Source organism: Molothrus ater, chromosome 20, assembly GCF_012460135.2.
Source record: "Molothrus ater isolate BHLD 08-10-18 breed brown headed cowbird chromosome 20, BPBGC_Mater_1.1, whole genome shotgun sequence".
Taxonomy (NCBI): Eukaryota; Metazoa; Chordata; class Aves; order Passeriformes; family Icteridae; genus Molothrus; species Molothrus ater.
The window spans coordinates 931,092-1,218,521 of NC_050497.2; the positions used below are offsets into that span (position 1 = coordinate 931,092).

General features: G+C 49.9%; 1 protein-coding gene and 2 non-coding genes across 3 annotated transcripts; 1 reads left to right on the plus strand and 2 right to left on the minus strand.

The window, feature by feature from the left end:
• Positions 1–3,718: 3,718 nt before the first annotated feature.
• On the minus strand, positions 3,719–152,395 carry ZNF618 (zinc finger protein 618). Its single transcript, XM_036393894.2, has 17 exons — positions 152,261–152,395; positions 86,895–86,938; positions 72,333–72,589; positions 67,935–68,030; positions 64,856–64,933; positions 58,121–58,159; positions 47,653–47,736; positions 42,531–42,620; positions 40,313–40,390; positions 39,220–39,309; positions 33,169–33,357; positions 30,423–30,506; positions 29,260–29,316; positions 22,935–22,979; positions 18,067–18,144; positions 12,715–12,819; positions 3,719–11,953 (listed from the first exon to the last, which is right to left on the minus strand). Exons 1-17 carry the CDS (start codon positions 152,309–152,311, stop codon positions 10,440–10,442), a joined length of 2,979 nt encoding a protein of 992 aa, XP_036249787.1. The 5' UTR covers positions 152,312–152,395; the 3' UTR covers positions 3,719–10,439.
• On the minus strand, positions 127,109–127,272 carry LOC118693590 (U1 spliceosomal RNA). The gene has a single exon (XR_004981273.1). It is a non-coding gene; the product is annotated as a U1 spliceosomal RNA (small nuclear RNA).
• A 103,778-nt stretch (positions 152,396–256,173) lies between the features above and the next one.
• On the plus strand, positions 256,174–256,246 carry TRNAT-AGU (transfer RNA threonine (anticodon AGU)). The gene has a single exon. It is a non-coding gene; the product is annotated as a tRNA-Thr (tRNA).
• The last annotated feature ends 31,184 nt before the right edge of the window (positions 256,247–287,430 follow it).

The following is a 287,430-nucleotide window of genomic DNA, read 5'->3' on the forward strand; positions in this document are numbered from 1 at the left end:
TTTTCCCTAATTGACTCATTCAGAGCCATTCCCCCCAGTTCACCCAGTCCCAGCAGTGTCCCCAGGGCTGCTGGCACAGCTCTGACCCAGGAGCACCCCTGTGCCTCACACCAAGCACACAGCACTTGTTCCCCCAACACAGATTGTCTCTCCTCGAGGAGAACAGATGTTCTGGGTACTTAAAAAGAATCTGTTAATTTGCTGTGACTTACAACCCGTGCAATTTAAAACCAGCTTCCCCAGAGCTGCAGCACTCAGCCTCAGGAGCTCTCAGCTCATCGATCACCCCAGGGGAAATGTGCAGTTATTCTGCTGTTCATCTTCATAGCCACATCACAGGCTGACAAATGTGCCACGGAGAGTGAACAACTGCTGCCTCCATCACCTCACTGGAAATGAATCTGGGACCTGTTTTGTGGCACCAGACAGGAGGGAGCTTGGCCACGGCCCTGGGGGAGCAGGGGCAGCCACGGGCAGGGGCTCCTTCAGGAGAGCAATGGGAGGCACCAGCAGGTTTGGAAGTCGGTGATCCTGGAGGTCCTTGGGAGATTTGTCTGTGCTTGGTGCTGAGCAGGCACTTCTGGCTGCAAAATTCCCGGACAAAAAGGAGCCCTAATCCAAATCCAGAGGCAGCACCTGCCTGACTGCATCCCAGTGGGGGAGAGGGAGGAATAGAATTATTAGAAAACACAAAAGCACAGGAGATGCAGCCCTGGGAGTGTGCAGAGGACCTGTGAGAATCTGGGAGATTGATGGTTTAGTAATTTTAATTTCATGTCTATTTTCCAGTGCAAACCACTTCACACTGGTCTGTTCTGTCAATATTTCACTATTAAATGTCTTTTAAAACCAATCTCATTCCCTGTTTGTTCTTCTTCACTGTTTTGTGGGGTTTTCTTGCCAGGAGAAGGGATCCTGGAACTGGTCCATGCTCTCCTTCCTGAGGAGCCAGGGGAACCTCCAGAGAGGAACTTGACAGGCAGCAGGAGCATTGCCCAGCTCACAGCTGAGCCTCTCAGGGACCCAGAACTCTGTTGGGTGTTAATGGCCCTGACCAGCCTCACCTGGGGCACTCCCCCCCTCCTGCAGCCCCAGTTCAGCTCAGCTCTGGCCCCCAGCCCTGTCCTGAGTGATGCTGCTGCCCTGGGCTCTGCCTGCCTGCCCAGCTGCAGCTCCCCTGCCCCTTCCCCATGGAGCTGCTGGGCTGTGTCTGACCCTGCATCCCCTCTCCAAATCCGGGCTCTGAGCTGCAGATTGATTCCCTCAGGACCTCAGCCCTGCCCCATCTCCATGAGCTTGCCCAGGGATCCCGGCTGAGTCTGGCCCTGCCCATCCCGGGAGCAGCAGGGCCCCCTGAGCCCCCGGTGCCTTCCTTGGCAGAGATGGTGATGGAGAAACAGCAGGAGGCAGCTCCAGGGCAGAGCTGGTCCCTGGTGCGGGTGGGTCAGGGGGCACTGCTCACCAGATTCCAGGGCCACCCCAAGCCCAGAGCCACAAACACACCCGGGCTGCTGCTCCCTGCTGCTTCCCACCCCGGTCCCACACAGCCCCTCGGGATGAGCAAACATCCATCAGAGAAAACTCTGGGTACCTCGAGCAGAGCCTGAGCTCAGAGCTACCAGTTCCTTTATTGCTAAAGCTAAAGGAGTTTTCTCCTGTTAGGGCAGAAATCAGGGAATCAGGAAACACAGCAGGATTAGCTTAAGCCTCTTCCACTCCCGTTAGCAATCTTATTTATCCTTTTAAATGGCTCCAGCAAAAGGGACAGTTGAGTGCTGGGAGCTGCTGGCATGCCAGGGATCCCATCTTCTGGGCCTGTTGGCTTTAAATTATCCACTTTACACATTTAGATCTTCAAACAAATCCCAACTCTTATCTAGTAGCACCTGAGGGCATCTGATCTGTTCACTGAAACTTCTACAGCAAATCCCCAGCAAAGTCTCAGCCATTCTCACCATCAGATACTGATAGCTCTGTTTCTTATTTTGGTTTATCTTCACACTTTACCACTGGCCAAGAGTTTATCCAATGGCCAGACCCATTGTCATTCCATGTCCTTGGCTTTTGCTTTTTCCCAAGGCAGAAATTCAATACAAATTCACAAATTCTCCAGCAAAGCTTTTTCTGCTTGATTTTTTTTGGTGAGTGAGGGGTGGGTGCAAGGTTAGAAAATCCCAAAGGACATCAAAGCAGGTCAAAGAAAAGGACACATGGAGGGTGACAATGGGATTTTCCAGTGTGAGGCCTGGCCTCATTCTGGTCTCTGTACTTGTTTCCCTTGGGACAATTCCTGCTGGTCTCTGGTTGGTTTGGAGGTGGGTCCTGGAGCTCCAGGGAGCATCAGTAGGTCCCAGTCCCAGCTGTCATCCTGTCATCCTGACCAGCACATCCCTGTGACCCCAGTCCCTGGTGTCTCTCACCATGGGCATTGCCAAGGGCTTGTCCTGGGAGGAGCCCAGTGCCCACCCAGCCCCCAGAGCCCCTGTTCCCCCAGGAGAAACCAATCCCAGCTGGATCTGCTGGCACAGGTGGGATCCCTGAGCAGAACCTGGTGCTGGCATTGAGGCTGCTGGCACAAACACCCTGAGCTGGGCTGCACCTCCTGGTGGGGGGAACCCCAACCCCAAGGGACAGCTGGGGGCCTCTGTGCTGCACAAAAACAGCAAAGAGAGACAGGAGTAGTTCATAGCCCTGGCATCTGAGTGTGGGGCACAGGATGGATGCTCTGGGAAATGTTCTGGGGGGGCTCTGAGTGCCCCAGGGATATGGGATGTGGAGCTGTCCTGCTGCCCAGTTCATATGGCTGTGAGCTGCCAGAGGGCAGGGATGGGTGGGATATTGGGAATTAGGAATTGTTCCCTGGCAGGGTGGGCAGGCCCTGGCACAGGTGCCCAGAGCAGCTGGGGCTGCCCCTGGATCCCTGGCAGTGCCCAGGCCAGGCTGGACAGGGCTGGGAGCACCTGGGACAGTGGGAGGTGTCCCTGCCATGGCAGGGGTGGCACTGGATGGGCTTTAAGGTTTCTTCCAACCCAAACCATTCCATGATTCTGTGGGATATGTCAGACACCCCCGCTGGGATCCAGGTCACTTCCATGGATGTTTCCCCTCCTCACAATGGCACTGGGGAGGTCCCAGTCACAAGCTTGAAATACAGGAAATATAGAAAAGCCCAGACACTTTTTTTTCCCTAAAGGTTGTTTTATTGTAAAACCATAAATACAACACTGACATGAAAATCCTCAAGCAACGGATGCTTTCTTACAGTTACAGTTTGTCTTCTGCCTTGGCATCAATTCTGAAAAGAATGTTGCAGAAACATGTCTCTAAGGTATTTCCAAATAACCGAACTCTGGCCTGGAGCTCGGCCCCTTTGGAAGCTAAGTGGAACTATTCCTCCTCTCGTGGAATATTTCCATTCAGACAGCAACAGACTTGTAAAAACAGCAACATTTAAACACCTTGATATTTTTTTCTTTAATAATCCTTTTCATTTGACGTCAGTCTAAGTTTCAAACAGCACTGAATTTATTTAGCTGAAAAAAAAAACCCAAAACAAAACAAAAACAAAACAAAATCCTAAAAAGAAAAAAAAAAACCTCAGAACTTGAGTTGGCCTCAAGCGTTCGCATATCACAATGAAAATCAGCAACTCAACCCCGTGCAATATTGCTCTCTAGTGAGTCATTTGATCCACACCAACAATACATGAGACTTCAAACAGGTTTTGTTTTGTTTATTAACACAGCAAGTGTGACATTAGATAACCTTTTAAATACAGTACATGGTACAGCGCGGGGCCAGCTGCCCGCACGTTTCCCGTTATGAAGACAAAGCCAGCGGTGGCGGTTTATAAAAATATTGTGTTGCTACAAAAGTATAAATTAATGCTACCGGTATTAAGAAATATTAAACACATAAAACTTATAAGGATTAAGAAAAATATTCATTAATACCTGTAGAAAACTCTGGCCTAAAAAAGATATTTTTTGTATATTTTTTGTATATTTTTTTTTGTATTTTTTAAGATGACATGGTCGCACTCGCAGCGCGGGTGCTCTGTGGTATTGCCTAGAACATCTGCATCTACAGAAAGGAAGGAAATGCACACGAGTTACTGAGGGCAGCGAGGGCCAGGAGGGGCAGGAGAACATTAAATCCTTTGCTTGATGAAACGAGTTCAGCTCCCAGGGGGAGGTTTGGGGAATGGAACTTACGAGTGAGGAACAGCTTCTCTTTTCAGACTGGCTGCAAACAAGGATCTCCTGATGTTTGGCTGTCACCATGACACTGTCTGGCTACGGCGTGGACCACAATCCTCACGGCCTGGGCAGAGTGTTCCCCCCACTGACAGCCCGGGCTGCCACCTGCCACCACTGGGCAGGTCATCCACTACCAGCTTTCCTTCAAAGAATTCAAAAAAAGGAGTATTAAAGTACCAGCAAGCTTCAAGGGACCATGGAAAACAGCTCCTAAATCTGCTGCTCCTTCCAGAACACATCTCCTTCCTTGAGGGGGAAGGTCCTTCTACACAGCAAAGGGAAAAGTTATCCCTTCTCCCACATCCCCAGCCCACTCGAGGAAACAATCCCAGCCTATCCACAGACACTGCAGAGACTGCCACGAGAACCCCTGGGAGATGAGAACAGGGATTTGAGGCCAGTGAAGCTGGAAGTGCCTTTTTAAGGAGCTTTGGTTGTAAAAAGCGAGGGTTGGACGTGTCATCAACAATATTCCTACAATATTCCCATCATTAAGCCTGAGTTGCTCATCTGGGTCCCACTGCCAGGGATGCTACATAAAATCCTGCCAGTCATCATTCCTTGTTTCAGGAGCCAAAAATTCCAACTCAGCTGCCTATGGATAAGGAACCCCTCAGGGTCTATGGATACACCGTTGTCTATGTGAGCAAAACTCTCCTGTCGAGTTACAAAGGACTCAGAACAGGAAAAAACCTCAACTAAGCAGCCAAACTAAACCTGAAATTAAACAGAAATCCCACAAACATTCAATAGATACAATTAAATTTCAGGGCAACCCACTGTCATTGGTTCACCATATTTGGCCTAGAGTAAGCAGACTGTCCCAGGCCTGTCCCAGGAGCTCAGCTGGGCCTCAGAGTTTGCTCAGGGACACTTCCAGAAGCCCCAGGAGGTGACAGAGCAGTGAGGGGACAGGTCCCACCCACAGGGAGTTCTTATTGCTACAGAGCGACAGCGTCAGGTCTGACAAGGGCAGGGGGCTCAGCCTCAGCTCTGGGCATTCCCAGGGGATGCCAGGGACCCGAGGCCATGGAGTAGCAGAGGAAAGCTCAGCAGGAGCAGGCAGACACTGAACACCCTCCCCACGCTGATCTCACAGGACATTTGCTCCTCCACTGGCAGCTTCCCCTCCGCCGCCTCCCTCCCTGCTGGAACCCGGCTGAGGGATGCACTGAGAGCTGGCAAGGGCTTGCTGCTGGTGATGAGTGGGAGGATGGGGAGGAAAAGCCTCTGTGAACCCTCCTGGAGGGCTCTGGGCAGGAACCTGGCACTTCCCACCCCTACACCCAGTTCCTTTTCTCTTGGCAAGGTCCAGCCAAGTGTTTCTGGAGCGAGCTCCACTCTGCAGCCTTGTCTTCAACAACAGGGCTCAAAACACCTTCCCCTCAGACCCCTCCCAGAGGAACAGAGCTCTCCTCCCTGAAGAGATTGCCCAGAATCTGCCTTTAGTATCTTTTTATTTTTTTCCCATTACTCCCAATTACTGCATAGGGAACAGCTTGTCCCTTCTGGTGTGAACGCTCACAGGAGCCCCTGCCTCTCCCTCAGCCAAGAGGTGCCATCGGAGATCCAAACCCCTCCTCAGCACAGAGGAACACTCCCAGCCTTGGAGCACCTTCCTGGCTGCTCTTTTAATGTCTTTTGCTTCACCAGTAACATGGTGCTGCCTAGAAATGCCCAGGCCACTGTGGGAGCAGCAGGAGGTTCCAATCCCCTGTCCTGTGCTCACCATGGCCAGAGTGGAACTGGTCCCTCTGAGCAGACTGCCACCAACACAAACATTTTTTGGTAATTCCTTCCCATGCTAAACCTTCTGGGTTATTGCAGACAGTTGGAGAATAACCACCCAACCCACCTGAGCCATCTCACTGGACACCCCAATGCCACCATTTATAGCTCAAGTCATTTCCAGAAGTGTCTCCCCTCTATTTTCAGTCATTCCCAAGTTCTGAGAGCATCTGCTGCAAATTCATTTGCAAAAGTCACAAAAGGGTCAAGACTCCCTGAGCTGCTGCTGGACATCATGTCTGCCCAGCAAGCACAGATAAACCAGTGCAGGTGGTTTGTGTGGACACTTAAACCAGTTCAGCTCAAAGTTCAACTGGCTTAACCAGCAATGAAGGAACAAGTGAGTTAGACAAAACCTGAGCCCACAGTCAGCTTTCACAGAAAGTTTTGCAGATTGCAAAACCCACCCACAGCAGTTTCCTCAGCACAGACAGAGAGCTTGGACAGAAAGTTCACCTCCATCTCAACTCAACCCAGGTGCGAGACACCAAGTCCATCCTGCAAGCCAAACACAACCACTGCCTACTGAGAGGCAGGAGACAGCTCCTTCCTGACCTCCTGGCTGCTGCATCCACACAGAAACAACCTCCTCAAGAGCTCTGCCTCTATCCCACCCTCTTCAGTAACAAGGATGTTCAGACAGGCCCTTCCCTCTTGGGGTTCACCTGGTGGTGCTTGTTCCCCACCTGAAGGTCAGAACGCTCTCAAAGCAAACTGTGAAGCCAGGAAGAGTCTGCAAGGTCAGGCACAGTCAGCAGCAGGAACAGGTGGATGCCTGGAGGCCACAAACCATTCCTGCACCCTAACACATTTCACAAGGGAGATTAAAGAAAACCAACAAGCAGAAGGCAAGTTCTCAACGTGACCCACCAGAGGATGATCCCAGTTCTGAGGACTTCTCCTCCCAGCTCAAAGGGAACAGAACCTCCCAACAGCCCTGGCCAAACTCAGAGCCTCTCCTGAGCAGTGTCCCAGCCCAGGACCAGCAGTGCTCCCTACAGCACCCTGGCTGCTCCTCACCTCTGGGGCACCACAGAGCAGGAACAGAGAGCTTCCAAATTTCAGACCTTAGTAAAGTACTTTTGCTCCTCAGAATGTGAATTCAAGCCTGGAAGAAGGAAGAGGAGCAAAAGTTTGGCATTTAAGGTAATTGCATCTGCTCCAGATGTGCTTCTCTGCTTTTACTGAGGCCCAAGTGACCCAGAGAGAGCCTGGAGCAGGCCCAGCACAAACAGCTCCAATGAGCTGGGCACCCTGCAGCCATGTGCAAGTCAGGAAAAGCTGCACCTTCCTGCACTGAGTCTCTGGAGAAGGGGCTGCCCATGCAGCCCCTCTCCTCACCACCTCTGAGAATGCTCCACTTTAGGCCTTTAGGTTTTCTCTTGCTTTTGCAGCTGTTGAGTTTTTAAGTCTTTGGGAGAATCTCATCTGCCTGACATCACTGCTTAACACCCACCATTAGTGCAACTACAACTGAAGTTGCCTCAGAGGGGCAGTTTTTGGGATGGGGGAGAGGGCCAAGTCCATCCCTCTCTTTGGTCAGCACCACCAGAAGACCCCAGTTCTGGTGCCAAACCCACAGTGTGAGAAGGGAAAGGGGAGGTGGGATGGGAGGTAGGGGTGGCTGTGGCCTTCCTGCATGCATGCCCTCAGTCTGCACCACTGCTGGGCACAAATCCCTGCACTTTGCCCAACTCTCAGCTCCAGGGATTTACAGCTGTGCTAACTCTGCCCACTTCTCACCCTTGATGCCTCATACAGACAACGTGAGCCCAAGTTCACAAATTCCACAGAAATCATCTACATGTCCCTTAGCAAAGGAGAGCTGGGGGCTGGAGCTCTCTTTCCAAAGGAATCCAAGGGCTTTGCATGTTCCCCTGAGCATCAAAGAGTTCCCAGGGTGTCAGGTGAGCCTCACAAAAAGGTGTAACGTGCCATTAGGAGAAGGAGCTGCCAATCCTGATCCCTATGCCATCAGCTGAGCTGTGTGGTACCCTCTGTGCCCACAGCTAATCCTGTTTGGAGCCAAGTGTTCCTGCTGTCAGGTACCAGTGGGCCTGGCACACATCTCACTCACTCGGGGTTCATTTCTGTCTGCCACAGGTTTCTCCTGCCCTGCAAACTGCTGTGCTATCACTGGTGGCTGGGCATGCAGGATTTGTACAGGAGAGAACAAAAGCAGCAAGAAGGAAAGCTGGCCCTACAAGCAACCCCTCCATCAGCCACTGACAGGGAAATCAGGAGTCCAGGAGCCTCTGCCTTGGCAGCTCCTGTTCATGTGGCAGGCTGTGTGCTTTAGGCAAAAACTTAACATTTTAGGAGACAATGGTTTTGGTCTGATGGCAGTAACAGTGCTGAGAGGTCAACCCAAACACCAGCCTCAAGGCAATGGAAGGCTGAAAGGGCTGGAAAGGGCAAGAGAGCTGGTGCCAAGGTCTGTCCTTGTGAGCCTGGCGTGGGGAAGGGTCCAGTGTGCAAACTGTGCCCCTGAGTCCTGTGGCAGTGCAGTGTCAGGGAGTGCCTGTGAGGTTCAAGGCATCTGCACACAAAGCCTGAGAGATTGGGTTTGCTATTTCTCATGTCTTGCAACTTGCACCTTCTCCTACAGCCAGAGCTGGGCAGGTGGGATCCTGGTTTAACATCTGCTCAACAGCAGCACTGCAGAGAAGGTTTCCAGTTTCCCCCTGCATTGCCAGCCACCAGCAAACTCCCTGTGCTGCTGAAGGGCTCCAGCCTGCTCTCAGCAGGGCCAGCCCCTCCTCCTGACCCTCCCACACCACTGGGACCACAGCTCCAGAGCTCCTGGAAGCACCAGAGACTGCTGAAAAAAGAAGAATTTGCTTCAGTTTTCCTCCAGGAGACAAGTCCCAGCAGTGAAAAATGCACAGTTTGGCACCAGAGGTTGGGAATTGTCCAAGAGGCACCAAAGCTGGCAGAGCCTGTCCAGCAGCCCAGGAGCTGTGCCTGCAGGAGCTCTGGCCTTGGGGACAGCAGAGTGACCGAGATGGTTTGGGGTTATGGGGATCTCTAATTGCATTTGGGGTGAGCCAGTTCCGTGTGAACGTTTCGGGGCCCGTGGCCTTCCTGGCCAGAACAGGTCAGCAACAGAACAAGTAGTGTAATGCACTGTAGGTATCAAAAAGACATTCGTGCCACTAGAGGAAACCATTCCAAACAAAAAGGGGAAGATATTCTTTGCACTCAATCAGGAGCACTTACATTCAGAAGGATCTTTGAGCCCATGCACTTCTCTAAGCTTCCTTCAAACCCCAGTTTGACAAAACTGGTGAGCTTTGTTCCCCTGAAAAATCATACACCTTGGTTTGTCCTTGGCCTTGGGAAGGGTGGTTTGTGTGTCACTGAGACACTTTTCAACAAAAATCTTTAGGTACAAGGGTTCTCTGGCAGACCTGACAAGCTCACTGGTGACCCACAGCCACCTGTGCTGTCGCCATTTGCTTTTCTTGGTTTCTAGGCTTTGCCACATAAACAACTGCTGTGGTTCCCATAAGAACATTATTAAATTGCAAATGGACTACTCTAGAACAAGTCTGAGAACACTTGATGTACAAAATTCACAGAAAAGATAATTAACACCGGGAGTTCAGAAAAGAAGTTCTGCTGTAAAAAAATATAAAGCCAAGAAACGTAACAACTTCTGACAGTTTCTGCCATGAACCATTTCTCTTAGTTTGAAATCAAACTTATAATCACTTGCTGCCATGTTAAACTCAAAACTGGGAGTAGAGAAAGAGGAGTAACGTTTTGTTAACGTTTTGTTTTTTGGGAAAAAAAAAGGATATGGAAAGGTTAAAAATAAAATTAAGAATCAAAAACCTTAAAGCCTCCCTTCCTGATTTCTAAAGATGCCGGTGTTGATGGAACACAGCTGCCCTGATTCACACACCATGCCAAGAAGGCTGCAGCCAAGTGCCCTCAAGGTGTACAGTTATTCAAAGGAGCAAAGTCCAGTGCAGAACTGGTCTGGTCAATGGAGTCTGATTATCCATGGCAAGATGGCCCAGGGGACAAGAGGAAAGGTGGGGTGGAGGAGAAACAAAAGAAACTTCAAGTCACTTTAGATCTCAGCTGCCTGAAGACTTTAGAACATCAGCCTCCCATTCGTCTGCCCACTTGAAAACATTAAAAAGTCTGTCAAGTCCACACACTATCTATGGAAAGGAGCACATTCCTGGCAGAGGGCTGTCTCTCTCCTGTGCTCAGCTTTCCTTTCAAACTTAATTTTATATATATTTATATTTTTATATATATATAAAAAAGCACTTGGTTTCCAGGGGCATTCATAATGAGGTCCACAGTGTTTAGAACTTAAATTTCTTTTTCTTTGTTTGGAACAGTGTTTTAAAGTTTTGTTTTAATTAAAACAAAGTCTTAAAGCATGTTGGACTTCAAAAACATGAGTTTGTTCATGTCTTCTGGACTGAGTAGCCGCCTCCTTTTGATCAAGAGTGCCTGCTCACACATATTTACACATTCGCTCCTGGCACCCACAGCAGGCACTGCTAAGAGCCAAAAGGCCAGCTTGGCTAGTTTCGTATGCTTTTGGGTAACACACGACCAGTACTGAAACAGGTCAGGGGTGGCCTGGAAGAGAGGTTCTTGCAAATAATCATAGACTTCACTTTTCCCAAACCAATCTTCTTCCTGAGCTGCTGCGGCCTCCCCTGCTGCACGAGGCTTCTTGGTTGAAGGTTCAAATTCTGCTTCTTCTGCCCAGGACTCTTTCACCTCATTGATGAGCTCACAGACCTTGCCAATGATCTCTTCGTGCTGGTAGGGCGGGACGGGCCGCAGCTTCTGCTGAGGGTCCAAGATCATGGCTACCTTGTGTGCCGAGTGAACTTTGAAGTTCTCCTTCAGCGCCTCCAAGAAGAGGTGACAGAGTTTGCTGACCACGCCAGCATCGTTGGCTTTGGAAGTGAACAGTTTCTCCAGTTTGACGTAGGTGGGCAGCACCAGCTGCAGCGTGGGCCGGCTCTCGTTGCTCAGCTCTATCACGGCCTGTTTCACCGGCGCCAGGATGGCTGCCAGGTTGCTGAGCAGGTGTTTGTTCAGGTTTTGGATGAGGTTCATCTTCTTGGCCCTGCTGTAGAACTCGCAGATCTGCTCGTAGCGCTCGTGGACGAGCAGCAGGGAGTCGGTGACCGAGTTCCAGCAGGGCGGCGGGGAGGTCTCTTCCAGGGAGCCAAAGGTCTCCTTTGAGAGGCCCGTGGACCCCGCCAGGTCTTCACAGACATTCAGGAGCTCGATCACCTCGTGCATGTTGCGAGCCTGTAGCGTTCTCTTGTTGAGCACGCTCTGCACCACCGAGTTCAAGGCACAGGCCGAGCAGCGCAGGCACATGCCCGCCTTGGAGAACGCCGAGGAGTTGACCTTGCAGTCTGTCACGTACACCGTCCTGATCTCCGACATCACAAACTCTGACAGCACGTTCTGCACCCAGTGGTGGATGAAATCACCGTTGTCTCGAAGGTCCACGCCCTTAATGCCCAGGACGTAGCTCTTGATGTGGTTGCCTTCCACCTGGTAGGCGGTGAGGATGTAGCAGGAGTCGGGGCCGACGCTCTGCGAGTGGCAGGTGACCCCGATGCCGAGGCAGGCGTTGCTGCCCAGGGCGCAGGTGACTTTCACCTTCACCTGGTTGTACATCCGAGGCAGGTGCTTCAGAGCCAGGGTGTTGAAGTTGCCCAGGATCTCGGTGACGGAGAAGGCACCGTAGCGAGCCCCGCTGTCCACCAGCGTCTGCGCCAGCTTGATGAACTCCTTGCCGCTGAGCACGCTGAGCGCGCCCAGGTCGGTGCACATGACCCGCAGCAGCCTCTCGGCGATGTTCTGCCGCTCCTTCTCCGGGATGGCGCTGTTCCCCAGAGAGCCGCTCGCCGGCGCTGCAGGGAAACACAGCGGGCACAGAAAGGGCCAGGTCAGCATCACCGCAGCAGGAGAGAGCAGGGGACAAGGCACAAAACAATTCTCAGAGACCCCCAGAGAGGTGGAACGTGCCCAGATGATGGAAGAGACAACTCCATCCTTGGATTTGTTCTCCCAGGGTTTCTGGACTGAGGAACCTCCAGAGACAGACCCTGCTCTTGACAGAGCAGCAGGGAGGAGATCTGCATCCTGTCCCTGGTGTGGGGATGGTCACAACTCAGCCCAGATGGAAAGATGGACATCAAATCACAGATTCCCAGACTGGTTTGGGTTGGAAGGGACATTAAAACCCATCCAGTCCCACCCCTGCCATGGCAGGGACACCTCCCAGTGTCCCAGGCTTCTCCAAGCCCTGTCCAACTTGGGCACTGCCAGGGATGCAGGGGCAGCACAGCTGCTCTGGGCACCTGTGCCTATGTCACACTATGATGACTGGATTCGTTTTTTAACTCCAGGCTAGAAAGTCTGACCTTGGATCAGAAGTTACCTTCTTCCAGGAGCTACCAAATGCATCTTCCTCACAAACCTTTCCAACCACCCCAGGGTTCTTTGTTGCACTCCTGTAGTGGGAAGGGGTACTCTGCTCTTCCATGTAGGACATGATTTAAGGTGAAATCAAATACAGTTTGGTGAGGACAAGGGCCTTGTGCAGTGTCCATCACTGCTGCTCCCCTGAGGCACCTGTTGGACAGGGACAAAGTGAGAAGCTGCTACATACTGTTGTTGGCGTTATTTCTTTGGAGCTGTGGCTTCCACTTTTCTTCAACCACAGGGAGAGGTGACCTGGGCTGCTGGCTGGAGGCAATGTTGTTCTCATTGTCAGCTGCAAGGCAAGAGACAGGGAGGGGTTAAAAGCACAAGATAATGCTTAAAGCACAAAGAAGAGGAAACTACTCAACTGCTCAGCATTTATGTAGGGCTCCTCTAACTAAGGGGACAACAACCCACCACACTCTCTGTGGCTTTTAGGCAGCTTTCAGTGAGCTCACATAGCCCCCTCAGGCACCTTGAAACTGTCTTTGGACTCACAACCTATCACGTCCCAAAACGTGGCTGAAATGTGCCACGTCTTCCTGTGCACCAGGGATGTTGATGCCATCAGCACACCCTGGGGAATGTCTCCTCAGGAGCTGAAGCTGCACACCAGGAGCAATGGAAGCTCAGCCTGCCTTGGGCCATTCATTTGCTTCTGAAATGATGTGGACCCTTCTGTCCCCTCCCTGCCTCCTCCTGCACTGCAGGTGGCTGCCCTGTTCTCTCTGGGAAGCACTTTGGTTTGCAAGCTGTGCTCAGCTCCTCTGGATCCAAGGGTCTCACTGCAAACTTCAGGTCTGGTTTCTTCCCTGTGAAGAGCAAGGGCCCATCTCTTCTGGGGCTCTCACTGCTGCCTCAGGCTGCAAACACAAAGCCAAAGTCTCTGGAGTGTGGGCCAAAGACCATCTGACCTTGAGGCTGCAGACACCAAGTGCCCCCAAAGCCTTTGTGTTTGTGCTCCCATTTCTGTGTGTGTAACTGGGCTAAACATTCTGGCTGCCAGTCTGATGGGATCTTACAAGAACATGCAAGCAAGATCAGTAAAGTCTGTATTGTATCCATGTTTTCCTCTCCTGTGTCCCAAGAATTTCTCCCCACCCTCCAGAGGAAATTCTCTAGTTCTTAGTGTGCTTCAGTATGAAATGGTGCTGTGAAACAGGCTGTGAAGGAACAGTGCACAGTGAAATGGGCTGGAAAAGGAAGCAGAAAGATGGAGAGACTGATGACCAGGCTGAGCAGAAGGATGGAAATAAAACCAAGGAAAACAGAACAGGCCATTTGCTCATCACAGCTGGACTCATCACACCTAATTCTGGACAACTGTCAGACACACCTCTCTTTGAGGTGGCCCATTAGGGCTCCTTTTACACTCAGGGGTGCCACTCATTCACCCAGGCAGAGCTGGATCCTCTCCTAGAGTGAGAACCACCATGGTGAGAACCACCTGAACTCACCTGGAGTCACTGACTCTCCAGTGATTTGACAGGGAGGGCAGATTGCCCAGCTCAGGTGGCAGCCCCTGCAGCCTGGGGACAGCAGCACAGAGAGCAGTGACCCTGCCCTGTGCCCTGGGCAGAGAAACACGAGTTGGAGCAGTGCCTTGAGGCACCCACAGCTCTGCCAGGCTGCTCTGGGGGCAGCAGGACACACAGGACAGGGCAGAGCTGCTCTTGCTCTCCTCCATGTGTGCCAGCAACCTGGGGGAGCAGGGACACCAGCAGGGCTGGGATGGAGCTCCAGTGCTGTGCTCCTTCCAAGTCCTCTCCAGGGTGAGCAGCTCTGCCCTTCACTGCCAGGCACTCCAGAGTGCCCATCCACAGGCACAGGCTGCTCAGTGGGCACTGTGGGCACTGCACTGGCACAGGCTGGGGCAGTCCCCCAGAGCAATCCAGGACATGACAGAACATGACCCAGGACAGCCTCTGGCCCTGCCTGGGCCTGTGTGTGCCTGGGGAGCTCCCTGGCCAGGCTGGGTACCCAGGGAGTTGCTGCCATGCTCAGCTGCAGCCACAGGCTGGCCTTTGCAGGTGTGCAGAGACTGAAGAGCACGAGGGGCCTCAGAGGGCACCAGTGACCACGGGGGACAGACACATCACCTTTCCCCCAGCATCTGCCACACTAATTGCTCTTGAGCCAATGTCACCATTGACCTCAACTCCAAATATCTGTGGGTGGGCAAAGGAAAATGCTGGATAACTTTGCCTGCCAACTTTGCTCATAGTTCAGGCCCTCCTTGTCTTGGTGAGAGATGGGTAGGGGGAGAAACCCTCTGTATTTCCTCACCATAACTCTCTTATCTATTTCCTAATAATAGGGGATTTATTATATACAAATATCTGCTGGCATTCAGAGTGGCATTAATGAGATTTGTACATTTCAGCCTCATCTTCCTTATCAGGCAGTCTGTGAACTACACAGATCATGGTTCTTAATTTTTCTTCATGCCTCCAATCCTTTAATCCAGGTTCAGCCTAGTCCTCCTTTTGTTTTTTTAGGCCTAGATTGTAGGAAGGGCATTATATGGCAGCACTCGACCTGAACAAAGTACTCTAAAGGGAGTCAAAGCTGTATATTGTTCAGTGTAATTACAGAACAAATTCCTCTGCCTGGTGTTCTGCTGTTCTATTTCTGCCTTTCAGCACCCAATTTACATTCTAATTGCTTCTCCTCACTGTGTAGCTGCTTTATGAAGCTATAATCTCTCCTTATTACCTTCCAGCCTCCGGGCTCAGCCCTCTGAATGACTCAAGAGCCAGTATGTCCCTGATTTTGCTTCTGGAGGCCAGCAGCACGTTCCCTGGCTTCTGTCCCTCGTGAGAAGGGTCCAGGGGAGGCAGCACAGCCACTGGAAGAGATCAGCCCTTTGCATTAGACAGGACAAAGCAAACTGGGCTGCTGAACACATGAACTGAGGGAGCATTTGAGCCATAGTGGCCTCTTGGCTCTCTGCATCCTAAAATGAAACATTCCCTGGCCAGGGACAAACCACTGCCATGCCTGAGTCCCCAGTCCCTGCATCCTGTGCCACCAGCACTGCTGACCACTGCAAGGCTCCTGCACTCCCAGACTTCAGAGATGTTGGGGCAATGCTGCTTCTTGGATATGGAAACCCCAGAATCCCAGACTTGTTTAGGCTGGAAAAGACCTCTAAGATCATCCAGTCCAACCATCAGCCCAGCCCAAGCACCACATTCACCACTGGTGCCCTATCCACGTGTTCTCTGAGCATTCTCAGGGATGGTGACCCCACCCCTGCCCTGGGCTCAGGGTGCTTGAGAACCTTTCTAATCTAAACCTCCCCTGGAGCAACTTGAGGCCATTTCCTCTTGCCCTTGTCAGTTGTTCCCTGGGAAAAGAGACCGACCCCCACCTCACTACAACCTCCTGTCAGCCTGAAGGCACAAAGTGCTGCCAGGGCCCCTGCAGGCCCTGTGTGCCCTCAGAGCTGTCTGCAGACACAGCACACCCAGAGCTGGGCACCCACCAACGCTGCCCACGGGGCTCCTGCCTCTGTTTTGGCTTTGCCCTCAGCCCAGAGCTGCACACGGGGAGGGAGGGGAGAGCCGTGAGCACAGGGCTGCCGGGCAGCACCCCGAGGCCACGGGAGGGGACAGCGTGAGGCACGGTGAGGCACAGAGGGGACAGGGCACAGCCTCGGGGGCGCTGCAGGAGCGGCTGAAGGAGACACACACGGACACCTCCCTGTCCCCGCACCAGTGAGACTTCAGCAGGAGGAGCCAGGCACAGGATGGCACTTGCAAACAGAGCAGGAGCAAGGAGAAAACAGAGCTTACAAAGAGGATCCTGAGCTTGGCAGAGGGGATTTACCCAGTCAGAGCTCTGATGTGACAGGAGCCCAATCACACATACTGCTCCCTCCACCCTGTTCTGTGGCCAAAGTAACCCAGGTGAACAACCACAGGATCCCAGACTTGTTTGGGTGGAAAGGGACCTTAAAGCCCATCCAGTGCCAGCCCTGCCATGGCAGGGACACCTCCCACTGTCCCAGGCTGCTCCCAGCCCTGTCCACTCTGGCCTTGGGCACTGCCAGGGATCCAGGGGCAGCCCCAGCTGCTCTGGGCACCCTGTGCCAGGGCCTGCCCACCCTCACAGGGAGCCCTCAGCACCACCCCCATGGGTCATTTGTATAAAGAAGAAACCAGGAGGAAGCTGCAGGTAGCACCAGCTTAAAATGTGCAACAGCTCAACCCTCAGTGAGCTGCCCTTGTCCCCTCAGCTCCTGTGCTTGGTGTCACCCAGAGCTGTAACTCAAAATGCTGCATTTCAGTGCCAGAGCCCAGAGCAAGAACAGGATGGTCAGGAACAGCGTGGAGGCAGCAGAACTGCCATGGACAGCAAGGACAGACCCACAGCCAGGGAATGAGGGCAGCCCTGCCCTGAGCAGAGTCCACTGCTCCTCGGGGTAACACAGAGTCCCATTACTGCACAGAACCCCAGTGCTCCACCAGAAACACAAACTCACACCTTCTGCTAACAAACAGCTCTCAAAGTCTCAGTGTAAATCACACAGATGATAAATAAAGTAGCTGCTGAACAACACACAAAGCCTGCACTAAGATTTGCCGGCAGGAACTGAAATGGAATAGAGGACCCTCATGGATGAAGAACTCAAGTGACACTATTAAAATTAGGACTAAAACTAAAATAAAGAGCAAGATAAGAACTTTGATTAACATTATTGCAGAAAGGAAAATATGCTTTTCCTCAAGCCTCTTCTCCTCCCATGCCACTTTCCTCAGGGCCTGCATCTGCATCTCAACAGAGCAGCTGTCTGTTGGAGAACACAGGTCGGTCAAAGGGGATTTAATTGTTCTTAAAACCACGTTAGTTCACTTGAATTCAAGAGGGAAAAAAAAAAAAAAATCTGCCAATATAAAATGAATTCTGTTTCTACATTTTTGAATATGCTGAGTGCTGTCTTTGAAATAGGTTTGGCTTTGAAATTTTAAAATCATCTCTTATGTATCAAGACAGGAAACAAAAACAGTGACTTAGAAACAAAGCACTGGAATGACTCTTAAGAATTCTCATTTGTAGGTAGCTGAGAGGGAACTGAACACAGCTGCTGAAATGGCAAATTCTTCTTCTGAGAACACATTTCAGTCCTTTGCAGAACTCCAGGAGACACAGGCACAGGACAGGACTTGTGTGGGCAAAGGCTCTGCTGCCCTGCTCCATGAGAGCCACCCCTTTGGCACGAGGGGGGTTTAACCTGCTGGAGGAGCTTATGCAGTGAGGATTCTCTGCCTAGCTCTGGATAAAGGCAATGAGCAGTGATGGACTCTGAGCTAGCACGGCACACTCCCTCTCTCCCTGTGGAAAGGAGCAATATGTACAATGCACCCTGAGCCTCTGTGCTCCAGCCTTTGAGGGATGACTGTGTTTGTTGCAGTGAAATGATGGGGCTGTGGGAATGGGGAGCACTGAGAACCCTACAGACACACATTGGGGTCAGCACCAGGCAGCAGCACAGAATTTATTCTCTGCTTGCAGCGAGTCAAAGTGCCCAGCTTACCTGCGTGGGACTGCATGTGCTCCAGGAGATTGTTATAAAACTGGAACTGGATTCCACAAGCTCCACAGGTGTAAGGCTCTGTTTGGGAGAAATCAGTTCAGAAGAATTACACAGAGTCTGCAGGGAAGCAGCACAGGTGCATACCTCAGTGTGTAAGCTGTGGGCACAGTGAGCGGGGCAGGGCCTGGGCACGGCTCTGCCTGCTGGGCTGGGCTGGGCTGGGCTGGGCGCCTCCTCCTGCTGCACTTCACTGCCAGGGCACAGGCAGGGCACTACAGGAAGCCCCTGGTGCCATGGTGGGCATCTCAGGGTCCTGCACAGGTTTCTCCTGGAGGCTGCCCACTGGCCAGGGTGTGCTGGCCCAGGCTGCTGCAGCCTGCCTTGAGCGTGTCCCTGCTGGTTTGTGCCTGCTGGACTCATCTTCCATCCAGTTCTGTCCAATTCCAGTGTCTGCTGCCTGTCCTGAGTGAGACAAGGAGCACTGGGTTGTGACAAATGCTGTAGTCAGAGGCTGGGGGTGGAGCAGTGCCATGGGGGGACTCAGCTGGGGCTTTGTGGCTGTCACCAAGTGCAGGGACACCAGGGACCGGTGGGTGTCACGGGGCTGGGTGGCAGCAGGATGCCAGGGAAGCAGAGGTGGAGGGCTGGAAGCACAGGAACCAGGCCTGTGCCCGAAGGCTGAGAGCAGAGCAGGAGAGCCATGTGCCAGAGCAATATGGACGAGCTGGAGTGAGGAAAGAGCTGGGTGCAGAGCTCCCTGGTGAGCTGGAAGATACATTTAGCCCTGTTCTTGTTGAAAGTGCATTTCTTCCACTGAGTTAACCTAAAAGCAAATGTTTGCAGTTGCCTGTTTAAACAGTATCAGTAGAGTGCATGGTTGACAGATGTGATTCCAAACTACAGTGCTGAAATTTGGGAACACTGCAGTTTGCCTCTGTCCCTGCAGCCACAGCAGCACTGCCACCTCTCACTGGGGCATTTTGTCCCGGAGCAGCAGAATGGACAAACATGTGGTGTATGAACAATTGTGGATACAAATGCCTGGCACACACATGGAGCAGAGTCTATTGCTACGATATTTCAGAAGTCTAGATCTGAGTTTGAAGAGAAAAACATATTCTGTATCAATGAATAAACAGAAGCACCAGCACCCAGGACAGAAGAACCAAAACCCAGGGAAGCACAAGGCTGCCTATACCTTGTGAGAAGTCTATCTCAGAGAGAAAACCCCAGAATCCACCTCAAGGCTACAGAAATCCGTGAGGAAAAACATAAAAGAGAGCATGAGCCAGTCTGTATAAGCTGTACTTTTATGCTGTGAGGTCAAACCTTTCCCACAGAACCTGGAGTCTCTGGAATGATGGAGCCAGCTCTGCCTGGAGTTGTGCTCAATGCTTTAACTCACTGTGCCTGCTTGTGATGCTGCTCCTGGGCTTGCTGCAGCATGGAAGTTTGGAAATTTGGTACTTAAGTAACTGTGCTTGTGGAAAAAAGAGAAGATTTGAACAACTGAGTGGCACATGGGGGTTTTAGTCCTTGGAATTAGCAGGGACTGGCTGTGGCTGCTGAAATCATCAGCAGTGAGGTAGCTGTGGTACAATGCCACAAGAGGTACAATGCAATCTAATTGTTTCCACGTGTTTTTAATTGTCAGAGAGGAGAAGGCTCCCTGTGGGTGCAAACCATCCCTCTGGGGCTTGTATTTCAGTGCCAAAGACCTGTGTTACAGACACACCTGTGCCTCTGCTGCTCATGGAGCCCAGAGTGCTCAGATGGGAATGCCTCAAACTGAGGGGGCCCGGCTGCCCCTTCAAGGGTCAAAATTAACCTGTGAATATTCTAATGAGAGCATCCACACTTCTGAGAGCCTGCTGCCTGCTGCTGACAGGCCCCTGGCAGCTCACAAGAGCTGTGTGCCCCTCTCTCTCTGCCCCTCTGCTCTGCTGGAGCCCCTGCCCCTCCACCAGAGGGGAGAGCAGACCCTGCTGTACCTTTGGTGCTGCAGCAAGGCTGCCAGCCCAGGTGTCACCCCACGGTCCCCTGGACACTGGCAGCTCTCCTGTGCCAGCCCCACCTCAGCACACACCTGCACTCCCTTCTGCCCCCCTGCCTGCAGTGCAGAGGGGGAGGCAGAGGGGGCAGCCCCGCTCAGCACTGCAGGGCCAGGGCCCTTCTCTGCCCTGGGAGCAGGACTCCAGCACAGCACAGCCCTTCCTTCCCCAGCTCAGTCACAGCCTCAGCAGCAGGCAAACCCCCCATCAGCCAGCACTCTCCAAGCTGCACATCATCTCCCACACTCATTTTGCTCTCCTGTTGCACTCACTTCCTTCTCAGCTCACTTTGTCTCCCTGAGCTGCTTCACCTCCCTCCTGCTGTATTCTCAGCTATTTTATCAGCACAAACCTGTGCTATTTTTCCAGCTCTCTCCTTGCCTGGCTCCCCCTCACCCCTGCCCAGTCCCTTCTGGGTTCTCCCACCTGCATCCAGCAGGCTGTGACCACCAAGGTCTCCACAGCTCTTCATCTCAAACTCCTCCCTTTGGCACCACAAATCTCTGGCTACTCAGTGCACTCAGTGAACTGGTAAAATCTCTCATTTGTGATTCTTCTCAGAAAAGTTGTGTTGATTTTCATCTCAATTCCAAAAGATACCCCTTCTGTTCTACTCCAGAAATGTCCAAATTTGGAAACAAAATCACCACCTATTTCAAAAGCTAATTTCATATTCTGAAAATGCCAAAGCATTTTCTAAATAATTCTGACACAAAGACATACAGAAGTCTAAGTTTAAAACCGAGCCACGTTAAAAATAAGCATAAAATTTAAATTCACCCAACAATTCCAAAGTATTTCCTGGGAGCAGGGAAGGGATGCTTGGGAGATGTGCAGAATCCCCATGGGAATGAACGAACTCACTTCACTTCCCAGAGCTCTCTCAACCCTCATCCTTCTGAGCCTTCAGCTCCTGAGCCCCTCATGCTCCAGAGTGCAGAGCTGGGAACAGTCAGGCTGGCTGGAGGGAGGGTGGGATGTGCCAGGGCTAGAAGAGGAAGAGGGATCTGGAAGGTGGAGAGAAGAAAGAGGCAATCTGTATCCCAGACCAGGGAAAAGTCTCTTCACCTGGGCTGGTAATCCAGTAAATCCTCCTCCCTTTGATTTCTCTTGACCATGAACTGGAAAAGTTGTCAAAACTGCTTTGCACACCCATCTATCTGAGCCACACCTGTGCCCCATTCTCCTTCTCTCCCACCACTGCTGGACCTCTGCTTGTCCTTCCCCTGGGGATTTCAGCTCTTCCTTACTCAGCCTCAGGGATCTGCTCTCCTGCAGGTGGCCTGAGCTCAGCAAAGGGCCCCAGGTCTCCCCTTTTGCTCTCTGTCCTTCTGCTCCCAGCTGCTGGTGGGACAAGGGAAGCCTCCTGTGCTTGTGGAGGTGCTTTCTGAGAGCAGGTTTCAACCAGCAGCTGTTGAAACCTCTTCAGTGTCCTGAGCCACACAGAACTAATGCCCACATCTGGTTGCACAATTTAAAACATCTTTCCCCAAGGCTATAATTAGACCCTTTTAGCAGTGCTTTACCCAGTGAGCAAGGCCCCAGCTGTGTGAGGCAAGGCAGAGCAAAACCAGTGCCTGTGCTTGGGTTAAATAAATCACTCTAATTCCCATGTTAACTCTCATTGCCACATCTAAGCCAGGGAAATTAGCAGAGCCTGGTCTGAAGCCAGGAGTGAACAGGAGTTGAGAGCTTTAACAGAAAGTTTCAGCACTGCCCTGAGGTGCTTGTGCAGTGACAGACACCCAGCAGGGTGTCACCATGGCTCAGCAGGGACAGCCCCCAGGCTGCTCCTTCCTCAGCAGAAAAAGCCCACATTTCAACACTTCTGTCCACATCTTGGTGAAAAACAAATGCAGAACAACTGTGAGGAAAACTTCTCAGCATTTCCACCCAATGTTTCCATTGGCTTTAGCTTTACTAACAGTGAATTGCACCTTCCCTTTGACACAAACCCACGAGACGAGGCAGGAGAACCAGCAGCAGGCTCCTACAAAAACACCAGCAGACCCCAAAATCAGTGGAAGTTTCTTGAAAACAGACCTTCTGTCACTTCCAGCCACCTCAAACAGTATGAAGTAACAAGGTGCTCTGGAGTATGTTTCGAAAAGGGGAGTCCCAAATTCACCACCCTTACCAAACGTCTCAGTATTAATTGGATTTCTCTTCCTGCATGAACTCATTTTCTGAATACAGCCCTTGCTTCCCCCTCAGGTTTGTAAGAGGAGGAAGAACAGCTGTCCTCCTCCCCACCATGGCCACACTCAGGGCTGGCTCACACCACCAGGCTGGCACAAATCACCCCAAAGCCAGTGCCAGGAGCCAAACACACTGCAAGGCAAAGGAAGAAGCTCCACCTGCTGAAACATCACGGCCACAGGGCAGAATCTGCAGCAGAGACCCCCCTGTCCACCCATCCCAGCCCTGCTCACTCCCAGTTTCCAATGCCAGGCCACAGGAACTGGCTCTGGGCAGGTGTTTACTGAGCTGAGCCCTGATCACAAGTTTTTCTGTGTGCAAATGTAACTTAAATATGGGGTCATTTTCAAATCTTGGTCTCAAAACACGCTCACAAAAAACTCCCTGAAGACTGAATATTAAGTGATTTGGCAGCCCCAGACTGCACAGAAACACCCTGGAGGGTTTCTGTTGTATTTAAATCTGACACCAGAGCCACAGAAGTGAGGCATTTTATTCTTTGACACCTGGACTCATAATAAAAAAGCATTTATTGATGAAAATTGCTCAGAGGGCAGGCAGTAGGGCTGCAGGAGGGCGGTCCCTGCCTTTTGCACCACAGACATCCATCACACTTACTTTGTAAAAGCGGGAAAGGATTTGAAATCAGGGGACTTGCGGTTTCTGCAAAAAAGAAAGAGATTTAAATATTCAGACTGGCAGAGACCTTGCTGCATTCTACACAGCTCTGCCCATCTGCTCCCTGCTCCTTATCCCTACTCCACACTTCCAGACTTATCCAGGCACGGCAGGATGGGAGCTCCATTCAACACAAAATCCAACATGTTCATTTTCTCTCTCTTGCAGGATCTGCATCTTTCCTGTCCAATTTAAAATGTCCAGAGATTTTAACACACACCCAATGCTACAGCAATGGAAACAAGGGGAGAGGCCAGCAAAGAAAAGCCATGGGGCAAGAAACCCTTTACACAAAGGCTTTCTTTGATGCTCCAGATGCAAATTCCTAGTTTCACCATGCAGCTTCTTTAAACTAAAGCTGGGAGGGAAAACCAGGGTGTTTCACTCTCCCTGGATACTAAAGGAGAGAGTTCCTAAGCAGTGCAGTTACTTCAGTCTGAGAATGCACATTTCCTGTGCAGCACACCTTGCACGTTGCCTTTCTGTAAAGTGTGACTGAAAACTGGGTGCTGGCTGCCCCTTGAGCAACCAGGATTTGTCTGCATCCAGCTCCAGTGCCCTGGAGCAGAAGCAGTGATCCCAGCACCTCAGACCATGTGTGGTTTCCTACAGTCCCCAGGTGAGGTCCTTTAGGGTCAGACCCCTGCAGAAGGGCAGAAATCATTAATGATTAATGTTAAATATTCAGTCACAGACCCAGAGCATTTCTAGAAGGGTCCCAGTCCAAGGCTGTGAGCTGGCACATCCCTGACTGAGGCTCTCAGGGCTCTCTGACAGACCTGGCCTGGTTTCCTTGGAAGGAACACCACCCTCAGGAACTGCATGGGTCAAGCACAGTGAGCTAAACACCCCTGTGCTGAGGACCTGAGCTGCTGGAAAGGGCTCCAGGTGCCAGGGCCAGCCCCTAAGGAATGGAGATGAAGGCATGGATGATGCTGGGCACATGACTGGACAGTGCTGTGGAAAGGGCATGCATGGGAAACACCAGCTCACAGGGAATGCTGCTGATCACTGCACACACTGTGATCAGCCAGCAGGGCTCCAGCTGCTCCTGCAGCTGCTGAGCTTGGGACCTGGGGCAAGATCTTCACTGAAACACGTCCCTAACCAGGCCCTGCTGAGCAGCTGAGCAGGGCAGGCTCCCCCAGGCACCCTCCCCTCTGTGTGCTGGCTCCCTGCCCTGGAGGTGCCCTGCTCCCTCTGGGAGCACACGTGTGCCCATGGCACTGCCCGGGGCTCCAGGCATTACAGGGCTCCTGCAGCAGCACCTCAGCTTTTGAGGGACAAACCCCAACTTCACTGTCCCCCAGAGGAGAATCTGACCTGGAGCAGGCACAGAGCCCAGCAGTGGCACAGAGCACTTAAAGCAGCCCAAGGAATTCTCAGCACCACCTCTGGCTGCTCTCCAGCCAGAAATGCTGACACAGTGTCCTCGTTCTGCTTGGCTTCCCACTCACATGGAAAGCACTGTCAGTATGAAACAGCACTTCAGGTACTCAATACAACACTGGTTTATGTGAAGGAAGACTCTTAGGGTTTTTCTGGTCTTCATATTTATAATTGGACAATTATTTTTATCCGTGCATTGCCAGGTCCCTGTTACAGCACAATCACTTCCACTAAAGCTACTTATCCAGGTAACAGTCACAGAAATGCCAGAGTGTGACTGATTACTGATAAATCACCTGCACTGGGGCTTTGGAATCTTTCCCTCCACAGATTCTGCAGGCAAAATGAGAGTTCAGGTTTTTCTGTCCACACTTTGCTCTCCCAGGGACTGTCCTGGCCATGCCCTGCCCAGCCCCAGCCCAGTATCTGTTCTTGCAGACTGCAATCCTCAGCCCTGGCCCTGGCTGTGTGTCCCAGTTCTGCTGAGTGCTCCTTGCCTCAATGCTTTCACATGCATTGCCTCAGTTGCTCCCCAGTGTCCCAAGGCTCTGGAGCAGTTGGCAGGATATCACCCACAGAGACTGGCTGCTGAGTGGTTAGTTTAACCCAGATATATTTCTTCCTGTCTGCAAGCTGCCTGTTGAACATGAGAAGTCTGGAACAGCTTAAATGAATGTGGCACCAGAAATAAACACTTCATTCCTAGAAACCTCAGTTCCACACAAATGCTCACTGGACACAGTGACTTATTCATGCAACCAAGCAAAGCAACACTTTCTCAACTCAGCTCTCCCTGTGTGACTCTCATGCTCCTGGTGGGAACTGCACTCAGCTGCTGACTCCTTCTGGGCACAGCACCTCAGGCTGCTTTGAAAATGCAGCTCTGGCTATTTGTGCATCTGTGTAACCCCATCACCAGCACTCCCTGTGCTGTGCACAGAGTGAAGCTCACAGAACAACTCCCCCTTCCCCTTTTCCTCACTCCTCAGATTTGGCCATTGGCTCTCCCAGCTCCATGGAGACACGCAGCAGTCACAAACCAACCACAGATGGGAAAGAGAATTGCCAGATGAATGTTAATGGAAGTTGTATTTGTGCTGACAGAGCCTGAGAGGCAGCTGGGTGCACCTCAGGAGGCAGAGGCACGGGGGCTGGCTGTGCTAATGTCACACTGCAATCAGTAATCAAGAATTATTATGCCCCAAACACTAAAGCTGCACTCACCCACCAAAAATGCTATCCTAGAAGTGCTGTCTTTGCAGCAGAACCCCCCCACAGATGGGCTGTGCAATGGCTGGACTACAGGGGGTGAGTAGAATGAGTAGAAGGGGATGTATGGCCACACCAGGGAAGAAAGTGGTTTCTGAAAATCCATCTTTAAAATCTAGTCCTATGTCCTTTAAATCCTGACAACAGGAGATTCTCAGGCTTTTCCAAGAATTTTTACTCTATATCAAATGTAGAAAATCAAATCTTTTTGATCTCAATCTCATCTGAGCTTGGCACAACTGCTTTGAAAATAGAAGACATTTCCATTGACCCTCTCCCCAGTCTGGAATAAACAGTGCTGGAAAGCAAAGCTTCCCTGTGTAAATAGGAATGAAAAGTGTTGACATGTTAAAAACTCTAAATGCTAAAATTTGTTGTACTGGAAGTTCTTACAGTAGTAGTTCCCTAAAGCAGCAGATGAAATTGAGACATATTTATACAGCTTAAATCAACCTTGAAAGTTCAAAATATTTCCCAATTCCCTACATAATTTTAACTGTTCTCTTTCACACCCGCAACATTGAGCAAATTCAGACTTCAACAAACACTGACAATTTCAATTAGATTTCCCCTTTGATAGCTGTATTTGAAGGTGTTGAAACTAAAGAGGTTTTTTTTTCTCCTTTTTTGCTTTTCTTTTACTTCTTGGATTCTTACAATTCCCTTAATCCCTCTCGGCCTTCATTTCACAAAGGAGTCATCCCCAGTGCCCAAAACAAGGGCTCAAGTTGCATTAGGCTGTGAACACTTGAGTTAGAGATGGTTCTTGTCCCTGAGGAAGGTCACTGTCCCTGCCTGGAGGCAGAGGAAGGGAGACCCCAGAGCCTGGGAGCCCTGTGGTGACAGAGGGCACCAGAGCAGGGCCCAGCCCCAGCCAAGGCTCCTCTCAAGCACACATGGATGAAAAGGAAGGCAGTGACCTTCACTGTGGACACAACACTCAGCTCAGCCCCTTTCTGGGGCTTTCCCTACCCATGCCCAGGCTGATCATCACTGCCTTTTACATTGCACAAGCTGGCCTTGAAATATTGTTTGGTGTCTTGAGAATTTAAAACCCCAGCATGTGTCAAGAGTTGGCAGAATGGCCCCCACCAGGGAGGGTTTCCTTGAAAGCAGCTTTATGGCACCCTAAGGAATAACAGCTTCTGCTGTTCATCCCAGTGAGCCAATTCCATGCTTCAGGATCAGGTCATGGCACTGCTTTCTGGCCCTCCCTTAGCTCAGCAGTGGATTAACAGAAGCTCTGTGTGACTTGGGACCTCTGCTGCCTGTGCTCCTCAGGCAGCAGAAGGGAGCAATTGGAACACTTTAGCAGGATGTTATTTTTGAAGCACTGTGGATCTTTCAGGTTCCATCACAAAGCAAGTTCAAGAGGCTGTGGAGGCCCTTTTCCATGAGTACAAAGAGCACTCTCCAATCATAATGTGGAGGACAGCTCGAGACCCTCACCCAGTCCCTGCCTCCAGCCCACCCTGCTGGGAGACAGAGCTGGGACTCACCTCAGGCCCAAGCAGAGTTTGGCACACACAGCTCAGAGCTCTGGTTTATGGGCAGCCAGAGGCCAGGTCACACAGGTAAGGGTGCCAGGTACCTGCACTCACTGTGACAAGGACTGGGGTTGTGTGCATAGGGAAGAGACATCTGAAATCCAACATTTTCCATTCTAGTTCCATTCCTATTCCCACTCAGGACTCCCTACAGCATTGTGCCCCTGGGTATTTTAGGTGATTTTAGTTACTGATCTCCCCGTTTTGCTTGTCCTGCCCCTCACTCCAGACACCAAGGGATCTGTGCCACTGCAGTCAGGATGGTAACACAGGGAAAAAGCAGAATGTCCCCAGATGGGTGGCCTAAAATTCTCCTGCTGCTCTCTGGTATCTCTGTATCCAAGCCTGTGACACAAGGCTCACACCCACAGAGAGCAAGAGCCATCAGGCATTTAACAAGGCCAAGCCACACAGCTCTTGGCTGCTCAGCTGGGACCTAAATTTACCTCCCAAACCTGGTGACTGTTCCTTACAGCAGCTGTTTGGTGACAAGCAAACAGCAGATGGGTGTGGGAGGACAGAAGTGTCCATCCTTCTGTCATTGCCCACCACATTACCACCACCTGCTTCCCTGCCTGGGAGGAATCTGCTGGCTGGAGCACAAGAGAGGACAAGCCAATGGTGCCAGAATCACCCCAGAGTTCCCATCCCACATGTGACACTGAGCCACATGGGGTTTGTCACACCCACTGAGACACAGCCATGGAAAGAAGGAAAAGGAGGAGGCAAGGACATGTCAGCTCTTCCAAAAGGCAGCTGCAGAGAGCTCTGCCTGGACAGCTGAGCACACAGAGCTCTCCAGGCCTCTCTGACCAGCAGTGACAAGCACAGTGACTGGTGATGCTCACCCAGGCTGCTGTCAGTGAGGCCATTGGGACTCCTGAGAACTGGAAGGAATAAGAGGAAAATGGCTTGGTGCAAGGGCTGGAAATGAGAGCACTGAATGGGAAGCAGCACAAAAACGGAGCCAAAGGGGGAAAACATGGCTAGGGAAGAAAAGAGGATGCAGGACAGATAAAGGAAGGAAAAGGGGAAAAGCTTATACATCCCCATGCACCAGCCTGGCTTTCAGGAGCATGTCAACTCCTTACTGCAGAAAGCAACTACTTCCACCAGAGCCCAGCTGCCCTCAGACCAGTCCTGGGCAGCTCACTAGAGTTCCTCAGGTTTCCTGCTCAATCAAAGGTCTAGGTGAGTGCCTTGCAACTCCTCTGAAGCCTGCCAGGCCCTCGACTGAGCCACTAAAATAAACTGACACTACACGTGGTGCAGACAGAAACACTCCTTACAGGGAAACAAGATGAGCAAATCACATGAAACTTGCTACTCAACTTGTAAGAATTCCTGGTTTGTTTTGGTTTTTGCTGTGAACTTTCACTCATGTGCTTTAAATGTTGCAGTCCAGAAAGAAACAGATTGAGGAGGATGAGTGTGATGTGAGCTGGTACAAGGAGATGGCACGGAGAGTTTGGGAGATGTGTCACAGCAACAGCGGGTCAGTATTTAATAGTTCAGAAAGAACTGAAGGCTTGGACTGTTCAGCACAGCCACTGTTTGTGTTTCTTGTCAGTGCCTCCTGGACAGGTTCATCTCCCCTCCTGCAAAACTTGACAAGAGCAGCCAGCAAGTTTCCAATGCAGCTTTCTTGGCTTCAGGAATGAGCTGTCTGATAGGAAGGAAGATATTTCTGCTCTTCCTTTGTTGGTTGCACAAGGTTTGACAGAAATAAAATAGGTGCAATCTCAGGCTGCTACTTTCCAATGGCTCCAGAGGAGTCAGCCCCAAGTGGTGTACTGGCATTTAGAGATGTGCACTTAAAGGCTTTGAAACCCTTCAAACACTGACAGCACCCCCAGAAGACAAAACAATGAGCTGCTGAGAGGCCAGGGCCATGTCCAGAGCTGCAGCCAGGCTGGGAACTCTGGAACTCAGTGACTAAACTGCCTTGAGTCATGTCTGACAGCCAGGCTGGGCCTACTGACCAGGGCCTGGGCAGCCCCAAGGACTCCTGAGTGTCCAGCAGGAACAGGACTAAGGGCCTGAAACAGAGACAAGCTCACCTGATGGGTTCTGCTTACACCTCTTTTCTTTAGGTTTTTCTGTCCCCGAATGACCAGCTGCAATTGTGGTGAATGATGGATTAGTACAGGATTTTTCCCCAAAACACAACACACAGTATTTCAGCAACAAACAACCTTTTGCCCCATTTCCCATCACCCACTCTGCTACCACACATGCGTTTTCTAACACCACATCCCTGCTTATCAACATGGCTCCAGAAAGCCCCTTACTTGCTTCTGAGGCAGGTCTAACCCCCAACAGACACTGTGTAACCTGCTCCAGGGAGATATCCCACTCCTCACCTGCCCATTGCAGCCAGAGGCATTGCCAGCCCCACCTATTCTGCTTCTTTTGGATGGGGAATGGAGGGAGGCCAGGCTTTTCTGCTGGCATGTTATTTATCTCTGCAGCAAGATGCTAAATTTATGTTTCATCTGGTCTGTCACTTTTGCTCCAGTTAGGGAGCATGGAGAATGGTAGTGGCCCACTGGAAGGCTGGGCAATACACAGGCAGGATAAAAACCTTGCACAGAAAACTCTGTGGGTGGTGGATCTGAACGTAATTGTCTAGGCCACTGGTTATGTTCAGTTACTACCACATGGACTTTACACTGCAAGGAAACTGCACAAGTGCAGGGGAATTTCATTCCTTCTAGCACACATATTTTGGTCTCACATACACACATCTGATTCACTGTGAGCTCCACAGAGTGACTGCAGAAACAGCTGGACTTTGGTTACAGTGACATTTAAATAAACTGTCATGCTCAGCATCACTGTAACCTGCAAACTGCTCTTCTATCCACAGACCTCAAACTTCTGCTGCTTGCAAATGCCTTTGTTTCACCAGGACTGTACTGATACACAGACACAGCACAAGTGCTGCTTGATCTCCATCCATCCTTTCTCCACATCTTGGCTCCCCTTTGAAAATCTATGTTCAAGTACCTGGTCCTTGGCAGCAGGAATCCCACATGGCCTGTTTGACAGGGCTGGGGTGCCAGGAGCCTGGGGAGGAGGGAGAATAAGGCACTACCCCAGGAGGGCTGGCTGCCTGTGAGCTTAAACAAGGTGCCCCATAATACATCAACATTCACTGAGCACAGCTGGGTCCTGCTTGGAGAGGAACGTGGAAGCAGCAGGAAAGGGTGACCACACTTACCACTGGAGTTCTGGGAATTGCTGTTTGTTTCTTCAAAGTTGTTTTGCACTTTGCCTTCCACTCTTCTGCTGAAAGCACTTTCTGCTGGGTGGAGAACAAAGCAGGAATGGTGACTGGTCAACACTGATGCAGAACCAGGCAGACAGGAGGCAAGACATGCTCCTGTGCCACATAATCACAGACCCTGAGTACAGCAGAAAGGTCAAATACCTCATTTTGGAGGCAAATGGGCCAGATTCAGTGAAGGGATAACAGGTGGGTATTTTTCTTGAATGCCTTCTGGCTGAGGTGGCCTGGATTGGCTCTTAGGGAGCCCATGAACACCAGTCCTGACTGAACCAGAAAGGTCATGTCTTCCTCCCCTGCAAAAAAACCCAACCCTTATCTTACTCTTCCTTAAGGCAACAAGCAGCCCTGAACTCCTGTGAGCACAGGTGACCAGTCTGAGACTGGGCTCGGGGCCTCAGGACCACACCAAAGTGTCACCTACAGAAGCACTGTGCCAGCTTTCCTTGTGCTCCCAGCCACCTGCACTCCCTTCCTAAGCACCCTCCTGGAAATGTTGAAGCAGAGGCCTGAAGGATTGTCTCAGGGCCTGCCCACCATGTCTGGAAAAGCTGTGGAAGGTCCTCTGGCTCTGTGCTTCCCAACACTTCCCATCAGTGCCCTTGTTCCCTGAGCCCCACCCCCGAGCTCCTGTCAGGGCCCTCTCTGCCCTCTCCAGCCACAGCACAGGGCAGTTCCCAGCGACTGCACTGGAGGCTCCTCCAGAGCACCCAGGCACTTCCTGCCCCTGGCAGTGGCCACAAGGCCTGAGGCATCCCTGAGGCATCCCTGAAGCATCCCTGCACAGCACAGCCTGGGGTTCCTGCTCAAGCTCAGCACCAGCTCAACAGTACAAGGAGGTCCTGTCTCGCTTCACAGGGTCTGCAATATCCAGGCAAATGGATTTACTGTGGTGGCTCAAAAGATAAACTAGAGATTAAACAGAAATGAACTGGCCAAAGCAATGTGTGTGTCCTGTGCTGGACAGGCCCTTGCCCTGCACTCTCATTCTGGAGCCCACTGTCACCCGAGAGCTTCACAGGGACACAGCCTGGCCTGGCTCTGCTGGGCACAGCCTGCAGACTGGGCAGGGCTGGGGACACAAGTCTTCCATTCAGGAGTGATGGGGACTCCTGAAAAGTGCTGCCAGACCATGATTTTATTCCTGCAGACCACTGGAGTGGTCACAACTACTGTCAGGACTTGTCAGAGGCCCTGGGTTCCTGCAGCTCCCAGGGCTGCAGCGTGGCTCACACACGTGGGCTTTGGGGCTACCAGAGACCTGAACTGAAGGAAGAGCCCAGCCTGTGGATTTTGGCCCAGCCAGTCCTCAGTGGACCCTTCCAAGTCCTGAGCAGGCTTCTCAAACTCTCAATCAACTACACTCCTGACTCTTAAAATTCAAGAGAACAAGCAAACTTGGGAACCAAATCAACTGAAACAGAAACACATCAATCAGGGCTGTAAAGGAGCTGGAAACATTATCTACCTAGGCCACTTGAGAGATAAATAGTAGAAACAAAAGGCCTTAAATAACAGGAAAATCAGACCGTGACAAAATGGTTTGGGTCAACCCACCCCTCCCAAGAGACCCAGGTTCAAGTCCTGGCTTATGTCACAAGTGGAAGTGAGATGGAGGTCTCCAAAAACCTTTGTAAAGAATTTGCATGATGGTTTTGCCTTCATCCCTTAGCTTCCCCCTCAAAACCTCCCCCAGGTCTGGCAGTAAGAAAAATCTGGTTTAATGCACCTGCTTGGTCTTACTGTGCCCTTCCCACACTGAGAGGGCAGCTCACTCTGTTATCTCTCCTTGTATTGAACCTTTTGAAAGTGAAGTAAAATTCTCTGTATGGACCAAGTCCTTGGCAGCTGTGGGTATGTGTTATCCAACAAAACCCATCCTCGTTCATCATCCATGGCCTCTCACACCACAGCCACCTCTCATACTCAGCATCAGTTCATGCTAGACATTCTAGGGGTGTTTAAACACCAACTGATTGACCAGCCCTTCTTCTGCACCCAGATGGGATCTCTATCCATCAATCCCACAGACTTAAGAGGTGCTTCCCAGTGGACTGCACATGGCACACTATGTTTCACACCCTATTTATTAACTGTTATTTTTCAGTAGGTCTTTGCTTTCTTTCTTCTATTTTTTTTTTTAGGCTTGATCTTGTTCAGAAGGAGGAAACTGAGACAATGGGAGGATCAATCCTAACTTGCATTTTCTAACTCCTCAGTAATGGTTCTGTAATACTGATTTTTCTGTTTATCTCTCGGAGGTTCCTGTGGGGAATAGAGCACTGTGAAAACACCTGGACTCCATTGCACTTCCAAAGGCACAGACCAAGCCCTGAGAACATCATCTTGAGGGAAACAAACACTAAATGCCAAACAGTGCTGAAAACCAAGCAAAACATCCCCATTCCTGACAAGCCATTACACCAATCCTTGTCAGGAAGCACTTCTCAGTTTGTGACACCAGGATTTGAAACAGGGTCTTTTGCACCTTGTGGTTACCACGATGTTTAACAAAAACAACTTGTCACTGGGAAGGGATTAGAAAGGATCGAATCCCCTCAACTGCTGCTGGGAGCAGCTTCTCTGGGACAGTCATGGATGGAGCAGACGGAGGCCAGGACGGGTGAACAGGGCAGGACTGGACACTGAGCAGCTCAGCAGGCTGAAGGGCACTTGGTACCTGTGATGGCCTTGCTTCCTGGGGATGCGGAATTGGGAGCGCGGAACATCTGGGCCTGGGAGGCGGGCGGGACGCCGGAGGGCGCGCGGTGCAGGAGGCTGGAGCAGCGGTTGATGGACGCCGGGGACTTTTTGCTGGACTGGCTTGTCTGTGTCTTCACTGCCACGAAGAGTGGAGATCGAGAGAACTCTGGATATGAACACTCAGAACTAGTGCCTGCACAGCCAGGGAGCTCCCAGAGCGGGGCCTGCTGGAGCTGCTGATCCACCGAGCCCCTGTGACAGAGCTGGGCTCCCCCCTGGGGAAGCTCCTTAGTTCCCCTGCAGTGGGCTCCTCTAACTGCCACAGGACCGACCCATTCCTGCTCCTGCAGGAATCTCCCCATCCATCCAGGAGCACTGTGGGATTGCCATGGCCTGGCTGGGGGCACCTGCAGCTCTGGCCTCCACGTCTATGGACTGAATTTTGGGAACAGGTTTCAAAACTACTCAGATCTCTGAGTAGGGACAAGCTTTGTTTCTTGAGCCTTGAATAAATCCTAGTGATCTCCAGCTACATTCCTTGTCTCTTTGACCAAATGCAAAGGAAAGGGCACTGTTGGGAATGGAATGGAATGGAATTAGGAGGCAGAGTGAATAAAGGCTTTTGGTCCCATCTCCAGACTGATGATTATTACTGGGATATGCTCTTTGAATGCATCGATATTTTGGTCTCTGCAGCACACAGTGAGGATCACCAGGAATTGTCAATGCCAAAAGTCATCTAAAACACCTTCAGGAGGACAGCCCTTCATCTGGGCCACATGGATTAAATAAACCATTGCAAAAATGGAGAAACTGTCTAAGAACCCCCTTCACTCGTAAGGGGCCTCTTCTATGGGAATTTGGATATGGGTCCTGAAGCACCAGCCCCACTCCAACCACCTGTCATGAAAAATCACTAACAAAGAAGGTTCAACCAACCCACAGTCCCAGCTCCCTACCAGTGATTTCTACAGTGATACTGTGGGATGCATTAAGGTGGAGGGACAACAGCAGCACCTGCACATCCTACACAGTGTGAGTGAGAAATACTCATCCACACTGAGCAGCTCTCAGGGGAATGCCATGGCAGCACCACAGCCTAACTCTGAAACAGGGAAGAAATCCCCTAGGCTGGGATGGGACACTCATTTCCAAAATCCCAGGAGACTTCACAGACCTTGGCTGTGACTGGCTCTCACCTTCAGCAGCAGCACTGGGGACTGGGAGTGCGTACGTTCACAGGACATTGCAATTCCAGGGGTTTTGATTCACTTGCTCTGACACACAGCCCTAAGGTGACATTTCCTCACATGTCAGTGTAGTTCTGCAGGAAATTATGCACTGGTTTTCTCACAGTTTAGTCAGGATACTTCTCTGCTTGGTCTCCAGCCAGATAAATAGGCAGAAGGCTTGTTTTGCTCTCTATGCTTCCTTTCAGTCTCCATGGATAATCCTCCTCCAGCTGCTGCCAAACTGCCAGCAAAAATGTAGTCAGATATGAAAATTTCCAGCTTGTGGATCGTCTGCTTCCAATGAGGATCATTGCCACCAATGTCTGCTTTATTCCCCATCAATGCCATGAGAAACAGCCATCAGCAACTCTTCAGTGCCAGACACAGAGAGCATCACTGCACATCCTCTGCAGACCAGATACTGCTCTGAGATGTGACAATAAAAGTCTCAATGCTATGATGATCTCCAAAATGTCTTCTTCTTCCTCCCAAATGAAGCGAACAGTATGTCTTCAAACTGAGACCCCACAGAGAAGGCTGCTCCAGCTGACACTAGGCAGAGAGAGTTTTGAGCAGCAATGCAAGACATACAAAGGAACTTCAGTTCTAGCAGTCTGGAGGAAGCTAACAGTTCATTGGGAATAAAACGTTCAGTCTGTAGTTCATCAGATGCCAAATTCCTTCTGAAGGCTGAGCAACACAGGTAGAGAGCATCACATGGCTCCTCTGCTCTGCTCTGGAAAAGTCACCTTCACTGTGGAACTCAAGGCCTCAGGCTGATGAAAAGGCCAAGATGTTTCTAAAAATGAAAATCCTGAGTGGCTGAATGGCCACAAAAAACCTCCTGCCTCAAAATCTGCACCAAGACTGGAGACAGCACCATGGGCAGCTGATAACTGCTGCTGTGGAGCTTTTCAAACCCTCTCAGAAGGCAGCAGAGACCAACCCCAGTGGAAGCTGCAGTGATGTGGAGGGTGATTCTCACTGCAGGGTCTGCAGTCACTCAGCTCAGGGCTTTGTGCTGCAGCCCTGCAGCATGGCCCAGGCTGGGCTGAAGGACACACCTGAGGCAGGACATGCTGAGAACACTGGGGGCTCCAGCCTGGCAGCAGGAAAAGCTTGGTCACTGCTGTGCTCAGCTGCAGAGGAGATCCCAGGGGGATGCTGAAGAGGCTGAGGTGCTCCTTGGGGAGCAATCAGGAATTTCCAAGGGGATCAGGAAGGCAGTGCCAGCTCTCAGATCCTTCCTGACCCAGGGCTGGTGCCTGCCCTGCCCAAGGGTGGAGAACAGACTGGAGAACACTCAGAGGAGGAGACAAGAGGATGACCAAGGGCCAAGAACAGCAGAGCTTACAATGGAAACACAAGTCACTCCTGTGATTTAAGCAGGGCCTGGAGAGCAGGCTAGGCCAGGTCTATAAAGGACAGAAATTCAGTAACTTAGTCCTCCTCCTTCACTGAGCACACAAGGTTATAAATAGGACCCAGTGCTCAAAGCTACAGCTGGCTAATTTTAGTCTTAATTTAGTGGAGGCAATAATTCATCAAAATAATTACCTTACGTGATTGCTGCATTTTCTGTCACTCAAAAGCAAGATTAGATGTCTCTCTAAAGCATATCTGTGTGCCATTCAATCATGGCACTCCTACACAATGTGTTTCTCCAGGCAGTCCAGAGATCATAGTGGTCCCTCCTGGCTTTCCTGGTCTTGGGGAGACCTGAAAGTTCTGTGATTGACAAGCTGTGGCAGCAAGGAGAAAATCTGGCCCACAAATCCACACACTACCACGATGCACCACCACAGTAGGGACCAGATTGTGTCAGCAACATTCCTTTTCCTTTTTCCAGGTAAAAATTCTGGTTAATAATTTGTGTATGGTATTTGTTTGGAAAGATCTAGTCAGGGAACCATTTTGAAGGTTCAGATGGAATTATATCATCACCTATGGAGAAAAAAACTGACTTCACTGAACGTGTTGGAAAATGTTTCCTTAACAATGGCCTGAAATTCCATACTCTGAGCAAACACCTTGGCTATGGCAAACAGGTCTTTCCACAGGAAAACCCCTCTGCTCAAACCTATCAAATTTTTAATGTGTGTTTTTATACACATGAACAGCTGGAGCCTGTTGCTAAAACACTGTGGGATCAAACTGGGAAAAGCACCTAAACTCACAGATTTCCCTCACTGAACTGGTGGAAGCAAACAAACACCATCCAACTGGAATCTGGAGCTGTTTTTTTCCTGGCTGCACAGGGTCTGTGTGGAAACCAGCTGTGCTACCAAAATGGCAGCTGCATCAATGAAACACTGCATTTAAGCACTTTGGAGGAATAAATTGTATCCAGTGTGCATCCAATACAGAAAGGAACTGAGCAGCAAGCCTTGATGAACTTCCTTGAGCATCTCAGGTGTCAGGGTGGGTGTAGGTCTGTCTGTCCCCTGGAGAGCCAAGAATGATCCCAGGCATGGAAAGGCCCATCCCACAGACCCTGAGAGAAAAAGCCCCTACTCCTCACTCAGAAAAGGGAACCTTGGAAGGAGACATTTGGCATTAACAATTCCAGGGAAGCTCACAGCAGAGCTCTTTTCCAGACAGCAGCTATCCAGTAGCTCTGACCAGAAATTATCCTGCAAGATGCTATTGAAGCTGCAGAATATAATTCTTGTTTTACCCATTTTCAATGACTTTTCATTCATTATGACAGAAAACCAGAAACATAGGCTCTGGAAGGGAAGCTTGCACTCCAGCAGAGACCCAGACAGCTGAACTGGTGATGCTGAAGGGCTTTCCTCATCTATTCCCACTATGACTGAATTTTCAGCATTTGCCTTATACCAGAAGAACGAGACCAGAGTAAAGACACAGTCTCAGCTTTACTTAATCTGACTGCAAGGACCCAAGAAAGGCCAGCTGTGCTTTTCAAAAGTCAGGTGCTAACAGCTTCCTCACAGACCTTGGATTTTGGGAGGAACAGTCTGAGCAGCAGAAAGCTGTGAGATGTACTGGCCAGGCTCACCATGCCCTCTCCTATATCCTCATCAGGGTTAGTAGCTTGTCATTGTAAATTATAAATCTTACTGGTCATGGGAACTAGGAGAGGAAAACAGAGGTTAAAAAAAACAAGGAAAAAGAAAAGTTTATGGGGAGGGGGTTAAACCTTATGAAAATACTGATCCTGAGTGTCCTCATAGCTAAAGATACTTGAAAGGACTGGAAACCCACCTGCACAGCTCAGGGCCTGCTGATCTAGCCTGCAGCAGGGGCAGCTTCTTTTCTTTTGCTGCAGAAATGATGGTGCAAGAATGGCCTCAAGCCCAGCACTCAGAACATGCCTCCACCTCCAGAACTAGGGCAGGGCCTGGAGGGCACTGGAACTGTAGGGCCCCCAGAGAAACACAGCTGGGGTTTCTTTTCTGCTGGAGAGCCTGGACTGGAACCAGCAGCTCAGCTATTACAATGGCTGGTTGGGAAGGTGGAAGACATCAGTGGCAATAAATGACCTTGAAATGGGAAGCACTGGGAAGGTAAGGATTAGCTAGAGCTGAGCAAAGCCCAGTGCTCACTGCACACTGCTCCTGAGCTCTCTGTAGGGGCAGCAGAGACCCCAGAGCCCTGCTGTCCAAGGGCTCCTCTGTGGCAGGAGATGGACCCACTGCTGGTCACCAATGTTTTCAGCCTGAAGGCTGAGAATACCTCAGTGAAAAGGTGGAGCTTCCATGGGCAGGCAGCCACAGGAATAACTGCAATGTGTGCAATCAGAAGCACTGGGGCAGGTCCTTCAGCAGGTGGCAGATAACAAGATTAACTTTGTGATGCTGATGCTGGACACATATTTTATGCCCTGCACCTTCTACCATGGTCCATATCCAAGAGAACCTGCTTGGCACCTGTCAAGAGCCACCAAACCTTAAAAGCAAAAGTCTGGTGGAGCATGTTCCCATAAACCCAAGGGTGCCTCACTAGAATCCCTTAAAAACCCGATTCCCGGGGATTTTGGGGTGGACGCGCCCCCTGCCGGCTGCAGCTGCTGAGCTCGGCTCGTCCCTCATCCCATCCCTCATCCTCCTCTCCATCATCCCAAGCCCTGGAGCAGCACGCCCCGGGCACCCAGCAAAGCTCAGGGCAGTGCTGGGAAGGGAAAAGGAAGTTCAGCTGTAAAGAACTCTCTGCAGACTTTGAAAGTACTCGAATCCAGCAGGTAGCAAAAATTTCTCTCAACATGTTTAGTCAAATTTTGCACTGAAATTACACTGAACTGCTTGTTAAAGCCTCCTCCCCTCTGTGTGGGGAGTGCAGACCACAGTGCTGTGCAGTTTGTTGACAACTGCCTTGTCCTGAGCTCCCTGAAATAAATCATTTATTGAGTGTGATTCAGTAGCAAGCTGCTGAGGTCATTTAAGTGATTTTGAAACCAGTTTTATCTCACTGCTTGAAATAATTCCCCAGAAGCTCATAGAAAGATACTTCTTCTCTAACATCTATGTTCAGTTATTATTTAGGGGAGTATAAAAATGTTGTGCATCTCTTCAGTTAAAAAAGAGCCTAAACCATCAACCCCACAAGGAACATGTGTAGAATTCCATGGGCTGGGGTAGGAGCCCAGAGACATTCCAGACCTAACAGTGTCCCTGCAAGCGGAGATCCCAGCTCAGCTTTACAGTGCTCAGCACATGATCTGTGTCCTGCCCACTGCAACCCCACAGCTCCAGGGGAAGGATCCCCAGGAGTGAAGCTCCCCAGAGCCCCGGAGGTGCCAGCCTGCAGAGGGCCAGCCCTGCAGCAATACTCACTGATGGGGGCGTGCAGAGCCACGTGCTCTTGGTAGGGAGTGTAGTACTTGTACTGCTTGCCACAGAACTCACAGGTGTAGTTGCCAGTTTCTGTGAAATGAACAAGGACAAAGGTCAGGAAGGAGGCCAGGCCTCTTACACAACTCCCAGTTTCTTTTTACAGAGAAACTGGTCAGGTCACACAAACATTCACACAAACATGCAAACTCCTGCATGTGGAACTTGCCTGCCCTGTAATCCACACATCCTTTTCCCAAGAAAGGAAACAGTTCAAAACAGAGGGATGGACCATGCATAAAAAGTTCAGTAGAACTGAACAAGCTTCAGAAGATTACCCCAAAATTACAACAAGTAAGTGTGCAAAACAAGGGAGAGAATCCAGTTCTAAAGTCTGTATTACAGGTGATACAGTTCTGTCCTCTGGTTACAGAAGGTCTGGGACGTGTGGACAACAGGAACAGTCAAACCAGGAAACAAACAGGTTCAAGTATTAGAGAACTTTTATTTGGGATTGTGGAGTTCTCTTGCAGGAGAAGGGGCTCTTCTGGAGTAATGTGCTCATTCCTGCTTTGGGGATACTGGAAATAATGGAGTGTAACCACACACTGATACCTCCTCCTCTTGCCAGTGCTGGGAGTACAGAACTGGCAGCAAGCTGCAAGATGAAGGAAAATCCATGGATAATCAAATATTTCCAAAATGGAAAATTCAGGGAAATGCTTTGGCAAAACCTGGTGTTCTCTCTGTTTCTCTCTGCTCTGTTTGAGGACCTACCACAAAGGCAGTGTGAATGAATCACCTGCCAGCTCTCAGTGCACCTTCAAGCCCTCTCTCATCCCTGCCAGATTGCTTTTCCCTGAACTCCCCTCCCCTTCTCTTTGCAGAGCTCTTGAGCAGAACACATCACAAGGCTGCAGTTCTTAGGGCCAGGGCTGTTGGTGTTTGATGCTCCTTTGAGCCTGAACATACCTGTGAGCATCCAAACCCCAAGCCCGCTATGTAACAGTGCTTCCTGCTTTCTCTAGAGGTACTGCAGCCAAAGGCAGTGAACTCCTGAGCTTTCCTTTTTATTTGACACAGTAGTGACTCTTACTTGGCCCAATCTTCTGGAAGGGTTCAGGCTCCTCCTCCTTCACCTCGTCGGCGGCGATGACGGCCTGGTCGTAGGGGTCTGCAAGAGAACAGAGCCAGAGGACAGCTGACAACACCTCAGCTTTGCCTTCTACAGCTGCATGGGCACTGAATGCTCCTGCACCTGTAATCACATTTCCATCTGTAACAGGATTGGAAAACAGGAATGATAAACCAGTGACCCCTCTGTCTGACTTGTCCCTCCTCCTCTTCCTCAGGTGCCCCAGGATTACCCCTGCTCCCAGCCCACTAACAGGCCTTGTAGGAATTAATGCTTAAAAATGCAGAGAAAAACTGAATGAACACATTGCAAAGTCTGATCCATATTTCCTGATTTTCTTCCAGGGAATCTCCCCTCTAATGCTGCTGAACTGGCTGACAGTGGGCACAGCAATGCAGTCTGCAGGCACATCACCTACCAAATACCAGCCTGGGACTTCTACCAGCTAACAGCACAGCTAGCAACAAATCACAATCACAACCCAACCCACTTTAGAGAAGAATTTGGTGTATGCCTTGAACAATTTACAAGATCACCACAGACATGAAACACCTGCTTCTTTGTTGTCTGAAGCCTGACCAAGTGAATATGCAACAAAAGCCTGGTATCTGCTAGGGCTGGGCATCAACCTACTGGCTGTAGACACTGGGGAGGGAGAGAGGATGCTCCTGTCCCACTGCAATCCCTGACAAGACTCCTTTGACTCTTACCAGTTCAGAATCGACCTGCTGTGTCTGAACTACTGAATGCTTGAAAAGGTTTGTGAAATAAAGCACACAAAGGAGCTCAGCTTACCTGCCCGGTTTTCTGGGGCCCCTTCCACACTAAAAACTAACACAGAATAGAAGAAGGAGGGGAAGAAACAAAACAGAAATTAAATCCTCTTAAATGGTCTTGTTTTCCTCCTGCATTTCACACACTGCTGCAGCACATTTCAGCCCCACTGAACAAACCAGGCTTTGTGCCCCAGTCCCTCCTCTTCCCAGCAGCATCCTCACAGGACCTGGTTGAGCATGCCCAGCCCTAATTCACACAGATGCTCAAGGCCTTTGTTCTGACCCTGACACGGCCCCAGGTGGAGTTCAGGTGCACAGCTGCCTCACCCCTGCATGTGCTGAAACAGCAGCCCCAGGGAGGAGCTGGGACAGTCCTTGCACACTCATGGAACCCTTTCCAAGCTCTCTTGTGGCCCCTGGCAGAGCTCCCTGAGACATTTCTGACTGAGGCAGCCACATTCCCCTCACACTGACTGTCAGTGCCACTAATTTTCTTCTGGCTCCCACAGGAAGAAGGGAGCTGGCAGTGGTGCCCTGCAGGAGAACACTGGCTGTCCTCAGAGCATGTTCAGATGTCCACACTTTCCAGCTAAACACAACCATTTTTTTGGACAACCATGTATTGTGAAAAGCACTTGCTTTTCTGAGACAGCCCAGCCATTCAAAACCTGCTCCTGTGCAGCTGCCTCTTTCTAGAACTCTCCTTAGCCAAGTGAGGAGCAGTACTGCCAGGCTTGCAGCACACACAGGGAAGGTCTGGAATATCTGTGGGCTCCCAGGTGAGGAGCTTTAGATATTCAGTAAGCAGAGGGCAAGCCAGCATGTTGATACTTCATTTACCCCAATGCAGAATAAAGAAACACTGCTTCTGGCAGTGGGTGTCTGCTTCTGTCCAGGTGTCACCAGCCTAGGCCACATCTACAGTCACCCTTTAAGGGCCACTGACAACTTCATCAGCTCATTACCACAGTCATTAACAAAAATGAAAGTTCCCAACTCTGAAATCTGAAATAATTCACAGAGAAGTATGCTGGGAACAAACCTGTAAATTCAGAAACCAAAAAGCAACCAACTTCTTCCCAGCAAATAATCAGGCTGACCATTTACCTTGAGGTACTCAGTCCCAGGCTCTCCATCCTAACCATGACCCTCACTGCAGACCCACTGCAAGGTCCCTGGTCCCAGCACAGATGTTGTTTTTATGCACACAGAGAGAATCAGGCACAGCAAACTCCTCCCTGCAGTGCCTGTAGACTGTGCCTCCATGGCAAAGACAGGTGACCCGTGCAGTGCCACGTCCTGCACAGCACAGCACAGGTCACGTGCTCCTGCAGAGCCACATTTTGCTTCCCCAAAGACTTCTCAGCCTAGTTCAGGTGTCTGAGTGTCAAAACATTACTCACCATCCACGGCATGTAGGTCTCTGTGCTCTTGGAAGCAGCTATAGTATTTATATTTTTTCCCACAAATGTCACACGTGTACCTAAAATTGTCTGTAGGAAGAAGAAAACAGACCAGTTTAGAAACTCTGAGGTGAAAGGCAAGCACTGCAACCACACTGGTCAATCAGACACCCCCATGCACTGACACATCCCACGTGCTCTGTCAGGTCTCTAAGGCACACAGACAACCACTGCCTCACACTGTTCCCCCTGCCCCACACGATATGGCTTGGGGCATATTCTGATTTATTTCCTCTTCAGACAGCTCTGCTCTCCAGGGCAGACCCCACAGACCTCACAGCAATGAGGATGCAGGGCAGCAGGCCCTGCTGGCATCTCCTTTGGAAGTTCAGGGAGAAGCAGCTGTAGGTCAGGACTGGGACAAAGGGGCAGAACTAAGCACAGAGCCAGTGTATGAGCACACACCTGCTTCCCACTGCTGCTGTTTACTGACTCCCAACTGCACCCAGATCTGCCAGAACCAAGGAACCCAGGAGACCCAACAACCCAAGGCAGGCAGGACAGTAAGGTGCTCAGTGAAGGGAGGGCTGGTGAAGCTTGGCTTCATATCCATTTGTTCCCTACACCCCATCACTTCATCCCAGCATCAACCAACCCTTCACCACAGCTGTGTGGGGCAGACAGATGTAAAACAGCTCCAAATGTTTATGGATCTGGTTTGTTCTGAATGGGGATCAGTGTCTTTAGCTCAGCTATCACATCAGTGTATGAGGAGGATTTCCTGGCCAGCTTGGTGGAGTGTTTCCCCTCTCTGCTGCCTGACACACCCTGGGGTGCCTTTCCTGAGCAGTCACCCCACCTGTCAGACAACCCAGGACAATGGCTTAGTGCTATGAGCCCACAGCAAAGAGGCAAAATCATAAAGTCCATGGCAAACACAGTGAAACACATCATTTGTACAGCCACAAAGGATCCTGAAACCTGTGTGTTTCCTTCCCAGCAGGAGCAAGGAGTGCAGGCAGCAGCTCCCAGGGCTCCACAGAGGACCTGCCAGTCAGGGAGCTCCCCTGCAGCAGTGCAGTTGTATCCATGTATTCCCACTATCAGCAGAGTTAAAGCCTTGTTTTTACCTCTTCCATCCTGTGTTCCAACACACCAGACTGTGCACATTAAGTAAGCTCTCATTTTATTTCTCCATCACTTTACTTTTAAAATCACTCCCTATTTTAAGCTATGATATATTGGTACAGTGTAATCACTCACTTGGGTTCACTGCTCAGTCCAGAGCACATGGGGTTCAGCACTAAATAAAGGATCACTGTCACCCTTTATTCAGAGTGACTGGAGGAGCTATGATGATCTAGCAGAGAAAATTGCCAAATCTAAACGGTGTTAAACACCTGGGCACTGGAACTTTACCTCTGTGACTAAAAAATATTTGTATCTTAATCAGAGCACAGCAGGGCTAAACTAGAGTTAAGGGGTTTTTAGAAGTCTAGGCTGGACAAGCAAGGAGAAAGGGACTCTGCACAAACAGCATGGCTTGAGGGAGAGGAGGAGGAGCAGCAGAACACACCTGTAAGAACATTCCAGTGGCAAAAGCACTGGCAAGGCACATTTAACTGTGTTTGTTCCATTATGTGATCTTGTGCAGGCTCCTTGTGTGGTCACAAAACAGTGCTGAGGGCCTCCCTCTTCCCTGGACCCTGTCCCACAATGAAGAGGATCAGTGATTGCTGCTATCCGTGTAGCTGTTGCAAAAACCCCCCAGACAATTAGCACAGTCAATTAGCACAGTCAATTAGCAGAGAAACTCCTAACTTGGCATCAGTCCCACCTCGATGGCTGTCCCCAAACCAAGGAACCAACCTCCTTTTTGAAGTGCAATGAGCTCTACAGGACCAACAGAAGATTAACTCTCCAAAGCAGTCCCAAAGAGCAGGCACTTTCACGTTCAGAGAACAAAAACTATTATGGCCTTAGTTTGGAAGAAAAGAGCTCAGTAAATAGTAAGGCTTGTTAGAAGAAAACTAAACTAACATTTCACAGGGCCAGGCATGGCTACCTGTGGTCCCTGTCACACACAGGGATCTCACTGTCCCCAGCAGAGCCCATGCTGGCTGTGGGCACTTCTCTCTCCCCTTGGCAGTGCAGGGAACACGGAACATGTAACGAGTGCCAACAGCACAGCCCAGAGAAGAGGGGTTTGCTGGTGTTGTTAGGGGACTGTCCCCACAGGCAGGGATTACAGAGAAGTAAGAATTTTTTCCAGCTGGTCCAGCTTGGCACTGATCTCCTGGGCTCTGTAGGAGAGAACACCCAGCAAGCAGTGCCCAGAGACAGGAGCTTTACAGAGAATTCACAAAGAGCTGCCCATGTGCAGCCAAGCTTTACCTCTCTGAACAGCAGTCCCTGCTGAGGCTGCTCCCAAGAGCCAGGCCCCCTCCTCCTCACCCAGTACAGCCTTCTCTGCTGACAGCCTTCCAACACACCCAGCACTGACCCAGCAGACACTGCTTGCTTAGCCAGAACCTCCCTGGGCAGAACCACCTCCCTGCAGTACCACTTAGAATCACAGAATCGCCTGGGCTGGAAGGGACCCACAAGGATCAGACACCCCAACAATCTCAGAGCATTGTCCAAATGCTTCTTGAGCTCTGTCAGGCTGTGCTCACAGGGAAGCTGTTCCAGGGCAGTTTTCCTGCTGTGGGTTGTAACTCCAACCCCAAGATATCCATCTGGGGCACAACATCCAGTACCTCTAACACAGCTTGCCATGGGAAGAGCTGCAAGGGACTCCAGGTGCTCAGGTGTGACTGCAAACCCACACTGAAACCATCCCTAAACCTCTGCACAGGTGGATCCAGACAGCTCATGCTACCTAGGCAAGTTTGCTCAGATTCAAAGTCTCTGCCGTCATCAGGGGCTGCACCTTAAGGCTCCACCCAAAGCACAACGACACCAGCAGGTGCTATTAGGGCAGGGAAGGACACTCCTCAGCCCCCAGCACATGCTGGCCCTTCCTGGTATTCAAGTCCTTGCTGCCAGCTGAGCAATGACCCTGCTGCCAACACAGACGTTCAAAATGCTCCAAAGACATCTGCTCAAACCCCAGACTCAAGTATCACTCTCCTTCATGCTCAGGAGCCTTTCCAACAGCAGCAGGGATTCCAGAGAGAGGTCTACTGAGTACCAGCTGTACTTATTTAGTCAGCTCACAATTCATCTTTAATACACAGCCAAAACAGAGCACCTTATCTTGCTAGCAGTAGAAAAGGCAAGGCACAGCCTCATTACAAGGCAGGTCCTCAGCTATGAAGGACTGGCACACTCAGATGGCAAATGAGCAGGTTTTTCAAGTACCCCAGGAAATAACTCCATGGGGACTGAAAGAAGTTTTGACCACTCTGCTTGCAAGTGGATCCCAATAAAAGAGAGAATGAGCTGCTCCTCTCTCCCATCTCCAGGAGCTGCTGCCAGCTGGCTCTGGTGGTGTGTCCAGCACTCACTGGGACTGGCTGAACTCCCTGCCCCAGGGCTGAGCTCAGCTCTCTTCCCAGAAGATCCTGTATTCAAGATCTGAAGAATTTTTGTTGGTTTGATTCACATATTCCCCAGAGAAGGAAGCACATATTTCATTTTGGCAGGAAAGAGAAGGCAGAGAACACATGCCCAGCAGTGGCAGCCAAAACAAGACACTTCTTTCCTTAGGACACTTGGCCTCAGTGGATTTTGCTTTAGAAATCCAGGAAGGGAATAAGAGCAATCAGAAATGTGTTGAAAGGTCAGGAGCCCTGTATCACTAAAAACACAGCTAGAAACACAGACCACCTAAGCCACCCTCTAAGTGCAGGAATACCACAAAAGCTGGGTACACACTGAGCCCACTGGGCTCCAAGAGCTCTGCACAGCATCCCAGAAACCCAGACTGGAAACATCCATCCAGCTGACATCCCTGCAGTGCTGCCAGCACAGCCCATGAAGGGTCCCAAATGATGGGCTGTCCCCACAGCAGCTGCAAGAGCTCCTCAAGGACCTGTCCAAGGTGAAGAACAATTTCAACTGGGCCCAGAGTTCACACTGAGCTTTCAAATGGCAGAAGCCACAAAAGGTACTTGATAGAGGAGCTCTCAGCAGCTGGCGCCCTGCAGACACCCTGGAATCCCATTGATCCTCCTCTGGCAGAGCACTATAGGAACAGCAGTCTAGCAGGGACAGTCTCCACATGTGGAAGGGCAAAACTGCTGAATGCAAACAGATCACAACAGCCTGATGAATTCCTCCTAACATCACCTGCAGCAGAAATGCTGCAGGTCCCAGTCAGGATAAAAGCAGGAAGATTAGAAGAGGGCAGTCTGGACAGCACTGCTTGTCCTGCTCCATGAGCAGGGTGGCTCCTTTGCACCAGCAGGTTTGGGAATGGCAAAGGAAGCACCCAACATAAGGAATTCTAGTCTAAATCCTACATTCTATCACAATTTCATATAACTCATTCACCTTGACAAACAAGGTTTCCCAAACATAAAGTCCAAGAGCAGCTCTTAAAGAGGAGGGGCTGGATTTCTTACAGCTGCATTACATTTATGTCACCTCTCTATTTGAGGCTGTGATGTTTCTGGCCCCAAAAAGGCTTTCTGAGTGGGGTTTGAGTGACCACAAAGGATCAGCATCATCCCTCCAGCTTTGGCCAGTGGATCACAGGACAGTCGATGACTTGCTCTGATCCTTGGTTTCACATTCTTTGTTTCCTGAAAATCTGCTGGCAGATGCTCAAGTTCTGCTGATGACAAACCCAGAGGGCTGGAGCTGGGGAATGGCTCTGTGGCAGTACCTGGAGAAAACATCACCTTTCCTGGGATATCTGCCTCACTGGAAGGAACCATGAGCAACACCAGCACTCTTCAGGAAGAGCCAGTCCCCATGACTAATCCACCTGATGCAAAGAAACAGGAAAGGATGGCATTTTCTGAGGACCATGCTGCATGCTTCCCACTGGGAAACATCTCTCCAAGCTGTGTCCAGGGCACACTCTACCTGAGCAGCCTCCCTGGAAGACCCAGAGTGCAGCTAATGCTTCCTTACAACACATCAGGGAAAAAAACAAAACATCTGGGACCCTCACTTGTTTCTGTGGATTCCACCCAGGGCAGCACAAAGACAGCTCTGGAGAGAGGCTTCTTCTCCCTTTCCGCAGCCAGAGGGGCACCTAGATGGAAAGGAACACATTTATGGCTTCCTAAGCTGGCAGAACATTCCCCGCGCAGGCTCACAGACAATTCCTCTGACCTGAGCCTTTGGCATCTTTGGAGGATTCCTTCCAGACTGGCAGTGAGGAGAGGCAGAGTCAGGGCTGCAGGCAGGAGCACAGACCCCCCTCTCCTCCCCACTGGAACTGTGCCTGGCACACAGGTTACAGCTTTACAGAGGCATTTTACAGCCAGGGACAGAGCTGCCAGTAAAATCAGCTTCAATTTACATCAGAACTCTACTTAAAGGTGTCTAATGGCAAAATTCCTTGAAAAGGGAGCAGGACTGAGCCCAAAGTCAGCAGCAAACCCTTAAGAGGATTAAAGTACCCAGAGTTACATTAGTAAGGATTAAATAATAATAAAATCCAGAATTCTGGAAAGGACAGAAACCCTCTCACACAAAGGCACAAGCCAGATCCTAAATGGGGGTAAGAAAAAAAAACTCCCTGTGGGCAAACTATTCCAAGATCACTCAGTTCACAATAATTTACTTCCTTCCCACAAACATTTGGCCTCTGTCAGGAACACAGGAGACATCGAGGAACACACTGGATTAACATTGTGCTTCTCATACTTCACACAGGGGCATCCTTGGGATGCAAGCTGCCAAGCCAGGAATAATCCCAAACCCTCACAGGGAGGGGTCAAATCCCCTGAAATGACCCAAAAATTGGTGCAAAGTGCTGGCTCACCTTCCAGCTGGCAAGGGGCCCAATGAGAGGTGAGAGGGCATGGAGCCACAGGCTCGTGCTTGCCTTCTCCATGAGGGATTCCAGGGCCATTCCAGCTCCTGAGAAAAGCTGCTACAGGTGCAGTCACCAGCTACAGGGATGAATTACCCACAGCAATTTTTAAGCTTTTAAGTAGGTGGCCAGAGGAATCTATAAATTCTGTGATACTTTATTGAAACCATGTGTCAGCTGAATGTATCACAATGGAGATTTCAATGCACACCTTCCAGGCCTGGATGTAATCCTACCAGGTTTGGCAACTTGATGCCGGACTACCAGGAATTTCCCTGCAGAGGGGAATATCCTGGTTTAATTTCTGAGAGAATGAACCCTTGTCCAGAATAGTCTGATGGTCACAAACTCTATTTTTTTTTTTTTTTTATGTTTTGGGGAAAAGGTGTTTTGGACACTACTCACTGGATGCTGAGAGACATTCTCAGGATGTTACATATCAAAGAATTTCCTTCTCCCTCAGTTAAAAAAGTATGCTCAGGTTGAATCCAAACAGACAGCAAATACCAGCCATTTAAAGAAAAAATATTAATATTTTACAATTATCCCCCAAATCAGCATTATGGAGTAGGATATTGAGGCTCCATGGTAGAAGTCAGACACAAGACAATGTAACAACATGAGCAGATCCTGTCTCATCCTAGTGTCACTTCAGGGCAGGGCAGGGTTCTTTTTTTGTAAATTCAAAGTGTAAATAAGGCTAAGATAAAGAATGGTCTAATCAGTGTCTAAAGGTGTTACTCCCAGCAATCTGGCAATGAACTACCTCAATTTACACAATTAAAAAAATAGGTATACTTGAACCTACATAACCTGTACATGAGGAAAGATTTTTCTTTCTATCAATAAGGATCTGAAGTTCCATCTCAAGTGAAAAAGTCCATTCAGCCCACACTGTGGAGTTCTGCATAACACACAATAAAGACAATTTTATTTTAAAGCCCCTTCTGGAGTAAAAATGGTTTGGCTGGGAACACACCATTCATCTGTCTCACAACTGCTTGGATTAAATGATGTAGCACTGAGAGTTTCATAAAAGAAAAGTAAACCTCTCCTGACTTTTTCCTACTCATTTGTCCAGGACTAGAAATTCTGTTCTTACTGTGATTTCCAGATGGGAATTCAGATGGATTATCACTGCCTGGTTTCCAAAGTGAAAAGAAGAAGTGCTACTTAAATGACTGAGCAGCATTAAAGAAGAGATCTTGACTCCATAAAACCTCTTAATGAACAAAATGAAATTAAATTAAGCCAGGGGGATGCAGGACCCTGCTCCCCACAATCACCTGAGGCAGTCAAGAAAACCAGCCCTGCTTAGGCTGAAAGGAGAAGGTGTCAGGAAGGTGATCCCTGTATTCCTCTGCCTTTCTGGTTAGGAAGATCCTTAGGAGGGAGGCTACTGAGAATTAAAATACTTAAGATACTGAAGGTGTATGGGTTTGTTTGCCACTCAGGTTCAACATTGCTGGGATTCCAACAAGCAGCTGAAAAGAAAAAGGTCAGGCTGAAAGAAGAATTTGGAATAATCCCTGGTATGGCTGTTGTACACCTATTGCTAAATTCCAACCCACATTGGAAGATGCAAAGTGCATCACTCACTGGATATACCAGGCATGTATTTCTTTCTTCACTAAAACCTTCCTGGCATCTTGAGGACAAACTGAGGGATGACCAGAACAGTCTGGGATTACTAAAATTCTTATCCTCTTTTTATTGAAATAAATATATTTCTCTATAATTTTCCTGCCTGGGAACTCTGTAAGAGATTTGTTTTCAAATATTAACATCCAGATTTCTGTAAAGATAGTCTATTTGGGCAGCATCCAAGAAAGAATTGAGAAAGAAATATTGGCAATTTTCTACATGAGATCATCTGAATATCACAGAATTTCAGAGAATTTTAGACAACATGAAAGCCTCCTCTTCTAAAATCTCTGATTAAAACTACCCAGAGAGACACTGCTCCTCTCCAGAGCTAGTGCTGGAGAGGACTTGCAGCACATCAAATGCTCCAGTGTGTGTCCTGTTCCTGAGTATATCCTTAGGACTTGGATGGAAACACACTGGATATCCAGGAATTGTTCCCAATTTCACCCACCTCAGACAGAGGACACAGAATTACAAAATATTCTGGGTTACAAGGGACCCACAGGGATCCCCAGCCCAGCCCCTGTCCCTGCCCAGCTCCCCCAGCAACCCCAGCCTGGGCATCCCTGGCAGCTCCTGGAGCTCTGGCAGCCTCGGGGCCGTGCCCATTCCCTGGGCAGCCTGGGCAGTGCCAGCACCCTCTGGGGGAAGAACCTTGCCCTGAGCTCCAGCCTGATCATCCTCCTATCTTGGGATAACTACCTCCAGCCTTGGGTTTTAAACTCAAAATTTGTCCACACAGCAAATTCCTGAACTAAGTTTCTTATTATTTTCTTAATTCTTCCTCCTCCACTGAAATTTATCATCCTTGGTCTCAGCCCATTGGTCACTTACATGTGCAGATCTTGTTTGGCAAATGGGAATCTAAAGAGACTTTGCCTACTTAAAATGCAAACACATTAGGAAAATAAAATCCATTTTTACAGTTCTCCCCAAGGAGCAGGAGAATTATTAAATAAGAGCACTGGGAAAATCAATCAGGCAGTTGTAAATGATTCACAGGTCACCATGGTGGCTGCACGGGGGTGTGCACACATACAGCACTCACTGTATCTTACTTTTCACTGGGGAAGTGTCAGTGAGCACAACAAAGCAACTTCCTGGGCTTTGCTCTGCTACCCCCCAGAAAAGTAAAAGAAATCAAAAGTTACATTTACTTTAAGGAAACATTTATGTTGCAAATTAATCAAGAAGCAGAGATGCTAAAGGTTCTTCCTCAACCATAAATTAACACCAGCAAACCACCTCCGGATCTTCCCATCCCTGTCAGAACTTTACAAACACCATATCCTGTATGAGTAAGGTGTGGGCAAGAAAACCTTAACTTTGACTATATTAATTTCATGGTTTAAATTCACAGCCCTCCAAATGTTTTTGCACATGCAAGGCGTTAGCACTGTGCCTCCACAGTTAACATTTGCAAGGCATATTCCAGCCCACATCCCTGCTTCTAACCTTTCACTGCTTTTCCAAATGAATTTCTTCTCAGGCTGAACTTTCTCACACTTAGTCAGAGCCCCCAAAGGGAAATATGTTTTTAAAAGATCAGATCAATCTTTTTTATTTATGGGGTTCTGAAATATTTACTCTGTATTCCATCTTAGAAAAAAAAAATAATGCCACTTCCTTTTTCTTCCTCACTGTAACTGCAGTGGAAACACAGATGAACATGGATGTACATCTGTGCCCAGGTGGTGAGTTTGAGGGCATCTGGCTGAGAAACTGGAAAGGAAAATGTTCTGTTTGTTGCCTGCAAACAGAACATTAGTGACCCCCTCCCACCAACTGTCCTGTCTTAGCCCAGCACCCAGGTACACACAATAAGTATGAACAGCTACAAATGGGGAAGAAGAAAGTAAATTCAGGATGTATTTATATTAAATATATATATATTACCAAATTCTCAAAAGTACTTTTTCTGAAGATCACTTGGCACCTCTTGCCACCCTATTTATCCTTAAAAGCAGTTCTTCTCAACCCTGTGACACTGCAGCAGGTGCTGTGCATCCCTGCCTTCCTCAGGATTTGCTCCTGAGCTGCTCATCAGGCTGTGTGGTGACACTGTGTGACAAATTCCAATGGCCACATTTTGCTTCTCCTGCAGCCTGAGGGTGGTCTGAAACACCCAGATGTATCCTCACCTGTGAGATGGTATTTGTGATTTTCAAAAATGACTGCCAAGCAAGGAAAAGGGGCTCAACGCAACAGAAAAACCAAGAGACGCAAAGAAAAATCAGGTTGTGTTATTTGGGATCAGTTGGGATTTTGTAGGATGTGGCCCAGGAGTTTCCAGTCTGTGGGGCTGGTCTCAGTGAGCATTAATGGTCTCTGACAGCTGCTCCTGTTTATGCCAGGATTTCAGGCACAAGAGAAGGAGCCTGTCAGGGATGCTCTGGGCTTACAGACAGGATCTGTGGGCTGGGCTCTGAAGCATCTCCCAAAATGGGGAGGTCACTGGAGAGCTGTGCAGGATTAACCTGCTGCCAGGCTCAGCACTGGGATCTGCTTTTGAGGAACAGCACAAAACCCAGCTGTGCCTCTTGAACAGAACTGCAGGTACACAGGAGCAGGAAATGGAGACAGAAGGGCTGGGATCTACCAGCAAACCACCATGAGTGGTATTCCAGCCTGAATTGCCATAGGAAGAACTGCAGCAGCCCAGGCATGGAAGCAAGCAGAGCAGTAGAACTGGCTTGTAGTGGAGCTCTTTTTCCACCCTGTTTTCCTGCCCATCCCCCAGATGGTGTCAGAGTACAGCCTGGGAGCACAGCCTGCTTAAACTGCAGCTTGCTTCTGATGGTCCTCAGAAAAGGTGTCACCAGGGAAAATCACACTCAACCCCCTCTGTCAGCAAGCTGTCCTGGTACAGCCAGCCTGACTGACACGCTGGAGATCAAGGCTCCTGAAAGCACATCCTGATTCTTCCCACTTTCAGCAGTGCTTTATTTAAAGAACCCAGGAATGGCAGGACTCTCCCCTAGAATATCATCAGCACTGCTCCCCGAGACTCCGGAATTCTCCCCTGGAAGAAGAGCACTCATGAAGCTGCAGACCACTAACCAGACATACTTGCAGTTAATATATCAGCTGTATTTTGAGATACCTTCAGCTTTTAGCAATCCTTCCCTGCCCACTTCCCTGTGCATTTTCTGTTTCTTTCCCAGGGCACAGAACTGCAATCCAAGCGTTGTGCCCAGCACTAACTGGGCTGCAAGCCCAGGGACCTGCACTTTATTCCATTGACACTCACCCGTTTGTTGCCTCTGGCAAGTCACTCTCCTTCTGTCCTTCTGTTTCCTGCCTGCCTAGAGAATTCCAAACTCCTCTGGGCAGTGACCCCAGACTCAGCCAGGCAAAGGGCTTAGAACTATCATGGACTGGGAGCACCACCTGCTGTATCTGTTAACATTTGGTATTTTGGTATTGAAAGCCCTTTGCTGAGGTGAAATGAGGCAAGTGTCATAGTAACATTTGCCAGAGCAACCTGAGTTCTGCCCTGGGCTGGTCTGAAGAGGGAGAGCACTGTAAGAAAGAGCAGCAGTGAGCAGTCAGAGCAAAGCTCCAGTGCCTACACACACTCAGGTGAACTTCACAGACAATCCTAAAACTCAGTTCCCCTTCAAGCTCTGCAAGCCAGTTATGATTAAAGCCAGTTATGATTACTCTGAAGATGCTCCTGCATGTAAGCTCCTCTTTCCTACAGAAAAGGATGGTACCACACTCCAACAGGCTGAATGTTCCAGCCATAGAATCAGAGTCCCACTGTGGGTAAGGGTTGGAAGGGACTCTAAAGATCACCTTGTTCCACCCCCTGCCATGGGCAAGGACATCTTCCACTGTCCCAGGCTGCTCCCAGCCCAGTGTCCAACCTGGCCTTGGGCACTGCCAGGGATCCAGGGGCAGCCCCAGCTGCTGTGGGCACCCTGTGCCAGGGCCTGCCCACTCTGCCAGGGAACAATTCCTAATTCCCAAGATCCCCTCCAGCCCTGCCTTCTGTGATTCTGTGATTCTGTAGCTGTGTCCCCAGCCTGGGACATGTCACTGAACACAACCCACTGGGCACCATCCACGGAACACACCCACCCCACAGCCTGGCACAGTGCAAACACCTGATCAGGTGAGAGGAGCCCCTGCCTCAGCCCTGTCCCTGCCCCCACAGGGCCCTGGCCCCACTCCTGCCCCTGGGTTTATTCAGGACCTGTCCTGGTGCCAAGAATGTCCTATGGAATGTGAGCAGCAGGAGGGAGACTGTTTGTGCCAGTTTGTAACTCCCCTAAACATGACTGGAATTCCCATGGAGAATGAGAGCACAGACCCAGCCCAAACACCTTCCCTGAGGACTTCCCAGAGTCTGGAGCAAACCACACAGGCATGTGAGCATCTCAGAAAAGACTTCTAGACCCTTTTATGGGAACAGTCAGTGACCAGGTGTCAAACTAGCCACACCTGTCTAGGAAAAAATATTAAATTGACAATTTTTTTCAAAATCACCCTCTTCTCTTCCTTGTCCCTGCCAGTTAAAGTTGGTAGCAGTCAGACAAGTCTCTTTAACACATTAGCACTGTGGGTTGCATTGTTTTCTTCTCTCTCTTGTGGGAATTGTGGTCTTGGACCATGAGCCAAGGCTCAAAAAGGAGCTCCCAAAGCCATGCAGCAGTGTCCCTGTGAGCACATCCCCTCCTCACCACCACAGAGCTGTGGCTCTTCAAGAATGCATCCAAAAAAATAAAGGGAGTCCCAGAGACACCATCTATTGACTATAAACCCCAAAGACTCAAAATAACCAACTAAATGCAACAGTTTTTCCTCAAGTGAGTCTTCAAAGTGCTTTCCCAGCTGGAGAGTCTAAACACCACTGTCTCCTCTTTAGGCAGGCAGCGAACAAACAACAGCTCTCAGCTGAGTCCCAGCTGGCCCCACAGCTCCCTTCCTCCCAGGAAGAAAAAAGGCCAGGAAGGGCCCTCCCCAGGAGCCCCTCTGATCACAACCCCTCTTCTGAGAGCTGAAGGCAAGGGCACATTCCAGCACAGCCTCACCCCCCTGTCAGTCCCTGGTCCTCCCGCAGCCCAGGCTCACTCACACACCCAGACTTTGCTTCCCAGCACAGAGCTGGCTGCTCCAGGGCAGCCCAGGGGGCACAGCACAGGAACTGAACCACAGCCAGGTGCTCTGCACAGGCAGCAGCTGATGTCACCTGGCACACAAGGCTGCCTTCACCAACACCTCTTGGGTGACCGCTGGTGGCTGTGAGTAACAGCTGGCTCCAGCAAGTGACCATGGAGAAAATCTGATCAGCTTTTCCAACCTTGCAGTTTGTGATGTGAACACACATCACCAATGTGTTGTAATGTTGTATAATGTAGTTATTATGTGAACTAATCCAGGGCCCCACTGCTGAGCAAGGGACTCCTCACTCACAGGTTCAGGATGGATGTAATCCATGCCCCACAGAGAAGCACAGGAGAGAAAACAACACCTTCCTGTATCCCTTAAATACTGAGAAATTTTGGGAGAGGGCAGCAAACCATGCCTGGAGAGCCCATCAATATAGAGGTTCCCAAAGGGATAGAAATAGCAGAGGAAGATTGGAACAATGAAGACATCTGTAAGAGAGAGGGTGTAAACAGCCAGACTGGGTCACAGAGAAACAGTGCAGCAGCGGGCAAAGCAAAAATAGCAGGAAAGGAAAGATAAATAAGAAATTCCTAAAATATAATGAGGAGCAAACTGACAAGGAAACAAGAGAGCCATTGAGTAGAAAAATGAGAAGAGACATGCAGAAGCAATGAGGGTAGGCCAGGGATTTAACCCAGCCTCAGAGGGGAAGGCACAGGGAGAAAAGAAGAGAGCTGAGTTGTTTCACTGCAGCACAAGGAGGGAAGAGGAAGATGGCTCTGTCAGGAAATTACAACCATGTGCACTTAGGCACAGCAGCACTGGCCCAGCAGCCTCACATCCACTCTGGAGGACAGGGGACATGTCCAGGCTGTCCCTCCAGTAGGGCATGGCCATGGTAGATCCTTCTTCCCCTTTCCCTACCCCACCATTCACCAGCTCCCAATTCTGCTGGCTTGGTTTTGCCTCCATCTCTTTCAGCTAGATGAGACTATTTTGGGATATGAGTGTGGCAGGTAAAAAGTAATTCCTGCCCAGGGGATGGGGCTGGACCCTGCACAAAGATGGAAGCATTTCCTGCCCCTCCTACTGCTCCATCTCCAGTGCCACCACAGCATCTCCTTGGGAGCCAGGTGCAGGGAGCAGCTGTTTCTTGCTTTTCTCTCCCAGACTTCAGCCCATGATGTTCCCTTCTCCCCCTCTCTCCAGGACCCAGACACCACAGAAGAGGCATTTACATCCACAGAAATCCTTCTATAGCTCCAATAACATCGAGTCTGCCCACACAGCAAAGGTGTGAGCCCTCATGTCTTTTTCTCTCTTCATGCCTCACTCTGCCCTATCTTTTCCAGCCAAAAAAGTTCCCACAACAGGTGGGAAGAGGAGAAGCTGACTTACAGAAAAAACCCAAATCTCTCTTTGCACAAGGTGGTTCCCAAGCTCTGTCAAAAGTACCCAATACTCAAACAGCAAGCCCAGGATGCACACAGCCTAGCCCAGAACATAGCCATGCCTGCCAGCAAAATTAAGAGCAAGGGAGCCAGGAGATGAGCCTGGAAAGCCTCAAAGTAAGTAAAACACCAACAGACAGCTGAGCAATGACTGCAAGAGAGACACCAAAGGAGGTGACAGGAGCCTGGGAAGGAGTTTCCATGCACAGAGCTGGACTCAGTCAAGGGAAAGACTCAGCTGCAGAGCCCAGCCTCCCCTGTGAGCAGTACACTGTGTGTACACACTGCTGTGGGATGGCTGCTTGCTACTGAGATGTTTCAGCTCAGGGCTGAGGATCTCCATTCCCCACCTGCAGTGAAGTCAGTCCTGCTTCCTTTTGCAGACAGAAAGCCAAGACCCCCTATGCTAATGCCAATTGTTCACCTATCACAGAACACAGTGAAGAAAGAGTTCAGAAAAGGTAGTCTGGTTGTACTTGTTATTTTTCTTTACTATTTATCTAACATTTCTATACCCACCCAGGGTAAGTTTGGTGCTTCCAAGCTGCTGTCTGCAACCACCAATGTTGGAAACTTACCTTTCCAGTGGGAATCATGGCTCTCACCTAACACATAGCAAAACCCAGGTGGGCAGAAGCCTCGGGAGATCTCTGGTCTGACCTCCTGCTCAAAGCTGAGTCTGCTCCAAGCTCAGTCCTGGTTACTTGGGACTTTACCCAAACAGCCTCAACCTCTCTTCTCTCCACTTCATGCCCACTATCTCTCAGTTTTATCACCGGGAACTGCCCGGCTCCACCTTCCCCCCACCCCTCACAGCGGCCATGAGCGCGTCCCCAGCTCCCTCTGGTGCCACTTCTGCCCCGGCCCTCTCTCAGCCCTGTGCCGGCTCTGGCTCTCCCTCCCCGGGGCTGGGGCACACACCCCAAACTGCAGGTTTAGGGTTTAAAAACCACACCGGGCTGGACGCCGCTAGAGGCTGGCGGTGCCCTGTCCCTCCCCGGCAAAGGAGGCAGGGGGAGCTCCGCTCATGGTCCCCTCACAGCGCTCACCGGGCAGCTCCCGGGGCACCGCGCCCCCCTCGCGGGCGGGACAGTGACAACGTCTGAGCTGCTGGGCCGTGAGGGGCGCCCCCGTGCCTGACAGACCCCCAGGCCGTGAGGAGCGGCCCCGCCGTGCCGTGAGAGACCCCGAGCGGTGTCCGCAGCCCCGCCGTGCCCGCCCGCTCTGCCCCGCCGCCGCCATCTCCGCGGCGGGGCCGCCCCCTGCCGGCCGCCTGCGGTACGGCCCCGCCGCAGCCCCGGCCCCGCGGGGCCCTCGGGAGCGGGACCGCCGCCCGGCCCGGCCCGGCCCGGCACATCCGGCCCCTCGCGCCCCGCTGTACTTACTGCCTTGTGAGGCTCCTTCCCCTGAGGCAGCTTCGGTGTCTGCAAAGAGAAAAAGCAGCGCTTAGATCCGCCGGCTGCGCTGCCCGGCCTCCACCGCCGCCCCGCTCGCTCCCTCGCTCTCCTCTCCGCCGCTCTGCCCGGCCCCTCAGGGACGGAGCGGGCCCTGAGGGGCTCACCGGGACTGCGAGGGCAGACATGGCCAACAAGGGCTCGTGGTCATATAATGGTCTGGGCTGGAAGGGACATTAAAGCCCATCTCGTTCCACCCCCTGCCATGGGCAGGGACACCTCCCACTGTCCCAGGCTGCTCCAAGCCCCAATGTCCAGCCTGCCCTTGGACACTTCCAGGGATCCAGGGGCAGCCACAGCTCCTCTGGGCACCCTGTTCCCCAGCTCACAGGGAACAACTCCTAATTCCCAAGATCCCATCCATCCCTGCCCTCTGGCACTGGGAGCCATTCCCTGTGTCCTGTCCCTCCATCCCTTGTCCCCAGTCCCTCTCCAGCTCTCCTGGGGCCCCTTCTGGCCCTACAAGGGGCTCTGAGCTCTCCCTGGAGCTTCTCCTCTCCAGGTGAGCACCCCCAGCTCTCCCAGCCTGGCTCCAGCCCCTGGAGCAGCTCCATGGCCTCCTCTGGACACGATTTTTTAACAGGCAAGTGCTGTGAACCAGGAAAGCGAAAGGCGGACAGTGCAGCTGGCTCTGCTCCCGTGGGATTTGGCACAGCCAGCTCTACCACCATGCCTCCCTCCACAGGCAGTGATGGCAAAGCCTCCATGAGAGATGGGCCACAAGAATTCCCCCAGGGTGATTCTATCCTGAAGATTCTATTGCTGAAAGCAGATGGGAAAAGAAGGGAGAGAAAGCTCCCTCCACTGTCGTGTGTGGGACTGCAAGAAGCACATAGCAGAGATCATGTTCAAGCCCTAAATGAATGCAACAGGCAAAGCTGCGAGCTGGAAAACAAACCCCAAAGTTACAAGTCAAGTATCATAAAAAATTAGGATTTCTAAGCCAGTTTGAAGTGTTTCATATTCATCCTAAATTATATACACTGTATGTCACATTATCTAATAATGTAACTGCCTTGCAAAATATTCCATATGTCTGTTGGAATGATGCTTGCACTGCACTGGAAACCACAGCTGCAGAATGGCACAGCGTTTTTGAATTTAAAATTTTCAACCTTAAGTAATGAGCACTGTTTGCATTTAATTACCTTATTTCTTAAAAATAATAAAACCAAACTATTGTGAGTTTGTGAATTTGTACATTTCTACTTGATTAACCTGCCTGATTAGATCATTCTTCTAGGCAACGGTATTAATTTGGCACAACTTCATAAACTCAGGGGCCAGATCAGAAACCCTCAGTGATAGTGCAGAACCTCGACAGCAAAGCCCAGGATTTTTCCACAGCTGCTACTTGTTTGAATTCTCACCCATCATTCAAGGAAAAGCAGCGATGGCACAATAGATTTATGCAAAATGCTGTCCTGGTGTTCACAAGCAATAGCATGAACAAATCATAAAAGATATGCACTATTTAAATAACTTTAAAAAGTACTTTAGTCAAATTTAACAAGAATCAGGCAACACACAAAATTTGAGGAACAGCCATTTCTGAACTGTGTCAAGAAATGTTGTTACTCTTAGTCATAGATAGACTAAAGTATTCATGAATTTAAAAATTACCAACTAAAAATCCCCTTACAGCCCACTCTATATCACCTTTGAGGTCAGACCAAGTAATTCTAGTTGTGAAACAAAAGACAAATTTCTGAGAAAGTTGCAAAAGTCAGTAAGAACAGGGAGGTGGGCAGGGAAGCTGGAAAATGGGCCAGTTAACTCCTCTGTCCCAAGAAGCTTTCTGCATCTCATTTGAGTATCTGCTGCAGACTGGGAAATGTGCACGGGAAAATGGATCTTAAAATGGATCTTGAAATGCAGGGCAGAGGGCAAAAAACCTCCCCAAAATAATCTGATATTCTCAGTAACAAATAAACAAATGAACCTCAACTTTCCTTGGCTCAGAAACACCATCTCTCCTCAGGGATGGTTATTCCTCTACTAGTTTTCTACTCCTTACCTCAAAATCCTTTCAGTGACAGAACCACTTTAACTCAGACTCCAAAAAATGTGCACTTTGGAAAAAAGCATTTTTCCATATTCACCATTTGAATGAGTCATCTTCCTTTTCATATTTTTTGAATTGAGCAGAACCCATTCTTGGAAAACATTAATCTGAAACTTGAAAAGCTTTGAGAAGTTTTTAGCTGGTGAAACTCAAAACTTGGCCTGAAGAATCCAGCCCCGCTCAGAGCATCCAGGATCTGTTCTGGTGAGGGCAGCTCAGCCCTCAGCTGGCACAGCCCTGTGGGGAGGACACGGAGAGCTGAGGGGCTTGGAGGGAGGCAATGCAACAACTTATAATGTAAATAAATAATAATGAAAAACAACTTGAGCAAAATCATCAGTCAGCCCAGAAAAGCTTATCTGGAAACAGAGAACTTCCACCAATTCTTGGGTTAGAGGCGATATATCCTGCGAGGGTTAAACTCGAGCCTTGCTATTTTCTTTCTCTGCTTTTGGAAGAATTCTCCTTTGGGTACAAATCTCCCTTGCTTGGCCTCAGCCCAGAGGTTTATAAATTTGCTGTTTGAAAGTCTAATAAAGCAATTTCAGCCTTTTTTTTTTTAGGAGTTATCTAAAAGTGAAATAATTTTCCTGACTCAAAACATGCAGATGCTTTGCTGCTCATGTTGCTTAAACACGACCCAACTGTACAAAGCAGAACTTTCTAGCTGACTAACTCCTGAAGGCAATCCAAACCTTTTAATGACCTGAAAAACCCCACACAGCTAAAATAAAAGCACCGTAAGCAAAACATTTTTAAGCCCTGGGTTGCGTGTAGGCGAAGCAGTAACATTTGGGACAGAGCCTTCCATCGGCACCGGGAACGCGCAGCCCCTCCGCTCCAGCTGAACTCCAGCAGGAGAAGGAGCTGGGATCCTGCAGGGCTGCAGAGCAGCTCACAAAGGAGCCTTTCAGCTCCACAACATAACTTTTTTGTTGGGTTTCTTCTTTATTTTATTTGTGAGTTTTGGGGAGGCAAAGGGGAAGGAACACAACCCTTTCCTTTGTTCCTCGATGAAACATAGCAGGGAAATTTCTTACCTACGTTTCTGGTTCTTTGCAGAACCCTTAGACAGGGATTTCCGTGCCTGGATCTTGGCTTTCGGGGGAAAGCAGAATGGGAACTTGTTCCTGCGAGGCAGCACGTCCTGAAGCAGAGCTGCCTCAGCCCTTCTGCAAACTGCCAGAGCAGTCGCTGCCTGAAATTCTCCAGCCAATGCTCAGCACCACAGGGAAGGCTCAATAAACAAAGAAAATGCCCTGTTTTATAACATAAACTCCCCTGCTCCTGAAGGCAGACAAGAAAAGAAATCAGCCTCAAGAACACGGGTCACCTCCAACGCAGCTTGTCTGCTACAGAGAGCTGGAGTGGAGGCAGGTGCAGCTATAAAAAAATCCAGAAAATTTCTCAAAAAAATGCTCATTGCAAAGAAAAATGTGATGTTGCCAGGGCGAAACTCTTCATGTGGAACTGAACAGCTCAAAGGATGAGAAGACAGCAAGTTCTGCAAAGGGCAAAACAAGTAGTGGATAAGGACAGATTGACTGCACGAGCAGAGAGGGTGACAGACCTTCCCCCTGCTGTAAGGCTCAGGTGGGGCCTGACACAAAAACCAGCTCAGAAATAACCCAGATCAAAGCAAGGACAACTAGAGGCCCCCAAACCTTGCATTTTGTGTCACTGAGTGGTGACAGACAGGCTGATGACACAAACGTTTTGTTCTGCCACAGAGGTCCAAAGCAGATCAACACCAGTTTCTCTGCTCTCTCTTGGCCTGAGCCTTTTCTGTCTCCTGCTCTGTCACCTGCAGCACCATCCCAGGGCCCGTTAGTGACACAGGAGCCACACAGACAAGCAGAGAGCAGAGGCCTGGGATGGGGTATATCCTTCAGCAAATCACAAACAGCAGCTCTTGCTGCTGGAATGGGCAAAAAACCTAAAGAGAAGAAAGGAGCCTCAGTTTGTTCTAGCTCCTCTGATGCTGAGCTGGGGTGTCTTCCAGGATCAGTCCAGCTTTGGGAAAGGCAGATGTTATGTGACTGATGGGTGGCCAGCCCTTGGGAAAACCATGGCTGGCACCATCCTGCCAAAAGGGAATCCAGGTTCTGCCACTGCAGCCCGGCTCCCCCCTTTCTGCCCAGCCAGAAAGAAACGACTGAAAGATTCAGGACCAGAGTCTCTGGCAGCTGAGAACTGCATGGACTGGGCCAAGGGAGCTCACATTGCAGTGCTTCGAGGAAAGCAGCCCTGGGAGAGCTGGCTGCCACTGCCCTGGCACTGGATCTGAGACACAGACTGGAGATCACTGGAGAACAGCAACGTGCAGGGTTACACCCTCAGTGCAGCCATCCCACCATGTTATCCTGTTTGTCCCCTGGGGCAGCACCAGCCCCTTCTCCTCTGTGAAGCCTTGGGGCAATAAAAGCATCTTTCACAAAAATCTCCTTCACTCCTGCAGTCTTCTGCCATCCCAGCACCATTCCTGGTCCGGTCCTTGAACAACTCACACTGGATAATACCACACAGGGCTTCCCTCCAAAAAAATCCTTCCTTCTTTTCTCCTACCCGTCCTTAACCTTTTACTGCAGGTTATTCCTCTGCAGCCAGGCACACTCTGCCCAGTACCTCAGCTCCCTGGGAGAATCCCGCTGCCAGAGCTGCATCATGTTTGCAGTTTCATTTCTTGCTGAAGAGTGTAGATGAATAAATAACTCATTTGTATTTTTATTGTCTTAAAGCAATTTGAATGCACTTTAAATGTAACTACTACATGAATCCACTTACAGTAACATAAACCAACACTTTCTAAGTATGTATCACAGATATAAATTCTGCTTCTCCATCACTGATGTGAGAACTAATGATTAATTTCCACATTCAGAATTTTGAAAATTTTCATCTTCTGCAACTACACATGACAAAGACCTCGGAAGCAAAAGGTAAAGTCATGTCTCCACTGAGTTCATGTCAAAACTATGGATATCAAATGTACAGGTCTATGTTGATGCATCCATATAATTTAATATATTGCTTAATTTTATTATCAAAATATAAATGAATACAAATTAATTAGATCACACACTAGGAGGTGACATCATACTAACAGAGCTCCTAAAATTCCAGCTGAATTAAAGATCCCATGGTGCTTGGGGAAGAGAAGTAAAATAAAAGCAATCCTTGTCCCACGTTTAAATACTACAATTATTATTGCAAAATTGTTGCAATGCTGTGATGTAATGGTGAAGCATATCCCTGTTATTTTAGGGTTTTTTTCCTTAAGCCGCAGAGTGAAGCTACTTGAAGCTACATTTAAAGGACTTTAAAGAATTTTGTTGGTATTTAGAAAAGAAATACCACCATGGAAAAACAATTCAGAAGTAGAGAAGCAGATCTGTGACATTAAACAGCACACAAGGAATATGCAACCATGCAACTAAGGATGTGTTATGAGACTCTGACAAACTCTGAGCAGTTAAGGATGAACACTTCTCAGCTGTGCATGTGCTGACTTTTGAGAGTTTGAGCATTTAAAACCTGATATTAGCCTTCATTATTCCTGGATTTTCAACCACTGGTTACACCTGAGGAGCTAAAGCAGATGCTGCTGCCAGCCTGGCACAGTGACTCCAGTGCTCACCTCAGGGACAGGAGACAAACCCAGAGAAAGGCTCAGGAGGAGCTGGTTTGCAGTCCCTGCTGTTCTGGTATTTCAGAGCTCCAAATCCTGCAAACTACACTTTGATTGAATAAACCACCTCAAACTTTCACATTTCTGCAATTAAGCAACATTGGATTGCTCAGTCTTACAGAAAAACCAGATCAAGCCACTCCTGACCAAGCACGAGACCTTTCAGGCACACAGTGCACTTGGGAAGTGACCTCAGCTGACAGCAGGGCACAGGGGCAGCTCAAGGAGCATTTTGATTTGAACATAAAAATACAGCAGTCACAATGCCCATATCTGATTTATATCCTCCCAGGCTGACTTCTCAGGGGTGGATGGAACTCCCAGCTGGGCAAGAGTGCAGAGCACCTCAGGGAGATGCCACCACACTGCTGGCACGGGGACCTGCCAAGCAAAACTCTGTGATCTGAGCTCCCCCTGCACACAGGGATGCCCTCAACAGCCCTGGGCAGTAAATACTGCCCTGAACAAGGGAGCTGCTCCTGACCTGGGGAGAAATATTGCTGGAGTTAAGAACCACAAAGCTGAGACATCCCCAATGTTTATCACTGGGCCCCTCTCAGAGGGACAGCCCAGAGAATTACTGGTGACCAGGGAAGCAGCAGAGCAACCTTCAAGACCTTCTTGAAAATAGACCTAAAATCACAGAATATCCTGGAGGGGACCCTCCAGGATCATCCAGGTGTCCAACCCCTGTCCCTGCCCAGCCCCCCCAGCAGCCCCAGCCTGGGCATCCCTGGCAGCGCTGCCCAAAGGCTCCTGGAGCTCTGGCAGCCTCGGGGCCGTGCCCATTCCCTGGGCAGCCTGGGCAGTGCCAGCACCCTCTGGGGGAAGAACCTTGCCCTGAGCTCAGCCTGACCATCCCCTGGATCTGCATTATCCCAGAATTCCCGAGATTGCAGCAGGACTGAGATACCTCTGTGTGCTCGCACATGGGTCTGGAAACAGTTGTAATACTTGTACTTCTTCCCACATATTCCACACTCGTAAGACCCTGAAAAACAAGAGAGAGAAGCACACATCACCACGAGAGATCAGGGAAAACAGCCTCCCTGCACACTGGTCCATAAACTGCAAGCAAAAGGGTGCACTTGACAGCAAAGTAATTTTTGGACGGTTCATGGAGATAAATGCAGGAAATCACTATCCCAGACCTTATTCTGTCTGTCAGCCTTATTTAAGATTCCAAACTTACATTTTCAGTGTATCTTTTTAACTTTGCTAACGTGAAAGGGCCACTCTCAAAATAGCCTGACTTATAATTTTATAATAATGACTAATGTTTCCTATGGACAGAAATAACCTTGAATTACTTTTCAGTAAGTTCCTAGTAGCTGGGAAAAAATCCTTTTCAACTGAAAAAAGAAGGCAATATGTTATCTTGAGGCCTGGAGTTTTCAAAATTTCTCAAGAAATGCACAATGTACAAATTTCCCAAGAAACCCACAGAGATTTGGTAAATATCCACCCAGAGGAAACCAAATAGATACAAATAGAACTTTTGCCCTTTTTAAGGAAAAGCACATGACCACAGTAGTCCCTCTTCTCAATTTGTGTCTCTAATTCCAGAAAACACACATCTGCAAACAGTCATTTGAAATGAAACCAGAGGAAAAGAGCTGGGAGAACCATTTGTAATGATGCAGTTATGCCACGAATTTAGACTCTTTTGTTATTGAACAGGCAGACAGAAATTTCCTTAGATTTGTTACTTGAGTTGATTCAATCTCTTTTTTTCCTACTTGACTTTGCTGCACAGTCTATAAATTCACTTTCCAGGCTCTTATTTGCAGAATGCACTGCATTTCTTAACTGTCCATCAGAGCTGTGGAACTGGGATCCCCTTGGTGCTCTTTGGAGAGGGTGAGAGCATCACTTGACTGAAGAGGAGGTGGGAGAAAAAAAGGAGTGAATTAATTTGGTATGAATGCAGAATTTCATGTCCATGCACCTTTCCTCACACAACCTTGAAACAATCTTTTCCTGACCATGCCAAACAGCAAAACTCAGGAGGAGCCACAAACAAGAACAAAACCATTGACACACACCCAGATAAACATTCCCAAGTGCATTTCACAGCAATACTCACCTGGAGCTACTCAAAGTGAGCTCTAGCCAGGAACAAACCCAGGCTGCACTCTGAACACACTATGCCCATGGTCCTTTTTCCCCTTCCCATGTCCCATTCTTACAACTTGGGAAGAAAACACCCCCTGAGAGTGTCAGAGCCCTGAACTCCCTGCCCATCACTGATAGCACCACCTGGGGCTGTGTCCTGAGCTGGGGAGGCTCCTTTGTACTGATGCTGAAAGAGGCCACTCGCCACAGTCCGATACACCAGAGTACCCAGCTGAAAAAATGCTCCCATATTCTGATAGCACAGGCACTTGGCTGTATCTGATCTGCTCCAGAGCCTTTTTATTATCATAGCTGACTGTATTTTATATAGATATGTATTTTATATAGACAGTGGGACAGTCACCACCTGTGGTCACTCCACACAGGCTGCCTGTGAAACCCGGGCTGTCAGCAGCGTCTGCCAGCCCTCACTCACTCCCGTGCTCAAGGACTGATTCTTTTCACCACCAACCTCCACTATGCTCTTATGAAAACTCTTGGAGCTGGAGCCCCAAAGCAGCAGATGAGAGCACTCACCATGCCCTGGGCCCTGCAAACAGGAGCCCTGAGCACAGCTGAGGTTCAGCTGAACCAACAGCAGGATGTGACTGATGCCCACCCACATCCCCACAGTGTTGGCTGCACATGGAGCCCTGGGAAGAGTTGGAATGGCTCCAGAGGAGGCCACTGAGTAAATCACAGGGCTGGAGCTCTCAGAGCTCCTGCCAGGGCCTGAGGGGGCTCCAGGAGAGCTGGAGAGGGACTGGGGACAAGGGATGGAGGGACAGGACACAGGGAATGGCTCCCACTGCCAGAGAGCAGGGATGGATGGGACATTGGGAATTAGGAATTGTTCCCTGGCAGGGTGGGCAGGCCCTGGCACAGGGTGCCCAGAGCAGCTGGGGCTGCCCCTGGATCCCTGGCAGTGCCCAAGGCCAGGCTGGGCAGGGCTGGGAGCAGCCTGGGACAGTGGGAGGTGTCCCTGCCATGGCAGGTTCCTTCCAGCCCAAAGCATTCTGTGATTCTGTGAGTTGGTGCAAACAGGTCAAACACAGTGAGGGGCTCTAGGCTGCATTTTCTGCCCCCTTTTTATTGTATTTCCTACTTCCTCTGGAGACAGTCTATGGCACATAAATGCACTGTGCAGTTCTCCAAGAAGCTCAGCTGTGCAGGTAACTGTGCAGTGCCTTCCCTCTGCACTGTGAACCCCAGCAGGGGCTGCAGCCCTTGTGCAGGGGCTGTGCTGGACACCAGGGGCAGGAGCTGAGGAAGGAGCTGAGGGACCACGTGTGCCAGTCCAGGGCTTTTGTGCAGGTGTCCTGGAACTGGCAGGTCTCAAGTGGAACCCAGGGAAGGTTGGAGTCAACTTTGAGGGGGAACCTGCACTCACCCTCTGCCCACAGGTGGTAGAGCAGTGGCCCAGGAGCACAGGGACTTGGGGAGGGTGTGAGGGAGGTGTGTTACAGACCTGAGGCAGAGACACAGCTCAGCAGCCACAGCTGTGTGCTCAGCTCACCACAGGCCCTTACGTTAGAGAAAGGAGGGGTGACTTGTCACAAAAAATGTGTTGTTAGAGGGGAGGAAAGGTTAAGAGGAGGAAGAAGGACATCACTGTGCCTTAAGGCCTTGCAGAGAACATGCCCAGGTGGCCTTGGACACCAGCAGTGAGGTCCTTGTCACTCAGGGTGTGTCATGCAGGTCCCAGCTGGTGGCAGCAGGAGGGGAGGTGGGGCAGGTTTGGGGTTAGTTGGTGCACTCAATTGGGCCAGGCTTTTCCTGAGCCTTGCAGCTGGAATCTGGGCAATGCACCCATTGCTTCCAGAGCTTCCTTTGCTCCCTGAGCCCTGGTTAGACTTTCACACCCTTCCATCACATACCGGACGTGTATCTCAATGCATGGTCAAAAATCCAGGTCCCTGAATATCGATTTCGTGTATATCCAACGGAAGAGTCACGTTCCACTGCTTTTCCATCTAAATTGTGCAAAAAGAAATCAGAAAAAAGCCCTTAAAGTGGATGCATTTCCAAGGAATAATGATGGCTGAAGCCTATTAAAAATTTCCAAGACCCATCTGTCCCTGTGGCTTCCTGACAAGATGTCAGAGGTCTCACAGAATTTCTTAAGGCTTCTGCAGTACTATTTTACCTCACCAGAGAGAATCTAAAGTGCTCTTGAATTTCATATGCTGAGCAGCTCAGCAAGTGAAATATCAGCACCATGGCATGAACCCAATGTGTGCATGGGAGGTGGACAGAGAGGCTCAGAGCAGAAGAATTCTCTCTTCACTCTGTCTCAGAAACATTTCTGGTTTAATGCATTACTGGAAAAGTCCTCTCCAAAATGTTCCTTGTAAAGCACCAGATTGGGAGAGCAGATTGAGAGCTTAAGGAGTCTTGTATCAAACTTCTCCTGATCAGCTCACAGATAACTCAGTCTTCCAGGACACAAATACTGATCTGATGCTATTCCCAACAGGAGGAAATGATCCACATCTGATAAACAGTCTCCCCCTCTTGCTCCCCAGTTGCAACACAAGTGCCCTTTGCTTTTCCTCTCCTCTCCAGACAGCTCCATGGGACTTCTGTGCCTGTCTGCCCTGACTTCCCTGCCCTGAGAAGTATCCATGTGCTGTGGCTCTTCAAGTGCCCCTGGCCTGAGGTCAGCATGTGAATCTTGCCAGAAGAAAGAAGAAAAGAACAGGAAATGTGGCACCCCTGAGCTATGTAGGGCAGGAGCCCCCACCCCAGCGCTGGGACACCTGGGGTACTGTGGGGGGCCAGGGGGGTGCAGGGGGGAGCAGGGGATCCACAGCAGCTGCAGCTGACAGGAGCCAGCTGAGAGCCAACATCTCCATTGGCTTCCTCTGCTTGGGATGCCAGACAGGGACCCCACAGGACTGAAAGACTTCTGTGGAAAAGCAGCTGAAAGGAAAATAGTCCAAACCCACCAACAGCTCTTTGGCTGGGGACTGTGGCCACTGTCCCAAACCATCCCACCCAGTGCAGCCCCTTCCAGCCCCCACGGGGTTTGGGATGCTCCACACGGATGGAGGCAGAGTCTGGAGTGCCAGGAGAGACAGGAGCTGGGGCAAACAGAAGGCTAAAAACACAAGGCCTGGTTTGATGTAAACACTGCAAAGGAGTAGCAGCAACTGAGCTGGGAATCCCTTTTATAAATTGCTCCAAGTAACAACTAAAATATAAATAGAGCAGATGTGTGACTCAGAAAAGAGACGTAAATCTTGTAATGTGCATTTCAGCCACATCCCAAAGCTGAGCCCTGCAGGAAAACTGTCACTTGGAGCCACGTGTGCCCTTCAGCACCATGGTCCCAACTCAGACACATCCCCTGTTTAACCAACTGTCCCCAGCACGCCCTGAAGGGAGACAGGCTGGGGGTTGGCAATTCCACACAGAGGAGAGGGGTTCATTCACTCCTGAGTCACCACTTCATCAGGATTTGCTATTAAAACAACCATTTTCAACACCTCCAGTCTCAGCTGCCCCAATGAAGGTGAATAAAATCCTACCAAAGCCTCCCCTGTCTGCATGGAGGAGGGGATTCAGATCCAGGGCTCCCAGCTCCCAGGGCAAGGAAAGCTCCTGGAAGTGCTGGGAGCAGCAGCACAGTCACAAAGCCTTTGCTTCAGAGGCAGGAGGCACCAGCAGCATCAGCAGGTCACAATTCTGGGCTGCTCCAGTGCAGCAGCTGGAATGGCCAGTGAAGAGCTGGAATGGCCAGTGAAGAGCTGGAGTGGCTAGTGAAGAGCTGGAATGGCCAGTGCAGCAGCTGGAATGGTCAGTGAAGAGCTGGAATGGCCAGTGAAGAGCTGGAATGGCCAGTGCAGCAGCTGGAATGGCCAGTGCAGCAGCTGGAATGGCCAGTGAAGAGCTGGAATGGCCAGTGAAGAGCTGGAATGGCCAGGGGAGCAGCTGGAATGGCCAGTGAAGAGCTAGAATGGCCAGGGGAACAGCTGGAATGGCCAGTGGAGCAGTGGCACACGGGGCACATTCCTGGTGTGAGGTACCCTGGTGTGTGCAGAGATGGGCACAGTGCCTGTGTGTGATTCCCATGGGGGACAGAGCTCAGCAAACACAAGGAGCTGGGCACCACGGGCTGTGCACACAGCACAGGACCCAATGGCCAGACAGGAGGTACTCAGAGCCACCTCCCCAAAAACGAGGGTCATGTGAATGGCAGACAGGGGCACTTCCAGGGCTCTGTTCACAAAGGAATTGGCACCAACCCCATCACCTCCAGACCAAACTGCCTTTAAAGAAGCCCAGGCTTTACAATGACCAATACAATCTGTGTTCCACTAGAAAATGCCCTTCCAGACAGAAACTCTCCAGTTTATATGGCTTTCAACCACCACTTGTGACTGGTCAGTGAATCTGTCCCTCTCCCCACAGTGTCCATACATTTTGAGTGTCCCTTCACACCAGTCTGTCCCCAACGCTCTCCACAGGGACAACACAGAATCACAGAAACATGGAACAGCCTGAACTGAAGGAACCCCAAGGATCCCCCAGCCCAGCCCAGCCCCTGTCCCTGCCCAGCCCCCCCAGCAGCCCCAGCCTGGGCATCCCTGGCAGCGCTGCCCAAAGGCTCCTGGAGCTCTGGCAGCCTCGGGGCCGTGCCCATTCCCTGGGCAGCCTGGGCAGTGCCAGCACCCTCTGGGGGAAGAGCCTTGCCCTGAGCTCAGCCTGAGCTGCCCTGGCCCAGCCCCAGCCGTGCCCTGGCTCCTGTCCCTGTCCCAGAGCTGTCCCTTGCAAGGAGCTGCAATCCCTGCTGAGCTCTGCCCTCAGTCTGCTCTGCTGCAGCTGAACAATCCCAGTGCCCTCAGCAGCTCCTCACTGGTTTCCCCTCCAGTCCACCCAAGTCAGCCAAGAGCAAAAGCCCCCTCCCCACTGCACAGCCACACAGCCAAGCTGAGCTGGAAACCAGCATTGCCAGGGGACACCGACTGCAGAGCAGCTGCTGCTGCCCAGCCAGGAGCTGTGGGGAGAAGAGGGTCCTGTGGGACAAACACCCAAGCTGCAGATGCTTTCACCAAGGGCTGGTGGCCGTGGCTGGAGGAGAAGCTCCCATTGCTGCCCATCAGTCATAGCTCCACCTCTCCCTCCCAGGGCAGCAGGGATCAAGCTTTGCCCATGTAAGGATCAAGAGTTGCAGAGGCACAAAAACTCTGAAAATACACAGAGTATTTCTTCCAAATTGTAAAATCTTTATGTCAGAAATAGTTTTGGACTTTTTAGGCTTTCCCTAGACCTGCACAGACAGCACTGACCTCCTGCCCTGGTGTCCTTAGTGGCTGTCCTGTGGTGGAAAAGGAGGACAGGAAGGACAACGATGCTTCTGAGACAATCACCAGCTAAGGACATCTCCTGGGTTTCTTTCCAGCAGTATGGATAATGATCAACAAAACCCAGGAGAAAAACCAACATCAATTCCTCTTTTCTCTCCTCCTGCAGGACAAACAAAACCCCAAGTGCAATGCCGGGCAGCTCAAATCAGCTTTCTCCTGAGTCCCTTAAAGGAAACCTGGTCCAATTGCTCTTCCTTCTTTTTATTAGCAAGTGTCTTTGGATCTCAGAGACACTGCAGGGACCTGCTCCAGGCCAGGGACAACAGAGACAGTGCAAGAGCGGTGCCTTGCCAGGTTCCCACAGGAAGCCCCTTCCCTGGAGCAGGAGGAGAGGACAGTTTGATGTTCACAGAAAAAAGAAAAAGCTTCTTCTCATCACAGCAGGAGGTGGGGTAGGGACAGGAAGCACTGTTTTGAACAGGGCACACCACAGCCAGCCCAGAGTCAAAAGTATTCCCACAACTGAGAAGTGATCAGGAAAACAAACAAACAGCAACCTGTAAAACTTGCTCTTGAGCTCAAACTCATTTATGGAAAGCATCCACATTCCTCAGAGCAACTTTCCTCAAAACATGTCATCAGGTTCTCAGGCTTTCCTTTCCAAGTTCCTCATCTGTGTCAAAACACCCCCAGCCCTGGGCTCACCAGGTGCTGCAGGTGACTGATGGGCAAGTCCCTGAACATGCCAAAAGAAGACAAGGAGCTTTTTCTTTCAGATCTTGGCTGAGCCTTTAGGGGCTACCAGATGCAAAAAGACACAGAAGGTCAAGAATCCTGACCCAGGACCCCAAGACTGATGTTCACCCTGGCTCTGGGCCCTCCAGCAGAGCTGAGTGTCCAGGCACAGCTGTCCAGAGCCTCCCCCTGTCCCCAGAGCCCCTGAGGGAATGGTGGCCCGTGCCTCACCGAGCGTCTGCTGGTTGCGCACGCCGCCGATGACCACGCAGATCTCCGCAGGCACATCCCCCGGCCCGTCCTTGATGTTCTTCTTGGAATCTTTGGTGTCATCCTGCCAGATCACCTCCTCAATGTAGTCATCTGGTACCTCTGTCTTCACTTTCACCTCAGTCATCATTCCAGCCTCTTCACTGGGGGAGGACTGAGATGTCACCGAGTCGGAGCCCTCGGCTTTGGGGCTCTGTGGGCTCCTCTTCAAACACTCCCTGAGGGGGAAAGAGAGGAGACAATGTGAATCCTCAATGCCAAGTGCTCTTTTTGTCATCACCAGGACCTAATTCAAGGTACTCTGGTTTATGCAGGATATTTAAAAGAAGTATATTAATGTATGTCTGCCATACATGATAAGTAATTAAAATTTAACTGGACAAAAGAGCTAAATAATGAAAATAACCTTAATCATCACAAACAACAGTAGTGCTCATAAACACACTGGATCCCTAAAGAAGAGCACAGAACTTGCCCTGGTTGCCAGCAGGCCACAGGCACAGCTCCAGCACTTCTGCCTGCAGGTGTTTTGCCAACACTAGTCCATACACACAAAGCCATAATCTCCTGTGGCACTTCGGGACATGGGTCACTGGTGGACCTGGCACTGCTGAATTCAGTTTGACTTGATGATCTTCAAGATCTTTTCCAACCTAAACGAGTCTATGATTCCCTGACATTTTTAATTTGGAGCAATCTCCACCCTCCATCGCATCCTCTCTTTTATCCCTTCAAGCAACCTGACATCCTCTGGTATTCAGAGGCTTTACTGAACATACACAGGGCTGATCAAAGGGGATCATCTGGAGGATGAGGATATTTAGGGAGACTACCACGTTATGGACAGATACAACTGTTTGGGATGACAGGGAGAGCCTAATAGAGGAGGAAAGGCAGAGGGGCTCCACTGTGCTCAGACCAGGTTAAATAGCATGTGTTTTCATCTGGGAAAGAAGAGCTGGGAATTCTGGGAGAAAACAACCTAAACAAATATTCAAAACCCTTTAAGAAAATGAAACTGGACACCTCAAAGCTGTAAAACAACATCAACAGGTGCTGTGGTGGCAAAAGGCAAAGGGGATGTGAGCCCACCAGACAAGGATGTGGGAATAAGCCAGTGGAGCTCCTTTAGCAGCACTCATTATGGACCCCCAATTTTTTATACTGGTTATTAATACACTCCACCAGGCAATACAAAGATAAAATAATTGCTGGTTCAGTTTGTGCAGAAATCAGAACTAAATATATAATGGCTCAGACTACCCAGAAACAGAAACCACTGTGACATATTTAGAGTCATGTAAACATTGGGAACAGCCAAAGGCATTTGAAAATTTTTTAGGCAGAAGTAACAAAATGAAAAATAGGCTGAACTTATGGATGATCGTTAGATTGTGCAAGAGTGACAAAGAAAAAAATCCCATTGCTTGGAACATCATAAAGTTTGTCAGGACAAAATATGAATTACAATGTTAGAGAACCAACAACTGCAGTGGTTTCTGACACAGGTTATGGAGCTCACAGAGGAACCAGGATGGTGCAACTGGAGGTGAAAGTGTGGAGCTCCTGGGAGGACAGGGATGAGGGGAGCAGAGGAACAGAGAGAACAATCCTCCAGTAATTACTGCCCAACCTCCCACACAGACATGGAGTCACTATTTCAAACTGGGTCAGGCACATCCTATTGCCAGAGATTTTATTATTCATCCCTTCATTCTCATTATGAATGAAATGTACAATTAATAGCCCCAAACAGAGAGAATTAGCCTTGACCTGCCTTCCCACTCATTTCCTGCCTTCTCACACATACTCCCCCCTGCCATGCTCCCAAAATCATACAGGGCTCTTACAAGTGAGAAAGATGGATTGAGACAGAGAAGATGTGGTTGAGAACCAGACAGGCTTTATGGTAATATTATTGGGCTGTGCCACAGGCCCATCCATCTCAGCCACCAGGGCATGGCTCAGCACCCTTCCAAGGGAAGGCAGCGAGCACAGAATACTCAGGGATCAGCAAAGAGTGGGATTGATTGCAGATCAATCAAACCCAGAGGGTGTGAAATGCAAAACACTGATAAAGGCAACAGTAAGGTAGATAGGAAAATGTTTCCTTCCTCAGCGAGGGCTGTGGAGGAAGATCAAAGGCAGCCAGGGCAGTTCCCTGGGAGGCTGGAGGTGGGAGAGGCAGTGAGAGCTCAGTTACCCATGGCACAGCCAGGGACCAGCCAGTCCTGGGCAAAGCAACAGGAAAATCCAGCCATGAGCCAAGTGATCTGGGATTAGAAGCTGATACCAGTGAGACTGAGGCTAGAGCCTTCTGAGGAGATTATAAAAGGGGCAAGAATACAATGACTTTCTGATGATGCCAGCTTTGCATGGGTCACATTCAAACACAAACCAAATCAGCAACAGGCCCCATGCTGCAAGGCAAAGCTGTTCTCCATGTGCATTGCTCCTGAATAGAGAGGCATTTCCACAGGACTCCTGGAATGGTTGATGTGGGACAGATTTATTCATGCTCTGGAATTAAATTAAACACCACTGTAGCTAAAAATTATGGGTGGAGCCATGGAGGGGTGGAGAGCAAAGCTGTGAACAGGACACTCCACCAGTGGATCCCTCTCTCCACAGCTGGCTCTGCCCAAGACCAGTGGCTGCAGCACAGTCAGACAAGTCCAGGACTGTGGATGCACCCACGTGGTACTGCAACCACAGAGAGTCACGTTCTGAGATGAAGGAATGACCAAATTTTTGGTTCAGGTGCCTGAGATGGAAGGAGGAGATAATTTTCTCCCTGTCTGAAGCTGTGGTGAAGCCACTCCCAATGTGCTGCAGACACAGTGAGCAGGTTCAGGTTTCAGAGGTGATCAGAAAAGCTGAAGAGGTTCCAAAATGCAGCACTGAAATGGTTCAAGACTGGGAAATGACACTTTATGACTCTGTGAGACCAAATTGCTCCAGTCTGCTCCTCACACCAAAGGGAAGACTAGAAGATGATTTGATTGCAGTGTATCATCATCTTCATGGGGAGAAAATACTGTCTTGTCTTGGCAGGGAAGAGTTGAGTGCAAGCTCATTGCTGGAAGCTGGAACCAGCTGAAATGAGGCACAAAACATTAGCAGAGATGGTGTTCCACTGGAACAGCCATTTCCAAAGGATGTGCTCAGGGAGAACAGATCCCTTTGAGTTTTCAAAGCCAGAGCTGTGTGTCTGGCTGGCCCCAGTCCCTGGGCTCAGTACAGACGTGCACTGGCCACACTTAGTCTGGAGCTGAGGAATAGATAAATTATCAGACCAGACCAATGGACCCTCAGAACCTTTTCCCCTCATGCCCGCTGACTTTGTGGATCCAGCTCTGCCAAGAAAGGAACTTCCCAGCTGGAATGTCTGCTCCTGGGTGGGACATAACCCTGCAAATATGAACTGACAGTAATTCATTGCCCCATATGTTCTAACTCTGAGCAGGTACCTGATGTGCAGAAGGACACAGCCCCAAATACTTCAGCAACTTTCTTCTACATGATTCCATGGCTCACAAACCATGAGAGGAGCCTGCTGTTCCCCTCAAACACAAGTGAAACCATAAAAACAGCAGCACTGACACTCCTGGGAGCAGGGCTGAGCTCTCCAAAAGCCACTTGGTGCCTTAGCTGGGGCTGCACAGCTTTGCAGAGGAGGAGGAGGCAGCAGTGGTGGAATCCAGCTCTCCCAGGACTAGCAAGCATCACTTTCTTGTGGTCCCTGTGAAATCCAGGTTGTGCTTCTGTGGCTAGAGCAGAACCAGGACCAGTCAGCTCAGTTGCTGAATGGGATATAAATGTTCCCAAGGGTCCAGGGGAGAGCTGGGCTCAAGGAATGATCCTCATGGCACAGCAGGTTGAGTCTGAAGCCTCCTGGTTAGGCTGGGGAAAGAGTACCAAGATCCCAGAGCAAAGCAGGAAGGAAAAGGAAGCCACTGACACTGGAAAGCTTCAGACAGGGTGGAAAGGGGGACGTGCATAGCCCCAGCAGAACTGGTTTCCCTTGGAAGACAGGAGTCATCACAGCCTCCACCACACACAGCATCAACCCACACATGCACTGAGCCAGGGCAGGTCACCCAGGGAAGCTTCACACTTCATTTCATTCCTCCTTGGTCCTTGCATCAGCCCTTCCAAGCCCATGATGCTGCACTTGCTCAGTGTTGTGCCTAATTCTTACCTCCCCTGATACTGAGCAGCACAAAGAACCTCCACTTGGAGATGAGGATAAAGCAGCAAGAGATCTGGAACATGCTTGTTCTCCAGAAATTCCCCAAGAGACACAGGGAGGGACAGGGAACATCCTGCCTGGGGGAGGGAAGACATCAGGCTCAGCACCACTGTGGCCAGGCCTGGTTCTGCCACTCCTGACCCATGGCAGCTCTTCTGGAGCTGAGGCACAACTGCTGGGAAGGCTCAGAAAGGGGATGAGCAACACCAGGAGTGAATTTTCAGTTCTGCAGCTCCCAAGGCTCCAAGCAGGTCTCACAGGTTTGGGTGAGGGCACAGAGAGAAAAGGACTCAAGGCCTTCAGGGTGTCAGGTAAGTTCAGTGTCAGTCCTGTGTCAGGGGGCTGGGGGCAGAAGGACTCCCCAGTGTGACCTGGGCAGTGCCCACGTCCCTGTCCCCACAGAGAGACCTGTCCCAGCTGCCAGATCCCTGCAGGGCACTGCTGGGGCCACACTGGGACCAGTGATGGCCAGAGCCTCCACTTGGTGGAGACAGCAGCGCACTGGAGCCAAGGGAGAACCTGCCAGAGTCACCTCCCACTGCCGGGTCCCCAGGCCACCCTCTCCTGGTGGCTCTGAGGTCCCCAGCCTCATGCCACCACCCTTCTGCAGGAAACAATGCAGGTTTAGTGTTCAGTGTGGCCTTCCAGGGGTCAGCTGCACCTCCCTCTGCAGGTCCAACCTGCATTCAAACATCCATGGGCTGCTGTTCCCTGGGAAGAGGACATTCCTGTTCTCCAAACAGCACAAAAACTGCTCAGAGCCATCAGGCCACAGAGGAGCAGAGTGCCCAGGCAGAGCTGGCTTAAACCCCACCTCCTTCCACAGGGGGGATCTAACTTCTTCTCCATGGGTTTGCCCCTTCCTGGGAAATACCAACCTCCTTCACTGTTCCATGCCCTGTTTTTATTGAGCTGTGGGCCCTGGCAATCCAAGAGGCTCTTCCATGCTGAGGAGAGGAGGCAGAAGCCTTGGGATCCCAGTGCTCACTCCATGCCTGGTTGCTCCTACAGGTGAGGTCCTGTTCCACTTCCCAGAACAGACTCTGTGATTTCCAACATGAAAGAGGCAAACAGACATTGCACTTGCATGTATCACTGCTCTCACTAAGTAGGCCACACAGCCAATTACTGTAATACCAGCTCTGCCATCTCACAATGCTCATTTCAACATTGCTGCCTGCTTTGATCATCAGACTTTCATCTTCCGATGACGTTACGGCCACTTTCATGTCAGACACAAGTGTGTGAAGGCAGGAGAGATTTCAGAAGGCCTTAATGAAGCCTCAGCATGAGGAACTGGAAAGGCAGGGGTAAAAGTGGGTTCCTGGACCCACTTGGGTACAGCTTCCTTGGCCCTACACTGTGGCAGCTCGTGAAGGCCTCAGGCTTTAGCAGAGCTCGATGATGCAGCACAACATGGGCCAGAACAGCTCTGGGTGTGAAGCCTCACCAGCATCAATGCAGGGAGCAACACGAGGGCAGTGCCAGGAGGGCAGTGCCAGGAGGGCAGTGCCAGGAGCTCCTCCCGAGGGAAGCACAGAAAGGAAAGGCTGGGTGCTGACACCAGTCCCCTCTGCACAGTGACACCACCCACAGATCCAGCAGCCCCTTCCAGCTGATCTCCTGTGGCAGGAGGGGGGAGAAGGGGTGAAGGCTGCAGCGTGGGGCTGTTCTGGTCCCTGCAGGGTCTCCCTGGCTGTGATGAGCAGAACAGCAATGACTGAAAGCAAACGGGGCCCGTCAGCTGCTGCAGCCACAAGGAACTCGCGCTTGCAGTTTGCTGTTTCTGATCTGGAGAAGCATCCTCATAAATAATGAAAGTGACTAAAAGCTACTTAAAAACACACACTCCTCCCTTCTGAAAGAATGAAAAAAAAACCCCAATTATAAAAGGACATTTCTTCCAGCTAGGAATAATTTGTCATGTAATTCTCTGAAGACAGCAACAGAAACATGCGTGCTCCGTGCTCCCTTTGAGTCATCTGTGATTGCACATGTACTCAGATGGCTTCTAATGAGGCTATTTTTACAGCACACATCCTGCTGAGTTTTTGGGGAGGGGCAGAGTGAGATCAGTGAAGTATCAGTCTTCAACATCAGCTCCTCAAAAGGAGAGGAAAAGGAAACACATGTGGAGGAGGATGTACCACTCTGAACCAACACCTACAAACAGCTCTCCTGCCCCAGCAGCAAATGTGGAGCATCTTTTGTTTTTTTCTAAACAACACTCAGGCTGGAAAACCCAGAGATCATTAGTGCCTTGATGATATCAATGATGGCCAGGCTGCACAGGGCTCTGCACACACTGCTCTGGTGGAGGCTGTCCCTGCTCATGGCAGGGGCTGGAACAGGATGGCTCTTCAGGGTCCCCCCCTGCCCAACCCATTCTGTGATTCCATGGTGACACTCCTTGGCAGAGGACAGGGTGTGCCCAGTTAAACTGAAACACAGTTTGGGCACTTCTTGAAGGCTCTTCTGATCTGCAGCACCAAAGAGGTTCAGTAAGAACCCCAAACCACTCCTGGGGACCAAGCAATGGGCACCTCTGCAGAGGCCAGCAGGACACCAGCACCAGTGGGATGTCCCACCTTGTCTTCTGGAAACCAATGTGCAGTTGGCTCATCCAAGGCTATATCAAAAGGCCTCAGCTGTCAGAAAGTAAAGGAAGCAAAAAATGGGGGAGGCTGAAACTGGGCTCAATTTACAGATGTCTGCCATGGTTTTACAAGAACCAGAAGGTTCCTGTCATGACTGGAGCTATGGGAAGTGGAATAGACAGAACAGATGTAATTGAACTCTCATTTTACATGGAGATGATGAAAGCAGACACAAGAAAAAGAAGGATGTACGTTGAAAATCTGCTTGTCTGATAAAGGAGCTGTGGTGGCCTTCCCACCCCTCTCAATGCTCTCATCTGCTTCCTGGGGCAGCCCAGGGGACACCAGGAGGAGGTGGAAAAGATCAGGAAGCAGAGGAACTGCCCGGTGTCCTTCACTGGGGACATCTCCTGCAGACATCAGCAGGCAACAAGATTTCCAAGTGCAGTGCTAAAAGACAGAAAAGCAGGAGCTGTTTTCCCAGCATTACAATTGAGCTCCTGGCTCCAGGCTCCAGCCCCAGCTTCAGATGTTCCCTCACACCCTGAAAGGCAAAGACACCACCCCAAGTTCGTGTGTCACAGTGTCCAGAGCTGCTCCTCTCCAAGGGATTCAAGCTCCCATCCCTGCCACAGCTCCCAGAGCCTCTGCCAAAGCCCCTCTGCAGCCTGAGCCTGCATCCTTCAGAGAGGATGTCCTGCTGCTGATGTGTGAAGTGCTGGAACAATCACCCATCCTGGATTCCTTCCCTGGGGGATTATTTTCTGGAACAGGCACTGTACTTCCAGTGTGGATTGCTGCCTCTGGTCATTGGGCATTTGCTGCAAAGGAGATTCTCATTCTGGCAATCTCCCCTCCACAGGAGAAAACCTCCTCTGCTGTATCTGAAGCAAACACTTCCTTCATGTACACTGTGTGCACACCAAAATATCCCTTCTGATCCTTGATTCTTTCCATTTGGGAGCCTGTCCATATTCCAGAGCATGGATACCCAAGCAGGACACCCAAGGGTGCCACCAGCACTCTGGGTGACACACACAGCCATGTGCTGGTTCATATTCCTGAAACCCAAATTTTCACTTGGTCACAGAGGGGTTCATGGTCATCCGTGTTCCACCAGGAGGTTTCAGTTCTCTTCACAATCTTCCCCAATGCCACTGTGAATTCCCAAAGTGTGCACTTAACTTCTGAAAGGTTACAGGAAAACCTGCCCTCTCCTGTCCTGATGTTATTTTAGGGGATGGGAAGTCCCTCCCCCCTCAGCAGGAGAGAAGACTTGCTGAAGAACAGAAAAAAAGCAAAAGCTGGTCACAGCTTCTGGGCATTTTCCACATGCAACCTGCTCTTGTGAACCTCAGGATTCACAGACTCCAAGGTCCCTGCAAGGTCACACATGTTCCTGTGGTCACTGTGCTGGTTCTGCCCATGGCCAGGAGCTGCATCCTTGTGCTTGGCTGGGTTTCTTCACGAGGCTGCTGGGTCCCCTCTTGGCATCCACAGCCCTGAACATGCTGCTCCCTCCTACTCTGACCAGGGATGAAGCTGCAGCTCCTGGAGGCTCTGAGGCCCTCGCTCCAACTCAGTTGGACCTGGGGACATCAAACTAACTGGGCACACAAAGGAAATCCCTGAGGCAGGAGAAGCAGCCCAAACCCTGCCCCTCTCTGGGACATATTTACGCCCTCTGCTTTCTCCCTCCAAAATAAACTGAAATCAGAACACAAGGCCATGTCCTTCTGCAGGAAGAAGTGTGACAGTAGCTGCCATTCAGGTTTTCCTGGGAGAAATTTGCTCAATAAATACCAATATTATTAAGGAGTTCATAAATTTAAAGGACATGAAGGTTTTGTAGAAGAGAGATGCCTCAGGGAAGTTCACCCCCGTCTCTGAGGGCAGCCAGCTCTTGAAAACAGAGGTAAGAGCTTTCAAAAACCCCAAAATACATAATGCAGCACTCGGTGGTGTGTGTGGTGTCACTGCTAAAATCTAGGGAAAACAAACAAACAAAGCAAAATACTTAATTTTTGCAGCTATCTGGGTCTAGTAAAACACATAACCCTTCCTGACAGCAAACTCTGCTTCAGGAAGTCCAAGAGGAATTTAATCGTGCGTTCATTCCTCAAGGGACGCTCGGCAGCTCCGAATCCTTCAGAGAAGGTAAACTCCAGGACCAATCAGCCTGCCTCTCCTCTGGAAATTAAACATTCAAATACAAACCAGAACAATAGTCAAGAGCCACAAAGAATTCCTAAGGTATTAGCAAAACAAATTCCCTTCAGTCCTTATTAGGAATATCTTGAGGATGGTTTGAAGAGGAAAGTCTAACCAAATATAAAAAAAATTTGGCTTATCCAACAAAAAACAACCGCGTGCTCTTTGCCAAAAGCAAAAGAATTCAGTCAGATAAAAACCGCGACACACAAATGATGCAGGTTAAAAACTGAATTTAAGATGATAATGGAATAGCTGCCAGCGTCTTTAAATTTTCAAGCGTGGAAATGTCAACAAAGAGAAAGAAATTCAGGGAAAAACAAAGAGAAAAGATTAAGGATTTATTTATATCAGTGAAAGAGCTCTGTGTTCCTTGACTAAAAAATGACTGAGGGGGTGAGAACTGAAATGGCCACGGGTCTCCAACATGCCATGAGGAGTGAGGGGGTGACCCAGGGATCTCCTGGTGGCTCAGCTCTCCTGAAGGCTTTAGAACTGCCCCATCCTGGTACTTTATGGCTCCAGAAAAGGACGTTTCTCCACCTCACACCACCCAAAGCTCTCCAGGACTTGGGCACTGGGCAAACTGATGTGGTTTACACAGAAAATACTCCTGACCCTCAGAGCTGGGATGTGTCTGAGTGCTGTCATGGACATTTGACCTTCTTTTGGGTTTCAAGGAAACCTTCCCGGGTTCCCCACAGCTTCTGTCCTGGTTGTTGTATAGAACTGAACTATCCATGGCCCTAGAACTGGCCAGAGGGCACTTTTGAGGGGTTTTGTGCTGGTTGGTTGGTTTGTTTCTTTTTGAAGATGGCTGGCGAGAGCCCTTCAGTGGGCACCAAGGCTTATTAAATTCCTTGCCTAATTCGTAAGAGTTTTCTCTTCTTCTGATGCAGGATGAGTTGGAAGCTTCTTGGTGCTCTGGGATTGAAAATCCCACAGGTTGCCTCTTCAAGAAAGGGGAGACAATTCAAATAATTTTCTTTGGAAAAAATTCCTGGAAATATCCAGTCCCAGGCCTGTCCCTCCACAGGGTCTAGAGTCCTCTCCGAGCTTCAGAGGACTACAGCCTCAGAAATTGTCCTTCCCCGGTGCTGGGGGCCTGAAGAGCTGGAAGAGGAGCCTGAAGAAAAGCTGGTGCAATCCCAGGGCACTCCCTTGGGTGACAGGAGCTGCTGAGGAGGATGTGTTCACAAGGAACACAAGGAATTCAGGGAAGAGAGGTGAAGGTGCCACCAGGGAGGCTGGAGAAAGGTGAACTGAGAAGGAGCAAAGTAGGTGCAACCCTTTCTCAACAGCTTCTCCTCCCAGGGCTCCCCAGGGAACGGTCCCAGCCCCAAGAGCTCCAGGAACATTTGGACACCACTTTGGAATGCCCAGGGTGGGATGTTGGGGTGTCTGTGCAGGGACAGGAGCTGGGCTCAGTGATCCTGGTGGATCCTTCCAGCTTAGGGATTGTGTGATTCCATGGAAGTCACATCTTCTATGGCACAGACTGAAGCACTCAGACCCCTGAGGCACCACAGCTTGGTCTGGAGTACCTGGGAAAACTGCACCATGTCAGAGCTGGGAAACCCCAGGCCCAGCCCAAAGCACCCCTGGGAACTCCTGCCCTGCTCCAGCTGGGCCAGCAGCCAGAGCCTTCTCTGGACCTGCAGCTCCCTGAGCCCTTTGTGGGATCTGCAGCCCAGCGCTGTCACCACTGCCCTGGGTGCAGCTGCAGCCCTGGAGGCCTGGATTCCCCCAGCTCCAGGAGCAGAGCTCTGAGCTCCTCCACAGCTACATCTGTGCTGCGGGCAGCTCCCGCTGCCGAGAGCCCAGGCTGAGCTTCCAGCTGGCTCCGTTCCCTCCAAACAGATGCAGCTCCTATAGCAGGGCCTGATTTATTCAGCAGGAGTCTCGCACATTAAGTGTAGTTAAGTCTGAAAACAAATCTAATGACTTTAAAATAAATAGCCAACAGAGGACTCCAAACTGAAATTCCTCCTTCCTCTGACACCCGCCATATAAACAATAATAATTATATAAAACCGTGTCTAACACATGACTACACAAGGCTCTGGTGACCAAGAAAAGCACACGCTGCTTGTCAGACATAATTGCACATTTGGTTTTTCAATTATTTCTTGTCAGGATCCAGAGCCCACCATCTGAACACTGACATTAATTATTGGGAAGTTGTTAGTGCTCCAATAGTCTAATGGAGACTCCCAGTGCTCACCCTGAGCCCAGAGCTGCCAGTGCTGCTCCCACACTGCCCTCCTGTCCCACCAACCCCTGGGACTGTCACACACCACACAGGACACCCAGCCTGGGCCACCCTGTGCACAAGGGGCTTCAGAAGAAGCTTAAAGCAAGTCTCCAGTGGACTGGATGATCCCTGCCATGTGCTCACCCACAGGACGGGACCAGACCATGTCCAGCACTGGGGCCTCCAACACAAGACCTGGAGCTGCTGGAGCGAGTCCAGAGGAGGCCATGGAGCTGCTCCAGGGCTGGAGCCTCTGCTCTGGAGCCAGGCTGGGAGAGCTGGGGGTGCTCACCTGGACAGGAGAAGCTCCAGGGAGAGCTCAGCCCCTGCCAGGGCCTGAAGGGGCTCCAGGAGAGCTGGAGAGGGACTGGGGACAAGGGATGGAGGGACAGGACCCAGGGAATGGCTCTCACTGCCAGAGGGCAGGGCTGGATGGGATATTGGGAATTAGGAATTGTTCCCTGGCAGGGTGGGCAGGCCCTGGCACAGGGTGCCCAGAGCAGCTGGGGCTGCCCCTGGATCCCTGGCAGTGCCCAAGGCCAGGCTGGACAGGGCTGGGAGCACCTGGGACAGTGGGAGGTGTCCCTGCCATGGCAGGGGTGGCACTGGATGATCCCTAAGGTCCCTCCTAACCCAAGGCAGTGTGGGATTCTGTGAATGCAGCCCATGTCACCCCTGTCACTGTGTTCCTGCTGAGTCCCCTCCCAGCCCCTCTGAGCAGCTCCTGCCATCACACTCCCATCACATCGCTGCCCATCATGCAGGAAAACATCCTGCCTTTTACTGGCTTTTAATTTGCTGCTTTTTAATTTTGTTGACTGTCTCTTTTTTCCTTGCAAAAGGAAGAAAGAAGCCTCTGATCTACCTTTTCTGGAGTGTTCAAAAACATGCACAGCTTTGTCAGGTTGTCTCTTAGTTGTCATCTTCCCCAAGGCAAGCAGCCATCTCTCTTCTGGCTGCCTTCAAGGAAGAGGGCTTTTTGTGATCCTAAGAATTCTCTTCACCTTATAAAATCTCCCATTGCTGAGCACTCACTGAGGTGAAGCAACCACACAGGAGTCAGTGGGGGAGGAGAACAGTGAGTGCTCTCTGCCAGCAGGAGCTGCCAGCTGCACACCCTGACCCCTGTTCTTCCAAAGGCAGCAACAGGCCTGGAGCTAGGGGTGGTGGGAGCACAAACCCCTGGGCCTTCAGAGCTTCCAGGGTTTGCTTGAAACAGAATAAAATCAATTCACTGCAGTAAAAAAAGAAAAATAGGATTGACCCAATATCACAGTCATCACCTTAGACCAAGCCTGCTACTGTGAAAAAAAAATATTGCAGGAAGATAAAATCCAGGAAACTTACATTATATTATATTAATTACATTATACTATATTACATTATACTATATTATATTATACTATATTCTATTATACAATATTATTTTTCCTTGTATTTTTACTGATACAAATTAATTGTTAAAAGCTTCCTCGATAGTTTACAATTAGTGAGGGTTTCAAGCAGCAATGACTTTGAGAATCATCCATCTTGTGTCTCCATCCACTGATGACCTCACAGATTCAGTCAGAGCCACATTTCCACCTTCAATCACTGACAGAACTTTCTTGAAATATTACATTTTGATTCTGTTTTATTATTTTTAAATGGACTTGGTCATTCTCCATTCTTTGACCACGTATTGTCCAGTCAGGTAGATGATAAAGTGGGTTTTGTTTCCACTTTTCTACAAGGAAAAAAGCAACAACCAGCCTCACACTCCTCTGGACATACAAAGGAACAGGGAGGGAAGTTCTCCCACCTCACCTGGAGCTCCATCCCTGCCCTGGAAAGGGCCATTGCTCACTCCTGGGAGGATGTTCAGCCCCAAGGGCAGCCCAGGCAGGTGTGATGGACACCCCAAAGGTGAGATGGACACTCCAAAAGTGACATGAACACCCCAAAGGAGAGATGGATACTCCAAAGGAGAGACGGACACTCCAAAGGTGAGATGGACACCCCAAAGGTGAGATGGATACTCCAAAGGTGAGACAGACACTCCAGAGATGACATGGACACCCCAAGGGTGAGATGGATGCCCCAAAGGTGAGATGGATGCCCCAAAGGTGAGATGGACACTCCAAAGGCCAGCTCCCACATGGAGGATGCACTTGCCCACCTGCTGTGGGAAACCCTCCAGTGAGAGCTGCAAAACTGAATTAAAGGTTGGAATAAAGAATCCAGGGGAAGGAAGTGATGCCTGGCTCCTCTCCCCTTGCTCCTCAGCTTGTGCTTTCTTTCCAAGACTTTCTTCAGGCTGATTCCCAGTGAGCCAGCACTGCTGGGCCATGGCTGAGCCACCCCCAAAGTGAGACAGAGAAGTCTTCTCCTGTGACAGACACCCAGTGTTCCTCTCTGCCCAGCTCAGGGGCACCCCAGACATGTTCAATGCCAAGCAGTGCCAACTGGACAAAAAGCTGCCAGGAATGAGGGGATTTTGTCCTGAAATGCCATTGGCAGAGCTGGGGCACTGGGCAGGGACCAGCCAGCACGGTGGGAGCATCAGACCCAGCAGGGGCTGCACAGTCAGCAGTGGGAGGCAGGGAGGGCATCAGCACCACAGCAGTTCCCAGATCTCTCTGGATGTGCTTTTACACAGCAGGATGAGTTTTATCTAAGGAATGAAACTTTCACAGTGCTTTCAAGGCCCTGGAGGGGACAGGAGGAGTCCCCATCCCTGGGTGTGTTTAACAAAGCCTGGATGTGGCACTGGGTGCCAGGGTTGAGTTGAGGTGTTGGGACTGGGATGGACTCGATGATCTTGAAGGTCTCTTCCAACCCGGTGATTCTGTGAGGCCACAGCCCAGGGCAGACCCACCTGAGCATGTCCCTCTCCAGAGTGGGAGCAGCAGAGACACCTCTCAGTGGGATCACAGGGGAATGGGGTGGTGGGACAGCTCTGTCCTCTCCTTCTGCAGGACAGAAGGCTCTGCACAGCCCAAGGGGGCACTCAGCTGGAACTCCCCACAGCACACACAAACCATCTCTGCTTTCAGTCCCCAGTGCCAGGATGAGGCCAGCCTCCCACATCCACCCTCCCAGCCATATCCAAAGAGGGCTGCATGGACACTCTGTCAGCTCTGACACCCATCCCACCTTTGGCCACCCCACCTCCAGGGTGGAGAGCACACCTGAGCAGAGCTGACCCACCCAGCACATCCCAGCCCTACCTGCTGGAAGAGCTCCTCCGCCCGCTGCTGTTGCTCTCCTCGGCCTAGGAGATCAAAACAGAAGAGCTGGTTAGCTTCAGAAGGATGAGGCTGCTCTTCAGCCCAAACCTGGGGTTCCCCAGAGCTGCACACACGCCCCAGGCCCAGCTCTGAGCCCGGGGTGTCGGGGCTGGGCAGGGTCTGAGCCTCCCCAGCCCATCCCCACCCGAGGCTCAAGCAGTGATCCCTGGCATGCAGAGCCAGGTGGGAAATCAGGAATGGCCAAATTGTCCCAATGTCCACGCAGGAATGGCTCCCTCCAGGCCCAACACCTCCCCTCATTAGCCCTGTGTCCTAATTAGCCCCTGCAGGCCCTGGCTGGGCTGAGCAGGGAGGGCCCGGGGTCTCCTCCTGCCTCTTCCCCAGCTCACTGATGAGAGCCTTCCTTGGAAAGACAATATTATTCCAATCCCAGAAATTTTATTTCTGAATTTGTGCAAATACAAGTTAAAAGATATTAGCTGCATTTCACATTTTGTGCAAATGGCAGAAACAGGCAATTCATGTGCAGCAGGATGGGGGCCAGCCAACGATTTCGATAAAATAAACCCTTTTTTAATTTAAATGCTAATGCACTGAATTAAAATTTAATAACTGAGGAAATTGAAAAGCCGAGCAGGAATATTGGAAATAAATCCAAGCAGAAACAGCTGAAATTAAAAATTCTAGAGAGTGGGAGGATAGCAGCTAAGCTGTCTTATATGATTACATTTTTTTTATATTTTTTTTTTTTCAGAACGAAGGGGGGAAGGAAAAAAATCCTATCTTTGGCTGGCTGTAGGGCAGTAAATCGAGAGTGCTATGATTTATTGCTCAATTTTCCTGAGGGAAAAAGGCTTTCTTTCATGCTGAAATATTTCATAAATTTCAAGCCAGCATAAATTCTTAATTTAAAAGTTATGGAGGTCACATTTAGTGCACTGGTGCAATTCTGAAATCTTAAAGGAATAGCAACCAAAAAAATTGCAATTTGATTTTATTTTTTTAATTCTTCATGTAAAATTTTCTTCAAAGGGATTCTCCAAGTTACATAAAGCAGAAACACAACCTGGTTTCTGAAGGGATATGAAATCCACTGGAAATGAAGAGATAAAAATCTAATTCAATTACAAAAAGGTATTTTGTTATGATGATTATGATGATGATGATTATTATTATTATTGTGAGCCACTTGAGGAATTTCTGTTAAAAAATTTCTTCTCTCCATTGCCTGGGAAAAGCCAGAAGGGAGGAGCTGACAATGTAATTGCTTCTGTTAGATCTCCAATCTTTTGTGAGCACTGATATGTTCATTTGTTATACAGCTGTTCAGCTACAGAAAGGATGTCAGAGCACCCATAATTCAAAGCAATCAATCAAAAATTAATGATTTGTCATGCTTACACAATGGAAAAAAAAAGGAAAAAAAAAGCTTTATGGGTTCCTACAACTGGCAGATTGCTCAAACCTTTGGGGCATTTTCTAGAAGATTAGATCTGTGTACAAGGAAAAGGGGGGAAAAGGGGAAAAAGGAGATTTAATATAGAGCCAGGGCAGAAAACTTCTTGGGGTGCTGAGGATCCCAGAGATGGGAAGCTCACAATTCCTGCCTGTACAAAGGGATTTGTGCACAACCCAAGCTCACACAAGCCAGGAGCCACATCTTGGATCACAGGGACCTTGTGAGGCTCCTGCCATGAGACTTCCATGGGAAAAGCACCTGCTGAATCATGGAACCATGGAATATCCAGAGCTGGAAGGATATTCTGAGCCATGAGGATGATGGAACCCAGCCCTGGCCCTGCACAGACACCCCAACAATCCCCAGTGCTGGGAGTTTCCTTATTTTAAAAGAGAAAATGAGAAAAAAAGGAACCACAACAGGTAAGGGCTCTCATCTCAATGGTTTCACCCAGCCATGGTGCTGCTGGAGATGATCCATTAGACAAAAACACCCAGCTAAGCCTGAATGAGATCAGATCAAGCCTTAAATGTTTCTGAATGCTGAAATAAACAAATCCACAGAATCCCACACTGCTTTGGTTTGGAAGGGGCATCAAACATCATCCAATGCCACCCCTGCCATGGCAGGGACACCTCCCACTGTCCCAGGCTGCTCCCAGCCCTGCCTAGCCTGGCCTTGGGCACTGCCAGGGATCCAGGGGCAGCCCCAGCTGCTCTGGGCACCCTGTGCCAGGGCCTGCCCACCCTCACAGGGAACAATTCCTAATTCCCAATATCCCATCCAGCCCTGCCCTCTGGCACTGAGAGCCATTCCCTGGGTCCTGTCCCTCCATCCTTGTCCCCAGTCCCTCTCCAGCTCTCCTGGAGCCCCTTTAGGTCCTGGCAGGGGCTCTGAGCTCTCCCTGGAGCTTCTCCTCTCCAGATGAGCACCCCCAGCTCTCCCAGCCTGTTCCTTCAAAAATAAAATCCATCTAATCTAAAACATCCCACCTAAATTCTAAAAAGTGGCATTTGAGGACTAAAATGCCACGAGGAAGTGGAGGGGTGAAAGGCTGGAAATCACTGTTTAACCAGAATGTGCCAAAACAAGTCAGAGCAGCCCCCAACAAAGTAACACCTTTGTGGAGGGGAACAGAAATCTCCTGTGCTCCTTTAGAATCTCCTGCACTCCCATTTACCCAAAGAATTGATTTTGGTGATTTCCTAATTTCTAACTGAAAAGGAGAGGAGCAGAATTTTCATCTGCTGATGAGCAGGGAGGCCGGATGTAGGGTGCTGGATCAGGCTGGAAAATGTCACACAATCTGCCCCATAAAATCGTTTACAATTCAAAATGTTACTGCCTGAAGTTGCTTTTCTACATATTGGGTGCATTTAGGGGAGTTTTGTTTAACTAATGCTAATAAATATCCTTTAAATGAAAATGCACACAAGCAGAATGTGGTTTCAGGCCATATGCTCCTCAACTCGAGTTGTAAGCAAAAAGTAAATCATGTGATAATTAAGAAATGTATCAGTCAACATCTCCTAACAGGATAACATGTCAAAAAATAGGAGTCCAAGCAGATGTAAAACTGACCTGAGAAATCCATGTTTATCGAGAGGGCTACACTATATTGGGAAAAAACCCCAACATTTTAACAGTTACAGCAAAACTCAAAAATAACTTAAAGCAATAAAAATGTGAAATGAGATTTCAGATGATTTAAGCACAGGCCTTCTGCCTGATCACTTCAATTATGATTAGAAACAATTATTCAAATCACTTGGATTTGCATCCATGCTCGGATCAGTTCCCATGGATGGGATGGGGGCACTGGGATACCCCCAAGCACTGCCACAGCCCTTCCCAGGGGAAAAAGGGGCTCAATCCATGTATTTATTTCTTTATTCAGACACAGCCACCCCTATGATTTGCCTCTGAACCCCATCCCAAAGGGAGAGGTCCCTAATTCTGCCTGGGGGTTGCAGGAGAAGCAGACCCCTCTCATCCTTCTCCCACAGCACCTTCCCTCTGCAGAGGGAAAAGGGCAGAGTTGTTTGTTTACCTGAGGGAAAATAAAAGGAAAAAACCCAAAACCCCCACCCTGCTTCCCCCAAACGCATTCCCAGAGACAGCTGAGTAATTTTTGTCCAAACACAAACCACACATTCAATTTTGGAAGGAGACAGCAGCACCCAGCATGGAAAATTTCACCCCAAATAATTAAAATTTGGCAAAGGAGAAGAAACTGAAAACAGGTCTGACATAGGAATGTGCCATAAAAATAACTGCAGGCCTGCTACCTGTGCTGTCTGGGGTTATTAACTTCAGAGCCACAGAAAATGCAGGAAGTGCTTTTTTTTTTTTTTCTTTTTTCTCTTCTTTAAACAAAGGGCAAGACACGGCAGTTTCCTATTTAATTTTTATTAAATAGGAGGGGGGAAAAACAGCAGAGCAGCTCCACATCACACCAAAACATCTGCAGAGCACAAGGACCCATAAATGTGCCCGTGCCCCTTTTTAATCTGGATTTCTGCTTCCTCCTGCCAGCACAGCGGGTGCTGAGGAACCCCAAGGCCAAAGGGAAACAAGGCTGAGCCCAGGGCTGGTCCAGGCAGAGCTGTGCTCCACAGAACCATGGAATCCTTGAGGTTGGAAAAGCCCTCTGAGATCAGAGTCCAGCTATTCCCCAGCACTGCCAAGGCCAGCACTAACCCCTGTCCCCACGTGCCACATCCACACTGGAACCTTCCCAGGGATGGTGACTCCACCACTGCCCCACGCAGCTGTTCCCATGCCTGGCCACCCTTTTCATGAGGAAATTCTTCCTAATATCAGACCTACACCTTCCCTGGTGCAATTTAAGGATGTTTCTTCTGGCTCCAGAGCCAGGGCATCCCCTGCCTGAAGGAGAAAGATCTCCACTGCCTTTGGCTGCTGTGGCTCATCCCCTCCTCATCCTTTGCCTTTGCCAATCCATCAGAGCAGCCTCCAAAAGGGATGAATTTTCCACTTGGGAACAAGACAGTTCCTGGGGCTGGAGGAATGTGCTGCCTATTTCCTCAGCTGCAGCTTCCCCTCACGAAACAACCAAAATAATAATAATAAAAAAAAAATATCTGCAAGGAGGAAATGGGAGCTCTCCCTGAGGCATCTGCCCGGTCCCACAGCTAAGCCAAGCCCTGGAGTGAGGGTTCCCCAACCCCCAAAATCCACTCTGGGGTCTGCAATCCCCCCCCATGCTGGCCATGGGGCAACACCTGGGGTGGGGATGCTGGTGGCAGCTTCAGTGTCAGAATTCCTTGGGAGCAGCCAGGGGAATCTCACCCTTGTGCTCAGCTGCAGCCTTGTCCTGGGAGAAGCCAGTGCTTGTTCCCTGTTCCAACACGAGAGCCCAGCAGTAAACAGCAACATCTGAGAGTTTAGACCCCTCTGAGATGAGCCCATGGAGGGTTTGCTGCTTGAGGGCAGCAGAAGGCAAAGGCAGAGACTCCCACGGCAGGCACAGACGCTCTGCTGCCAGAGCCAGGGGACATCTGGGACAGGATGGTCCCAAACAGCCAGGGACCATCCCTGTGTGACTGGTGCCCACCCCTGGGCTGCAGCACAGCTCCAGGGACCATCCCTGTGTGACTGGTGCCCACCCCTGGGCTGCAGCACAGCTCCAGGGACCATCCCTGTGTGACTGGTGCCCACCCCTGGGCTGCAGAACAGCTCCAGGGACCATCCCTGTGTGACTGGTGCCCACCCCTGGGCTGCAGAACAGCTCCAGGGACCATCCCTGTGTGACTGGTGCCCAGACCTGGGCTGCAGCACAGCTCCAGGGACCATCCCTGTGTGACTGGTGCCCACACCTGGGCTGCAGCACAGCTCCAGGATGGTCTCCAGTACCAGAGGAAGGTGCTCATTACTCCTGGCCATGCCCATGACAGGCCAAGCTTCAGGAAGAGTAAAAATCCATGGGATGCTACAGAAGAGGTGCTTTGAGACCTCCAGACAAGTCCATCCAGGGGAAGGCACCAAGGTGACTGTGACCTACAGGGACACAATCTGTCCCCAGCACCCCAGTGGTGACACATAGAGCATCCCAGTGCTGGAGCCTGGCGACACAGGGAGCCCAGCACTTCCCACGTGGTGCCTCTGACATTTTGTGTCTGGAGAGTGTCTGAGCAGACCAAAATCCAGGCTTGGATTGAGGTTACTGAGCATCCAGCTCACCCCTATGAGCACCTCCACCACATGCAAATGAACAGCTGCTGGAGATGGTGGCTGAGCCTGAAACAAATCAGAGCAGGTTCTGGCTGGGAGCACAGCATCAGCCCAGCCTGGCCACATCCTGCTCCTGTGGGTGGCCACCACCCCGAGGGGGACACGTGTCCAGGGGGACCCAAAGGCAGGGAACACCACAGAGCTGTGGCACTGCAGGATCAGCACTGGGGCAGGGCCACCCAGCACCTTCCCCTGCAGCCCTGGGCTCCAGCCCCTGGCCAGCCACCCCAGGGGAAGGCAGGGCTAGCCCTGGCCCCAGCCCCAGCTGGGCTGTGGAGTGCCCCTGCTGCAGTGCCATCCCCGGGTTAATTATCCCTGGGGATCATTAACAGCTGTTCCTCATGCCACAAGGTGCCCCCAATTACTAATTAATAAAAAACACTAATGACAAACCCAGTGAGGGGGTGGATCAGCCCAACACAAAGGTCAACTGTGAGCACTGGGTCCCACTGAGGAAGCCAAAATGGGAATGATCCCCTCTGCTCTGGCTGTGACACTTCAGACTCAGCCCAGGGGCCCTCACTCTGCTGATTTCAATTCTCTTTGTATTGGCAGGAGAATTATTTTTCTTTTAAATATTTCTTTTTGTTTTGATTTTCTGTTTTTGTTTTGGGTTTTGTTTTGGTGGTTGTTTTTTTTTTTTTTTTGTTGTTTGGTCTTGCAAACTGGGTTCCCTCAGGCTTCTCCCCACATTCTGGTCTGGGACAGAACAAGTTGCACCATGGATGTTAAAACTATAGGTAGGCAAAAAATACTAATAAAAAAATCACAAAGTCTAAAAATTCTTCTCATTCAGCTTCACTGGATTTACTTCTTGTTTACTGTTTATTATCTCCCCATTTTATAACCTTCATTTCCTACCCTGGGTGTGCTGCCTCCATCCACCTCATTTCAGAGCCGCCTCTGTAACCAAGAATTAAAAGTTCTTCTGGAGAGTTTTAAACATAAAAGGTCAAATTTCTGCTGGAAAAGGCACACGTGGGGCTGGAACTTGAGGGGGAAACACCAAAATCAGCAAGGCAGGGAAGAATCCCTCCCACCACGATGGCCTGGCCTGGGCGGGTGCTGAGCCCCAGGAAATGGCACAATCCTGCCCCAAAGGATTCAGGTGCCCCTGCCACCCACTCCCAGCTCCCACACTCCAGCTAGCCCCAGAAAGGGGCTGTGAGCAGTCACCTCTGAGTCAAGGGAATATTCATATGAGTAATTTTATGAACTTGTTGAAAGTACTGGCAGAATTTGTGCTTTGAATTTCAGTTTTTCTCCCCTGGCAGCCTGGGGAGATTCAAGCAGCACATGCCAGCAGAAGTAACCGAAGAAAGGGAACATTAAATAAATTTTAACCTAAAACTACAAATGTTTAAACCAGTATTAAAAAGCTTCAACCTCACGTACTTTTGTTTTTCCCTGAAACAGTCATGAAATTAAAATTATTAATAAATCAATGCAGCAAATTGGTCTGGATTTAAAGAGTTACTCCTTGATTATAAGCAACTGAAAAGTAATCAAAATATTTTTTCCATCTCCTGTTGCTCAGTGCTCTCCTTACTCTGTTCTTTATGAGAAAAATAATCAAATTGAGGGTGAAGAGGAGAAAAGGCATTACTGATTACTCTGAACTCTCATATTATAAAAGCTGGAAAATAAGAGTGACCGGGCAAAACAACAGAATTATGTGAATTGAGCAGTTGTTTACAGATGGTATGAGTTTCCCAGCAAAAGAAACAGCTGGAAATATTTTTAAAGAATAAATGTATATGGAATGAAACCTTGGGGGGGAGGAAGGTATTGTTGTTTTTTACTTGGGGGGAGAAAAAAGGGGCGAAGGAGCCATGAGATAGCATTTCAGAAATCCACCCGTTTTTCCAGGCTTCCAGTTTCACAGGAAACTCTCAGGAAATCAATTTTTTAAAAAATCCTGGGCACTTTTCCAAGTTGATAAAACAAACATATCTAGTAAGCTATGAATGCACACAGGGAAAAAAAATTAAAATAGGACTTATTTATCCAGGGAATCCCAGTCTTGTTCAACACATTTTGTTTGGGAGTTCTGCACCTCCAGCCTCTGCCATGGAACATCTGACAGGGCTGTGAGGGACTCCACTGCACACAGGGACTGCCAGGAACCTTCCCCTGGCAGCTCCAGCCCTTCCCAGCCCCAGGATGAAGGGATGGGTGGGAAAGGGCTGAAGTTGGGTTTGGGGGAGCCACATCCCCAGCAGAGCGGGCTGGGAGCACAGGCACAGGCTCTGCTGTCCTGGGCTCATCTCAGCAACGTGGCCAAGGCAGGGATTAATTCTCCTCCTTCCTCCCACCCTCCTGAGAGCCCACATGGAGCTCTGTGCCCACCTCTGGGCTCTCTGCCACTGGGAAGTCCTGAATCCAGTCCAGAGGAGGCCATGGAGCTGCTCCAGGGCTGGAGCCTCTGCTCTGGAGCCAGGCTGGGAGAGCTGGGGGTGATCACCTGGGCAGGAGAAGCTCCAGGCAGAGCTCAGAGCCCCTGCCAGGGCCTGAAGGGGCTCCAGGAGAGCTGGAGAGGGACTGGGGACAAGGGATGGAGGGACAGGGCCCAGGGAATGGCTCCCACTGCCAGAGGGCAGGGCTGGATGGGATATTGGGAATTAGGAATTGTTCCCTGGCAGGGTGGGCAGGCCCTGGCACAGGGTGCCCAGAGCAGCTGTGCTGGATAGTGAGGGTGTCCCCACAGGAAGCTGGAAGGAGGTGATCCCTAAGGTCCCTCCCAATCCAAAGCACTCTGGGATTCATTTATTCCCTCAGCACAGCTCAGCTGAGGGGAGGCAGCCCAGGGAGCCCCCTTCTCCTGCATGACCAGTTCCATCACCCAGAGTGAGTCTGTGCAGGGCAGGGCTGGGGATGGGCAGGGCCCTCAGGCAGGGCTGGGGGAGGTGGCAGCCCTGGGGCTCAGGGGGTTTGCCTGAGGTGCAGCCCAGCCAGGAGAGCCTGGAGCTCCCACAGAGGGGTGGCCAAAGCCCAGCACACAGGCAAGGAGGACACAACCCACAGCAGCCATGCCCTCAGCACCTGACACACCTGGGAGCTGGACAAGTTCTGCCAGCAGCACGGCCCAGCACAGCCAGGCCCAGCAGGGCCAGGCCCAGCAGAGCCAGGCCCAGCTGGACCTTGAGCTCCTGCAGAGGCTCCAATCCCTCTCCCTGAGCCTTACAAAGGATCCTGAGAAAAAGCCAGCCAAGCCTGTGTGTAGAGGAAAATCCAGAGGCACCTCCCCTCTGGCCAGGGAAGCTCAGAGTGCCCTTGGTGCTCCCAGCAGCACAGACACAGACACAGGGATGGACCTCTGGGAACAGACCCAGCACTCCAAGAAAACTGAGACCCTGCCCCAGCTGGTGCCCAGCTCATGCTCAGAGGGCAGGCACTGGGGGGACATGCCCGTGGTGGATCCCAGAGCCAAGAGGGGCTGCTGGGGAAGCTTTGATAAGGCTGAGACTCTGCCCTGCAAACCTGCAGAGGCTGTGGAGTGTCCCCCAGGGAGCTGCTCCAGCTCCCAGCTCAGCCATTTGGGTGTCAGTGGGAGTCATGGCACCCATGGGCAGAACTGTACCTTTTGAGGTTGGTTTTATCTCTTTTTTTGGTCAATTTTGAAGAATGCTTTAGGTCCCTCTGTAGCAAACAGCACTGCAGAGAATGCAACGTGCTGCAAATGTTCAGCTTCAGTCTGAGGTAAGCAATGAAAATTTAAACACTTGAAAATTACAATTCAAGGCAGAAAATTGATCTAGAATAGAAAAAGAAATGCATAATTTGATAGATATTGCAGTGAGAAGGTGTCAGGAACAGCACCATGAGGAGGTTCAGCCTCAGCCAAGGATCCCCTCCAGGGCTGGCACTCAAGACCTCCTTCCAATGCTGTGGGAAAGGCTTTGCATTTGCAAAACATCAATTTTAACCTTGTAAAATATAAATTTTATCCTAATTAAAAAAAAATTCCATGTAGCATTTATAGACAGCTGTGAGGTTGAAACGAAAACATTCTCCATTGGATGGGTAACTGTGGGACTTCACCATCTCTCCCAGTTTTGTATGATTGGTTTGTTCAAATAGCATGAAATGGTGGTAATTTTACTTTGGAAAGGGAAAAAAAGTCAAACCACATCGGTCTAAAAGTAAAAAAGGGGGAAGGCACACAAAGCTGGGTAATTTCTTCAAACTTAAAAAAGAGCACTAATTACAGAGGGGAAATTCAGAAAGGGTTTAGTCTGCTTGGCTCCGTCAAAAACCAAAAAAATAAGAAAAAAACAAGTAAAAAATAGTAAAAAGAGAAAAAAAAGAAGGAAGGGAGGAAATGAAGTTGGAGAAAAAGCAGGCTGAAAGTAGAATTCTTAGAAATTCTGCTTGCAAAATAACTCCCATCAGCCAACCACAAATCCTATAAATATCACCAGATTGACTTCCCGAGCAGATCTAAATCAACAAATAAACAAACAAACCTCCAAGATTTAAAAAAAGTTTGGAAAAAAAAAGAAATCTAAATAAAAACTACCAAAACCCCCAGTAAGGCCAAACTGGTGTCCCCAAGGGAGCGTGGCTTTGCTGGCTTCCCAAGAACGATGGTGGTTTGGAAAGTAAAGAAGGAAAACAGCATTTCCTGGTCCACTTGAGCTGTGAAAGCTGCAGCATCATCTCCCTCTGCCCAGACACTCCAAACACTGTCCCAGGGCACAGGGATGGGACCCTCAGCCCTTCCCCAGAACCCTCCACCCAGGCATGGCACTGGGGAGAGCAGGACTATCGACCTGCACTTTCTCACTCCCAAATCTCCATCTCTGAGCAATTGTTTGGGCTAAGGAAAGGGATTTTCAAGCAGTTTGTGGGGACAAACATCACTGGGACCAACCAGGGTGACCTTCCACTCTCCATCATTCCTGGAGCTGAAACAAATGAGGGCACAGAGCTGCTGGGAAATTATTTCCAGCCCAAAGTGGAGCTGCAGTGAGATCATGGCATGGGTTGGTATCATTTCTGCTGCACCATTCACACAGCAGAGTAAGACACTGATTTTCAAAAACTGGAAGTGACACAGTCCCTGACATTTAAAATTTTCTGATTCATACAGGCAAAATACATCCTATAAGTATTTTTAAAGCAAGAACTGTAAGATGTGCTCCAAATCTAAATGAAGCACTTACAAGCCCCAGATTCTGTTTGACTCGAGCCTATGAAACCCAAATAGATATTCCTTATTTCCTGGGCAATAAAAAAAAAAATCAAATCAATCTATTTTTCTTCCGGCTCAGTCTGAAAAAAGAATTTTTCAATTTTTCAGAGCTTCAGGAAAACCAAGAATATCAATTATTTGCACAGCCTTGCAGAGTGGACAGATTTGTCTTGGAAAACCTCCAATGAGATGCAAAAAAAGGTACCAATGTTCCTACAGGATCCCTTTTGGGGCTGAATTTTGCAGGCAGCACCATGAGCCCTCTGCCCATCTGTGGGCCAGCAGCTGCTGCAAACCCTGAGGAAGAAAAGCCAGAAAGTGAAATTGGCTCCCCAGAATTCTGGTACAGCCCAGGGTCGGGTCAAAAGATGAGAGAGAAATCCCCAAGGCCACCATTGATGGCCAATTCTCAAATGGAATCTGGGGTTAGGCAGCACAGGCTGGTGCTGCCAGAGCTGGACAGGGCTGGTTGGGTTTCCAGGCTGAGAAGGGAGCAATGAACTCATGGATCTGTGACCCTTTGGATGAACAAATATCAGGCCAAGGGCTGTTTCCTCCTCCAGATGCCCCCAGAGAGCCTCTGGACACCAGCCTGCTCCAGTGGCCTGGGAGCACCAACTGCAGCAGATGCTGGGCTGGCAAAAGATAAATGTGTGCCATATTCCACAGGCTCTTCTCAGAAAGGAACTGATGCTCACCTACACTTCATTCCAGACACCTTGGTGCTTTATCTGCCACCCAGCTCATGGATAACCTCAGCAGCCATAGATTCTTTCTAGATGCATGTTTGTACCCAAGGACCACAGTGTGTCACTGATTTTGGGACTGGCTGTGAGCATCTTCACTGAATTACTCAAACATCTGAGAATTTCACCTAAGAATTGTTTTCTGCACGTAACATTCCAAGTGTGGATTCAGTGTATGGGAAGCTGTGACAGTTCAAAGCATCTGTATAGAACAGGGGAATACTGGGGACTGTTCTCCAATCCCCACATTCCATCCTGGGCAAGGGACCTCTGCTTTGATTCACTTTGCCTCCACATGGTCCTAAACACAAAGGAGGGCACAGGATGTTCTTGAGTTATGGGGAAGCCTCTGGAGGGAACCTGGAGCAAAGCCCCAGGCCCAGGGAGGATGGAGAGCCTGGGAGAGCTGCACCATTGCAAACCCTCCAAAGCATCTGCTTGTGTTGAAATGAAAACTGAATTGGGGCATCTCCAGCTCCTCACAAATGCCATACATCACCTCACCCACTGTGCCACACCTCTGTGGGGTGAGCTGGGGCCAGGCTGGAGCCAGGACAGTGTTTAGAGCTGCTCTGAGGTCCTGGCAAAGCACCACAGTACGGGGCTTTGGTGGAGAGGGAAACCCATAATCAGGCTCAGAGGGCTGCACAGGTCAGATTGCTCCAGCCTGTTTGGGCACAGGCTCAAGAGCCCAGCAGTGTCCCATGGACAAGCTTTACCCTGCCAGGACACACTGAACACCTGCTGTGACTGAGCTGGGACTGGGGATAACTCAGGGTGTGACACTGGAAACAGTCCCTGCTCTCCCACTGTGGGGCAGCGTTGGCTGGGCAGTGCTGGCTCCATAGCTGGACTTGAAGATCTTAGGGGGCTTTTCCAGCCAAAACGATTCCATGATTCTGTGGTGATTAACAGACATGCAATAGATGCTGCTCAAACAAGAGCAACATCCATCCATCCATCCATCCATCCATCCATCCATCCATCCATCCATCCATCCATCCATCCATCCATCTATCATCCATCCATCATCCATCCATCCATCATCCATCCATCCATCCATCCATCCATCCATCCATCCATCCATCCATCTATCATCCATCCATCCATCCATCCATCCATCCATCATCCATCCATCCATCCATCCATCCATCCATCCATCCATCCATCCATCATCCATCCATCCATCCATCCATCATCCATCCATCCATCCATCATCCATCCATCCATCCATCCATCCATCCATCCATCCATCATCCATCCATCATCCATCCATCCATCCATCCATCCATCCATCCATCCATCATCCATCCATCCATCCATCCATCCATCCATCCATCCATCCATCCATCATCCATCCATCCATCCATCATCCATCCATCATCCATCCATCATCCATCCATCCATCCATCCATCCATCCATCCATCCATCCATCATCCATCCATCCATCATCCATCCATCCGTCCATCCATCCATCATCCATCCATCATCCATCCATCATCCATCCATCCATCATCCATCCATCCATCCATCATCCATCCATCCATCCATCATCCATCCATCCATCCATCATCCATCCATCCATCATCATCCATCCATCCATCCATCATCCATCCATCATCCATCCATCCATCCATCCATCCATCCATCCATCCATCCATCCATCCATCCATCCATCCATCCATCCATCCATCCATCCATCCATCATCCATCCATCATCCATCATCCATCCATCATCCATCATCCATCCATCATCCATCCATCCATCCATCCATCATCCATCCATCCATCCATCCATCCATCCATCCATCCATCCATCCATCCATCCATCCATCCATCCATCCAATTCTTTCCCTTCCTTATCTAGCAGTTAGTCCACAGATAAAAAGCCAGTAGCCAATGAATCACATGGGATTCTTCTGCCAACTGCAACCCTCCAAGCCCATTCCTGGCAGGGACCATGATGAAGCTGCTGCTCCTCACCAGAGCCAGATGGGCTCTGTCACAGGAGACAGGAGCCCCCAGCTCTGAGCCCCCTGTCCCAGGAGCCCCAGACACAGGCCAGGCTGCTCGGAGGCTCCTGCACTGCGAGGGAATGAAGGACAGGGGAGGTGAACACACAGCCCAGAAGCCAAACACATCCTGGGCTGATGCCCCAGCACTGTGGGCAGCAGGGCAGGGGGGATTCTGCTCCTGTGCTCAGGTGAGACCCCACCTGCAGAGCTGCCCCAGCCCTGGCCCAGCACAGGGAGGAGCTGGAGCTGCTGCAGAGATCCAGAGGAGCTGCTCCAAAATCTGGAGCCCTCTGCTCTGGAGCCAGGCTGGGGGAGCTGGGGGTGCTCACCTGGAGAAGAGAAGGCTCTGGGGAGATCTTACTGTGGCTTTTCAATACTTAATGGGGGTTTATAAGGAAAAATGGGGATAGAGTTTTTAGCAGTGCAGTAGTGATAAGACAAGAGGAGATGGTTTAAAACTAAAAAAGTGGAGATTTAGATTAGATATAAGGGAGATGTTTTTTACAATGTGTGTGATAAAACACTGGCAGAGGCTGCCCAGAGAAGCTGTGGCTGACCCTGGATCCCTGGAAGTGTCCAAGGCCAGGCTGGACAGGGCTTGGAACAGCCTGGATAGTGGAAGGTGTCCCTGCTCAATGCAGGGGCGTTGGAATGAGATGGGCTTTAAAGGTCCCTTCCCAAACTATTGTATTGTATTGTATTGTATTGTATTGTGTTGTGTTGTATTCTATTCTATTCTATTCTATTCTATTCTATTCTATTCTATTCTATTCTATTCTATTCTACAAAGGACAGCAGAGTCCACAGCTCTTCAGGCCTGTGCTGCACCCTCAGCCTTTCACCAGCTCACCTCAGAAAGTCAGGCTCCAGCAGCTGCCCCAGCAAGATGCCAAAGCATCTCCTTGGCTCCAAGCTCCAAACGGCTTCACAAAATTTTGTGCCTTGCAGACAGATTTTTGGATGTTGCGTGCTCTGCACAAAGCCACAGCAGTTACCCAGTCTCACAGCAGTTCTGCTCTACAGGAGGCACACTCGAGGGCACAGCCACCCTTGGGCTCCTGGAGGAGCCTGGCAGCCTTGGCCCAGCCCCACTGCAGTCATTCCATCGGTGCCCCTTCCCAGCGCTCGCTCGCGGTGAGCGGCGCCACGCAGCCTCACGCTCAGCCTCTGGTGAGTAATTGCAGAGGGAATAAAAAGGAGAAAATCCTATCAGGCCACAGCTACGCAGCCAAATATGAAGTGAACACACTCTGGAGTCTCCTGGGATGCCCCAAAATTTGTAGGGTTCAGAAAAAGGACATTCAGAAGGTAAAAGCCCACAGTGCCCATGAGGCTCTTAAATGATGACCTCCAGGCTTCCCCACAGCCTCTAATGGGCCAACTCTGCACTCTGCACAAATTATCACGAGTATCAAAAATATCTTTACAACAGAGCTTTTATTTCCCTATATTTGAAGCTGCTTTCCCCTTTTGTTTCTTCTCTAAACCGGTTAAAATGAGCATTAAGGGATATAATTATGTTGTTAGCTTAATTGCCTACTTAAAGCAGAATCTACAGGGGTTTAATGCAAGATTTGAAAAGGGGGGGAAAAAGGAAATGGGAATATTAATGGATACAATTTTTAAAAGGAGCCTCTTCTGGGGAAAAGTGAGTTTGGGGCATGGGACAGAGTGTGAGGAGGGAGGAGGTGGAATCAGGCCCCATCAGTTTCTGCCATAAGGTTTTGTCAAAATGCAAAGTGCTGGCTCATTCCTTCTCCAGCAGTCTAATTTTGGAGAATTTGACCTAATTAATCATTAACCACCACACACAAAAAAAAGTATCCCTCCTTCAGTTTGAAACCTTAATGCTATTCTTGGAGTGACACACTTAAGGCCAGGACAGGGGTTAGCATCTGGAACGTGCCTGACACTGAAGGACCAGTCCAGCTGGGAGAACTCTTGCTCCCAAATCACCCAGCAGAAAAGCAACCACTTCCACAGCAGAGGAGCACAGATGGCAGAAAACAATTAGTGCCCAAGCCTTACTGAGGTAACTGCTGTCTGGAAAAGCCATGGGTGTCCATAGGGATGCTCATTGTCCCTATGAGCCAACCCTGTGCCACGGCTCCTGCAGAGCCCTGCTTTTGGATCTGTGCAGAAACCATGGCTTGTATGCCAGAAACAAGCACAGGGCAAAGCCTGCAGAGCAGGGCAGAGCACTCTCAGAGGCTGCAGCACCAGTCCCATGTTGTCAGTGGTGCCACCACTTCCCTGCTGTCCCAATGGCACCACATGGCTCTGGATGTGGAGAGACTAGAGGCATCAACCAAAGTCTGTCTGGTGCCCAAAATGCCTCCAATTGTGCCCTAAATGCCTCCAAATGCCTCCAATTTCCACAGCTTCTCCTGTATTCCCACAGAGTCACTGTGGCTGGTGCTGTCTCTGATGTCCCAGCATCCTTTGGTCCCCTCTAACCAAACCCCAGAGATTTAACCTCAGCAGCAACAGGGCTTGTCAGAGCCAGAATTAACTCAGTGCCACCTTCCTGTCCCTGGTTCTGCTGCTCTGAATGGTGTGCAGATCCAATTAGAGCTACATCCCACACCTGGAACCTGCAGTTTGACTCACAAACTTGCTTTCTGCAGGTTTTTGATGACCTTCCCCCTGTCCAGTGTTCACCACAGAGCTAGGGTGTACAGGGAACACAAAATTTGGGGGAAACCCCCACTATCAGCCCTTTCCAAGGTTTCACTGCCTGTATGACCCAGCAAGGGAAGACAGTCACAAAAATCCAATAAATACAGGTGGGAAACACTGTTCTGCTCCTGCAGAGATGGAGCAAAGCTTCATCCACAGTGTTTGCTCCAATACACCCATGCAGCAAAACCCAGCACCACCAAGGTCTCGTTTCTCCAGGAGGAGAAACAAAATGCTGATCACAAAAGAGATGCTTCCCACCCAAAACAAGAGCCCTCCCAGGCTCCTCTCCCTTACCTGTCTCCAAAAACATGATTTAAATAAAATTTTAAATCTCTAAGAATTTTTTTTCTGTATTTATTATATTGTTCAGATATTAAATATCCAGTGTGCTACTTCAACTATATTATATATTGTATTATATAATACATTACACATATAATAAAAACATTTCTATTAAATGTATGTATTTGAAATCTTTAAGAGAACTAGTTCCTGTGATAAGCAGCTGTTTGCCTCCAGCCCTTTTGCCAGCCCTGCACAAAGACCATTGCTGGGATTTCAGAGGCTGCTGGTGTTTGATGTGTCCACACAAGGGAACATCTCACAATCCCACATAAATTATTGGTGTACTTGAAAAAAATCAGAGAATTAATGTATTTCAGGGTCTCCTTGGAAACCCAGAGGAAACGTGCATTGTTACAAAGTTGGATGTTATTAGCAGGAATATGTATAGCACAAATTAAGGACTTCAGAGGAGAAGCCACCTTGGATCGTTTGATTAATACAGTAAGTACTTCCTATACCAACATAAGTGGATTTCAAACAACTTGAACTCAACATAATTAGATAGATTAATAAAGCACCAGAATTAAGGCATTAGGTTGAAAGGAAAAACGTGAAAGAATCTGGAAATTGGCAGATAAAGTGAGAGAAAGTAAACAAGGGAAGGCATCAACCCACAGCTCATAAATCCCAGGGAGTCTGACAGACCATGGTCAGCACCATCAGGTGATTCCAGGATTAAAAGCCCATCCTGGAAACAGAACTTTATGCAGGGTTTACATTAAAACCAACACTGAAAAAATAACACTGTTGCAAAATCAGAAAGTCAGAAACTACCAAAAAAATTTGTGTGACATGCCACCAGCCCTGAGATTCCACCAGCCCTGAGGTGCCACCAGCCTGCCCCATGCTCTGACCCTGAGGTGGTGAACACACATCACTCCTTCCATGGGACCCTCAATGTGTCAAGTATTCCATCTGATTTAGATAAAAATTAAAATAAGGGGGAAAAAAAAATTAAAATTTCTAGCAACCAGACTGACTTGGCTGGTCTCTGTCAGGCCCCCATTGTTGTTTTTTTTTTTACTTAGAGTTAGAATTTTTACAATATTTTCTAGAAATTATGATTATTTTGTCTTTTTTTTCTGGTTGGGTTTTTTCCCCCTCCCATATTTGTACTTTCCTTGCTCTCTGGTTCTGGGTAGGGATGCTCAACACCTCAGCCAACACCTCCTGAGGCTCAACTGAGCATTCACACCTCAGGTACTTCCCCAGGTGAGTAACACAGCTGGATCAGGGTGTTTTTCCTCAGTGCCACATCCCTGAAATATAAAAAGTTCTCCCAGTTTCCCACTTGACACCAGCCATGGTTTTCCTCCTTCCCTAAAACAAAGAGCTCAGTGATGGTGCCAGCCCCAAACCCCTGGGACATTTAACCACGTTTAGGAGGGAAGGACTCAAACCCACAACAATTCCTAAAGATCAGGAAAATGTAGGAAATCCCCTCTAAGGGCTCAGAAAAGCTGGGTTCCTCCCCATCCCCATCCATTTTTGGGCTCACTGTGGGCAAGCCCTCCTTCCTCTGAGCCCATTCAGCAGCCAGGCCAGTGAGAGTTTTTGTGCAGCTTCTCCAAACAAATTTCTTCCTAGGGCAGACACCTGGCTTGGAAAATTTCAGTCCAAACACTTAAAAAAGTTTTGGCAGAGTTAGAAAGAGTCAGAGGCAGGGGCTGGTTGGAGCAGGGCAATCCTCACCAGTGGTGCTGCTGCCAGCACCACCCCAGTGAGGCACAGGCCAAAATGAAAATAAATTTAAAAAACAGTCAAGAAAATAGGAAAAAAACCCATCTGAATGAGTCATTGTTCGTCAGAGGAGAGGAGGAATTGGGATTTTTTGTGTTTGTTTGGGAGGGGGTGGTGCAATGGAGATACTGAAGGAAGAAAGGTTGTTTTGTTTTGCTTTGTTTTACAGCAATATCACAGGAAAAGTCTTGTTGGGAGATTAAGTTGTGCTATTAATGACAAGCAAAATGGCTGTCAGCTCCTGCTTGGGGTGGGAACACACCTGGAGCTTTATTATCCACAAAAATAGAGCAGGGCCTCCCACCACAGCCAGCCCAGGGCTCTCTGCAGCCTCACTGAGCAGGACCCCAGGGCTGGAGAGGGCACCCAGGGCTGGCACAGGACCCCAGGGCTGGAGAGGGCACCCAGGGCTGGCACAGGACCCCAGGGCTGGCACAGGAACCCAGGGCTGGAGAGGGCACCCAGGGCTGGCACAGGAACCCAGAGCTGGAGAGGGCACCCAGGGCTGGAACAGGAACCCAGAGCTGGAGAGGGCACCCAGGGCTGGAACAGGAACCCAGGGCTGGAGAGGGCACCCAGGGCTGGAACAGGACCCCAGGGCTGGCACAGGACCCCAGGGCTGGAGAGGGCACCCAGGGCTGGAACAGGACCCCAGGGCTGGCACAGGACCCCAGGGCTGGAGAGGGCACCCAGGGCTGGAACAGGAACCCAGGGCTGGAGAGGGCACCCAGGGCTGGAGAGGGCACCCAGGGCTGGAGAGGGCACCCAGGGCTGGCACAGGAACCCAGAGCTGGAGAGGGCACCCAGGGCTGGAGAGGGCACCCAGGGCTGGAGAGGGCACCCAGGGCTGGCACAGGAACCCAGGGCTGGCCCATCCCTGAGCCCTGGAGCAGGAGCCCAGCACAGAGGGGGCACCCAGCAGTGCAGCAGCACCCAGCAGTGGGTCAGACCCCTGTCCCCATGTCCTGCCCCTGCCATGCCCTCAGCCAAAGGGGCTGCACAGGTGAGGGGTTAATCCCAGCTGAGGTGCTGAGGATGGCACAACCAGTGCTGCTGGCATGGATGGCACAAACCAACTCCAAATGGGCCTTTATCCTGCTGTTCATAGAAAGTTTCATCCTTTTTTGATGAAATGAAGAAGAAATAACATCAATGAATCCTGGCCATATCACGTGCCTGGTGGCCTTGTGGAGTTACAGCAACTCCCACTCATTGCTTTTCAAACAGAACTAGGAAATAAATATAAGGCAGCACTAAGCCATGTCCTCCTCAATCCTGCTGTCAGCAGGACACAAAGCAAATGCTTTGGGACAATGAGGAAGTTGGGAAAAATTTTAACAACCAGCCCCAGTCAAACCCATGTCCCAGCAAGCTCCAGTCCCAGGCAGCCACCATGCAGCTGCTGCCCAAATCCCATCCCAAGGCCAGCACATCTGAATTTTGGGAAAGCCATCAATGCCTCATGCTCATAAAGACTTGCAGTAAAAAAAGTTAAAGAAAACACTTAGGAGCTCTTTTAGGGCTTTTTTGGGTAGCTTCTATTAATGCTTTAGCAAATACACTAAAATAAGTGACCTGGAGCTTCAGTTCTGTGGAATATCCATGCATGGATCCAGCCACATTCCCTGACTGACACCTGAGCAGAAGTGCAGGGCTGCTTGAGGGAGAACTCCTGCTCTGCCTGATGGGAGAGAAGAGGGCCCTGTCCCTGCCCAGGGCCCTGCCTTGGCCCCATCCTGTCCAGGCCAGCTTTGGGGACCCCTGAGCATGCCAAGAGTGGATCATTTTCCAGCAGCTCTTGCCAGTACCACAGGAATGCCAATGTCATGAATCGTGTCCTTCCTTATAATAAAAGAATTAAACATAAAATTTTAACAGTGAATTTCTTGACCTACACAGGGAGAACTCCCCATGGCAGACAATGCTGTTAAAAAGGCTGTGGAGCCAGCACCACTCATCATTATATTATTTTAAATTTCCTCTTGCATTGCCACCAATAACCTGAATATTAAGGTGACCTTCCAGCAGTTTTTGAATCAAAATGGCACTGAAATGGCATCAAAATTGTTTTCCTTTTTTTTTTTTCACAAAACATTTTCGTGGTGCATCATGGGCTTGATTTTGTTTTGGTTTTTTTGTTTTCAAGAGGAACTAATCCACGAAGCCTCCCTCCCAAGGCAGCAATAGTTAAGCCCGTGCTAATAGAAGTGCAAATCAAGACTGGGCCAAGCAACATAATTGCTTTCCAGACGGGTGAGCTGCCTCCGATGGAGCAGCCCATCTGCTGAGAAAACGAGTGCAACAACTGCTCCAATTTTTTTTTTTTCCAAGCAAAGGTGCAGCAACAAACCCACAAAATAGGTTTTGCTTCCAGCAGCCAGCACCTCGGAGCCATTTTTATAATCCTTGTTTTTCTTAGATTATCCCAGTGTGGTTTTCCCCCGTTTCCTTGTTGAGCACTATTTAACCAGCACTGAAGTCTGCAATCATTAAACCACGACACGGAGCCGGCTGGGCAGCAGGAAGGGCCAGGAGCAGCAGCCAGGCAGTGCTGCAATAAATGCCTTGTTGGAAATCCAGACAAATAAAAGGGCCTTTGGGGGTGTCAGCTGAAGGTGCTGCTGGGTGGGTGCCCCAGGGCTGGGTCCTGCATGGGAAGGTGGCTCAGCTGCCCTGTGTCCCCATCTCAGGTTCCTGCACCCTCCAAGAACATCAAGAGGATGTAGATATAAAAGAAATAAATAATTATAAACATCTTTTAGCAAGGACCAATTGATTTAATAAATAAAAGACATCTGCTTGGAGGCATGGGCCTCTGAGCTGAGGTTTCTCTCCCTTGTGAAAAGCAGACATGCAAGGAGCAAAGCCTGGCTTTAAATGAAATCCTCCAAGTGAAGGCATCCAGGCCTTGCTCTCCATCCACCTGCTGCTGTGCCACCCCAGGTGCCACCACCTGGGCTCAGCTCCCCAGTTCCTCCAATTCCTGTCCCAGTCAGACTCTGAATCTGCACAGAGGACCAGGGCACACCCTGCTGGTTTGGGAAGCAAGGTGGGTCAGCCCCAAGGCCTGGTGCTGCCCCTGGGCTGTTCCCATGGGGGGATGTGGGATGAGCTCCAGGACAGGGTCCCTTGCCCAGGTTCAGCTCTGTGCTCACTCAGACATTCACTGAGCCCAGTCAGGAGCAGTCCCAGGCAATCATTAACCAGCACCCACCTGCCTTGCCAAAATCAGGTGAAAGAACACCCCTGAGGAACCTGCACCAGCCCACAGAGGCTCTGATTTACTGATAAAGGGCCCATTCCCATGGAAAAACCCATGCACAAACATTGCCCGCTCCTGAATTTAAAAGATGTGCTGGAGGCAAGAGGTGAGAGCTGCCACAACCAGGACTGCTGCCCTGCGGACTGTCCCTGTGCCACCCTGCCATGGTGACTGTCCCTGTGCCACCCTGTTCTGACTGTCCCAGTGCCACCCTGCCATGGTGACTGTCCCTGTGCCACCCTGTTCTGACTGTCCCAGTGCCACCCTGCCATGGTGACTGTCCCTGTGCCACCCTGTTCTGACTGTCCCTGTGCCACCCTGCCATGGTGACTGTCCCTGTGCCACCCTGCCCTGCTGACTGTCCCTGTGCCACCCTGCCATGGTGACTGTCCCAGTGCCACCCTGCCAATGGTGACTGTCCCTGTGCCACACCTGCCAATGGTGACTGTCCCTGTGCCACCCTGTTCTGACTGTCCCTGTGCCACCCTGCCCTGGTGACTGTCCCTGTGCTACCTCTGCCCTGACTGTCCCTATGCCATCACTGCCCTGACTGTCCCTGTGCCACCCTGCCCTGCTGACTGTCCCAGTGCTGTAGCTCACCCATAGGGAGCAGAGCACTCCCCAGCAATGGGTTCCTGGGCACCTCCCCTTTCATCAACCCATCCTTGCTCTGCACTGGTATTTGCACCCCACAGCTCCAGAGTCCTCCAAGATTGGAAGGTCAGAAACCCCTTGGCTTTTACTAAAGAAAAAACCATGGAATCCCACACTGCTTTGGTTTGGAAGGGGCATCAAACATCATCCAGTGCCACCCCTGCCATGGCAGGGACACCTCCCACTGTCCCAGGCTGCTCCCAGCCCTGTCCAGCCTGGCCTTGGGCGCCGCCAGGGATCCAGGGGCAGCCCCAGCTGCTCTGGGCACCCTGTGCCAGGGCCTGCCCACCCTCCCAGGGAACAATTCCTAATTCCCAATATCCCATCCAGCCCTGCCCTCTGGCAGTGGGAGCCATTCCCTGTGTCCTGTCCCTCCATCCCTTGTCCCCAGTCCCTCTCCAGCTCTCCTGGAGACCCCTCAGACCCTGGCAGGGGCTCTGAGCTCTCCCTGGAGCTTCTCCTGTCCAGGTGAGCACCCCCAGCTCTCCCAGCCTGGCTCCAGCCCTGCACTCAGGTATTTCATTTTTAGAACTTTTCATCATCGCTCTGCGTGCCTGCACAGAAACCAGTTTTGAAATGCAGTGGAAAATACAACTACCATGAAATCACCAATTTTGTTGTCTTGCTTTCAGTGGAACAACGCCCAAAATGGAGGCTTTGCAATTTCTCAAATACAGAATTTCAGTACCCAAGAGATTATTAATTTTTGTGATTAAAAATAAAAATGTATCAGAGTTATTTTGTAATGAAAATATTGAACATCCAAACTAAGTCAAAAGTTAAACATGCCACTGCCAAACTTCTGCAAGGCTCAAGTGCTATTTAAAGAAAAGAGTTCATAAACCAAACAAAACTCCAAACAACCTAAGGGCCATGATAACCAACATTCAACAGCAAGACTTCTTTTGCTATGTGTAAATTTCTAATTATAACCACACACAAAAAAATTCCTTCCAAATCCAGTCAGAATCTTTCCCACCTTGTCCCTAGAGACCAGATTTACCCAATCCAGTTTTTAAGAATTGTTTCCATATGTAAATTATTTCCTGTAAAAGATTAACTCCTTTCTCTTTTGTGTTAAATCTGTATGAAGGCCTCAAGTTCAGCCTCAGCTGAGCACCAAATTATGGGACTTTTTCATGTTTCAGGCCCAAAATAGAGGCTCAAAAAGCAAAACATAAACTTGAGCAAACTCCTACCCAGCCAGGGCTGTCCCCATCAGCCACTGCACGATGGAGCCAAGGTCTGTTTAAATGTTCAGCTGGGACAAGGAGGAACATTCAAGTGTTCATTGATGCTCACAAAGAGGAGGATGTGAGAACCTTACTCCAAAAAGCAAATAGTCTCTTTAATTTAGTTCCAATTGCAGGCCCAGACCGTTCAGGCACTTTCTGGAGGATTCATCTCATTCCCCACCTCTCGTGCCTTGTCCTTCACTCCATGGAAGCTGCTCTCCAAACCCAAGCACTCCCTCCAACCTGGTGTTGTTCTTTGAAACGTGTCCTTCAGCACCCTGACCAATCCAGGTCGGTTTTCCTCACCCACCCAACTGGGTATTCATGTCTTTCTTTCATTTCCCTTTTTTGGTGGTCTTTTATCTCCACCCCAAAGGGCCAAAGTGACCCCAAGTCCTCCTGCCTACTGAGAGATGGGGACTGGAGAGGGGCATGGCTGGATTCTGCTCCCAGCAGCGGGGAAGGGCTCAGCTGCCCCCATAAACTCAAAGCAATCCATAAGAGTGTTTGCTTTGTCAGTATGAAAGTGCAGCATAAAGCCTTCAGGCACCAGTTAAATCTCGACATCGCTGTATTTATAGTTATGAATAATAAGAGCTTTTCCCCAGCACTACAGCAGCAAGGCATAATTCAACAGAAATTCAATTTTTAAAGGATGATGAATTGTGATACACTGAGATTTTTATGCTCCTATGACTACTAAGAAGTCCATGATATTCATTTTAGTAAAGTAAAAATTGAATAGGGCAAAGTATTGTTCACGACTCAGGTAAAAGCACCAGTCCCAGCATCTGTGCTGATCTCCATCAGCACTGGAGGGGATGGGCCAGCTCAGATCCCTCCTGGGCTCCTCCATCATTGGTGTTGAGCTCCTTCCAGAGCCTGGGAATCCCAGAGCTCTGGGAATCACCAGCACCTTCCTGAGCAGCTCCCAGGAGAGGCCCCCGCCACTCTCCTGCGTCACACCACACCACACTGATGTTGCAACTCTCCTTTTCCTGAATTCTTCTGCATTTCTCCCTCTGATTCATCCAAAAAACGCTCAAAGCCTGGTTTTGAAGCCTTCTCCAAGCTCCTCATCACCTACCCCATCTTCCTGGCAATGTCTCAAGGAGCCTGACAGTAACTCCCACACAGATTGTGCTGCTGGACACAGATCTGAGCTCTGACCTGCTGCTCCTGGAGAGCCACACCCGAGTTCTGCCCAGTGAGGATTTTGTGTTTGCTCACTCTGGGTGCCTGAAGTGCCTCTTCTCAAACCAAGCACTGCTGCTCCTCTGCAGCCCCAAACATCCCCCTCTGGTTCTGTCTCTCCAGCCCACGAGCCAACAATCTCCTCCTTTAAAGCATCACCAGAATCCACTGGTGAGACTTGGTCCCCTGGGCACAGAGGGACAGTGGGGACACCTGGCAGCAGCAGAGATGATGCCCTGACTGTGGCAGTGCTGTCCTCAGCTGAAAGGCAGAGAGAGGAGAGAAATTCTGAAGTGAGCAATTACAGCCCATCCCGTGCGTGAGGCTGCTTCTGCTTAATTTGATCAGCTGGGGCCTGGCTTTTCCCCTAAACTACAGGGGTTTCTCTCTAATAAAAACCTTCTACCCGAGCTCTATTAACCACAGAGGCTTTCAGCATCCAAATAAAGATGTTTTAAATTTCTGATGCTCTTACCATCACTGATCTCGAGCAGCAGGCTCCAGATCTACAGCACTGTATGTGATTTTAAAGGGGCTGATTCACCAAGTTTCATCTTACCCATAAAGGCAACAAAAGATTTCAGCCCAATGCATGGAAAACAAATGTTTATTCACAGACCCTCACACACAGTGGCTTGTACTTCAGCCTGGCCCCCCACTGCCAAGCTCTTTGGTGCCTCAGGGTCTGACTTAAATCTAGAATCAGGCCCTGGACTAACTCCTGGCACATTTACAGCCTGGCTTAGGGGCAGCTGCTCACTATGGACCTCCAAGGACACACACATCCCCCTGCAGGACCTGGACCCCAGCACAGGAACTGTTACATCTCACTCTGCAGCCCCCAGCAGACCCAGCCCTCCGGCCCCTCCACAGCTCAGTATTTGCCGCGGGCAGCAAACACGGACAGGACACACCCAAAATACCCTCAGGGCAACACCAAACAGGCTAAATGAGAAGCCTGCTGAGATATGGCCCCTCCACTCTCCAGCTTCTCATCTTCCTCTCAACTACAACCATGGGGTCTCCCCTGCCCACCCTCTCCTCCTCCTGCCCCAGAGCTCAGGGCACACACAGGTGTCCCTACCTCCAGCACTCCCTGACCCCCAAACCCATTCAGACACACTCAGAGTCTCCTATTCCCTTCTAAATCTCATCTTGAGGCTTTTCAGCTTATCAAGTTTTCCATTTGACTTCAGAGGTCTTTGGAAAAAGCTCCTGAGCCCCTTAAAGATGCTTCAAGGCAGAGGCAGCTCTGGGCTAACACAGCCTTTTGTAGCATCTGCTGGTGTGACCACAGCATGCCCCGGGACCAGCGACACCCGGGGATGTGGGACTGTCCCTGCCCGGGTCAGACATCACCCAGCAGCTCCCAGGAAAGCACAGCAAGGGCTGCAAGAGAGGCACCTGACCCTGAATGCCAGAGCCAGAGGGGGAAATCCACCATGGAGGGACAATCCACAACTGCCAGGCACCCACTGATGGGTGGGTGCAGCACGGCGGCAGGTGGGGCCTCATTCCTGGGCACCCAGAACCCACCTTGACACCTCAGTGACATCACGGTGACACCTCAGTGACATCACGGTGACATTGCAGTGACACCACAGTGACAGTGCAGTGACGCCACAGTGATGCCGCAGTGACACCACGGCGACACCACAGTGACACCACAGTGAGATTACAGTGACAACGCAGTGACACCACAATGACACCATAGTGGCATCACTGTGACATCACAGTGACATCATAGTGACGGCACAGTGACGTCACAGTGACTCCACAGCGGCGTGGCATTGCCATCATAGTGACATCACAGTGACACCACAGTGACATTGCAGTGACACAACAGTGGCACCATGGTGACATCACAGTGACACTGCAGTGATGCTGCAGTGACACCACAGTGACGTTGCAGTGACACCACAGTGACATCGCAGTGACACCCACTGCAGTGACACCGCAGTGACACCACGGTGACACAGTGGTGTCATTGCAGTGACATCATGGTAACATCCCAGTGACATCCCAGTGACATTGCAGTGACACCATGGTGACACCATGGTGACATCCCAGTGACATCACAGTGACATCGCAGTGACACCACAGTGACACCACAGTGACAACACGGTGACACCACAGTGACGTTGCAGTGCCACCACAGCAACATCGCAGTGATACCACTGTGACACTGCAACGACACCACAGTGATGCTCCAGTGACACTACAGTGACATCACAGTGATACCACGGTGACACCAAAGTGACACCACAGTGATGTCACAGTGACAGCACAGTGACACCACGGTGACACCATTGCAGTGACACTATCACAGTGACACCATGGTGACACCATTGCGGTGACACTATCACACTGACACCACGGTGACACCATTGCGGTGACACTATCACAGTGACAGCACAATGACAGCATGGTGACACCATTGCGGTGACACTATCACACTGACACCACGGTGACACCATTGCGGTGACACTATCACAGTGACAGCACAATGACACCATGGTGACACCATTGCAGTGACACTATCACAGTGACAGCACAGTGACACCATGGTGACACCATTGCGGTGACACTATCACACTGACAGCACAGTGACACCATGGTGACACCATTGCAGTGACACTATCACAGTGACACCACGGTGACACCATTGCAGTGACACTATCACAGTGACAGCACAGTGACACCACGGTGACACCATTGCGGTGACACTATCACAGTGACAGCACAGTGACACCACGGTGACACCATTGCGGTGACACTATCACACTGACAGCACAGTGACACCATCACAGGAGCCCATTCCATGGGCACGCAGCAGTGGCTGATCCATCCTGTGGCACAGGCACAGCCCGGAGCACCTGGTGGACCCCACCCCCCCTGCCCCTGAGTGATTCCCCGCCCAGGTCCCTGTCCCCAGGGCCCTGTGACGCTCCCAAACGAGGCCTGGCCTTTGGGTAAACATCGCTGCCCTGTCCTGCCCCACAGGTGTCAGCAGGTCAGGCCACAAGGGAACAGCAGGATGGATTTTAACAGAGCTCCCCAACACCTCCCAGCTCAGCCTCTCTCTGCCAGCACCACGTGACATTGTCCTCCCTAACAAAAAATCCAGCTGTGAGGAAATGGCACTGACTGGGTGACACTGCCAGACAAGAGAGAGAAACTCCCATGCTCATGGCAGATACAACCACTCACCTCACACAGAGAAACACAGGGAAAGGTTTCAAATGAATTTTTCTGCAGGTGTGAACACCTTAACAAACCTGGATGAAAATGGTGCGGCAAGAAATTCAGCCTGGATGTCTTTATATGGGAAAGAAGAAAGAAAACCAGCCTTGCCAAACAGACTTTGAGTTACTTCCTGATAAGATTTATGGGTTTGAGAAAGATAACTGCTTTAGCATAAGAGACTTAGATTTCTGCACAGCTTACTATTGCACAAGATGGTGAGTCAAAAAAATAAATTAAAAAAAAAAACAGCCCTAAAAAAGAAATCAATGTAAACACATACTAAGTGGATTAAAAAACAGCTATCTGATAAATTCTGAAAACCAGCTGTAATGACATAATCCTCATTTCTTCCAAGAGAAAGCAATCCCTGAAAGGATTCAATATCTATCACTGATTTACAAGCAGCTAGAAAATCATTCGCAGTCATGTTTGTAGAGAACATAAAATTAAAAATTAGTTGCACATAATTAAAGAGGACAGGTCACTAATACAATGCCATCTGGATCAATGGGTGTGCTGCATTCATTTAAACAAGATGCATTTTTAAGCAGCCAAACTGTGCAAGTAGGAAATAACCAAACCCCAAACTAATGAGCAGCAGAAGGACATTATCCTGGAAAAAGGGCTGGAAGACACTTATGCCACTTAGGAGGGGCACTCCTGCTGCACCTGAGGGGCCACAGAGGAGGCCAGGAGGGTTCCCAGAAGATGAGGAGGCTGTTCAGTGTGCTGACACCACCAGTGACATCTTCATTTTGTGCTGTTTCCATTTTATGTGCAACAAATGCACCCAGGATGCCGAAGGAAGAGGCTCCTCACATCCCACAGCAGGAATGTGAGATGTGCCCATCCCTCCTGACAGGCTGTGACAGGCCTGGGTGATGAGGAGCCCTTCCAGGCTGGACAGGTGGACAGAGCATGGTCAGGACTCCCTGGTGCTGCTCAGGCTCTGAAGTCAGCCCTGACTTCCTCCCTGCCTGGCCTGGGTGACTGCACCAAGAGCCTCTGTTTATTTGTTTATTTTTGCTGAATTAGTCAGATGGGTTCCTGTCAAAAACAAAGCTCACTCTCCAGCAAATCTGATCACATCGAAGAAAAATCTGCATAGCTTGGACCCAGAGATCCTGACTTACAGCTGCAAAACCCAAAGAAAGAAACAAGGAATGAGGCAGCAATTATTTTCTTCCCACTTTACATCTTATAAACCCCTTTTCCTCCTTGGCTGCCCAATTTATTTTTGATGACTGCCCTCGATGGCAGCTCCAGAAATCAAACACTTAACCTCTGCAAGTTGCTTCCCTTAATGAATACACAGCAGTTTGCTATTCATTACAGGCAGGAGGAAAAGCCAAATCTGTTTGTGCTGCATTAGCCAGCAGGGCTGTTAAACCCAGCATGGACAGTAGCCATGGCGACCCCCTCGGCAAGGAACACCCGACTCTTCCAAAGGCTATTGTCACTGCTCAAAACATTAAATAGAAGCAACTTTTTATTATTACTGTTAGTATTATTTATTGCTAGTTTGGAAGAGAATTCACCATCTGTGAAAGATGGCAGCCTGGCAGCACTACAGGAGTTCACCAACAGACTGAGGATAAAATACTCAAGGTATTGAGAGTTTATTGCAGGGTACCTGAGCTCTGACCTGCAAATAGGCACCTTTATAATGACACAGCAATTGATCTCCAGGCACACCAAAACCCTGGCACTCTGCTAAGGGCACTGCCTGATGCTCCACTGCTTATCTCCAGCACACAAAACCCCACTCAGGTCTACCAGGACAAAGCCATCCTGAAGCTGACATGGTGATGTATTTCTGTCTCTAAAGAGGAAAAGGACAAGGCAAAGGATGAGAGCTTCTATTGCAGGACAGCTCCAGAGGCTCAAGCAAACCTCCCTCCGTCACTGTAAGCATTCAAAGCTATAAGAAACACCAACCAAAATGTCTAAAACATCATGCTGTGCCCCAAACACCAGTTAGTGCTGACAATTTGCATGTGAGCTGATAAGTAATTTCTCTTCATTTCTTGAGCTGGAAAATCTAAGACAGATCATATAACCTGCCCAGAGCCACAGAAGAAGATTTTGTGAGAACTAGACACTTATGTCTTGAATTTCAGTCTTGCTTTTTATTCACAAAATCATTCCTTTGTTTTGGAGAGGATATCCAAGTGCCAAGGGTCATCCCCAGACTCTTCTGGATAGTCAAAACATCAAAAAGCAGATAGAGACAACCTGGCCAGTGAAAGGAACAATGTTAAGGGCTCTTCAAACCACTTACTGCCAGTGCACTTATGATTAAAGGAAAGCAGGGTCATTTGATTGCTTTTCAAAGCTAAGAAGGTCATTCCAGGATGGAGGGATGCAGGCAGTGAGCTCCCACTATCCAGGGAGTGTTTATACAGACTGACACACAAATAACCAGGGACTGCAACAAATAACCAGGGACTGCAACAAATAACCAGGGACTGCTCTCTGGGGCCTGTTCAGTGTTGTCCTAGAAAACGCTGCAGTTCCCATGGGCAGGGGACACTCTGGGACACAGATCTGCTGTGAGCAGAAACACAAATCCAACAACAAACCCTCCATCAGAAATCTGCCACAGCTGCCTGCTCCTGCCAAAGGGGATCTGGTGAAAATCCACCAATGCCCAAGACCCAGCAGCCTCTTGTGGCCTCTCTGTGCCAAGGATGCAGAGCCCAGAGCTGGCTCTGTCCCCCAGCCCAGCCCCTGTGCTCCCCAGGAGCTCTGCTCTGCAAACAGCCCCAAACAGGCTCCAGGTCACTGCCAGCCCTGGCACAGCAGCCTCTGGGGACACAGGGACACTTCTCACCCCACTCCAGCAATCACTCAGGTGGCTTTGCTGTGCAGGCACTCCAGGCATTCCCCAGCTCCAGCCCAGCCACACAGCAGCTCCAAGCCCTTGTGGCCAGCAGTGCCAGGCCCCTGGCAGCACCAGCAGGCAGTGGCACTTGCAGAGGTGGCTGGGCAGCCCAGCACGTGCCAGGCACCAGTGCTGGCCACCACACACAGTCTGGCCTCTGAACTGCCAGATCTGCTTCTAATCTATGTCCTTGCAAAGCCAGTGCAACTACTGCCCCTCTCCAGCAGCGTTGGGGAAACAATAAAACCTGGGCTCAGCTGAAATCTCAGCACCCCTGTGCTGGGTGGATACAAGATTTACTTTTCTCCAACCATCTTCCACAGCTTTGAGCTAGATAAACATTGCTGAAGGCTCTAACAGTTCCCATTCTCTATGGCTAAATACAATTTTGAGGGGCCACAACTCTGGGAGTCACTTGTTAAGGTCAGTCTGAACGAGCATTAACTTGGTTTTTAATGACGTGTAGAACATACCAAACAGAAAATAAACTGATTTGAAGGGCAACTAAAAATGTCCCAAGACCTTCACTCTTCCACATCTTACCCACAAACTGATTTTCAGAGTCAAGCACTTACTCCATGCTGCATTTTTATGTATTTAAATTAGAATATAGAACACAATCAGCAAGGTTGGACCTGTAAGATCACCTGGGGTAATGAAAGGTGTCCCTGCCCATGGCAGAGGTATGGAATGAGATGAGCTTTAAGGTCTCTTCCAACCCAAACCCATCCAGGATTCTATGACTGAATCCATAACCAACCTTTCTCTCCTGACTGAGGTGACTGGAGACATCCTGTGCAGAATGAAAGCTGCTGGGTCCAGCTGTGGACACAACATCAGCCCCTGTTACTCCTCCTGGACACAGAGGGAGGCTTGGGCTCTTCACCTGCCCCCAGCAATGCCCTTCAGGGGCTGTGAGCAGAGCAAGGGAAGGCATGAGGAGCTGCACAGCCCAGCACAGTGGAATGGAAAACACCTCCCTGCCTGTTCCAACAGTTCTTGCAAGAAAAGAGCCCTTCTCAGAACAAGGAGCACCATCACTGTTCCATGGCACAGGTAGAAGCCCGGTTCAGGCTGTCTGGCAGCAGTCCTGGCCTGGCTCCAGACCCATCAGTCCTCACCCACTGAGTGTGAAACGCTCTGGCTCCTGCATCCTGTGTTTATCACTCAGCTTCATGCAGGATCAAGCCCTTGCAAAAATGGAAAGCAGCTGGTCCACTCCTGTCTGAGAGTGCCTACGTGAGGAAAGCTGAGCAGGCTCAGACCATGGGTCCATAGAAGGGTTAGAAAAGTGTATAAAAGCAGGAAAAGCCTAAGTGCAACATCATCATCCTAAGTGCAACACCTCCAGAATCATCTCCCATCCTTCACTGAGCCACTGAGGGGCTTCACAGGAGAGAGGGGTTGTCTTTGTGCTTGGTTGCTGTTGGCAGAAATTTCTTTCATTAATTTATTCAGTTGCTGCTTTTTTACTATTCTATAAATACAAAAGATAAGACCAGGCTCTCACACCAGCCAAGATGGAAGACACCAAGCATTCCTACCAAACCCATGCCAAATGCTGAAGTGCCTCACATCACACACAAAAACAAACAGAGCAGCTACTGGAAGGCAACTTGGAGAGAGCACAGAACCAGATTCAGAGAGTCACAGAATCAATAAGGTTGGGAAAGACCTCCAAGATCATCAAGTCCAACCTTCAACCAAACACCATGTCTCAGGCTGCAAGGTGCAGCTGAGTGTGTATTCCATCACTGTCTGTCAGAGCTGGGGCAGTTCTCTGCTGTCCATGGGGCAGTTTTTTCTTGATCTCTCCCCCAGCCAATCCTCCCTGCAGGAGATCTCTGCTGTCCATGGCCACTGAGTGTCCCTGCAGGGCTGATCCAATTCCAGCATCCCATGGGGAGATGCTGCGCCCAGGGGAGGAGCCAAGCATTCCTACCTGGATCCAATGTGAGCCTGGCACAGCACAGCAGCCTTTGCCCAGTGCATTGCCAGAGGAGCAGCTTCTGCTGCCCTGCATGGCCAGAGGGAGCCCAGGCCCATCTCCAGCAGCCCTGGAGATGCAGAGGAAAACTCCCCCCTTGTGCAGGATCCCTGCTCCAGCAGAACCACAGCTGGCACTGCAGGAGGGCTGAGCCCCCATGGGATGGGGCTGTGCCACCCCCTGACACACAGGGGGACAGGGCCTGCTCTGACTCTGCCAGTAGGGGTTTTTTTGTACTACTGCATTTGTATTTTAATTTTCCTAGTAAAGAACTGTTATTCCTATTCCCATATCTTTGCCTGAGAGCCCCTTAATTTCAAAATTATAATAATTCATAGGAAGGGGGTTTACATTTCCATTTCAAGGAAGGTCCCTGCCTTCCCTAGCAGAGATCTGTCTTTTCAAACCAAGACACACCACCACTCCCACTAAACCCTACCACAAAGTGGTTCTCAGAGCAGAGCCAGCATAACCCATTTCTGAGCACATAAATGATAAATCCTGCCCACACCCAACCCCCAGGCCCCTGGCTGGGGGCATCATCAGGAGCACTAACTGATTGTCCAGCAGCAGCTCCATGAGGAGGCCCCTCGAGTGGCTGTGGGTGAGCAGCCCCCAGGCAGTGCTGCTGCAGGGATGATGTGCAGCCCCTCCCTGCCTGCTGAAGTCACCCTCAGCCCAGAGCCAGGCTGAAGGCACATCTTCCCCTACCTTCTGCACTGCTCCCAAGACACACTGCTCTGCCACCTCCCTGCACAGCTGGGGATTCCTCAGTGTGCCCCACTGTGAGAGGGGCGCGGATTTTGAAAAATAAACCCAAAACTTTGTGGCGCCCTCGACTGTTCCCAGATCCTGGGGACGTGTGGGAAGTGTGCTGAGCAATGTTTCTGAACCAAAGGTTCAGCTTCCAGAGACCGTTCCCAGCTGGATGGGAGCCACCAGCACAAGCCAAGGCGTGGAGCAGCCTCAGCCCTGGAGTGTGCTGTTAAGTACCACAACTTACAGTAGGCTCCAAAAGCCAAAAATTAGGAAATTTGATTTTTTTTTTGAGTTTTAGATTAACAATACAAACTTAATGACAATAAACTTTCTGCCCTTTTTTATTTACTATTATTTTTTAAGGCTCAGTGTGATAGCACTGCACTGAGCAAAACATTTGCTGAACATTTCATGGTCTGATTGTTTGAGAGTAGAGCTGAAAAGACAAGAGGAGAGCAGGGTTTAACCCACTATCCAGCATTTGGGCACTTCAGAAACAGTGGCAAAGAATTTAACATTGGACATTTATTATTTTAAAGTAGCTGGCGGTACAATTTGCAAAATCTATTTCAAAATCTATTTCTCCTAGAAATATTTTCACAATTTAATAAAATTAAAAGGAAAACTGGGTATAAGTTTAAGTATTGCTTTCACATTGCAGTCTCCAAAATTTTACTGTGCTGCAATGTGGAGGAGAACCAGACAATGAAAAGGAGAAGTGATCTCACCCTGGTTTCATTTGTGAAAGAGCCACAAGTGAGACATTTATAGGATGGATGTGTTGTATCACTTGGTTTTAGGAACCTCTGTCTCTGCCAGCAAGGTAAGGAAGGAGCCCAGAGCACTTGAGAGTTGGCTTTTCCCCAGATAAATCTGCATCTCTGAAAGGGTTGGTGATGGCCAACCACAGCTGTCCCTGCCCTACATTCCAGCTGCTCCCACAGCCTGGAGGGCTCAGGGTGCCCGGGAAGGGCCTTGAGGGCTCAGGGTGCCTGGAAAGGGCCCAAGGCCTGGAGGGCTTGGGGTGCCAGGAAGGGCCTGGAGGGCTTGGGGTGCCCGGGAAGGACTCGGGGTGCCCGGGAAGGGCCCAGGGCCCCAGCGCTGCCCGGCCCCACCCGGGCCTGTGGGGTTTGGTGGCCACCGGTGCTGAAATGCAGGGCCCGGTGCCAGCGGGGCCGGGCCTTTCACAACAGCAGGGACTTCCATGAAACTTCTCTGCAGAATTTGCCCACTCATTATCTATTACAAAATATGTTCCTGTACCTAAAGGGAAGCCCCTTCAGGGGCACAGACAGAGGAACAAGCTGTGGAGGCCAAGCATGTGTGATTCCTTGTCTGTTCACCATGGAAACCCAGGCTGGACTGGGCTGGGAGGGACATCCAAGCCCATCCAGTGCCACCCCTGCCATGGCAGGGACACCTCCCACTGTCCCAGGTGCTCCAAGCCCTGTCCAACTGCTGCCAGGAGCTGCCCAGGCCCCTCGGGCTGTTTGCTCAGGGACAGAAAGGGAGGATCTGGCTCACACAGGGCAGGGGGGGGTTTGGATGCCCCTGGTGAGGACAGGGCAAGGTGACACATCACCTGCATAATGGAAACCCCCACAAAGAGAAATCAATGCAGAACATGCACAGAGAGTGGGAAGATGCCATAAAATGAAATCAGGGGGTGCTGGGGTAATGGAGGATCTGAGCAGGCCCAGGATGTTCAGAGAATCCCAGACTGGTGTGGGCTGGGAGGGACCTTAAAGCCCATCCAGTGCCACCCCTGCCATGGCAGGGACACCTCCCACTGTCCCAGGCTGCTCCCAGCCCTGTCCAGCCTGGCCTTGGGCACTGCCAGGGATCCAGGGGCAGCCCCAGCTGCTCTGGGCACCCTGTGCCAGGGCCTGCCCACCCTGCCAGGGAACAGTTCCTAATTCCCAATATCCCATTTAGCCCTGGCCTCTGGCAATTTAAAAATATCCCCCCATGTTCTGTCACTGTCTACCCATATGAAAAGTCCTCTCCCTCCTTTCTACAAGCCCCCTTTAGGCCCTGGCAGGGGCTCTGAGGTGTCCCTGGAGCTTCTCCTGTCCAGGTGAGCACCCCCAGCTCTCCCAGCCTGGCTCCAGAGCAGAGGCTCCAGCCCTGGAGCAGCTCCATGGCCTCCTCTGGACTCTCCCCAAAAGCAGCAGATCTTGGGCTGAGGACCCCAGAGCTGGAGGAAGAATCATTCTATGATTCTATGAAAAAATCCCATAACAAGAAGCATTTAAACCCTCATGTGCTGGCCCTGTGCTAATCCAAATCAGATAAACACCTTTTCCAATCCCAGACCTCTGTCCAGCAGCTCCTGAGCAAAATCAGATCCACAGTCATTGCCAGTATCTGGTGGGGAACACAGATTTATTGCTCCTTGTACACCTCCAAGTCCTGTGGACCTTCCTGCACGTCCCAACATCACCAAAACCTCAGCAGGGCCTCGGAGCAGCCAAGGAAATGTAGGAGATGACAAATAATCAATTCCCCCTGGAGCAGGAGGGGAATCATTTATTTCACAGCTGCTTTGTACCTGTGGAGAAGTCTTGGCACAGCATCTTAACTACACCTTGAATGCTCCTATGAGGCACTGAAGGTGCTCTGGGGGATCATGCAGTGTTAATATAAATATATTAAGGAAATAAATGAGGAGCTGCTCCTGCAAGCTGCAGTAACATCTCATGCAGTCCATTACAGACTGCTAAATTCAGGAAAAATCTTGAATTTTCATCAGAGGCAACCAAAAGGTCAGTCTTTCTTATGGGATTTCAGCCATTTGAGTGCCCTTTTGAGCTACAATCTTGAAATTAGGAATAATTCATTCATTACAGACTGCTGATTACAGGAGGGGGGGAAGGAAACAGAAATTTGACATTTCTTTCCAGTTCACCAAAAGGTCAGTCTACTGATTTACAAAACTTATATTAATTTTAACTCTGAGTCTGTCACACTGGGCACGAAGCATCCAATTTGGGGAAATTAAGGTCATTTAAGGTCTCCAGTTGCATTTATCATTTAGAATGTAAAAAAGTTATCAAAGGCAAAGCTGAGGGAGACAATGGCCAAAGTCACCCAAATCTGGAACAGCTGCCAATTTCAAAACACTAAAATGCATTTCAAAGAAAAATTAAAAAGAACCCAGATTTTAAGTCTCTTGCCACATACTGCCAGACACCAACTGCCATTGCTTCACATGACAGAAGGAAGCTAAAATTTGGGGTGGAAAGAACATAAAATTTGGGGTGGAACCATCTCTCATGGCAAACCCATCTGTCCTCAAGCCACACTGGACTCATCTGGGCTCACACCATCACCAGCACTAGGGCCAGCAGGTTCCCTTGCCACCAGCAGCTTGCTCACATCCTGGAAATCCTCCTCTCAGAGCTTGAAAACACTGAGAGAGGAGGAGGAGGGGGAGGAGGCAGCAGCATGGAAGTCACCTCCTAGAGCGGCTGGAGCCGAGGAAGGAATGCTTCAGAACTGACTCAAAGGTCATGGGGAGGAGGGTGGGAGGGGTCTCCCACAAATGTGGAAAATCTTGCCAAGCTGCAGAGCAGGACCCAGGCCAGGAAGGCCCTGCTGGGGCTCCCCAGCCCTCGGGACAGCCCCTGCACAAAGCTCTGCCATGGCAGAACCACAGAAAAGCCACAGTCAGGAGACCCCTGCCCAAAACCCCAAACGCTGTGAGCCCCTTGCTGAGCTCCAGGAGTGCTGTTATTGGGAAATAAATCAAGGGGGAGATCCCCAGCCCTGCAGAGCCCAGCCTGTGCAATGGCGGGGCTCAAGCTCCTTCCCTGCCTCCCAGGGAAGTTCTGCTCAGCAGCTCTGCATCCCAGGGCATGGAAAAGCAGTGCAAGGTTTGTGAGGAGCAGCAAGGAGACAGAGCAATCCCAGTGCCTGCTTTCCTGCCCTGCCCACCAGCCCAGCCCTTCCCTCAGCACCAGGGAATGGCTCCCAAGGCAGGGCTGAACCCTCAGCTGCTCTAAACCAGCCCCATCCCCACCAGCCAGCCCTGCTGACCTCCATTATTTTTTTTCATGGAAATTTCACTCTTTTAAACAATTTTTTATAAAGACACACTGATAAAAAATTGCAAGGAGGTCTGTTCAGGTAGGAGAGTGCTCCTGCTGTGACAAACAGGACCTGTGTGCACTCAGGCTCTGCCACTTCACACTGACTGCTTATGCAGCAGCCTGACAGGATCTTCTTCTTCAGACATGAAAAATTAAGGAAACCATCCTGACACTGAGGTAATTTTGTGCTCCAGCTACAACGTCTGCCCATCAAGCCTTTGTTCACTCTACCCATGTTTATGCTGTAAGGAGATTTACCTTTTCAAGCTTCCTAAACGTAGAAAGTTGGACTTGACCACTTTCCCTTTGGGAAAAAAAAAAAAAATCCGTGCTTGGCTCTGTTTTAAAAATTGGCCTTAGTACAAGATTTTAAAATAAATTGCTACTTTCTAAACTATTTGCAAACACTAGTTCCTCTTTGTGTTTCATTTCTTCAGGGGAAAAAAATCTAAATCCAATCCACAATCAGACATTTTCCTTTTTTTTCTCCTTTTTAATTTAGTAACTTGTGAATTCATGCATTGACCCAGCTGAACAAAGGGCAAAGACTGTTAAATTCCAGAGCCCAGGAGATATTCGGTTACTCATTCAAGGCCTTCTACAGAGTTTAAAAATAAATAAAAATGAGTCTTAGCGAGGAGGAGTGGCATATTTGGATATGACACTTTTAAATTAACAACTGAAAAGGGGAGAAAGGTAAACTGGGAAGAGATTAGCTGCTCACTGTGCTGTGAGGGAACGATGGAGAGTGGGTTGGAACTCATTAGCCCAATTACATAATAGATTGTTTTGGCCAAATTCAAAGGCAATAAAAGCAGAGAGAAATGAACATTAGGTACCAGCAAAGATGGAGGAGGTGGGGGAAAGAACAAGAAAAGGCTTTTTATGATTTTATTCGTGAAGCTTCTTTCAAAGGTTCCATTTCAGCAGGGAAGCACCAAGCAGAGGCAGGAATTTGGTAACTAACCAAAGTCAGGCTGGTGGTGCCCAATGCCAACGCTACAGTGGTGGGGAGGGAGTGCTGGAACACCAACCAAGGGAGAAAACAGAACTTGAAATTTCCCCGCCTTCCCTTCCTCCTGGCCCTGAAAAATCACATTTCATTGAATTCAAAAGCATTCTGAAATTTTACTAGTTTAGGAAAGATTGAATAAGCATGTAATTAAATTAATTACAGAATCACTGCTCTGCATCCTACTGCAGGAATAGCAGTGAATCAACCAAATGGATTCAAAATCACTTCCTAAATGCTTTCCAGTCAAATAAAACTTCAAGTGCAGCTTCAAACCACTCACGGCACAGTCCACAAAAGCCCAGCCTCTCCATCAGTTTGCTCCAGCCATATAGGACATGCTCCTAAAGAGCATGACCCGAGCTGGAGGATTTCCTTTCCCAAATAAACAGCAGCTGCTCAGAGCTGGATGCCTCCTGTCCTGCCTGCATCATATTCCCTGCCTGCATTCCCTGCCTGCATCACATCCCCTGCCTGCATTCCCTGCCCCACTGGGCACTGTTCAGCTGCTGTCCAGGCCAGTTCCCATGGACAGCCACCACACCCTGCACCCTGTGCAGGATCACAAAATTGTTTAGGTTGGAAAAGATCTCCAAGATCAAGTCCAGCCTTTGATGGATGCCCATCTCATCAACCAAACCAACTTCTTTTTCCAGCTTCTCACTTACCAGCCCTGAGCACAAGGAGGAGATGGGGAAAATCCCTCTACATGTTCATGGCTAAAGGATGCACACAAAGTGCATGCACTAATTGAGAATGAGAGCCTGGTTCCCACCAGGAGAGTACCACCACCATCCCCACAGCCTCTGCAGGCCCAGACCTGAGACTCCAGGGTCTCAAATGAGGGTTCTGTGTGGGTCACACAGTGAGCTGTGCTCCTGGATGGAGTAAGACATCCAGTGCTGGCCTACAGGAGAGCATCATTCCCTTTGCTGGGGCTGTCTGAGATCAGAGGAGCCCCTTTCTCCCCTGTGGGAGAGCAGAAGAGCACAGCCAGAGGTGGATTAGCTACAAAAAGCACGAGCTGCACCCCAGCCCTGGCAAACAGGAGCCCCCGAGCAGCAGCAGGCACAGGCTCAGGAACACGGGAACAGCCTGGGCCATCACCCACGCAGCTGGGGGCAAGGCTGTTAATGCTTAACGGGCAGGAAGGGTCACAGGCAGCCTGGGCCAGCAGGGCTGGAGGCTGCCAGCAGCCCTGGCTGCAGTGGGACCGTGCTGGTGCACCACAGGGATCAGAGAATCACAGAGTCACACAGAATGACACAGAATCACAGAATCATGAGGTTGGAAGAGACCTCTAAGATCACAGAGTCCAACCTATGCCCTAACACCTCAACCAGACTATAGCACCCAGTGCCATGGCCAGTCTTTTTTTAAACACATCCAGAGATGGTGATGGTACCACCTCCCTGCAAAGAGCATACAAAAAGGAGGGGAGAGCACGAACGCAGTCCCCCAGTAGCACACATGATGCAGTTGAGTTTCCCACATTTGGGGAAATCACAGGGGTCAGCACACCCAGAGTGCAAGGGATGAGCCTGGCCCTGGGAAAACCACCTGCCAGATCATGGTGTCTCCCATGCCAGGTAAGTATGGGGCTGCCTCACGGCCTCCCCCCAGCAGGGAGGAGGCCCATGGGTTTCTGGGGAAGCTGTTGGATGTCCTGGGGGCAGCTCTCTCTCTGGATACTCCTCCCCTTTCACACAGGAGACTCCCGCAGCTCCTGCTCCCACAGCACCAACAACAACGCTGCCAGCTCGGCCCTACATGACACACACACAGTGTCCCCCTCCAGGAGGGCCTTTCCAAAGGTCCCCGAGGCACACCCAGCACAGGGGGCCTGTCACACTGCCCTGAGCACAGAGCACACACACTGCTCCAGGGAAACCAAGTGCAACTGCTGACAGAGCAATCAAACACCAACGCTGACCTGGGGGACTTGGCACAAATGAAATGAAGGAAGTTCCTCCACCAGCAGTGCTGCTTCCAAAGACATGTTCATCCACACTCTGCATGGCTCCAGCAGCAAAGGCAGCAGCCAAAGGCAGCTTGCATTCCCCACCCTATGCGAGACAGCCCCAAAATCCCTCAAGTGGTGCCAAAGGTGGAAACAGCCAAGCAGGGAACCCATGGAAGGGTGCTCAGGCAGCAGGACACCAACACCACCCCCTGCTTGCCCAGAGAGAAACACTTATTAAAAAATCCAAATAAGAACTCCAGGCCCCACACTGTGTTCAACAAGCTGATGGTCCTTTTGTCCAGAGAAAATCTCACCAGGTCCCCCCAGGCCGGATGTGATCATAGAGGATCCTCACCTCAAAGCAGAGTGGCCAGCTGTGAAAGCCAGCTCCAGCTTGCTGTGTATGCAGGGTTGGGCAGGAGCAAATACAGGCAGGGGGTTTCTCAGACTCTTGTCACTCAGGAGGACCTGTAATGTCCCCAAAAACTGCTTTAGCTGCTGAAGTACCTGCCAGCATGTGCAGCCACACGTGCTGCCTGACCTGGTCATGGCCAGCCCAGAACCACCAAGAGCTCAGTGATGGGACAGGCTCCAACTCCTCAGCTGACCATCCCTGACCCAGACACGGCTGCAGGAGCAGCAGGGCCTCCAGCAGCACCCTGGACAGGCACAGAGTTGGTGCTCTCCCAGCTGGCAGCGACGTGGGGCACCCATTGGGTACCGAGCTGCTCCGTGCCCTGACACTGTGGACGGAGACCTCAGCCCCCCAAAGGCATTTTAATTACTGCATTAAAAGGTGTGAAACGCTTCCTTCCCACACACACTTGGCCATCTTCAGGGGCTGGGAGCCAAACCTCTCCTTGGCAGAACTAAAGCAGGCTCCAAAGCTCCCTGGGAAGTGATGGTCTGGGGCTCTTTGGGGCTCGTGCTCCCCTGGCTCGTCCCCGCTCTGCCCCCTCACACCCACACACATCAACCATGAAAATATCATCACAGATCTCTGCAACACAGCCGAGTTTCAGAGGGACTTGGATAAACTGAGCAGTAAAAACCTGCCAAGAGCAGCTGGGACTGAAGAAAACCCCCCAGAGAAAGCAAAGCTGAAATGGATGAGGATCCCCTGTGCTGACCATGCTCTGAGGAGAGGCTGGGGGCTGCAACCCCTCCCAAGGGCTTCCCACAGCTCTGCAGGGGGAGATGTGCAGCACTGAGGGGGAGAAGGGGCAGAAACCACTAAAATCAAGCAAACCACTCAAATCAGAGCAGAATTATAAAAAAGATCCAATAGATCCATGCTCTGTGTTAGGAAGGGGTCGAACCTGATCTCAGCTGCCCTTTACATGCAGGGAAAACATCAGCTCAGTGCAAGTTACCAGCAGGAGAAGAAAGGGAAAGGTAGGAATTGTTTAAAAAGGCAAAATAAACAGAAACCACAATTGTGCCATGAACCCATCCCTACCAGGTTGCAGGCTTGGCCATCCTGTCCCAAAACTATTCTGGGCGTAGTGAGGAAGGAATGGAAATCCACCAAGTTTCATTTCACTACTCCTTCACTCCAGCACCACCAGATGTGGTGCCAAGATTTGTGCCAGGACTGGGGCAGAGGCAGGGAAGCACATGGCAGTGGCATTTCAGGCAGAAGTTTAAAGTAACTTGGGAAATGGGGTAGAGAGGTACCAAATGTGTTTTCCTAAATATTCATATTGTTTATTTACTTTTTATTATTTAACTTTAAAAAAAAGTATTTAACTTTCAAAAAGGCAATCTTTACATAGTAGCACTTTAAGCCACTAATATCAACTTACTCATTTTTCAGTTGAGCTCCAAAGAATCCCAGTAACAGGGTGAACTCCTCATGGAAATTTAAAAAGCCCAAATTGTATCAATAAACCATCAAACACAATAGCAGTGGAGCAACCACATGTAGCTCTGGGCATCACCATTTTATGAGAGGAAAACCCTAAGATATGAAAGTTGAGTGTGCTTTATTTTGAATTCAAGGAGGCAAAAGGTCCTTTACCTCCACATCCAGTGCTCAGGGCCAGCAGTCCCTGTCCCATGGAACAAGGAGAAGGAAAGGCAGACCAGACTCTGCCAGGCTAAGAAATGTCTTAAATTGTCATAAATTCTCACTGTAACAGAAAACCCAGCTGGTTCATTCACAGCCATTCCCAAGGTACCACAGCAAACAGAGCAGAGTTTGCTCACAGATGACTGTGGTCCCTGGTGAAATTAGGTGCTGCCCTCCATTGTTACTCTGCTGATCAAGAAGTTTCACATAAAGAACAACAGCATCACAGGGAAGCTGCACGTTTGCCTAATTCTGGGATTCTTCCCTTTTTCCTGAGGTGGTGTGCTGACCAAAGGCACGTTCCAGCAGAGCTGCCTCCTGCCCCATTGGGAACAGAGAGCAGCTTTAACCCCATCTCCTGTCACCAACCCTTTGAACCCCCTGGTGAGCTGCACCTTAGGAAACCTCTGCAAATTTTGGAAGAAATGGAGCATAAGAAGGGGAGCTGCCAGCACATCCCTTGTTCCAGTCCCTTGGGACAGGACAGGCCAGACCACAGGACATCAGTGCCCCCTCATGCTGTAGCTCTGGATTACTGCTGGCACTCCAGGACAGGGGTGCTGGGATCCTGCCTGTGGGGTCAGGCTGCCCAACAAGAGCCCCTGCTGGACCCCACAGCTCTGTGTGAGCCAGACTGGCTGGGCACTGAGGGAGCTGCTCAAGAACCAAACCTGTGAGCAAACAATCACTCAAAGCCAACATCCAAAGGGTGCAGCAGGGCTGCAAGGCTCCTGGAGAGGGCAGAAGGCTGGAAAGGGCAAAGGGAGAGAGCCTGAGGGCTTCCATGTGTCTTCTCAGGAGCATTCTAGGACTGCCCTGGAGCTCAGACCTGGCACAAGAGCCCTGCACACACTGCAGGGGGAAGCACTAAGATGGGACACAAATATTTTTATATAGCACATCCTAAAACAGATTTCTCCATTTGGCTTCATCCTAAGAGGAAGGTCCACCTGCTTCTTGGAAAGGAAGGGCTCCCATGGCCACTGCATGGCTCCAGCTGCAAGGCAGAAGCTCCCCAAGTCTTCAGGCATTAAATACAATTATTGAGATAAAAATGCAGGGGAGGCCTGGCAGCAGCTGGAAGGGTGAGTGCACTGCTCAGGGGTGTTTTTGTTCCAGGGCTCAGAGCCACGAGGGGAGCTGGTGTGGGGTCTGGTCCCAGCCCAGTGGAGGAAGGGCATGGCAGGGGGGATGTGGCTCTGCTCCAGGGCTCAAACCCAGCTCCTGCTCCTGTCCGTGGCTCTGGCAACCCTGGGAATGGTTTATTCTTCAACTACTTGTAACCAGGCTGGACACTGGCTCACAGTGCCCAGCTCCCCCAGAGCTGACCTCAGCCAGCAGCGCTGAAGAGCTGATGCCACACAAGCCAGAGCCACTGCTATCAAGCTGTGTGAGAAAGCCCAGCCAGACCCCAGTGTGAGCACACAGGGATGACAGCTCCAGATTTGGTGCTGAGCTGGAATCACACCATGCCTTAAAGCATGAGGGGAGCAGAGCTGAGCCCTGAACGGAGCTGATGCTGCAGCAACGTCCCCACCCAGGTCACAGCAACCCCACTGCAGTTCAACCACGTCCCCGTGAGCTGCTGACCCCACTGCACGGAGAGCTGCTGAAGGAAACTTCTCCCTTCACATCCACACCATTGCTGAACTCTAGTCCTCTGGTTTTAATGCCACAGTCCCCATCCCCTTACACCACAGGAGAGGTGAGCCCCTGAGTGGCTGCAGTGGTCTGATGGTACCGTGTGCTGCCTTCCTCCTCATACCCATCCAGCTCCTCTTTCTGTTTCCTGCTCCCCACTCACTGCTCCCCTCCACAAGCTGAGTTACTCACCAACCTGGCACAAAGCCCTGCTTTTTTTTTATTTTTTTAATGTGCTTTTCCAAGGTTAGGGACATAAATCAACCCCCAGAAGGCTCCAGCTAACACAAGCCTGTGAGATCAGCAGCAGATGACCACAGACAGAAGGCAGAGGACCAGCACTTCGGTCTTTTGGCAACAGCGTGTTCTTGGCCAGGCTCCCTTTCCCATCTCTCAGGCTCTGCTTGCCACCCACTCCTCCCTTCCCCAGGATGACTCTCAGTGTCGTTAACATCCAACAAACGAGGGCTGAGGGAGTTCACACCTCCAGTTATTCAGTAACGCTGCCGGCAAACCCGACACTGTAACGTGCTGCTCTGCCTCCAGACTGCGCTCGGAAAATCCTCCTCATAAAAAGCACAGAGCTATTTTTAAAGGAAATCCTGGATGCCTCTGAACGTGCAGGCAGCAGCAGCCACAGAGGTACGCCAAGCCAAGGAGTCTCTGGGCTGGGTCTGGTAGTCTGACACCACATCTGCAGCGCTCCGGCGGCCGCGGCCAAGCGGGGAGCGAGGCTGCAGCGCCGGCCAAAGCCACGGTGCTGCCCGTGGGTGCCAAGAGACACAAGAGCAGGCCAGGAGCATGGCAGGAGGATCTCGGGGGATGCAGCAGCTGCTGGTGGTGGTCAGCACTCCCTGCCAGGCCCAGCACGGCGCTGGCAGCAGTTACACCCCGCTCACACCACATCCAGCAGCGCACCTGAGTGCAGGTGTGGCTCTTGCGCCTGCTTTCGTCAGAGTTGATGCAACCAGGTCAACCAGTGAAGGCTCACTGAAGTGAGAATTTTACTGAAAATTGCATTACTCAGCCTTTAAAACTCCAAATGATCCTTTCAAGGAAGTGAAGAAAAAAGTGAAGAAAAAGGATTAATTTTTCAAAGTTCAAAGGACAGAATTTATTTTTGGGAATAACGTTTCACTACAAATCCTGCAACTGAGACAAATCAAAACCAGCAACACCACAAACTAAATCTGAAGGACAGGAGTGTTGGAAAATCTCTCTCCAACAAAGCAGAGGAGTGACAGAACAATTCATGGAGGGCACCTTAGGGAACATCTTGGTCTCATCCACCACTGCGCCTACAGGCAGCAGGTCTACACAACCACCTCTCTGCCAGGACCTGAGCTCCAGGGACACATCATCCCAGAGCAAGGGCTCCTGAGTGTCAGGAGTCCCAACAGTGTCCTGCAGCCCATTCCCACCTGCCATGGTCCCAAAGGCTCATTAAGAGACACCATTCAGCCACCCCTTTCCTTCCTCCTTCACTTACATTTGAGCTGATGCCACCCAACCACAGCATGGGGGGACAGAGAAGCTGGGATTTGAGAGCAGCTCCAGCACCAGCACAGCTCAGTGCAGTAACATCTCACCTGCAAAACCTTCCCTCCACCAGGATTTCCTGCTTTTATCTCCTCTTTCTCTGGGCTGGTGGCTTCAGGACTCCATAAACCTTTTTCTTTTCCAGTACAAGATGAAACTTCTTTTGCTGCCAATTAAATCTGCTGATGGACAAAAGCTTCTCCTCAAGATCTACACAACTTTTCCGCAAATATCTCCCACACATTGGTTTTGGATTTAAATTAAACTTTTCTCCCCTTGAATCAAATTACCATTTTCCTCTGATCATAATTTGGTTGGATGAGATACAAAGTTGGAGGTTATCAGATTTGAGGGAAGAGGAAAGCAGAGCACAACAACAGACAGAGTGTGCTCGTCTTGCTTTATCTATTTCCCATTCAGCCCCACAGACGCCCTGCTCTCATTAGCACTTAATGCAGGTGAAAATAAAGAGGTTTAATATTAAAACAGCATGGGCACATGGAAAACATCCACCTGGACCTGTTGGAACTTGCCCAATATCACTCCCAAGCTCTTTCTCTACACAAGGAGCTTTTTCACTTCTATAACTGTAACTCCTTATCTGGGCTAATAACACTTAGTATGAAACCTCTCAAATCCCATTGGAAAAAGAAAAAGTTGAGTATTCAATAATTAAGATATTTCTCCACTCCAAGAGGAAAGTAACAGCTCAAAGACCATCCTGCTGCCATCATGGAACCAGGCTAACCAGGTCTGCTGCTTCCACCTGAGCCCCAAGGTGTGAATCCAGGGGCTGCTGCTCTCCCACCCTACGATCTCGTTTATGCCAAGGAAAGGTCTTGCTGCCTCACTGCCTGCAAAGAAAGGAAGGGCCGTGCAAGAATAACCAGGAGGCCCTCCCTGAGATAAGGACACGGACTGTGGGGCTGTGCAGAGAGTGGCACCAACGCTGGGCACAGCTGGGCACCTCATTCAAGCCGATGGAGTGGGCAGCCCCCAGCTGAGCACACAGGCAGGGCTGTGGGTCTGAAACGCTCTGTGCAACTGGTGTGGTGCTTCAAGGGACAAGTCCTAATCCAGGAACAATGGGTCTGGTTGCATTCCCGGGCAGGCGAATTCCAGCCTGCAGTGAGGATGTGACACCAGGCACGCGGCGCTCGCTGACACAGAACCGGCCCCTGGCGAGGCACTGCCCGTGCAACCACAGCTCCCCGGGAGTAGCCCTGCACAGCCACACGCTGCAGCCGCTGGGTCACTGCTCGTTTCCTCCCAAACTTGCTGAAATCCACACTGTGGTGGCGGCTGGGTGAAGAGTAGGGAGGGATTCAAGCTCCAGAAATGTCTGTGAGCAGACAGCGATGAGGCACGTTGGTGGAACCAAAAGGAAGTGCCCACTGCTGGGAAAACCTCCCTGCTCCAGGCTGTGACAGCTGATCTAGTGTGGGAACACACAGAATCCAACCTTACAAACACAAAAACCAGAATCAAACAAGATCTCCCGGCATTGCTGATCCTCCTCTCTAAACCAGGGTAAGAAGGTGGAGAGAAGCCCATCTGCCCCTGCATCAGCCACCAGAAGAAGCCCCAGTCTTCCCAGCCTATTAAAGTCAACCCATTTTTCTAAAGGAAACATTAACCACAGTGGGATATCAAGATACAAGACTGCTTTTAATTACATATACAAAGGAGTCCCTAACACTCCAGCTCTCCACAAGGGCAGCTTGCTGAGAAAAGCAACTCTGATCAAAGCAGGAAAATCTAAATCGGGTGAGCTTAGTGAGAAACTGCATAAATTGTCCCCAGGTTTTTATGCACAAGACTCATGAACTTCCAGCCAGAATGTGTTTCAGTTGTGGCATTATCTTTCCTTCTGATTTAGTGCCTGCTGAACATAGAGAGGGATTTGTCCCTCTGTGTTCTGCACTCGTGAGGCCACAGCACAAGTCCTGTCTCCTGTTCTGGGTTCCTCACATCAAGAAGAACATTGAGGGGATGGAGTGTGTCCAGGGAAGGGAACAGGGTTGGGGAAGCAGCTGGAGACCCAGAAGAGGCTGAGGGAGCTGAGAAGGGGCTCAGCCTGAAGAAAAGGAGGCTCAGGGGGACCTTGTGGCTCTCAACAACTCCCTGACAGGAGGGGACAGCCGGAGAGGGAGTCAGGCTCTGCTCCCAGGGGACAGGGACAGGAGGAGAGGGAATGGCTCAGGGTGGGCCAGGGGAGGCTCAGGATGGACATCAGGACGAATGTCCTCATGGAAAGGGTGGTCAAGCATAGGAACAGGCTGCCCAAGCAAGTGGTAGAGTCCCCATGCCTGGAAGTGCTCAAGAAATGACTGAACATAGCACTCAACGCTCTGCTCTGGTTGAAAACGTGGTGACTGGTCAAAGATCTTCTTCTGGAAAAGGTATCTTCAACTGAGAGGTCTTCTCCAACCTGACAGTCATGAAGGTCCTCAGAAAACTCTTCAGGCCTGGCTGTGGCACAGGGTCACCCCCACATTCACAGGTAAATGCAGCACAAGGCTTTTCTGCCCTGCAGCCGAAGACCTCAAGGCTCCTGGGGAGCTGCACAAACCTTAGCTTTGTTTAAAACAGCATCCCCACAACGTGAAGGTGCCCAAGGGTTCTGCAGCTCCCTTTGCTCATCAGGGCTCCCAGCACAGGACACAAGCTGGGTCCTGGACACAGGTGTGCCAGGCACCCCCTGTGGGCACAGCCCCAGCCAGAGGCACCCAACAGCTCATTCACAAACACGCTCTTCACAGATCTCCTGCTCCAATCCCTGGCATCTCTTTAGGGGACAAGTTTCCTCTGCTAGCTTCTGTCTGCTCTGAATATATCTAAAGAACTCTTTGAAGTCAAAATATTCTTAGCAATTAGATCTTCTCTACTTCTTTTTGCCTTCCTAATTATCCTTTTAACTGCCTTCTGCTTATTTTAATAGATCTTCCTATCCTCCTCCTTACCAGACTGTTTATACTTTTTAAAAGCCTACTGCTTACTGCTCCTAATACTGTTTACATCTTCACTCAGCCACCTCAGCTCAGTTGCTGCTTTTTTTGCCTGATTTCAGAGTCAACTAGGGGAAATTTCCTCTCTGATCTCTGCAGCAGTTTGTAAATATCTCCCATTTTGTCTACAAGAGGTTTTCTACAATAGGTTCTCTTTTCAACAACAGGTTTCCCCTTGGGAGAGAGAATGGAGTCTCCTCTAGACGACAAGTGCTTCCATAAAAATCCATATTCTTCTATATTGCTCTAAGCACTCTTCTCTCTGCTCTCAGCCCATTGCTTTTGCATTAGGAATATAAAGCAGATTGTTTAATGACTGAGCCCCATGTGTTCCCTAACTACCTCATTCATTATCATTTCCTGCCTCAAAAAGTAAACAAATATCCTTTTGTGCTCAATGTTACAGGAGATTACATACGAATTTCTTTAGTTATATCTCTTCTAGGGGGGAAAAAGCCACCTGGAAATACTTTGACTTCATGGAAGGGCTTGCACCAGGGTGTGGGTGATGGTCTGGAGGGTTTGGAGCATCCTGTAGGGTTTGGAAGTGAGAATAATTTAGGGTCCATTTGGTGGAACCTAGAGAGTAAATTAAAGGGAAGCTGACTCAATATTTCCTCTGTTCCTTACAATCCTTCCCCAACCATCTGCTTTCAGACACTGGGAAAGAGGACACCAAAGCAGAGGCAGAAAGTGGGATCTTTTGTGAAGCACAGAATGGCCATTCTTTACACCATAGCACAGCTCTGCCCTGGCTCACTGCTCTGAACCCTGGAGCCCTTATTCCAGAGACAGAGAACCAGCACCCAGCATGCTGCACCCACAGCTCCCCTTGGCAGTTTGTTCTAACAGCCAATCTGCCCTGCTGCTCAACATTTCCACCTCCTACTTTTAGAAATGTTTTTTGCGTCTTCATTTTGTCATCTCAGTGTTTGGATCCTGCTTCCAGGTATTGTTTCTTGCTATGCACTTTGCTAAAACCAAGGGCTCTGCTACCTGCTTTTTTAATTTTCTGCTTTTTAAACTCATGGAGGACTGGCTCCATAAAGATAAAGATCAACGAGTGAGGTTTTTTTTGGCTGAGAGTTTCCCAAAATACAGTGCACGTCCCCAAATGTTTAACAACAAACACTAAGGAGTATTTTCTTTGACTCCTCAGACTGCTTCACTCCACTCACACGTTCTGTGTCTTCTCCAACTTTTCAACAGGAAATGAGGGAGCTGAAAATGGGGATGATGTAGTAAAGCACAGGCAAGAGAAGAGCTGTTCACACATGGCTCCCTCACTCTGCACAACCATGGCTGGCATCCCCCACTCCCAGACTCAGCGCCGCTGCTCACCCTGCAGCATCTGCCCCTTTCCCACCCCAAAGCCTGGTTTGGCACTTCTGCTCCTCTCTGCTCTCCCCACACCAAAAGCAGATGCAGGCCCCTTCCCTCCAGGTGCCCAATCCCAAGGTCCAAATCAAAATTCACTCGATGGAGACGACTCCGTGACCCAGCTGCTTGTGGGCAGCTGCAGTCCCTCCTTCCTCTCTCCCTCTCTTCCTCATCACCACTGTCAACACCTGTGGTCATGCCAGACCCTGTTTGCAGCCTGCTTCACACCAGCTTTTTGGGGAATGACACAAAATCAGCCATTTGGCCAGTTCAGGACACACTCCCTGCATCCCTTCTGCTGGAGAACAAACCCAGCCTGACATTGCCACCAGCTCCTCCCCTGTGCTCCCTCCCCACCCTGGCCAGGCCAAGGCAGCACAACAGCAGCACCACCAAATCCTCTGCAATATCCTCACTGTGTCCAAATCCTACAGGAGCCCAATATCTCACTATCCAAATCCTAGAGGAGCCCAAGGGCACACCCAGCAGGAGTGCCCAGGGAACATCACCCCAAGGAGCAGCTGGAAAGCCCTGCCCTGCTCAGCCCCTGTGCACATGGGCTGAGAGAGGATCATTCCTCCTCCTTACAAATAGGGAACAGCAATATTTATTAAACATGTCTAGTTTTTCTGCTTTATTATGCATTTTACCTCTCCTCAGCCGTGATAAGTCTACACAAACCATTATTAGAATTTCTTTTGTTCCTAATACAAATACTTTCTTACTGTTCCTTGCACTGTTCCTTGACAGTCACAGATTTTTTTCCCCTTGTGTTTTTAACTTCCTTTATCCATTTTCTGCACTTGATAACTTCCAACTCAAGGATAACTGTCATCTCTTCCTCTTAATATTCCTTTTTTTCCCTTTTATTCTGTTTGAATTCTCACCAGCACAGTGCTGCCCTGCTCACAGGAGCTCAGGCTGCAAGGGAGGGAGGGGAGGCAGGGGAGGGGGGCTCAGGGTCCTGCCCCACACCAGCTGCACCCTACATGGAGACCAATTTTAAGCTCAGACTATGGCTCTCACTTCATGGCAGAGACCACACTTTGCTAAAAATGCCTGCAAATGGCACAGAGGACAGCAGAGCCTCAAAAAGTGAAACTCAGGACCTTTCTGTGAAATCCCACCTGTAACCAGGCTGCAGGGTGGGAGCTGAGGAGGGCCTTGAGCCAAAGGGAGCCCCTCTGAGTAAGCCAGACACCATCAAAACCAAAGTGAAAACAGATGCCAGCATATAAAACCTATTTAAACTAAAGCTGAGAAAATCAAACTAACAGGAACATCCAGTGTGAGTGAAGCATTTTCTATTGATGAGGTCATAAATGTACTGTATCCCTGAAGAGCTTCATAAAATTTCAGGTAGGAGACAAAAGACTCAAGGCATTGCAATCCATATCCAAATTACATGGGAATGATGGAGCTGTGTTGACAGACAAGCAAAATGCAGCCCAATAAATGAAACAAGATTATTATGACAGAAGGTAGCAGAGAACCCTGATGGACTGGGAGCCCATCCCAGAAAAGCAGAGCACAGAGGGATGCTCAAAATGCCAAGGAACACCAGAGAGGCTGTAGGTCTCTGCCAAGGCAGGAAACACAATTTCAGTCAGAGGAGAATTCAGACAATCCCATAGAGACTTGCAAATGTGAAAGGCAGTTTGATGCAGAAATGGTGCTCAAGGTCCCACACACAGGACTTCTGTCCCCACACTGTGTCCCCAGACATGGCACATCAGGGAATCCCTGACTGGCTTGGGTTGGGAGGGACCTTAAAGCCCATCCAGTGCCACCCCTGCCATGGCAGGGACACCTCCCACTGTCCCAGGCTGCTCCCAGCCCTGCCCAGCCTGGCCTTGGGCACTGCCAGGGATCCAGGGGCAGCCCCAGCTGCTCTGGGCACCCTGTGCCAGGGCCTGCCCACCCTCACAGGGAACAATTCCTAATTCCCAATATCCCATCCAGCCCTGCCCTCTGGCAGTGGGAGCCATTCCCTGGGTCCTGTGCCTCCATCCCTTGTAAAGAATCTCTCTCCATGTTTCTTGCAGGCTCCCTGGAAGGCCACAGTGAGGTCACCCCAAAGCCTTCTCTTTTCCAGGCTGAACAATCCCAATTCTCTCAGCTTTTCCTCACAGGAGGAACCATTCTGTGATTCTATAACAGGAAAATTTGTTAAGAGTGTTAATGGAGCAGCTAAAAGGCCTTACAGGTGAGGTGGAAAACTTGGAGATGATTATCACCTACCAAAGGGGGTTTGTTAAACAAAAAATCATAGTTTAACAGCAGAGTGGAAAAGGCCATTAGAAATAAAAAGACGTCCTCAGAAAGAAATTCAAATTAGGAGAATATAAACTCAAGGAAGCTACACTTTAAGCCATAAAAAAGTCAATCCAAAAAAGATTTTGAGAAACAGGTCACTGAAGGAAAAAAAATTAATAATCAATCACACTAGAACCAGAAATCTGCCAGATTCTGATATAAATCAAGTACTGAAGAAAGATAAAACCACAGGATAAAAATTCAACTTCTTTGCACCAGAGCTCATTTGTGACAGGGCTCAGCACTTCCCTTCCTGGACTCTTCCTTCATGAGGAATGAGGGGAGCATCTGCCTCAAACTGCAGGAAAAGCTGCAGACCTGTCTAGCAAAATTAACAGCAAAAAACTAAAAATCTCCAGGGCACAACAGCATCCAGCCAAAAGTCTGAAAGGCATTAAGCTATTAAAATCACTCAGCACCCCCAAAATCACTGCTGTCCACCTGTGACCCAGCTAGCACTGAATGTGACCCCACTGTTTCAAAAGGCTCCAAGGAACTGCAGAACTTCATTTTCATGGCAGAAAAATTACTATAAACAGTAATTAAAAAAAAAAAACAGCCAAAAAACAGAAGAATTAAAAGTCAGTGTTCCCATGGATTAGAAAGGAACACCAGGAGTCACTCTGGTTCCTGCAGCCATAAGTCACTGGGTTCTGAGCCCTGCTGGCAGAGGCAGCTGCAGGTAGAACAGGGCGTGGTGCACCCCAACTTCCAAAGGCTTCCAAAAGAGTTTGCTCTGCAAAGGCTCTTGTGGCAAGTGCACTCACAGCACTTTCACATGCACAGGATGAAGTAAAAAGTCACCTCATTGATTAACTACTGATTAAAGGAGGGAAAATAAAGGGCAGGAATAGTTCATTATCACAGTGGGGTCCCAGAGCCATCTGCTCCGAGCGCCAGGCGGGGTTTGGGAGGGAACAGCGCAGGGAAAGCAGCTCCTGGAGCACACCAAGGTGCCCAAATGAGCCACCAGCACCCACCAAGGTGCCCAAATGAGCCACCAGCAATCACCAGGGCAAGGCAGGAGGCTCAGGGGCACCACAGGGGCACCTCTGCAGCAGCTGAGGGCCTCTGATGGAACCAGCAACTCATCATGGGCCTGGGGACAGAAATGTGCCCGTGCATAAAGCTTCACCCACAGCCCCTGGTGATCCACCTGCACAGAGACTGCAAACCAAAACCAGGGAGCAGACTAGGGCAAGAAGGGTGATCCAGCCAGGCAAACTCCTGTGCCATGGACAGGGTGGCCAGAACAGCCCCAAAGAGCACCTCAGGGAAAAGGGACACCAGGATGGCTCAGCTTTGCTTCCCAAAGCACAAAGCTAAACCCTAAAAATAAATCCCACAAGCTAGCAAAAGCAAATATTTTTCAGTCCCCTATTTGCCTAAATAAATTGCAGATGCTGCAATTATCCAAATGATTGCCTTGGTGGTGGGTAATGCCAGGCTATGGAAAATCCACATCCCAAGGGGCTGCAGCACATCCTGGGACAAGATCCGAGGAGCCTCCAAAGTGGGCACAGCACTGAGGTGAGCAAGAAACACCTGAAGCAGTGGAAAATACAGCTCTGACAGTAAATCATGTGTCCCATAGCTGGAGCTACAAAGGACCTGAGTATGGGACTACTGGTAAGGCTGCAGGCTCACAAGGAAACCCCAAAACCAGCCTGCACCAGCCTTTTCTTCTTCTGATTTTTATGGGGTTGGACACCCCACAACACCTGGTGATGGAGAACTGGGAATCAGAGCTGCTGATGGCCTTTGAAAAGGCATTCCTGTGATGGAGAGGGCACAGAAACACCCAGGGAGGGCAGGAGACACCAAGGAGCTCAACCTGGGAGAGCAGAGAGCTCCTGCAAAGGGACAGAGCTGAGAGCAGAACTCCCTGTGCCTTGAAACAGAGAGATGGGAAACACAGCAGGGCAGCAAAGTCAAAGGAAAATACAGGAGGAGAGACTTGTGGAGGTGTCCAAGGGGGGAAATGGTTATGATCCAACATCTCACCTTGCCCATGCAGAATTATCAACAGATCTTGCACAGAAACTAGGAATGAAGGCAGCAGGTTTGCTGAGCCCTCAGCTCTTCCACCCAGCACTGGGCCACCTCTGACACCCCTAAATAACCTCCAGGAAGAAAGAACAGTTCCAAATTCTGTGAGTTTACAGCCTCAAGCTTGGAAAAATGCAACAAAAATAATTGGACAAAAAGTTGAAAACTTATGATGTCCCAAAAAGAAAGAAAGAAAAAGTTTCTGCAGTTTGCTTCTGAAAAATTTCCTACTGCTTTTTTGGGTTTGTGGGATCATTAAAATAGCTGAGCTGGGAACATCATGACTTGGTTGGTTTGGCTAATAAAGAGTACCTTCTGGGCTGGAACAGTGGGGATGTTTATGGGGGAAAAAAGGCTTTTTGTGAAGAAAATGGAGTCAACTATTGATATGCAAAATAGACCAAATTATTATTTACATAGGAAACTATTCTAACGTGATCAAACTTTAAATATTCAAAAAAAAAAAAAAAACCAACCCAACACTTTGGCAGAAAAGGAACTAAAAGTAGTATTCCTGGTGCCAGAATATTGCTTAATGAGAGGTTGTAATAATGGATTTGTACTTCTTGTGTGAGGGCCCTCCTGCCATAGAGACAGTTCAGGTAGAGGGATGGGGTGTTTTGGAAACAACATTGGCCAAACCCTTGAAAATTCCATAAATCAAGAGGAGACATAATTTTTTTTTTTTTGCTATTTTTGGGTGGGAGGAAGGAAGAGCCTTGAAAAATGTAAATATTCAAATGCAATTTTTTCCTCCAGAATGCTATTTTGCTCATGATATTCTCCTAACAAAACAAACTCCTCCTGTCCTGCAGAGGCAAAGGGACAGGCTGGAGCCCAGGAATTAGGGAATGTTTCACTGACTTCAGTCAGAGCTGCTTGTAAGGAAATTTAACCACAAGCCTAAATCCCCACAGGACTCGTCCCTAAGTGAATTCCAAAGCAGAACAAAAATTAGAGATTGAAGATTAAAAATAAAAAAAAATTTAAAAAAACCCCAAACCACATCTCCTATGAGGAAAAGTCAAGACAGAAATGGAAAATTCCTTGCTGGCAAGGATGCTAATTGCATACCTTGTGCTAGGAGCTGAATATCATAAATTTCTACATATATATTTAATTAGGTTAATTTGCAAACCATAGACATATGTCTGCTTAAAGCAGACAGGAACATTTCATTTTATACATTTTAAATCTCACATAATGAACTCCAATCACAAGCAGTGTTTATGCTGCAGGAGGATGGCAGGAGCTCCCTGTCAAAGGAGGGAAGCACAAACATTTCCCACTCACACAAACAAACAGCCACAACGTGGGACTTATCTCCTCCACCTTATCAGGAACCAAAAGCAAACACAGCAGCACTCTCAGCAAATCTACTTTCTGGCAACTAAACCAAATCAGATTATATAGGAAAAAAAGAAAAAAACAAACAAAAAACAACCCAACAACAACAACAAAACAAACAAAAAAAAAAAAACACCAAAAATTTAAATACATGCAGGATTTCAAGAAAAGGGACCTCATCGAATTTTGAGGTTTTTTTCTAATTGACATTTACAAAGGGCACTGCTCTCCCCTCCATGTGGATCACAGAGAATATCCACAGATGGAAGAAATCCACAGGGATCCCCCAGCCCAGCCCCTGTCCCTGCCCAGCAGCCCCAGCCTGGGCATCCCTGGCAGCGCTGCCCAAAGGCTCCTGGAGCTCTGGCAGCCTCGGGGCTGTGCCCATTCCCTGGGCAGCCTGGGCAGTGCCAGCACCCTCTGGGGTGCTGTTCTCCAATAAATGTTCAGGGGACTCTGCCACATCCCCTGGCATCTGCCAGCAGCCCCAGGAGCAGCACAGCAGCAGGGCTCCCAGGCCCCTCGGGATGCAGTGTGGCTCTCTGGGTACATTTACATTTTTTATTTCTCACCCAGTGCCCTCCCCAGCTCCAGGCACAGCGGTTCCCCTGCCAGCCTGAGTCTCTGGCACGTCCTAACAAACCCCATGGAGCAGAAATGCCAATTCCAACTGCTGTTATCACCAACCAGCCAAATTTAAAGGCCTCTAAAATAAAGGCACGTAAGAAAGTAAAAGTATGCCTCCCTTGGAGTTAATGTGCAGTAATCCCAGTAGTACTAACCATAAACAGAGAGATGCCATGAAGCCAAGTCAAAACACACCCCAGGGCAACCTTCCTGGTGGTCATTCATTAATTCCTTCCCTGGTGAAGTCCAACTCCAGCCCTGCCAGTCCCACCAGCAACCCCAAGGCCACCAAAGGCCAGGTCCCAGCTTGTCCCCTGGTGTCACTGCCACTGCCATTGCCCCTCAGCATCTTCAACAGCATCCCCTGACTGCAAAGAGAAATCCCAGTGATTCCCAAGGGGATTTTCAGATCCCCCTGCCACCAGCCTGATCCAAATCCAGCCATCCCTCCCTACAGAGGTTTCCAAAATGCATGCCCAAATTCAAAAAGGTGTTTTATTCCCAGCCAATAATTATCCTGCCTTCTTACAACTCTCTTCCCACCCTCAAAATCACAAATATCTCACAAATGCCAGTGAAAGCTCAGGATTTGCAGCCCACAGAGTAAGGCACATCAGACCTCAAGTGACAGATTTACACCCAGAAAAGCAGGAGCTATTCTTGGGTTTCGAGCCAGAGCCCTACTGGGGCTGCCTGCATGCTGTTCTCTGGATGCTCCCAGCTCAGCCTCCAAGCTCCAGCCACCAGCCTGCAGACTTAACTCAAGAAATTGTACAAATCTGCTGGAAACGGGTTTCATTCATTCATTCTCTCCTCGTGTAACCAAGTAAATAGAATAGTAGTAAAAAAAAAATCTCACCAAAACACAGACAACTTGATTTCAAGGGTGCACCCCAAAGGCTCTGCAGCACCCCTGCCCTGCCCTGCTCCCAGCCCACGTCGCTCCAGGTTTTCCTCCAGGTTCCCCTCCTGGCTCTCCCACACCAGCAGAGCTGCTGGCTTTGGATGCAGTTCTGAAAACTGAGGTTTAATATTTCTAAAAATAGGTCTAAAGCAATTAAATACTTGCACTAAAATTGTTCTCAACATACTGGAAGCAGTAAATGACGGCCCTTCAACGCAAGCACACCCAACTCCTGAAAACTGACTTCTGCTGCTATTTTCAGGCAGGAAAGGATACCTACACCCACACAGAGCAAAAAATGAACTTCCATAAGATTACTGCTGCCTGTGTGTATCTAGTAAAATGAAATCACAACAAATATTAAATCCTGAAGAGCCTGGAGACACAGTGGTGCCATCGGGACACCAGCACTGGCACATGAGCACGTTTGGCCATCCAGCCTGGCTCAGCTCACTGCCACTGGGAAGGTCTGACATACCTGGCTGCTCTCACTTCTGTCAGTTGCTGAGATATCAAACCTTGTGTGATAACAACCCTGATTTCTAAACCAGGGCAGAAAACACCATGGAGCTCCTGTGTTCCTGGCCCAGGCACAGCATGGACCCAACATCCCTCAGAGCATCCCAGACCCACCCAAGAACCTCACTGCATCCAGGAGTGTCCCAGGCACATCCACATGCACCAACACAGCATTTTGATCCCTCAAATACCTATGGCAGCTCCTCCAGGCTCCAGCAGCTCCTCTCTGCTCCACACTCTGACATTCATGTTTCCCTTTGTCAGCCCCTTATCAGTGCAGGCAAATTCTCCAGTCTCTACTTCTCCACTTCCAGCCTTATTTTCCACATTTCACCAGCCAAACATAGACATGAAACAAGCAGGAGTGCTGGGAATCACAAGCAAGGAAAGCCTTGCCTATATAATTAAATCTTTGCAGTACAGTACAGCAGAGAAACCTTTCTAAGCACACACTGGAGTGCCTTGGAAATATAGGTGAGGGAAATAAAGGGAGGGACTCCCAAAGAAAGCTGTTCTAGCAGAGGAACTGGTGTGGTGACACTGCTCCCACCACCAAAAAGCACAAGGCTTGGCCACCCTTGGCCCTTCCCACGGGGACAGCCCCATGCCAGGCTGACCCAGGGCTCTGCAGTCTCACCCCAGAAGAGCCACATGGCCTCCAGCTTCTCCAGAGGCAGCACAGCCCCACCAACCACAAGTGCCACCACCTGCCAGCGTGGGACTCTGCCCTGGCCTGGGCCAAGAGCCACCCACAGCCAGGGAGGCACAGGCAGGGGTTCCAGCTGGTCTGACCCCATCAAGGGCAGGCAGAAGATGCCCTGTGCCCCCCACCCTGCCCCTGCCCCCAGGCTGGCCCAGGCAGCATCCCAGCTGGAGCAAGAGCTCCCAGCGTGCTGGCACAAGCCCTCACAGCCCGGTCAGTGAACCAGAGCTAACTGCCACTCAAGTGCCAAAAATCTGGAAAGCACACAGCACAAGAACTTTTCTCCATGGGTACAGAGAGGGTTTAATTAAGGGGATGGATTCTAATCTACCTGTGTCACTGCCATGCTGCTCGTGCCCTCCATGCTGCCTCCTTGCCCAAATGCACCGCTCAGAATACAAAGTTTCTCTGCACTTTCAATGAGCACAGGGGGGAATTTTCTTGGTTTAATCTCTTTTTTCTGCCACTGATTGCTTTGGGAGAATCCAACAAGTGAAACCCAAGTAGCTCAGCCACCATGCAGCTTGCCCTGCACCTCTCTGTGCATTTACACTCTCAGCAGTGCTGGAGTGCAAACCCCACATTTCAGGAGATGACCTGTGTCCATCATTTGGGCTCTGACACGCATGTTCCAGCATGAGCAAAGCAATTTCAGTGTGGAAAGAAACTCACTGCTGAGCCCAGCCCAAAGGATGACCAACAGTGACACTGAGAACCCTGCCCCACCAGCAGCAGGGGACAGAAAAGGTCCAGGGATGAGTGGATCCAATGGACTCAAGGTCTGACCATCAAAGCTCAACCAAGGGACCACTGTGACTGTACCTTGGAACACCAAGGAGTGAGTGCAAAGCAGCTTTGATGTCTTCAGCACATCCTGGGAAGAGACCTCCTCTGCAGAGAGAGCATCAGCTCAGCCTTTCCCCTCTTCCAGAGGAGACACAAGTGTGCAGCAATGCCTCCCACATGCCAGGGTCACCTGAACAGCCACAGCCACATCCCAGCTTCCCCAGGGCCAGCAGGGATAGCAGGCACCAAGCCCTGCTCCATCCAGAGCCCTCCACACAGCTGCAGCCACGGGGTTTGGGGAGAAACAGCTGTTGCTGAAACCACCACCAACTCAACCTTCTGCTTATTATTTTTGATTATTAAATTCTGCATCCTCTTGGTTATGTTCCCATGCTAAAAGCTCTACACATGTGGTGTATATTATATGTTACATATTGTGTACTACACAGACTCGTGTTTTTCCACTCCCTCTCTGTTACAACTTTACCCCACTGTCACCAGAGCTAACCAAAGCCACCAGGAGCTGCTCCTACACAGGGCACCTTCCCCACACAGCAGGAGCCCCTGCCTTCTCCAGGCCCTTTTCCTGGTGCCATGGTTTCAAAATTCAGCTCTCACGTGATGAGGCAGAGCCACTGTGACAAGCTGCACCAGAGCCCAGTGCCCCTGATGAAAGGCACATTGCAAATGGTTATTTTTCATATACTATCCATGGTAAACAGCAGCATTCATTTCTATTCCCTTGCTCCAGACAAATCAATGATTGTTAATGCAAAGTCAACACGTCCAGATGTAGTTTGCATACTAGTTAACCACTAAATTGGCATCACATAGTACAAAATAATCAAGAGACATTCAAGGAACCAAACAAAAGAAAAAAGGAGGCAGATGACTAGCAATTAATCCATAAAAGACCTTTAAAAATTAGAAACTTCTTCCCCAGAAAACACGGTATGGCCAAATGGAATCCGTAAATGTGAAATTCCAAATATGCACAATGCTGGATGCACAGAAATGTGGAAATTGCAAGAAATAAATATCTCCTGGGGCCATTTCCCCACATCCCTTACCAAGAACACGCACAGCCTCCAGCAGCACTGGCAGCCCCTGTCCAGGCACCTCTTCCCCTCACCCCACTTGGTACATGATGTACAAATATTGCCTGATCTGGCAAACCTCTGACAAAACTCACATTTTGGGGTGGCTCCCCACATCTGCAGGACCACCCTTGTCTGTTTTACAGCTCCCAGCACACAAATAACCACCTGCAGGGAGCCAAGCACGGACTGGAGCAAGCACAGAGCCCAGGGTAGCACCCACAGGGAATGGGGGATGCAACAAACCCTTGGGATGTGCCACATTTCTGCACACCCTTATCCCACAGCACCCTGGACAGGCTGGCACACTCCCCTGTGCCACTCCCCAAATCTGAGCCAGGCTCAACCTGAGGATGCTCAAGTAGAGGCCAACAGGGGCTCCATGGGCAGCGCCAGGGACCCAACACTGCCACGCACCCAGAGCCAGCGTGGCCCTGCAGGACCTGTCCATGGGGGCTGTGCCAGGGGGACCTGCCCATGGGGACTGTGCCATGGGCACCACATCCAGGAGCAGCATCCAGGACCTCGTACCACGTCCTGCCACGCCATGGTGGGAAGGTCGAAATCCTTGAACAGGCACAGCATCCAAAGAATTATTGACCCACAGAATATCCTGAGCTGGAGGGACCCACCAGGATCCCCCAGCCCAGCCCCTGTCCCTGCCCAGACCCCCCAGCAGCCCCAGCCTGGGCATCCCTGGCAGCGCTGCCCAAAGGCTCCTGGAGCTCTGGCAGCCTCGGGGCCGTGCCCATTCCCTGGGCAGCCTGGGCAGTGCCAGCACCCTCTGGGGGAAGAACCTTGCCCTGAGCTCCAGCCTGAGCTGCCCTGGCACAGCGGGCACAAATCCTGACTCTGTATCAGCATGACTCTTAGAGCAGGTTTCAACCCTCTCCCCTGCAAAATAAAATTAAAATTAAATTAATCTAATTTTTAGAACACTAATTCCACTCTAATTTCACTCCTGCACTTGCATAATTGCAAACTTGACTGTGCATCACCGGGGCCACGTGACTGCACCCATGAACTGAACTATTCCCAGCGTTGCATTATGGCAGTGATATATATTTAAATTATCCTGGAGTCATGCAATAACCTCCCAAGGTTTTATATGGCATTTGTATAAATATTATCTACTACTTTAATAATATTATGTCTGTTTTCATTCTGGAATGAAAATATGTCACTGAAAATGAGGTCCTGGAAATTTTTCTTTTTTAAAAAATACATTTCAGTTATGTCACAAGAAATCTGTTGGTATCACTCAACTGAGCTCCCTCCCTCCCCTTCCCCTTCCAGGCTGCCAACAGCAATTTTGAAAAGGATAAAATATTGATCAACTTTCCAGAAGAAAAAAAAAAAAAGGAAAAAAAATCCCCCTGAAGGCAGACTGCAATGAAAAATTATGAAATCTTTTCCAGGCAGGAGCAGGTTTGTGCTGGAAGGACAGGCAGAAAGGTGAGATTCAGACCCATTACATGCCAGCAGCAGGAGCTGGTGCTGGAAAGCTGCAGCTCCCCAGGGAGTTAAAGATGGGAAGGGTTGCAGCTCCCAGAGCATCCCCGTGCAGGAGGACACGGCCTCGCCCCCAGCGCTGCGGGGCACACACAGCACCCCCAGCACAGCAGGGAACACCTCCAGCCCAGGCCTCCCCTGTTCAACCCCTCTGCTTCACGAGAAACTCAAAAGGCATCATGGCCACACTTGGCACTGGCACCCCAGAACGGAGGCTTGGTCATTAATTCTAATTAAAATGCAGCACCCATCAGTGCATGCCCCCCAAATCCCAAATCCCAAATCCACGGGGATGCTCCCCACATCGCCGGGAGTGTGGCAGGGCAAAGGAAAAGCAGCATCAAAAGGTCTGATTCACACGAGAAAAAAATGTATGAAATCTTAAAATTAAAAAAAAAAAAATTACAGCTGGAGACTTTCTTGGGGTACAATGATATTGTAGTAAAAGTTCTGGGGTGCAGCTCAAGGAAGGGAATTCTTGGAGGGTAAGAATATGGAAAAGCCACCAGGCTACAGCTTCCTGGATGAAACCATGAATAAAATATTCTCCAGGATTGTTTAATCCAATTTGGAGCATTGTGTGTAATTTTTACCCAGATGTGCCACCCGGCTCTAAGTGCACCACCGCCGGGCTGGCACCGGCCTCCCGCTCCATTGCATTTCCATTATTTGCTAAAAAAGGGATTCAGGAAGAGGGTGGGTCCCCTTCGGGGGGGCTGGGAGCAAATAAATGCAAAAATAAAAATATGGAGTTGACATTTCGGAGTATTTCTTCCTCCACCCAAGAGTTATCCTGCTTTGCAAATTTTTTCCATTTCCCCCCCCTTTGAAAAACTCAAAACATGAAACAAATAAAGGGGAGAAAAGTGAAAACAGCCCCTGAACCCTGAATTCACCATCCATTCCTTTTGATTTCCATCAAATATCAAATTACAGGGAACAGAAAATCAAAACCAAACAAAAAATCAAAATTAAAAAAAAAAACTTTTCAGGGGTTTGAGATTCAAAATTAAAAATTCATTCTGGTTTGAAATTTAATTTTATTTTGTGCAGCACCCAGATTTCAGCCTTTGCTAGTGGGTGCCTGGCAGCTCCAGAAATTCACTTTGGAGTTTAAATTTTAAAAATGCTTTTTTTCAAAAAGAAAAAAAAAAAAAATCCAAACTGCTGCAGCTGTGGAGCCAGCCATCTTGCTATTTTGTCCCCATTTTAGAGAGGATACTGTGTCAAGGTTGGTAAAACTCAATGTTGACCTAATCTTTCCTTTCCTCTCCCTCCCCCACTTTTGGGTGGAAAGGCCATGTAGCTCTCCTAGATTGCTTTTTTCTTGAAACAATGCATGTTTCAGTGCTCTTTTGTTATTTATTTTTAAAAAGATCAATACCAAGACCCCAGTATTCAAGGGCAACCCTACAATAATAAACCAGTGTGTGCACAGTCCAGAACTCACAGGCACTCTGTAACAGCAAAATAATAGGGATAGGACAGCATTTAAAACAAACAAACAAACAAAACAATTAAGAAAAAAACCACCAAAAATAATAATGAAAAAAAAAATTTCAATTCAAACTCCAGCAAGGCTTTAACAGTCAAGGGGAAAAAGGATTTTGAAATTGTGAAAAATAACATGGCTGAGCCCTTTAAAGGCACTTCAATTTGAAAAAAAATGAAAATCACAAAATCTGCAATTATTTTTTCACAATATTGTTAATTATGCATATTCATAATATCATGGCGGACCTTATAATAAACCTGTGTAAATATTAGATTTATGTGAGCCATAGGACATGGAGTTATTACAGTGTGTTTAAAAAAAGAAGGGGAAAAAAAACCTAAAAACCTAAAAACCATAGTATGGAAATTTTCTTCTCTACAAAAGAAGTAGGAAATTAAATGCTGGAAACTGTTTTAATTATGCCAGGAGAAATCATCCAAAAAGCCAAGAAATTCTAAAATAAAACTGACATTCGACTCTTAATTTTGCTTGTCCTCGTGTTTTCTTGGACTGCGTTTAGAACCTCATTGTTTAACAGCAGTTTTGCATGAAATCCAAAATCACAAAAAAAAAAAAAAAAAAAAAATTTGGGTGTGTCCACAGCAAATTTTCTGGGTTCTTCATTTTCCTGCAAAACTCCTCATTTCAAACAAAATAACTTTAAGCACTGCAGCAAAAACGAGGAAAAAAAATGAACCCTGAGTTTTGGCAGAGCTTGCTGCACAAGTTCAAAATTACAATGAAGCCCAATTCCTAATTGCTCCGGAACAGCAATTCTCCCACTTTCCCAAACTAATCCCTCCCTGCAGCTCACCCGGGGGGGCCCACCAAAAACTTGACTCACTTTCCTTTCCCAGCACTCTGCTGCTCCCAGGCTCCGTTTTTCTCCAGAAAATGGGGGTGGAGGGAGAAAAACCTGAATTCATTCAAATTCCTGTTTAATTTTCATTTCCATAAGCTGGGCTTTGGCTCCAAAGGGACAAACACGAAATTTGCGGGGCGCTGCGGAAGCTGCCGGAGGAACCCCAACATTGGGAGATCCAGCCCTAACTTTCTGGGAAAAAATTTAGAAATAGCAGAATATTTCCTTTTTTTTTTTTCAATTTTAATTTTTTTTTTTTTATTTACGAAATAGTCTCCTCTAGGTGGCGTCGTTTTAATGGAAAAAAAAATGGGGGGGAAAAAAAACCAAAACGTTCCGGAGGAAAAATTAAGAGAAGGAGGAAAAAAATTTAAAAAAAATTAAAAAAAAATAAAAAAAAAGAAAGAAGGAAAAGAAAAAGAAAAAAGGCCGGGAAGGGGCGCGGGGCGCGGAGCGCGGCGGGGCCGGGCCGGGCCGGGCCGGGGTGCGGGGCCGGGCCGGGCCGAGGGGCGGCTCGTCCCCGACATGGCTGCTGAGCTCCGCTTTGTTTTCCGCCCGGTCCGAGCGGCCGCGGGCTCCGGCACCGCGGGGTCCGAGGAGCCGCTGCCGGCGCTGCCCCCGCGCACTGCGCCAAAGCGCCGCCGGGGCTCCGCGACGGGGCGGCTGCGGCTGCCGCCCTCCCTCCTTCCCTTCCCTTCCCTTCCGTTCCCTTCCTCCCCGCTCCCTCCGCCTCCCCCCGGGGACACGCCGCCCGGCCGCCGCGTACCTGCGCTGCTGCCGCCGCCGCCGCCGGAGCGGAGCCGTCCGGCTGGTTCATGGGGCTGGGGCGGGAGCAGGCGAGCCCCGCGCCGCCGCGGCCTGCGATCCGCCCGCCGCGCACAAAGCCGCCGCCGCCGCCGCCGCTGCCTCCTTTCCGCCCTCCCAGGAGCGGCGAGTGGGGGCGATGCCCCCGCTGCGCGGGTGGGCGGCTCGCCGGGCTGCTGCAGCCCCCCTTCCCCCCGGGGCATGGGCCGGGGCGGCCGCCGCGGGCACGGGCGCTGCCGCTAGCGGCGCGGCGCGCAGGGCTGGGCGGGCGCCTCCCGCTGCCGAGCCCGCGCCGCCGCCATCACGAGCCGCTCTGGGGGCAGCTCCAGCCGCAGCGCGCTCGCAGCCGGCGGCGCCGGGAGAAAGGGGCTGAGTCTGGCCCGGCGCGGGAGCCCCGCCGCCCGCCCGGCCGGCCCCGCGCTGCCCTCCGCCCCCGCGCCGGGCACCGCGCAGCCCGGCCCGGCCCGGCCCGGCCGCCGCCCGGCGGGCGCGGGGCCGCTCGGCGCCGTGGGGCCGCTCCGCGCTGCGGCGCCCCCCGGGAGGTGTCCCGCGGTGGGTGGGTGTGCGGGCTGCGGACCCCGGCCGGCCCGGGCCCCGCGGACCCCGGCCCAGCGCGGGGAGAGCCCCGGGGGCCCCCGGGCCGGGCAGGGGGCGAGAGCCCGGCAAGTGGGAGCTGCGGGCACAGACCGGGTCCCGCACGGCTTCCCCAGGCCTCGTACCCCTCGTACACCTCACTGAGCACGTGGGGAAGGGTCTAGGGACGAAACGGCATCCGAGGGGGAGACAGATGACCCGCCAGAAGGGATACGAGGGAACCGCTGGAGCTGTGTCAGGGAGGGTCAGGCTGGAGCTCAGGGCAAGGTTCTTCCCCCAGAGGGTGCTGGCACTGCCCAGGCTCCCCAGGGAATGGGCACGGCCCCGAGGCTGCCAGAGCTCCAGGAGCCTTTGGCCAGCGCTGCCAGGGATGCCCAGGCTGGGGTTGCTGGGGGGTCTGGGCAGGGACAGGGGCTGGACTCGATGATCCTCGCTGGTTTCTTCCATCTCAAAAAAGTCTCAGATTTCATGATTGTCCAAATGGTTTCGGCAGCATCACCCCTGCCTCCTGTCCCCCAACTCTTTCCTTCCCCCACAGCACACCCAGGGCTGAAATCACCCCCTGCCCTTTTAGCCTTGTGGCTCCCAGCTCTTGGTCCTCTCATGTTTGAGAGTTGTATTGCCACAACACAAAACACGGGAAAGCCTTTCTCTACCCTCACACAAAACTCATCCCGACCCCCTGTCCCTCCACAAAGAGCTGTTCCTCAGCATGTGCTCATAATGCTCATTGCTGCTCAGCAAACTTTCTTAATTTCATCAGCAGACTTTGTTAATTTCCTCCAAAAAGAAAGGGAAAAAAAATCTGTGCTTTTCTTGCCCTGGAAAGGCAGACAGTATTAACTATAAACATAATTACATCTCATACATACCTGGTGTTTTCTTCCTTGTGAAGCAGTGTCAAAAATAGTTATTAATAGTATTAATAAAATAATCTGAACTTGTGAATTTTCCTGCCCCAGCCCATGAAACCCTCTTTCCCAAGAGCTCCACAAAACCAAGGATTTGTAGAAAGCCAAATGCTGATTTTGCTCTTGTTGCCCAACCTAAAGATAACTTCAAAGATATTGCAAAACACAGATTTATTTTTCTTAATATCTTTTATGCAGATTTCATTCCAAATCGCTATACGGTCAGATAATGTAATTACAGAGCTAAATAAAAACAAAGGGGCAGGGGAATTGGTGGAGACGTTGGGCAAGGGAAGATGTTTTCCGAATGAACTTAGAAGGGATGTGGGAAGTCAAGAGCAGAAACCACTCACGAGGTTTCAGCCCCAGCGCTGGCATGAAGCACAGCCAGAAGGAATCCCCCATGGAGCAGACTAAAGCAAAATTTGGTGTTTAAGAAATGTTTGAGGAGGGTTTGGGGGAAAATGCCATTTTGACACGGAGTTTGCAGGATGGGGAGAAGCTTGGAGATACCCTCAACATCCCTTTGTCTCTGGAAACCTGCTCACTGACCTCCAAAAGCCAAAGCCTGGAGGTAAAAGATGCCTGCCCCGCTGTGTTCCTCGTGGCTGAGGGCACATTTCAAGGCATCCCTGGGTGCTTTGAAGCTTCTTCAGCACTGAAGAGCCCATCACAGCTCATGGTGACTTGGCCAACCATTCATCACCTTCTCACTTTGAGCCTGACCCTGTTTTGCTTCCATTTGATCCATTTGTAACATGGAAAAGCCTCCTGCCTCCCATGTCCACGATAAATCAAACCTTCACCTTCTTTTGGGGACCCTCTTCCCTCTGGAAGGACAAGGTTTGAGCTGTCCAAGCTTCCTCAGCCCAAACCTCCCATTTCTTCTGGTCATGGAGACAGAATAGATGCAGAAAAGGAGAGCCAACTGTGAAACTCACGGAGACCCCAACAGATCTTCTCTGTCATGCGTGTTTTTGCAATGGCTTTGCCGTCTGCTTTGACTGCTCAGCAAACACAGATGTTGCTCTGGGTGGAGGGGTTGGGGGTCCACAGGGGAGAGTTCCCAGTTCTGGGTCAGATCTCAGAGTTCAAAGCCTCCCACCTGAGGGATTTGGCTGCTGGTTGGTCCTGGCTTTGTGAAACCAGCCTTTAGAATCTGCCTGTGTCCCTGCTGCCATTCTTGTGCTGTTTGGACACAACAAACACCATCACTGGTGACCTCTCCTGCCTGAGGGACTTCCCTTCTCCTCTGATGGGGTGAGGTCCAATGCAGAAATTCTGCAAATCAAGAAATCCTTGATCAGGAAATTTCTATGGATTAGGTCTGGGAAATTCCAAGCATGTTTTATTCCTGGCAGAGTGAGATACTCATCAGGTCACTCAGGCTGAAGTCCCTTCTGATGAGGTGACCTATTTGGGACAGATATTTTAGTCTTGCCACTCCCATAACATCCAATGGACTCCTCTGTCCTGACTGGTACCAAATTTTGGCTTTGTCTCTCAAAACTTCCTCATGATCAGTGACCAAAGCCTGAAAACCCAATCCTTATTTTGAAGCGCCCTCAGACCTTCGCTGGGTAACAGCGACTGACAGCCCATTGCAGCCAGGAGCTCTCCAGACCACATTTCAGAACACGCTTTCCAAGAAAGGTCAATCACTTTTCTTACTCCAGTTTCTGATGTCTGCAGGCAGAGAGGACAGTGGCGCTCACACCTCTGTGGGATTCCCAGCCTAGAAAGGTTGAATTCCTCCTGGGACATCGGCATCTGCACGGCACTGGGCTTGCCAGAGGTAACTCAGTGCCTTCTCCCTCCTTTCCTACCCTTAAGATGAAGCAGCAGCAACGCTTTCACCTTCCCAGAGAAGCTCTGTAGTCATCTCAGACTGGGAATGCCATCCTGGTAGAACACCCACCTCCCATGAGCTGGTAAGGGTGTCCTGGCTGCAGTAATCCTAAGTGATAATATGATTAAAGATCATGACAATGCACATACATGCGAGGGCTGGTTCTGCAAACTTGAGAATCTTTTACTGTGCTGTATTCTCCTGTACTCCCATAGGCTGTTTGTAAGGCAGGCAGCACTAACAGTTGCTACTCTGTGTGAGTGTCAGAGCCTGCACAGCATCCATCCCGAGGTGATGGAGTGTCCTGCAGTTTGCTTGCTGCAGCCTGGACTTCTGCTCGAGCTGTGAGGTCAGGGATGGTGGTAGCAGGGACAGGCTGCTGGGCAAACGAGTCAGGGGGAGATGTCACTTAGCCCCTGGAAGGGCATTACAGTCCACAGCTAACTCCATTTTGGAAAAGTTGGGAGGTTTAGGTTGGATATTAGAAAAAGGTTCTTCCCCCAGAGGGTGCTGGCACTGCCCAGGCTCCCCAGGGAATGGGCACGGCCCCGAGGCTGCCAGAGCTCCAGGAGCCTTTGGGCAGCGCTGCCAGGGATGCCCAGGCTGGGGTTGCTGGGGGGTCTGGGCAGGGACAGGGGTTGGATTGATGATCCATGATCCCTTCCAGCTCAGGATATTCTGTGATTTTATGAAAGCTCACCTGAGGACAAAGATACAACACAGTGGAGGCAAAGCCCAGCGAGGTGATGAGGATCCGGCATAAGGCACTCGTGCTGATTCTAGTGAGGAGCCTCTCTGTGGGATATGTGCTCAATAGTCTGGAGGAGGAAATTATTGGTAGCAGTCTTCCTAAGTAAATCTAGAGCTCACAATCCCCTTCATCCATCAGAGCATTCGGACATCTGGGCCAAAAGTTATCCCTGAGGGATGTGGGGTTCCCTCTGATCCAGTGCCCACTCTGAAGTTTGGAATCTGTGCCCAAAATGCTGAGGTTGAACCCCGTGCTGGGGCAAAACGCTGAACACTCCTCATCACTGCTATAAATAAGGAAGAGTCGGCAAACCACGGTCAGGAAATGGCCAAAGGACTATTTATAATCACTGCTATCTGCAAAGATATTTGTGAGACCAGCAGAAAAAAATAAATCCCCACTTCACTCTTCCTGACCCTGTCGCCGTCTGTTTGCTTCACTCTGAGGCATTAAAGCTCATCAGAAGTGTTTGCCAATGGTTATACAGAAAGGAAATGTTGGATTGTATTTGTTCTTGTCAGCACTGAGCTGCTCCTTCCTTTTCCAGCTGTGGTCACTTTCATCCCTTCCTTTGCCAGGACCGTGTGCACCCTGAGCACTCGAAAGGATCTGCACCAGTGAGAGCTGCAGCACAGACTGGGGATCTCTGCAATGGACTGAACGCACTGAAAACCAACTGTGGACAACAGGGGCTCCAAAAACATTCAATTCAGGTACAAAACCTTTCCCTGCACAACAATTAATGAGTCCTTCAAGTGCATCAAAGCCTTGTCAGAAATCGCAGTGCCTGAGTCGTTGGGATGGGCTCTGTTTGGGAGATGCCAATAAAGCCATGTCCTGGGGAAATTCCAGGGAGAGCCCATGCCTCTGACTGTGGAGCTGATGGTGAGAGTTGGGATGCAGGTGGGGCTTTGCTCCTGAGCAAAGAGGCTGGAGCTGTGCAGGGCTCAGGATGCAGCTGAATTTCAGGAGCAAATGCCAGGGTGTGGGAGCATTTACAAGCATGTGAGCGTGTATTTTACCTATATAAAATGAGAAACCTTTGGTTTTAAAAGCATTAGGATTGTATAAACATGACACTTTCCAGAGCAAACTACAAAGCAATAAAATCCCAAACCATGGGACACCTGTTCCCCACTATTTAATGACCACACAACACATTTCTGCTGACAAGGAGAGGTTTATTGCTACAACAAAGAGCTTCCTTCTACCTTCAACAAATAATGAAATGGCCACCTCCCAGTACTGGAATCTCCCCTGCCTTTACCTTAGAGCATCTTCCAGTGCCTGAAGGGGCTCCAGGAGAGCTGGAGAGGGACTGGGGACAAGGGATGGAGGGACAGGACACAGGGAATGGCTCCCACTGCCAGAGGCCAGGAATGGATGGGATATTGGGAATTAGGAATTGTTCCCTGGCAGGGTGGGCAGGCCCTGGCACAGGGTGCCCAGAGCAGCTGTGGCTGCCCCTGGATCCTGGCAGAGCCCAAGGCCAGGCTGGACAGGGCTGGGAGCAGCCTGGGGCAGTGGGCGGTGTCCCTGCCATGGCAGGGGTGGCACTGGATGAGTTTTCAGGTCCCTTCCAGCCCAAATCAGTCTGGGGCTCTTCCTGGAGGTGCAGAGCAGCAGATCCCCACTTGTGGGTTCGCTGGGTAGGGTTGCAGCTGCAATTGTTTGGCCACCTGCCTTTATGGCAGGAGGATGCTCAGAGCTCCCCTGCCCTCCCAGGGGCCACACTGGAGGTGATATTGGGATGCTGGAGCTGCTAGCAGAGCTTGTGCAGCTCTGCTTTCATGTGTCTGAGAAATACACGCTGGACTGAGGGAGAACACTGGGAGGAAGAAGCCCCTGAGTGCTGCCCCAACCTGGCTGAGAAGCCTCAGGGACGTCCCAGGCTGGCACGTGAGGCAGGGCTGTGTGCTTGGGTACAGCTCAGCCTGTGCATCATGCCCACAGCTGTGCTTGCCAGGAAAAAGGTGTCCAAGAAAATTCCGACATGGAAGCAAAGAACCTTAATAAATGGGATTTAAATAATAGATTTAGCTGAAAATCCCCAGAAGACGGATTTTTTTATCCACACATCAGGTGCTGTAAGCTTAGAAAAAGATAACAAAGCATTCCTCAGACAGAAAAGGTTGAGTTTCTGCTTTAATTGAAAAATCATATGTGGTTTTGATACTCCTAGAGAGATGTTATGTTAAGAAGTAGTTTATACTGAGAGATGTATCATCACTATTTTGGGGTAAATTAGATTAAAGTGATTTGCAGTTATCCCCATGCTAAGCAGTATAAAGGGAAGAAATGGGAAGTTAAAGTTGTACTTAGGAGAAGTGCTGGCAGTTTGCTGAGGAAATCCTGACTCGGCTCTGCCTTAACAGGCAACTGTCAGCTCAGTATTAGAGAGGAATTGTAGCTTTCTGGACCCATAATCAGATTCATCTGTCTCTTCTTTACAGTGGCATGGCAGAGCAGAATTAAGAATATTTGCATGCCTTAAATTGAGTCTTTCTGCTTTAATTGTGTAATTATGGAAATCACTATTTAGGGATCCATGCTGAATTCTGCACTTCAGGCAGGCACACAATCCCCTCGTTAAAGAGTACTCCCTGCAAAATCCCAGCATCCAGTGTGGAGTGTGGAACACATGTCCTGGGTATGTATTTGCAATTTCATTAATTAACTTATCAGTTCAAACTAATTAAAAATTGGTTCTTTAACAAATCTAATACATTGTGGCAGACCTGTCTTTTTTTCCTGAAGATCCTATTAGCAGAGTAAGGCAGACCCTGCAACCTTCCTGTGTAATTAATACTCACGGAAATCTTACGTATAAATTTCACTGGCAGAATTTATTTGACAATGGTCTCTTACGAGATTACACTTCATAACTGGAAGTTTATTAAGCAAGGCTCATTTGCAGGGTTTTCCTTCAGTTTCCCATAAGGATTTGCCTCCCTTCCAGCCCTCGTGGTCCTGTGTCACTGGGGCTCTCATGCTGCTCTGCTGGGGTGAAGCCTCATGGAGCAGGGAGCTTGGGAGGGTTGTAGCTGCTCTGGAGCAACAGGAAGCAGCCACACACATGGGAGAGTTGGTCCACAAGCCATGGGTTGACTAACAAGCATGAACTTTTCTTTTAAATTCATTATAACCCCTTTAGTTCATCTCTTGTGGGCCGTGGGGCAGGAGGATGAAGAAGAGAAAAATGTCCTGGCTGTTTGTCAGCATCACAAACAGAATATACTAAATAATACATGACTGAGTGGTGTGATTAATTTTATTTGCACTCACAAACCATGCACTTCCAGCTTCCCTGTGTGTGAGTAATGTGTCCCTGCCAGACACACGCCAGGAGAGCCCTTTGAGCCGCCCCACCACAGACAGCATCGCCCCAAAACCACCCCACAAACTTCCCTGGGCTCAGGCAAGACAAAGAGCCTGACCAAAATGTAACATGCTGTCATTTGTAATCCTGCCACAGCTGCTGATCCACCTCGGGTAAGTCTGAGCTGTGCCCAATCCAGTTGTGCAACTGGCAGGAAACCGTGGATCCTCACGGAAGGGCACTCAGGAAAACTAAAACTGGGGATTTCTCTGGCACTGCTAATTACTAACACTGTGTTGGCTGAGGCTAACACAGCTCTCACTCAACTCAGCAGAGCACAGCTCTCACTGAGCTTTGCACCCCCTCAGAGATGAACTGAGAATTAAAATAAGGTAAAATTGAGTAAGCAGGAAAGGGCAGGTTTAAAAACGCATTTTAAAATGGAGGTGGCGGCGTGTAGCTGTGCTGAGCTCCAGTAAAGAGTGTCCTGTTCCCTCCCCACAAGCAGATCTGGTGGCCCCAGGACAGAGCAGCCCCGTGGGCACCGGGAGCCCCTGGCTGCCAGCCCCTCTCACAGCCCCCGGCGCTCTCCTCCCGCTGCGCCTCCGCTCGTAAATTAACAAATTGCAAATACAACATTAAATAATAGCAAATGCATCCTTACAAACAAACAAATAAATATTTCCAGTGCCTTATTAATAGAATTTTGACAGCTTCATTAGGTTGGTGAAATTTCAAGATACTTAATGAAATAATGCTTCATCCCTTGGCTTGTGATATAAATTCTAATGAAATGCGCAATTCCAATTCATCCCCAACAAACTGTGATGCTCTGCTCACAAGGCACTATCATACTGCCAAGGTTTTTATTTCCCTGACATTATGATCTTAACAATTTTATTTTAACAGTTGGAATGGTAGTGCCTAATAAGTTAAACACCAGAATAAAAGATCCCTCTAGAAGGAAAAAAAAAAAAAGTATATGTTTAGGTGGAAGAGACTTCAGAACAGATTATGGGTTGTTTTATATTCTAAATATGACACATTAATATCTACTCATTTAATACTGTAATTTTTTTTAAGTTCTTTTCACTGAAAGATGATCTTTATTTCTCTGAAAATTGCCTGGTGGAATCCCCACTTGTGCAAATGATAAGTGACTGCTGCACACCACGAGCTAAATGCTCCAGAGCTCAGTGGAGCTGCCCTTAAATGAACAAAGTAAATGGAAAAAAAATTAAGTAGAATTAATATTATTAAAGATAATAATATAAATTATTAGTAGTATTCTATTAAGGTCAGATTAATCCCACTACAATTCAATTGGAATAATACGTGCAATTTATGCAATCACAAATGTTTTAACATTTAAATTACCTTTCTGGCATTCTGGAAAGCTGCATTTTGCCTTCCAGAGCAAGGCAAGCCCTCTCCGGAGCGGAGCGCGGAGCCCCGGCCCCGCTGCCCCCGAGCGCGGAGCGGCTCCGGCCCCCTCTAGGGGCTGCAGCCCGAACCGAGCCCACCGCTCACCCTGCCCGGGGGACGAGACGGCTCCAGGAGAGCTCAGAGCCCCTGCCAGGGCCTGGAGGGGCTCCAGGAGAGCTGGAGAGGGACTGGGGACAAGGGATGGAGGGACAGGACCCAGGGAATGGCTCCCACTGCCAGAGGGCAGGGATGGGTGGGATATTGGGAATTAGGAATTGTTCCCTGGCAGGGTGGGCAGGCCCTGGCACAGGGTGCCCAGAGCAGCTGGGGCTGCCCCTGCATCCCTGGCAGTGCCCAAGGCCAGGCTGGACAGGGCTGGGAGCACCTGGGACAGTGGGAGGTGTCCCTGCCATGGCAGGAGGGCAGAACAAGATGTCTTTCAGGTCCCTTGTCACCCAAACCATTCCATGATTCTGTTGTTCAGTCACCCTCTGGATGCTGAGTTTGGCCCCCCTTGGCTCTGAGGGATGGGGCCTTTCCCACCCCTGCAGCACTGGGAGGGATGGGGACAGGCTGGATGGATGGGATGAGACCAATTGTAGGAGGTTCAACAAGGCAAAGTGCCAGGTTCTGCACTTGGATCACAGCAACCACAGGGCAGGGCTTCAAGCTGGGGCAGAGGGGCCTTTCCTCCTATTCCACTTGCTGGAGACACTGGAAGCTCTTTGACACCCAGAGGATCTAATTTGTGCCAAGGTCCCCAAGGGGACCTTCTGATACTGTGAAAATGCAAATGAATAAGTAAGACAAGTAAGTTTTGACTCAAAGGGGATTTTGTGGCTGGCTGTGGGTGCAGGATCCACCTTCACCTGTTTTGCAGCACCATGGTGGGACAGTGACACAGTTGTGTGCTAACAATACAATTCCCAGCCTTTGCAAGCTCCAGGGGCTGTTGTGCCAGGTCTGTGTAGGAACAACATTCCATCACCTGGAGGGGCTCTGAGCCCTGTCACTGTCCCACCTGGGTGCTGACCTGTCCTCTCCTGGGGCTTGGAGCTCAGGGACAAGGCCACTGCCCATGGCTGCAGCATCCTGGGGGTGAGCACAGGGTGGAAAACCTCCTCCCTAGCTCGGTGACATTTGGACATGGCCACAAAGGTGCTGGTGACACAGCTGTGGCATCACTGGGAGCAGGACCATCCTACTTGGAGACAAACCCTGCATTCCACCCACATGAGCTGATCCTGTTCTCTCCTTCATCGCTGCCTGCAAGGATGAATGTGTCAGAAGCTGCCAGGGGTCCAGCTCTTCTCATAATGGTGCTTATACAAATAATCTCAGGTTTCCATTAAAAATAATCATGGTTTTGATGGCTTTCCCCCAGTGTTTGCAGCAGCAGGCCATGAGCCAGCAGCTGTCCCCAGATAAGATCTACAGAGTAAGGGAGGGCAATTGGCCATCATTTTAAAGACATTATTTTTAAACACTGTGAGAGCAGTGACAGAGGAGAGGCTCAGAACAAGGGCAGTCTGTGGCCTGGGTCAGCCCCATGCCCAAAGGGGGGAAATGCTGGGTTTCAGCAAGGCCTTGCAGGATGCAATGGACCATTTGCTGCAGAGCTCTGAAGCCCTCAGAGGAAAAAGTCTCTCGTAGATTCTCTAAATTTAAGCTTCCTCCAATGCCCCGAGGAGTTTATGAGCTGCTTGACCAAGATAATGACACTCTGACATTTTTGGATCCTCTCGGTGACACTGTTATTAATTTTACTATCTAATTTTATCATTTTTATCATCTTTTTCATGTAGAAGCAGAGACCACAATTAGGGTTCTTTTTCTTGTTGATAATAACAGCTCTTAGTTCCTATAACTCATCAGCCAGATTTTTCTTTAATGCATTTGGCTTCCCTTATCAATTTCCCACCACTCAGAAATGTTAAATTATCCTGATTACTAGTTTTTCTCTTTCCCCCCCCACCTATTCTTTATGCACTGCTTCTTTTTCTAATTGCTGCTTTCATTTTCACCTAGAGAGATCTCAAAATCAAACACCATTCTTCCAAGATTATGGCACAAATAGAACTTTTTTCCCAGGCTGAGAATTCTTAGTGGGAACTTTTTATTTTTCACTCATTTACGTACGTGTTTATTTTTCTTCCCAGCAAGTTTCCCTCACCTCTTTATTCAGCCTCCCAGATCCAGGGAGAAGCACCAGGTATATGTTACTGGTTGGGACTGTCTTTTATTATCCCATAATTAATGCAATCAGGTCATGATCACCGGTCTCCAGGCAACCACCGATTTCTAGTTCAGTGATCAATTCATCTTTATCCATCATAATAAGATCTAAAATAGAATTACCTCACGTTAGGTGCCATCTCTTTTGTGTTAGAAAATTATCATAGATAATTTTTAGAGATGCCACTGATGTTTTATTACTGCCTGCAGGAGGTCTCCAGCATTCACCTCCCACAGCAATGTCCTGCAGAAAAGGAGTTTCTCTGGGCACCCCACAGGCAGTGCCCCCAGCTTGGGGTGTGGTGGCACTAATGCAGGAAATAGAGAGACTTGCCACTTCTTCTCTGTTCATGGGATGGAAGGGACCTGAAAGCTCCCTTCCCTTCCCTTCCCTTCCCTTCCCTTCCCTTCCCTTCCCTTCCCTTCCCTTCCCTTCCCTTCCCTTCCCTTCCCTTCCCTTCCCTTCCCTTCCCTTCCCTTCCCTTCCCTTCCCTTCCCTTCCCTTCCCTTCCCTTCCCTTCCCTTCCCTTCCCTTCCCTTCCCTTCCCTTCCCTTCCCTTCCCTTCCCTTCCCTTCCCTTCCCTTCCCTTCCCTTCCCTTCCCTTCCCTTCCCTTCCCACCCCTGCCATGGCAGGGACACCTCCCACTGTCCCAGGTGCTCCCAGCCCTGTCCAGCCTGGCCTTGGGCACTGCCAGGGATCCAGGGGCAGCCCCAGCTGCTCTGGGTACCAGTGCCAGGGCCTGCCCACCTCACAGGGACAAGTTTCCTCCTAACATCCAAGTTTCTTCTCTTTTAGTTTAGAACTGCCACCCCCTTTTCTATGTGCTCATGTAAAAAGTCCCTCTCCTTTTCACAAACCCCCTTCAGGCCCTGGCAGGGGCTCTGAGCTCTCCCTGGAGCTTCTCCTCTCCAGGTGAGCACCCCCAGCTCCCCCAGGCTGGCTCCAGAGCAGAGGCTCCAGCCCTGGAGCAGCTCAGGTGCCTCCTCTGGATCTCTCCAGCAGCTCCAGGTCCTTCCTGCACTGGGATCCAGCTCTGCAGGTGAGATCTCACCTGAGCACAGGGGCACAGGGGCAGAATCTGGGGCATCAGCCCAGCACGTGTTTGGCTCTCTGGGTGCCAGCACACACGGCCAGGGCGGGTCCAGTTTTCCCCCACAGGAACCCCCAGGTCCTGCTCCAGAGCTGCTCCCAGGGAGTTCTGGCTGTCCTCATGTCTGGGGTTGCCCTGACCCAGGTGCAGCACCTGCCCTTGGTCTTGAGCTTGTCCAGGTCCCTCTGTGTGATGTCCCATCCTTCAGGAGTGTCACTGCCCCCTCAGCTCGGTGCCACCTGCAGCCTGCTCAGCCTGCCCTCCATCTCAGTGTCTGTCCTTCTGTCCTTTATGGCCAGATGAGATATCCCAGCTATTCCCTCTCTTTATGTCCCTCCCTAGCTTGCTTCACACACTCATGAGCTCCTGAATTTATTTTTACAAAGAGATCCTCCAGCTCCTCCTAAGGCTGTCCAGCTTATCCATCCCCCTGCCTGTGCAATTCCAGGGGAGCAGATACTGTGTCCCCACTGGAATAATGTAGGGAATCCCATCCAGCCCATATGCAATTTTTTACAGTTATAAAGATATTTGAAATATTTTTGGTCAATTAGAGTAATTCAGAATTTTGAGGAGTGTAATGAAAACTGGTGATTTTAAAAGTCAAGTTTATTGAATACGACTGACTCTTAAATCAACATTGTCATTATATTTCTGTCCTATTATATTTCCTCTTGGTTGGTTTTAGGCTGAAAATAGACTGAATTCAGTCTTTTCAGATGGCATCTTCTATCCGTGCAGATCCTGGGAAAGAACTCCTGGTGCTGTTTGGCACATTTCAAAGGCATTGCAAGGGAAATGGTGAATAAATCTGTAGCACTCAGTTCCAGAGGGAGCCCTTGGGTGTCAGCAGCAGCAGGGCTGGAGCAGAGCTGGTGCCTCCTGCAGGCTGGGATTCATCCAGAGCTCTCTGGGCCGGTGTGGACAAGGACACAGGAGCCCTGAGGAGCAGCTGAGCCCTTTTGGGCTCTCCAGATTCCAGAAGGTTCCTCCCAAGGCTGATGGAGACCAACCTGCAGAGCTGCCATGAGCTGTCACCCCTGGCACTGCTGACAATCTGCAGAGTGCCCTGGCAGCCCTGGGGCAGGGCCTGGACATCCTGGAGGGTCCCTTGTCCCTCCCAGGGGCTGAGCACGAGGCAGGGTCTCCTCCAGCCTTGTGCTGCCTCAGTTCCCCATCTTCCAATGGAAACACTAAAAATCAGCCTCTTGTGTGGGACTCTGCAAGGAAATGTTTTCAGACTGCCTGAGGAGAGGAGAGAAAGCTAGCTGGATGGCAATAATTAGAATAATTATTTGAAAATCAATAGCTGTCTGAAACAGCAATCAATTAACCTGAAGACATTTCAAAATGAGATCTATACTGACTGGGCAACTGAAGCCCGAATAATGACTTGGAATTTGCTCTGGATAGCCTTAAATTATCTTTTGCCTTAGGTCCACTGCAGTCAGCAGCCACCCCTGAATCACCCCCAGCCCTGTCCCTGAGGTGGCCAGCTCTGGGATGAAGGGAGCTTCCTCTTCCTCAGGGCTCTCCCAGGTGTGTCCCTGCACACGAGGCACAGGAGACATCCCTGCATGGAGAGAAGTACTTAATGCAGGGTGAGGATTTGCCTCCTTGTTCAACAGAAAAAACCCTGGAAAGAGATTTTAGGGCATCTGTCTTTGAAGCCCCAAAACAGGGGCAGGCTGGATCATGTTTACTGCACAACAGAGTTGTTTGGGGGGCTCCTAGAGGCAGATTGCATCCCACAGAGCCCTGGAGAATCATCTGGTTTATTTTTGAACTGTCACAGCTTTCTAGGAAGGGATGACTATTACTGGGGGCTGTTTTCTCAGATTAAAAAAAAAAAAATTAAAGATTTCACAAGTGTGACTTTCTGTGAACTGCCTGCATGAAAACTGCAACCCCAGCCTTTAAGATGCTCAGCAAAGCCCTTTCCAGAGCTCTGCCCTGGACCTCACTGGCCACCAAAGGCGGTGAAGAGGCAGAAGAAGCCCAGCAGCCTCAGGCGGGGGCAGTTTTGGGCTGTCCCCTGTGCTGCTGAAACTCCTTCTCCCCTTTGCTGAGTCCCTCGGGTGCTCCTGCCCTGGGAGGGGGAGGTTGTGCTCAGGTGCAGCTCAGACAAAGCTCCCCACGGCTCCATGGGACAGCTCCAGGTGCCACCCCGTGTGACACCCTGCAGGGAAGGGATTCCTGCTTTGTGCTGAGTTCCTGGATGCTTTAGGATCAGGTGTGGGGTATTAAAGCAGGGAAGGGGCAGGAGGAGCAGGTTGGTACCAGCTGCTCTGCCTGCAGCTGGTGGCTCCCAGTGCAAGGAGTCCCCACGCTCCTCACCCTTTCACATCCTTCTCTTTTTCCTTTGGCTCCAGCAGAGAAAACACAGGGATGGACCAAAAGGAATGGTGCAGAGAGCATAATGTCCCCTCTAATCCAGCAAGCTGGATCAAATGAAGAGTTTTAACCCATTTTTTTGTGTAGATGGTCTCTGGTTAGTCCCTTAGCGTGTCCTCACGGCATGAATTATGGTGCAATAATTCACACTGAACTGCATGGACAGCCCTCAGCTCCCAGCCTTGTGCCTGACACTGCTCCAGGCATGAATTATTGTCCTATAATTCACACCTTGTCATATCTTATTGCCGGAACATCCCCGAAATGACAAAGCTGGAGTCATTAAGGAGAAATTCAGTCAAAACTTGGCGAAGGCAGTTGATGGCAGGAAGGACCACGTACTTAAGACTGATGAGGAACAGCTGAGGGAGCTGGGGGGCTCAGCCTGGAGAAAAGGGGAACTTTCTCACTCCCCACAACTCTCTGACAGGAGGGGGCAGCCAGGGGAAGTCAGGCTCTTCTCCCAAGTAACCAGTGACAGGACAAGGGGAAACGGCCTCAGGCTGCACAAGGGGAGGCTTAGGTTGGAAATCAGGGACAATTTCTTCACTAATGGGTGCTCAGGTGTTGGCCCAGGCTGCTCAGGGCAGTGCTGGAGTCAGCATCCCTGGATGTGTTTGGAAAATGTGTGGATGTGACACCTGGGGACATGGGCTAGGGGTGACCATGGCAGTGCTGGGTTGACAGTGGGATTTGATGACCTTAAAGCTCCCTTCCAACCTAAATGACTCTGAGATTTACCTGTCTCATTCAGGCTACACTGGAACAGCCCAAAGAATAAACACAGGGAAAGAGCTGTGTGCATTCAGTGTGTGTGACCATCTTGGGGGGAATTTCTCCAAGCAGAGAGATGACTTTTCCAAACTGGATGCCTGTGCTCCACAGGTAGTGACCAGCAGGTCTATAAAAGGCTTTCCAGCTGTCTGGGTTCCCATACAGACAAATAGTTTGCTTCAGGGGGATATTTGCAGGTAAAAGATGCTCCCCGGGTGAGCAGAAGCCAGTAAAGCCCTTCACAGACCCAGCAGAGATGGGTTCCTGGGTACTGTGTTCTGTATATCCTCCTCCTCCTCCTCCTCCTTTACCTGCCCTAGGTCCCCAGAGGAGCCTTGCTGTGTCCCAGGGCCAGCAGCACAGATGCCATGAGAGGGGAGAGGTGCAGCTTTGCCATCATGTGTGCTGAGCACCCTTCCCTCCCTCCCTGCAGCCCAGTTCCATCTCAGCTGGATGGGGACAGGTGTCTGGTGCCACACCCTGGCAGGACACACAGACAGCTCCTGCCTGCCTTGGGAAGGCACAAACCAGCCTGGCCCCAGAGCAGATTGGATCTGTCCAACCTGAGCTTGTTGGAAGGCATCCCTTGAGATAAAAATCAGATCTGGGGGGAATGCCTGGGTTTGACAAGCACTGGTGGGCAGGTGGAGCACAAACAGGGCCTGGGGACAGCCTGAGGAGGGGACTCTGAGCCCGTGGCAGACCCTAAACCTAATCCTAACCCTAACCCTAACCCTAACCCTAACCCTTACCCTAACCCTAACCCTAACCCTTACCCTAACCCTAACCCTTACCATAACCCTAACCTTAACCCTTACCCTTACCCTAACCCTAACCCTAACCCTAACCCTAACCCGTGTCCCTGCATGGGCTGTGCCCAATGCAGCCCTCACAGGAGCCTCGCTGCTGCTGGGGTGCTGGGGAGGAACCCCTGCCAAACATCCAGGTGCTCAAAGCAGCACCAGGCATCTGCTGCAAGTCAGGTAATTCACACCCTTCGTGCCCACTGAAGCTTGAATCATTTCAGTGGAAATATTGCACTCTGCTGAGCTGAGTGCAGGCAGCAGCCTCTGCTCAGAGGGTTTGTGGGACCCACTCCTGCTGCTCCTGCAGCTCTCCCCTCCTCCTGGCACAGTGGGAGCCACTTTCAAATGGTCAAAGAGGCAAAAAATGTGGCCACTTCCCCAGGTATTTGTTCCTGCTTATCAGCCAGGCCTGCTGGATCACTGGGATCACCCCAAATGCACTGCAGGGAAAGCCAGCTCACACATTTCCCTCTGTGCCACAGTGGAAGGGACAAACAGGGCTGGAGGTGGCAGGGCCTTCTCTCAGAGTCACTGCAGAAACAGGGCAGGCACTGCTCAAGAACTCTCAAGATGAAAACCAGTGCTTGAAATGTAGCAGCTGGATTTCAGAGTGGATTTGGGGGAGCTGTGGTGGATGCCCACCCTGCAGAGCTCTGGGGCTGTGCCCAGCAGGAGCACCTCACTGAGCCCTGGGTTGCCACCTCCAACTGGACTCTCAGAAGGCAGCGCCTTCCTTGGGAGTGCAGAGGGACATTTGGTGGGACAGGCTCCAGACTGTGCTGAGGCCTCAATGATTTCATCTTAAACCCAGAGGAGCAGTTCCAGTGCCAACCTGCTGGCACTGAGCTCGAGAGGCAGAACACTGCACACAGCACAGGTCCAACTCCACCAGCCTGCCCAGATCCTCATTTCTCAGGACACCGATGCTGCCCTGAGTTGAGACAGCAGCTGGAGAAGGTCAGGACAGCCTGTCCAGGCTGGCATCCAGGCACAGGGCAGGAGCAGGGAGGTGTTTGAACAAGTGTATCACAAATTCTATGGCAGAAGCAGCAGCCAGTTGTCTGAATCCCCCAGGGAGGCCTTTTTGGACTTGCTCAGTGAAGATATCAGCAAAATGCCTGGGGCAGTGGGGATGGCTCATGCCAGGATGCCCCAGGGGATGACACCCTGGACCACAGTGACCCTCTGAGCCATCTCTTTGCAAAGTGCTCGTGCCAAAGGCAGCAAACTCAGTCAGAGCCACATCCCAGAGAAGGCGGCAGCCCCACCAGCTGGCCCCGTGCTGCATCCAGCTGGCTCCCAGGCTGCATCCAGCTGGCAGAGGCACAGAGCCCTGCAAAGGTGATGCCAGCCAGGGAAACCCAGAGCCCCCTGTCACCCTGGCAGCTCTGGCAGTGTTTGTGCTGGCACATGGATTCACTCGGTGCTTCCCAGGTGGCTGCAGCACCTCTGAGGCTTCAGTGCTCCAGTGCAGGCAGTGCTGACAGCTGGGAGCAAACATGCATTGCCATTAGTTAGCCACTAATTAGTGGACTAATAACCAGCTAAACCAGCTTGTTCTTTAGTAGGTGAGTCTTTCCTGTCTTTCTGGATTATTATAATAATCACGGTCACTCTGGGTGTTCCTGCAGAGTCACTCACCCAGAAGGGACCATAGGACAGCCTGCAACTGTCCAGCTGCTTCTGTCACCCCCTGCCAAAGCTGAAGGTAAAATACCATAAACTGCCACGAAACTGAGTGTTGGGGGTGTGTGTGAAGTCCAGAAATCTTCCAGGACAGTTCCCTGTCCCAGCCTTGGGTCAGACCTGCACACCTGCCTCAGGTGTGAGATGTGGCAGGGACAGGAGCAAAGAGCTTGGAGCAGGTGAAACAGGCCCAGCCCAACAACCCCTAGTGCAACACGCAGCCAGCTGAGCTTTCTGACCACAAGGAGCACTTGAGCTTGTTCAAATCCCCTTTGGGATGTTCTCTGGGCTTGTCACTGCAAGAAAACAGCCTCTTTCCTCCCAGATCATTGACGTAGCTTATTACTGAATACTCATCTGTTTGCAGATGTTCTATATTTTCCTGACATGAAGTTTCTTAACATCCCTTTTAAATTGTCTTTATGCTCACAATGTTGATGCATAATCTCTTTTTTCCTTGAGAAGTTCCTGTAAGTGCCTCGTGCAGTGATGAGATGAAAGCTTCCTTTGTGTTCCTGCCAATCCAGTTTGTATGCCTCTGTTTGTCACCTGCAGATAAAAGCTCAGGGATGTTGTTTGGAGCGAGGCTGTGAAGCAGAGACTCAACTGGAGGCAAGGACAGGAGGAAAATATTAGCAAAGCAACCACCTAATTCTTGACAATGGCAGCACCAGCCATTGTGAACCTTTGCCCAAACAGGAATCCCTTCCTAAACCCTCTTAGGGTGCTTACATGAGTACATTTGACTTCAAAGAGGGTGTACACAAGACCAGCTCAGCTGACGAGAGGGAACTCATTAAGCTGCAGTAATTTGGCAGGTCTGTGTTTACTTCTGCTGGAGCATCACATTTTGTGAACCATTTTTTTCCAACCCAGAAGGTTTTGAACTGTGTTGAGCTGATGAAACCCAGTCACGTAAACCATTGCGTGGCTCAAAAAGCCTGTGAGTGATGAAAGCCTCTGAACAGATCCTTTCATTAAACAGGGGACCAAGTTTCCTTTGGTTTGAGCCAACTAGAAATGGTTATGGCTGAGGCAAAGTTGTACTTTGTTGGGACTCTCAGAGATGAGCTCTGCTGTGTGGGCACACCAGTGACAGTTTATATCCCAAGTCACCCATGAGGGGGGACAGCTGGAGCTGTGTTCCCTTGGGGGTTCCTCTGAGTCCCTCTCCACCTCCACACACCACAGCCCATCACTGGAAGCTGCTCTGAACCTCTCCTGCTTCTCCCTCTGACCTTTGGGGTTGTTGTGTCTGTATCTGGTTTGCTGGGAGAATGCTTAGTGTGCATCCAGGCACAGGCTCCAATCCTGAAACCCTCTGGACAATTCCAGGATCAACAGGTGAGCTCGCTGATGGCACAGCTGTGGGAATATGCAGCTGGAAGGAACCTGCTCCACCTGGGCCTGTGAAGGTTTGTTTGTCTGCTCAACAGTTTCTTTTCTTCTCGTGATGGATCAGCTTGGTGGCCACCAAACGCTGTCACAAGGCTCAGCCCACGTCTGCTCTGCCTCCTCTCCAGCCCTGCCCCTTTGCTGCTCCTCTGCAGTGGGCTGGGTGGGATGCAGAGTGTCAGGATTGAGGAGCTCCTTGCATTGGGTGAAGAGTCACAGAACCAGAGGCACTGAGGTTGGAAAGGATCCCTAATGTAGAGGTTTGGGGGGTTTTCCAAGGTAGGAAAATAGTACAAATTTCCTCTTCTCTCCTAATGCAAATGTGGCCAGATTGATTTCCCTCCAACTTTCCACAGAGCAGATTCATTCCAAGAGGAGAATTTTGGGAAAAGGTACAAGTTTGTGAAGACAGAGTGTTCTCGTGGAGGCTGAAATAGTCACTTCAGCTGGAACATTTGTGTCACATGGCCACAAAGGCAGGGTTTAAAACTGGGGTAGGGAATATCTCCAGATGGAACCCCAGAGGAAGGAGGGTGGCAGCTGAGGCAGGGATTCACGGGCAGATCAGCCCTGGATGAAGCAGCCAGGGTGGAGCTCCCAGAGCTCAGTGACACACAGAACCATGAGTGTGGGCTGAAGGGGGACAGCCAGGGTCCCAGCAGGGCTCCACGTTGGCTGTTTGTCCTGGGTTTGTGTCCACTGCAAGCCAAGAGGTGCAGTCTGGACTCCAGTGGGGGAGTGGAGATGTCCCCACAGCCCCAGTAAGGAACACAGGAGAAGTGACAATCTCAGGTAGATGCAGACCCAGCTTTGCTCCAGGTGCTGGGGTGGATGATGCTCAGGGTTCGCTGATGTTGTTCCAGATCTTCTAATGAGGGCCTGACATTTTTATTTGCTTTGAGCTCTCTGCAGCAAGGTCAATGAAGAACCATTGCAAATCAATTTAAACAATGGTGCAGGAGCAGATAACTCTAAACTCCCAAATATTTAAAATAGCTGCCACATCCATAGTGAAGAACAGACTGAGTTACTCAGCACATCTCTGTCAGCTGATGAAACTGCCCCCATATGGAAATGTGCTCTTCACATTCGTTTTTACTGAGAACTTGTTGAGATTAATATAGGCCAGCTCTGTCTTGTTTCAGTTTTCTTTTGAATTATCCTGAAGATCTGTTTGTTTACAGCTGTCTGAGTATTTGAATGCAGTCCCTTGGTGTCTCTGCAAACACCACAGGGCTGGACACTGCATGGACAGACCAAAAAATGAGAGCAGGAAAACTGAGAGGGGACTGTAGGAATGTGCCCCTGTTGATGGAGTGAATAAATTATTCTTTGCTTAAAAAGGCAAAACGCCCAGAAGTTTCTCTCCCAGTTTGGTACAAAGACACCTCATAGGACCTTTGGGACTTCACCTCAGACCTGGGGCTGTCCATTGGACAGAGGCCAAGAGGTCCCACCTATGTAATTCACTAGAAAAGGAAGAGAACAAAGGAAATAATTGCTTTTGTGGGTGTTTTAGCAGGAGCAGAAACCTCTTGCCCCTGGCTTGGGTTTTTCTCTGTAAGAGCTTTGTTATCTTTGTCTTTTATTAAACCTTTTTCTGTTTCCAACACTGCCTCAGAAGCCATCCTGCTAATTTTATGCCATTGGGGGTATCTCAAGTGTGAGAAGTCCTCTGAGAGCTCATAAGACCTGGCCTGAGGAGAAACCAATCAGGGGACCACAGGCATGGGATGCCCAAGCTGTGAGGAAGCCCTGGCTGGGAGCACAGGAGATATTGCAGTTTCCACAGTTCTGCCTAAGGGCAGCAGAGTGTCCTTGGAGGTGGCAGGAAGGTGATGACTGCTGCTTGTTGAGCCCCTGAGTTTGTGTGGGAGGCTGGAAGGGACCTTACAGGGACCTTCAGTCTCATCCAGCTCCCACCCCTGCCATGGGCAGGGACCCTTCCACTGTCCCAGGGTGCTCAGAGCCCCATCCAGCCTGGCCTGGGACACTGCCAGGGATCCAGGGGCAGCCACAGCTGCTCTGGGCAGCCTGAGGAGCAGGATTTGCTGAACACCACATCCCATCTCCTTCCTGCTGGGAGCACAGAGCTGGCCAGGACCTCAGCCATGTCTCCAGGAGCACTCAGCAGCTCAGGATGCTGCTGGAGCCCCTCTCCTGTGTGTGGGCAGGGGCTGAGGGAGCAGAGCAGACTCTCCACGGTGCCATTGCAGGGGCAGATCCACCAGGTTTGCTGCAGGTAACCTGGTTTATGGGACTTCCCAATGTGTGCTGGGGTTTTCCAGCAGGGTGGGGTTCAGTTCTGCTGCTAAATTGTTCCCCCAAGGCAGAGGTGTGTGTGAAACCCTGGAGATCTCAGGCTGTCAGACACTCTGAGTTCTCCCGTGGGGGGATGATGTGCTCAGCCCAAGCTGGCCCAAATCGTGGGCTCTGCCTGTGCACTGAGGGATCTGCCTGGGCTCTGTCTGCCATAAATCCTCCATGTCTTCAATATGGACAAGCTGAGGCTGTTCTCAGGCTGGTTTTGGGAGTTCTCCTTGAGTCTGAGCTGCAGTTCCCTGTGCTGAGGCACATGTGGATCATGGCCATGGGTAAGGAGCCTAATGGAGAGTCACTGTCCTCACTTTCAAAGCCAGCTGGGACCAGAGCACAGGACATCATTTGGCTGCCATGGGGCACAGCCCTGCCCCTGGGCTGTGCAGTCCTGCAGACATGGGCTGAGTTTGGCTCCTCTGCCAGGAGAGCCTCAGGAGCTGTTAAAACTGCAGCCCATGAGCCTGGTCCTTCCCCAGGAGTTCATCCCTGGCACTGGGCTGGGAGGTGCAAACCCTCCTGCAACACAAAAAGTCTTGTTCAGCCTTGCTGGAGGTGGGGCTGTGTCCTGTGGGGGGCTCAACTATTTCTGGGATGCATTTTGAGCTAATGCTCTCCCTCACCTTCTGATGAACAGTGAAATATTGTTGGCAGAAGTGTAATGGGCATCACCAGCTCTGATTCTGTTCAGCTGTGCTGTGGTGAAATGGAATTGAAATCTGGGCTGGAACACTGGCCCAGGGCTGGGGTGAAGTGGCACCAGCAGCCCTGCTGTCTGCCTCAGCCCCTGGGCCACCTGGGGGTGGCACATCCATCCTCAAGGTGTCCAAAAGACACCAGGGAATGCACCAGGTCTGATGGAGAGCTCAGACCTCAGTGTGCAGGTGCTGCATCAGTACCAGTCAGAGAACCTGGCCCACAGGAGCTGCCACTGTGGTGTGAAAGCCTCTCAAGGAGACCCTGCTGAGGCAGAGTGGGGACAGTGTGGTTCAGCCCTGCAGCTCCTCAGGACATGTGGGACTGGAAACCCAGCATGGACACCCGTGGAGGAGAGTCCAGCCCAGCCAGCCCTGGAGAGCAGAGCCACGGACACTGTGGAGGAGCCAGGGCTCCTCCATTGGGGCAGCCAATGCAAACAGCCAGGGCTGGGCCACTGCCACATTCCCAGCACACACTCCCATGGCTGTGCAGTCACTGCAGACACATCCTGTGGGGGTCAGGACTTTGTGCCTGGCTTCGTGTGACAGATGTCACAACACCAAGCAAAAGCTGTGAAGTGCAGTTTGGTGCAGGTACTGGGATCTGGTCAGCTGGGATCCTTCACAGCCTCCTGGTCCCTGATCCCCTTGGGAATGGGGGGTGTTTGCTCAGACTTAATGATCTGGGAGGTCTTTTACAACCTTAATGACACTATGATTCTGTGATTCTATGACTCTATGTCTCTATGGTTCCATGATTCTGTGATTCTATAATTCCATGACTCTGTGATTCTATAATTCCATAACTCTGTGACTCTGTGATTCCATGACTCCATGATTCTGATTCCATGATTCTATGACTCTATGTCTCTATGACTACATGGTTCTATGATTCTGTGATTCTATAATTCCATGACTCTATGATTCCATGATTCTGATCCTGTGATTCTATGACTCTATGTCTATTATATGGTTCTATGACTCTGTGATCTATGATTCCATGCCTGTGATTCTATAATTCCATGATTCCATGACTCCATGATTCCATTATTCTGATTCTGTGGTTTTATCACCCTATGTCTCTATGATTATATGGGTCTATGACTCTGTGATTTTATGATTCCATGCCTGTGATTCTATAATTCCATGATTCCATGATTCCGTGATTCTGATTCTGTGATTCCACACCCTTGCCCATCTGTGACCTGCAGCTGCAGCAGACTGAGCCATTTCCCCACTTTCTCTTGCCCAGCCTGTCTCCTCTCTGCTGAGTGTTTCACTGACTCTCTGAGATGTGCCCTGTCCCCTTCCTCTCTCTGGCCTGTCCCCATCCTCTCCCTGCCCAGAACCACAACCTGCTGAGTGCAGCACACGATGGAGAAGAAGGAGACCTTTACCAGGCAAGAGGAGACACTGCCTGAGAGTTCCCCCACTGCAAAGCCTGTGGGGTGGGAGGAGGGAGTGCTGAGCTCTGTTTCATGGTGTGGTACCAAGACTGGCCTCGCTGAGCTGCTGGAGGGACCCTCTGGAGCACAGGAATTGCCTTTTGGCTCGGTGGGGACAACCCCAGGTTTCCCTGCACATCTCGAGGGTGCTCCCCTGGTCACAGAGGCACCAGGTCTGACCTCCCACACCATGAGCCTGCCCTGACAGGATGAACTCACAATTTTCTGGGTGTTTTACTGAGCTGGGTGGTTCTCACTCGCAAGAAGGGGCACAGCCACAGTACTTTCTGTGCTGTGAGCCAGGAAATACAGACAGAAACACGAAATGTGAAAGACTTGGTTTGGGAATTTCTGCCAGTCTGAATAAAACTGCTTTTCAGGTTTCATGCTTTATCATCTGGATTTGCATCTGGCAATTCCAGGAGCCACTGCCAAGCAGCCAGAGCTCTGCAGATCCACCCAGGTGGGCCTGCTCCTTCTCCTGCTCCAGTTTCAGCAGGGAGGCCCCGTGCACGGGATCCCTGCTCTGCCCATCAGATAAGAGCATGAAGTACTCAGCTAATGCAAATGTACAGTAAATCAATAACACACCACTGCTAATACACCTTAATTAAAGCACAACAGGCTGCAGCTCCTCTGCAATCACAGGCAAGGAGAATTGGCTGATGTGGCATCAGGAGATGGCAGCTCAGAGTTTGGAGATCAAAGAAAACCTGTCCTAGGGGTGGACTGGGGAGTGGGAGGGATCTGAGTGAGGAGTGGTGGAATTCCAAGGGAAAGGCAGGGGCTGGGGCACAGAGCTGAGCTGCTGCTGCACATGTAGAGAACAGAAACACCCCTTGGGATGATGGGGTGGGAGAGCGTTGGGGAAAGTGGTGCCTTTGGAAGGGAGGTGAAATGGGTGGGGACTCACAGCTGCTGCAGCTGGGACCTGGAAGGACTTAACAAAGCTCCCTTCACAAGGCTTTGGTAAAACAAATACAAATGGTGAATGAGCCACTGCCAATCCAACAGCAAAGGGAAGTCAGGAGCTGAAGGGATGGACTGGAACATGTGGCCATGGCTCTGCAGCCCCAGGCTGGGGCAGGGCCGTGGTGCAGCTGTGCCCTATGGGCAGCATCACCCAACTGCTGGCCCAGGACTCCTGCAGGCCAGGGGTCCCTGCCTGCAGGGATGGGGATTCCTTCCTGTTCCACAGCCCTGCCCTGAGCCACACACAGACCCAGCCACCACCAGAACAGCCCCTTTTTGGAGGGCTGCACGTGGCCTCACAGTCCCAAAGTGGAGGACCTTGGGGTGAGCTGCTCATCTCTGTGCTTTAATCCAGCCCTCCTGGTGATGCCGTGGCAGAGAACACTTTGCTCAGATCTGTTAATTGAAATTTAATTGAAACTGGTTGACTGGGAGTTCTCTGAGGGCTTAAGGACTGGAGGAATGACAGTCCACTGAGGAGAGCTCTGCACTGCAAGGCAGCAACTCAGGCTCACCAGGGCCTGGGCTCAGGCTTAAAATAGTTACCAGTTCTCTGAAAGCAGGCATGGCAAGGGTGTTTGTGGATTGTGGATCTTCTTTGGGAAGAGCACAGGCAATGACAGTGATGGGATTTTGGTGCAATAATGAGCGATGCAGGGACCCCAGGCAGAGCAGGGGAGAGCTCTTCATTGCCAAACCCTGCCTTTTCCAGCAGTTAGCTGGGTTTCTGTTCACATGGTTCTAAGGCACAACAAGCCCAAGTACCACACACCAGGATGTGCCCATGCAGCAGTCACAGCACGTGTCTCACGTGTCTCAGGTGTCTCAGGTGTCTCACATCTCTCACATCTCTCATGTCTCTGTACCCCTGTTCCAGCTGAGTCACTCTCCCACAGTTCCCTTCTCCTCAGCCTAAGTATCAGGCCAGAGCCATGCTGCAAGGCCTTCCCTTACAAGTAAGCCTTACTTATCAGTAACAGGATTTGAAAGGAAGGAGAGAGAAAGAAGTTGTCTGGATTTTTCCTCTGTGCTTTGGAGGGAACAATGGGAGAGCAAAGTTCTGCCTGGGTGAGAAACCAGGAGTCAGAGCTGTGGAATGGTCTGAAAGCAGGGAGAGAAGCAGTGGGAAGGTGGAGATGGGTTTGCAGGGTGACATGGCTGCAGGAAAAGGGGGAAAATTTGGGCTTGCATCCCAAAGAGGCACAAGAGCACAGTGACCATCCATTTAGGGACTCAGTTCCACTAGAAATATCCCATGTTTGGGAGTTTTACTGGCAGTGTTGGAACCATCAGACCTGAGGCTGATGAGTGTTCTGTGGCTTTCTGTGGCTGCTGATTCAGCCTTGGAGGTGAAGTCTCACATTCAGCCCTGGCTCCCTCCCCATCAGCATCTCCCTTCCCCCATGTGGGACTCATTTCCCAGCACATCTCCAGCTCTGGGAATCCCTGGCAGGTTACAGCTGGCTCAGTGCACAGGGGGGGTTACCTGTAACTGATACCCCACTGATACCCCACCCTGACACCTCTGAGGGATGGAGGTCCCCCTGTCCCTGGAGGTCCCCCTGTCCCTGGCTGCTGGCTGAAATGTTACTGCCTGTTCCACCCACTGCATGAAACCCCAAGTAAATAACCCAAGCAGTCACAGAGTAGGATTACCTTGAAATTTGTTTCCCTCCTATCACTGTGATTTGGCTGTGTATGGGCATTAACTCCACATTGTAATAAGCAAAGCCTCTGAAATACCTTCGTGAGAATTAGGGTTCTATAAATTAACTGATTACTGATAAAGCCTAATTATAAATTAGGTCTTATTATCAGAAGCTTGTGAGCGACTCTGAATGAATTAAAGCTGTAGGAGCAAGAATATTTCAGTTAACTCTGTGAACTCTGATAAAGGTCTGAAGAGGGGCTGTGCTCTCTGCTCTGCTCCCAGGGAGCTTCTACAAAAGGACAGCCTGGGACAGCCCCTGCCCCCTGAAGTCATTTCTTTGCTCCTTTCCCATTTGCCCAGGGAGTGAGGAGATCTCTTCTCCAGGGGGGAGATCACTTCTCACCTGGTTCAATAACACCCCAAGGTCCCACTGCTACAAGCAGAGGTGCTCAGGGGACAAAGCCTGGGAGGCAGTGGGTTGAAGGGCTCAGAAATAGTTTTGCTTTAACTCTCCATGGAAAAAATCCTAATTGTCACCAGCCAGTCTCTAACCCTTATCCTACAAATCCCCACTGTGACCTCAGTGCACACAAACCTTTCCAATACTCACCTGCCATTCCAGTTCCCCTGCCCATGGAAGAACTTGAAATCCATGAGTTATGTCTTTTGGACTGATAAAAAAGGCTGAGTGCCTGTTTTGGATTATAATGCTGCTTCCCAGCCTCTGAATGATTCTCTTTCTCTCCCACCTGTCCAACATGCTGGCAATTTTTTGCTAGAGGAAATGTTCCCAATAGGAAATGATTTCCAGTTGTGGGGTCACCAATTACAGGCAGGTTGCAAGATCCATAGCTCTGGGAACAATCCACTTTTCCCACTCCAGAGTGGTGGTTCTCTAAAGGAAAATAAGGAATTCTGGCTGTGAGTCAAGGTGGAATCACACATCTGAGAGAAACTCAAGTTCAGCTCAACTGCCCTGATTTACTCTGCAGCCAAGCACCTGAGCAATGATCCCAGTGGGAATCCTACAGAACGTGATGGTTTCTTCTAGGAAAAAGGCAAAACCCAGACAGACTCTTCTCAGGGCAGTTTGTGGTCTCCTGGGTAGTTTTGTTGCCTGGGGAAGGGTCATGCATTTGGTGGCTCGTGTCCTTCAGCTGTGGGAAGCAGAAGATTTCGTGTGTCCCTGTGGAGAGCAGGGCATTGCTTTGTCCCCATGGCCACCACTGCCCACAGCCACACCTCCCACAGCTCTGATGGAACCCAGGGTGGCAGATCCCACTCCTGATGCTGTAGCAGAACTGTGGCCAGAGAGCTGCTGCCACAAACCCACATTTCCCAGCAGTGCAGGAAAATGTGCAATTCCCTTGGGAAGGGCACGTTCCCAAGCAGGTGATCCCTGGATACCAGCTGAAGAGCAGGATCCAATGCCTGTGAGAAGGAACATGGAGAAAATAACACCCATCTGCTCTTCCAGCCTGGAAAAATTGGCTTTTTAAGGACAAGTTCCATGTAAAGCTATTTTGATTCTTCCACAGCACAGCACACAGATGGAATGGAATTGTTTTCATAATGGCAAGGATTTGCTTCTTCTATTTGCCAGTGCAACCAAACATTTAATTATAAAAGTTACTGAAATTAAGTAGATGCAAAAATTAAGATGAATATGCTCATTTTTGCCAATCCTGTGGAATGCTTTTCCTCTGAAAGACTCATTCCCTTACAACACAATGTAGCAGAAAGTTAACACTCACATAATGACCTTAAAACCTGCTTCGAATGCAGAAACAGGTCATTGCTGCTCACTGTCATAAGAAAAGTTATAAACCCCTAAAAATTGAGTCTGCAATGGAAACACTGTAATTATAGAGCACAAGGTGTGACACCAGCATTCTGCAGCTCAGGGTGAAGTGTCTTCCATTGCAGAGCACTTACAGGATGCTCAGCTGCCTCAAGGTCACTCAGGGTGTGCCCTTCCTTCTTTCCCTCTGCTCTGGAACTCTGGGCATCCCTGGCAGTTCCCAAGGCCAGGCTGGACAGGGCTGGGAGCAGCCTGGGACAGTGGGAGGCGTCCCTGCCATGGCAGGGGTGGGATGGGATGGGATGGGATGGGATGGGATGGGATGGGATGGGATGGGATGGGATGGGATGGGATGGGATGGGCTTTAAGGTCCCTTCCAACACAAACTAGTCTGGGATTTTGGGACTTGTAGGAATAGAAATTCCCACTTAGGAGGATTCAGGTGCCACCACAGAGAGCTGAACTGGTGCAGTTGAATCCACTGGGCCAAGGCAAAGGCATTTTTAGCATGATCACAGTCACCTGTTTCAAATGGGCTTTAGCTTCTTCCTGCTGGAGCCCAGGTCTGTGGTGGGAGGAGATGCATGTGTTCCAGATTGCAATGCAAGATGTTTTCCATTGCCATCTGTACGGCAGATCACCTTTGTCAAGTGGGCAGTTTGCCTTATCTCTCTCTTTGAGTGACCACATTCACACCTCCCTGGGAGGGGACATCTGCTGATAACAGCCATTGAATGTCCCTGCATGTCTGATAAGAACTACAGCATCCCATTGGGAGATGTGAGCCCAGAGGGAGGAGCCAAGCATTCCTACCCGGATATAATCCAGAGGTTTGGAGACACCAGCACGGCTTCTGCACAGGATTCCCCAGAGGAACAGCAGCTGCCTCTTCTTCCACTGGATCTTCAGAGGCAGAATCCATCCTTCTCTACAGGATCCCTGCTCCAGCAGAGCCACCCCTGACACTGCAGGAGGGCTGAGCCACATTTCCAATGGGACTGCCACCAACACCCTGACCCACAGGGTGTCAGGCTGGGTTCTGACTCTGGCAGTGTTGTTCTAGTGCACTGCATTGTTTATTTTATCCTTTTTTTTCCTTTTACCTATTAAAGAACTGTTATTTCCTGCTCCCATGTTTGTTTTTTTTTTTTTCCTGAGAGCCCCTTAATTTAAAATTTATAGCAATTGGGAGGGGTTTACATTTTCCATTTCAGGGGAGGCTCCTGCCTTCCTTAGCAGGCACCTGGCTTTCCAAACCAAGACAGCATTCCACAGATTTCAGTGTTCTGTCTCCTCAAATTCCACAGGGGACTTGGGGGTGAGGGCCTGACCTCGGGTGGCTGTGCCCCCCAACCACCCCCACAATGGCACAACACTGGGACATTGTGTGACTCCAGTGACACCCAGACACAGTGCAGGGCCAAGGAGAGCTGCCTGGAGCAGCTCAGCTCCCAGAGCCTCCTCCCTTTAGGAGAATGACAAGGAGACCTGGTGGGCAGCATTGAGCAGCTGCTGTTGGGATCCAGATGTTCAATGGGGACAAGGCCTTCTGAGCCCCTCAGAACTGTGGTGCTGTGGCTGCTCAGGGAGAAAGGAGAGGGGGGTGTTGGCCCCAGCTGCACTGTGCCCTGGAAAAGATGTGGGAACCGTGGAACATGGGGGTCAGCAAGCTTGGAAAACCTGCAGGGACAGCACCAGGCTGTGGGTCAGGGGGTCCCAGGGGAGCTTGGAGCTCCCACAGGATGTGCTGGTGTCACCTGTGTGACCACAGACAGGAAAAAGGAGCCAGTGGGGGCCCCCTGAAACAATCCATCAGCAAGGGGGGACACTAGGGGACACTGGGGGACCTGGGACACCCCTCAGATGTGACAAGGTGCCCATTCCCAGCAGTGGAAATTGTGTTGGTGGTGTCACATCCCCTCCTCCTGCTCTGGTACCTGGAGCAGGGTAAAACCTCTCTAGACCCCTCAGAAGACACATTTGAGCCTTCTGTGCTTGATGTTTGTCTTTAACATATTCAGAGGCCACCAGGCTCCAGCTGAGAGCTCCAGGGAGCTGCTGGTCTGTGCCAGCATGAGGATGGGTGTCTGCCAGGCTGCCATGGGGCACCTCCAGCCTTCAGTCCTCCCTGGATCTGGGAACCCAGAGCAGGCTGTGGCAGCTCAGGCAGCCCACCCCAGCAGAGCTGCCTGGTGTTCTTCCCTTTCCAGCTCTTCCCAGGAGCTGCAGGAGGAAAATGTCACCAGCTGGCTGGAAAACCCTCCAGAGGCCATGGCACAGAGAACCCTGGCCCTTGCTTTGAAACTCCCTCGTTAAATAATGAATTTCCTGGCAGCAGTGTCTCAGAAAAGCTTAGCACGAGGGTGCCAAAGAAGTGACCTTGTGTGACAAAGCAGCTGGAAAATGCCACAAGAATTAGATCAATCAGTCTCCTTAATTTGCTACTGAAAATACAACCTTTCCAGCAGGATGGAGAGGGTGCCAGGGCACCTCTTTTCACCTGGATCTTCAATCAGCACCTTCCTGTGCTCAAGGAGGGAAAACTCATGAGGAGCAGGAATGCAGAGGAGCTCAGGGTGCCCTTGCAGGTAAAGAGCAGGGAGATGGGCCTGGCTCAGAGGGCATCAGAGGGCAGAACCACCTCATATCAAAGAGCCAAATAATTGGCAAATGTCCTGGGTTCCCTTCCTTTGCCACAGCCAGTGGCCCAGGGAGTTGTCAGGGAGATGGAGGGAAGGGAAATGTGCAGAGGAAAGGCCCAGTGGTGCCTTTGGGAGTTTTCTTGGAGACACCAAAGACTGAGTACAAAGCAGACCAGAGCAGGTGCTTTCTTCACCTTTCTCTGTTGTTTTTAGACACATTGTGGCTTTTTATCACCCTAAATCAGCAAAATATTGATATTGGAATCCATAAAGAACAGGAAAAGTAGGACCACCCATAAGTGCAATCAGGCTCCCACCCCTGACATTTCCAACACCTGTTTCCAAGCCTTGTACCTGCACATAGCTGGAATCTTTAGGATTGATCTTTCCTGGGCTCTGTCTCTGCTTTCAGGTGGTTTATTTCAGAAAGTATCACAAAAACAGGGTGGGTGGCATTGGGTCAGAGAAAATAGTGACTCCCTGCCCCTCACACAGCTGGGAGTGGAGGAATGGGCTGAAAGTGGCAAAAAGTTGAATGCTGGGCTGAAAGTCTGTAAGTTGTGGAAAATTTGTGTCAGATCCAGCTGAAGTCCCAGCAAGTGTCTCCAATGTGTTGTAGAACACATGGCTGATGTTCCTCAGTTATTGGCAGAGTGGGTGGATGGGGCAGAGCAGCCACAGCCTGGATGGGGGTGGGTGTGAGGAGCTCCCTGAGGGCTGCCAGCATTTTACCTTGTTGCTAAAAGAGGCAAAGGAAGTCTCAGAAAATGCAAGCAAGGTTCCCTTGCAGGCTGTTCTCGGGGGGTTTCTGCCTCCTGAGCTGCTCCAGGGGGGAGTTTGCCCAGCCTGGGACTGGGACAAGCTGGAGATGCCGATTCACCCCAGCTCTGTCCAGCCGCTCCTGTTTGCTGGTGGCCTCTGTCCCACCTGGGGCAACGTTTGAGTTTTCTACTTCAGACCATAGCTGTCAGTGCTGAGGGTGCCTGGTACACATGGAAAGAGGAATCCCAGCACTGGCTGCTGGATAAATCCCTGGGCACAGCAGGTCACCAGGAAAGGCTGAGTTACTGCAGCTTTACACAGAGTTCCTTGGAGCCTCTGCTCCTTCCCCAGAGGTTGTGTCAGGAGAGCAGGAGTGAGGCAGAGGGTGCTGTCACCATCCTGTGGAGATCCCACTCTGTTTAAGAGCTTTCCTGCAGTGGGATGGGAGCTCAGCATCCCATGGATCCCATGGAAGATCCCTGAGGAACCTTTCAGAGTCCAGCTCAGGGAAGTGTCCAGGTGAGCAATGGGCTCCTCTCCATGGTCTGACTGATGACCCAACACAGCACTGTGGGAGGACAAAGAGGGAGAAGAAGTGGAGGGAAGGCAGAATAAAAGGAAAAGGGAATTGGAGTGTCCCCACACCCTCCTGACCCAAGGGGAGTGCAGAGCTGCTGGGATTTCTTGGCACCTGGGCCTGAGATTTTGTCAGTCTGGGTTTATTCTCCTCCTCCAATCCAATTGCCCTCCTGACAATACTTCTCCTCTTCTTCAGCCACTTCCATGGGTGTTTCATGTCAGTGTTGCTGCATAACTCACACTTATTTTGTAACCATGGTCAATACACCCTCACTCTGCTGTGTTATTCTGCAGTGATTTGGATCTGTTCTATGTGGAATCAGCATTTCTTCCCACAGCCCAACTCCTGGCCTGAGGAGGTGCTCCAATCCACCAGTGTACATTTACATGCCATAAATGTTTACATTTCCCCCATATTTGTAGTAAAATACTGCTGGATCTTGACACCTGGGCTGCCAGGTATCAGAGCTCCTTAGTGCTGTCACTGTAGGCAAACACAACCCCAGCCATGCACCATTAACACTACAAAGTGACACAGCTGTAGCTGTAGCTGTGCTAATGCTCTGCACTCTATGATAATTACAAATGCTTTTCATACAGACACTTCTTTTCTTGAGAGAGAGAGAGAGAATCCTGAACAGACTCTGAGCTGGCAGCACTGCATGAAAACCTTCTGTTCTAGGGCCTGAGAATCAGGAATCCCAGACTGGTTTGGGTGGGAAGGGACCTTAAAGTCCATCCTGTCCTACCCCACCATGGGCAGGGACACCTTCCACTGTCCCAGGCTGCTCCAAGCCCCATCCATCTGGTCTATTTGTTATAATATTGAATAAAACCAGCAAAACATTTCATAGTTTCAGCCCCACCACCTGCCCGTCTGACCTTACTCTGTCACACACTCAGCTGTGTCAGCCATGGTTTATAGATAAGGAATTAATAAAATACACACAGAAAGTCTCCAGTTGGCTGCTCTCCTTTGCAGACACCCAAAGCAAATGTGCATTTGAATGGCAAAATGGCACTTGGAGAGCACAAAGGGGCACTGAGCCCCTCAGTGCCAATGCTTGTCAAGCATGCAGATATACTTTTTTCCCTGTCCTTTGTTATATCAGGAAAATATTAAGCAACATCTACAAGTTCCAAACATTTTAACATCATATTTCAGCCTCCTCAAACAAGACTGAGGAGATTTCTTATACTCTGATGAGAACTTTTAATCCTTGTTGATGTTCAGGCCAGAGTACTGGGATAACATCAGTTATTTCTGACTGAGCCTGGTGTAGTCCTGTGCAAAGTAATGGTTCCACCACAGACTGAACATCTAGAAAATCAGCAAATGTTGTCCATGTGGTTCCATAGCAGTTAGATGCTGTCCAGCAATTCAGATTTCCCTTTGTGCTGGAGCTGGCAGTGGCTTTGGGAGGCAGCAGATGTTTGCAAAGCCCCTGACCAGGCAGCAAATTGAGTGCCTGGGATCACAGGTATGGATGTGAAGCCAAGTTAAGCTTTTCCATCCAAAGGCAAAAAGGACCTCCTGCAAAACAGTGGGGCTAAAATGGATTAAAGCCCACTGTGGGCAAGTGAACAAATGTGAGCTGCCAGTGCACCAAGAGTAAATGCTCTGTTAACACAGGGACAGGCTGGGGAAGATTTCTTCCCTCCACAGGGAAATGCTCACATCAAGCCTGGATTAGGAGATGCCAGCCTGATGTTTGTGCTTGTAAAAGGGAACACGAACAGGAGAGGGTTCAGAAAAGAGCCACAAAAATAATTTGAGGTCAGGACAAATTGCCCTAAAGTGAATGATTTTGAAAAGCACAATCTGTTTAAATTGTGGAAAGGAAGAGTGAGAGGTGGCTTGAGTAGGCTATAAGTACCTGCAGAGGGAGAAAATACCAGGTACTAAAGGGCACTTTGATGTAATGGAGAAAGACATAATAAGAACTAATGGCTGGGAGCTGAAGCTGGAGAAATTCAGACTAAATGACCCCCAAGACTTTAACAATGAAGGTGATGAAACCCTGGCACCAAGTCCTGAGGGAATTGAGTGTCCTCTGTCTCCTGAGAGCTTCTGTTCAGGCCAGGCTTCTCTTTTGGAGGACACCAAACATCCAGGATTTGCCTTTTTGCAGGGGTAAAGCCCTTTCTCAGAGTGAGGAACAGGTCTCAACCAGCTGATGGCTCCTTCTGGATGAAAACTGCCCTGGAGAATTGCCTTCCCACCTGAGTGTTCCAAGGGTCAAGGGACCCCTTCCAATGAAAGATATTTTATTACCACATTTGGGCTTCTGGAGAGGCTGAGGAGCTGCCAGCCCAGGGCCTCAGCTGGAGTGATGCAGTTCACCCTCACTGAGCACAGGGGCTCTCCCATGCCCTTGGTACCTCATTTTCCATCCTTTCTCCATCTCAGACCTTCCCCTTTCCCTGGCAGATGTTGCTGTCAGGGCTCACAGGGAGGTTCCTGCTCTCCCACCCAGCAATGTTTGGTGATCCTCTCACCTGGGATCTCTCCCTGAACTCCACAAGATGAACAAATGCATCCCCTCCCACAGCTTCTCTGGGCAACCTGTGTCAGGGCCTCCCCATCCTCTCACAGGGAAGAATTTCTCCCTAAGAGCCCATCTCACCCTGCCCTTTGGAAGTTTAAAACCATTTTTTGTTGTATATATCTTCACTGATAAAAATATTCCATTGACATCTTTGTCTTGGTTTGGAAAAACAGGTGTCTGCTAAGGAAGGGAGGAGCCTCCCCTGAAATGGAAAATGTAAAACCCCTTCCTCTGAATTGTTATAAATTATAAATTAAGCAAAGATGTGGGAGCAGGAATAACAGTTCTTTATTAGGGAAGAAAATAAAAAGATAAAATAAACAATGCAGTAAACCATAACAACACTGCCAGAGTCAGAACACAGCCTGACACCCTGTGGGTCAGGGTGTTGGCACAGTCCCATTGGAATTGTGGCTCAGCCCTCCTGCAGTGTCAGGGCTGGTTCTGCTGGAGCAGGGATCCTGGAGAAAGGTGCAGTCTCTTCCTCTGAAGATCCAGGGGAAGAAGAGGCAGCTGCTGCTCCTCTGGGGAATCCAGTGCAGAAGCCGTGCTGGTGTTCCAGAATCTCCAGATTGTATCCAGGTAGCAATGCTTGGCTCCTCCCTCTGGGCTCACATCTCCCAGTGGGATGCTGTAGTTCTTATCAGCCATGCAGGGACATTCAATAGCCTCTTATCAGCAGATGTCTCCCCTGAGAGAGGATTGGTTGTTGAAGAGATAAGGAAAACTGCCCACTTAACAGAAGATGACTGCCATAAAGATAGCAAATAGAATACATCTTGCCTTGCAATCTGGGACAATCTTATTGCTTTGTCACTTCAAGGGCATTATTTCCAGATTCTTCACTTCCCTGGGAATACTGTTCCTCCATCCTCTCCACTGCATCTGATTCTCCTGTGGTTCCAGCATCAGGAGTAGATCACCTGTGAACAGACTCATGTCTGGTACTTGGTCTCCAGGGTTAATCCCTTCTACTCCTCAGGAATTTGATACAGGTAAGCCAAAATATCATTTCCTAATGTTAAAAATATAAAAGTAGAGGTGCTAGAATAGTGTTCTCCCTGGTGAAGCTGGTTAGGGTTCTGATCCTCACAAAACTGTTAGAAATAGTTCAGTGCAGAATTTTTTATAGTGGTTTGACTCAATTTTTAAATTTTCTTTTGTTGGGAAAAAAATATTGGCAAGCCACCCAAATTCTCAAGCAATCTTTTGAGAAAGCAGCACCATTTACTTGGGGGGATTATTTCTGATTTGTCACATTCTTTCCTAAGAGTTTTTAACAAATCCAACCCAAGCAGAATAATTTTTTGTTTTCCAGTAAGATTTGGATTTCTGCTTTGTTCTCACACTCAGAAGGTGGCTCCTGGTGCTGAGTGAAGTCAGTGGGGATGGTCTGAGTGAGCACCAAGGGCCCAAGGAGGAACAGGAGAGGAGTTTTACACACAGCTTAATTTGCTAATGAGGGTGGGATGTAGTGAGATCTCAACAGCACAATGTGGGATCAGGATCTGGACCTGAATGGAGTAAATGTTTGGAATTGGTGGAACATGCCCATAAGAGGTTCCCACAGGGCCAAAACAGATCTTTGGTGTTTAAGAATATCCTAAAAAACCCCAGACAGCTGAACCAACACCAAATACTTCATGTAGCTGTTGGAATTTATAATTTTTAAACTTAAGACAGTTGAACTGTAGACCCAACTCTAACAAAAAGTATTGACTAAACAAGTCGTGTTGGTACCTGGCAGAGAGACAGGAATCAGTGGGACATGCAGAGAGAATCACAGAGTCACAGTCACAGAGTCACAGTCACAGAATCACAGTCACAGAAGCAGAGAATTACAGAGACAGACAGAACACAGACACAGAATCAGTCAGAGAATCAGAGAATCGCGGACCCAGAATCAGAGTTGCAGAGTCACAGAATCGCAGTCATAGAATCAGAAAATCACAGTCACAAAGTTACAGAATTGCAGACTCAGTCACAGAATCACAGAATTTGTCGCAGAATCACAGAATCAGTCACAGAATCAATCACAGAACCAGTCACAGAATCACTTCACAGAATCACAGAGCCACAGGAGGGTTCGTGTTGGAAGGGCCCACAGTGGCTCCCCGGTGTCACCTCCCTGCTCCAGCAGGGCCATGCCAGAGCTCAGGGCACAGCAGGGTGTGCTCACAGCTCTGCCATGGCCCCAGGGAGGAGCCCCCAGAGCCTCCCTGGCTCTGCTCGGGGCTGGCACTGCCCAGGGCAGCAGCTCTGCCTCCTGGCCAGGGGCAGCTCCTGGGCTCAGGCCCTGCCCATGGCTCTGGGGCCATTGCTGGGCCTGGGGCAGAGCCTGGGGCTGCTCTGACCTCTGCACACAGGGATAGACTGGGACAGACAGACAGGGACAGACTGGGGGACACAGGGACAGCCAGGGACACAGAGGGACAGCCAGGGACACACAGGGACAGCCAGGGACACCCAGGGAAACACAGGGACTGACAGGGACATCCACTGACAGCCAGGGACACTCAGGGACAGCCAGGGACACAGAGGGCTGAGGGTCCCTCTCAGCTGGGGCTGCTCTCCAGGCTCCCTCACCTACACCAGGGTGGAATTCAGTAGTAAGAGCAGAGTAGCTGCAGCAGCTGAGATGAGAACTCAGGAGAGCCCAAAGGTCAGGAGGTGAAGAAGGTCACAGTGCCAGTGAGATCAGTTCTGTGGCTGGAAATCTCATGGATGGGTGGAAGGAAAGGCCTGGTGGCTGTGACGTGCCCATGGTAGGGACAACCCCAGCATGGTGACAGAGCAGTGTTAGCTGGTCCCTGGGCTGAAAACACAACAATAAAAGTAGACTCTGACTCCCCCCGTGGTGATTGGTGACTGCTACAGAGGGCTGAGGGGCTGGAACTCCATTTTCAGACAAAAAGTGCTGCTGCTTCCAGTGCAGGGAGGAGGAGAAGAGACTTTTGATTTAGTGTGCAGCAGTCCAGGAATCCTGGTTCAAGGGGAACCATCAAAACCCACCCCCACACAAGAGTGACCATAATAGACTGAAGTTCAATACTCGACAGGAGAGGGGGGGGGAAAGCAGAAACCACTGCAATAAAGTTTAAAGGGAAACTACAAAAAAAAAAAAAAAAAAAAAAAAAAAAAAAAAAAAAAAAAAAGACACTACTTAAAAGGGAATTGAAAGGGAATGGCTAGAAGGGAATCACAGGGTAAAATGATTGAAAGTCGTTGGGATACTTTTGAAATAAATGGTATTAGAAGCTCTGGAACATTATTAGAAAACTTTAAATGGGCAAAAGTCATTCTGGCCATGGCTATAAAGCAGCATAAAAGAAGCAACTCGAACTCAAAGGATAACTCTGGCAAGTTAATGTAACCCCATATTAACAAGGGCCAAAATTGTGCTTGAGAAAGAACTTGCTCAAGACATTAAAAGTAATGATAACCTTTTTTTTTCAAGCACTAGAAGGTAACTCTGTGCCATGGTACAGCTCATGGAATATCAGGATTCAGTGAGAGAACTGTGAAAGGGCACAGCAGGAAATTTAAATAAACACAGGAATTTAGTCATGTTCCCACATGGGGAATTTTCATTACCAGGGATAAGTATGAGGAACTGTTTTATATTTTAGGCTTGAAATTAAAAATTGAATAATAAAAATTCATCAAGACCAGATGGTATTTTCCAAAGAGCAGTAAAGGAATGAAAAAATGAAATTCCAGTCTATTAACTGTACTGGGAAATCTGTCACTTCACCTATGCATGAGAAATTAGAAGGTTGAGAATTTCTTGCCAATTTATTAAAAGGACTTGAAGGAGAAATACAGAAAGCTGTGAAATGGGAACCCTGGGTTTTTAGAAGGAAAGCTGGGAGACACCATAATAAAGAACAAAATCATCAGGGCTAAGGCAGAACAAGGTGTTATCTCATCAAAAATTGACCAACAGAGCAATTCTACATCCTGGAGGAAAGAACAGATGTAAGTTTGTGTATTTAGATTTCCAAAAAAGCTTTCAAATAAAGTTTTCCCAGTCATGAGATAACAAGAAAGGCCCTTGTATGGTGTAATGGCCACTTCCAAGGCATGGACATTTCCAGGAGTAAAACCTCTGTGTTTCAAGAGAGTAATGCTGGAGCCAGGGAGTTTGAACAGTGCCAGGGAACCTCTCTGGGCAGTGGAATTCAGGAATTCGCTCATTCCAGCATAATCCTGGCTGCTCTTTTCCTGCTTTGGCTTTTCCCAGCCAGGTCCCACCACAGTGATGGATTCCCCAGCACCAGGGCAGCCCTGGGAGATTCCTGCTGGTCACTGTGGGTGTGTCCAGCCCCTTCTGGCGTGTTGGGAAGAGTCCATGTGATGCATGGAATTGTGGCCTGCCATGCCAAGTATGATCTCAAGATGCACAAAGCAATAAAATGGAGATGTAGAAAGATTTCCTCATTCTGGAGAGTTCTTGGGGAACACCAGTGCAGCTCCTGGAAGTGCTCACAAAAGGAAGGGTAGGAAAAAAAGGAAAAAACAGGAGCAAACAAGACACAACTTTCTGCATCTATAACTCCATTGAATTACCATATTTTGGGTGTTATGCACATTCTTGACATATATTCCTATTGAAACTGCCACCAAATAAAAAAAATAAAAAAAAAATCTGCAAACTAGAAGAGCTTTAGAGATGGGCAGGAAGGGTAACCAAAGATTTAGAACAACTTTGGAATAACTTTAACACCTCAGTTTGGATGGTTGCATAGGGAAGAGAAAGATTGTGGACGACAGAGAGCTACAAAATTATGAGTGACAGAGAAGGAGTGAGTTGAGAGCAGTTATTCCCTGTTTTCCCAAACACAAACCACTGCAGTGAACATCTCAAATCAAAAGGCAAGAAGTTTAAAGCCAGCAAAGGGAAGATCCCTGAGAATGCACAATTACCCTTCATAACACAGGGGCTGAGCTGGTCATGGAGCCCAAAGGGACAAACAGGTTCCAAAAACAGGGAAACCAGTTTATGAAAGAGAATGATTTTGTGTGAAACACAGTAATATAGAGGAGTGTTCAGCAAAAAATCCTGAAACCAGACTCTGTTGGAAGCAGGGAGACTCCTCAGGGAAAAGTCACTCCAGGCTCATCCTGTTTCTTCTGGGCATCCCACAGTGACCATTGACAGGAACAGGGGATGAGGGGGGTGGATCTGGCTCAGAAGGTCCCTTCTTCCATTCTTATCACATCCTGAGGAGAGTTTTGTGACTGCTCCAGTGCAGGGATTCTCAGCTGGATGTTTCACAGAAGCACCAGTTGCAGTAGTGGACAATGGTGGATTAGGAGTTCTGACAGCAAAGGGAAAAGCTCATCTTTATTCTGTTCAAAGAACTAAAAATATGATCAGCCTTTTAAAAAAACTGGGACATGTATTTGTCAACAATTTTTTAGCATTAAAAAATGCACTTTTTAAAATGCATGCTGGTGCCACCTCCGATTCAGCAGTGACATGAATGTATTCCATGGGGTGGAGGGGGTTTTTCCCAGTACCTCCAAGTTCTGATGAGCTGATCAGGAGTCACTGATCAAGCAGCACTGCCACGTGCTCTGAGGACAGGAGCAGCCCCTGACAGTTCTGCAGTCCCTTGACTTTGCCTCTCATTCCTCCCTCTGTTGTTGCATCAGAAGTTTCTCCTACCAGGCTGTTTGACCCTGGAGCAGTCAGGGCTGCTCAGGAGAACACTTTGTCTTGCATAAGCCAATGTAGCTTTAATTTTAAGAGTTTGTCACAAAGAATTGAAAAAAATGTGATGTGTTAGGACACAGAACCTACCAAACCCACTTGAAATAATAAAGGGTCAGAGTCTTGCATGGCAATGTAGTGATCTGTGGCTCTTGGAGGCAACTAAACCTGTCCCAGAGAACTGTCTGTGAGGTTCTCAGCTGCCTGTTGGCCTGGGCTGGGTGAAGCTCCTCAGCTGTAGGGGTGACCCAGTGGGACACAAGCAGAGCTGTGCCCTGCACCTGCCCTGGCTCTGCCCGGACCCTCTCGCAGTCCCCTGACCCCACTGAATGTCCCACCTGGGCCTCTCCAGCTACAAAAACCATCATGATTTTTATGCTTGGAGGTGAGAACTGAGCTCTGTGGAGATTTGAGCTGCTCAGAGCCTGGGCCAGAGGCAAGACAGACTGGTGAGAAGGGAGAAGGAAGAGCTGCAGATGCTTAGATAAGCAGGGAGACGCTGCTGCACACATGGATTGGATGCTCAAAGTCAGCCTTAGGAAGTTGGCTTTGTCAGGGCCAGGCTGGATGGGCTGGAACAACCTGGGGTAGTGGAAGGTGTCCCTGCCCATGGCAGAGGGTGGGATGAGTTTTAGTGTCCCTTCCCACCCAAACCCTTCTGTGAGTCTATGATTCAACATCCCTGTGGGGCTGATGTGAATTTTTCACCACCCTCTGCACTTCTGGGCCACAAAGACAGAATTTTTCTCTGCCTAGGAACAGGGAAATCATCAGTGGCCAACCTCTGGAAGACAAGAGGGCCCAGGAACAATGGGAAACCTGCCGGGCTGAGAGCTCTCAGCAGCTCGCAGGGAAACCCTTCTGCAGCTCCTCGGGGAACGGGCGTCCCGAGCTCCGGCAGAAAAGGGGGGAAAGGCTGGGACTGCCTGGGTGGGGCTCTCAGTGTTCCTGCATCCTCCTTTTTCCCTCTGCCCGAGCTGGGTCAGGCGCCCCGGGAAGGGGAAAATCCCCGGACCCCGAGCCAGGGAACAGCGCCCGTGCCCGGCCCCGCCCGGCCCCGCTCGGCTGCTCCAGCGCTAAATTAAACCGGATTGTGCTTTTCCCGCTTTAGTCATTTCGATAAAAGTAACATTTTGTTTGAGAGCAGCAGCAATTATACCCTGGGGTTTGGGATTAACATAATTAATACTTTCTCCATCTCCAAACGGCTCCTGCTGCAATCAGAGCCTCGGTTTTCGGTGATGCTGCAGCCCAGAGTGCTCCCCAAAAAGGCACACGAGTCCTTCTGAGGGAGCCTGGAGTGTGCTTGGGAAGGAGCATCTTGGAAAAAAAGGAAAAGAGAGCCGTATCACCCTGCATTAGTGTCTGCAGCACATGAAAAGCCTGTCACTCCACCACCCAGGGAACTAATGAAGATCCCAATTATGCAGCAATAAAATATACATACGCACTACACAGGGCCTTATACATTTTTAATTTTTTTTTTCCAGAGCCAAATTCAGAGAGAAAATTCTAATTAATGGTTTTGTCATTTTTAAATAAAAAGGTAGGTGGCTGCAGGAAACCCTGGCAGAGCATCCCCAGCAGAGCCATGCAGGCACAGTCTGGGTATCCACCACCATCCCAGCACTGTCCCCATCCCTGCCCTGCCTGCAGCTCCCTGATTCTCTGAGATCCTGGCAGGAGGAAATCAGCTTCCAGCAGTGATCCCAGTGATACCCACAGTCCCCACAACCCAGCCAGGCCATCCCCTCTGGAGCCTCCTCATTCTGAGGGAGCCCTTTGCTGCTTCCATCCCCTTGGCATTGCATGGGAATGTTTTCCTTTTGAACCCCAGGGGTCTGGGGGGATCCAGCCCATCCTGGAAGGTGACAGCAGCACAGCAATGGGTGACAAGCCACCAGCTGCACCCTCCAGCTTGGGTTTGCTTCTCCTTCTTCATTCCCAAAGCTGGAGGAAGAGCAGTGGATGGCCCAGCCCAACTCCAAGAACCAGGGAAGACTCAGGTGCTGCCTGATCAGAGCTGGGAAAGAGTGGGATGGAGCTTCAGCAGCAGAACCAGCAGCTCCCAGCAGAAATCACAGAATCATGGGAGAGTTTGGGTTGGGAGGGGCCTTTAAAGGGCATCTGGTCCAACCCCCCTGCAGGGAGCAGAGACACCTTCAGCCTCTGTTTTCTGCTTGGATCAGAGCTCTGCTGATACCAGGGACTGGAGATTGGTGTCCCTATTCCAACATCCTTGGGAAAGGGTGTTTGGAAGCAGCACAAGTGGAAACTTCTGTCTTTCCTGCCTTGGGTGTGCTGGGAACACTGAGCCTGCATGGCAGAGCCCCACACTGATCTCCCTGAAAATCCCAGCCCAGCTGTGTCCCTGCTGCCCTGGTCCTGCTGCTCCCACCCTCTGATGGGCTGTGGGGAAATGATGTCCATCCCCTGCCCTTGGGGACAGGGACAAGAACCCACCCCAGCCCTGTGACAGCACCTGCAGCACAGCTGGGCTTTCAAACACTTCAGCTGCATCTTCATGAACTTCCAAAATAAATCAGAATTGGTCTTTCCTGTGGTCCTTGGGACATTTCAACCTGGCTGTTGTCCACAGGAGCAATATCCCACACACACTGCCAGCCCTCCCAACCTTCCATTGCTGCTCCCAGCTGGGAAGGGATCAGAGCTGCTCAACAAAAACAACTTTAAGAGATTTTCAACATTAGCTTAGCAATATATCTCCCTTAACTGCATCCAAAGGAATGATAGACCTATTTGAGAGTCAGTTTCCCAAAAAGTGGATATAAAAGCATCCATCTGAAGCAGCAACTCAGCTCAGAAAGTTTCTGACAAAATGCTCAAGGCTTGGCAAGGTTTTTAGTGATTCAGAGCAATGTTTTAAAACGGAGCTGTCAGGAACCTGAAGCGTAAAGCAGTTCTGTCAAGTCTTCCTGTAATAAAAATAAATGACCATTTGTTGCTTTCTGAACTCTAATATGCAGATGAGTGAATATATTATGCAATGTCCAATGTCCTAAACTCCATCTTCATTTAATTTTTGAAGTCACTGTAATACGGTGCATAAATATAAGGGTAAAAAAATAACTCCTGATAGTGTGATGCTGAAAAGTTCCCAAGCATGCAAAAAGCCCAGAAATTGTTCTTTTGACATTAATCAGTGAGGAGGCTCTGAGCACAGCAGAGCTGTGACAGACACAGGATCATTATCACCAGACATGGCTGGAGCTCTCACCTGCAGTGGAACTGTTGGGCAGGGAGGGAGAGGGGAGAGGGATCCTTCCTTTTCCAGCTACAGACCAAGGTCAAGGTGTAGAAGAAAAGTTTTCTGGGCCAAATTCACCCTTGTGCAGCTGAGATGAGGGGGAACCTCAGTCGTGGCCAAGAGGGTGCAGGTGACGCACAAATCCCCTGGGGATCCCCTGAAACCTGGGGATTGTCCTGCTGAGTTCCCTGCTCTGCTGAGTCCCTGCAGGCAGCAGATGTGGGCCCCTCTCTGCTCTCCTCCTGCAGTGACCCAGGTACTTTAAAGATGCTTGAGTCCTGAGGAGAATGGAATGGCTCAGATAAAGCAGCCCAGGGCCTCTGGTTTAATGTTTTCCCTCTCCAAGTCACCAAGTTCATCTGGAAATCCCAGTGTACACCTGGCTGCCTTCCTAATTACTGTTATCTTAACTGCTAGGCCAGTTTTAAATTGCAAGCTAGACTGGAATAAAAAGCAAGGAAAGTTTAATTAATTGGTTAATTAATTATTTTTCCCTCTTTTAATAAGGAGATAATATTCACAGGGACAAACAGGGGCACAGATAGATCCTGTGGCTGGTTCACTGCAGTGCTGCTCCTCATTGCCAGGAGCTGTTCCTGAGCCCTTGGAATCTGAGCCTTTTCTCCAGGTTCCTTCTCCTTGATCCTCTGCTGCCTGAAGGAACTGCTTCTGAGCTATGAGAGTGCTCCTGAATTGGGTAAAGGGTGTCACTGACAGAAAGCTTGGGAGAAAACAATCCCAGGGTAAAAAAAATAACATTTTGGGGTTTTTTTCTGAATGTTTTTCAAAATCTTGCGAGCACTCAGGGCTCCTGGTAAAAATGTTGAAGTATTGGGCATGAGGTTGTCTAGGGGTTCTATTAGCTCAACCCTTTGCAGAAATTAATGGTCCAGAGCAGCATTTTGGGTGAGGTGTTCCCCAGGAATTTCACCAGAAGAACCTCAGGGCCGTGGCATCAAGTGATGGTCAGTGAACCCTTGGGAGATTCTGCCCAGCTTGAAAACCCCAAACCCCAGATTTTATCAGGGAGGTTGTGGAGCTGCCCTGCAGCCAGCCCAGCTATCCAAAGAGATATTTAGAAGTCAAAATATTTGCAACACTGATACCCAGAGGCTGAACCTGACAGATCTGGAAATAGAATTTTTTTGGGGTTCTCCTTTCCATCCCAGGTGACTCCTCAGCTCCAGCTTCTGCAGCAATGGGATTTTTCACATGGAGATGGTACAATAAACAATTTTATCAACTTTTCCTGGGGACAGTGACTCTAAATTGTGAGATGATTAGGAACAAGTGTTCCTGACTTGTGTTTGCTGGGAGGATGACCTGGGACAGGGGTGGACACTGGGGGAGTATTTCAGCAGTGTCAACAGAGCAGAAAATTTCCTCTGCTTCTCAACTTGCTTAAAAATCCCAGCAAAGTGCCCCAGCCAAACCCCAGCTGGCAGAGCTGGTTTGCCTGTGTGCCCCCCCAGTGTCCCCACAGCTGGAACCCATTGGTGCCACCTCATTGCTTGCCATGGAGCCAGCTTGAACCCCCTCACTGCTGCCCCTCAGCTCCTTACACAGCAGCTGAGGAGACAGAGCATCATTAGCTTTTTATCTGGAAACCCACCTGTCTCAGGAATTTACCTGTGCTTTTCCTCTGTTTCTCCAATGAGAAATTAATGTGTCTGTCAACAAGTGCTCTTCCATTAAACCTGCACTTGTTTATTTTAAAATAAAAGTAAGCTGCCGCACCGAGCATAAAAACATGCAAGGCTTTATGTGGGAATCTGAAAGAATATTATATTAACATGCACATTTCTTTGCTTCTTTTCTGAATCCCAAGAGACTCTCTTCCAGGGAATTTCAGCTGGCAGCTGCTTTCTTCTGCATTAATGTGAATCAAACCTTTTCAACTATAAAAGTTTCTTCTGGTAATACACAACCCTTGTGTGAAGTTTGTCTTCAAATAAACAGTAAAGCAGTTCCTTGGGCCACCTCACCCACAACCTGCAGCTGCACACCCAGGCAGGGCCAGGGAAATGTGCCTGAGCACAGCATCCTGAGCTGATGGAGATCCCCAGTCCCAGAGGAGGGAGGGCACAGGGGAGGATCCCACCCACCCCAGCACTTTGCATCCCCCCTGGGCTGAGGTGGCCGTGGGACAAGTCCCAGGCTCCCAGGACAATGCACCTGCCTGGTGCTGCCATGGAATTGGACAGGGATCATCATCCCTGTCAGGCCTTGCTGGGCAGCCCCACACAGGGGGCTCCAGACTCTGCTTTCAGCCCCAGTGCCCGTGCTGGATGGGGACAGCCCATCCTGGGGTGTAAATCCTGCCCAGAACTGCCCCTCTGATGGTCCTGCTGGGGCCTGCAGGGCAAACCCTGGCAGCTCCTCGAGGGCTCTGGCACACAGGATGGCTGGAAAGGCCACCCAGGCCCTGCTTTCAGCATTTTCATTTTATTTTTTTTCTTTAAAGAGTAAAATATCAATTTTATACTGATCCTCTGCCCTGTCCCTGTCCAGGCCACAGCCTCCAAAGGCTCCTTCTGTGCAAATCCAGAGGAAGCAGAGGCTGGCAGGCCTGGATGGGTCTCCTTGGAGCAGCAAACAGCCACTTGTCAGGGAAAAGCTGTGCTGGGGCTCAGCCCACGAGGCTGCTGCAATTAAAACTCCTCAGTGGGATTGTGGCTGACCCTCCCCTTCATCCACACGGGATGTCAAATGTCAAACTGTCTTCCCCCTCTGTGGGGACAGCTGGCATTCAGCATAATTGTTTATGAGACACAACTTGCCAGCAGCAGCAGCAGCAGCAGCAGCAGGCCAAATTGGAGAGAACTAATGGCTAAATATTGGGGAATTATCTGGCTGCAGCAGCACAGCCCAGCCTGGTTAATTAGGAGCTTGCAATGAATATAGAATTGCTGTTAATTTTAACCCACCGTGCCTTTCCCGAGGCGAAATAGGGGAGTATCAGTATTGTGTGATTTGGTAAAGGGTGGAAGGGAATGTTTAATAATGGTGGATTTGCTTCTTTATCTTAAGTGCTTCCCCCTTCATGTAGCAGACACACCCCCACTGCAGCGAGGCAGAGGGCAGCACACACCCCAGGATTTGCCCTTGGTGCCTTTCCAGGGCAGAATTCCTCCCATGGAGGGAATTCCAGAGCCTGCCCATTGCAGATGGAGCATCGCTGCCCCCAGCCCCACTCCAGTGTCCCCAGTCCCTGCAGTGCAGCCCAGTTCTCTCCAGAGAGCAGGGCCCAGAGCTGGGATGGGATGGGGTGAGGATGATCCTGGTCCCAGGGCCTGCTGCCAGTGCTCTGGGTGGGAGGAGAGGCAGGAGACATCTCCTGGGGCCTGGGGCAAGGGGGCTCTGTGGTATTTTTGGAGTCCTCAGGACGAAGGAAGGAAATAATGAATCTGACTCCATGTTCTTAGAAGGCTAATTTATTGTTTTATGATCTATTATATTATATTAGTATAGTATATTATTATACTCTACTAAAACTATACTAAAGAAAAGAGAGGATACTTACAGAAGGCTTAACAAGATCCTAAACAAAACCCTGTGACTCTCCAGAGTCCCGACACAGCCTGACTGTGATTGGTCATTGAGTAAAACCAATTCACATGTTGGACAAACAATCTCCAGCCACATTCCAAAGCAGCAAACACAGGAGAAGCAATCAGATAATTATTGTTTTCATTTTTCTCTGAGGCTTCTCAGCTTCCCAGGAGAAGAAATCCTGGCGAAGGGATTTTTCAGAAAATGTGACAGTGACAGGGGCTGCGCTGGAGATGTGGGGCAGGGGAGTGCAGGAGCACTGAGGGGGCTGGGACCCATCAGAGCAGGTGTTTTGGGGCAGGACAGGGGTGTGGTGAAGGGGGATGAGCCAGGCTGGAGGATGGGGTTTCACTGGGGCCACTCCCTGCCCCTGGACAATCCAGTTCAGGGTCTGGCACACGGGCACCAGGAGCTGTCACACCTTGCCCAGGGGAGTGGCACTTCAGTGTGGTGCCACAGGCCAGCAGAGCTGCTTCCTTGGTGCCCAGGGGTTCACATCCCTGCTGCTCCTCTGCTCACAGAGCTGGGTGCCATGGTGCAGGGCGGCCTCGTGCTGGCTGCTCCCCACAGGATGCTCCCCCCTCAGCACTGAAACACGTTCAGATTGTGCCTTCCTCAGTTTAGACCTCAGTGAAACATCTGGGGAGGTTGAGTTGGCTCCTGAAGGACTCTGCTTTATCCTAGACCCATGGTGTCCTTCCAACACAAGGACTGCAATGTAGAGGGACTCAAGGGATGTGATGAAAATACACCAAAACCATCCTGTTGTGTCAGGGAGGGGAAGCTGTGACACTGCAGGAGCTCTTGGGTCACTCCAGCAGTCTCACAAACACTGGCTAAAGGATGATGAGGAGCCCACCAAGCCTCAGGAACTCCTTCTGAGGCCTCTTGGACTTGTGTGTGACCTGCTCAGCCTCACCATCACGTTTGTGTGGCCCCTTGGGGTAATTTGTGTCAGGTTGCTTTGAGTGAGATGGCCCAGCTGGTTCAAGGTGAGGACAATTCCACCCTTGGATGTTGTGTTCTGCATTAGGCCACAAACAAACCCAGTTCCCCAGGAGCAGGTGACTGCAGTGAGAGTAAAACCATCTCCAGATATTCTAAATAAGAGTCCAGCACCAGCTGCAAGTCCATTCCCTCAACAGGCCAGATGAAATCAGGTGGATTTTGGACCTCCATTCAAGCTTTCAGCGAGGTCTGGGGCACATTTTGGTGAGACAAGCCTGCACTTGGCATTCTCTCTATATCAGCACTGATTTAGGCAATCAGGTCTATACCTTGGCCACTGCTCCCATTCCAGGGTGTGATGTCTTGAATTTCCATGTTCTCCAATGTGCCCAGTGTTCCTGAACTGCAGCTTTGATGTCTCTGAACCTGCCTGGGGGATGGTGATTCCAGTATCAGACAGGGGGGTGCACCAGGGCACTGAGGGCAGCACTGGCTGCTGGCTCTGTTAACTCAGCCATGGGACTTCCAAAGGCTCAGGAGAATTCTCCAAGGCACTCAGCAAATCCATCCTTCATTGAACCACCCTTTAGAGAGGTTGGCCTTAAAATAAACACCAAAGCCCACTTCACTTTTCTGAGCACTGTCTTTCCATAATCCAGGGAAACTGACCTGAAATTTTGTGGAAGGAGGAGTTTTTCTGCAACAGTAACCTTTCTTACCTCATTTAAACTTAAATTTATTCCATATTTCAAAATCTGAATGCTCTTGCCTGTAGAACATTTATACAGACAACAGGAAATTGAGTGTTGCAATGAACTGCACTTTCCTTATTATTTGTGGCAAAATATTTTTAGTGCATTTACTGGAAATTTCAAAACATGTCTGGTAGGACATCATTTGGCTCCTGGATCTGCTCAAGTGAAATAAAGTACTCTGGGTTTATTAATAGCTGTGAAAATTCTTACTGGGTGTTAATAAGTAGAAGAAAAATATTTTCTCTCTTTTTCCCCCCCCTCCAAGGAAATAAATTACTATGTCAGAATGTAGAGGAATTTAGAAACTAAAATGCAGAAAGGTCTGGGTGGGGCTTATGAAAACACCTGAGTGTGAAATAAACCTTTTCTCCCCCTTGAAGAGCTGGTGCAGTGGTACAGCCACATTTTATACAATTTGTACAACGTTATCTTTCTTCTCAAATATTTAAAATCCCGTGACGCTGTTTGGAAAGCTCACTCAGGGATGTGTCATTTTAGCTTTTCATCAAGCTGCCATGCATGGGTTTGTTAGTACACATTTTAAACCAGGCAAGCATTCCTCGTTCACCTGGCATCACTTAGAAAGGGAAAATTCTTTCCTCTCCCTCAGAGCAGCCTCAGAGGCAGCACAGCTCAGAACCCATCCTCTGCTGCTGTTCCATGGAGCAGGAACACTGACATTGTAAATCACCAGCAACCACCAGCTGAGGGAAGAAAATGGTGCAGGAAATGGGGTGAGACCTGCAGGACACAGCTCAGAGCTGCTGCTGCCAGGAGCTGCCCAGGCCCCTCGGGCTGTTTGCTCAGGGACAGAAAGGGAGGATCTGGCTCACACAGGGCAGGGGGGGTTTGGATGCCCCTGGTGAGGACAGGGCAAGGTGACACATCACCTGCATAATGGAAACCCCCACAAAGAGAAATCAATGCAGAACATGCACAGAGAGTGGGAAGATGCCATAAAATGAAATCAGGGGGTGCTGGGGTAATGGAGGATCTGAGCAGGCCCAGGGTGTTCAGAGAATCCCAGACTGGTGTGGGTTGGGAGGGACCTTAAAGCCCATCCAGTGCCACCCCTGCCATGGCAGGGACACCTCCCACTGTCCCAGGCTGCTCCCAGCCCTGCCCAGCCTGGCCTGGGGCACTGCCAGGGATCCAGGGGCAGCCCCAGCTGCTCTGGGCACCCTGTGCCAGTGCCTGCCCACCCTCACAGGGAACAATTCCTAATTCCCAATATCCCATCCAGCCCTGCCCTCTGGCAGTGGGAGCCATTCCCTGTGTCCTGTCCCTCCATCCCTTGTCCCCAGTCCCTCTCCAGCTCTCCTGGAGTCCCCTTTAGGCCCTGGCAGGGGCTCTGAGCTCTTCCTGGAGCTTCTCCTGTCCAGGTGAGCACCCCCAGCTCTCCCAGCCTGGCTCCAGAGCAGAGGCTCCAGCCCTGGAGCAGCTCCATGGCCTCCTCTGGACTCTCTCCAGATGTGTCCTTGAATTCATTACATCAGCCCAGGTATTTCTGACCTTAGAGGTGTGTCCAAGTTCAGCTGGGCTGACAGGATCCCTGATTGTGAATCCCACAGCAGGTTTTGAAAAATGCAGCCCAAGAGCCCTCTCAGACCCTCCTCAGCCCTGTGTCAAGCTGAACATCCTTCCTCCAAAACTCAGTGCCTTTCCCAACATCCCCAGCCCTAAAGCCCTCACTGCAGAGCAGAATGAGCCTCACTGGAGCTGTTTGAGAATGCTCAGGGAGTCTTGCTTTATGTCTGTCTTGGTTTGAAAAGCCAGGTGTCTGCTAAGGAAGGCAGGAACCTCCCCTGAAATGGAAAATGTAAACCCCCTCCCTCTGAATTGTTATCATTTTGAAATTAAGGGGCTCTCAAGCAAAGATATGGGAATAGGAATAACAGTTCTTTACTAGGAAAATTACAAATACAAATGCAGTAATACAGAGAAAACAACTGCCAGAGTCAGAGCAGGCCCTGTCCCCCTGTGTGTCAGGGGGTGGCACAGCCCCATCCCATGGGGGCTCAGCCCTCCTGCAGTGCCAGCTGTGGTTCTGCTGGAGCAGGGATCCTGCACAAGGGGGGAGTTTTCCTTTGAAAATCCAGTGGAAAAGGCAGCTGTTCCTCTGGGAATCCACTGGCAAAGGCTGTGTATGGTGTCCCAAACCTCAGATTGGATCCAGGTAGGAATGCTTGGCTCCTGCCCTGGGCGCAGCATCTCCCCATGGGATGCTGGAATTGGATCAGCCCTGCAGGGACACTCAGTGGCCATGGACAGCAGAGATCTCCTGCAGGGAGGATTGGCTGGGGGAGAGATCAAGAAAAAACTGCCCCATGGACAGCAGAGAACTGCCCCAGCTCTGACAGATGGGGATAGAACACACAGCCCCGTTTCCAACCTAAGGCAGTGCCCAAGGCCAGGGAACAGCAGAGGTGAAGCAGAGGGACCATTCAGGTTTCTCTGCCCCTCAGCTCCATGGGGATGAGCTGCAGCTCACATTCCCTGTCAGGTCCCTGCCTCAGCTGTGCCAGCAGGGTCTGGGCTCTGATTCCCCCTCATTCCCCACAGCCCTGTCCTGGCTCTCACAACTGTGATTACAGCCTCACACTTCCAGGGGTGCAGTTAACAGCCTGATTAGCAAGATACCATTCCATTTTATAATTAGATTAATGAGAGCATTCATTCAGAAGTTGTTATCTCACTTAATAATGACCTCACTGATTATTTTATCTCCTTTAACTCAGTGAGTGATTTTGATTAAAATAAATATAGCTCACAGCACCTGGAAATTCATTCTTCTCTTTAGATGGAATCTGATGGAAAGAGATTCCCTTTTAAGAATTTCTTGAGAGTGATTAAATATTTTGGTCCTCCTGAGGCTGAATTTTCATGTTTTCAAAGATGACATTTTTGAAATATTTGATGATAAAATATTTATTAAGCCCTGTATTTATATTTTCAATACATCTGTTTCTGCTTTGACTGTTTGAACATCATTTCAGCAGAAATATATATTTGCATGCTGAGCTGATTTAAAAAAACACCCGCAAGTGCTTATACACACACACACACACACACACATTTGCACACACACAGGCCTCACACACTGAGCTGTGCTCTTCCTTTTATCCTGGCCCTCCCAGAATCATTTCTGATTTAGGGAAAACACTGCCAGCAGTCATTGAGCCAATTGAGTTTATCAGATCCCTGCTGCTCATGATGTTATTTTGTGTATTAATCTATTTTCTAAGAGTGGTAAGAATTAGACAGCACAGCTGCTGAAGACTCCAGTGGGAAAGAGGCAAACGGGAGGGCAAAGAGAATTTGGGGTTTGCAGGACAGGCCAGCCATGGCTGATTCCTGTGGGGCACCAATTAACCACAAAATCTGGGTGCTTTTGGCATCCTCAGCCATGCCAGCAGCAGAAGGAAGGTGGCCATGGGGTGACAGCCCCTGGTTTGGGGGTTCACAGAATTCCAGACTGGTTTGGGTGGGAGGGACCTTCAGTGTCATCCCACCCCTCAGAGCCCACTCTGCTCCTGCCCCATGGCATCCTCAGAGCTCATGTCACACCCAGCTGCTTCTGATACAGCAAGATCAGCTCTAAGTAATGCTGTGCTGCTCCCCAGTGAGCACCCCAGGGTCACACATGGCCCCAGCTCCTGGAGGAGCCCAGGGCACAGCAAAGCTCTGGAGGGGCCAAGTGCAGAAGGGGCAGAGGGGCTGGGAGCAGCTCCTGCACACCTGGCAGTGTCTGCACAGCTCAGGCCAGCAGAGCCTCATGGTTTGGGCTCTCCAAGGTGGTTCAGGGTGAGGGATGCATGGAGGGACCCAGCCCAGCTGGGGACATCGTTGTGCTGTGGTTAGTGTGACCATCCCAGGGCTGACAGCAAATCATCATCAGCAACCTCCCAATTTCCTGCAGCAAAAGCTCAAGAGGCAGGGATGAATTACACCTCTGCTTCCAGGGGAATGGAATGGTTCCAGTGGGGCAGGACTTGGTCCCTCAGATGCTGGCTGGAGCAGGCAGATAGAAGGGAATGCTGAGATTTCCACTGCTTTAGTTCATGCTTCTTATTTTACAGGTTTGAATGTGTTCATTCTAATTTCTTACCCTGCTGAAGCCTGTAAAGGTTGCATGTCAGAAATGAGTGCAGGAGAATGTCAGTCTCACCCAGATTCTGGAGATGGAGATGGTGTTTGCTGACCTGTCTGCGAGCAAAAGACAGGGACAAGTCTCATCCTGCATCTGCAGGTATGGAAGAAAAAGCCTTTTACCTTTAGAACAAGTCTGAGCTGCAGCCTGAATTCTGGGGGAAAAATGACTGAAGGGGACCTGGCAACCTTTGGTATTTTAGTTCTCATTTTACAGTATCCATAGGCAATTAACATCCTGCAACCTCCTTTAGAAGCTCTTTAGAAATACTCGTGTTCCTTTTGGGAAGCTGACAGGCTCTGCCTCACTTCAATTCAAAATGTTCAGAATTGCTGTTACTCAGTCAGGAAAAAATATTAAAAAAAAAAAAAAATCCTGTTTCTGAGGCACAATCTAGCTCCAGGGGTATTCCTGTAGTTCTATTCCTGAAAACCCCAATAGAAAATAGGGATTTATCCTGTAGGGTGGCATTGACACAACAACTCCTTGGCCATTCAAAGGTGCAAAGGGAAATAAATCTGCTGAAATGAATTTGTTGAATTTTTTTGGTGGTGCTTCAGTTTTGCTTCTTCTGCTGCCTCTATTTCAATTTTATTAAAAAGTCAAGTCCTGTGTAACCAAAAATATCCTCTGGGGCATTTGAAAGCATCTCAATAGGTGAGACAGCCAGGGAATGGCAGAGGAGTGCTCACAAAGAGAGAGCAATGCTGAAAATGTTGTTTTGTGTGTACAAATAAACTCAGCTGGGCACTAAACCTTCAGATGGAACAAGAGGAAATGTTATTTTTGTAAAAAGGAAAAAAATCAGCTCTTCTTTCCCCCCAACCCATCTCTCTGTCACTAAATATTTCTTTTTATGTGGGTCAAAGTGGCCAATGCTATTTCTTTCAGGCTTTGAAAATTTCATAGCTCTGAGAATTTATGGACAATATTCGGCAAAGTCCTTGTGAAAAGGGTGTAGGGAAAAGCCCTGCGAATCCCAGAGTTGGTAAGTGAAGGAGAAAAGCCCTACAAGAAAATAAAAACTGGAAGTTTTAAACACTTCACATTGGTTTGGTTGAAAATGAAAATCACATGGAAACGCTGCAGAAAATTCTCTGTGGATAATTTATTGTCTTTTTTCTCAGTCTGGATGGTTTTTCAGGATGAAAAGGTGGAGAAACATTCATGCATTCGTGGCAAAGGGAGACAGTTTGTGCTGGGAGCACAGGGGTCAGGCTCTGTGCAGGTGTGAGGGAAGGTGGCTCCTCTGTGTGCTCCCCAAATTCCAAATTGCAGGGTCAAGGACCCCAGGACCTCCCTGATAACAGAAACCACTGCCTTTAAAGGAGACTGAAGTCTGCAGAAGCGAAGTTCAGGGTGAGACACAGCCACTGCTGTCACTTCTTCATTTTAATTCTCCCACTGAACCCACTGACCTGAGCCCCTGTGACCTCTGGGGGAAGGACCTGAGGGCCCTGTTTCAAATCTGAGTCCAACCTGGCTGAAGCTGCTTCACTCAAAACCATTGCAGGCTCTCCTGTGAAATGATAAAGGAAAAAAAATCTGTAATGATTCGTCCTGAAGGAATACACCAAAAATAAAGTGGGAAATAGAACACAGACTTCATATACTGAAATATCTTCAAATAATAAATAATTGCATTCTGCTCTTTCTCAGTTGTAGAATCCCAGACTGGCTTGGGCTGGAGGGGACATTAAAGCTCATCCCATCCCACCCCTGCCATGGCAGGGACACCTCCCACTGTCCCAGGTGCTCCCAGCCCTGTCCAGCCTGGCCTTGGGCACTGCCAGGGATCCAGGGGCAGCCCCAGCTGCTCTGGGCACCCTGTGCCAGGGCCTGCCCACCCTGCCAGGGAACAATTCCTAATTCCCAATATCCCATCCAGCCCTGCCCTCTGGCAGTGGGAGCCATTCCCTGGGTCCTGTCCCTCCATCCCTTGTCCCCAGTCCCTCTCCAGCTCTCCTGGAGCCCCTTTAGGCTTTGGGAGATGAAAGGTGTGGGAATGGGCAGGACAATGTCCCTGAGCTCTGTGAGAGCTGCAGTGGAGCCACCTCCACCTCTGGATCCACACCACAGGAACCTGGGCTGGGCCTCTCTGGGCCTGGGGCTGGGACCTCTTTTGGTGAAGTCCAACAACCTCCTGCTTTCCACAGGTCAGAGATCCCCACTCCCAGGGAAGGAGCAGATGTGGAATCCAAGCACAAAGTGCCACACACAGAAACAACAAATCTGGGAAAGCTCCACAGCCCTGGGGCAGGTTTGGTGAGGGTGGCTGTGGCTCCAGCTTTGGGACTTCTTGGTTGTGTTTGCCTCACACCAGGAGAGGAGTCCTCTCCAACACCCCCTGCTCTGCAGGTTTCTCAGAATTTCTGGTTATGGGTGATCACAAATCCCTTTATTTCTGGAGTGCCACTTTTTCTCCAGCTCTGGCCTCCTGCCTAATTCACTCAGAGCTACTGGAGCTGACATCCAGCAGAAAATTCCTGTCCACCCTGATTTCCTGTGGCAGCTTTCACTTAATTAGGTCCTCATTACAGTGTCTTTGTCCAGAGAGCCCTGAGTGCCAGGCACATCTCCTGAGCCACAGAAAATGGATTTTTAACCTTTGGGTAAACATTTCTATATATAAGGAAAAGCGCTGGGGAGGGAAATGACTTTTCAAGCTGAATTGAAGGGCACTGAGTGGGCAGAGGAGGGAGTTCAGGAGATTCCAACAGCCTCTCCAGAAAGTGAAACTTTGCTCTGAGACCATCACCTGCAGCCAGACTGAAATGTCCCAGGAAGCCCAGCAAGGGAGACAGGGAGAGGGAGAAGCTTTCATGTGGCAAATGGAAAGGCCTCAAAGGAAATTCAGACCCCGCTGATACTGACACTCACCTTGAAGTGTCAGCTCGTTCCTCTCCTCATTGGCTCAAGTATTTCTGATAAAATCAGATCAAAGACTTTTGTCTTCAGTGGCTGCTCTGCTCCTCTGATTTATTCTGACTTGCTGGAACTGGCAAGGAAGTGGCTCCAAAATCCAATGTCCCTCTTTTCCCTCTGCCTTTGAGCTACAAAAGGGCATTTTGGCAGCCCAGGGCAAGCAGTGCAAGTAGGATTCAAGGATTCAGGGACAGAGATGGATGGGACGGGTTGGAAGTATTTAAAAGTGAATTAGAACCAGCATTACTCCCAGTGTGTTTTGTATGGGTATCAGAGCCACAAAGGGAAATTCGAGCAAGGGGAAGCCAGGAATGTGAGGAATGTGCGATGTCAGGCACGATGGCATTTCACATTTGATGATGCAGTGTGAGGAGAGAGGATGGGGCTGGCTCTGGAGAGAGGGAGCGGGGCAGGGGCAGAGGGAGAGGCTCTCAGAGCTGTTTCCAGCCTGCCCTGCACAGATGGGGACACAGGGGCAGCAGCAGCAGCTGGAACACCCCGAGATGGGGGTGACCCCTTCCAGCAGGGCAGCACCAGCTCGGTTTTTGGGTTATCCAGCTGAGATGGATCCTTCCAGCAGTTCCCATTCCTCAGAGCACTGGTGATACAAAGATAAGGCTGGTTCAGATGTCAAGTGAGATAAAGACAAGGCTCATGCACCAGTTCATCAGGGATGAAGCCCTTTTTGCAGCCCTCAAACAGAACCAGAACGAGGGCTCTGCATTTGTCTCACTGTATTTCAGAGCTCCCTTTAGGAGGAGAGACAGAGGTCAGCTCAATGTAAAGAGCAGATTAAAAACTTCCAGCTCAGCATCAGCATCTGTCTTTAAGAATAAGGAGAAACCATCAGGTTTCTGAAGCAGTCAGAACTAAATAATGAATGTGAGTAAAGAATGGGTCATCAAAAATGCTTCAGATTCTGCATCTGAAATACTCCTGTGTCCTTGTGCTGTGAAGGATGTTCTGCTTGGCATGCCTGTGCTCTGCAAAAGATGCAACTTTCTTTGGAAATGTGTAGAATTCTACAATAATCTCTGTGTTTCTGCCAAGCTGTGGCTCAGTGTTTTCTGGAGTCACTCAGATGCATTTTCACCGTGGGCCAACAGTTCTGCCCTTGCTCCTTGCACTATCCCTGCCCTTCTTCACAGTCCCTGCTGTGAAAGTGCTGCCAATTTTCTGAGCTTTCATTTCATTTTCTGCTGCTGGACAGAGCTCTGAGCTGATGTCCCAGACTTTTCTGCTGGTGGAGACCACAAAGAGCTGAACTTGAGCCACACAAGATCATTAAGGTTGGAAAAGACTTTCAGGATGATCAAGTGCAACCATCAGCACCACCAAGTTCACCACCAACCACATCCCCAAGTGCCACATCCCCACATTCTTTGACCACTTGCAGGGATGGTGATTTCTCCACTGCCCTGGCAGCTTGGGCCAACTGTTCCATGAAGAAATTTTTCCTAAAATACAATCTAAACCTTCCCTGGCACAACTTGAGGCCATTCACTCTCCTCATGTCAGGACATGAAAATGTGTCAGTGATTCTGCACAGAGAGGGAACACAGAATTCCTGTCAAAGTGCTGTGGCAAACAACCAAGAGCTTCCCAGTCCCAGCCAGGAGGTCACTGGTGTCCTCCCAGACCCACCTTGTCTGTCTCTCTCCTCTGGCCAGGTCTGTGTGAATAACTCAGGGTTTTTTATTTCTGCAGGACAGAGGTGCTGATCAGCCTCCTTAGGGAGGCTTTCCCAGCACCCAATCCAAACATCCCTGAGGCAAACCCAGCCCCATTTCTCACCCTGCCTGCCCCAAAGGCTGCACAAGACCTCTCTGAAGATGCTCTCTGCACCAGCTTCTCTACTGTATCCTAAACAAGCCACAGCTCTCTTGGCTTGCCCTCACCTCCAGCACTCACTGCCAACTGTCCCATGTTTTTCCTGAAGTGCAGAGCCCAAGCCTGGATGGATCCAGCTCTGGCAAGAACCTCAGGCTTGCTGGTCCACATCCAGCAGCTGATCTATTTTCTATTCTATTCTATTCTATTCTATTCTATTCTATTCCATTCCATTCCATTCCATTCCATTCCATTCCATGGCAGGAGCTCAGGTGCAGATCTGGGATCTCCCTTTCTGATAAGGCCCAAGCCCAACTCCTCAGTAGTTACCCAGAGTCAGGGCCATGGCAAGGGCAGAATTCCTCATCCATTTAAAATGACACATCTCCTTTAGGATTTCTGTACAGCTGCTTTAATTGGCCAAAACTCCTGCCTCAAAAGTTCAGGAAGTTTTGTCTCAGGCCCTGCTTTTCATGATTGATCAGGGCAGGGTAACCTGGAGCCTTGTCCATGAGGATAAGCAAGCAAGGAAAGAGCAGGGAAGGCAGCCCAAAAATCACAGAATTGTGGAATCATTCAGGCTGGAGAAGGTCTCAAAGGTCCAACCATTCCCCAGCACTGCCAAGGCCACCACATGTCCCCAAGTGCCACATCCACCTCTTTTTAATCCCTCCAGGGATGGTGACCCCACCCTTCCCTGGGCAGCCTGACCATCCTTTCCATGAAAAAATATTTCCTAATATCCCACATAAACCTCCCCTGGCCCTGAGAGGAGTGGGAGGGATGCCACAGCCCCGGGGGAGGTTGCAGGCAGCAGCTGAGCACCAGATTCAGATCCCAAACTCCTCCTTTCCCTACAAACTCCTGCTGCCCCCAGATCTGAGTGTGGGGGTAAGGACGGGTCCCTGAGGGCAGTGATGGAGCTGAGGGGACTCAGGATGTCCCTGGCACTGCCCTTGCACTGCTTCTCCTCCTGACACTTCTCTGGCCCCAAAGGCTGCTAAGAGAATGGAAACCAGGTCCCCTGCAGGAGCAGGGCCGGTCCTTTACTGCAGAACCCACTAAATACAGGGAGGGTTCAGAGCAAATCACTTCCACTCAAATCAGCCACAAATACTTGAGAGGTTTGAGGAGGAGTCTCACCCCCTGAGGGCAGCATCAGCCAACACAGTCTGAGCAGAGGACCTGACATCCCTTCTCTTTCTGCTGCACAATCCTTGCTGCATTTCCATGGACTCACCCAGCAAATGGCAAATGTGCCACAGCCACAGAATCCCACTGCTGACAGGGGCTCTGCTGCTCCCCAGCGTCTGGGGGGCCACATCTCCTGCACTTTGTACCCAGTTTGCTGGGAAGAAATTTGCCTGGCTGGAATGAGGGGCTGCAAGTCTGCCCATCACAGTGGGGCACCTCACTAGGCACAACTCAGCCCACAGGAAAATGCCTTTTTTTCCCCTTTGCATGAGTGCTCGTGTCCAGGCTGCTGTTTAATCCAATCACTGGGTACACTGTCCAAATTAACTTCCAGGATCAAACTGCAAGTATTGAAAATAACCATCATTCTGCTTCCCAGAGCAGCCCATGGCTAACAAAGGACCCAACCTTCAGCTGGATGAGGGAATCTCATCTGAAGTCAGTCGAGATGTGCTGATTTATACCAAGGGACTTCAGCAGCTCATTAATTTTGCAAATCAAGCATTTGGACATTGGGAAATGCCTTTAGGAAATGTAACCAGGTTTCTGGTGCACCTTAATTGCCTATGTTCATTATGTTGATTGGTGAACAGAAATGCCACTGGAGTAAAGGCTGAGGCTTACATAGTTAAACAAATGAGTTCTTCTGAAGTCTCTTTTATATGGAAAATTGATCAGGATAATTACACCACCGGTATAATTTTACCAGTACAGCTCCCACTCACATCCCTGCCTACAGAAGCTTTTTAGTGTCCCTGCTTTTCCAGAAATGCAACGGGAGATAAAACAGAAACTGTGCTGCAAACAAGTGTGAGGAGTGGAGCCTGTGGGAGGATAATTGCCCTGCTAGAATTAAGATGCTGCTTTCCCTCTGCAAGCAGGCCAAAGCCATGTGCCTACATCCACGTGTGTCCCTGAATTGCTGGGGGTTTGCAGCAGCAGTGCTGATGTTCCTTCTGAGGTGGTGCTGACAGCCCCCTCAGAGGGAGAAGCAGCTCTCAGCACTGCTGGTGTTACTGGGAAGCTGCTTTGGAGCCCAGCTCCAACTCCAGGAACCAGTCTGTGCTTTTCTAATGGACATCACTGCTTGGGAAGTGTCTCAGCTGCACCACCAAGTCAGAAGGAACCTCAGTTCTGCTGCTGCAAATCCCCAGCAATTCAGGTACACACGTGGATGTAGGCACATGGCTTTGGCCTGCTTGCAGAGGGAAAGCAGCATCTTAATTCTAGCAAGGCAATTTGTCCTTTCTAATGGACATCACTGCTTGGGAAGTGTCTCAGCTGCCTTTGGAGGTCAGGAGCCTTCAGAAAACCAGACTGAACATGTTTGAGAGAAGTGGGGTGTGCACTGAAACTTCAGCTGAGGATACACACCAGGTAAAGGGTATCTTTGTGGAGCAGCAGGGCTGGAGCTTTTCTGCAGCTGAGAGCACTGGCAGGCAGCTCAACAGGGTTCTAAAGGGTCACATCCTGCCACAAACAATGGCCAAATATTGGGCAAACTGAGGCAAATAAAAGTGCTCTCCATTACCCAGCCCTGCACTGTGGGACTGTGTGAAAAGGAGAAGCTGAAAATCCCATCAAGGACAGCCTGGGGTTTAAATCTTTCTCAGCATCACAGAGTTCTGCTCCAAAGACTCACCCAAAATCAAACCTGGCTGACATTAGCCCAGAATCCTATCAATCATGATCTCATCCTTCACTCCTGGGTGGGGGGCAGAGAACAAGGGGTCTCCAGAGAACAAGAGTATGAGAGAGTTGAGAGGTGCCTCAGTCCCTGAGGCTGAAAGGAGCCCTGCAGATCACCCAGCCCTGCTAGAGCAGGAAGGGAGCATCCCCCTCCTGCCTGGGCTGTCCCTGATCCCTGGCAGGGGCCAAAGCTGTGGAACTGGAGCAAAAGCACCTCAGGCTCTTGTCTTGCTGCCCAGTGAGTGTTTTGTGCAGTCCACACTGGCCTGTCCTCACCAGGGCACCTTCCAGGCACAGAAAACTCTGTTTCTCTCTCCTATTGGGTCCAGGGTCTCCTGGTCATCTCTTGGCAGAGTTGGGAAAGGTCTGAGCCTCTGGATCAGACCCAGAGAGTTGAACTCAGGTTTAGGGCAGGAGCAGATCCCAATCAGGGCTGGGAGCAGAGAGAGGAAGAGCCTTGTAAGGCCAGGACTTGCAAGGGTCAGCCCATAAAGCACAGAAGGTCCAGGTCCCCCCAAGAGAAGATGACTCCAAATGGAGCATTAAGAAATGTCAGGGGAACCTGTGGGTTTGATTTAAACAACTCAAGAGATATTTAGGCACCAAAACCCATTTGTGGATGCAGCTGAAGCAGCCATAACAAACCTGAAACAGGAGATTGCCCTCACTGCTGAACCCTTGCACAAACAGCAATAAATATTGCAAATGAGGCTGTAATGGGAGAGGCACATTTGTACAGATCTTCTGTCTCCCAGGCTAAAATGGAAAATCTGTTGTTGTGTGGCATTGCAAAGTCTCCACTCCTGGCAGTGACACCACAGCAGGGCCCTGCCTGGCTGGGGTTCTCCAGCCAAAGCCCCAAAGAGCAGGAGAACCTCCCTGCTGCCACTTCCACATCCTCTGGTGCTTCCCTTCAGAGCCTCCCTTCCCTTTTAACATAGTGTTTGGATGAATTGCCTGATTTTTAAAGCATTGTGGAGAAAAAGGATGTGGAGTCATTCTTGTCTAATAAATTCCCAGAGACTTTACCCCCAGCACTGATCCACAGCTGCAATTTTTCAAACCCAGTCTGGAGCAGACCTTGGCTGGGAGAGCTGCAGCCCAAGTGAATTAAAGTAGCAAAGTTATCAAAAAGTGAGAACTGAGTCTCATAATGGGAACTGTCAGCACATTTAGGCATGGCTGCCTGCAGTTATTGTTGCTTTCTACCTCCAGCCTGCTCACCTGAATTACATTTATTGCTGGTCCACTTGCCTGGCTTTGTTTAGTGAATTTTCTTGAGCTGTCTGCCACTTATCAGCACTATAAAATTTTTTTCCTCAATGCAATCTATTTCTCAAACATTCTGCTGCATCTTGCTGCCTGATACACTGAGAATTTAAAGAGCAGATTGAATTATTTGTAAGGCAACTTCCTTATTGCACAGAATCCCACCACACCTTTAACATTTCTTTCTCTCTGGTTTGTTCTAAAGCCTGACCCATTCTGAACAGGACTCAAGCTCCAGCTGCTCCACTGTTTGCCCCCTCCTCGTAGGTGAACTTGATGTTCATATGCACTAAAAGTCCTCAGGGATCTTTTGATTCCATACACCAGCACTTCTGGAGTTGTGGCCACTCCCAGGTCTCTGGAATACCCATTCCAAGGCCATCAAGCTGATCTCAGTTCCTCAAACCTTCTTTGGGAAGGTGTCCTGGATGAATTTGGAGCTGGATGATCTTTAAGATCTCTCCCAATTCAAAGCATGAATATTTCTGGGATTCTGAGAGATATTTCAGCAGGACTCTACAAATCTGGAGCATGAGGAGATTTCAGCCCTGGTTTTTCACACTGGGGGTGGCTCTTGGGGCACCTTGAGCTGTGGATTCAGCCCCTCGAGCCTGAGAGAGGGACTGACCCTCCATGTTGCAGGGTGATGCCATTTCCTCTTTCACCCATCCCAGCCCCCCAGGTGTGCCAACCTCTCCTTTCCCCTCCCCCTGTCCCTGGGCTTAAAAGGAGACGGGACCATGCAGGTCTGGGCTCTGTTGGGAGCTGTTACAAGATTCAGAGGTCTGTCATCCTGGAATAAACTCTGGATTAAAACTCTACGGCAGAATCCTCTCCTGTTTCACTTCACCGTCCCCTGAACCTTTTCCACCAGAGGTAAACTGAGTTTCTACTATGCCTGGATTTGTTCTGAGTGCCCAGCTGCAGCACCCAGCCAGCCAAAGGTGTCTCTGGGGTGAAACACCACAGCTGCAGCCTTTGGTCCAGCAGCGAGGGCCAGACGAGCCCAGGCACGTCCCACCCTGTAATATTGGGATTAATATTCCATACCTCCAGACTGGCAAAAACCACTTCTCTGGGACATCACCCCAGGCCTGGAGCTCACACACATCCACCAGCCCCTCCTTTGGCTTAGGGACACACCAGCTGTGCATCCTGCAGGGAAAATGGCATGGAGCTGGCTCAGCCAAGCACTTGCTCCTTTTGCTTTGAGCACCTGGAGTTCTGCACATCTTTCACTGCACAGCTGTACCTGGGGCAACTTCTGGAAGCTTGACAAGCCTGGAAGGGTGACAGGAAACTACACAGGAACAGAAACTGCACCACAGCTCCCAGTGAGGAAAAGTCTGATTTTCTGGTGGAGCGATCATGAAGTGGAAAAAAGCCCTGCCATCATCTCACCAAAGAAATCTGATCAAGCAATATCCTGAACTACCCACAGATGCTGCAAGAGGGGAAAAAAAAAGAAGAAACAAAAGCTGTGGGATAAATCATTTGCCCAGTTCTGCTGGCAGTGTGACACCAGATCACTTGGAAGCCCTGGGAAGTTTCCAGGCAGGAAAAACAAGTTTGTTTTATTTGAGATTCCAGCCTGGATTTGAACTGACAGCACTTCACAGGAGAAGCAGAGCACTCAGCCACCCTTGCAGCCACCACTGCTCTGCAGTTTGCAGTTTATTCTGCACACTTCAGTTCTTTGGGTTGGGAACAAATTTGGCTGTGCTAGAGGGGCACTGTGGGGTGTGCAGGGAGCAGGGCAGGGTCTGCTCACACAGCATCAGTGATAAGAAGGGGTTTGAGATGCTGATAAGGATGAGCCACAGTGCCCATCAGTGACCAAACCTTCCCCTGACCCTGGCTCAGGGCCCAGGGTGAGGGAGGGTTGAAGGTAATGGGGTGCAGCTGCAGGATATTTATGGCTGAAAGGAGCTTGTTATTGCCATGAGGGTTAATGAAAATTTGGGGTTTTCCCCTAAGGTTGCCAATTCAGTGAAAGAAGAGCTTTGCTCTCAGTGAGTTTCAGGGTGAGCAGCATTCCCTGGGCAGTGTGGGCAGCGCCACCTGGGCAGTGCCAGCTCGGGCTGGCATCAGGCCTGAGCTCTGCCCACATTCCTGCTGGATTATCCAGACCCTGTGACAGGGATCCTGCTGGGGCACAGCTCCCAGCAAGGCTGGGAGAAATCTGAGCCATCCCTGAGTCCTGTGCCAGCCCAGTGCTCTGCAGGGGCTGCTGCTCAACATTTTGGTGGAAGGGCAGAGGATTTCCATCTCCAGGTGGTCCAACTCCTCCTCAAGGAGGCTCAGCCAGGGCAGAGCCCTGAGTTCTGCTGGGCTCAAACACAGGGATTGCTCAGATGGGCTAGAGATGCTCCAAAAGGCCCTTCTGGTGCCTCTGCTCCACCTGAAGGCCATTGTGACCTTGCTTTCCACACCTCATGAAGGTCAGAGGCACCAGAGGTGTTTCCAACTCCATTTCATTTTGTTTGGCATGAGGCCCTGCTGCAATTGTGATGAAGGTGATCATGTCTAAAGAGAATTTTTAGACAGAAAGAGCAAAATATGTGCTGATAATTCTTCATCTTCAGCCCTGAGAGGAATCTTATGGGCTGAGGGCCCATCACAGGCAGAAAAATGGGATGGCAGCAGGGAAAAGCTAAGGATGGATAATTTCCAACATGAATGGATTAGACCAAGGTCCATCCAAAATACCCACCTGAAATTCACAGCTCAGCAGGTGCTAGGCACAGGTGCAGTTCTCTAAGCAGTTGACACAAATCCATGGCACAAACACTGCATTGGAGCAATTCCTCATCATTAACCACTGCACATTTTCTATGGATTTAAAGGAACACCAGGAGCTGCCAGGAGCAGTAAATTCCTCACTGCTCCTTCCCAAGGCTCTGGATCAGAGAGCAATCAGGAAAGGGAAGGTTGGATTCAGCTCTTTGATTGGTTAAGTTTGGAAATAACAGTTCCAGGCTCTCCCCAGAGCAGGACAGGGACTGAAGGACAAAACTGCCTTCAATTAAACGGTGACAGGCAGGGCTGGGCATGGGGCAGGGCAGGGATTTCCCTTTCTGACCTGCTCAGCCTTGCAGCCAGACACTGGCACCCAGCTGGGATATCTGATGGCAGGTGCCCTCCCCAGCAGCAGGGGACACTCTCAGTGTCCCCAAAAGAGGAATTATTCTCAGTAATTGTGTCTTTTCCTAGGCGCCACCTCTGTGCTTCTGCTCGCAGGCTGAGCAGGGCCCTCAGGAGCTCCCCCTCCCAGCAGGTTTGAGGTTGGATGTTGATGCTCTGAACTGGAACTACTCCAGATTGCTCAGGTTTCTCCTGTGAAGTGGCAATGTCAGGCGTTTTGTGTTTAGAGCAGGAGCAGGGTGGCTCTGAGACACAGCCAGGCAGGGTTTGCTCTCTGTCCCAGCCAGAAGCTGCAGCAGAGCACCCCTGGAGTTGTTGCAGGTGAAGGAGGCTCCCATCTCCGAGGTGAAGCTCTTGTCTGGGCCCCAGCACAGGTTAACCCCTGCTCTCAGTGGGCTTTGTTGTATCCTGACTCGACCCTGCCTCAAAAGGCACCGTTTTCATGGGTTTAGTTCATTTGATGGAATTTGTACAGACTCTCAAGTGAGCTTCAGCCTCACAGTCATCTGAACATCTGTTCCTCGTGCCAAAGGGACAGGGCAAGGTGAAGCTGAGGATGATGTGCACACAAAAGTGCAAACCTTTCAAGTTTCACCTGCTGGAGCCTCTGACTGCAGAAATTATCTCAGCCCAAACCCTGGGAGATACCCCCATAGCTCCAGAGGGTTCCTGTGTGTCCTGAGCTGCTGCTGCCTGGAGGAGGAGAACTTAAATCCCTTTTTAGATAGGAACAGACTCAATTCAATCGAGCAGGACTGGGAAATCTGCAGGCTGCTTGAAAGTTTGTGGTTTGTCTTCAGTCAGCACAGTCCAACACAGCTCTTGGATGCAGTTTTGCAAAACCACCAGCAGCAGTTGGTGTGACAGTGGATGTGACATCCTGACCCTGCAAGGGGCAGGAAGGAAAATTAAACATTTCAAAAGCAAATTAAACATTTCAAGCATCTCCTGCCTGCAATGTCTGGTATCTCTTGTGAATCTTGCACCCCACAGACCCTGACTGTCTTTTCCAGCTGGGGTGTCCCCACTGGTGACAGTGGTGATGTCACCAGGGACACATTCAGGTCCAGGTCTGCTGCCAAAGCCTGAGAGCAGAATTGCACAGCAGATCATTCAAACAATATTTTAGGAGAGCAGTTCTCACTCCCATTCTCTCCTGTGTGTGGGAGGCTGATGATGCAGAGCTCCAAAACTCTGATTGTGCAGCTGATGTCACTGCTCGTGCTTGGAGTCACATTTGAGGGCAGAATCAAATGTGGAACTGCTGCATCCATTAAAGTGTTCCACTGCAGTTAGTGCTTTCACTCCTCCTGCAGGAGCAGATCCCTCCAAAGCTGGGGTTTGTTGCTCCTCCTCAGTTTATCAGGTTATTCCACAACAGAGAAACCTTATCTTGAACACTTTGTGTTCTGGACTTCTCTATAAAATACTTGGAAAATATTCATTTTCCCAGCAAAAATCCACAGAACTGAAATAATTCAGCCACACAGCAAAATAAACCCCATCAAGTTAGATCGGCACAATTTGTGTTTTAACAGCCCTGCTGTTCATTCCTGATTGATGTTGGGTGTTGCATTCTGGTCTCCTCTCAGCAAGTTTTGCTAAGGGTGCCCTGCTGTGCCCTGAGAATTGCTGTGCACTGCTCCCCCAATCCCTGATATTTCAGTGAAAGAGGTTTTATAACTCCTCCACAGGATCCAGCCCAACCCCAAACCATCCTGATTTCCTAAAGACAGCACAGTGGTTTTTTCCTAAAAATCATTCCACAGCAGCCATGAGAAACAGCTGATTTCCATTTTTTTAGACTACAGGAACCCCATTCTTTTAACATCTCTTCAGATGTCATGATTTCCAACCTCTCATCACTTTTGCTGTTCTTTCCTGGGTTCTCTCAGATGCTGCCACTCCTCCCCTGACACCTCAGGATCTGTGACTCACCAAGTGCTCTCACTCTGCACAGAGGGGATGTCACAAAAGACCCCGGTGCCACCCCATGAGTTCTGAGAGAAATGGTGCTGAGGGTCAAACCTGGCTCCTCTCCTGGGAACTCTGCTGCCAGTGCCATCCCTGTGAGAGCAAACCCAGCCTGGAGGAAGCTCTTCCCTGCCAGAAGTGCACTCAGAGCTTCTGATGAGAGGTTTTTGTTTGGTTGAAGGAGAAGGGCAACTTCCACAGGCATGAAGATTAAAGGACATTGCAAGGAGAAAATGAGGATCTGTCCAGGGAAGCCTGGCTGCCTTTAAGGCTTGAGTTCAACCCTCCCTGTCAGGACAGTCAGGGGATTCTGGAGTGGGATCCTCCAGGAGCTTCCTGGTGCATTTTGTGCAGGGGAGGGAAGAGCCCATGGCTGTTCCCTCATCCCCGTGGCCTCCCAGTGCTCAGGGTTTGCATTTCCAGGAATCCCCTGTGGCTCTGTGTGCTCTGCAGTGGTGGTGCTGGACAAAACCCACCCTCCCTGCTCCTGCTGGAGCTGCTGAGCCCCCACAGCCTGAATCAGCCACGCTCTTATTTTTTTATTGTTATAATTATCCCTTGCTGAGCATCCCTGCTGGAGACAGCACCTCTGGAGACTTTGCTCTCCAAATGGATGTGCAGGCTCTAGAAAGCAGCTCCTGGACAGGGGAGGAGCAGAGATGGTCACACACAGCCCCCATCACCCAGGGCATCAGCAGCTGTGGGGTGGAACCTGCTCTGCACCTCCAGGCTATTAAAAAACATCCCTGCTCCTTATGCCTCAGATTTTATGGCCATCAAGAAACTCTGGGGTGAGTTTGGAGGCATTTTTGTCAGGTTGGATGAAGGCAATACTCCTGAAGGGGTTAAACCAAACCTTTATCAATAGATAACAAGTTCAATTCAATCTTAAGGAATTTGGGTCTCCATTGGGTCTGGTGCTCTGAGTTCCTTCCTGCTCCAGACTGGCAAATCAGAACAATTCAGTGCCTTGAATACATGGAAATGTGCCAGCAAATGGCATAAGAATATCAGAGTGCATTAAAATCAAAATAAGTAAACATCAGAATGAGTTAAAATCCAAGTGAGTTATTGCTAATGGCTTTCAACCTTCAGTTTAGTTTTTCTTTAAAAATAACTATAAATGCAGAAGCTTTACAGGAAACTAAGTGAATATGAAACTAATCCCCTGAGATTGGCTTGAAATTTCAGCTCAATCAATCTCTTTTCTCTTTTTCATATGAAATAAAGGAAAAGGAGTACAAAACAATGGATACACTATGTGTGATTTTTCCTCTCATTAACACAGAAATACTCAGAGTAGAAGCCAAAGCATCCAGTAAATAAAAATTTCAAACTTCGGGTGTTTTCAATTTTTTGCTTCAGTTTTGCAGTAAAAATTTGGAGTTTAAACATTATTTTTTTCCTTTGAATGACTCAGGACTTGTGATTTATGGCCTCATCCCCCTGTCTTAAAACTGTGGGAAACCAGTTCTGTTTAACACTGCTGAGGGGAATGTGGACCCCAGAACAGGGGAGCAGGGCTCTGGATGCATTTCCAGGGAAGCAGCTGCTGCCAAGTGGTTTTGACCCCAAGCACTTCCCAAAATAACTGGTAACAGGAATTTTTCCCAGATTAAAATATTGATGATTTTGTGATTTGAATGGACCTCCTGGTCAGAAAGAGATGTATTCTTTAGACAGGAGCTTTTAGCAGGGATTTCTGAGTATCTGCAACCTGAAAGCACAAACATCTCATAAATGCAGGTGCAAAATAGTTTATAAATGTAGGGATTTGGGAACTGTTCTGCCTGATACCTACAAGATATGGAATTATTTGATGCCATAGGATTCTACCACATTTTGTAACCATTTAGCCCACACATTCACATTTTGGGAATGACTCTGCTCAGCCCACACAGCTCTGACCCTGAAATTCATCCTGTGCACACCCTTAAAATACAGGGGATGTAGGAAAACAACAATAGGGAAAAGAGTAATGGGTTCAAACTGAAAGAGGAGAAATTTAGGGTAAATAGGTGGGAAAAAATCCTTCCCTGTGAGGTGGGCAGGCCCTGGCACAGGTGCCCAGAGCAGCTGGGGCTGCCCCTGGATCCCTGGCAGTGCCCAAGGCCAGGCTGGACAGGGCTGGGAGCACCTGGGACAGTGGGAGGTGTCCCTGCCATGGCTGGGGTGGCACTGGATGAGATTTCAGGTCACTTCCAACCCAAACCATTCCAAGATTCTAAATTAAATGAAGCCAGGCCTTGTGAAGGAATGATGACTTTGCAAACACCTGAGTTTTTATTTCAGCTCCAAGTTGAAGGATTTGATATTTTCATTGCACTCCCTTGAAAGCTGACTTTGCCTAAAATGAATTTTCTGTGTCCCAACACAAGGAAGTTCTCTAAATGCAAAACTACCAAAATGTTCTTCCCAAAATGAGCTGGTTTGGTTTGATTGATGAGATTTTTCTTCCCTTTACTAAAAACTCCCCTGCAAGTAATTTTGTCACTGAACCACATGACAGTGAAAAATCAGAAATGCTCTGATCTTTCCATCCATTTTCACCCATTCTTATTTTGACAGAATTAACTCTGGAGCACTCTGAAACCAGATATTTGGATTAATTATTGGTTGATTATTAATCCAGATAATGTCAGCCTAAATTTCAGGAGACAGTTTTAGGTCCTGCTTTTCTTGTTTTTTCACAACCCACTTCATGCCAGGAATTGCTGTTTTTGTAGAAACAGTAGCTGAAGTTTATTTTAAAAGCAATTATAGGACACATATCCTCCAAAATGTCTAGAAAAATATTCCTGCTCACAGCCAGGCCAATTTCTCCAAGGGTTTTAGACTTCAGAATAAATCTATGAATCCCCATCAAAAGCAGCTCAGATATTTTTAAGATCTTGGCTTATCAAAACTGCACTTTTCTTTGAATTCTCCAGCTCTAGGTTTCTATTTGGCTTGTCACGTTGGGGAACATCAGTGGCAGGAGTTTATTATTGAATGTAACACAATTTGACTGATGCAATATGATGTGATAGGTCACAGTCTGATGTTTCATCTCGGTTATTAAAAATGCTTTGTGGGGCTGCAGCAGAGGAAAGCCCAGCCTGAAAACGGGGACTGATGGCTGGAATTAGCCTGCTCTGGTTTTATTTTTAAAACCCACAGCAGAAATACAGATTCCAGCCAGCCTTTGCCTCCCTGAAAGCCCAAGAGAAGGATGTGACACGTTCCAACCCACGCAGGGCTGGAAATGGGGGTGATAACCCACCCAAAATCCTGAGTGAGCCCAGCTCCTCTCTGAACGGCTGCTGAGGTCATTTTTGGGGTGCCAATACCCACAAATAACCTTCCCTTGCCCGGTCCCAGGGCTCCCCTTCCCCGGGGCTGTGGTGGCCCTGTGGGACACACAGAAGGTGCTCGAGTCCCCCTCGTCCTCTTCTGGGCAGGGGCTGAGCCTCAGCCCTGCCAGGCAGGGAAAAGGGATGGATTTTTGTCCCCTGGAGCCTTCTCAGCCCCCAGCTCATCTCCAGAGCTCACAACTCCTGGCCTTGCTGGGGACAAAGCAAAAACCACAGGAAAAAAATGCTAAAAGAGGGTTTTATTCCTCTAATTTTCCTCTATTCCCCTGCACCTCCTCAATGTCCCTGCACCTCCTCACCCTCCTTGTTTGTTTTTTTGTTTGTTTGTTTCTTTTTCCCAAGCTGCAATTTCCAGCTTTAAGCCTGTGAAAACAGGGATTTGCCAAAGCTTTTGGAAGGTTGCACCTTTTGTATGGGTTTCCTAGGATGGAGCCACAAGGGAAGCAGGATTCCTCCAATTCCTACATAATTAAGAGGAGTGCTCCTTTTCTGCTCAGATAAAGGAACTCCGGGTTTCCTTTCTCATGCAGGTGATGTTCCCTCCTCAATCCTGCCCCTCTGGCTTTCTCAGAATATTTTCTTACCGCAGCACTGAAAATCCTTTGTTTTTTCCTCTCTTTCTGGCTGTGTTTGTTTAATTGGAGTTTCGTTACCATTGACTGGAACACCCAGGATTTTCCTTGAGCTTGGAAATAAATAAAAATATATATATTTTATACTCAGCCAAATTTAGTTCTTGCTGGACTTGTACAACCACTGATGGTGTCAAAGCCCAAGTCTTAAAAGGAAGTTCAGCTTCTCCTTCTCAGGTACATTAATATCAAACCAGATGAGTGGAATGGTCTAAACAGGAAAGGGGAAATTGGGGAGATGGAAAATATTCAGGAATGGGAGATTCCAGAGGGAAAATTGAGCCCCTGGGTTGCCAAAGGCCCTGAGCACCAGGGCTCACAAGAGCTCACAAGCTCTCAACAGCAAATGCTGCCTTTGCCTGGTGAGAAAAATCTCTCATTTTGTCTGCAATTTCTCGGGTTTTGGACAACTTTTCTGCTTTTTAAGGGAGGGAATATTTCAAAGAATTTTTCACACACATCTGTTGGAGGGAAATTACAGATTCACTTTGAGACCGCGTCCAAATGGACTCAATGATTTTCTCTAAATGCCTTTTGACTGATATTTTTTTGGAAAAAGTGGGGGGGAAAAAAATAAAATAAATCCAAAGGACATCCTAAAACCATTGCCCAGATTGTCTGCATGACATCCCCACGGCTGCATTCAGCTCTGGGCTTTCAAATGCACCTAATGGAGCAGTACAAGCCCCGGCTTTTCAAAAGCATTTAGAAAGCTCATTCGCCTCAATTTCGGTGGAATTTAGATGTTTAAACCTCTTTGAGGATCAGCCTTAGGCACCTCTGAATAGCAGAACTCCCTCTGAAAACAGGTATTACAGAGAGAGAAGGGGCTCTTGTGAAGGGACTTCAAAGATGGGGGGTATTAAGTGTTGAAGGAGAGCACAAGAAGTGGGACCAGGGAAGGGAATGGGAAATAATGAATGGTCTGGAGGAAAGAAATAATTTTCTGATTCATTATTTTCATATTTGGAACAGCAAAAGAATATTCTCTGAAGTTGAATGACACGAAATTTAAAACTCCTGAAAGAAAATGCAGTAAATGATCACTCAGAGACACTCAGCGTCAAAATTTAGCCTCGGGGCCAGGATTTTCACAGGCTGCAGTGCAAGATGCAGAAAACGCTTTTATTTTGGTTTTTTTTTTTCCTTTTTGTCTTTTTCTCCAAGGAAGAAGCAAAGTCCCAAGAAATTATTTGAAATGAGGAAGTGAAGAGAAATTCTTCATTTAATGTGAAAAATAGCAAAAATTTTCTTTTGAAGACTGGTGAAGTTCACATTGTCAGCACAGAAAGAGCAATGGAATATCCACTTTGCTACTGAAAAATGAGACTTGGAAGCAGGAAAAGACCCTCCCCCCATCCCTGCACACCCCAAAGAGCCTCAGGGAGATCCCACTGACGCCCTGGGGGTGACCTGACCCTCCCATAGGCATTTTCTGGACTTCTGTGAATATTCTGCACCCAAAAGTGCCCCTGTTCTTGCTGGAATATTGCATGGATCCACCAGAGTTTGCAGTACTGGAAGCAAATGCAGCCAGACAGCAAGAGGGAGTTCTCCATCAGGATATTCCTTACACAGAGTTGGCTTCTGTTGTATTTTAAAGTAAAAAAGGAGCAAAAATTTCTCTTTCCTGAGAAAAACATTTTCTTTCCTGAGAAAAAAAAATTTCTCTTTTCCTTTGTGAGCATGGAGAAGCAGCTTCCCCTCCAAGGCAGGGATGCAGAAGATGAACCCAGCATTTGGAAAAAAGCAGGAGCAAAGAGCCCCTGTCCTAAAAGAGTTTCTTTATCCTGACCCCTGTCCTAAAAGAGTTCCTTTATCCTGACCCCTGTCCTAAAAGAGTTCCTTTATCCTGCCCCTGCGCAGATGCTGTTTCAGTTCCACCTCTCTGGGCTCCCAGCTCATCCCACCCCAAGAAGGCCTGGAATTCTGTGTGCCCTTGGGGACAAGCCTCTGTCTGCTCTGCAGAAGTTCAGGGAGCAGCCCCTCCTCCAAGAGCTCTTCCCACCCTCTGCTGAGCCCCTCATTAAAGGAAGTGCCAGGAATTCCCCAGGCAGAGCCCCTGCACTGGGTGAGCATTCAGGAATGGCTGCTGGGCACTGCTCGGTGGGGCTGGGGCCCTGCCTGCACCCAGGGGAGGTGGAACACCCTGCTTGTGCTGCTGGAGCTCCATCTCCCTCTCAGTCACATGGAAATGTCCATGTCCAGCTCGAGTCCAGAGACAGAAACCTGCCTGGAGCAGGTTCTTGCCCATCTCCAGAGCAGCTGTGTCCCCTTGGAGGGGTCCATCCCTGTCCTGGGGCACCAGGCCCAGCTGCAGCAGCCAGGCCAGGGAGGGATTGTCCAGCTCTGCTCTGGGGCAGCCTCGAGCCATGGGGGCAGTTTGGGGCACCATGATGAAATAAAGGTATTAAGGCATGAGAGAGTGTCCAAAGGAGGGACACAGGGATGGGGAAGGGTCTGGAGGGGCCTGTGAGGAGCAGCTGAGGGCTCTGGGGTTGTGAGGAAAGACCTCACTGGGATCTGCAGCTCCTCCCGAGGGACAGAGGAGGGACAAACACCAATGTCTGCTCTGGGACAGGGACAGGAGCCAGGGCACGGCTGGGGCTGGGCCAGGGCAGCTCAGGCTGAGCTCAGGGCAAGGTTCTTCCCCCAGAGGGTGCTGGCACTGCCCAGGCTCCCCAGGGAATGGGCACGGCCCCGAGGCTGCCAGAGCTCCAGGAGCCTTTGGGCAGCGCTGCCAGGGATGCCCAGGCTGGGGTTGCTGGGGGGTCTGGGCAGGGACAGGGGCTGGGCTGGGGGATCCCTGTGGGTCCTTTCCAAGCACATCCCTTCAGGAGATTCCCTGATCCCCTGGAGTCTCTGCTGACTCCAGAGGCAGCCAGAGCTCCCCTGCAGCACCAGGAGGTGTCTCCAGGACACTGTCCCTGCCCTCCCAGGATCCCTTGTGTGCTTCCTGTGGCCAAACTCGTTCTGCAAACACCAGCAAAAACCCAATCCTGTGGCCCAGATGGGACCCAAACCTCACAGAGCTCCAGGAAGGTGCCCCCAGCTCCCCTGAGATTGCAAATTGACCCAGAGATTTTCAGAGGCATTTCCATGAGAGCAGAGTGGGGTTTCAGAGGGCTGCACTCTGGAGATCACTGCCTTTCACACTGCAATGAGGAAATGGTGTCATTTCTACCCCAAACTCATGTAAGAGAAATGCCAGCGTCCCAAATTCAGCTGCTACAGAATGTTGGTACGTTTGCTACACACATTTTTCACAAGTAATAATGAGTGACAAAAATAACTGACCTACTTCTAACTCCACAAATACCTGTACCTCACATTTGGAGGCAGAGAAATCAGCATGGAGACATTTAGAACAAGTCTATTCTTGAATGCCCTTTTTTAACTCTCTTTAAATTATTCCAATTTGGACAGTTTCTAATGTAATTTTTTTGTACACCTTGCAACTCCCTGGAGCTGTTTCTGTAGTTCCAGGCACGTCTGCACTGAGCACAAAACCCTGGTGATCATTAATATGAAATGATTTGGCTCCCCCAGTAGAGGAGAACCCATTTTTGCCATCACACCTTCCTTGATGGTGCCTGAGGGTCTGGGCCATGCCTCAGACCAAGCCAAGCTTCTTTTAAAAGCTGATTTTGCCCCTTCAGGCTTCTCCCAAGAGTGGCAAAGTGGCCTTTGAATGCTCCAGTGCTGAGCTGCTGCTGCATTTTGAGGACTTTTAGGGTCAGAGTCATCAAGTGCCTCCTCCATCCCATTGGATTTTGCCCTGCAGATGTTGGAGGTGATGGGAATTAGGTGAATTAGGTGCAGGAGCTCCAGTGTGAAACCAAGGTCAGGTCCTGTGTAAAACAAGACAGGAACCATCTCCAGTTTGGTCATGCAGAGCAAAGCCCAAACCTGTGGCATCACAGAGCTGTAAAACACCCAGAGAAATCCTGGTTGCTCCACCCCAGGATCCTTTTGAACCTCCCCACATTTCTTGGTCTCATTACATTTTTCCATCAGAAAAACAAAAGTTTTTCATTTTTATTGGTGGTTTTGTGTTTTGTTCATGACAGCTTTTCCTTCTCCTTGGATTTTCTGTGGATCCAACCACACTGAGCATCTCCTGCTCAGGATTTTTAGGCCTTCTAACAGAATTATCCCAAGCCTACAGATTGCTCCAGACAGAGCCCAAATGCTTTAAATTTGTTATTGTTTTCTCTCATAGACAAGTCCCAGCTCCCACATTAATTATCATTGCCAGGTCCTTCCAGTCTCCATCCTGCTTAAAATTCCTCCCCAGCTGCAAAACCATGAGAGTAAAATGCAGATATAAAACTGATATCCTTCAAAAAAACCTGATTTTGCTGCTGCCAGACCTGCCTGGTGGCACCAGCTGCCCACTGCAGTCTGGCCCCCACAGGTCTGAACCTCTGTGGAATGGCAAAAATAATCCCAGCCTGTTCCCTGGGTGGGATTTGATCCACTGGGACAGAATTATTCCTTCAGGACAGAGCTGACCAAAGCAATGCCCCAGGGGGATGGGATCTGACTTGTGGCATTCAGCTCTTCCTGGAGGAGGTTTTGGGGACATGAAACAGAATCCCCCAGCCCTGAACACATTGACCAAAATCTCAGGAAGAATGAGCAAACTCCCTCCTCTGAGGTGATAATACCACAGAAATCATAAATAGGAATATCAGCACTTCCAGTGCTGCTCAGGAATGGCTGAAAGAGCAAAGAGCACACCAAGGAATGTTGCTGAAGGAAAATAATTGGTGAGGATGAATTTTCTTCTGTTTTGGGCAAATTAACAAAGGTGGTTTGCAGCATTTTGATGTGATTCTTCTGAAAACTCAGAGACATTTTTCAGCTCTGACTTCCCACTGTCCAAAACCAGCTAAAATCCAGGGTTTCATTCTTCTGGCAAAAGCAAGAATTACCCCTGAACACGTTCCTGCCTCAAAAATCTTCAGACAAACCTTCTGTTCTCTGGCAATCTGTTTGAAAGAACAGGATGTTGATGCTTGAGCCATAATCAGATTTTATTGAATATTGAGTGTGTCTAACACTGAAGGCAGACCCTTCAAATCTCATGTCATGAGTTTCAGAAATTTAAAAGCAGGATTTTTTTAATGCAATTGTGTCCAGCTCTGTTCTCCAGTCCCTGCTTTCACCAGGGCTCAGCAGCTCCAGGTGAAATAAATGTCAGGTCCTGTGTTCAAGTGACGTCGGTGATGTGTGAACTGAATTTCAAACCCTTGTTTAAATGCTGAAAGGAAAATGTCTTCTCAGATGTTGCATTTTTAAATTACTGCCTGGCAGAGTCCAAATAAAAGTTATATTGGAGTCTGTGCCATTAATATTCCTTTTGATATCAGCTTCACTTTGGCTGGAAATGGAGTCCGGTCCATCTTCTCCAGGAAATCCCAGCACCTCCAGGCTTGTTCTGGGTGCTGATGGAAGTGTGCATTCACATGGAGCTTTTGGGAAATAAATCTTTAAAAAATAATTTCTCTGTGTTTGTTAGAAGATCCTACAAGAATGGATTTTTTTAAAAATTGCAGAAGTGAGAAGCAAATTGAATTAAGAAATCAAATCAATGCCACAGGATACAGGGTGGGATTGTTGGGGTGTTCTGAGCAGGGCCAGGAGTTGGACTCCATGATCTTGATGGGTTCCTTCCAATTCAGGATATTCTGTGATTCTCTGACACAGAGCTCAGATTTTTGTATTTTGGCTGAACAAATTTGGGTATTTTGCACTACAAGGGGCCTTTTAGGACAGATAATTGCAGAAAGCATTAAAAAAATCCATTATCTAAAAGCATTAAGTCTCACCTTTCCTCAGGATCTCTGAGGAAGAGCTGGGCTGAGCAGGGGTGAGATGGGAGCAGGGGATGGATCCAGGGGTGTCTCAGGTTGGAAACGGGGCTGTGTGTTCTATCCCCATCTGTCAGAGCTGGGGCAGTTCTCTGCTGTCCATGGGCAGTTTTTTCTTGATCTCTCCCCCAGCCAATCCTCCCTGCAGGAGATCTCTGCTGTCCATGGCCACTGAGTGTCCCTGCAGGGCTGATCCAATTCCAGCATCCCATGGGGAGATGCTGCGCCCAGGGCAGGAGCCAAGCATTCCTACCTGGATCCAATCTGAGGTTTGGGACACCATACACAGCCTTTCCAGTGGATTCCCAGAGGAACAGCTGCCTTTTCCACTGGATTTTCAAAGGAAAACTCCCCCCTTGTGCAGGATCCCTGCTCCAGCAGAACCACAGCTGGCACTGCAGGAGGGCTGAGCCCCCATGGGATGGGGCTGTGCCACCCCCTGACACACAGGGGGCAGGGCCTGCTCTGACTCTGGCAGTGGTTGTGGTTTGTTTTCTCTTTTGTACTATTGCATTTGTATTTCTAATTTTCCTAGAACTGCTATTCCCATATCCTTGCTTGAGAGCCCCTTAATTTCAAAATTATAATAATTCACAGGGAGAGGGTTTACATTTCCCATTTCAAGGGAGGCTCCTGCTTCCTTAGCAGACACCTGGTTTGTCAAACCAAGACAAGGGGCAGGGATGCACTTTGGATCCCAGCTCCCACCCCTCTCCTCCTGCCTCATCAATTCCCCTTCCCACAAAAGTGCTCAGGCAAACACAAAGGAGCCCAGACGTCACCACCATCAAGCATTTCAAGCCCAGTGCTCTCTTCACAGCTCAAAGCAGGGAGACTTGCAAACATCGACTACAAGTAGGAAAAATGAATAATATATGAAAGAAAAAGCAAGAACCAGGAAACAGTCACAAGAGTGAGGCGTTAATTGCTGTACATCCCCCACAACACAGGCAGGGAAGGGCTGGATGGATGTGGCAGGGAACACCTGACAGCAGCTCCCTGCACATGGGAATGGTGACAGTGACACTGTTCCATGCCACAGAGGGCAAAGCACATCCACAGGTGGATTCAGTTTGATAAAACTGGGGATAAGGTGCCACTACAGGAAATTTCATTCAGTTCTGGAATTTGGGACTGTTCTCCACACAGGCAGGTCCTCCCTGACCTTCACTCCATCCCTGTTTCCTCTCCCTGCTCTTTCCCAGCCTCACCTGCTGCTGGGGAGTTCCTCCTCTGTCCCAAAGGAGAATAACCCAGGTCTGGCCCACCACAGACAGAATCTCAGAGTGGCTCAGGCTGGGGGGGACCTCTGCAGCTCACCCAGGGTCCCCTGGAGCACACTCAGGATTGTGTCCAGATGGTTTGGGTATCCCCAGGAGGAGACTCCAGCCCCTCCCTGGCCTCTGTTCAGGGCTGGGCACTTCCCAAGGCAGAAGTTCTTCCTCCTGAGCAGGGGGAATTGCTGGGATTTGCCAGGGAATGCCCATTCCTGTGGTGCCACTGCTGGCCCCTGGAGCAGAGCCTGGTCCCTGCCTGACCCCTCCCTGCTCACAGGGCAGCCACTGATAAGAGCAAAGGACAGTGATAAGATCACTGAGGGTGCCACACGTCAGACACAGCCCCGTGGCCACCTTGCAGCTCCCCTTGTCCCCACGCTGAGCCCTGGGGACAGCTTTGCTGAGCTGGCCTAGGGGATGCAGGTAGGGAAAAGCCTGGCTTTGGGGGCTCACAATGCTCAGGACAAGACAGGTGACAGAGGATGGAATTTTCAGGGCATTTCAGGGCATTTTCAGAGCATTTCAGGGCATTTCTGAGGGTTTGGCACCTTTTCTGCTTCAATTCCACCTCCCTTCTGTGCCACGTCACCCCCAGCTCCTTCCTCAGCATCACCCAGAGCCATCCCCTCCATGTCACTCCTTCCCCAGCTCCCCATACCCTCAGCAGCAGTACATTTGCTAGTTTACAGCTTTTATTTTATATTTCATTTGCCATTTGTCAGCCGGGGAACACGGCTCCAAGTCCCCGTTTGATGTTTGCACGTTATCTCCAAACGCTTTAAAGTGGCAGCGCTGGGCTCTCAGCAGCACAGGCACCCCCCTCTAGTGGTCCAGAGGCAAGCAGAAGGAGCTCTGCAAAAATCAGAGATTTTTCAGGGGCTGAGAGTCCACCTGAGTCCCACAGGCAGAGATGATGGCAGGGAGATGAAGCTCCATCCTTCAGCGCTGCTGAGGCCTTTGTGGGGACACTGCCACACCTTGTCTGCCTCAAATATCACCTGGGGAATATGGAAGTAGGCAGGAGATGTCCCATGTTGAAGCCAAATTGTGTCCCTTTTGCAGTTCTGGGAGCACAAGGCTCAGTACACATGGAATAATCTCATTCTGCTTTGCACTCACTTGACTGGGAAGTTAAAGAGTGATTTAAATACTGCTAAGATGGGAAAATTGAAGTTAAGGGTCTGTTAAAATGACACAGCCATGGGCTCTGTACCTGGACTTTATCTTCCTCTGGTATTGCTGCTAATAAATGTCATATTTAGGGACAAGAAGAGCAAAAAGCAGTGGCTGATTCCTGCCCTGCCTCTGCCAATGTGCTGTGCCTGCTCCTGGAGGGTGTGTCCAGCACAGGACAAGGTGGGTGAGAGAATGAAACACAGGAATGGTTGGTTTAAACTCTGTACTGGAAATCACTGCTCACCCAGAGTCTGATGGGTTTGTCAAAGATAAGTTTTGTTCACAGGTAATCTCACCTGTAACCACCCATCCCACAGCAAAGCTGCATTAGGGAGATTTGGGGAATTTGGACAGGTTTTTGGTACTTTTCTAACATGAAACCTTCCAGGGCCTAAAGAGGGATTAGGAGACAAGGCTGGTGAGGGAGGGGATACAAAGGATGGAGGGACAGGACCCAGGGAATGGCTCCCACTGCCAGAGGGCAGGGATGGATGGGACTGTTGGGAATTAGGAATTGTTCCCTGGCAGGGTGGGCAGGCCCTGGCACAGGGTGCCCAGAGCAGCTGGGGCTGCCCCTGGATCCTGGCAGTGCCCAAGGCCAGGCTGGACAGGGCTGGGAGCAGCCTGGGACAGTGGGAGGTGTCCCTGCCATGGCAGGGGTGGAATGGGATGGGATGGGATGGGATGGGATGGGATGGGATGGGATGGGATGGGATGGGATGGGATGGGATGGGATGGGATAGGATGGGATTTACTGTTCCTCCCAACCCAAACCCAGCTGTGACTCCCTGAGCAGTGAATTGTAGATCTCCTTGTAGCTCTCCCTAAATCTGTGTGCCAGCAGTCAGAGTCAGCACAAAATCCATTCAAGACTCTCTGTAAAGACAATTCCAGAGCTCAGCCTGGAAGCTCTGGTGACCAGAACATGGCAGAGAAGCATCATCTCACAGGGTACAGACTGGAGATCAATGATCCTATTAATAGAGGGAGACAGGTAATTCTGGGTGGAAATGACCACTTTCTGCATCAATTAGTCATGGAAGCAGTCAAAGGTGGATGCTATTTTAGCCATGGTTTTGGCAAGGGGTGAAGAGTCTATAGAAGAGGTGGTTATAGAAAATAACCTTGGATTGTGTGACCAGGGGTTGATTCAGTTTGAATTAAAGGGAAAGGGAAAAAAATCCCAACCAACTAAGCCTGTAAGTGGGGGGTTGGTTTCATAAAGGGCAAGTAAGGAGAAATGGAATAAAATTATTTAGTGAAGTCAGCTGGCCACAAAAGCCCAGGGAGCTGAATGTGGAGGTGTGGGATTTTTTTAAGCCAAAGGGGCAAAACCATGGAATTTGCAACTCAGTGCAAGGTGAAGGAAAGAGTAGGTGGGGGAAATTCCCAGGTGGCTCCACAAATAACAAGCTCAGGAAGGATCAGAGCAGCGATGGTGAGGTCTGAGGGTGGGAGCAAAGGGCTCAGCCACAAAGGGAGCTCTGTGGGACAGGTGAGGAGAGCAGAGGAGGATCCTGTCGTGCTGTGGGATCCTACAGGAAAAGGTGGAGCTGGGTTTATGAAGAAGAGGGATGAGAATGGATGTGGGGCTACCAGAGAGTCAGCTGGGATCAAGGCTTAAAGTGATGAGGTGCAGCAGCTCCACAACAACAGAGCAGCTTTAGAAAAGGCTGATGGAGGAGGGTTTGGCACTGGACAGTGCCATGCTCGAGGCAAAAGCCTGAGTCAGTGCATTTAATACAGTGAAATTCTGTGTGATCTGCAAAAGGTGCTGTGCAAACAGCAGGAACAGCAGTTGAACCTGTGGGAGTTAAAAATTTCCAGAGAAAGATGAGAGAAGGGAAGGTAGAGAGTAAGAGGGAACAGGACAGGTATTTATCCTGGGCAGATCAAGACAGGCTCACCCAGTCCCCTCCTTCAATTAAATACCAGATCCTGCAGGCAAAGGCAATGCAGATCCCTCTGCACGGACTTCAGCAGAGGATTTGATTCAGTTCCTCCTGGGAAATTATTATTTAAGATGGAAAAGATGGGGATTAGTGCAGGAACTGCAAGGAGCTAAAGACTGAGCCAGGAAAATCAGGCACACCCTGTGCTGAGAGGGGTCTGTGGGGCTTGGGGAGGGCACAGGGGGGTTCAGGACTCAACCTTGGAGCAGATCACACTGATCTTCTACTCAGTGACCTTGGAATGAGCTCATGGAATTACTGCTGCCACAGAACAGGCAAGTGAGTGTGGTTCAGTGGAGAATCTGAAAATTCTGGGGACTTTGAGGATTAGAGCAAGAGAAATGTGAAGAAAGTCCCAGGTAAGGCTTTGGGTCCTGCATTTGAGGGCCAGGATTTTGCTTCCAGCTGGGAGGCGGAGAAATCCTGAAATGCAACCATGGAGTTGCCACCTTTGTGATGAAACTGAGAACTGTGAAAGGTTTGAGGCAACAACTGATCAAGTGTTTCCACAGAGGTTTCACATGTTCACACAAAGTGCTGCTCAAACCTCAAGTGAAAGAGCTGCGGTTTGAAAAGGGGAACAGAAACCGCAGGGAGGGCAGTGAGGCTGCACAGAGTCTGTGCTGCAGCAGGGAACAGAAAACCTGGGCTGTGGAGCCAGGCTGGGAGAGGAGGGGCTGATCTTCTCAAATTAAACAGCAGGGCAAACTTTAGGGGAGGAAGGACTGTCCCAAGGGCAATAATGGCACAGACACAGAGCTCCACAGGCACTTTTGGGGGTGTCCTGGGTTGTAAGATGTGTGTGTGTGTTCTATCCCCACCTGTCAGAGCTGGGGCAGTTCTCTGCTGTCCATGGGGCAGTTTTTTTCTTGATCTCTCCCCCAGCCAATCCTCCCTGCAGGAGATCTCTGCTCTCCATGGCCACTGAGTGTCCCTGCAGGGCTGATCCAATTCCAGCATCCCATGGGGAGATGCTGCACCCAGGGCAGGAGCCAAGCATTCCTACCTGGATCCAATGTGAGCCTGGCACAGCCCAGCAGCCTTTGCCCAGTGCATTGCCAGAGGAGCAGCTTCTGCTGCCCTGCATGGCCAGAGGGAGCCCAGGCCCATCTCCAGCAGCCCTGGAGCTGCAGAGGAAAACTCCCCCCTTGTGCAGGATCCCTGCTCCAGCAGAGCCACAGCTGGCACTGCAGGAGGGCTGAGCCCCCATGGGATGGGGCTGTGCCACCCCCCTGACACACAGGGGGACAGGGCACTGCTCTCACTCTGGCAGTGGCTTATTTTCTTTATCTGTACTATTACATTTCTATTTTAATTTTCCTAGTAGAGAACTGTTATTCCTACTCCCCTATCTTTGCCTGAGAGCTCCTTAATTTCAAAATTATAATAATTTGGAGGGAGAGGGTTGACATTCTCCATTTCAAGAGAGGTTCCTGCCTTCCTTAGCAGAGACCTGTCTTGTCAAACCAAGAAAGGCAGGGCTGGGACAGGGTCCTGATTAGCAGGAGGGAAACACCCAAATCTGTCAGAGGAGCTGTGGGGATGGGATGGTTTTCACAGACCTTGAAAGACTTGGTCCCTGTGAGAGATAGGAGAGGTGGGACAAAGTGAGCTGCACCTTCTTTTAAAACACACTGTGGAAAGTATAGGTAAAGAAGAAAATCAAGGTTATTTCCAACTCAAATATCTGACTCAATACCCAGTTTTAGATGGATGTTTCCTGATGGATATCAAGAATGGTTTTTTTGTCTCCTTAAGGTGGCCATAATCAAATGGTCTCATCACACCAGCTCTCTTTGCCTGTCCCATATCCCATACCCACCTGGAGGCACCACTGTACCCAAAATGACACTTTGGGAGGAGTTTGCCCGTTGTTTGCTGTTGAGTCTGAAACCAAACCTGCTGCTTGTGTTTGGTTTGCTCCATCCCACCCCTCACAGCCCAGGGCCAGCCCCAAACCAAGGTGACCAAACAGAAATCTGGGTGCTTCTTTAAAGAGTGGCATTCATGAGAAGGGAGGTTCCTCTATCCCCCTCAGGGAGTGCCAGATCTGCAGGTCACCTCCTGTCCCCCAAACTTTCCCCTGCAGGTCACCTCCTGTCCCCAAAACCTCCTCCTGCAGGTCACCTCCTGTCCCCCAAACCTTCCCCTGCAGGTCACCTCCTGTCCCCAGACCTTCCTTCCCCTGCAGGTCACCTCCTGTCCCCAAAACCTCCTCCTGCAGGTCACCTCCTGTCCCCCAAACCTTCCCCTGCAGGTCACCTCCTGTCCCCAGACCTTCCTTCCCCTGCAGGTCACCTCCTGTCCCCAAAACCTCCTCCTGCAGGTCACCTCCTGTCCCCAAAACCTCTTCCTGCAGGTCACCTCCTGTCCCCAGACCTCCTCCTGTAATCCCCTTCTTTCCCCCTTCATTTCTCCAGACTCCCTGGGACTGGTGTTGGCCCAGCCACATGAAGATATTCCTGTCCATGAACCTGATCAGCCATTTCTCCTTTCCCAATAAAATCAGCTGCCCTTTGTGCAAGAATTGCTATTTCTGTACCCAGACCCGAGCCCCTCTGGAGAATCAGCCATTATCTGCTATCACATATCCTGCAAATGCTCCTTGCTCTAATTAAGCAATAATTAATGGCTCCAAAGTACGAGGTGGATTCCCAAGTTCTCTGCACTGCTCAATAAGTAGCAGGGCTGTTTTCTGCTTTTTAATTTCAATTAAAAAAGCTCATGTTCCCTTTTAGTGTCCTTGCGTCTGCAGTCAGTGCTCAGCAGACACCACTGTTCCAGCAATATCTTGTTTGTTCCTCACATGAAATTATACTAACAAAATAAATTAATATCTTCTTCTTTTTTTTTTTTTTCTTTTTTCTCAGTTATGAGCTCCATACCTAAACCTGAGGAAGAAAACTATTTTTAGATACTTTTAGATAGACTTTTTAGCTAAATGCAGGTGAGATCCCCACCTAAAGCCCTCTGCAAACCCCTTGCTCTCAGTCCCCAGCTCAGATCCTGCAGCCAGGGCAGGATTCAGGTGGTTTTGCATGGAAAATATCCTTTTTCATCTACACATTGTGTTTTCTTCACAGTTCCTAAAAACAGGGGGCTTCCTACTGAGGGAATTTAGCTCTAAATCTCTGCTGCCTGTAGCATATGGGCTAAATTTGGTTGCAATCCTCACACTTTGCTTTTGGCAGGGACAACGTGTGAAGCCTTTAAATGAACATTCTCTCCTTGGCTGATTTTTTGCATCTGTTTGGACAAGGCAGAGGAAGGGGAAGCCCAAGCACCTGACAACACCTTTAATGCTGCCCTGCAGCTCTGGCAAACCCTGAGGGGCTGAGGTCCCTTGGGGCTGTGAAACTGCTCCCCATGGTCCTCCTGCCCTGTCCTCCCCCAGCCCAGGATCTGCAGTGCTGGGAACATTCTCCCTCCTGAGCACTTTCTGAATGAGTTTCTCTGCCCTGCAGAGCTCAGGTCTGCTGAGAGAAGCCCCCATGGGCACCAAGGCAAAGGCAGCAGCCATGCTCAGACACGCTGGGCAGAAAGCAGAGCTCCCTGGCAGGACACAGGGCTGGCTTTGTCCCCTCCAAAAGGCCAGCCCCCAAGGACAAGGTGGCTGTGGCTCAGTGCAGGCTCCAGGTGACATCCCCTCCCTGCAGAGCAGGCTCTGAGCCTGGCAGAGAGCTTTGAGCTGGGGACTCAGCCCTTGGGTTCTCACTGCAGCCCCAGCATTTTTGTGTCTCGAGTGCCTCTACCTCAAGGGGACTCAAAGCAGGTCTGTTTGTGTAGATTTTTTTCCAAATGAATCAGAAAATCTCCATGTGGGCTGCTGGGAACTCTGCAATGGCTGATGCAGTCCTTATGTTTCTGCTGAGCTGGTGGCACCAAGATGTTATTTCAGAAAACAGCAGCTATTAGCTTTAACCACAGAAAACTTACGTTTGGGGACTCTATTTTTACCACTCTTATCACTGTTCCTACCACTGATTTATTGACATGGGTAGGGAAAATGTTCCCTGAATTGGAGCTGTTGTGTTGCCAACACTGAGTTCATGTTGGCTACAACTCTAAATATGGAGTTGCTGTGTCCCATTTTAGCTGGATTTCAGCTAGAAAACAGCACAGGCAGCTGAGGTGAGGGAACAGGGAAGGTGACTGGCTGGTCAATGGTTTTCAGTGAAAATAAAAGGGCTCAGTTTGCCTGAATTTTTATTTGGGAAACTGTGAGAGTTACTCATATTTGCTAAAAACATCCCAGCAATGCCTGTGGCTTTCATAGAAAGGACAGTGAATTCCTGAAGTTCCCCAAAATTTTGGCTTGAGAGTTAATTCTGACTTAAAAGCTCCTTATTTACTATTTCCTACATTTCATTCACTCGTGTCAGGGAGAGCCTGAGTGCTGCCAGTCTCCCACGCTCCTCAGCTCAGCCCCTGCTTCCCAGACTGGAAGTTCTCCCAGCAAATGCCAGATGTGCCAGATGCCAGGCAAAATGAGGGTGTTTTGGAAAATGCACAGCAGAAAACTGGAAACAAACCCTAGCTGAAGCTAAGGTTTTTAGCAAAGGAGTTGTTGGTATTGTTCATGATGGAGCAGGGGATTGATCAGCTCAGTTCTGCCGTGCTGGTGTGGCCTCCTGTCACCTGCAGGGGCTCCTTGTGTAGGAAAGGCAGCTGAGGGCTGTGAGTCCATCCTGACCAGAGCCACAGAATCACAGAGTATCCTGACTGAAAGGGAACTGCACAAAGCCCTTTGGGGGCTCAGGGGTTCTTGCCTGGTTCCTGCTCCCCTTTGGAGAACACCAGGAGCACGGGACACCCAGAGGGAGCTGCCAGAGCTGCTCCCAGCCTGGGAAGTGACCTCAGCTCTGGGCTGTGGGGCTCCTCCAGCAGCAGGGTGTGCAAGGGACTCCTCCCAGCTGAGCTGTGTCTCAGGTTGAAAGGTTTAGCTGGGGCTGTGTGTTCTATTCCCATCTGTCAGAGCTGGGGCAGATCTTTGCTGTCCATGGGGCAGTTTTTTCTTGATCTCTCCCCAGCCAATCCTCCCTGCAGGAGATCTCTGCTGTCCATGGCCACTGAGTGTCCCTGCAGGGCTGATCCAATTCCAGCATCCCATGGGGAGATGCTGCGCCCAGGGCAGGAGCCAAGCATTCCTACCTGGATCCAATCTGAGCCTGGCACAGAGTATCCTGATTAGAAGGGATCTGCCAGTGTCATTCAGTCCAAGCCCTGGCCCTGCACAGACACCCCAAAATCCACCCTTGTGCCTGAGAGTGTTGTCCAAGCCAAAGAGGCTGAATGTCCAGCACAAGGAGCTGCTCTCTCCTGGCTCAAGGTGTCCCTGGGCAGCCCCAGGCTGTCAGGAGCCACTTCCAGAGGGTTTTAATCCTGCTCTTACCATCAGCACTGCCCAGTGCTGGGACCTCCTCTTCCCCAGGAAAGGGCTGGGGTGGGATGTGGACACAGCCTGTGGTCACACTGCAGGAGGTGAGAGGTGACCCAGCACACCCTGAGCTGCTCCTGCACATTCCGTCACCTTCTGAGCCTGTGCCCTCTCAGGGCAGCTCAGGCTGGAGCTCAGGGCAAGGCTCTTCCCCCAGAGGGTGCTGGCACTGCCCAGGCTCCCCAGGGAATGGGCACGGCCCCGAGGCTGCCAGAGCTCCAGGAGCCTTTGGGCAGCGCTGCCAGGGATGCCCAGGCTGGGGCTGCTGGGGGGGCTGGGCAGGGACAGGGGCTGGGCTGGGGGATCCTGGGGGGTCCTCCCAGCTCAGGATATTCTGTGATGATCTCCTGTTCCATAGGACAGCCCAAGCTGCAGATTCCAGCAGGGACAGGTGGGGCTGGCCAGGCTGGGCTCAGCGAGTCCAACATGCTGCAAGGGGAACTCCAGCACATCCCAAAGGCCCCGTGTGAGCTCAGTGACACGAGTGGGGTTGGAGCCCACGTGGGGAATGTGTCCCAGTGCCCCTCCTGCTGGGGTCTGCAGTGGAGCCCAGCACAGACTGGCACAGTGTGGCACTGCAGCTCCTTCTGTCCCATTCTAATGTCCCCCCAAGGGGCTGAGAGCTCTTTGCTTGGAGAAGGGAGTTGGGCACATGGACACTTCCCTGTTCACTGTTCCCAAGGCTCTGCACTCCCTTCCCAAGTGGGATGGTGTTGGGGAAGATGAAACAGGAAAGCCTTACAAATATGATTGTCTGGCAAAAGATTTTGAGAATATGGAAACTATAAATGAGATTGAAATGAAAGCAAGCTTTGAGATACCTCAGTTACTGAACAACTGGAAAACAATGGCATGGCCAGCTGAAGGTGATCCCCTTTTGATGGAACAACACCCTCTGCTTGCAGACAGGCCCAAGGGTCTGAGCAGACCCTGCCAGCTTGGCAGAAGGGGCCCAAAGAGGAGTTTGTAGGGTTTAAAATGTAGCACAGTATGGTAATGTAATGATTCTCATAGGCTGTATGGAAATGCTGTAGGATTTGTATCTTGTACTAGATTGGTTAGTGAGAATCAGAATATTCAACACAGAAGAAGATTTATTGTATTGTAACGGGAACTTTGCCTCTCTTACTCACTTACCTTTTTTACTCTCTTAGCTCTTGCCCTTCTTGCTTTTACTCTTACCCTCCCATCCTCTCTGCCCCTCTCTTCTCTCAGGCCTGCTCTGAGCTGTGCCTGGCAGCTCCCAGCAGGGCCCTGCACCCAGGCCCTTTGCAATAAACCCCAAGTTCCAGCCCTGGCTGCAGAGATCTCTGGTCTCTGTCCATCCCCACCATCCTCCCCCCAAGGCTCCTAGAGGATGGCACTGCTCACTCAGAGCAGGAGCTGCTGCTGGCTCCTGTGCCAGGTACAGCCTGCTCCCCCCTGCCTTCCCATCCCACCCGGAGCACTGAGAGCCCCAGAGGGGAACAACACCATCGTTGTGCTGAGCACAGCTCTGTGCTGGGCCTTTTGTCTCAGGGTTGCTCTTCTGGAGAGCATTAGATCAAATTCTCATGGACAATTAGAACTGGGAGAATATTAACAAAGGAGAAAATTATGCATTGAACATTTTGCTTGCAAAATTCACTGAATAAATTATTCAGATTTAATGTGGAAGAATAATGGAGGAAATAATTGAATAATGAAATATCATAAAATTAATGGACTATTCTATTAATAATTTTACATCTCAGTCTAATACAATAGAATGGGGAACAAGAAGAAGAGAAAGAAATAAATTTGGCATGTTTGGATGAAAAGAGAGGAATGGCTCTGTTTGTGACACCACACACAGCACTGCCAGAGCTTATGAATTTATCATGACTCCTATGCTGCAAAGGGCCTGTGCTGAGCATTCCAAGGCCACAGGCAAATCTCCAACTTCCACCTGTGGGATGACACCAAAACAATCCAATCACCTGAATTTGGCCCAAACACCAGCTCACAGTACCCAGGGGTTTATAGGGCAGTCTCAGGACCTCTCCAAGCCCACTTGCCATGAGATTTGGGATCCCACTGGCAAACCCTGTGGAAGGTGAGGGGCTGCCAGAGCACCTGCTGCCCTTGGGAAATGGAAAATGCCCTCAGGATTTGCTGCTGTTGGATTGGGCAGGTTGGGTTATCTCCAGAGATCTGAATGTGGGGAGATGAATCCCACCTTGGAAAACTCAACATCTCACCAAGACCCTGCAGAGCAGCCACAGCAACCAAGGTGGGATCTGACCACCAAGGTGGGATCTGACCACCAGGGGTGGGATCTGACCACGAGGGTGGGATGACATCAGAGGTGGGATAATGACCACCAAGGTGGGATAATGACCACCAAGGTGGGATCTGACCACCAAGGTGGATCTGACCACCAACCTCTCGTCCCTTCTGTGGCTCCTGGGCATCCCCACCCTTGGATTTTGCCCCCTGAGGGGGTTGTGGGTGCTGAGTTTTCCATCATTTCCCCTGGAGCTCCTAGGGAGGGGGCCCTGTCTGGTCCTGCAGCCCCCCCAGGCTGGCGAGTGCTCCCCTCATTACCTCCCAGAACTGATGAACCCACGGAGGGTCAGAGTGTTCTTTAGCAATTAACTGAGCTCCAGAGACTGTAATTTGTCTTGTTCATATTACAGCACCAAATGAATTTCCCTGTGTTTAATAATCATTCTAAAAGCAGATCACAGAGCCGGGAGGGAGGGAGAGATTGTATCAATCATTTGTTTTCCAACTCTTTCAAGGAATTTCCTACTGTGTTTAATTTCTTGCTGCTAAGTCCTACATGAGCCTCGGGAAGGCGGGCACTGCTATTATTATTCATTTTTAATCATCAGAGGAAACTATTTAGCTGCTCTAGAAAATTAACATGCTTCCAAATTCAGGAGGAGCCAACAACTGGGAAAATGCAATTTTCATGGACGCTGTCATATTAGTCTAAGTGGTATAATTTAGGACAGCTTCATTTAGGGATTTTTGAAGGGAATTTAGCTAAAGCCCTTGGATTTGTGCTGCAGAGAATCACTCTTGGGCCATTTTGGGACTGGGCCATTCTCCCACTTTGTAAATGAGGCAGAGAGAATTTGGCTCACCCAGGGATGGAGCTGCATTCCTCATCCCAGGCTGGGACCAAGGCAGCACCTGCCAGGTACAGGCACAACCTCTGCTGCTAGAGGACCAAACTTCTGCTCTGTCCCAGCTGGATAAGGACAGGAATTAGAAATACCCACAGAGAAACAGCTCAGAAAAACAGAAAGCAGAGTAGGATTTGCCCTGATTTAAGAGGGGGTAGGGGGGAAAGGAAAAAACCCAAGGAATAAAATTAACCTTTGCTCTGAAAACCAACTGAGCTTGAAGGAATTGTCAAAAATCAGTGTAGACAAACCACCCATATTCTGTGGGGAAAGGCTGCTTTTGCCTCCTTCTGCCTGAACTCCTGTGCTGGCACAGCTCCGAGGTCGGGCTCTGGGGCACACAGAAAACAGCTCCACCCTCCCTGCAGCCACCCAGGGCTGCATAGCCATCCATTCCCTTCCAGGGAGCTTTCCCACGTGAACTGGGCTCTTCCCAGAGGGAATTTCTCCTTCAGGAGATAATCTGGTGTCTGCTGTGACATCCTGGGTGTGTGATGTGTTTGTGCACCTTGTGACTTTTCAGAGATACTGGATGGGAGACATTTCCCACTTTTTGCTTTCCTGCCAGACACCAAGTGTGCAAAATCTGAAACAACTCAAAGGAAGGAATTCTCCAAAGCAATGCTAAATCTCCCACCTATTGGAAAACTATTAATATAACAGGAATTTTTTCGAAGCAAAGGACAACTTTTAAAACAACAACTCCCTGTCCCTCTTTCCTCTTGCTATCCCCAGACGCGTCCCCAGCTCGGTCAGTGCCCATGGTCCATGGGGAGGGGACTTTGTGCGGGGTCTGGGGTCGGGTTTGGGGTCCCTTTTGCAGAGGCCAGGGTGAGGAGAGCTCCGGGTCCGCACTAGAGGGCACTCCTGCCATGCAGAACCTGCGCTCCACAGGCTGCAGGAGCCTCCCAAGGCTGCAGGGCACGCTGCAGAGATCTCTGCTCCCTGCTGAAGGGAGAAAACCCCTGCACCCTCCACCCCTGCCAAAATCTCCTCCCGGGGTCTGCAGGGGGTTGTGGAATGCAGGGGCCACCGTCCTTGAAGGGTTTGTCCATGAAGGGCCAGCCCTGGCCTCAGGTGGGGCTTCAAACAGGGGCAGCGATTTGGGATTTCCTGGGCTGACCAAACTGCCAGGTCTGGCAGGGATTTGGGATTTCCTGGGCTGACCAAACTCCCAGGCCTGGCAGGGATTTGGGATTTCCTGGGCTGACCAAACTGCCAGGTTCTGTGGAGGGGCCAAGCAGGAGGGGCCCAAGCACGGCTCAGGTGGAGGGGAGTGGGAATCTCGTGAGTTCAATCCTCACACCACTAAATGTAGATTCTTTAACTTCTTTTTTGCTTCTGTTAAGGCTGGGATTGAAGCACTGGAGATGGTATTTTGTGTTCAGACTCAGATATTTATTATTTCTTCTCCGTATTACAGTCTTGTGAGTTTTACAGCATTAACAAGCTACAAAATGGCTACTATTTTTCTCTATAAGGTCTTCTAAGGCTAAGTTATCCAATTAAGAAATGACACCTAAATTATTTTCACTTTTAACTCAATAATTAATATTTTGTGTCTTGCAATGTGGACTTTTCTGTTTAATTAAAAAACACTACTTAAACTTATGAAGAAGAAGGTAAAGAAGAAGGACTAGCTACCATCCTAAAACTTCTATCTTAATTTTATAGATACTGCTACACTCTAAAACTCTAAGTTTTCTACTATGGGATATTACACACTTCTGTTTAAACTATACACACATAATCTTAGTTCTATTATTCAATTCTGGAAGCCTTCTTTACAGCTTCAGGTCAAATGCAGTGTTCTCTTGAGGGTCTGTGCCTTTCAGCACAAAAAGTCAAAATTCTCAGTATCCGGGGTTCTAACAGGCACCAGGTGCCATGAGCTGCTCCAGGAGAGCCTGTGTGGCTGCCCCAAGTGAAAATGGTTCTTCCCCAGCCCTCTGGAGACCTTGGAATAAGCCAACAGGCACCACATGGATGGAGGGCGAGCCAGCTGATAAAGCCCACTTGGATTTCTAAAGGCCTTTCACAGAATCTTAAATTTTGTTAAGGAAATTGAGAAAACAGAGGACAAAGGTTCTGGCATGGGCTGGTGGTTGAGAAGAGGTGGAGGTCTCTTGGAAGGTTGCAGTTTATTGCAGCCCCAAGACATGTGAAAAGTCTCTGTTTTGGCCCTCACATTCGAAGAATGGGTCCGAGTTCTTCAGTTCTCAGTCCCAGAGTTGTTTATTGTTCCTTATTTATAAAAATTTTTCTCCTGCCCTGCCGAGGTCCGTCCAGCAGGACAGTTCCAGGCACTCTGCCTGCCCCCGGGGCAGTGTTATCTCTTTATACTAAAAACTACATAGAACATGTTTACAATTACTTTCCAATTCCTATCACCTGTTAGACAGTGAGCTTCTACTCTAAACCAATCCAAAAGTGCCACCATCACAGCAGAAGATGGAGGTAGAGAAGAAGAAGAAGAAGAAGAAGAAGAAGAAGAAGAAGAAGAAGAAGAAGAAGAAGATAAGAAGAAGAAGAAGAAGAAGAAGAAGAAGAAGAGGAAGAAGAAGAAAGGCTGGACACACCCAAGTCCCTCCATCTTGTCCCCAAAACCCCTATTCTAAAAACCTACTAAAAACCTAAAAATCTACTTTTTCACCTAGTGATAATTTTATTATTACACTACTTAAACTTCTGTGGCTTTCAGGTCTTCATACAAAGCTGGCAGTTTGCTCCACGGGTTATAATCAGACCCACAGGTGTTCTGGGCTGTGTGCCAGGGTCTCTGAGCCCCCTGGCAGGGGTCCTGGCAAGTCTGGACACCCAGAGGGATGTCCTGAGTTCCAACAGAGGTCAGTGGTCAGCTCTGATGGGGGGAGATCTCCAGCAGCCCCCGTGGGCTCTGTGCTGGGGCCTGGGCAGCTCCCCACCCTCATGGACTGGGAGCAGCCCTGAGCAGCACACCCAGCATTCTCTGGTGATGAAAAGTTACTCAAAGCACGAAGGAGAAGAGCAAACTGTGCCAGGCTGCAGGGGGATGTCACCAATCTGTGTGAACAGGCCATGAAATGGGAGAGCAAATCTGGTGTTGATAAGTTTACAGTGGGCCAGCTGCTGACAAAGCCGGGGGCCCAGGCTCACCAGCACCCTTGGGAATGAGGCAATTCCATAAAAGAATGTGAGTGCTTCTGCCACTGGAGCAGAAGTTCCCACGCTGTCTCCAGCAGGAGCTGACACCATCAGCCTGTGGAGCAGGAACCCCCACAGCAGCAGCTCTTGCCACACACGCGGGGCCTGAGCTTGCATTTGCTGCCAAAATCCCACAGGGATCGGCTTCCTCGGCGTTATTTTGATTTTGCTCTTGGGCTTGAGCTCAGATGATGTGAAATATGTGGGGCAAATCCACTCCCCACATCACATCTCCTGTGTGGAGCTGCTGGGCCTCAGACAACAATTCCCTGTCTGCAGCCGGTTTATTTATGGAGGCAGCTGATCCGGCTGGGATCTGCTGCTGCTGCTGCCTGAAAACACAGCCCCAACCACCCCTGCCTGCCCTTCTCTAGGGATACAATAATAAACCCTCGTGCTGCCTTGATAAAGAAGGAAAGAGGATCACATTTTACTTTCCCAAGTTTCTCACTGCAGGGAATTTTAGGGCTATGCTTGATCCATTGTTCCCCTGCCTCTGCATCTGAAGGAGTTCAGGCATCACCTGCCTCTGGTGGGGCTGCAAACCTGATTTCAGGGCTTCTGCAAAAGTTCCTTTCAACAACCCCACCTCCAGACCTCACTTTCCATGGCTGATTTCTGCCCTTGGATATTTGGAAGCTCTTTTCTCCTGAGGAGCTCAGCCCACTCAGGCTGTGCGGACACAGATTGTGCTGTGCTGGCAAAACTGACTGATAAGGAATTTAATATGAAAGGCTGTTCAGAGAGGAGAGGAGTGAGATTGTGTCAGTTGATATTCCCAAGAGCTGGAGCCTGGGCCTGTGCACAGGCACTGCTTCTGTCTGATGTGACAGTTCTGCCCCTCTGATCAGGATTTCTCCAGTTCTGCCCTTCCAATCAGAATTTTTCCTCGCTGGAAGCTCAGGTTAGGGGAGGTCAGGTTCTTCTGCCCCAGCCCCCACGTCCTGTTACCTTCTTTCCAGTAGCTGCTTCCCCAAACCAGTGATTTCTGGGCTTTCACATCCTTTCAGGCCTCTGGAGAAGAGCTCCAAGGACCTTCCCTTACCAGGGAGTTGTTGGTTCTGGTTTCTGTAATGGGATGCACGATTCTGCCCTTTCTGGGAAAGGGTCCTGGTGGTTCTGGTTGATGGCCAGTTGGACATGAGCCAGCAGTGCCCTGGAGCCATGAAGGACATCCCTGTCCTGGGGAGATCAGACCCAGCATTGCTGGCCAGGCCAGGGAGGGATTGTCCAGCTCTGCTCTGGGCTGGGGCAGCCTCACCTCCACTGCTGGGGCAGTTTTGGGCAGCACAAGATGATCTAAGGATGACTCCAAGAATCTAAAGCTGTTAAAGAGTGTCCAAGGAGGGACATGATGAAGGATTTAGAGGGGAAGCTGTGTGAGGAGTGGCTGAGGACACTTTGTTTGTCTCCTCTCTCTGCTGGAGGACACTGAGGGGCGGCTCTTTGGGATCTGCAGCTCCTCCCGAGGGGCAGCTCTGATCTGTGCCCCCTGTGACAGGGACAGGAGCCAGGGCACGGCTGGGGCTGGGCCAGGGCAGCTCAGGCTGAGCTCAGGGCAAGGCTCTTCCCCCAGAGGGTGCTGGCACTGCCCAGGCTGCCCAGGGAATGGGCACGGCCCCGAGGCTGCCAGAGCTCCAGGAGCCTTTGGGCAGCGCTGCCAGGGATGCCCAGGCTGGGGCTGCTGGGCAGGGACAGGGGCTGGGCTGGGGGATCCTGGGGGGTCCCTCCCAGCTGAGGAGTTTCTGTGATGATCTCCCCACTGACCCTCAGCTGCTCCATGCCCATAGGGCAGCTGAGCAGTGACAGTGAAATCCCTGCAGTCTCATCACCCCACCCTTACCCTGCTGGGCAAACCCCTCCAGGCACACTGTCATTGATTCCAGCACCATCTGTTCCTTTGCTCATGTGAAGAGCCATCGATTTCAGGGCACAGCCAGGAGTGTTTATTTTGTAGATGGTTTGTGAGCTCAGCCATTCACTCTAAAGCTGAGAGCTGCACCCACAGGGAGCCCAGAATCCCAGCTTTAGAGGAAAACCTCACTGTTAGCCCCCACTGGATAGCCCAGCTCCCACCAGAAGCACTGCAGGGCAATGTCTTCTGTTTGCCTTCTCACATGGAAACTACACTGGTTTTTCCCCATAATTTAAGCCTGCTGACGATGAGCAATGCCCATTTAATTTGCTGTCCTTGTTTGCTCATTAATTCAACTGAATTACTTTATTTACTAACATGCTTCTTCTGAATTACTTGATTACTTAACTAAATTTATTTATTTATAGTGGATAGCAGAAGAGAAAAACAGCTGCAGTGGATCCCTGGTGACAGTCCCCCAAACCACAGCCTGAGAGTGGCAGTGAAATCCTGGATTTTGGGTGCTGCCAGCACGTTGCATAAGCCCTGGGCAAAGCAGGCAGATGAGTCCCTCAGAGGGACATTTCCTCAAACCTGGGGGCAGATTTTTGTGTTATTTTATTGTCCCCAGATGTTGCTTGTCCAAATGCCCCTGAAGCACAGACTGAGTGGTGTGAACAGCACAGAGCATGCTATGGAAACTCTGGGGGGATTCTGGCAGTGTGAGACCTCCTAAATTATGGGACTAACAATGGATTCAGTTGGAAACCATGGAACTCTGAGCAAACAACTGAACAAATGGAGATAAACCAAACCTCCCTGTGGCTTCTCCATTCCTACCAAGTGTGCTGAAGTTTCTTGTGAGGGCTTTTATTTAATAGAATCCTGGAATCATGGAATCTCCTGAGCTGGAGGGACCCACAGGATCCCCCAGCCCAGCCCCTGTCCCTGCCCAGCCCCCCCAGCAGCCCCAGCCTGGGCATCCCTGGCAGCGCTGCCCAAAGGCTCCTGGAGCTCTGGCAGCCTCGGGGCTGTGCCCATTCCCTGGGCAGCCTGGGCAGTGCCAGCACCCTCTGGGGGAAGAACCTTTCAGACAGCACAAGGCAAGAAGAGGAGCAAAATCCATGTGGTTCTCTGCAGTGCCCTGAACGAAAATGAACAGCAGCTTTTCCAGGAGACCCTGAGGAACGAGTCCTGCCCATTGGAAGAGCCTGAATGAGGCTGTGTGATATTAGAGGGTGTGATGGGATACAGATTTCAGGGAGAGCTTCCTGAGGGCACCCAGAGGAGAGTCCTCCTCCCAGCCCTGGGCATTTGGGATGAACAACAGCTTGTTTACTCCTACAGAAGTTCCTGTTGCTGGCCTGAGAGGAGTTAGGAAAGATGATATCTCCAGCAGCTGTTGTAAACCAGACTGGAAATATTTGTTCAGGAATCCATGGTTCTGTGTCTGCTTGGTGTCCCATAAGTACCCAGGGGTCCATAATGGGGCCCAGTGAATTCTCTCTTCAGTCACAGCACAGGATTATGGACCCTCTCTTTGTTATTCAGCTCTGGCAGACCCGAAATCAAGTCAAGCTCAACCTGCTCAGCTCATTTAACTTTCTGCTGCAGATGAGGTGTTGTCTCCTACCCTTCTGATCAGCTTTGGCACTGCAACATGCAGCAGTGAATGCATCTTCCCCAGGGCACAGCAGAATATGCTGCTTGGTTTGGTGGTCTCATGATGCAGTTTGGGTCAAACAACCCCCTATTGTCACATTCCACCTATTTTGTCCCTGAATTTGTGCTCCTGCTGCCCACCATGAGCTCGATCTGAGCACTCAAGATTATAATATTGACATTCCAATGAGATTTTTGCAACAGACAAGTTTAAATCTCCTTTTGAGGTTGCATTAATTTTGCAAACTGAGTGTGTGTGGTGCTGTTTCAACTACAGCAAGGACAGTCTGGAGTTAACTCTTCACTCTTGGAAGTTAAATGGTAGCAGAGATCCTCATCTGCAGCAGCTGGACACGTTCAGCATCACTCCTGACAAACCCACTGCAAGCCCCACAGCTGATAACAATCCACAGCTCTGTTCTGGACCATCTGTGCTGTTTCCCCCTTGGGACTCTGGAGCAGCAACACGAAGGTCACCAGTGCAAGTGAGAGATTTTGTCACTGCCTTCAGCTTCACCTCTGTGGATTTTTACAGATTTCCAGCCCTAGGGCCAAGAATTTTCTGCAGTGCCCAAGGATTGCTGAGCTCTTCATCCCCCTCTGGCTCTCATTTCTTGCTGGTTTGGATGTGCAGGAAAGCAGGCACATTGCCAGGGGCCAGAGGAGTTCTAGCACAAAGTCTGCCTTCCTGCATTACTTAATTGCATTTGTTGCATTCCTGGTATTTATGTCTTTTTTTTCCTACAGGGCTGTGAGGAGTATTTGAGCTATCAGTGATGCTGTGCATTCCCAGACCTTCCATCTGAGCCCAACAAGCTGAGTTTTTGGAGAATTTAACAGAGGAGAGGCAGTGATACTGCCAGGGACCAGCATGGGAGTTTCACCAGGCTCTGCTTCAGGTGATTCCCACTGTTGGGCCTGATTTGTGACCCAGCAAAATGACCATGGCAATGTTTGTTCTTTGCTCCCTGAAATGCTGTGTTTTACAGGGCTGAAGTGGCACAGCTGAAGGCTGCTGCTGGAGCAGTCACACCAGAATAGGGTGTAAATCCCTATTTTTATGTACTTCCAGTAGTAACCTCTGATATAATGCACCCCTTATCCTAAAGATGGGGAAGGAATTTTTTTGCCCTCTCTCATGATTACCATTACATCAGGATTGAGCCTCAATAAGTCATTTTTTTCTTTTTTCAATAAGTGATTTTTCTCCTGCAGCCCACAGGGTCTGGCCTGGCTCACAAATGGTTAAGCTCCTGCAGCTCAGCAGCTCCTCTGTAATTAAGGGCATCTGTCAATAAAACATCTCCTCTCTCAGGGCTGACAGGTGCTAAGGGCTGCCTTGAGCTGGGGTTTATTCCCAAGGAACTCCAAGGGCTCTGCCAATCCCTCCTGGACACGAAGGGACCTCGGAGCCTCCCCAGAATGGTGGCCCTGGGCTGGTGGCCCTGGGCTGGTGGCAGGGCCGTGGTGCCCATGGCAGGGCAGGCTGGGGGCCTGTGCCATGCAGTTTTCCAGCTGTGCACAATCCCTCTGCTTCTGGGCACTGGGATACTCAGAAATACCAATTTCTTCATGTGTCACAAGTGTTCCTGAAGATTCCTGGAAAGGCAGCTTGAGCTGTGCCCGCAGAGCTCCTCGGGCCTGCACAGCACCAGCAGCTCCACGTGCTCTGCAGAACAAGCTGGAGTTTGCTCTTTGCTAATCTGAAACGGGTCAAGGGTAATTTAGACCAATTTTGTGTCTGAGGAGGGCTCCAGGGAGAAGTTGCAGCAGCTTAAAGAGAGGCAGCTGCATTCCAGAAATAACTCCTGTTCCCTGAGCACAGGAACAAAGCGGGCACCCTCAGAGCAGAGGGTTTGTTCCAAACAACACAACAGTTTTAGGGTTTTTCCCAGGACTCGAGGAAACTCCTGGCTTCTAAGAAAACTTTACAAGGGTACTTTAAAGGAAGACAGAACTTTAGGGCAGTGGTGGCCCCTGGGCTGTCCCAAGCACCAGCAGGCTGGGAGAGCCTGGGGGAACCAGTCCAAACCTCCAGGCTCATTTTAAGGCCAGAAGGAACCCCCTGCCTTGTAATATTGTATTAATTATGTCCATTTTCTCTTCTAATTTAATCTTTTCACTTCTAGAAGGATATAAAATAACATCAAGTATGGCTACAAGAATGAAATTAGTTTTTTCTTCTCCATCAGATCAGAAATGCTGCTGAGATTTTGTGGCTTTCTTATAACTAAGAGGATGCAGCTTGTGAGCTCTTGGTAGAATCATCACCAGGGTTTATTCATGCAGAGTTTTGCAGAGTCCATCACATTGTCCAGCCTTTATGTGTGAGCTGAGGTGGCCTCTCATCCCTAGTTCAGATCCGAGCTGGGCTCCAGGGACTCTGGGCTTGTCAGAAATCCAACATGATGTAACAATTTCATTTGCTGGAGATAAATACCCAGTAAATAATGCCAGCAGAGCTCGCTGTTCCTTCAGGAGGGATGTTTCCATCCATGGAAAACAAACATCTGGGCTTTGGTTTGTTGCTTTATTGCTGCCCATTGCTGCCTTTGCCTTTACAGAGCAGCGGGAGGTCACTGTCCAGGGACTCCCTTTATATGACTTTTGTTCAGAAAATACTCTTGAAGATTGCAAAGATTATCCATGAATCATGCCCATAATGCCTAATTTGCTGTACACAAACATTTCCACTTTGTAGCAATTTCCCTCATCTCTGGATGAAAGTAAAGAACACAGTGGAAACTCTGATTTTCCATGAAAACCAGAGGCATTGGAACTGTCGAGTTCTGCTTTTCAGACTCCCCATCTCACAGTGTTTTCAAGGAGTCTGGATCCAAAAAGCAACCAGGAAGCATCTGATAGGAGATAAAATTTAAATGAGTGATTGGACTCTGTAATGATAGTTGTTGCCTAAGTGAGCAGACAACATTTAAGTTTGTTGCAGCTAAACAGGTAAATTTTAACTAAATAAGTGAATTTACTATTGGTAACTAAAGTTTACCAGTATGGCAAGTGAAAAATATTGTGTTCTACAAGCAGAGAGCATCCAGGATATGGGTTTGACCAGGGCAGAAGTCAGTGGTGGAAACTGTAGTGGATAAACATCTCTGTAAGATGGGGCTTACTGAGATAAAGAGAGCAAAAATTGCACATTTTATCTCCAAATTGTGCAATCTCATGAACTTTGAATTCTTCAGCCCTCACAGTCATCCCCATCTCTCAAAGAGTCTCATTATCCCAATTTAGTCACTAAACCTGGGCAAAGTGGGCTCTGTGTCAGAGCCCAAGCAGCCAAATTCCCCAGAACTGCTCCTGAACCCTGCCTGACAGCAGCAGGACTCCCCCTCCTCTCCATGGGAAGAAGATGAAAGGTCTGTTCCAGAAGAAAAGCAGAATTGTGTCAGCAGCCCAGGGAAGCTTTGTGCTGGCAGACAATGCATTGGTGCTGGTTTTGACTCAAGAAGTAACTCCTGTAGACATCCTGGGGCAGAGCTTTCCACCTTCCTGATAATCAAGTGGTTCTCAGAGTAGAGGACAAATCATAGTACCTGGCTATAAACACAGATCCAAACATGAAAAACAAATCAAAACCTCATTTCTCATTAGCCCAGAGCCTACTGAACAAGAAAATTCATGATGTCTTCATCAGCAGTCATTTCATAATGACCCTGGACAAACTTTGCACCAGGACTTGGCCAAGGCACTGTATGGAAAGGCAAAATGTTCCAGTTCCTTCAGACTCCGCCAGGAGAATGTTCCTTTATTGTCCAGCCCATTGGTAGCTGAGGCTGCCCTGCCAGGACCTAGCAAAGAGATGGCCATTCCCATCTCATCTAGCAATTATTATTGCTTCCAGTTTTCCTCATTTTTCACAGCAGCTTTCCCACCAGTTCTCTTGGAGGCCCTTCAGGTACTGAAAGGCTGTAATAAAGTCACCTTGGAGCCTTCTCTTCTCTTCTCTTCTCTTCTCTTCTCTTCTCTTCTCTTCTCTTCTCTTCTCTTCTCTTCTCTTCTCTTCTCTTCTCTTCTCTTTCTCTTCTCTTCTCTTCTCTTCTCTTCTCTTCTCTTCTCTTCTCTTCTCTTCTCTTTTCTCTTCTCTTTTCTCTTCTCTTCTCTTTTCTCTTCTCTTTTCTCTTCTCTTCTCTCTTCTCTTCTCTTCTCTTCTCTTCTCTTCTCTTCTCTTCTCTTCTCTTCTCTTCTCTTTCTCTTCTCTTTCTCTTCTCTTCTCTTTCTCTTCTCTTCCCAAACCTTCCCTCTTGGCTGAATAATCCCAATTCTCTCATTCTTCTTTCCTCTCTCAGCAGAGCCCCCAGCAGTGCAGGAGACAGCTGTGCTTGGGTTCAGGTCTGTGTGGGGACACTGGGGTTTGGGGGGGCTCCACTGCTCACCCTGCATGGCCACAGAGCAGCTGGCAGAGTCCCACCTGCAGCTGCCACAGGATTAGCACAGAAATCCTGGGATGGACTCCCAGCCCCTGTCCAGCCAGGCCAGATCTCACTGTGAATGAGCAGGAGAAAGATTTCCTTCTTGACAGTGGGAAGAAAGTCATTGCAGGAGTTTCAGGGGTAAAAAGAGAACAAGGGGCAGCCTTGCAGGAACCAGGCCCTTCATCTGAGGGTGCAGGTGCTGTCCCTGCCTGGGGACAGGGCACAGGGCAAGGTGCCTGGGTCACACCTCAGCAGTCACCATGAGAAGGGAGGGAAAAACAGGGAGATTCCTGGGATGGGATCAAACAGAAACTGAAATCTGGGACATGCCCAGGGTGTGGGGGCAGTGCCATGAGGGCACAGGGCTGCCAGGGCTCAGCACAGCCTCTCCTGGTGCTCACTGGTGCCAGAGGCCTCTGCAGCAGTTCCAGCTCCACTCCAGGCCAGCTCTCAGCACCACAAGGGTCTGCACTGAGGTTAAAACATCCAAGTACTCCAGAACACACAGACATTGGGAACCATGACAGAGTTTCAGCCAGGAAAGCAAGGACACAACCTTTCCAGCACCAGGCAGCCTTTCACATTCACCACTCCATCACTTCTCATTACCAGGAGCATTTATTTCTCACCAAAGTGCTCCCAGCACCAGCACACATTTAAACCATATTAATTTTCAAGTCCAGGTCTGTATCAAACTGCTCCATTACTGCCTTCTGCCAGGCAGTCTCTCATGGCTCAGCCATGTGTTCCCAGGCTGCAAGCCCAGCTGCTCTTGGAAACCATGCTCCAAGCACATGTTCCTGCATGGGATGTTCATTATTATTTTCAGCTTTATTTTATTGGTGCACGTCCTCCCTGTGTGCCCCCAAAGGGCTGCTTTCAGCAGCATTTGTACAAAGTTGTTTGATTGGCTTCAGGCTTCTTTGTGAGTTTATCCAATGCCAAGCTCAGGCACTGAACCCATGCCAGGTAATTCATCATTTCTCCTTAAATGCTATAGACAGAATCCTGCTCTTAGCTTGTCAGATAAAGGCCTGAGAATTGCCTTTCAGCCCACCTAATGAGGGTTTGTGTTTTTCTGTGCTTGGGAGGATGGATGGTCTTAATTTCTGGTTTCTTTCAAAGAGAGTAATTTTCTTCCACAAAAAAGACCAGGAATAATAGACACAATGTGGCTTATTCTGAGTCACCCTTTAACCATTTGTACTTATATTTTCTCTTTGTGCATCTACCCTGAAACTCAGAGTCCTCTTCAGCTGCTGCTGTACATTTTCCCCTGCCATGAGACATTTCTGTGCCTGAGGGTTAATGCACAGCCAGCATCCTCTCCTGGCCTTGCTGACAGGCTCCACAAATACTTCCCCCAAATTTGGGGTGTTCCAGACAGGGATTTTCTATTCCAGTTCTGCAGGAGTTGCCTGTTGGATGTGAGGAAGCTGAGACTTGGTGCACAAGGGACTGTGCAGGGCCAGAGCTCCTCCTTCTGTGCAGAAATCCCCCAAGGGCACCACAGGGGGATCTACAGGAGGAGTCTCCCAGTCACTCTGGCACTGCCCACACTGAACAATTCTAACACCAATATTCCTGGGCACCACAGGGCTTCTCATTGGCCAAATGCTAAATCCAAAGCTCTGTTCTCTGTGATTCTTGCTTCCTCCACATTCACCCCACTTCTGTGACACTTTCAGCCCCAGCTGGGGAGTGCTCAGCCCCAGTCCATCAGACTCAGCCTGGAGGTGGCACCCAAAGGGCTCTCAAAGGGAGGATGAAGCAGCAGGGAAGGAACAAAACATGGACTCCTAAGCAGGGAGTGACAAATGTGAAGAGCTGAGAGGGAGAAATAAATACACAGCTGATTTCCAGTGGGAGCAGTGGGGTACAAGAGAATCCCAGACTGGTTTGGGGTGGAATGGACACTAATGGAGATCTTGTTCCACCCTTGCCATAGCAGGGACACCTCCCACTGTCCCAGGCTGCTCCCAGCCCTGCCCAGCCTGGCCTTGGGCACTGCCAGGGATCCAGGGGCAGCCCCAGCTGCTCTGGACACCCTGTGCCAGGGCCTGCCCACCCTGCCAGGGAACAATTCCTAATTCCCCATATCCCATCCAGCCCTGCCCTCTGGCAGTGGGAAGCCACTCCCTGTGTCCTGTCCCTCCATGTCCTTATGAAAAGTCTCTTTCCAGTTCTCTTGGAGGCCCTTCAGGTACTGAAAGGGTACAATAAAGTCACCTTGGAGCCTTCCCTTCCCTTCCCTTCCCTTCCCTTCCCTTCCCTTCCCTTCCCTTCCCTTCCCTTCCCTTCCCTTCCCTTCCCTTCCCTTCCCTTCCCTTCCCTTCCCTTCCCTTCCCTTCCCTTCCCTTCCCTTCCCTTCCCTTCCCTTCCCTTCCCTTCCCTTCCCTTCCCTTCCCTTCCCTTCCCTTCCCTTCCCTTCCCTTCCCTTCCCTTCCCTTGGCTGAATAATCCCAATTCTCTCAGCATTTCCTCACATGAGAGGGCCTTCAGCTTTTGGAGCATCTTCATGGCCCCTGTTTCTTTTCTTTTTTGCTAAATAAGTGCAATAACTATGAAGAGCCCCAGTATCATCGTTTCTTTGTAAACTTTTCATCCATCTTGATGTCCCGACAGGGATGAGCTGAAGGACAGTCAATTCCAGCTTTGGGTTCACCTTGTGGTGGTGGTTTTGTGTCTCTGATGGGTTTTGGTGCAGTTTGGAAAGAGAATTGAAAATCTTTGGAGCATATCCCAGCAGTACTGGGGCTGTTTCCCACCAGAATTATGAGAAAATTATGATATGAAATGTTTGCAGAGGCAAAAGCACCCAAATTTCAGAGGCTCCATAGCTCAGGGGTTAGAGCACTGGTCTAGTAAACCAGGGGTCGTGAGTTCAAATCTCACTGGAGCCTTGCAAGGGTCTGTACCTCCTGCATGGACCTCACTGATTTCTCTTCCTGCTTAACCCCAAAGTGTTCCTGAAGTTGTTTTTTGGAGCATCCACCCCAGCCTAAGTGAAATACAAACATCCCCCAGCACCTACACCAAACAACAGGCAATGAGAAGCAGAGAAAGCAGCAATGGTCAGCGTTGTACCCTTGGAATATATTTAATGTACAGCATTCAGAGAAGGGGAACATCCACTAATGGGGTTTGGAGCCTTCTGGACCCTGCAGACTTTGGGAGGGTCACTGATGGACAGAGCTGGAATGGCTGCCAGGTATTTACAGTCAGAGCTGCTTCATCTCTTCAGGCAGCAGCAGGAGGATCAAATTATGGCTCCAGAGCTCAGTGATTGCAGAGCTGGCTGAAGACATTGTAAATATGGTTTGTGGAGAATCAGTAACATCAGTCATCTACAGAGCCCTGCTGGGGGTACAGGAAAGGGATCATTTCTAAGAATGAAGTAATAGGTAAGAATTAACCTGTTTTGCATCTTGAATTCAATGAATTGCTGTCCAGATTTATGAGATTTCCTCCTCTGCCTTTGCACATCTCTTTTCCCTATTCATTTTCAAGTAGACTCCCTATATTGAGTCCAAATGAGCCAAACCAATGATGAAAAAGGTAATTTCTGAATTTTAAAAGGGCCTTTTCCATCTGAGGGAATGAAGGCTCAAAAGGCTGAAAGATTTTTTTCTTGTGGAGGAGGACACAGGGTGGCATGAGGGACACAGGGCTTTGTTTGCCTCTCCCCAGGCTGGTTCTTTCCAGCTCTGTTGTCCCAAAAACGTGAGCTTTGGAGGGTGGATGTGTTTCCTCCCCACCTGACCTGCAGGAATTTCCCTGCTTTCCTCTGAATATATCCCAGTGAGGACAAAGAAACAGTAGCCAGCAGGGTTCCCATTAATCTGCAATTAATAAATGAGCACAAGTTACTGTTATTGTAACCCCAGATCCTGGAAAATAGATGGGTTTTACTAAAAGGGAATTTATCTCCAGGCTGTTGTGGCTCTACCTGGATTCCCCCTGTCCCTCATTCCAGCTTTATCTCTTTATTTGGCTTTCAGAGGAGACCACAGAGCAAGACCCAAAAATATCTTTGTGGTTCAAGTTCACTTTTGCAATCAGGCTTGTGGGTTCAGCCTAGCTGAGCCTGGTGGGGATGGAAATGATCCTCTGAAAAATTAATGTCTTTCCTTTCTGTGCAAAGAGGACAAATGTTCAGGATGTGTTTTGCTGAATTCCTAATCTCTGCAGTAGCTGATATTAATGCCAGAGCTCCTCTCCCAGTGACCCTGCTGCAATGCAGAGCCCAAACTCTCTGATGCTGCTTGTTGAGCATCAGCTTGGGGCAAAGATGATTTTACCAGGGAACCTGGAATCCCTTTGTATCCATCACCCATCATCTCCTTCTCTTTCAAAGACAGCGCTTGACTAGAGGTGGAAAGAGGGTGAAGTGTTTATATCCAAATCCTGAAGCCCAGGTAAATGTGGGAGGCAGGGAGGGCACCTCTTCCTTGTCCCCAGGCAATGGGCACGGCCCTGAGGCTGCCAGGGATGCCCAGGGTGGGGTTGTTGGGGTGTCTGGGCAGGAACAGGGGCTGGACTCGATCCTGGTGGGTCCATCCCAGCTCAGGAGATTGCAGGATTCTCTGATCCCATGGTTTTGTAACCTGTGGGATGGAAATGCTGCAGAAACGTTCAGAGGTGAGAGGAGGTCGTGCAGCTCTGCCCCAGGGATGGGGCCAGGCTGGTGCCCTGTGGGTTTGTTCAGGGCCAGGGCTGTGACCTGCCCAATCCACACCCAGACAGGCTTTTATTGCTTTCTTTAGGGAGATTTAAAGGTGTCTTCCTGCCTATCCATGAAAACTTGCTTTTGATATTCTCACAACTTCAGAATATAATTTCTATTTTTAAAGCCATCCTGGACTCTGTGCATTTCTCTGGAATACTTTTCATTCCTGGGTCTCCTTCCAAGGGTTCCATCAAGCTGGACAGAGAAATCATTTCTTTCCTTATAAACAACAGTGACTTTTGTGGCCCAGCAGCCCTGCAGCATCAAGGTGCCCCACTCCAAGGACTGTGTTACAGAGCTGCATTTCTGCCTCCATGTCAGTCCTAGGAAAGGCCACAAATGCCTCAACTAATCCATTTCTTAAGACATGTGGGAAACAATAAATAGCCTAATCCAGGGAGGGAAGCCTTGAGCCAGAGCCAGTGAAAATGTTCCCATGTTTAAAGAGGTTTTGGGCTTAGAAATACAATTGACACTAATGTTAAAATCTAACATACACAGGGATCAAAGGGCAGCTTTGTAGCCTCAGCCACAGGAAAAAAATTATTAATAAAGTTGGTAGGACTGCAGAATTCAGAGTGGGGGAAAATCACCCAAATTTATCAATTTTCAGTTCTCCCATAATGAATACACTCAATCCATTATTCCAAACAAGATATTGTGGATTTAACAACAATGTTTAAAAAAACAAATAGGAAATGTTTCTGAAATAATATTAAAAAATATGAAATACCAGCTCCATGTTCCAGTGTGCCAGGACCAGGGAGCTGCACAGCATCCACAGGGACATCTGTGCCCATCTTCCACTCACATCCAAGAGGATTTCTCCAAAGCCTTGGTGCAAAGTTTTGCCCAGGGACATTGTTGTGTCCCTGCCCTTTAAGCATTGGAACAGGTTCTCCAGGGAAGTGCTGGAGTCACCATCCCTGGAAGTGTTCAGAAACCAGGGAGATGTGGCTCTTTGAGATATGGTACTTTGAGATATGGTATAGTGGGCACAGGGGTGTTTGGCCAAAGGTTGGACTTGATCCTGGAGGTCTTTTCCAGCCTCAATGTTTCTGGGATCTCCTGGAGCCTGTGAGATCACCACCTGCTCCTCCTGAGCCCCAAGGCCCACAAAGAGCATCAAACACAGCACTAAGAGCACCAGGAGAGCTGCTGGCTGCCCCAAAGGCCGGATGCAGACACTAAAACCTGATGTGAACATGGTCCTGCTGCTCCCCAAGACTTCCATGGCACCTTCCCAGAAGCACAGAAAATCCTGCTGGCCCATTGGGAGGAGTCATTTTTTCCTTTGGAATGTGGGAGCCTCTTGCAAGCACAGCAGCCCCGGCAGCCAGCAAAGCTCAGCTCTGTGCTGGACACAGCAGCTCAGAATGGAATTTATCAATGATCACCACATCCCAAACACTGCTCCATGAGTGTTTGGAAAGGATTATGCCCTGTTCAAGGAGAAAACCCCAAACCAGCAGTTCCTGTGGGGATAAGAGATCCCACGGACAGGTAACAGCACTGGCAAAAATGTCTCAGAGCCATTGGGGCAGCTTTTCAAGACTCTTCCTTTGCACAAATCCTGCAGCTCCCAGTCTCTCCCTGACTGTGCTGCTCACCCTTCAAATTTCCATATCCTGGAAAATTTCCATATCTTGTCTTTTCCACATCAGGGCCCTCAGGGTTTAATGCTGGCATTCTGATTCTCCTGGACTCAGCCAGGGAGATCCCACTGACCTGCTCAGGACAGTTGGAATATAAGTAAACATCCTCATTCCTGCAGGCCACAACTCCATGAAAAACCTGGGAAAGAGCATGGGATTGTTGTATTACTGCAAATGTAACCAAACTATGAAAAGCAGTTAGTGCCAATTGAGCCCAGCTTTAGAAAGCCCAGCTTTAGAAAGCCAGCCATGCCCAGTTTCACCTGGGCACCCTGCCAGGCAAATGGGACTGAAGGGCAGATCCAGGAATCTGCCAGGGGGAATGGCACAGGAATGGCAGGTCTGCCTTAGGGGGGATGGAAGGAGTTGATTATGTTTAGTCTGTCCACAGGAAGGCTAAAAGTAGACATGAGTAAGTCACAGAAATACCACAGGAGTAAACAGCCAGAAGGAGGAGGAACTATTTTAATGAGCAGGAATTAATATGTTAGGCTGGAATTTAAAAAAAATAAAATTCAGAGGAGTCATTTTTTCAAGCAATCAAGGAGGAGGAAACCCCCTGAGAGGCAAGAAAGGGAACCAGGAGGTCATGGTGGAGCTGGATAGCACAGCCAGACTCTGTCCTGTGCTCTGTTCAGCAGTGGCACCATGGAGCCACACAGTCCTGGGATGGTTTGGGTCGGGAGGGACCTTAAATTTTATCTCATTCCAGCCCTGCCATGGGCAGGGACACCTTCCACTCTCCCAGGTTGCTCCAGGCTGATCCACCCTGCCCTTGGACACCTCCAGGTGTGACCTTGACTAAGCTCAGCCCCATCCTGTGGTGGGGGAGTACCTGTGTGTATTTTGTGTATTTTTAACAGCCTTTTAAGTAACCTGTGTCTCCAAATGCTTCTCCCAGTTTCAGAAGCAGGAGGCAAGGACTTTAATTCTGCTTTCTGCTGCACCCTGGAGAGCCTGTGACGTACCTGCTGATTGCCTCAGCTCCCCCCTGGCTGGGAGGGAAGCAGTTCATTCCCTGTGCACAGAGCCCAGTTAGAGAGCTCCTTGTTCTAATAATGGTCATCTATTTATAGCCTTTCATAATTTGTTTCATGACAAAGAGATTCTGCAAGATGGTCCTTGATTCTTGCAAGTTTGTAATGATTTTTCCCTTCCTGTGTTATTGAAAGTAGCTTTTGTGCTCAGCAAAATGCCTGTAATAAAGGCTATTCCATGTGTTCTGAGCAAATGACAGGGACTTTAATAGGTTTCTGAGGAAAGCTTAGAATTTCTCTTTGTTTCCCTGCAATTCTTTTCAATCTCCTGTGTCAGATGGGCCTGGCTTAGCCCAAGCCTTGCAGGAGCAGAGGAGGCCCAGAGCACAATGCCCTCCATGCTGCTGCCCACTGCCAGCACAGCAGCCCAGCCCAGAGCCCCTGGGGGTGACACTTTGCAGAAAGCAGAAGGGCAAAGTCCAGAGATGGCCCTGGCTGTGATTAATTTGCTCATTCCACAACTGTCTCACACCAGAAATGACAATTATTTCTGGGGCCAGCTGTTAGATATCCTGGCATTGGTACAACTGCCCTGATGAAATATCTCTGCACCATCCCAGCCACAGCCACACTTCTGTCACCATCACAGACTGCAGTGCACAACAGCATCACGTGCACTCTCAGGACCAGCTCCACAGGACCATTTCCTACAGCATTTTTAACCCAGAGAACAGTTTTTTGTCCCCATGCAGCTTCAGGTGACAGTGCTGGTGGCCTGTCCTACCTGCATTGCTGCTGGGGGGTGGCAAAGCAGAGGGACACGTCCTTGTCTGGACTGTCTCTGTGTCAAGGCTCACAGTTACCAGTCCCTCCACGGGGGGGGAAACACGACAGGGAGAGCACAGCCCCACCCCTGCCCTCTGCCAAACCCTGCAGGGCCCAGCCAAGTGCTGGGCTGGGGTTTTCACGAGTCAGGTGTCAGGTCCACACTGGTTTGGTTCTTCCCTTCTCACCTGGTCCCAGCTGTGTCTGGAGTCTTTTCAGAGTTGAAGCTTTCAACAATTCTCCAATGGGCTCCAGTTTTGTTAACCAGGAGAATCATGGAATCTCCTGAGCTGAGAGGGACCCACCAGGATCCTGAGTCCAGCCCCTGTCCCTGCCCAGCCCCCCCAGCAACCCCAGCCTGGCAGTGCTGCCCAAAGGCTCCTGGAGCTCTGGCAGCCTCGGGGCCGTGCCCATTCCCTGGGCAGCCTGGGCAGTGCCAGCACCCTCTGGGGGAAGAACCTTGCCCTGAGCTCAGCCTGAGCTGCCCTGGCCCAGCCCCAGCCGTGCCCTGGCTCCTGTCCCTGGCCCAGAGCAGAGATGGGAGCTGCAGCCCTGGGGAGCTCTGCCCTCAGCCTCCTGCTCCAGCTGGACAATCCCAGTGCCCTCAGCAGCTCCTCACTGCCTTCCCCTCGAGATCCTCCCCATCCCCGTGTCCCTGCTCTGAGCACTTTCTAACAGCTTTAGTTCTTACACTGTGGTGCCCAAAGCTGCCCCACCACTCCTGTTGTTCCTGTCTGGGCACTCCATAGCCCTGAACCACCTCTGCCTTTTTACATTTCCCAGCCTTTCCCTTCTGCCCCTTTGCTTGGACTCCCCTTTCTGTGCACTCCCAGTTGGTGACCCCTGCATGTCCCAGGTCCCCAGTGGGATTTCCCCAGCCAGCTCAGCACCAGGAGCCCTTGCTGGCTGTGGCAGTGCACAGACCATCCCCACACTGCCGGTGGGGTTTTCTGGGACCACCAGGAGGCATCAGTCCCCTGTTAGTCTGTCCTAGGTTGACTTTGATCCCAAATCGTCTTGCTCTGCGCTTCTTCTCTCCCCCCTTCACTCTCTGGAACAAGTCTTAAAGGTGCAAAACTTATTATTCAGCATAAACAGATGATTTGGGATAAAAGCATCATACAATCAACCTAGGACACAGTCCTACATCACTCAGCTGCAGTCCTCCCCCAGTTCTCCTCCCAGGGCAGGCAGGTGCAGGGACAGGAGCTCCAGGAGTCTTGTCCCCTCTGGGCAACACCTTCCAGGCTATCCACAGTGCCAGAGACCCAGAGCAGCAGCCCCAGCACCAGAGCTGCTTGGGGAAAGGCTGCAGTGCTTACCCTTGCTCTGCATCAGCCCCAGCATCAGAGATGTTTGTGGGGAGGCTGCAGTGCTCTCCCTGATGTGAACATGGATGCCCCTGCATCAGCCCCAGCATCAGAGCTGTTTGGGAAAGGCTGCAGTGCTCTCCCTGCCCTGCCCCAGCATCAGAGATGTTTGTGGGGAGGCTGCAGTGCTCTCCCTGCCTGCCCCAGCATCAGAGATGTTTGTGGGGAGGCTGCAGTGCTCTCCCTGCCCTGCCCCAGCATCAGAGCTGTTTGGGGAAAGGCTGCAGTGCTCTCCCTGCTCTGCCCCAGCCCGGGGGCCGGGAGAGGGCAGCACCCGGATCCACTGGAAGAGCAGAGCTCCAGCAAAGCTGCCTTGGCTTCCTGGAAAACATCCAGCAAACCTACAGAGAATCCTGCCTCTAGTCCAAGAGTCAGGCTGATGATGGGTCCAAACTAAACCTTCCCACAGCTTTCCTTCCCATTCGGGCCGTTTGCTTCTTTGTAGAGCCGGGTTCACAAAAGGATCTCCCAGTGCCAGGGAATTCTGCTGCTTCCGCCCAGGATGGAGGTGAAGTGAGTTTTGTTTTGTTGTGTTTGCTCAGCTGCTGTAACCAAAGCGTTTCAAGAGTTTGTGGGGACTGGAGGGGAGTTATGAGTCCCAGTCCCCAGCTGGGTTTCCAGCACACCCACAGCTGTAATTCCCCAGTTCATCACCAGTATCACACCCCAACAATGAACCCAGAGGATGATTAAGGAGCCTGAAATTGCCTTCCTCTCTCAATGAGCCTTGTGTTTCCTTTCTCTGGAAGGCAGAGCTGCTTAAGGTGTATGTTTGCTTCTATTTTCCCTTGTTTCTCTCCTTCCCCTCCCCAGCAGTGGGAGCAGCAGGAGCCCAGCTGTATGCAGGGAAGGCTTCTCTGCTCTCTGTGCCTGGAGCTTTGCAGGACACCCACACATCACAGGGGTGTCCATCCCAGTGCTCCCAGTGCTGCCAGGGGAAGAAAAGCACGTTCTAGGAGTGAGTCTGGTTGTGTTTGCACGGGGAATTTTCCTGGGAACCATTCAGGAACTTCCTGATTCAGACACAATTGGCTGTGAGTGTGCAGCTGCTGGGGGAAAGCAGTGGAATTATTTTGTTATTAACACTCATGTGGCCACATCAGCTCAGGATCCATCCCATGTCCTTCCCAAGGCTGAGACCACATGTGAATGTGGAGCATTGAGAAGTTAAAGGATCAGTTTCAAGGAGTTCCTTTTCTGCCGTGAAATTCATAGACTGAGCATAAACAAAAGAGAGTGAATATCCCCAAAGAGAACAGAATGAACCTTTTCAGTTGGTTCCATTGGCAATGCCCTTTTTTCCCCAGTAACTGGTTGTCTCCGTTGATTTTGGAATGGGCAGTCAGAACTGAAACAAAGCTGTTGGGCTTTTTGGAGTGGAAGCTGAAATGTTAGATTCTCTGCTGCCTTGTGCTGGCCCTGCAGCCAAATGTGATATTCCCCTTGGCTTTTCCAAGTGTTAATGAGGTCCAGAGACGACCTCAACTCTTGTTTTATATTTCATGGAACATTAATGGCAAATTCAGCCCCTGGCCCCAGGAGCAGATGCCAAAATGCAGCCTTGGCTCCATTTCACCCTTTTGCAGCCCCAGGGCTGGGGCTCAGCTGGCACCCACCAGCACAGCCTGGGAGGCTGCAGCCCTGTCCCTGGGCTGGGCTCTGCTGAGTGCACACATTGTGCCCAAGGTGAATTTTATCCTCAGTATAGCCCTGAGCCCAGGCCTGAACCTCGTCCAGCCCTTGAATGTTGTGCAGAATCTCTTCTGCACTGGAGCCATTCCTGATTCCAGGAACACTTTTCACGTTTTTTCTGTCAGGGTCATAGGCCCAGCTCTGCCATGCACTGTTGGATTTGATGTTGTTGGGTCTCTGAACTGTTGGGAAGATGTTCCCATGAAAGTGTTGCTGGGGGGTTCAGGCACAATTCCTCCTGTGCTGCTGGACACTCTCTTCTGCCTTTTGACTTTGGGACAAGGCCATGTCCTTCCTGCAAGGTGAGAGAGCATTGATATATTCTGATGACAAACCCTGATTTTTAGTGCTTTCCCTCTGATCCCACTAATTTAAGCTACACTCTGTTCTGCAGCTTCTATTTTCTCCTGTACCGCAGCTCTCCTCTGGGGCTTCCAACCATTGGTGTTATCAGAGCTTCAGAAATAGAAAATTAATCAAACACTGAGGTAGTCACTCATACCAGCAAGAGCTGCTTTTACACATTCCCCATCTGGAGCACAAAGAGAATCTCCTTGAGATTTCACAGGGGAAGGCTTTGGTGTTGAATGCAAAGATCAGGGAGCGTTTACTACATTAAACTTCAGCAGAAAGACTCATCCAAGTGTCTGGAAATCAAAGGCAAGGGCCAGATTTGGGTGCACAGGGGGATGGAGGGGCAAATGGCACTCAGCTGGCACCCACCACTGCCCCATGGGCTGGAGATTTAAGGCAGGAGAACACCGGGAATTTCTCACCTGGACAGACCCAGATGGGCGGCTTGGCAGCAAAGAGCCTGAGCTGAGGGAAGGTGAGGCAGGGAGTGACCAGGGGGGAACAGGGAAAGTGATCCAGGGAGGAACAGGGGAGATGATCCAGGGAGTGATCCAGGGAGGAACAGGGAAAGTGATCCAGGGAGGAACAGGGGAGATGATCCAGGGAGTGATCCAGGGAGGAACAGGGGAGATGATCCAGGGAGGAAAAGGGGAGATGATCCAGGGAGTGATCCAGGGAAAGAAAGGCAGGGAGTGATTCAGGGAGGAACAGGGAAGGGAAGGCAGGGCATGGTCCAGGTGAGGACCAAGGACAGACCTCAGCAGCTGTGACAGAGCACTGCCAGCCAGGAGCACTGTGGCCACATTTCTGACCCCCTGAGCTGTTCTTTGAGGGGGAATTGAAGTAATTCAGAGAATTGAGTTCCCAGAAGCATTCAGGAATTGAGGCTCTGATTCAGAGGTTTGTAAAATGTCTGAGGCTGTAAAATCCTGCAGGGGTCACTGGGTCATGCCCAAGACCCCCCATAGCACATGTGGGGAGATTGATCTGCACCAAACAGCAAGTGCGGCTTTGGGGCTGACTCAGCTTGAGCATCAGCTGGAGAAGGGGAAAGATTTCTGAGCACTGCATAAGAAAAGAGCTGCCAAAGAGCCCTGCAGTGCCTGCAGGGGTTTTCCTCTTCATTCTCTTGGTCTGTGACTCCTGAGCAGTGTCCTCACAGAACCAGTTCAGCTGGAAAGGTCTCACCTTTCTCTGCAGACCACAGTGAGCTCAGGGATTTGGGATTTCATTCCCTCCCCTGCAGTTCACCTCTTGCCCCACAATCCTGAATCACAGCTAAAGCTGAGCTAAAAACATCCAAAGTTTCCAGGCTGGAAGGAGTGGACTGTGCACCTGCACTTCCCCACAGCTCCATGGGCAGTGCTGGGATGCTGGGGGCGAGAGCATCACAAGGAAAACAAACACAGCAGGAGCTGGGCTTTCACAACACAGGATGGGCCATAACTCAGCAATGTGGAGCAAGAAAACCAAAAGCAAAAGCGTTTCACTGAACTAACCCAAAGCTTTCCCAGTGATGAGCACCTGTGTGTGGCAGGAGGGGTGTGGGAGCTGCAGCAGGTACCTGAGGCAGCCACAAAACACAGAATGTGCAGCTCAAGTGACCACACTGAAGTCAAGATTCAGTGATCAGTTCAGCCTTTTGGAAGTCCCTAATTCCTGCCATGACAACGTGGGATGCTCCAAGAAGCCCATTTGTCTTCAGAGGATGATCCACCCGTTCTGTAGGTGGCTGGGAGAGGCATCCAAGTGAGGATGCCCCTGAGGCTGTGCAGGGGGCAGTGGGAGTAGGGAAAAGCAGCCCCACATCTTTTCCAAAATCCCCATATCATTCCAATTATATTATCCCCATTATTACTTCAAATATTCCCCATATCTTTTATTCATGGGCATTGTTGACCCCTTCCCCTGAGCATGGGGGAATGAAGCAATAAGAAATCCTAGAAGTTTGTGGCCACACAGCAGCTCACAGGAACCTCATCAGGGAAGTGGGAGGTGAGTGAGAAGGGGCTGCAGGGAGCCAGGAGAGGGATGCAGGAGCCTGGGGCAGTGAGGGAGCTGGCTTTGGGTGATGTGAGTGCTGGAGGCAGGAGCCAGGTGCCTGGCAGCCCCATTTCCTGCCATTACATCCTGGAAAGCCCTGTGGGAGTTTCCTGTTGCTCAGCCCTTCAGGCTGAAGCAGCACCTGCCTCCCTTCCCCACATTGTGCTGGCAGCAGGGGGAGGATGTCACTGGCCAAGAATTCCTTAGCAAGAAATGCCAGGAGGCCTCCAGCCCTTTTCCAGGCTGCTGGGCAGTGGCAAAGGCAAAATAATGTGTGGGAAAGGATTTGCCAGGTGTATCCTGCAGGCCAAGGAAGTGCCAGAGCCGGGCCAGACCTGGTCCCACGGGCTGTGAGGCACCTCTGGAGGGAGCTCAGCAGGAGCAGGACCCCAATGTCAGCTGAGAGGTGGCTGCTCTTGGGGCTTGGCCAGGTCTGTGCAAGGCAAGGCTGCAGTGTTGGGATTCCTGAGGCTGGGCTGGAGCCCTCAGAGGGCTGTGTGAGTCCTTCAGAGGTGCTGTGAGTCCCTGGGGTGAGCATCTGCCCAGGGCTGTGCTTGCAGTGCTGTGACAGTGACCCACATGTGGTGGACACACTCCAGGGTTTCAGTGTTCACACAGCTCTGGGTTATTACTAAATCACCTTACAGACCACCCACACATCCCATTTCATTTTCTCTTTCATTTCAGAACCAGGTCACTTCCACACCCATCCTCCTCTGAACTCCCACTCCTGGGATCCCACAGCATCTTCATCAGCTCCTGCTCTGGGGTTTGGCTGAACCCATTCCTGTCCCCTTCACCTCTTTTTTTTTTTGGTCATTTTTCTTCCCCTCTCCCTCCGAGGAGCAGCTGCTGTGGAAGCTGCAGAAGGCAGCAGCTTTCCATCAGCTCTGACAGGAGCAGCAGGGCCCTCCTCCACTCCACCAGCAGATCCTTCCCCATATCCATGCCTGGAGGGATCCAGGCAGCAGGGAATGCACCCAGCAGCTGCAGACAGGTCACTGGGAGGACACCTCGGGGCTCTGGGGGAGCCCAGCACAGTCAGTGAGCAGCAGGATTAGTGTCAGGTGACATTTCAGCTGCTGCTTTTGGGCACCCACAAAACCAGCCTTGTTCCCTGCAGCCCTGGGCATCCCAGTCCCTCCCTGCAGCCCTGGGCTCCCTGTCCCTCCCTGCAGCCCTGGGCTCCCTGTCCCATCAGTCCCAGCACAGGAACAGCCTCTGGCCAGGCAGGAGGTGGAACAAGCCAGGAGGGGACATGGATCAGTGTGTCCATCCCCCTAGAGCTCAGCCTCCCTTGTAGGGCCACATCTCCTGACCATGCCTGGGCACACCTGGCTGCTCTGGGACAGTGTTTCCATCTCCCTGGAAAGCCTTGGGGCAGCTGGGATCCCTCTGGATGGCATTGGGAGGGGATTTCTCCTGTGATGCTTTGCAGGAGAGCGTTGCCATCCTGCACGGCTGAGACAGGGCATGGAGGGTGGGAAGGGACCACGAGGGATGCTGAGGAGGGAGTCAGGAGAAACTGCAGAATACATCCTGTGGGAGCCCAGCACATCCCTCTGGCTGGCCAGGATGGCCAGGACCCCTGCCAGGGGGCTCAGAGACCCTGGCACAGAGCCCAAAATGCCTGTGGTTTTGATTATGACCCATGGAGCAAATCACCAGCCTTATATGAAGATCAGCAAGCCACAACAGTTTAGGTAGAATAATAGTGAAGTTATCACGGGGTGGAAAAGTCGATTTTGGGGTTTTTGGTATGGGGGTTCAGGAGGCAAGATGGGGGGAACTGGGCGTGTCCAGCCGTTCTCCTTCTTCTTCTTCTTGGCCTCCATCTTCTGCTGTGATCTTGGCACTTACAGATTGGTTTAGAGTAGAAGCTCAGTGTCTAACATAGGTGATAGGTATTGGAAAGTAATTGTAAATAATAGTAATAGTTTTTAGTTTAAAGTCATAGTTTTTAGTGTAAAGACATAACCCCGCCCTGGGGGCAGGCAGAGTGCCTGGAACTGTCCTGCTGGAGGGACCTCGGCAGGGCAGGAGAAAAAAAATTATAGATAAGGAACAATAAACAACCTTGAGACCAAGAAATGAAGAGCCCTGACTCCTTCTTCAAGTGCTGGGCTGGGAAAAGAGACTTTGGAACTCTTCTCGGGGTCACTCTGAGCAGCAGAGACCCCAACACATCCATGGAAATGGTGGCACTGAATATCCCCTTGCCCCCTTCAGCTGGAAGTTCATGGCACTGGGGGAGGTGACTGCCATGGCCACACTGGGATGGCCCTGGCTGGCACTGGGGTGGTCACAAGGCATGGAAAGAAGGTTTCCAGGGAGCCCAGCACAAGAAGGAACCCAGAGCCCAGTGTGTGCCCACCTGGAGATTCACTAATGCAGCACAAGGTGCCACTGATCTTCCTGGGGCAGTGACACAGTGCCAGCCTCTGCTCAGGGTTGTGTCCACCAGGACCCCCAGGTCCTGTTCTGCCAATCCTACTCAGCTGGGAAAGAGGAATAACAGGGAGAGAGAGATTGGCCAAGGGCACAGATCCTTCTCTGAGAATCAACGGGATTTTGGTGCCTCTTCAGAGGGTGCTGTCAGGGAAGAACTGTGTGGGTTTGTCCCATGCTGCTGCAAGGGCAGCTTTGGAATCATGGGATCAAAGACTGGGCTGGGTTGGAAAGGACCTTAAATCTCATCCAGTGCCAGCCCTGCCATGGCAGGGACACCTCCCACTGTCCCAGGCTGCTCCCAGCCCTGTCCAGCCTGGCCTTGGGCACTGCCAGGGATCCAGGGGCAGCCCCAGCTGCTCTGGGCACCCTGTGCCAGGGCCTGCCCACCCTGCCTAGGGAACAATTCCTAATTCCCAATGTCCCATCCATCCCTGCCCCCTTATCCTGTCATTCCATGCCTTGTCCCAAGTCCCTCTCCAGCTCTCTTATGCCCCTTCCGGTCTCAGAAGGGACTTTAGGCTTTCCCCAAGCCCTCTCTTCTCCAGGCTGAACAATCCCAACTCCCTCAGTCTTTCCTCCTGGAAGAGGTGCCCCTTCCCTCTGATCATTTCCATGATCTCCTCTGGACTTGTTCCAACAGCTCCATGTCCTTCCTGTGCTGGGGACCCCAGAGCTGGACACAGCACCCCAGGAACTGTGAGGGACAGAAGAGCTCTGAGCAATTCCAGAGGAGGCACAGAGCACAAAAAGAGCAAATGGACTTGGAGCAGCTTTTCCTATTTCGACTCATTTGTTATGGAAGTATCTGAAATGCTGGAAGCTGGAAAGCTTCAACAAGCAAAAGGTGCTGCCAAGGTTTATGTTTTCCTGCAACGTTTGACCTTTAGCTCCAGAAGTCACAGAATTACATAAGATCCCTCATTTTTGCTAAATAAAAATATTGTCATAATGGAGAAAGAGCCTTTCACAGAAAAATGAAACATAAGCAAGGTCCTGAAAACACGGAAATGGGAAAGGAAAGAAAAGTCCAGGGTCTGTTCCCTGAAGAGACAACCCTGTTAAAGCCAAATTTGTGATCTGGGTGAATGTGTCATGGGTTTCAATCACATCATGGTTGGCACAGTGCATACCAGCAGCCCTGGCAGCTCCACACTTTAATCTGGAAGTTCAGTCTGTGAAACAAATTTTTTGCTCCATTTTTTCTCTTTTTTGGATTTTCAAAAGTGTCCAAGGCCAGGGCTCAGGGCAGCCTGGTTGAGGGGAAGGTGTCCCTGCCCATGGCACTGGATGAGCTTTAATTTCCCTTCCAACCAAAACCAGTCTGTGATTCTATGATTTTATAATCACTGGTTTAAATAAAACCCCAGAATGCCTGGGGGGGACTATTCTATATCCTCCCTTCTTTATGAGAAATGAGAGTGAGCCAAATAAATTATACCTGCAGCTGAAAAAATGATTTCAACTATTTGTAGAATGACATCTTTTTTCTTCCCCTCTCAAAAAAATCAGGTCACCAGCAAATGACAGCTCCAGTTTTTCTCTTTGTAGTCACATCCCCAGCAGCTCTGGGGGGGATGAAGAGCAGCAGGACCCACCTAACCCAGCCCAGCTCCTGGGGCTTCCCTGCCACCATCCACGTGCCCAGGCTGCAGGGGAGGCAGGAGAGAGGGAAAAGGGATTTTATGGAGTTTTATCATTCATGCACAGGAAAGGCCCCAGGTATGACCCCAGTGAGGGCTGAGGGTGATGATCCCAACATTTGGATCTTGTGGGTTGTAATTCAGGAAATTGAGAGCCAGTCAGGAATTTACCTCCTTCAAAACTGACAGAAAATCAACATCCAAAAGGGAATTTTAACTGCTTTCCAGTTGTCATAAACACATATTATAATATTGGCTTTTTGCAAATATTAAAATAGATGTTATATGTATATAATATATATGTATATATGTTTATATACAACATATACATAAAGATACATGCTTATATATTTTATATATAACATAATATAATAATATATGTATAATGTAAAGTAACTTTATATAATGGTAAACTTTACTATAAAGATATAGGGGTTTTTAATTTTATTTCTGTTGTTAACTAAACTTAGACATAGTAGTGAAATAGCTGATATAGATATGCTTGTGTTGGCATGCCTGCTTAGTTACAATAACATTGAGTGAACATATGATGAAGATCCTACTGCTGAAACACCAACTATCAACACTCACCATCAGTAGAAAATACAGATCAAAGCCCAAAACTAGAGGTAATGATAAAAACAGACTAAAACCACAGCTAAGGAATACACATGCTCTAAAAAACTGAGAAAAAGCCATACTGAACAGTTCTTAGAACATACAAATTCGTTTGAGGAAAAGTTTAAATATACATCATTGTTTGTGAATATGCCACAGATAATACAATAGAAATAGTATATAAAGAGTGTTTCCAAAATAGCAGGTGTGCTCTTAGCAGAATGCCAAGCACCCAGCCATAAAATCTTTGCTTTTTTGTCTTTGTCTCCTATTGCCCCTTGTTAAACTCTCTCATTTTCACGAGGGAGTGAGGCTGGTTTTTCACACAGCGCTGCTGCCCGGGCCGTGCCCTGGCTGTGCCCTCCCTGCTGCGCTGGGCTCTCCTCCCCTGGCAGCCCCCAGGGCTGGGCCAGGGCAGGGGCACACAGGGACAGGGCCGGGCTCTGCTGCTGGCTCTGAGCGAGCGGCCTTGGCCAGGGAGCCCCCATCAATCGCTGGGGCTGGGAGCCCTCCCCAGACACAGCTGCAGGAGCTACAAAAAGCTCCAAAAACGGATCCGTTCTGCCAGCTACAGATATTCCTGCAGCTCCAGCCCTGGCCTGGGTCCCACAGCCCGTGGGGAGCCCCCTCCACCTCCCCTCCCTGGCACGAGGGGGGCACCAGCATTTCGGGCCCCAAAGCCAATGTGGAGCTCTCCACATCTTTCCCTTGTCTGTGTGCAACATCCAGCTGGAAAAAAAAAAAAAGGATTTCTCCTTTGCTATTTTCCTTTTATTTAGAGAACTGCAGATCAGGATGGGGGATTACAGTTGGAGTTAATCTTGGTTAGGATAACGATGAGTTTAGGACTGAGCTTTAATTAGAAATGGGTTACTTTGGAGGTTAAAATATACAATTAGGTTTTTCTTTGTGTCTGTAGGTTTAGATAAGTTTTAGGGTTATATCTATGGGGATGATTAAACTCAAGGACTTAGATTTTAAATTTCAAGAGATAATTGCCTTTGGGCTGGAATTAAATTTGAAATAATTTGAAGGATTAGGCTGGTATTAAGGTTAGATATGATTAACCATTGCATTATAGTAGATTACTGTTAAATAGAATCTCAGGCTGATTTAGGAGTTCAGTTTGAATCTAATTATAATTAGGGCTATTATTTGGCATAGACACTGCAATTCCTGATCAGGGGAGAGATGAGAATTTGCATCAGGGGCTCTCTGCAGCTGCATTTCCACTTGATGCCCCTGATTTGGGACTCCCCATGAGGGGAGGAAGCAGAAATCTCTGTGACCCAGGAAACCCCAAATCCCTGATGCCACCAAGAGCAGCTTGGAGCAGTGCTGGCTGTAAGACTGCTTTGTTTGCAATCCCTATTTCTGTTTTATGAGCACAGGAAGGACAAACAGAGCATGGTTTTGTTTATAGCACACTGACACTTTCCCAGGTTTCCAGCCATTCATAGCAAGGCAGGGGAAAGATCTGATCATTTAAATCTATTTTCCATTCTCTGCCTAAGCCTTTATGAATAAAACCAAAGATTGTTTTTAGAAATAACTCTCTTCCATATATAAATCCAACTTTTCTGTGTTAAAAAAAAAACCTTCTTGATGTTTAGTCAGTGCTGTTTTATTCAGTTGCAGTAAAAGCAGGGAAGAGAAGCCTCAGTTGGCTGTTTATTACCAGGGTTGTTATTTTTTGTACTTTACAGGATGCATTTTCTGTCAGAATTTGTAAAATATTAATCAAACAAACAGAAAACAGTACAGAAACTACAACTTGAAATGAAGGTGATTTCACAGCAACACTAAATCCATAATGGCACATTCCCCATCTTTTTTCTGTCAGCTATGCCACCTAAATGCTTCATTTACAGGAAGTTTGCTTTTTGTTTTGGTATTTCTTGACATTTTATTGTCTCGGTTTCATTGAAACGAGAACAAAGCAGAGAAACTCTCTGTGAATAACAATGTTAAGAAGCAATTAGCCAGTAGAAATCAAAATACACGCTGCTGCCATTAGAGTGACAAGGCGTGTGCTCAGAGGGAAGAGCTGCACTGAGTGGGGAATGTTCAAACCCTGCCTTGCCTGGCCTGCCTGGCAGCTTTACCCCACACTCTGCACTCACGAGGGAAGGGGGGATTGTGGCTCCCATATATTGTATTTGTGGGGTGCCCCAATCAAGAAAGGAATGATGAATCTGACTCCATGTTCTCAGAAGGCTAATTGATTATTTTAAGGTATTATATTAAAGAATACTAAATTATACTATACTAAAGAATACAGCAAGGATACTTACAGAATGCTAAAAAGATAATAATGAAAACTCCTGACTCTCTCCAGAGCCCTGACACAGCTTGGCCCTGATTGGCCAAAGAGTGAAAACAACTCCCAGCAGAATGCAATGGAACAATCACCTGTGGGTGAACAATCTCCAAACACATTCCACGTGAGCACAGCACAGGAGAAGCAAATGAGATAAGAATTGTTTTCCTTTTCTCTGAGGCTTCTCAGCTTCCCAGAAGAAAAATTCTGGGCAAAAGGATTTTTCAGAGAATGTGAATGTGACCCCCCCTTTCCTCCCTGTCTGCTCATCCCAGGACACAGCCCAGGGAAGGCTGCCTGTGGTTAGGATAAGGATGAGTTTGGGACTAAGCTTTAATTAGGAATGGGTTCCTTTGTAGGTTAAAATATACAATGGTGTGGTTTCCAGCAGGGAGCAGAGACAGGACTCCCACAGCCACCTGGTCACTCCCCTGTGACCCCAGCGCACATTGTCTGGGTTTGAACAGACAGGTGTCTGCTAAGGAAGGCAGGAACCTCCCATGAAATGGAAAATGTAAACCGCCTCCCTCTGAATTGTTGAAATTGAAATTGGGGAGGGGGGGGGCTCTCAGGCAAAGATATGGGAATAGGAATAACAGTTCTTTATTAGGGAAGAAAATTAAAATAAAACAAACAATGCAGTAATACAAAACACTACTGCCAGAGTCAGAACAGGAGCTGACCCACCCCCTGTGTGTCAGGGTGGTGGCACAGCCCCATCCCATGGGGGCTCAGCCCTCCTGCAGTGCCAGCTGTGGTTCTGCTGGAGCAGGGATCCTGCACAAGGGGGGAGTTTTCCTCTGCAGCTCCAGGGCTGCTGGAGATGGGCCTGGGCTCCCTCTGGCACTGCAGGGCAGCAGAAGCTGCTCCTCTGGCAATGCACTGGGCAAAGGCTGCTGTGCTGTGCCAGGCTCACATTGGATCCAGGTAGGAATGCTTGGCTCCTCCCGTGGGCGCAGCATCTCCCCATGGGATGCTGGAATTGGATCAGCCCTGCAGGGACACTCAGTGGCCATGGACAGCAGAGATCTCCTGCAGGGAGGATTGGCTGGGGGAGAGATCAAGAAAAAACTGCCCATGGACAGCAGAGAACTGCCCTATTGTAAATCAAAGGCAACTCCAACAAAGGGGAGAGAATGATGAGGAGGACTCCATGGATATCAAAAAAGGCTAATTAATTACTTTATTATTCTATATTATTCTATACATCTAAACTGAATCTGCCAAGCACTCACTCTGCACACACCTGCTCACACTGCACTGAATCTCCCAACACACACACCTGGCCCTGACAGGCCAAGGAAACAAAACATCCTCACTTTGGGTAAACAATCTCCATATTTCATTCTGCTTTGGCACAACACAGGCACAGCACATGTTAAGAATTGTGCTTTCCCTTTCTCTGAGGTTCAGAGAATGTGAATCTCAGAAATCCTTGGGAAGAACTGTGCCTTGCTTCTCTCTGTGGAGAGAAATGTGGCAACACTGCCCCAGCTCTGGCAGATGGCAAGAGAACAGACCCTTACCTTGCAACCCAGCACAGCACAGCTGGGCACTGGGGCTGAGGGACACGGCCCCATGGGGACTCCAGCTGGGAAGGCTGGATCCTCCTCAGGCAATCTGGATCCTTCTCTCCTGTTCTGGACACACCAGGTACAATGTGAGCCCCACTGAGCCCAGGATGAGCCTTGGAGCTGCAGTCTCGTGACAGAAGAGTTTTGCAACCTTTGTTCCCATGACCAAGATTCCAGTGTTTTCCACTCAGCCGTTTTTGCCATTAAATATTTTATACATTTTGATTTTTTTCCCCAGGAATGTGAGGTTGTCATAGCAAATCCCATCCAACATTCTGATTTTGGGGAGGATTTCCAAACCTTTGCTGAGTGCTGAAGGCACCTCTGCATTATATTGAATTTTGGGAATATTTGTTATGTTTCTGCTTCTGCAGGGGTTTCTTGTCTAGCATAGAAAGGAACACTTCTTTATTAAGGTTTTCAAGACCTCCATGAATTCTCCCTCTGATATTTGCTAAAAGAGCCAGAACAACTGCTGCATTTTACATTTTTCAGAAAGAACTAGATTGGGATTGACGTCACAGACCATATTTGGGTGCATTAAAAGCTGGAGCTTGTCTGACAGATGCTTTTTATAGATTAAAAATATTTGTGGTCTAAGGATGTATTTACATGGTCTTCAGGAAATTCTGGCAGATCGTTGTGCCAAAACAATGGCTGCATTTTTTCTTTCTAATTCAGACCAATTTTACCCAGCTGGAGCTGCTGCCTCTTCATTTGTAGGTTTGGATCTTGCACAGAATAGCTGCACTTCATCAGATACTCCACTCTGTGTCAGGAGCAGCTCTTTAGTCCAAAATCATCCAACTTTCCCTTGCTTTAGGTACTCAAGTGTAGAAGTTGAGTTCTTCTCCTTGGATTGGGATTTTCAGCATCCCCAGTCTGAAAAATCCTTGAGGAACCCAATTTCTTGGTGGGCCTTGCCCTGATTTCTGCCTTGGCATCTCCAGATGGCTCACAGGAGTGGGATGGAGGAGGCAGGAGGGTGGGGAGGTGCTGGAAATCACCCCCAGGGTTTTTTCTTTGTCTTTACTCTAGATCTCCCGTGAATCGAATCAAGGCCATTTTGACATTAGAAAATGTCCAATATCAGTAAAACTCACAAATAGCTGCGGGTTTCTTTATCAGCTTTGACCACTGGTGATGAGGATTTACTCCAAAAAGCTGCTGGCCTGACCAAAAACACCAATGTGGTGTTCCTCCACTATTCCCCAGGAAATTGCCACTGGCACCATGGCTGTGCTGGTGTTTGTTTCCTTCTCAGCTCCTGATTTTACAGATTCTGAACTGTAAATACATACGTGTTTGTTTGTGCATTTGGGTTTACTTTTATGTATTTATATATTTTAAATATATATTAGATATTATAGATATGATCCTATATTATACATAGTATATATTATGTATATTTATATATATTATATATTGTATTTATATATAATTATAATATATAAATATGAAATATATAAATATATAAAATTATATATATATACACATATATTTTTGTACGTATAAAAGAAGATGAGGCAGCAGCTAAGCAGTGACATGGATGCCAAGTAAGTGGGATGGGATGGGATGGGATGGGATGGGATGGGATGGGATGGGATGGGATGGGATGGGATGGGATGGGACGGGATGGGCCAGAAACTTCTGGTAAGGAATGGATAAAAAGCAGAAAAATCCCAGAAAGGTGGGAAAGGCAGGACATGGATTTGGGTAGAACTGAGCCAAGTAGAAAACAAAGGTGGGCAGAGCTGAGCCTGCCCTAAAGCCCTTCAGGAGGAGCTTCACTCTGGCCTGAATGATCTAAAGGATCTTTTCCAGCTGAGCCTTTGAGACTCCACAAGATCACTGGAGTCACTTGATGTAATCTGTTGGAACAAGAGACATTCCAGAAATAGTTTTCCGAAAGAAAAATACTGAGTTAATGCAAGCTTTTCTTAACTCAGTGATGCAGCCGGGGGAGAATTTTCAGAGCAGCCCCAGGGGGAGCATCATTAACATCAGGCTGGTTTGTTGCCACACAAAGTTTTTCCTGTTCTATTTCTGTGTTTTACTCCAAGTGAAATCCATTCCTGAGGTGGGGGAAAGGCAAGCTTGTGTTTATCTTATGCAAAAAAGCAATCCTTTTTTACTTTACAAAAACAGCCCACTGGAACAGGATGGGGTCATTTCTGACATTTTTTCTTGGTACTGTTTAACATTTGACCCAGTGCCTTCACTGAGGGACAGGGACACTGAGGTGGGTTTTACCCTGTGGCCTGATCCTGGTGTCAGCTCCTGCCAGAGCTCAGATCCAGAGTGAAAAGCCATCATCTTTCAGGGATGAGTCACCTCCCCAGGAGCACAAGGGAATCCCCAGCCCTGTTTTCTTTCTCCAAGCCCCCCAAATGCTTTTTGAGAACACACACATCACTACCCAGCAGCTCTTTTGGGAGGAAACCTGCTTTTTATACAGTCAGCTGAATATTTTTACACAAATTTGAGGGCTTCTCTGCCCTTCTGGTGCAACAAGGACTTGTGCAGAGTTCAGTGTGGGTGAAAATAACCTGGAGATGGGGAATGGGCTCTTTGGCTCTGTTTCAACCAGCCAGGGCTTCTCATCCCAGCAGAGCTGTGCCCAAACTCTGTCCTCTCATCTCTCCCCCTCTCCTCTAACTGATTTTCTTCTCACCAGTCTCAGAGGGCTCCTGGAAATTTTTAGAGGAGACTTTTCCCCAGGCTCCTCCAGAGGGGAAGCAGGCCACTCCTGAAATAGAGGTGACCTGCGTGGGAATGAGTGTGGGGCTGCTGCTGCTCCCAGAGGAGGAGACAAGGGCTGGCATCTGTCCAGCACTGACCCAGGGAGCTCTGCCAGGATCAGAAATGCACTGGCCACTTGTGAGGGCTCCTGGATAAAAATGCCAAGAGCAGGAAAGCCCAGAGTGACCCTTTACTGCAATAACCCCACAGTGTCCTTGCAGACCTGGCACAGGTCTTGGTGCTCGTTCCTCATGGGGGCACCTGGCCCAGGGAGGCAAGAGAAAGCAGAAACCCACAGATGTCACCTCCCATGACAAAGAATCCCAGAGTCCAATAATCCCAGAATCCCAGACTGCTTTGGGTTGGAAGAGACCATAAAGCCCATCCAGTGCCACCCCTGCCATGGCAGGGACACCTCCCACTGTCCCAGGCTGCTCCCAGCCCTGTCCAGCCTGGCCTGGGGCACTGCCAGGGATCCAGGGGCAGCCCCAGCTGCTCTGGGCACCTGTGCCAGGGCCTGCCCACCCTGCCAGGGAACAATTCCTAATTCCCAATATCCCATCTAAATCTTGTTCTGCACCCGTCAGGTGCAGCCCTGTCCCGAAATCCTGAGCAGCATGGAGATGTTTCCCATCACCTCTGGGGGACCAAGAGCAGCACGGATGCCCACAGGAATTCTGCAAGGTGGGAGTAGGGAAGTGGGAGGAAGGAAGGGGTAACAGTGTGAGGCCTCCATGGTCAGGACAAGCTGAATAAAGTGAATATTTTTTTATTTCAACTTCCGAGTCAGAATGTCTCTGATTTACTTTGGCCAGAAACAGGCTGAACCAAAAAAGATTAAATTTGACCTTGATTGTTTTTTTCTCTTTTTCTTGTTTTCTAAGCCCTTCCTTAGGTCATTGGCCATTCTGGGCAGAGACATTTCTGGAAAAGGAACTGTCTGCTTTTGCTTTGACTCAAGTCTGTTGGGGGATTTTCCATCACACAGTGAAAGGCTCAGCCCTGCTTTGGGGCCAGGGACAGGGAAGGAGCACTGAAAAGCCCCTCAGTACCCACAGGTGGAAACTCCCTGGGTGTGATACAAAGCTCCAGAGCTGAACACTGCAGCTGAGGCTGCCTGGCCCCCAGCAAGTCCCAGGGAGCTCCTCAGTGCCAGGTTTGCTGTCAGTGAGGGTGCAGACACAGAGCTGCAGCTCAGCTGCTCAGAAAGGCCTCAGCCTGGGCACTGTGGGCCCTGGTGTCCCTGATGTCACCCTGGTGTCCCTGATCCCCTGCACTGACAGGGCTCAGGTGCCTCCTGCCAACAGGACAGGGGGTCCCAGGTGGCCCCAGCCCTGCACAGGGCTGGACTCCTGTTCTGTGCCAGCCCTGGGAAAGCTCTCCCAGCACGAAGCAGCAGCAGCTGCTGACAGCTTGTCTTGGTTTGAACAGACAGGTGTCTGCTAAGGAAGGCAGGAGCCTCCCCTGAAATGGAAAATGTAAACCCCCTCCCTCTGAACTGTTATAATTTTGAAATTAAGAGGCTCTCAGGTAAAGACATGGGAATAGGAATAACACCTCTTTACTAGGAAAATTAAAAATACAAATTCAATAGTACAAAACCACTTCTGCCAGAGTCAGAGCAGGAGCTGACCCCTGTGTGTCAGGGGGTGGCACAGCCCCATCCCATGGGGGCTCAGCCCTCCTGCAGTGCCAGCTGTGGTTCTGCTGGAGCAGGGATCCTGCACAAGGGGGGAGTTTTCCTTTGAAATCCAGTGGAAAAGGCAGCTGTTCCTCTGGGAATCCACTGGCAAAGGCTGTGTATGGTGTCCCAAACCTCAGATTGGATCCAGGCAGGAATGCTTGGCTCCTCCCCTGGGCACAGCATCTCCCCATGGGATGCTGGAATTGGATCAGCCCTGCAGGGACACTCAGTGGCCATGGACAGCAGAGATCTCCTGCAGGGAGGATTGGCTGTGGGAGAGATCAAGAAAAAACTGCCCATGGACAGCAGAGAACTGCCCCAGCTCTGACAGATGGGGATAGAACACACAGCCCCAGCTAAACCTTTCAACCTGAGACACAGCTCAGCTGGGAGGAGTCCCTTGCACACCCTGCTGCTGGAGGAGCCCCACAGCCCAGAGCTGAGGTCACTTCCCAGGCTGGGAGCAGCTCTGGCAGCTCCCTCTGGGTGTCCCGTGCTCCTGGTGTTCTCCAAAGGGGAGCAGGAACCAGGCAAGAACCCCTGAGCCCCCAAAGGGCTTTGTGCCATCTCCCCAAAGTCACTCAACTTTGCTTTGTGGCTGAGCCCTCAAATGGCAAAACAATTAGCCAATTTTTTTGAGAAAAGATAAAACATGGATTAAAATTGTTCTGTGACCCAATCTTCCAGCACCTCTGAGAGAAGTGCCCGAGGCCAGGTTGGACAGGGCTTGGAGCAGCCTGGGACAGAAGAAGGTGTCTCTGCCCATGGCACTGGATTGGCTTTGAGGTCCCTTCCAACCCAAACAGGGCTGGAGCCTGGCGGCAATCCCACAGAGGGGTGTAAGGTCCTGCTTACTCCAGGAGAGCTCCAAATATTTTCTTACTCCCTGCTCTAGAAATTGTAGTTTAGTTAAATTGTAATCACCCGCTAGAAAAATGTGTAATTAAACTAGCAAGGGAAAATTTTCTCCCCGCAGAGCAATATTCTTACTCCAAAACATTTTGCTGATAGTTTGCTATTTTCATACTCCCCAAAAAAAAACTGAATGGGGGCCCTAAACATGAGTGTTTGTCCTCACAATAAATCCTGAGCTCAGCACTGATCAGGCTGCCTTGCCTTGCCTTCAAAACATTTATTCCTCTGCAGGTTTGGTTACATTTCATGCCTGGCTGCAGCAGTGATAATGTGGCTCTGTTTGTGCCCATCAGCACAGCTGGACTCCTGCTCCTTTGGGCTGGAAATATCTGTTAAAAAGAACATCTGCCACATGGAAATCCAAACATGGTAAACAGCAGCAGGAGGGGAGGCTGGGGAGACTGGTGAGATTGTGAGGAAAATATTGGGAGCCAAAGGAATTTAATGGAAAGGTGAAGGATCAGGATGAGTTAAGGTTGGGCACTCTCAAAGGGTGAAGATGCCACCTCTAGAGGGTCAGATAGAATTAGAGCAGATAAAATATTTCAGTTGGAGTTGGAAGGAAGCTGTGACCCCCTTGTCATTCCTGACTCTTGCTGGGACAATTCCTGGGGCTGGAGTGAGGCCACTGATGGAAATATTTAAGGCCAGGGTGGATGGAGGCTCTGAGCAACCTGATCCAGTTAAAGATGTCCCTGCTCACTGCAGGGGGGTTGGATTTGATGGCTTTTAAATTCCAACACAAACCTTTCTGTGATTCACTGAGATTTCAACATTTCCTTTCCAACCATGCAGGGGAAATGAATTTCTATTTGTTCTCCCTCATAAGTTTATTTGCCAAGAAATTATCTCATGTATTGATCGAATTCCTGGCTCTGACACTGGAGATTACCAAATCCCAGTTTTCTGCACCTGTAATTCCCTGTGGGAAGAAATCTGTTTAATGGATAGGTCAGCCCCTTGCTCAAGGCCTGAGCACTTTCCTTCTTTGGAAATGTCTGGGAATCAGGGAACAAACAGTTTGGACAATCCCTGGGCTGGATGGGGCCAGGCAGTGTCACAAAAGGGAATTTGTGGGTCAGCACTTCGAATTTCACTTTCTGTAGACACATGGATTTAGGGAAACTCAGAGTAAATATTGGCTTTAACTTTCTACTGGTCAATATTTACTTTTTCTGTCAATAAAGCCTGATGTTCATCAGAGCAGAAGCCTGCACTTGTTGGAACAACAAGGATTCTCCTCCCAAACAGGTGTCCACAGGAGCAAGAGGCACAACAGCCATGCAGCAACATCTGGGCTGGCTGGAGAGGAGACTCCCCAAAAAACACACAGAGCTTCAAACACAGGTGAGCAAAACTCCAGCACCTCTGTCAGTGCTGGAAGACAAGTTGTGAAATGGGGAATGTTCCTCTGGACCTTCCCAGCCTTTGCCAGGCTGAGCTGAGAAAGGTAAAAGTGTCCTTTGTCCCCTGTGAGGGCATCCCCCTCTGCAGGACCACACTCTGGCTCAGGGCGTGGGGTCTCCTGTGCCTTGTGCCCATGGTGTGATCTGATGCTTTCATCTCCCTTTTTCCTCTCTCTCTGACACCAGGCACTGTCCCAGAAATGCTGTCCAGGAGGAGCTCTGGGTGTTCCCAGCCCCACCTCCTGCTCGGGGCTCCAGGAGAGCTCAGCCCCACGCTGGGGAGCTGATCCAGCTGTGCATTGTCCCTTCCCTCGTGCCATGGCCGTGTCACCTGCTGCCACATCCCCCCAGGAGCTGCTGCCACTCTGCCTGACCTCCATTCCTGACCTCCTCCCCCAGGGCTTCGGGAGAGGCAAAGCAGCCCCTGTGCAGACAGCTTACACTTCTGCCATGGTGTATCCTTAATTTTGGGTTCTAGCAACAGCTTCCAGACATGAGGTGCCTAAAAAGACAACATCAAGGGGATGTCTGCAAAATGCTGCACCAATATCCAGATTTGTGCCAACACCTTCAGAGGAATTGGCCCAAATCCCAGGGGTCTGAGCCCCCAGTCCCACACAGAAGGGCTGCTGGGAGACAGTTCTGCAGGCCAGAGCTGCTCCTGGAGAGGTGAAAGTTTAATCCCTGTTCCCAGCAGCCCTGGGCCCCAATGGGGTAGCACAGGTGTCCCAGGGCAGACACAAACACCCTCTGAGAGCTGTCTCAGCCCAGCACTGCCTCTCTGATTGCTGCTGCAGAACCCCAAAATTCAGCATCAGCTCTGTCTCCTGGACACCTCCATGGGCCAGAGGATCCCTTACATAAACAAAGGGCAGCTGCTTTTCCAATGGATTGTTCAGGAGCCAGGAGGAATTTGATTCCAAACCTCATTTATAAACCCTGTGCTGAAGCCTTGTAAACCAAACCAGCCCTGGCTGTGTCAAATAATTATTTTAAGGAGGTTTGTTAGAGGCTCGAGCAGAGGCTGCAGCCTCCAACTGCATTATTGGGATATTTAATCCATTCTTGTGAGGAGCAGAGCACAGAAAGCAGCACACAGAGACAGGAGCTGGACTGGTGCCAGCACCAGAGGACTGGAGAGCTTCACTAATGACTTTATTTGCTCCCCTGGGAGCAGGGATGGCTCTTGGGAAAGCATCCAGGGCTGTTCAGCTCACAAGGAGAGGAGCTCTGAGCACTCTTGAGTAGCAACAACCCGGGGTGCAGTCAAATTTGGGGAATTACAGCTTCAACTGCACCAGAAAACCTGGGAAAATGGAATATCCTGCTGCACATGGGTGCTCCTTTGGGGAAGGGACAAAGGCAGTGGGATGAATTCTTCCCTCTCAGTGTGAAGCTGGAGCTGTTTCCTGTCCAAGCCTGTGGCTTTTGGCTGGACCCTTCCCAGGCTCTGCACTTTACTCTGGGTCCAGGGACCTGCTTGGCCCAAGGCCTCATGCCTGGGTCACCACTGAACCCACCACACCACACTTGCTCCCAATTTTTTTTCCTTTTTTGTGATTATTTTCTCTCCTCCTCTCCCCTCCCCTGTGCTTTCAAACCCAATTTCAAAATGGCATTTGGGAGTTGGGCCAGACCTTCAGCCCCCCTCCAGAGGACCCTGAGGGGGAGTTGCTGCCCTCCTGCTCTTTGGGGTCTCCAGCTTGGCTGCAGCCAGGGCAGGAACAGCCCAGGAGAAATCCCCATCAGGACATTTCAGCTCTGCCCTGCTGCTGTCCTGTGTGGGTGCTGATGGATGGAGGTGTGGGATCCCTCATCCTGCAGGCACACAAGGGCCATGGAGGAGTCAGAAAGGGTTCCTGGTGTTCCCCAGGTGTTATTCCCAGCCCCAGCTCTCCACAGGCTGGAGCAAGGATGAGAACAAACATCCCCATTGTGCTCCCAGTTCAGAACTTGGCTCTGGGCTCCTGCTCTGAGCTGTGATGAGCACAGGGGCACTGGGACCCACCTGGGCCCCATGGGCAGTGCTGCACATGAGGTTTCTGGGTGTGCAGTGACTGAAACCTTACAAAATCCACAGGGAGCAGAGCCCTGGCTCTGCCTGGCAGGGCAAGTTTGCTCTGACACTCCAGGACCACTGCCAGGACTTGTTGCTCATTCCTGCAGCATCCAGGAGCTGCTTCCCTGCCACCAGCACCACAGCACATCCCAGACCCTCCTGGAGCCAAGAGCCAGGCCTGTGCTGCTTGAAAACAAAGGACAAAACCAGTGCCATGAAAGATAAACGCAGCTGGGAGTGGGAAAAGTCCTCACCCAGTGAGACAGGGGGAAAGTGAGAGGGGAAAAGTCACAAAGATTCCCAGCTGGAGAACACATGGAGAACATGGGCAGCTGGGAGAGCTGAGGCACACAGAGATCAAAGCAAGGCCCTGGGGTTGCTGCTGGTGCTGGGGTGGCAGAAATGCAGGTGCTGAAAATCAGGGAGCCACATCCCAGCCCAGCCAGGGAGGGGAGCCCTGCCTGCCTCCAGAGGTGCCCCTGCAGTTACTGAGCTGCCCAGAGCTGTGGCATTCACATTCTCTGAAAAAATCCCTTCGCTCAGGATTTTTCTCCTGGGAAGCTGAGAAGCCTCAGAGAAAAGGAAAACAATTCTGATCTCATTTGCTTCTCCTGTGCTGTGCTCATGTGGAATGTGTTTGGAGATTGTTCACCCACAGGTGATTGTTCCATTGCATTCTGCTGGGAGTTGTTTTCACTCTTTGGCCAATCAGGGCCAAGCTGTGTCAGGACTCTGGAGAAAGTCACCAGTTTTCATTATTATCTTTTTAGCATTCAGTAAGTATCCTTTCTGTATTCTTTAGTATGGTATAGTATTCTTTAATATAATATAGTATAATAAAGTAATAAATCAGCCTTCTGAGAACATGAAGTGAGATTCACCATTCCTGCCTTCACCAGGGCACCCTGCAAATACAATATAGAACTGCAGAGCTGCTGTCTCTCATTGGCTTGGCACCTGTGTTAGGTTGGATGCTCGTGTGCAGGAGGTGGTGGCTTCACTGCTGGGGTGACACCCAGGTACCACAGCAGAATCTGGGCTCTGGAACCTGAAGTTGCATCTGTTGGGAATTGAAATTCCAGCTCAGGCAACATCAGTGAAAATCTTCCTTCTGCTCTGAACCATGTGAGCAGCGAGAGTTGGAGAGGCAGGGACAGAAATGTTGGTGGGGATTTTATTTATTTTGGAAGTGAATTCCTTTGATGTCCAGCTGAGCAAGCCAGACTAATGAATCAGGGTAAGCCCCTGGGACTAGCAGCAAAGGGCCCGGGTGTCCTGCTGTGTTCCTGCTGTGTTCAGCACCCAGCAGGCAGGACAGGAGCCCAGCAGCCCCGGCCCTGGCAGCTCCCCCTTCCTGATCTCCCTGCCCCGAGGGAAAATGCTGATCCCGAGATCCACTGCTCTGTGTGCAGCGCTGCTCTATTCAGCCAACACAATGAGAAAGCCGACAGCAGATGTGGCTGATGAAAAGCACCATCAGCTGCCAGGGACAGCCCAAAAGCCCCAGAACACTGTCCCGTGCTGAGGCTGGTTCCAGTGCTGGCAGCTGCATCCTCTGTCCTCCATCCATCCATCCATCCATCATCCATCCATCCATCCATCCATCCATCCATCCATCCATCCATCCATCCATCACCCATCCATCCATCCATCCATCATCCATCCATCATCCATCCATCCATCCAGCCATCCATCCATCCATCCATCCATCCATCATCCATCCATCATCCATCCATCCATCCATCCATCCATCCATCCATCATCATCCATCCATCCATCCATCATCCATCCATCCATCCATCCATCCATCCATCCATCCATCCATCCATCCATCTATCCTCCATCCATCATCCATCCATCAATCCATCCATCCATCCTCCATCCATCCATCAATCCATCCATCATCCATCCATCCATCCATCCATCCATCCATCCATCCATCCATCCATCATCCATCCATCCATCATCCATCCATCATCCATCCATCCATCCATCCATCCATCCATCCATCCATCCATCCATCCATCCATCCATCCATCCATCCATCCATCCATCCATCCATCCATTCATCCTCCAGCCCATCCCTCTGGGCTCCCAGCCCGGTGGGCACATCCCACGGCCCAGAGGGAGCAGGAGCGGGCAGGGCAGGGCAGGGCAGGGCAGGGCAGGGCAGGGCAGGGAGGGCAGGGCAGGGAGGGTGTGCAGGGGATGTTCCTCTGTCTGCAGACAGAGCATGGAGCCGATCCTTGCTGCAAACCAGCGGGTTTAATGAGTGCTGCCGTTGATTGTGCTGCCCTGCCCCACTGTCCCCTCCTCAGCCCCTGTCCCCTGTCCCCACGGGCCACACCACGGGAGATGTCTGGGCACGCTCCCAAGGGCTGAGCCGCTAATTGTTCCTGGGTGCTAATTGCTCCCGGGTGCTAATTGTTCCTGGGTTTTACGGAGCTCGGGGCTTTTCCTGCCGTTCTGGACATCTGTGTGGCTGTGATGGCTCCGAGAAGGGTTCCCACTGCAGGCACACCTTTGAAGCTGTGGGATCGCAGGAAGCTTCAGGAAGCAGATGGATTGAACCGACAAATTGAAGCTCACTGAGTTTTCATTTAATTAACTTTTAATTGGCGAATTTGGAGCTCACACATTTTTAGTATAATTAGCTGCTTAAATTAGCTGTTAACAGAGGTTTAAATTTAGAAGCAGGCTTTTTATATCCCGTGTCTGGGTTTTTACTGTATCCATGCTGTGATTCCTTTTCAGCCAAATGCTTTAACTCCAGCACACCAAAGGATGAGGAGGTTTGGAAGCTGCTACAGGAACTCAGAGCAGGAAAAATGAGATGCTCAATTCCACAAGGATTATCCCTTGTGTTCCTTTCTGTGTGGGGTTTCTGGTGACTCTGCACCCTCAGATGGGGAGGATCAAAGGAGGATCAGAAAATAAAAGAGGAGAGGGAGAGGGAGAGGGAGAGGAGAGGGAGTCAGTCCTACAAACTCAATTGTCTCCCTCAGACCTAAGAAGCTCCATGAAGTCCTTGAA

Excerpts from the sequence above, each read along its gene's own strand:
- ZNF618 (XM_036393894.2), bottom strand. The coding sequence starts at position 152,311 with ATGAACCAGCCGGACGGCTCCGCTCCGGCGGCGGCGGCGGCAGCAGCG. Across the intron at positions 64,934-67,934 it reads TGCATTGAGATACACGTCCG|GGTCTTACGAGTGTGGAATA; the intron begins GTATGTGATGGA and ends CTTGTTTTTCAG. Across the intron at positions 40,391-42,530 it reads AGACCTACATGCCGTGGATG|ACCCCTACGACCAGGCCGTC; the intron begins GTGAGTAATGTT and ends GTTCTCTTGCAG.